Raw genomic sequence first — 284,458 nt, 5'->3', positions numbered from 1 at the left:
AAGCCAGGCCTCGACACACGAGTCAGTGCCCATCGTGTCTGGGGAGCACAGCGGGATGTGTGCCCGGGGAGGAGAAGGGACCGCACCACTGCAAATAAGGAGGAATTTGGCTGCAGCTTCAATGGTATCACTGACAGTATTGATAAAACCCTCAGTGGACATTACACAGAAACCGCTCCTGCTGCAGATTTGGAGTCTAAAACCTTGACTTGTCCCCAGTGCTGAGCTCCAGGTACCTGCTCGGTGCTGGGATTTCATCAATACCTCTGTCCCAGGCGGTGGGAAGGGTTGGAACTGAACCGGTCAGGCAGTTGGGTTGGATGAGCACCATAAGTCCCTTCCAACCAAAACTCCAACTTTTACCTCACAGAGGGCAGGGTTAGATTTAGATATTATTGGGATGAAATCCTTCCCTGTGAGGGTGGGCAGGCCCTGGCACGGGGTGCCCAGAGAAGCTGTGGCTGCACGGATCCCTGGAAGTGACCAAGGCCAGGTTGGACAGAAGCAGCCTGGGATAGTGGAAGGTGTCCTTGCCCATGGAAGGAGGTGGAACAAGGTGGTCTTGAAGGTCCTTTCCAACCCAAACCGTTCCAAGATTCTACTCCACTCTAATAACATTTCTGTCCCTCGCACTGTGCAGGGACAGAGCTGTCCCCAGCCCCAGTGAGGGGACACCCAGCTCCTCTCCACACCTCTCTCGGGGCAGTCGGAGCACGGGGTCCATCACAGCTCCTGCAACACCAGAACACCCTGAGTGTCGAGTTTTATCTTATTTTTCCCAAGGTTGGGATTAAATGTGTGAGAGGAGGTGTGGGGGACTCAGATTTGTTGGAACTCAGAAGTTTATTAGTTCTTATCCATGTCACAGTCTCACAAACCCTGAGTTCTACAGCACTTCACTCCAACAAACTAAAAATGGAGCTGTCTCTCTCTCTCTACAAGGCCTTTTAAGGATAAACTCTCCAATTAAGAAATGGCACCTAAATTATTTTCACTTTTAACCCAATAACTAATCACTCATGCCTGCAATGTGGACTTTTTTATCCAAATACACAAAACCACCCAAACCCATGGAGAAGAAGGTGGAGAAGAAGGTAGGAGAAGAAGGTGGGGAAGAAGGTGGAGAAAAAGGTGGAGAAAAAGGTGGAGAAAAAGGTGGAGAAGAAGGTGGAGAAGAAGGACCAGCCTCCACCCTAAAACCTCCATCTTGCTGTATATATATTGCTATATTCTAAACCCTGAAACTCTAAGTTTCCCACCCTGTGACATCACACACTTCTATCCAAACTCCACCCCCACAATCCCAGTTCTGCCATTCCATTTTGGAAGCCTTCTCCACGGCCCCAGGTCAATGCAGTGTTCTCCTGGGGGTCAGTGCCTGGCAGCACAGAAAGTCTGAAACTCTCAGCAAACAGGGTTCCAACACCCAAGGTCATCACGTGTGACACGGGACACTTCCACAGTGCTGCCACCACTCTGTGACAATCGGGGACATCCAGGAGCCCGGGATGAGGACCCAGCTGTGCCTGTGCCCACCTGGCCCCCAGGGTGGAGGACACGGAACCCCCCGAGCTGTGGCTCAGAGTGCCAGGACTAATGAGAAGCTGCTGCCACGCTGCTCCTGCAGCAGCGGGCAGAGATTAGGAGCCTGTCAGAAGCCATCACTGGTGGTTTGGGGAGCGCTTTCTGAAGTCAGTCTGAATTAATAAATAAAGACAAGCTTCCTCTTACAGCTCTTTTATGATGGGGATGGGGTTGCATGAAAATCAGCCAAAAAGGGAACAACTTTGGATTATTAATGGTCACTTTTGTTTAACAAATGATTTTTGTACAACCACCTTGTGCATCCTGGGAAGGAAGGATGTTCAATTATTCAACCGAGCATTGAATTATTTCTCTCTTTCATTTGTTTTCCCAAACTAAACAGACTGTATGTAGAAAATCACTACTCCTAGGGTTTTTATTTTGGTTTTGCACATCCATGCTGATTAAAATACTGCAACTGTCTGAGCTTTGGCACAGTGGATTGCTCTTTTTCCTTCCCAGAAAGGTGCCTTTTTCAACAAATCACGTGGAATTTACACACACCTTCGGATAATCCCTGTGTAATTAATATAAAATTATATTCCTGAGGAAAAAAGAACAAAACAACAACCCACACTGAAGTTTGGCTTAAACCAACAGAGGACTGGCAGTCTCTGCAAATTATCCGGGTAAATTAGGAAGTATTCCATTGTACAGCCACAGCTCCCCGTTGGTGCAGCTCCTGTCGGATTGTATATGGCTGAGAGCAAGATATCTATTTAATCCTGTTCACAAAGTACTGAAACCAAAAAGTGGCAAACTAAAAGGAAAAAATAAGAGGTGCTTCAAGAGATTTGCCCTGGAGTGCTCCAGAGAAGAAGTGGTAGAAGATTTTCCAAGGGAAGAAACAGAGAATAGGGACAAGAGAAGAGGAGAGAGCCGAGGATGCCCTAACTTTAGGTCTGCCAGCACTCACAAATATTAAAACTGCTACCTGTCACAGTGGTGAAGAAAACCCTGAACACATGGCCCAGTGCAGTGATTTTTCACAAGAGCCTCTTGTGCCAGGACAAGGGGGAATGGCTTCAGACTAGGAGTGGGTTTAGGTGGGTTAGTAGGAAAAATTCCTTCCCTGGGAGGGTGGGCAGGCCCTGGGGCTTGGAGCACCTGGGACAGTGGGAGGTGTCCCTGCCATGGCAGGGGTGGCACTGGATGGGATTTAAGGTCCTTTCCACCCCAAACCATTCCATGGTTTGTGTCTGCCTGGGTTTGCCTAAAGTGACACAGGGTGACAGGCTGGGCGCTGACCCAAGAAATCACACTTTAAATTCCTGAGTGGGACCTTCTTCTCTGCTCACCTAAGCTCAGGAGAGAAGAAGGAAATTCCATCTTGTGGAAATCTAAAGCAAAACTTCCCAAAGCACAGAAATGGAGCAAACTACCCAGGAAAGAGGTGGAAGGTGCAACTTTGGGAGGTCAGGTCTTGATGCACGGGATGCTCCAGAGTCACAGAGAGCAGTGTTGAGATGAAATACCAGCAATATCTCCTTCTCTACAGGTGCTCAAAAGCCACCTGGAAACCAGCCATCCTGAGTGATGTGCTCTGGGATGTCCCTGCTGGAGCAGGGAGGTTGAACTCCATAACCTCCAATGGTCCCTTCCAACCTGATCCATTCTCTGATTAACACAGTGAAAATACTTCCCAAAATTATGAATATATGGATGCGAGGCATTCATCTCAGGGATTCCACACTTCCACACAGGAAGGTGACTGCACCCACAGCTTCTGATGTATAATTTTTTTTTCCATCATTCCCACAAAGCTCAGGACAGCTGCACATTCCAGGTTTACCTCCGGCTGCTGCAGGACACTTGCTGTTCTGTGAGTCTCTCCAGCCCAGCTGAGCCCTCTTTCACTTGGATAATTAATTTGAAATTAAATATTAAATATTAATAAATATAGCTCAGGTAATAAATTGCATATACTAATTTAATTAAAAATAGATTATAGCATATTTTACAAATGGGACATTTTTGTAAGGAAATATAATGGACTTGTTATGTTTCTACTTTATCCTAAGAAGGAGCAAGCTTCTTGTGCATTTAGTCCTTATTGTGTCTCATTAAATTTTTAAAAACAGCTATTTTAATTGTCAAGTATTTGACAGACTGCTCAAAAAACCTGACACTTAAGTTTCAATTTTACAAAATGCATTTTTAATGAGGACTTTTACATCCTACTTTATTATCTATAATCATTTTGAAGGGGAAAAAAAACGGGGGAGAAAGGGGGAAAAACTCAATTATAACAAAACTTCCATACCTGGCCAAAGAATCTTTTTAAATTGAGGGGTTCATTTGGAGTACCTTAGGCAGGATCTGGGCTTTGCCGTGCCAGGCCCTGAATCTGATCAGCAAAACCCACAACTTGTCCCCAGAGTTGTGGGAGTTCACTGAGACAACCCCGCACATGGGGGTTGATGGGCTCTGATCCTGAAAAAGTTTGAGTCAAGGATGCAAATCTCACAGCAGGATTGAGAGTTGTGGAATCTCCCTCTCTGGAGACATTCCCAACCCACCTGGGCCCATTCCTGTGTCCCCTGCTCTGGGTGACCTTGTCTTGGCAGGGGTTTGGACTCCATCTCCACAGGTCCCTTCCAGCTCTAACAATCCTGTGAACCTCAACCATGCTTCCCGCACCAGAAGCCGTGTTTGGGACAGAATGGGTGCAAAAATGTTGATTTCTTCAACACCCCCTTCACACCGAGCCCCGTGGCAGAGCAATGCCACCTCCCCCCTACCCACACCAGCGTCCCTGAGAAGGGACGGACACGGGAGAAAAAAACCAAAAAAACAACCCAGGAGCACGGAGAGAGCTTTGGAGACAGGTTTAGTCCCAGAAGCCAATTTTCCCCGGAGGAAAAGTGGCCATTCCAGCTGGCAACAGCGATCCCAGGCTCCTGGGAGCGACACATCCCGGAGCCGCTGCGAGCGGACCCAGCAGTAAAGAGCGAAGTAGCGCAATGAGCTTGTTAAAAACAGGTTAGAAACTATTCTAAAATAGTTGATGGTTGTTAAGCATGTAACTTTGGTTATGGTGAAAGGGGTTAAAAGGGTAGTTGTAAGAAATACGGTACTCAACGTGCAATAATACACCTAAGTAAAGTGCACCACCCCCAGCGAAACGAGCCAGCCTGGACAGAACTGTCATGGGCCAGTCAAGCGCCTTAAACCTTCATGCCAATGAAGGATCCAAAAAGAAATCGACCCAAAGGGACAAAAAACAGGATAAAAAGGCTATCTGGTCCACTGAACCCGTGCCGCTCCACCTGGAACTTCGGGGACATCGCTGCTCAGCAGACCCAGCGCCGGCGCTGCAGCATCCCCGACGGGAGCGCTCCTGCTCAGCCCGCGGGCCCCCTTGCTCTAGGCCTTTCTTTTATTATAATAAATGCTGGAATCACTTCTAGTACCGGGAGTGTGGTCCCGTTTTTAACAAGCTGACAATCCCGGCTGCTCAAAACAGCGGTAATTGACCCAGCCAGGGGTGGAACTGGCCTTGGAGCGGGAAAAGCAATTAGCGGCAGTGCGCGGAGGGAGGCGGGGGCCAGCTTTGTGTCCCACCCTCCCCGCCGCTCGCCTGCCTTGCTTACATCCAGCTGCTGGCAAGGCTGGCCCGAGCGGGGAGGGATGCTCTGACAGCGCTCCAAGTTGAGGAATTCTGTTCCCCTTCCTCACTTTCTTGCGCTTGCGCTGCTATTTAACTCTTTCTGGGAAGTGCATTTGCGATCAGAAGCTTCTGGGCTGTTGAAAGTGACAGTGGGCTGGCAAATGGAGGCTTTCCCCTCAACACAAGAACACTTACTGGCTGAATTCCCTCTGGGAAAACCGACCTTAAAACACTGCCTTCCTTAAGAGCAAACAACTACGTGCTTCTCTTTGATCTTTCTTTCTCCTAAGGAGATGTCTCCATGTGGGCAAAAGTCTCTTTTTTCCCCCCAGTTTATCCAACTGGATGGAGTTGAACCAGGCTACGAGCCCGCAGAACTGCAGACAACAATTTGGAGGGAAAGGCCTTGCACATCACACCGCCACCAAGGGAGATGCAATTGATTCACTAACAAGTTAAATGGATTTTATGTACCAGTTTTCCATGTGTTAAATACTTGGCAACCCACAAGGACACTTCTCCTCCTTAAGGGAAGGAGAGTCACACCCTCAAGGAAGGCACAAACACACCTACACATATTTTATGCTGTTTTAATGTGAAATACATGTTGTTCCAAGTTCACCACTGGCCACTAATGTCAGCAGAGGACCTGTTGCCCTTCTTGGCAGCCTCTCTGATGGCCTGGCCTCATCCCCTTGTTCCTGCTTTCCCTTCTCTCATCCCTCTTTCCTCCATTACCTGTGCCCTGCAGCACTGAGGTCTGTGCTCCTGACACATGGCTGGTGTTTGAACTTTGGAGATCAAAAGCAGGTCAGGGATTTCTGCTTAAATGGAAAGTTCACTAAAGATGTCACCTCACACCAGTGACAAAAGCCTCACCTCACTACTACACTGCTATCCAAATAACCCTGGTAAAATCCCAAGCTTTGTGAAGACTGTCACATAATTTCCTGTCCAGTTTGAAACCTGGAAAGTTTTCCCTTCACCTGCACCCTCTCTAGGTTCAGGTTGCCAGCACTGAGGATTCCCTCTGTGCAAACTCCTCAGCAGGAACCAAGTCAGCACCTGGCTGAAGTGTTTTACAGCCCATCTGCACCTAGAGATGGTGTTCAAAAGGCAAATCCCAGAAATGGAGGGAGGGAGGGATTTATGGTAGTGTCCTACAGCCACTGGAAAGGTTAGGGATTGCATCTCATCCCCAGGTTTCCGTTCTGAAGGGATTCTAAGGGGAGCAGTGATGCCCAGAGTGCACAAACACACCACTGTAAGGCACAAAAGAAAATAATTTTACTGATTAATTCCCACTGATATAATCAGAGTCTAATCCAGGCTGTGGTGGAAACAGTTTGTCCCATGTACAATCCACAGAAAGAAGGGAATGAATGAGAAAGGAAAGCACCTCTGTCCTGAGCTCTGTCTCTCCCTCATCAAGAGATGTTTCTGTGAAGGAGAACCACCAGGTCACTTCTCCCCCATCCCAGGCACTCCAGTTACACCTTCACAGTCACCTTCCATTATGATTATTGTTATGACTACCATTTCTTTTAGTCTTATTGATAGACCTTTCTGCCTGTACTGACATCACGTTTGTCCTCGCCAGGAATTTCCAAATAAAACCAGAGGCAGAGATGCCCCTGTCAAACAGAGTACAGACACCCCAGGAAGCCAAGGAGAGCAAACCCCCAAACCTGTTCACACCACCTTCCTTTTCCCAAGAATCACCATCTCCCAGAGAGCCCTTCATACCTGCAAACATTTACACCTTATAACCAAACCCCTCAAAAACCAATTCAGCACTCTCTGTGTTTGATTTCCACCTCTAACCATGCGTTTTGCTCAAGCCCTGGTCACATGCCAGCACCCATCTGTGTAAATACACAATTTTTCTAGCTGAATTGCACATCCACAGCCACGACTCAGCCATAGAAAGATCATGTAAATAATGGAAGCTGACAGCATAAGTAATTTTTTTCATGTATCAGACGCCATGGTTGACTGCTGAACTGTGAGATCTGCTGTTTTTAGACTGTGCTAAGTTCTCCCCTTTCACCCCTGAAGATTCGAGACTAAAGGCTGGATCTTGAATCACAGGCTTCAGATGTTTTTCTTATCACACAGCTCAGTCAACACTTGTTCACATCCTGTGACCTTTTCCTGCAGCGAGCTGCATCTCTCTTCTGCCTTTCAAGGCTGCTTATCCAAACAGTCACTGGTGGAACTGGGGACACAGGGAGTGACCATCACAGGCCACGTGGCTCCTCAGTGTCCTAATGGAGGGGGTGGCTAAGGAGTCACTAAGCCCTGAAAGAAGGAGTGAAAGCACTGTGGAGCTTTCAGTATTTCTGCTTCCTGACGTTCCCATTAAGTGGAGAAATCCATCTTGCAAATAGGAGAAATTAAAGACGGCGAGTCCAAACGCAGGGAGGAGCATGAGGCTTTGGGAAAAAAAAGTGTCAGGTCTCTAACACAATGGCCTGTGTAATTGGTTCTTTTGAAGTTTCTAATCACTTTTGGAAAGATCAAGTGGAAGTGACAAGTGAGGCTATCGGAACAGTGACTCTGTACAATGGTGGCACATGGGACTCGAACCGGTTTGTGTGGTAATCGTTAATTGTTTGGGGGTTTCCTCTAAGCACAAAACATATCTGAGGAGTTGCTGTTAGGAAAAAAAAAATCAAAAAAAAAAAGTCCTCCCAGTATAAATTATGTGGTCAGTGTTTCAGATCTCATACAAATCATTTGCCTGTGAAAATGTTATCAAAATATGAGCCATCCCTTTCAAATATATTTTAAACAATGTTAATGTATTTTCACATGTCATCAGTTGACAGCTCCACCATCGTCGCTCGTCAGCCACCAGGGAAATTTGCATGCATTTGAATTCACCCTGCCAAGCACAGGCAGCCCAGACTGACAGCCGATTTAACTGGGTGATAAGTTAATCTGTACAACATTTGATAGATTTCTGTCTTTTACCTAGGCCAGAGTTGGTGAAAATTATTCAGCGATGGGATTTGCAAACTGGTCGTGTCTCTGTTGAGTCTCGGTGGGAGGTGTTGTATTTCTTCATGGGCAGTGCTGATCTCCACCTGAGCTGGCCACATCGAGCTGAACTAAATACCATCCCAAACCCACCCGGAATCACTGGTTCCAGGCTTTTCCTTCCACAAATCCAAATCTTCAGCTAAAACTCAAGTTAATGATGAACTCTGAGATGGTTTTACAAGGATGGCCAATGATCTCCATCTACCACCTGCCTGCTCCTGAGGACTTCCCTGTTCCCTCAAGCAGCACAGCACATCCAAGGATTGGATTAGACCCTGGGGCAGGCTCACCCTGTCCCAAGGCTCAACACAAACATGAGGTGGTCACTGCACACCACAGCATCTAAAATTCCAGCAGAAAACATCTACCGAAGCTCTGCCGCAGCCCCCCAGAACCACACATCCCTCAGATGCTCGCAGTCATCATTAAACCAGACACCACCAGGTTTTAGACACATCCCTTGCATTGCCAGAGTTTTTCATTAAAAAAATCCCCTACGTCCAACAACACCTTCTGCTCCCTCACAGAAACTCTGATTACAGCAAAATCAGTGATACTCATTTGCAATGCCACCCAAACAGGGGGCTCCAGGCTTCTGCTGGGGCTGTGTGTTTAACCACAACAAAACACAGAGGGCATTTTGATGTTTGGAAATGCCCAGAAGGAGATTTCTATTTACTTTCTCTTCCACAGTACATTACCAAAGCCAGGAGCCTCAGTAGTCAGCAAGCCATTATTTATTTATTCAAAACATCTTTCATTTCCTGAGATGCAGTGTGTTATTTACAGGGCACACACTGTGTTGTTACATGAAGTAAATTTCAACGGGCAGATTAAACTCGGGATACTTCACCCATAATGATATATCCTGATAATGGCCATTTTCAAAGAGCTGCTAAAATGTAAGTAAATATCTCACTGGTTTCAGGAGGAAATGCTCTGAAAGGGCAGGCAGGGCAACGGAGCTGCTGCCATCGGCAGGCGAGTTTGATGAATGAAATTTAATGGATAGACCCTTTATTCCAAAGTTGATGGAGAGCTAGAGAAAGCTTTGGAAACACAAGAGATAAATCTGTGCTGAGCCCTTTGTTCTGATGCAATTTCAAATAAAAGTATCCCATTTGCAGCTTTTGGAAAGGAGCCTTTCCTCATCAAGGCACAGGCTTAAAATATTAATTAAATAAAACTCATGTCTACATAAGCCTTGAAAGCAGGCTCCAAGAAAAGGAATATATTGAACCTAAAGGAAGGGTAAGAAGTGGGAATACCCGTGGGCAAGTTCCAGTGGGGAAATGTAGGTCAGGATCCTGCTCCTCAAAATGCATCACCATAATCTTCCCTATCTAATGTACAGAGTGTCAGTTTTAGAGACAATAAGATTTTATACATTTTTTATGTGTAGAAACCCCTGATGTCAGCAACCAAACGTTACCCCTCCCCAGTATTGTCACAAGTCTTTCCTCATCTTCATAAGTGATATGAAGGCTGATAAAACACCTCTTAAAACTCTAATAATTGCCTGAAAAATCAGCAAATTAACCAGTTTATCCAAGACAAATATTTTGTGGACATTGAACTGTCACAGCTCTCCACAAAAATCCCATTTCCATCTGGTTTTGTGGTGCACACCTGTAGCTGCTCACTGGGCAGAAAGCAGGCAGAAGGGCATGGGGATAACCTGTGAATTCACAGACCACAACAGCAAAAGAGGTATTTAGCACCAAAGTGGAGGTAATTATGATAAATTTAGGAAATCCTCTGTTCAGAGGCCCCTCAAAATCACCCTGAGCAAGGGAGGGCAGGGAAGGGTGGGAAATCCTTAATTGTGAACCAGGAGAGACAAAAGTTTTAAAGAAAATTAGTCCTCTGTATTGGACTTTTAGAAGCACAGGGCAGGAAAAAGAAACCTACATTGTTAAATAATTGTAATGATAATAACAACAACAATACAAATCCTCTAGGAGCAGTTAGGAGGTCCTGGGAACTCCACACACTGAAGCCTTTGCAGCAAACTCAGAAAAGTGTGTGGGTCCACTGCTCTAAACACTGAGACACTGCAAATCCAATCCCTCTGGACTGCAAAAGTGATGCTGGGCAGCTCAATTCACGCGTCTGAGCCTTAATTTCTCCCCAGAACAGAAATAAGAATCCTACTTTTAGCTCTGATTGTTCACACAGATACGCAAGACCTTGTACAGAGGGACCCAGCTGCTGCTTTAACAAAAATAATTTAACACGGGATAAATAACCACGATATTAGGGGTGTGAAAAGCCAAGAGGGGAGTTCATAGGACGAGGGGAGGTGCGATGGGTAAAGATGTGCCTACAGGGGAGGGAACGGGAGCGGGGCCAGGCACAAAGGGTTTGTGCCCGGAGCAGAGGGTCCAGCACAGCTCGGGAGGTGCTGTCCTGCTGCTGAGCTGCCTTCCAGGCTGGGATGTGCTGGCATGTTCCATTACCGTGTCTTTGTCCTGGGAGAGCTCCTGGCACACGGCACAAGCAGCAGCAGGACCCCCGGTCCCTTCATCACCCCCCAGACAATGGACAGAGCAGGGAGCAGCTCCTGCCTTTTATCCCTCGCTGCAAAAGGCACAGAGGGCAAAATGGCAATGCAACCCCTCAAAAAAACCCACAGAACGTTTGGTTCAATGGGAGGTTTCCCTACTGTCTACTGCTAATCAAGAATTAGGATTTTTGCTAAAACTGCTAAATTTCTTGTGCTTGTTTTCACTTACTTCACTCTTCACTTCCTTAAGATAATGATCAATTTATCAGCTTTTTGCCCCCTCAAAAAAACCCACAGAACGTTTGGTTCAATGGGAGGTTTCACTACTGTCTACTGCTAATCAAGAATTAGGATTTTTGCTAAAACTGGTAAAGTTCTTGCACTTGTTTTCACTTAATTCACTCCCCACTTCCTTAAGATAATGATCAATTTATCAGCATTTTGCTACCAGGGTGCACTGGAGACTGCATGAGCATAGTCCGTGTTTTCTGCACCCAGTATTCCATCTTGAGGCACAGATTTGTCTCTTCTGCAGCCAAAATTGCAACATTAAACATTATAATTGTAATCTCCTGGCCACAAGACCAGATTTTCCCCTTCTGCCTTGACCAGGGGTCAACACTGATGTGCAACACTTCATCCAAAGTGTTTGGCAGCAAATACTGCAGGGAAAAAAAAATCCACTCTGCAGGATTTTCAGCCAGGACAGAAAAAAAAAAAAAAAAAAAGGGAAAAAATGTAAAAAAAAAAAAATGAAGGCAGATTTTAGATAATTAAGACTTCAGTCCTCTCAGCTCTTTGGAAGAAAGCAAGAGAGTTTCCAAATATTTTCTTCTCTTTTCAAGCCTATTAAAAGCATGCACGATGTAAAATATATACACACAATAGGTATTTAGGCTATTTTTCACATTAATATCTGAAATTCAGAGGAAAAAGAGAGGGACAGAGAATCACCAAGCCTCTCTTTCCCACCGAACAGAACTCTGTAAATCAAGCGGCTTTCCCGAGAGCCAGGGAATGTGTGCTCCCCATGGATGCCAGGGGCTGGCTCCCCCCGGCGTGGTAACCACGGGCAAGCACTCGCCTCCCTCTCCCATATGGCACAGCAGCCCCAGCCAGCTCAGGTAGCAGAAGGCACTCCAAGAATCCAGCCTGACTTTCCAGCACACGAAGCATGGAAGGGTCGAGCAGTGCCTCATCTGTGTCCCTACAAAACCAGAAGCACTGGCATCTGCAATCCAGAGCATCATTTGGCACAGTGTAAAATTTTAAAGTAATTTTCAGGGGTTTTTGTGCTGTTGGTTTGGTTTTTTTCGTTGTTTTTTTTTTTTGGTTTTTTTTTGTTTTTTTTTTCCCCGTCCTCCTCCCCCCGCCAGTGCCACATGGTGATTTTTGTCCTTCGGAGAGCCAAAGGCAAACACAGACATGCTCACCCTCCATTGTCAAAGGGAGAGGTTTCCTAGCAACAATGCCGGTATGAATGGAGCCCAAGTTTCTTTCCCAATCCCTTATGTGACATTAGAGCAATTTGTAACACACGGGGAAGGGGGAAAGAAGGATCTGAGAACCCTGGATCTGCAGCGTCACCCAAATTGCACATCAGTTTGGCAAGGTTTGTTGGCACCACAACTGCCAAGTGCTTTTAAGCACCTTTTTTTTTAAGTGTAAGATACAGGCAGAAGAAAATCCTGGAGTCTGTTCCCCTCCTCTGTCCTGCTGCCCTGAGCCCCAGGAGCGGGGAAAGGATGCTGTCCACAGCAAGAAGAGCAGCCACCACCTCTGCTGCTGTGCTCTGCTTCTCAAATCACCATAAAAACTCTGCTTTGAGCAGACTGAGCTTCAGGCAAGCACCGCTCATCCAAGGCTGGCAGGATATTTGGGTTGTTTTGGCAAAAGGCTGTGAAATGTGCACTCAGCATCTCCCAACTGCAACCACGTTATTCCCTACAGAGCCCTCACATGCCAAGTGGGAAGGTGTTGGAAACAAGGGAAAATAACACTGGAGCAGGGGAGCCAAGAGGAAAAGACAGAGGAAAAGCAGCAGGAGCTCCTGGGGGCTCCCAGCAGCTGCTGCTCCGTGGGGATGGCTGCACCTCGTTCACTTCCTGCACAAACCCATCCACACTGCACAGCACCACAGCAAATCACTGCTCCGATGGCATCAAATGTCCCTTCTCCTCAGCATTCCTTTTTTTTCACCCCTCACCCAGTCAGACTCCCCAGAGAGCCAACAAAGGTCCTCTCCAGGAGAGGAGCTGTAACAGAAATCAGAGATTTAAGGAGCTGTGGAATGGTTTGGTTTGGAAGGGACCTCAAAGCCCATCCAGCGCCACCCCTGCCATGGCAGGGACACCTTCCTCTAACCCAGGCTGCTCCAAGCCCTGTCCAACCTGGCCTTGGGCACTGCCAGGGATGAGCCACAGGTGTCCCAGCTGCCCTCAGCCTCTGTTTTTAATTAGTGGTGTATGATAGGTTCCTAAATTAATCCTCTCTTCTGGCTAACCAGGAGCCAAAGTGCTTCACTGAGCCACCGATGGGAAATGCCCAAAGTTCCCGGGTTTGAATGCTGCACATCATGTCTAACAAGGAAACAACGACCCCTCTTATCCAGAGTGGGCCCAAGTTTCCCATATCCCAGATCCAATTGTGTGATGCCAGCTACAACTCGGGAAGGGAGCACCCTGCACTTGTCGCATCCAGAAACAGCTTTTGGAGCCTGCAGCTCGTTGTGAGCTCCAGAGCTCCGGGATGTTTATTTACAGGGCACCAGGCAAGACATCTGTTCAGCCTGGCTTTTCAACTGGAAGGGAATTTATCCTTGGCAAATCAGTTTTGGGAGCCAGGAGCTGGTTTCATGACAGGCTGCGGGCTTGGCCAACACCATCATTTAGTTTGATTTTTGTCCCCTCTCCCAAGCACTCTGCCACAAAGAGGCCACGCTCAATCACCCGAGATGTGCAGCTAGAAGTGCTTAAATAAAATTAAAACACTTATCTGAGCAGCGGTGATGCTTCTGACAGATGAGGTTTGAAAGGCTTCCTATGAGTCTAACAGGGAGTAAGAAATCATGAGAAATATTGCAGGGCTGAGACCTGGCCAGGTGCCTCCTGAGCTTGGCAGGGTGGGTTATGGGGACACCACCCTCCCCTGTACATCACTGGGACATGCAGGCCAGGCCAGCGGGGCCCAGCACAGCACGAGGCCACACTAAAACTGCTGCTAAACCACATGGAAATCTTCAGGAAATCTCCAAAAACCCCCAGAAATAAATCTGGAGGATCTGCATTTTCTTTCTGTCACGTAAGATACGGCTGTGCTCCTCTTTTTTTTTTTTTTTTTTTTTTTTTTTTTTTTTTTTTGGCACATATCTGTGGGGAAAGGGGCAGCAGCCCTGCTGAGGGAGACACCACTGGGCGCCAAGTTTTCCTCACCATGGCAAGTACCAAACCCAGCCAGATGTGAACCAATATCCCGTGGAAGAACACGGCACAAGAACCCAAATAAAGGTCATCATTCATCAAGGCATGGCTATCCCTTTTCCACTTGAAAAAAAAAAAAACAAAATAACAAAATCTAAAAGTATTCAAGAGATATAAATATTTACTTTCATAAAACATTTACATTCATTAGCAGGCAAGACTTAACAAACAATCTAAGTAAGTGAATTTTAGCTGAATGTGGGAGCTGTGCAGGGTAATGACTGCACTGACCAGCTTCAAAACCATATTAAGACTACTGATTATTTATTTTAAAATGCCTGCACAGAGGGAGAGACCTAATTGTGTGATGAAGATCCCAACCCCTGTGGGTATCACAGCACACTGTACCTGTAAGAGTCAGGGCTCATTAGCCTAATCACAAAGAATAATACTGGGAGCAGAGCTCTGCAAAGCCACTGATTTTTTACATCCTACGAGTTTCACAGAAACACCCTCTTTTTTTTTTTTTTCCAGTTTGGTGGAGTCCTTTATCTTCTATCCCTGTTCGGCAACTGAGAGCCTTCCCCCAAATCCTCACTGCAGACAGCAGCAACCCCAGGCTCTGCAGGGCCACAGACACTGAGCATCTCCTGCAGTCCCTGATTAATCATCTCCATCCTCTCACCACGTGTGGAGCCACGGAGCCCGAGCAGGGGAGGGTGGTCAGCAGATGTGTGGGTGGTGGGGTTGGACAGGGAGCTTTTCCTCTGCATTAATCTTGTGCATGCAGGCCTGGGTGCAGCAGGGATTTTTTTCAGTCTCTAATCTGTGTCACTGATGAGAGGCTTCCCTGGTTTGCTGCTTTGGAACACAGACACACATTCGTGCAGTTGGAATCCCTGTGCCTTGCTGCAATGAGTTTTGAGTGTGAATGCATCCAGCATAGGATTCATACCTGCATGATTCAGTTCCCTGCCCTTTTCCTCAGCCCTGTTCCCTCTCCTCCACGAGGCAGCACTGAACAAAGTTAACACTGATTTTTCATAAGGAGAAATATTGCCAGCTTTGTCTAATCAGGCTGGTTATCTATATCCATGTGGGAAACAACACAGGGCTGCATTTTGCACCCTTTCCCTCCACCTTTCAAATAAAAAGAAATCCTTTTTGCTCATCAAAACCATTTGGCCATCAGGGAAAGGTCTCATCCTTACAGCAGGTTTTACTCTTGCTTCGTTCTCTCATGTGGCTGCCCCACAACTGGCACAGGGACAGAGCAGATCCCTGGACACGAGGTGGCTCCTCCAGGACAGCCCAGCACTGCCCCATCCTCCCAGCACAGAGAAAGTCAGCCCAGGACACTGGTTTTTGGGAGAGACACCATAAATATCCTGGATTATGGGTCCTCACTGAGTGCAGTGGGATTTCCAAGCAATGGGAAGAGCTGGTGTAGAATTTTTTGGAATCCGGTGCTGTTGTCACCCCCAGGACACGAGTGCCAGGCCCGCAGGGACAGGCTGTTAACCCAGCCCCTGGAGACACGAGGAGCATTTCACTCCATATCCTCCCACCTCATAAATGCCTTTTTAACTCCGGGTTAATCCCCAGCAGCACTGCTGGTGCACTTAAATCCGCAGCAATGAAGACGTGTGAAGCCATAAACCCGCGCTCCTTGGCCGGCCGCAGCGCTGGAAAGGCTTCAGAGGGACCATGTGCTTTTCCAGTCAGGAGCTTCTGGCCCCTGCTCTTGGTGTTCCCAGTGCTGCCGGGGTTCCCTGGAGCACAGAGCCAGCCTGACCTCCCTGGCAGCTCCGTGCACACCCCCTGAGCTCCTGCCTCTCCACTGAGAGCAGTTTGGCACCGCCAGCCTGACGCCCCGCGAGCCAAATGCATCCCCTGATATGTTCACAGCCACTGCTGCTTCCTTTGACTCGCTCCAGAGGTGTCCCAAGGGCTCTGTGCTGCTGCCAAGAAGCCGTGACGTCACTTACAGGATTAATAATTGCAATGTATTCACAGATATGTTCACAATACATTCACAGACTAGTATGACAGAGTTCTGCTTAAAGCCAATGCCTTCCTTATCCTCCTTCCCACACCCCCAGTTTTCCCACTTGCTCATCTATTCCCTCCCAGGGAGGGAAGGTCAAAGTTTGGAGTAGGATTTAGGAGTAATTTTCCTCTTAAACCAACAAAATCCACATTACTGAAATGATTCTTCATTTTGAACTCCAAGCCCTCTGCACAGCCCTTACTGAGAGTGCAATTTAGGAATTCCTGAAGAAAGAAATCACAAAAAAACTTTGTTCCTTGTCCTGTTATGGGATTTAGAGAAGAAAGATTCTCCCAGTGAAGTTTTGGAATGGGAAATGCAGAACAAGAGCTGCACAGAGCCAGCCCCAGTCACCCTCAGGTTGGTCTGAGTTATTTCACAGTGGCCAAAAGTCTGTGCAGAGCAAACAAGCAGAAAGACACGGCTCCTGCTGGGCTGTAAAGAGCCTGGCTCCTGGTTTTATGGCGTGGAAAAACCCAGGGAGAGGAGGGGAGGGATGGAAGGAACAGGGGCTGATGGAGACAATACCATAAGAGGGTATGAGCTCACCCAGACAGTCACACTCTCTGTCTCCCACTTCTCAGGGCCTCCAGGAAAATGGATTTTCAGGGGTGCAGTGTGTGCTTTCACACCCAGCTCAGAGGGTTTTTGCTGGATGGAATGGGGGAGAAGCACAGAAAAATGTGGAGACCATCACCCTTACCTACATAGAGACTGCTGAAGACCAGAGCATCACCTGCTCCAGTAGGACCAAATCCATCTCCCACTGCCCCAAGCACAGACTTGCTGCATCCTGGCTCCAGCTCAGGGGACATTTGGACTGAGCTCAGCTGCCCTGAGCAAACCCAGCTCCATTGGTGGCAGGAATGGAGCTGTACAAATCCCCATTTTTTCCCCCAGAGTCACGGAGGGGGAGCCAAACAAGGCCCTGCTCTGAGCAAAGACTCACTAAACGTGTCTTGACAAGTCCCAGCTTTAGTAGCCAACTTTACTCTGAGGAATTTAAATGGGTTTTTGTTAGAAATTACTTGGATGTGACTTCCCCCTCTACTCCAGCCTAATGAGACCCCTCCTGATCCAGCTCTGGGGTCCACAACATCACAAGGATGTGGAGCTGCTGGAGCAAGCCAGAGAAGGCCACAAAGATTTTCCAAAGGCTGGAACACTTCTGTTTTGAAGCCAGGCTGGGAGAGCCAGGGGGGCTCACCTGGAGAGGAGAAGCTCCAGAGAGAGCTCAGAGCCCTGCCAGGGCCTGAATGGGCCCCAGGAGAGCTGGAGAGGGACTGGGGACAAGGCATGGAGGGACAGGACACAGGGAATGGCTTTAAGCTGACAATGGGTAGATTTAGATGGGATTTTGGGAAGAGATTGTTCCCTGGCAGGGTGTAAGGCCCTGGCACAGGGTGCCCAGAGCAGCTGTGGCTGCCCCTGGATCCCTGGCAGTGCCCAAGGCCAGGCTGGACATTGGGGCTGGGAGCTCCTGGGACAGTGGGAGGTGTCCCTACCATGGCAGGGGTTGGAAGGAGATGAGCCTTAAGGTCCCTTCCCACCCAAACCATTCTGGAATTCTATGAAAAGTCTGCAGCTACCTGATTTCTGACCTGGCTGTGCTCCAACCAGGACACTCTGAAGGAAACCCCCCTGCACAGACCCACAGCACTGGCAGGTGCCTTTGGGTGTGCCCCTGTAGGTTGGGACCAAGGTTCCCAGCCCCAAAGTCCTTCCAACACTAAACCTTGGAGTGCTCCTTTGAAAGCACAAGAGTGAGAACGTCTCAGGGAGATGATTAGAGAAAGCAGGCAAAGAGGTAGATTACATCTTTGCTCATTAAGGACAGAAAATTCCTGTAAACCTGCACGAGCTTATCATAAAAGTATTTTCTTTCCCTTGACAGGTTTTTTTTTCTGAAAAAAGAAAAAAAAAAACAAAACAAAGAAAACATCTTGCACACCTCAAAAGCAGACAAATAAACAAACATCCGAGTCACCTTGGGTTTTGGGGTGGTGGTTGTTTTTTCCTTCGCCTACTGCTCGCAGCATCACAATTTTCTCCGAGCGTGAAAATAAAAATAATATTTTGCATTAAGAAAGGAGACAACTTCAGATTTGACAAAGCTCTTTTTCTTAGTATCGACAAGCAATCATCATCCATCTTACAAATGGGAACTTGCCTCAGAGCACATCCACACCATCACTGGATTTCTGGTCCTCGGAGGACTGGGATAACAAACGAATCTTCACCGGCTTCAATGATTTCAAAGCTAATCAGAAGATAAAAAGGCTGGCAGGACAGCTGACAATACATTACCAACCAACAACAGATCTGTGCAGGACATTTATGTATTTAAATTCCAGGCGTGGGGGAGCTTGGACGCGTTCCTTGAATACAGGGATGCTGGAGAGAGGGGAGACAAAGCAGGAACACCACACTGGGATTGGGGTGCTCTCCCTGCATCCCACAGGGCTGTGCCACCACAGGACAACACTCCAAGGTGCCCAAAGGTGGCCCTCTCCTCACTGCTTGATGCAGGAAGGCAAAACAAAAAAGACATGACAAATCCCAGCGACCCCATCCAAAAACTTCCAGGATTCCCTGGGAGACAGGAAGAGATTCAGGATCAACACATTACATGGCACGTCAGAAGAACAGAACACAGCCCTTCCCATGGCCTGAGCAACCAGAGGAGAAGGAAAACTTCCTAAATACAGTTAAAATTTGGGTAGTGTATCAAAAACTTCCCTGATTTTCCATGGTATCTTCCTGATCTAGACCTTGCTTTCAGGGATTCTTTTCCCCTGCCATCACCTACAGCCCCTGCTTATTCTTTCCATGGGGTGTGGATATTTTGAACAAGAACAGAAGTTGAAACCCCGATTCTTAAATCAAGCAGAGCTTCCTGCTTCTCACAGGGGCCCCAAATTTCTCTGCCTTAAGGTCAGCAGCCAAACTGCCATAAAACAGGCTCTGCAGAGGGAAAATGTGCTGGGTCCCAATCATCCTGACACTATTTGTATTTGAGATTCAGTATTCGGTGGCCAAAAAGACCAACTTAAGTGTTTTTAACAGAGCAAGGTTTGTGCAGTAATACCTGTTCAGAATCTGATGCTTTCTTGTGCCTTCATAACAATGAGTAGAAATCATGGAATGGTTAAGTTTGGAAAACCACTGGAGGTCATCTAATCCAACCCTTCACTCAAGCAGGGTCACCTGTAGATGACATTACTCAGAACCTTGTCCAGAGACACCAGATCAACCACAAATGCTGATGGAAAATGTAAATGCTCCTTCAATATTTACTGGGAAAACTCTCAAATCTATGGATAGCTCCCTCTTCCAAGGAATTTGTTCTTCAGAGCAAATGCCTGCACCTGTCTGACCTGAAATGTGAGCAGCTATAGAGATCTCAGTGATCCAAAGAAATTCCTCAAGTGGAGGAACTGCAGGAGGAGCAGCCTGTATTCCCCAGTGCCAGGAGCTGATGAGAATCCTTGGAAGGGGAGCCCAGGGAGAGGTGGTTGGGGCATCTGAGTCAGCCTTTGATGAGAGAACAGCTCCCAAAGAAGAGCTACAATAACCTCCTGCCTCTGGAAAAATGTTAAAACGTGGCTCAGCAAGAATTTCCCATTGTTCCCCTTCTCCTCCTGACTCTGGAGTTCAAAGCAGTGAAGCTGTTTCAAAGACAGAGGAATAAATTTAGATTTTGGTGGCTGATCCCAAGTTTCCTAAAAGCTTCTGATAGGAGAGGAATCACCGAGGGCAGCTGTAACTGGTGCAGGGCCATTTGGATTATCTGCAAATTCTGTTTATCAATGCAAAGAAACCTCTGCCAGTTTGCTCAGTGGGGCTCAGGAGGAATTTTGGTGGAGCCCAGAATTCCTGATGACCCTTTCCGACACCAGAGCTCCCCCACCACATTCACTTAGAGCCACTCCACGGGGCTGGCATGGAGCTCCTCTGCCCTGAATAACCCCAGCTCCTGAGGAGAAAACAAACACCAGCTCTTTATCACCCACAGCTCCCCTCACACAGCACCGAGGACCTGCCAAAAAAACATCTGGAAAAGCACCAGGATTGCAAGGAAAAGGGGCTGATGGTCTGAGGGAAGCAGCTCTATCCCCCCACACAACAGCTGCACTAATTTATTACATTTTAGTCTTCGGTCAACTTTGAGACAACAACTGAAGAGTGAGTTTCCATTACAACATCCATCATTGTATCAACCTTATTTTTTGTGATATTTTGTAAATTACAATAAATTTGCTTTCTTCTGAATATTCAGATGCTTCAAAAGGTACCCAAAGGATGCAATTAGACCCTAGGGAAATATGCTATTATGTGCACATATCATGTTTTGCATAGGCTTTCCAGCATCTACATAATTTATGTTTTTCTGCATAATTTCCCCTTTTTATGTTTCCTATGTGTTTGTGAGATAATGCAGGAGTCAGTTCTCTCCCACCAAAAAACACAGAGAGAACTCAAGTCTGTATTCTTACTTCACCCAATCTGCTTCACTTCCCACAAAACCCTTGGAGAAACCCCTGGAGAAATCCTTTCATGTGCACCAAACATCAATGCCCGAGGAAAAACCCAGAAGGTCGAGGCAGCTCTCTGAAAGGAACCAGAACCTTGTCCACTCCCATATTCATCTGGGCATTCCGAGGGGCCTCTGATGGATAACGTTGGGATGGGAAAGCTTTTAAACTGTTTCTAATCCTCGCCTGGCGTTTGAGCCGCGCGAAAATAATTCCCCCAAACTTTCAAGTTGCTTTTTAGCTTTCCGCGCCACTCGCTCGCGTCCGGGCTCGCTTTTAATTAAAAATAAAATAGGGAGAACAATAAAATAAAATAAAATAAAAATTAAAAAAAAAAAAAGGGGAGGAGAGTTTTCAGGCAGGATGCAGGAAAAGGTGATGCCTGCTCTTTCCTTTTTAACTCTGTTGGATGGAATTTCTGATTTGACGATTCAAAATTTATTTGAAAAAAAAATTGAAAAGGGAAATAAAAGTGGGGGGGGATGACTTCATGCAGGTGATGGCCACAAGCTGAGATCCCACTATAGCACTTAAATGTGGATATTCCTCATTTTTAGGATGTGATAAACAACTCATGGGCTGCAAGTTGATATTTTGTGTCTTTGGTTGGATTTTTTGTCCTCTCTCTCAGGTACTGCCCAGGGACTTCTCTTGCCCAGAAGGTCAGGGACAAGAAATCGGGAATTTTCCTGCACCCCCAAACCCCATCCTCACTGCACCCCTCAGCTATAGTGGCCGCTCTACATGCCCCAGGTTCTGGAGTCATGGAGAGACTGAGAAAGCTTCCTGAAAAGTCAATAAATACACTGAATAATAATAATAATAATCATAATCATAATAGCCTCATCTTTGCATTCACATACTCTATCAAGTGCTCAGAAGATTGAGCCCTTCAGCCTTAAAAATAAAAATCATGACAGACAAACACATAATTCATCCATTCTTCTCCTCCTCCTCCTCCAAAAAAAAAAATCCTAATACAAGCAACCACTCCCAAACATGGTTCCTGCAAGTGAAATCGAGAGGAAAAAACCACATTTCCCTTTGTACCTTCCCCAGAATATTTTGGACTAATCCACTTATTTAAAACTCACTCCTGAGTCCATGTAAAATCAGTCATGGAGCAGCAAGGAGACATTTTAAGAATGTTTTCTTCTCCACAAAGCATGACAGCCTTCAAATTGCCAACAAAAAAACCCCAAAAAAAGGTCTCATGCGAGTAAAAGAAAATATTTCTGTTGTGAAACCTGCAGCGTGAAGCAGCAGGAATAAAATAATCTGGTAAAAATTAAAGAATAAGATTCTTTGTAGAAGACATAAGAGAACACCTGCTGCTTTCCTTATATTTTATTTATTCTAATTAATAAGTTCAAACTAAGCAGTATGCAGATGTGTAAAAAACAAACAGCCAAAAAAATTTTTAAAAATGAATACTTGTCATTAAAAAAGTTCATTTGAAGCTGAGAAACTGTATGATTAATTAATCAGAACAGAATCTGCTTGCTTAAAAGCCTGTTGACATATGTTTTGAAATAATTTGTGTAATTCAAGATAACGAAGAGCAAGGACCACGTGCAGGATTCTCTTCCAGAGTCACCACCCCCGTGAGCATGAGAGAGATGATCACAGTCACTTGGTGCTATAAAGCTTATTTCTAAAATTAAAAACACAAAAGAGTAGGAAAATGCCTTTTAGAGAAGATTTCTGTGTGCTCCAGCACCTCTTGCTTCAGGAATCAAACCCAGCGGAGCTTACTCATCCTCCCCCTCTTTTCTCTTTATTTGTGAACAAGCTCAAAGTCTCACACCTCCCACAAAACACTCATTGATTCCCTAGATCCAGCCTGTATTGATAAGAAAATTCCTAAGGAGCTGAAGGACTTGGAAAAAGCTGGAGGTTTGGCCAGGGCAAAAGGCACTAAAAGGAATTATTTTATTCTAATGAAAGCAAACACAGTAGGTCAAGCCTGGGTTTGGGGTGGTGAGGGAAGTGAAATTGTAAAAGAAATTAATTCAGGAAGAAAATTCCAGGTAGAGAGGACAGTGACGGGGGGAAAACAGGGTTTGGGAATGGGCTCATGGTGTGCCCTCAGTCCCTGCCCTTAGACCTTTCTCCAAGCACTTCCCAAGAAAACCAAGGAGCAGTTTAAGATTCCTTTCCTCACACGAGGTGTAGGGGTCACCCTTCCTGCCAGCTGTGCTGGGACCTCAGCAGAGCAGAGAGCTGCTCATACTGAAAATGTTTGGGCCCAAATTTGTACCTCTAAGACAGGGAGCCAGTTCCTGAGAGCATCAATCCCTGCTTAACCCCATAAATATTGCTCTAATTTTTAGTTATTTTCAAAATAAAGTGGCTCAGGAATCACCAGAGGCTGGAAAACACCTCCAAGATCAAGTCCAAGCATTAGCCCAGCATGGCCAAGGCCAGCACTGCACCTTGCAGCCCTTCCTCCAAAGGTCCAATTCTTCTGTTTCCCTGTGAAACTGGAAAATTAAACAAATCCATGAGGATTCTGGGGATAAACCCCACCTTTGTCTCCAGGGGCAGAGCAGAGGAGGTTGCTCAGCCTCTCAGGGAGCAGCCAGGACATTCCCAGCACCCTGAGCCACATGGGTGCTCCAGGGCTGGGATAATCCCCTGCTCACCAACAGCCCCAGAGCAAACCTGGGACAATCCCCAGCTGCCCCTGAAGGGGCATAAAGTAGAATTAATCTTTTAAAATATGTTTATAGATGTAAACGACACCAGAGATGCTGGAAAGGGTGAACTTTCTTCCACCTCTGCCCTTCCCAAAGCACTTCATTTCTGCTGCTCCGACTGCAGCATCAGCATCTAAACCAGAGCTCACCTAAATCACGGTCATACAAGAAATAAAAATCCCTTGCAAATCTCTTTACACAAAGGAAAACAAATTTCAAAACAAATTCTTTTGAGCAGCAACCACCATCAAGATTACTGGGTGTAAAATCCCCGTGGAAAAAAGAATAAATAAAAATCAACGCAGAGAAAACAAAATACAGCTGAGTCCTTCAAACTTCCTGGTACTGCTTGATCATCTCAGATACAACAAAACTGGCTTTTTCTCAGGAAAAAAACACTTGGATAAACTGTAAGTTTTCAGTCCAAAAGTGTTGGTCACAAAATTCCCAGGCCAAAATAGTGAAAGCACCAAGTCAGCATGAAGAAACAGTAGCCAAGGATGGATTTTCTTTCTCTCTCAATATTTTTGTGGCACCTGCATGGCATCTCCAGGTCACCAGGATTTACAATCCAAGGAGGACGAGTTATATCCATGTTTTATGGAATGTACACAAAGATGTGTTCCTTGCTTCCAGAGGGGTGGGAGAGAGATCCCAGGCAGTTCTGACCTCTGCTATTTACAGAGACCTTTCCTGGCAGGGGCTGCGCTCCCAAGAACAGCCAAGAGATTATTTTCTCACTCAACTTTTTTATTTACAGTATTGTAAAAATAAACGTGACATATTTAGGGGATGTGTCATATTTCATAAAAGCTCAACCAAGGCACATTTTGGACTTTTTATTTTTAAAGTTTGTCCTTTTTTTAAAGCATAATTTCCTGACCTGTTTTCTATTTTCTGCGATCAAAAATTTCTCTCAATGCCCAGTTTTTGTACCCCTTCAGTTACCATTTCAAAAAAGCAAATAAGCAGAGACCTTATCTTACTGGACCAAGAAAAACAATAAAATTCCATTTTATAGTAAAAAGGATCATCCTGAAAGTTAAACCTGGCTCTAAAAGCAGCTGAGCAAGTGCACGTTTTTTCAGGTTCCTACACACAGTCCCCATCCTAAGCACAAAATTAAAAAGGAAAATATAAAACCTGGTTTTAAATCCAGCTGAGGTGCAATGATTTCATCTGCTGGATAAAGGTAAGTACCTGATCCAGGCTGAAGGGATCCAGCAGCTCTTTGAGTGCAAATACCACCTTTTAATTTTGGTGGGTGCAGAAGAAACTCCGGGCAGCTCTGAGAGGGAGCAGATGGGGAGCAGACTTTGGCAATGGGATTTCTGGACATCACCAGGGTCAATTCCCCATGACGTGACAGCAATAGGCTGGGTTAGGAGCATCCTTTTGTCCCCAGCACGCTCCCACCAGCACCTCTTAACTAATGGCACATTAAAAGATGGTTATTTTCAAAACATGCGTCTAAGAGGGGTCTGTGGCTGCAGTGCCATAAATCCCAGGAGTGTAAATGTCGGCTCCACTCCCATCCCTGCCCTGTTTGCCCTGCTTTGCCTTTAAAAGTCCCCAGTGCTGATATTTGCCCTTTTCCCTGGAAATAAGGGTGGGTTAACAGCTCCTTGTGCCGGTGCTGGCACAGCCCCATGGGACACACCAGGACACAGGGGTTACTGCAGGGGTAAAACCCTGCTCAGGCCTCCCTGAGCCAGGTCTAAAATCATCCGTATGGACCCACTGAAGAGACACCCAGTGTGTGAGAACCACCCCAAATCACCCAGGCAGCACTGGCACATCCCACAGACACACCGGAAACACCTGGAATGTTCTTTTAACAATAAATCCATTTGCTGCCTTCCCCGCTTCTCAAAGTGCAGGTATTTTTCAAAGTTAACCTGGAAAACGTGGCACCACAGTTCTCTCCGCTCACTGTCTTTAACCAAATGTGCTCAGTTTCCTCCAAAATGTTTCCCTCTTGGTTTTTTCCCACAAAACTCAAGCTGGGGTGGGCCCCGTTTGGGTCTTTCAAAGATGCTCCTTGCACGTTACCAACACCCAGGGCTTCATTTTGGGACAGAAAATTGCCAAGTCCGACATCTCCTGACTCAGTAAATTCTCATTTACACACGTGGGGTCATCTGGTTTTAATGTTAGCAGAGAGCAGGTCCTGAAATTGGGAGCACAGGACTCCACAATGCCCATTCCAGTGCTCAAAAAGCCTGCACAAAGTTACCCACACCTCCTCACTGACATGAAAAAGAAGTTCCTAATCAGAGCCAGTTGTAATAAAGCAGCGTGTAGAGGGGGAGGGAAAAAAGTATAATATTATAATTGATTATTTAGAGCAAAAGAAAAGGAGGAAAATTATCACAGGTGGTGATGGCAGATGCGACAGCCCAGGAAACTTGGCAAAATATGGATTATATTTGATTACTGATATGGATACTTCTGTGGTGAGGGTCCAACTTCTTCTAAACCCATCCAACAACAAGGAGCAACATATTACAACATAAAATTGGAGTTACTGAATTTTCTCCCTTTCTTTTTTAAATACCCAAATCACTGCAATCAATACCAGCTGCTGTGAGATACCAACTGCCCCTGAGCACGGCAATAAAATTCCTTCACTGAAACAATGGCAGCACTTAAATGTTTAAAAACTGCTCGTCATTGTCAGGTCTCAGAATAAATGTGTGACCACAGGAAAGACTCCACCATGCAGAATTGACCATGGCATGGGGCCAAAGCTGCTGGATTTCCAGGCAGTGAATTAAATGATATTATTATAGTTAATTGGTGATGCTAATTGATTTTTTTTTTGAATTTCAATTTCCTGTTGCGCAATATTTTAAGATTTTTGGCTGGTGGAGTTTTAGGGAGGTGCTGGTGAGGAACCTCACCTGGGGACAGAGATTTCATGATGATGGTTCAGGAATCTTCCACCGTGTCCCATCCCTGGCAGTGCCCAAGGCCAGGTTGGACACTGGGGCTTGGAGCAGCCTGGGACAGTGGGAGGTGTCCCTGCCATGGCAGGGATGGCACTGGATGAGTTTAAGATCCCTTCCCACTCAAAACATTCCAGGATTCTTTAGTCCTCTGCAGCTTTGATAAAATCCTTGTCCATTGTGTTGCACATTTGAGGGGAAAACCCCTACAAACATAAACTAAGGCTGCTGTTTAATTTTTCATGTGGCGTTTTATAAGACAAAACTATGACAAAAATTTCTTTTAGTGACAAACTTTTCCAAGGCCAGTTTGTCCAATAAAATTAATTTATCCTACACTTTTTATACATCTGAAAGCAAAGAGCAAACAGGTTTATGTTTGGAAAACACACATCACCAGTGCATTCATTATTTTTTTTAGGAAGTTTTCCTGATCTGCAGACAGGGGGAAGTCTGGGAGGCACGAGAGCATCCTGCAAGCAGTGAAGGGGACCTGAGCAAGGGCTGCAGGACAGGCACATGCTGAGCTCTGAAAAGAAATGACTCAAAGACCCCCAGGTTGTGCTCACCCACTTCACCTGTCTTTGCCTCTGTTAAGAGCAAACAGATTGTTCTTCATAGAGCTCCAGCTTCACCCTTAACCTCCTGTAGGATCACAGAAGAAATATGCCACTGGTGCCCAGCAGAAGTCCCAGAGGTTTATCTGTAGGAGGCTCAGCATTGTATTTTACCTCTCTGAAATATAGACCAAATATGAGCCCTCGCCTCATACAAATCTTCTACAAATCTCCCTTTGTTCCGAACCTTTCAGAAAAAACACCCGAAAATTTAATACATTAAATCTCCAGGGAGAAAGGGGAGGTGAAATGGCCCAAAACCAACAGAGAAAGGTAATTCCAGGCCACAGTTCCAGACCTGTGTCCATCCACAAAGAGCCACCTACTCTTGGAGAAGGAGCAGACAGGGTGGGCTAATCAGCCTCACCCTATAAAATAAATAAAATAAACCTCACATTGGCCTGGACATGAGACAACCTCCATCTCCCATCGCAAAGAACAGAAATAAACTGCAGTAATATTTCTATTTAAAAAGAAATATGAAAGCCCTTGAGCCATCCCTCCCCTTGTGAGCAATCAGGATGTTTTTCTCTTTCATGCTCTGCTTTTCTTTTCTGTGCCATGAATTTGCATTTTCTCGTCTGCCTAATTCCAGCTACATTTTTTGTTGTTGTTATTTTCATATAAAATCTCTGTGCTTGGTGAAGGAGGCAGAAAGAGAAGAAGCACTTCAACTCCTCACGTGTTTTCAGCATCCTTGTGGTGGAATTGGTCCCTCAGAGAATCAACTTCTGACCTGCTCTAAATTCCTCTTCACAGAGATAGATTAAAAAAGCCAAATTTCCTCATTTTGCAGCATCTCCTTTAACCCAAATTTTATTTAATTTTCTTGTTTACCAACAATCGCCCTCACTTCCACCCAGCAGGGAAGCCTCTCCTTCATTTTAGCACCACCTTCCATTCAATTAAGCCATAAAATATATTTTAAACCCCAGAATTGTTGGATATCTCCATTTTCACACAGAGATTAAATCCCTACAGCACAGGGACACTGGAGGAGGTTGTCCCCATGTCACCTACATTCTAGGGGAAAAAACAAACAAACAAACAAACAAAAAAAAAAAAAAAAAAACCACAAAATAGCCTTTTTTTCCAAACTGAGAGCAATGCAGGTGGAGGGAAAGGTGTCTCCTGAAAGTCACTAATGACCCCATAATCCTGAGGCATCCTTTATCCCAGAAAAATGATGCAATGGATGTGAAAGATTCACATGAGACAAATATTCAGAAAAACCATGTCCAAATGAGGGCTACAATTGTGCGTTTCCCATTATCTTCCCCTTTATTCACACCTGAAAACACTGCCCAGAAAACAACCGTGGATGTTTAATAAACCCCCAGTTCTCCTCCTGCTTTGTGGTATCCATCTCATTCCTGCCAATATCCCACTTGCAACTCCATCTGATCCAGGCACAGCCATTCATTCCCCTGAAAAAACATTTTTGGGATGTGAAAACAGACTGTGACTTTTAAGCAATTTGCTATTCCGTGTTTTCCTAGCACTAAATGGAGTTCTTGTACATAGGAACAGTCACTTTTCCACCATTCACTGATAAATGACATTGAATTAACACTAATCAAATCAGGGCTTCAGCTGGTACCACATTGTGGATTAAACACCAGTTCTGGACTTCACTGAGCCAAAGGAAAGGCAGAAAACGAGGAGGAAAAAGGTTGGATAGGGCTTGGAGCAACCTGGTCTAAGGCAGGAAGCAACCTGCCCATGGAATGAGATTGGCTTTAGGGTCCCTTCCCTCCCAAACTCTCATGATTCTAAAAAGAGTCCAACCTGTCACCACTCCCTGGTTTTGTCAGCTTTGCTTTGCCAAATATGAGATTTCCAGCATCCCCACACCCCATCCAGAGGTTGTAACAGCTCCTGGAGAAATCCGGGTAGTGAGAAGATGATTTTTAAAAACTCTTCTGCTCCCTGTTATACTTTTGATGCTGGAGGGGGGGAAAAAAAGAAAATTGAGAAAAAAAAACCCTTTTTTGCCTCACAATACAAACCAAGAGTTTGCTGTCTCTGCCAGAGGGTTTGGGGAAAGGATTTTCTTGTCACTGCCCCATAACTCCTGCTGGCTGCTCCCCCTGATTTTGGGGTATCTTTAGCAAGCCTTTGCATGGATTAACTTCCATAGCACACATCAACCTGGATGCTGCCACTTCCCAGGAAATCCTGGTCTGATCTGTCACACGACCACTTCAGCTGATTCTTTCCCTGTGCATTCAGGAGTTGAAATTCCCCAGGGCTGGGTAAAGCAAGGCCATCAGCAAATCACTGCTAGGAAGCTTCCAAAAGGATTTAAAATCCTTAGCAAAAGGCTCAAAATAACACAAAGATTAATTGTAGCCTTCCCATGCAAGAAATGAGAGATCTGTGTGTGCTTTCCTGTAGCCACAAAGAAGGAAATCCTTGGATTGCACTGCCCTGGCGCCATTCCTTCCAGGGCAGGGTCTGTTCCCTTCCACCAGAGCCATCAGCAGGGAACAAGGAGCAATTTCTGTCCTATCCCAACCTGTCTCCAAAGCTTCCCAATGTCATATTTGCACCAAGTGCAGGAGGCAGAGACAGAAGACCTGAATTTGGGAGTTGTTTTCAAAAATACAAGGCAAGGTTTCCACTATAAAGTGCCCAAAATGAAGTCTTCCACTGGATAAATGTTGATAAATTTCATATTTCTTTTTAATGTATCCAAGAGTTTCAAAAATGGCATTTTTCCCACTTAGAAAGGAGGGAAATAGGTAAATAAAAAGCTTAAAAAGCACAAGACAAAAATCAATGGAGTTTTTGATTGTTCTTTAATTTCTAAAGCCAGTGCAGTTGTGCTTGCACCCACCAGCTCTGAACTGGGCTCGGGAAGATTCCATGGAGGGAGCAGTTATCCCTCAAAAGGTCCCCTGCTGATGGCTGCCAGCAGAACTGAGGGAAAAAAACTGGCAAGAAAGATATTTGCAAATATTTCAATAGATGCCAATTTTCCTGATGTTATAGAAATGTGGCTGGGGCTGGAGATTTTCTTCAAGCCTGTGTGATTAAATAAGAATCAGAGCCTTCCTTCAGACAAGCAAGAAAATCACAAGTCCCCATAGTTGTAAAAATTCTTGCAGATGTGTTCCAGTGACAGCAGAGACTCAGAAATAAAAGGCCAACCTTAAAAAAAACAAATTTTTAAAAAACCCTATGACCTAATTTTTTGTTATTAAGTAAAATTATTTTTTAGAATTTATTGTTGGCAGCTTTTCCATTTCATTTTTTAAGAATTTTTGGTTTTGCTTGCAGCCTGCACATATGAACATTAAAAAAAATTAATAATTATCAGACCAGAGAGAGTTTCTCAGTGAGGAAGCTTTTCCACAAGAACCAGAAATAAGTGATTTACATCCCTTGGTTTCGTCTTCTGTATGCAAGGTTTGTTTTGTGGCTTCCACAGTCAGTGGGGAGAGGGATTTCTCCAGAGGAAGAACCACGGCACCATTGGAAGGAGAAACCTCTGCCTAAATCTGCTCCTTTCCTTCTCCCTGCTGAGTGCAGGAGAAGCCGAAATCCCGTCCCCAGCTCCCAACGTCCCAAACCCAGCTGCAGGGACCGTGCCCCAGCATCACCTGGCACAAAACAAGAGAATCAAAATGGCACAGACAGTGACCACCAAATTGGGATGGAGATGCACAATTAAACTGAAATAATGAATAGGGAGAAAAATCTCCTAAATTCATTCTTCGGGCAATTTCCATGTACACAGCACTGTGCATAGCTGGGACAACTCCAGTGACAGAACTTAAATGTCTTCCCCTTTCTTCCCCCCAAAACCCAGCTGCAGGGACCGTGCCTCAGCATCACCTGGCACAAAACACGAGGATCAAACTGTCCAGTCGGGGGCTGAGAAGTCACAGTTTGAATAATCAAAGGCACAGACAGTGACCACCAAATTGGGATGGAGATGCACCAAAACTGAAATAATCAACAAGGAGAAAAATCCCCTAAATTCATTCTTCAGGCAATTTCCATTTACACAGCACTGTGCATAGCTGGGACAGCTCCAATGACAAATTTAAATGTCTTCCCCTTTATTTTCCCCCTATAGTCTCATCTTTATCAGCTCAAAAAGTCCAAAGATGATAGGAATTGTGAAGACCCTGGTGACAGGAGTGCTCAGAGCGAGCCCTGCCAGCCCATCCCTGGCACAGGGGGTGGGATGTGCTGCGGGAATGCCAGGGGAGATGCCTGGAAGTCGTCGCTCCTGGCTCACCTCCAGTCAGCCACTAAAGAAGCAGTCCCAGAAAAGTTCACGCCATGAGCACCGAGATGTGAAGTGCAGGGGAAAAGCACGGGAAATGTTGCATCTGCAGGGAAGGAGTTTAATAAATGTTTAAGGAAATGACTGCTCTCAAGACCCTGCTCTTCCCCATAAAATTAAGGTATCGCTCGGATTGTGCCGTGGAGTTTGTTGTCTCCCAGACTCAGTTGTCTCAATGAATTTGTGGGGTCCTGGGTGATCCTCCCATGTTTACCCACCCTTGAATCCTTCCCAACCCTTTCCCTGCTTCTCGGCAGCCAACACAGAAAACATCTTTAGCAAGTGCCTTTATTTCCAACTTGATTTACATTGACGACCCCATTCAAAATGCAAATGGAGGAGTCTTTCTGGAGAGCCTTTTGTAGATTTTACCCCTTCCAGATGCATTTGTGTTGGGATGTTCGTTGTTAGGCAAAGCAGGACATTTCTGGGGAAAAAGCACATTTATGCTAAAAGCAGATCTGAACCTGTGAGAGCGCATTGGGACAAGCTGTGTGTCCCCAAGTAACCACATTGCTGTCACACGAGCCACAGCCAGGGTTGTGGCATCTGACTGCCAGAGAGGGGCTTAGGAACAGCAGAATTAATCTAAACTTGCTCATCCAAACCAGGTTGGATGGGGCTTGGAGCAACCTGGGGTGGTGGAAGGTGGCCCTGCCCATGGCAGGGGTTGGAATGTGATGAGATGAGTTTTAAAGGCCCTTCCAAGCCAAACCAGTCTGGGATTCATTAATTCCTGACAAGGGAAGGGAATGGAGCTGGGAAGGGGCTGGAGAACTCCTGAGGGAGCTGGGAAGGGGCTCAGCCTGGAGCAAAGGAGGCTCAGGGGGGACCTTGTGGCTCTGCACAGCTCCTGACAGGAGGGGACAGCCGGGGGTCGGGCTGTGCTCCAGGGAACAGGGACAGGAGGAGAGGGAACGGCCTCAGGCTGGGCTCAGGGTGGATATTGGGAACAATTTCCTCATGGAAAGGTTTGTCCAGGCCTGGCACAGCTGCCCAGGTGGAGTCCCCATCCCTGGAGGGATTTAAAATCCGTGTGGATGGGGCACTTGGAGACATGGGCAGTGGTGGCCCTGGCAGTGCGGGGGGATGGTTGGACTAAATTAGAGAGAGCTTTTCCAGCCTCAGCGATTCTGGGGTTCTGTCCTTTAAATCAAGAAGTACCACTATACCAATTTATGAAAGTGAGACAGATTTAATTTCTGAATTCACTAAACCAATAAAAATCACAAAATCTCCATCAATAGATTCTGCCTAAAAGGTACAAGCAGTGCATCCAACAATTTCTGAACTGTGTCTGGATTACACACCCCTGCACCAAGTCCTTGTCCAGCCTGGTTTTATGGATACATCTTTGAGGCTTTAGGATTTCATGAGCTCCCCAATCAGTAAAAGTTGCTTGCAACACCTTTGCCTCATGTGCAAAATTAAAGCAATACTCGGAGAAGTTGTATCTGATACACACAACACAAAGCTACCAGCAGCCCAGGAATGTGCAATCAGCAATTAGGACTATTTAATACTCCCAGATAGAAAGGGAAAAAAAACACACATGGAAAAGTGAGATTTATCAGGCAGTTAATTGCCAAGTATTTTAATTTAAGAGTTAGGAAAATGTAATTGTAATTATTACCGAATTATGCAGCCATACATTTTCATACTCATGTAATATAGGACCCTCGGAATGACATGACACATTTTAATTAAAACACAATTACTTATTGACGATTAGATCTGTTCAAACAGTGCCTCCCTTCCAGCACCTTTCCCTGTATTTTTCACCAATGAATGGCACAACAGAAATAGGAAGAGCTCAGGTGTGATGTAACCATTTTTTAGAGGTGTCAATTCCTTTTCTTTATAAGTTTTTTTTTTTTTTGAGCTGTCTCTCTATATCTCTGGAATGACATAAAGAGCTATAAATAATACAGATTTCTCCTAAAGTTATGGTATAATTTGTGACTTTGTTTCTCTCTTTGCCAAAGAAAATTCACCCAGTCTTTCATTTGTTCACCACACTGAGCACATGAACCATCATAAACTTCCATTATTCTTTTCCAAGTTAAATTTTCTGTTCACCCACAGCTCCTAAAAAAAAAACAGGCATTAGCCGGGGGAAGTTTTGAACCAAAACAAAAGAGCCAGGTGGGTTCTGGAAGACATTTCTCCATAGGAATGTACACAAACCACACCTTGGTCATCTTTCCTAGTGAATTTTCCCCTCTCCCCAGCAAAAAATGTATTTCAGATTTTCTCCATGAGCACATAAACCTTCAGATTTACCAGCAAAACTAACTGCAACAAATTTTTAAATTTGTCCAAACCAACATAGCTCGCTTTTTAGCTGTAGGCAGGAAAAAAAAAGGAGACATCAGAATTTTAACCGACTTTTTCCCACTTAGTGTGTCATAGAGCACTTAAAATAGCTTCAAGACAGAAGAATAAATCAAAACCTTACAGCCATTGACTCAAAATCCAACACACACCTGAAGGACACCACTGTGATTCCCAAGCAAGTAAAAATTTAACCTTAGTCGCCTCCTGTTTTGTAAAGCCACAACCCAAAAGTTCATTTTTGATGGAACTCCCACACTCTTTCCCACTGAAGTTCTGTTTTAGTTGTCAGCCAATGAAAGGAGCAAGAGAAACAGCAAATATTTCCTTCCTTACCTCTGGCATCGAGGATTCTTCCTGACAACAACAACAGCACTTCACACCTCATACTTGGGGGTGTTTTCCTCCATTCAGGGTCTTGCTGCCACTAATTAAGGCAAATTCGTCTTCACAATCCTGATCAATTAAGGTAATGAGCAGGTTCTACCCCTCTGCTTAAAGAGCTGTGCATTAGTTAGACTTTTAGCAGCTTAAAATCTTGATTTTTTTTTTTTTTTTTGTTGTTGTTTTGTTTTGTTTCATTGGTTTTTAAGATGGTGACACCTCGGCCTGGCAAGTTAGATATGTTACCAGTTTTCCCACCAGGTCACCTGCAAGAATTTCTGGTCTTTGTAATAAAGCTCCAAAGAAAATCCACCTGAGGTTAAATGTCTTTAATTAGTAATTTACGCTTTGGAAGCTCACACTGGAATTTCAAAAAAAAAAAAAAAAAAAAAAAAAAATCCCATGCTTTACCTTTATTTGCATAATGAGATTTTTATTCCTTTTTGTTTGTTTTTGTGGAGTTTTGGTTTGTTTTTTTTTTGTTTTTGTTTTTGTTTTTTTTTTGTTTATACATATTCCTCTTCTACCTGGTCATTTATCAGATGTTTTGGTGTCCAATCCCTGGAAAACCACCCAATAAAACCCTCTCACCTCCTCCATTCCTTCAGGAGTGAGAGTGATTGAACCTTCATCATAAATTCGAGGTTTAGTCTGTAGGGAAAACATTTATGGAACCACAGAGCTATTCTGGGCTAAACGACAGAACTGAACTTCCCGGTGACTCAGAATCTCAGCCAAACTTGTCCTAATTACGGCAGAGATAATTGTAATTTCTTGGGAGATGACAGCTGTGTTATAACACCAGAAATGCAACGTTCTGCCGTGGCTGCAAATAATCCTGCTCCTGCTATTCCAGAGAAAACTTGGGAAGCCACAAAACAGGAGTACAAGGGGGACACAGGCACGTTCTGGAGGGGTTTTGCTCCAGGATGATCACGAGTCCATCGTGACCAGCAGCAAAACAAGCACAGGGAGCACCCCAGCCTGGAAGTCTCTAAAGGCAGCAAGGAGAAAGGGAGCAGTTTTCCAGGGTGATTTTGGCAAGAGGGGGGATGATATAAACCTGGGAGGAGATGCTGGCTCCCTTGAGGGCAGGGAGGTCCTGCAGACAGACCTCAACAAATCAGAGGGATGAAAAATCACCGACCAGGTGAAGTTCAGCAAGGAAAAGGGCTGGATTCTGCACCCAGTGTGGGACACACCTGGATTTATGGACAGACTGGGAATGAGGGGCTGGAAGGCAGTGCCAAGGAAAGGGACCTGGAAGTTCTGGCTGATGGAAAGTTGGATCTGAGTCAGCAGTGCCCTGGAGCCAGAGGGTGTGGAAGAGGTTTTACAGAGACTTCTGTGAGCCAGAGAGAAGTTTGATCAGAGGATCCATGTTTACGCCTGAAAGAATTTTCTAGCAAGGTCGTTGACAGAGAAACCAAGAAAGAGAGAAGGATAAATAAGAGAAATCTGCAACTGCCTATTCCAATGAGCACTTTGTTTGTCTTTCCTGACCTATGAGCTAAGTGTAAACTTACGGGTTTTGTAAAAATGTATAAAAAGCATCCATGCTATAATAAAACCAGTTTGAAGCCTTCTGAAAATGGAGTGTGTTGCTTTGGATTGTCTCCATCTCAACTGTGACAGGAGGAGACATCCCTGTCCTGGGGCACCAGGCCAGGCAGCGCTGGTGGGACAGGGAGGGATTGTCCTGCTCTGCTCTGGGCTGGGGCACCCTCACCTCGAGTTCTGGAGTAGTTTGGGGTGCCACAATACAAAAAAGACATTAAACTGTTGGAGAGTGTCCAAAGGAGGATGGGGAAGGGCCTTGAGGAGAAGCCGTGTGAGGAGCAGCTGAGGGCACTTGGAACGTTCAGCTGGAGGAGAGGAGACTGAGGGCAGAGCTCGGTGCAGTTACAACTTCTCCTGAGGGGAAGAGGAGGGGAAGACACCGATCTCTGCTCTCTGGTGACCCGAGGGAACAGCTGGAGCTGTGTCAGGGGAGGTTTTGGTTGGGTATCAGGGAAAGGTTCTTCCCCAGAGGGTGCTGGGCACTGCCCAGGCTCCCCAGGGAATGGGCACAGCCCCGAGGCTGCCAGAGCTCCAGGAGTGTTTGGACAGCGCTGCCAGGGATGCCCAGGGTGGATTTTGGGGTGTCTCTGCAGGACCAGGAGCTGCTCTGATGATCCTTGTGGGTCCCTTCCCACTCAGGATATTTTGTGATTCCTTGATCCTCAAGCTGGTGCCAAGGATTAGGACACAATGAGATGTCACTATCCAGCAAGTGCCACCAGCTCCCTGCAGCATCTCCAGGCTGGGATCCTAAGGAACATCACACGGACGTGGGGTGGGACATTCTTTGCCTGGAGGTGTTCATTTTAAACTTCTCTCACTAATCCCATATCCAGAGGGTAGGCAGGTGGAATTTAGAGCAAGGGGGGAAAAATAAAGAGAAGGTGAAGAAGGGGAAGAGAGGGAAGCTTATGGAAAATATTCATTTTTGAGATTCACAAAGGGGCAGTGAGTGCTGTACCCTGGCTGATTTCACCGGTGCAGCAATGCTTTATCAAGATGGTTTTGCATTCTCCACGTGCAGAGAGCACCAAGGGATGATGTGTTTGCAGGGATTGCATTTCTTAAAGGAAGACAAAACCAATCAGCGATTAATATATAAAAGCCTGACACTCGATATAGGGATAAAAAAGAAATTACAGCTCCCACTATGCAAAACCTGTGGGGAAGCTCTTCAGTCTTCCCAGCGTGAGCAGGCTGGTGTTGAATATTCCCTAAAATCTGGTTATACATGTTTATATCCAGCTCCTCTGAAAATGATGATGCAGGACATGCTCTTTCCCTGGTTTCTTTAATTTTCGTGTCTCTTCAGTCACTGATGCAGAATTTCCCCCCTTTATTTAATGAACTGAATGGGTTGGTTGTGATCTGCAAGATTGCCCTGTATGAATTCCAGCTCTCAGCCATTTTCAGGAGGAAAGCTTTCCTATCGGGATATTTCCTAGTTTTCAGGCAATGAATCCAGTGCACCTGGAAAGAAATGGTCACACAAATATCCTCGGGGAGCTATGCCTGGTGGGAACATGTGCAAACCAACTTTAGCCAACTGGAAATTTGATTTTAATTGATTTAGATTTCATGTGTGAGAGTAGTGAGATGACTGGAAAATGGACTTTTGAATGTCTGAGGAGGAAAACAGTCAGGATAATTGGGATTTGACATCACAGTTGTCTGGAAGGGATGTGATGTCATATGTTGTCTTCATTACACCATATCCTGCAATGAGAGGGTCAACAGCACCAGTTGTTGCCAAAACCCCATTGGAATTGGCTCCAAACCTCAGGAATTTTTACCTAAACCATGTGAATTCAATATTCAGCACAGGAATGGAGAGGTGAGAAAGCAGAGATGATTAAAATTGTTAAATTTTTTTTAAAAATTCAAAAGTAAAATGTACTGATTACTGACTAGGTTTGGTTGAAAATGAGAAATATGTCCAAATAATCCCCCATCCCACCTCTCCATGGGATGGGGAATGGGAACATTGATGGATAACTCTTGGGAATGTTTCACCTGAGGGCTTGGAGCAACCTGGTCTGGTGGAAGATGCCCCTGCTCGTGGCTGGAGAGTTGGAACCAGATGGTCCTTGAGGTCCCTTCCAAAAATCGGCGATCTTCAGATTTTCCACTCTGCAGCCGTGGATTCCAGTGAAATCCTTCCCGTGGTTAAAAATGGTCTCTAAGCAACAAGCACTGAAATGTTTCCAAATCTTTTTTGCTTGACCCGGGATTTGTGCTGAGTTAGATGAGTAAACACTGGCATGACGTGACATTCCTGTTATTTATGTTCCATCCAAATAAGTGGAAGATAACCTAGGCAGATTTCCATTATCTAATTATAAAAACCTCCTCATATTCCCATGAAACTAATTTTAATTTGATGAAAAACAGACAACTTGGAAATGGATTTCCTATGATTCGAGCGATAAGATTCTTTCTCAGTGTGTTCTCAATTTACCAAAGACTCCAAAATTGGAGATCTCTATTAATAAACATTGCTGCTTGCTCATGCAGTGACTTTGTGTTATTACACGCACACGAAAATAAAAATAAAAGGAAAAAGCTCCTCTGCTGCATTCCAGGGAAAGAGGAAGGAACCACACTGTGCTTTATTTTCAAGAGGGAGCTGTAGCAGGTGAAGCTCCTGCTCTGTTCGAAGCTGCTCTCACCATGTGATGGTCACAGGTGTTTAAAATGTCTGCAAGAATTCCACAAAAAATTGCCTTTGGAGAGCAAACCGCTCAGCAGGGGGATTGGAACTGGATGATCTTAAGGTCTCTCCAACCCAAACCATTCCGTGGTTCTGTGAATTACAGGGAGCTCCTTATAACCACGGTGTGCAGGGAATTATCTGCAGAGGAAACAAATTATGTTTTGACAATTATTTTTTCTTAAAAGTCACAATCCTCATTTTCCTTACTCCTGGAAATTCCATAGCAGAATTCATTGCATGAGGACAGGTTAGTGGCACCTCTCCTGAAACTTGTGACATTGCTCAATGTCTAAAACATCCAGAAAAAAGGAGCAGCAGCAAAAACCTTAATTTTTGCTGCAGCCTGGACCCAGGTTTGACCACTTTTCCTGAAAACTAAGCCACAAAACCCCCGGATTTCCTGCAAAATCTAAGAGGAAGATCAATTTAACTAATGATGTGGGGGTTCTGTGTCCCCGTGGACCTCACACATATTATTTATAGAATGCATTAATATTTCATTTTTCCCATCCCTAAACAGTCTTTGAGGGTGAGCAAAAAAAGGAGATAGCTGGAGACAGGTAACATTTTAATTGAAATTAATGGGATTGGTTTGATTTCACCTCTGAGGATATAAAAAATCATTCAATTTTTTTGTCATGAAAAGGATCTTTATGTCTCACCAGTGCCCTGACAAGCACGACAAGCTGTAGATCACACTGAGAATCCACCTCCCACCTCTCACTAACCTGTGCCATCACCCTCCAGTGAGAAACCAGCGAGAAAAAAATGCAGAGAGGATGAAAAGACAGAGCAAAAACTCTGCTTTTCCTTGTTTTTTTATGCCAGCACGAGGTAGAGCCATCCCTGGCATGGGTTGGTGCCCAGGCAGCTGCGTTGCCATTTTTCCATCAGTGCCTGGCAGCAGCTGTAACCCCTGCCCAGGACCAGGCAGTGTGAGGAGCATTTTCTGCTCCCTCTGTGCTGGACCTGGGCTGCTGAACGTGCCAAACCCATGTGCTGAGCAATTTTTGCTCTCCAAAGGCTTCTCTGGAGCGGTGTTGGAGCCTTTACAGGAGCTTTGCCAAGCAGCTGTGGTGATGAAGTGGCACCAAAAGTGGCAGTGCCAGCCAGAGGCAGGAATCAGCTCACTGCAGCCCTTTCAGCCCTCCTCTAAATAGTTCTGTGCTGCCAGAGTGGGTGCAGGAACCTCTTGGCTGTCATTTATAGGATTAGTATTTCTTTTTCCTATAATGGGGGAAATGAGGTTGTGTTTTCTGAAGCACCTGAGCTGCTCAGGAGGACAAAGCACGGAGATTTGGGCTTTGAGCTCCTCTCTGTGTTTGAAAAGCTGAGTCAATGGAGCTCATGCTCCTAAGTCACTTAAACCACTTTCATAAATCACATTAAATAAACTTGAAATGGAACACAAACAGATCACCACCCCAACCCCAAGCTGCCTCTCAGCTCAGCCCCGGTTTTCCTCCAAGCACCCTCCTTTTCACTGTCCATTATGGAATAATTTTCCTTTTTTTTTTTTTTTCATTAAAATTGCTTTTATAAAACTTTTTACTGTACATTTTCCAACAACTATCACAGTCCCAAAGGCCAGCAGTTCCTTGGCTCACTTGCACCTACATGAATTCAGTCCCAATGCAGAGGAAGGTCTTGAAATTATTTCTCTTCTGCTGTAATTTGCAAATTTTAAATGGGAAAATGAAATACAACTCACAGTCAAAAGTGAGGAGTGAGTAAAATCCCACAGAAGCTGCAAGGGAGTAAATGGGCAAGTCAAATATTGCATTTACTCATTAGAAATTATGAGGAGGGTAAAAATTTACCTAAAATTTCTCTTTTTTTGCCAGTAAACTACACTGAAGATAAAAAGGAATCCTATAGGATTTTGTGTTAGATTTTTAATTTTTGGAGTGGAAATACTCAGGAATTCTCTGTGAATATCAGGATTTCCTTTCCTCAGTTATCTTAACCTGGTTTATCAGAGTTGGGATCCAGAGCACACAGCACAGCCACTGAAATACCCCAGACCCCAGAAAACACAGTAAAATCCTACAAAACCCTCTCAGCAGATGGTTTTGGTTTTGTTGTTCGTTTTTATTTGTTAAATTTCAAGCCACAGACCAGGTTAGTCTAATTCCTTTCAAGGAATTAATAATAACAACTGCTTCTTCCGAGGAAAAGTGACCTAAATTCCAGGTAAGGAAATATTCCTCCCAAAGAGGAATTTCACTGGCATGAAGTGCTCTGCTAATAGCTACACTTGTATTATTTTTCATCTGGGTGCCCCAAGGATCTTCCTCCCCTATCCCTATGCCCAGTGCAGGGCCACCCTTTGTTACGACATTAAAATCTACTTAATATTTTTTTATCATTTCACATCACAGCCCCGGTAATTGCACCCTCAGGAGCAAGGCTTCTTCCTGCGTCTGCTTTTCAATATTATTGGCATCTCCCTCATTTGGGGACCTGGAATGATCTTCTTTGCATTTTCCCTGTGAAATGACAAACACGGCTGGTTGTGGCTCAAGCACTATTTGGAGCATGACCCCCTCGGCTCCTGGTGTTATCCAAATTAGATTTTGATCTTTGTCAATTAGGCTTTGCCACTGTGGACCTGCTGTGCCATTATCAGGAGAATCCCTGTCAGGGTTGGGAAGTCAGTGAACTTTGGAAGCCTTTCTCCACCTTCCAGGGATGCACTTTTACAACTGGAGCCGATTAAAAATATAATAATAAAATAAAAATTTCTGTCCACAGCCCCTAGTTCTGGTAACCTTTGCATTGTTTGTCCTTAAACCAAGAATCACTCGCAGCACAGAGAGCTCTGCCTTCCCATGGCAAAAGAAAATGCAAGCAATCTTGATTTCCACAAGCAATTTGGCTTTCCTTTTGCTCCTTTTAATGTTCCTGGCTTTGGTACCCCGCCACAGATTTGTCTGGAGGCCAGTTTTGCTTCTGGGGACAAAAAAAGTAGTGGCCAACTGAATAAAAAAAGGTGAATGGCAGGAAATCTTCTCTGGTTGTCACACGGCCAGGCTGGGATGTGTCAGCTGGGTGGGTTTAAACTGGGCAGGCACTGGGGGAATGCTGGGCCTGGCACAGCCCCTGGCCTTGCAGCACTCACCTCCCAACGTGCCTCCAGAGCCATCCCAAATCCTTTCATGTGGGGAGGCTGCCTGCCAAAAATCTTCCTTTTCATCCCCACATTTCAGCTCTGGCTCAGCTTTCCAAGGTGCACTTGAAGGATTTGGGATGGAGCTGCCCAGATGGGACACGAGAGCTGCTGAAGGAAGAACCTTCCTGGCATGAAGAAATAGTGCTGCAAACCAGGATTTTCCAGCAGGAGAGGATAGTCCACAGGTTTTAAGGCCAAGAATGATCATCAGGTCTGACCCTGTGAGCACCAAATATTAAGGGTTTTGCTGGCTCAGTGCCTGTTGGAATTACAGCAGCTATCAAAAATTAGTTATGAGGGAAATCTTCCCAGGATAAAAAGTTTGTTATCAACCAAGGGATGGAGTGACAGGACACAGGGAATGGCTCCCACTGCCAGGGGTCAGGGTTAGATGGGATATTGGGAACTGGGAATTGTTCCCTGGCAGGGTGGGCAGGCCCTGGCACAGGGTGCCCAGAGCAGCTGTGGCTGCCCCTGGATCCCTGGCAGTGCCCAAGGCCAGGCTGGACACTGGGGCTGGGAGCACCTGGGACAGTGGGAGGTGTCCCTGCCATGGCTGGGGTGGCACTGGATGAGCTTTAAAATCCCAAATCAACCCAAAGCATTCCATGATTCCATCACCTGCTGTGTTTTGCAGTGCAGAGAACTGTAGGACATTTAAAGGCTGCTCCTGTTTCCCTGAAGGCAGCAATTCCCTCCCCTTCACCTCAGTCTCTGGTGCAGACCCAGTGTTTGTTCTGCCTCAGAAGCTTCCAACCCAGCCCATTCCAGGATTCTTGGATAAGGGCCCTCCAGCACTTCCATTTCCAAGATCCAGGGGATGCAGCTTTTGGCACTTTTCCCTCTGCAGTAATTTGGGGGTTAACCCAACATCAGCATTTTTCTTTTCTCACTACCAATTACTTTTTCCAAGCTGGATCCAAACCTTCCCCCGTGTTTTGCTGTTGAGAACATGAAGGAGGAGCAGAGCAGATGAACCACATGGTGACTTCCTTGGGATTGCTCCTGGAATTCAACGATGGCAAAACGAGCCCTCCAGGCGTGCCTGGGTTTGGTCCCTCGCTGCCCCGTTAGCAGACAGCTCCTCTGACCAGAATACACAAAATTTGAGGACAGGAGAGTTTCTAAAACCTGCCAGCAGGGAGCTAAATGTGGGAAGAGCTCTGGGAGCCAGCCTTCCACAGAACACTCACACCCAGGGAAGCTCGGGATAAACAAGCAGATGAAACGACAGCTTGGGAAAAGGGTTTCCACAAACTGCCTTGGATGGAGAGGATCGATTTTAACAAGACTGGGAGGATGCAGGGGTGGTTTGCAATGGTTTGGAGCATTATCACCCCTTGTCACTCGCTGAATTTTTTCAACTAAGCCGATTTAGCCTCAATTTTTTCTTTTTCTATTTTTTATTATTTCTATTCTATTTCTATTTCTATTCTTTTTCTATTTTTATCAAACAAAACTTGTTAATTTTACTGCAGGTATAGAGAGGATGAAAAAAATTTTTACAGGTTATTTTTGATAGTAAAACCAATTATGCATTCTGAAAGGTACAAATTCAGTATTACTCAAACCTCATGCAAAAAGCAAAATAAGGCCAAATTTTGAAGAAACCTGGGGTTTAATTGCTGAGCATGTTTGGGTTTGATCCAGTGCAGTTTGACATTGAAAGGGTTTGGTCCAAGTCCTTAAAATACACACTGCTGATAATTTTTTACCTCTCAGCTTATTCAGCATGTTCAAGAACATGAACTAAGCTGTCTTGACTACAAATTAGCTCAATAGAAAAAGCTAGGACTAGATTTTTAGGATATTTTATTGTATAGCCTGCCTAAGACGTGAGGCACAGATTGTAAAGTTCATATATCATTTTGCAGGATTTATTTATTCTTTCTTGCCAACTCAGCTCCAAAGCCCAGAGGTCAAATCCTACAACTCTTGACATCCCTAGTTTTACCACTGACTTCACTGATGGCATCATTTCAGGCATGAAGACAAAGTTCTTGGTTGAGGGTTTTTTCCTTGTAATTTTAAAACCTTTCCAAAAAAGTCTTTATAAAAGTTATAATGAGGATTTATAAAAATGGCTCTTCCAACTGAAACCCCAACTATCTAAAAATTGCATCGAAGAAAATGAATGGAAAAATATCCAGGCCTGGCTTTGTCATTTCATGCTCAGGGTTTAGAGCATGGTTTGGAAATACCATGAGTGAACTTTTGCAACAACTGCTGCACTGTATATCCTTGAGTGTTTTCAGTTGCTCTTGACAGGGTGAGGTATCCAGAGCCGTGGATATGAATACTCCTGCTGGAAGATTATCTACTGCAAATTTGTATCTTGCCTTCCTAGCTCGCTCTGGCCCGCACCAGCAATGGAACAGGATGTCCACACAAACTTTTTGTCCTGCTTAAATCCTCTTTATGCCTCGCATTACTCTTGGAAGTGACCACGGGACAGGCCACTGTCACCCAGGGCAATTACCACTCAACAGCCCAGCATTTAGGGCATGATTTTCCAGATATAACCATGGACTGATAAGAATAATAAATGTAAAGATGATTTTCTCACATGCCTGCAAATATTTGCATGGGTATGTCCAGGAGAACAAAGCCTAGCCAACTTCCAGATATCCAAGTGGAACTCATTAATGTGGAGGCCAAGACTTCTACCTTTCTGAAGATACACTTGATTAATTTATATTAATAAATTTAATTAATGACTTTGAAATGATCAGTTTAGTAAAGGCAAAGTATTATAAATTTGCTTAAATCCTTGGTATCATTAATAGAATCCCTCATTACAGGGAGTTTATGCACACACATACAATCACAGCCACATTTATATGTTTTTTATAGACAATTGTGTGCCTGTAAAAGCATATTCAGACCTTTATTAATATAGGACCACACAAAAACACAAGATAAAGCTCCAATTCCAATGTTTTTTCCTGCATTTTGCATGGCTGGATCCATTCGTATCTGCTTGAACTCAACAGCAGCAAAACCAATTGAAGTGCAACATGATAGCATAAAATAAAAATAAAATTACCTAATCTTATTGCCAATAACTTCAAAATATTGGATATTTATGGCAACATCCTGATCCATGCTGGGCGATCCTGATCCATTTGCCACTGACCAACGAAAACAAGATTTTGGAGTGAGGAGTGATTTGTGTGATCTACAGGAAAATCCTCCTCAGCAGATAAAAAAATGAGTGGACCTGGCTACAACTCAAATTCTGCTTAGTCTGCTCTGACAGCATAATCAAAGCTATGCTAGAAAGCATGGAATAATATACAAATATATATATATATTTTCTCAAATGACTTTAAAAACCCACAGGAATTTTTTTTTTACTTAAATGGGAAGGAGAAAATCTATATCTCGGAGAGTGAAAAACAAATTAAAGGTTCTTGAAGGGTGTTTCTTAACATTTACCAGTGTTTTTCCCCATGGAAAAGATGAAAAATTAGCTTGAACCCTAGAGCTTTTGGTCTTTTGTAATATTTTCCTTTTTTTTCCCCCTCCACAATGAATATAGATTTTTTTTTTTAATCCTGTATGCAGCGATGACACATATTTAGATTCGAAAGCTTTCTTATTGTTATATGAGACAATTTTAAATTAAAAATGCATTTGGGACTTACCTGTGCAAGGAGGATGGGGGAGCACACAGGCATCAGCAAACACATGAATCAGAGTTATTTTTGGAGTGTGGTTTTGGAGTCCATAACAAAATAATCCTGAAATCAAGAGAAATATTCTGCTGTCAGGCTTCCCATGCTAAGATAAGGATCTTTGCTGTCTGCTCCGATTTGGCTCCGTCCAGGAAAGCATCAGCTGCCATTAAGGAGAGTCTTGCCTTCTCCCATCTGGGTCTCATCATGTACCCTAGAAGAGGAAATGAAGCTCCAGCAGCTCTCTGGGCAGGGGGATAACCATATTTTTATTTATCTGTATCAGCAAAATCACTTCTGAAGTGTGATCTTAGGCTTAAAATAGTGAACAGGGGTTCAAAAATCAGGATAATTTTATATTTTTACCTAAATTCATCTTTAAATCACTCAATTCTCTGCTGGTAGAACAGGCATGGTGTTGTTTCCTTGCTCTCCCACCCTTTTGCTTCATTCCTTGCTCAAAAGTAAAAATCCTGAGGAAGAACATCCTCAGTCTTTATGTTGGTGAAACCTCACACATGGTTAAAGACTAATTTGAAGCATAGAAATACAAGGTAAATAATATTAATAAGATAGATTTATTAATCCCTTGATAAAAAAAAATAGACTGGTCAAAACAATTTAAATTTTCAATTATTTTAATTGCTAAAATTAGCTAAAAATAAAATTATTAGTGAGATAATCACTATTTGCTTTTTCACATACCAGTTTCAAATTCATATTTTGATGAGAATTCCTCTTAGAGGTTTCCTTGACAGGGATATCTGTGAAAAATGAAGGCCAGAAAAGATATGCCCCATCCCTGGAAGTGTCCAAGGCCAGGCTGGACACTGGGGCTTGGAGCAGCCTGGGACAGTGGAAGGTGGCCCTGCCCATGGCAGGGGAGGAATTGGATGTATTTTATGGTCTCTTCCAACCCAAAGCAGGATTCTGAGATGGATAGCAGGATTTGGAACTGCTCACCTTGGTCTCCAGGAGCTCATCACTGCAGTTGAAATGACAGAGGGGATAGAAACTACTTTGGGAATATTTGGCAGTGGTGAAAGAGATGCAAGATGAGACCTGGATGGAAATAAAGCAGAGCTGCTCCACTTTTTCCTGCATTATTAAAATTGAGATTTTAAAAATTCAGACTTTATTTTTACCTTTAAAAATGCAACAGATGTGTGTGAAGACAAAGCTGGTGCCTGCTCTGCCTTGTGGAAAGCGTTTTATGGTTGTGGGGAGCAGATTCCAGAGGAGAGCACAGCGAAATGGCCGCGAGTATCCGTCATGTTTTAACTGGGGCAACCGGTACAGAGTCACGTTTTACAACCCTGCTCCATTTTAAGAGGTTTTTACACTTACTGAATGCATTAAAACCCAGAAAACGTTGTGGGGATTGTCCTTTGAATTCTGCACTCTGAAATCTCACTCGTGGGACCTACAGGGAGAGCTGATTTCGTTTTGCTATTTGGAAGTAGAATGACAAGGGGCAAAACAAGGGATAAAACTGCAAAGCAGAGCTGGTGCAAGCCACGAGACACCCAGCAATAAACCTTAATTTGACTGCAAAAAGCAATTTATGAGAGCCCTCTTGAACATCTCTGGTTCTCCGAATCAAATCTAATTGTGGATTGGTAAGTTCTCCATTTGGAGCATCAGAAACGCAGTGTGTCCAAGGCCAGGTGGGATGGGACTTGGAGAGACCTGGTCTAGTGGAAAGCTCCCTGCCCATGACATGTGAGCTTTCATGTCCCTCCCAACCCAAAGCAGTCTAAGATCCCATAATTATTCTATGATTATGTGAATTCTTGAGCTGCCATAGTGAAACCTGGAGCCCTCACTCTGGCAAAATCCCACTTTAAATCCAGCTTGTGTTTTGCCTCAGGACCAGAGGTCAGATCCCAAGGCAAAAAGTGATCTTGGTGAAATGCCTTGGATAAACAGAGGGATTGCCCTGGGAGCACCAACAGCAGAGAATGAAATGCTGCAAGTTTCAAGCGGTGGTTACAGCAGGAATGACCACATCCACTTTGTTTTCCTCCTAGGAAGCATCCAACCAGCTCCAATGGGTTCCTGCATGTCTACAGGGAGTGTAGAAAGCCTCCTTCTTCTGCCCACGACCTTTCCTGTGTGGATTGGCACTGCAAGGGGCAGAGAAGAGCTGCCACCACCACCCCACTGTCCCACAGCACCCCTGGGTACCTCCCAAAATCACAGACAAGCTGTCCCAAAGCAGCTGGAGAGGTTTCTCCTCTGCTTTTTCACCACCAGGTATCCAAAATGATCATGTAATTCCTAGCTGAAGACTGGGATTTTGCAAGGAAGCTGGAGATGAGGCTGGAGGCAGGACCTTCTCCCCAGATGCTGCAGGATGCACTGAAGACTGCAGAGAGGAACTTGCTGGGTCTTCAGGGCTGGAGAAGGCAAGAAGCAGCAGAGAGGAGAGGGTCAAACCTTGGCATTCTCCACCCACCCCCAAGGGTCGCCCAGAAGGGTGGGATTGGTGGTGGCACAAACCACCAGGAAGGAAAGAAGTGACCCCAATGAGTTATCACTGCATAATTCCGGGATAAATTCAGTTAATAAAACTGTGTCCTAATTAAGCCCCATCCTTTGCTCCCTCCCCTCTTCTCCAGACAGTGTGAATCATGCACCATTTTCACCTCTGGGAAGGGAATCCTGGAGCTTTTTCCCAGAAAATAAAATTCCCACCACAGCATTTCTGTATATCTTCAAGCTGGGTTTTGCAAGACCTGCAGGTGAAATGGTCTCAGCAAGCAGAGAAGACGAAAATAAACAAAATCAACACACCGTCACGTGGTTACTTAATAATTATATAATATTTTATACAAGAAATATTATACTTAATAATTAAAATTGGGCCAGGTTGTCCAGTTAATTCCACCAAAATTGTTCAGACCTGTGACAAGATTTGAATGAGCGCAAATTTTAAAATATGTAGGGTTGAATACACAAATCAGGAGAGTGCTATGCTATGGAAATTTCATATTGAAATTTATCTGATATAAATATTTCAGATATATCTGAATATATCTGAAATCTCATATATCTGTGAATAAGAAATGTATTCACACACAAAAAAAAAATAATTAAGATTTAGCACAGCACCCTTATTTCAGGAGATTTAAAATGTAACAGCAACAAAGAACAAGTTTTCCACAAGAAAAATGTGAATCAGCAGCTTGATCTGTTCCCTGTTTTCACAAGCAAAGTCCTGTCTATTATAAACTTGTTTTTCTCAGCCATAAACACAGCGTGAAAAAAAAAAAAAAGAGAAATTTATGTTGAATATGGTTATAGTTATTATTTCCCTTCTGGGGAATTATTAAGCATGTGTTAGGAGTTTAGGTATAAAATGAAATTGTTTTTTCACTACATGGATGTCTTCTGTGACTATCTGTAAAATTTCATTAAGGTGTTAGACTTGATATTGCAGATCAAAGTAATCCCAAGAGATTAAGGAGACCCTGCTAATTGACTAAGGTCATGTACTGCACTTCCCACTGGCACTTTGGCCTACATTGACAACAGAGGAGCAGCCCCTTCTCCAAGGACCAGTCTATAAAAATACCATTTTCTTTATCTCTAGTCCAGTTTTCACACCGCTACAATAACAAGGGATTTCATAAATCCAGGTGGACTGATTAGAGTTTTGAGTATGTAACTTTCTGAGTAAAAAATATACATGATACTTTTGAACAATTTTGACATTTTATCTTACCCTTTAAAACTCCTGGGAACAGATTGCACGTTAGGTGTTTAAGAATAAAAAGTGTCAGCACATATAGTGAGTTCCATCATTCAAACTTGGCACTAAAGAGGATATTGAAAGCCTTGCTGCAGACCATTAAAACCAGCTAATTTACAACCAAAGACATTGTTTCTTGAAGTGCCAATTTGGTCAATAATTAAGGTTTGGAATATATATCCAGCTCTGACAAGAGAAAATTCCTAAAATCCTTTCCCTGTTGATCCAAACATACAATACATTACTCTCAATTGGACAGTGGCTCCTGGTTCCTTGTTGTGGTATTATTGAAAATAATGGATTATCCAGAGGTGTGGCGAGGAATTATTGCTGCTGTCAGCCAGATTTGTGAACCCAGTGCTGAAATATCTGCTCCCCCCTGGATCCCACGCCTGGAAAAGTTGGAGGGAATTTGCAAAAAAGCTTTGGAAAATATGGCTCTTTTCTGTCCTCATCATGGGAGAAGTAAGAAACTCAAAGCCAATTGACCAGAAGTTGAAGGACAAGATTTACAGGGAAATAAACAGGAGAACTGGGATCCTACAGCCGTTAATTTAGCAGAGTATGAATTAAGAGCACTGACAGCAGCAAGCTGAGTGAGAAAGATGCAAATTAGAGTTTACCTGCCATGATTTAACTGATCAAGTTATACACCAAGAGATTTTGCCACTTTTCTTTCACTAAAAGCTTAAAAATCAAGTTATTTGGGTGGGTTTTTTCTAAATATTGTGCTGTTACAAAAAGCTTGTGGGTTCTTTTTTGGGTTTCATTCGCTGATTATTTTTCCTCAAGTTTATCCAAGTTCTTCCTGAAGGGAAGACTCCAACTTGAGGCAAAGTCATAAGGCATGGGTTTACTGGGTACATTTTAGCAACGTTAATGGATGTAACAACCACCCTCCCATTCACCAGATGAAATCCCCATCTAAGCAGAAGGATAGTTGGAGGCTTATGACATCCATAAAATGGGTGTCGTTTGCATGGAGATGAATTTCAGCCCCTAGAAGCCAACAGAATCACATTTTCCATTATGTTCAGCCAGCAGAACGGATTTCATTAATCAGCCTCTCATCAAGGGCTCAGTCCTACCACATTACTCAAACTAAGTAATACCTAAGATGCAAATAGGCCCACTAAAGCAAAGGAGGCATCTGGAGAAGTTGTGTCGTTCTCCGACTAAAGGTGCTTTAATGGACTTTGAGAAATCCCGCATTCCACAAGTGAAATCCTCGTACCCTTCCAGCTCTTCAGAAAGGTCCCAACTAAATAAATCATTCAACAGAAGTATTTAATCCCTTGAATGCTGGAGAACGAAGACAAAAGTTAAGCTGTTGAAGGCTGTTGAAGAAAACAGGTAAAATTTAGCATTTACTGCTTTTTCAGCTCAAATAGAGAGCTCAGAATTAATTTTCATTCAGCAATTGGTGTTGATCTCTTTAAGGCACCATTTTGAGTACGATACAGAAGGCCTTAAGTCCTAGGAATATAGAAAGACTTGGTATGGATAAGGCTTTATTATTCTTAATTCACTGGAATTCAAAGTCCTGTCAGTATTTTTAATGCTCCCTATACCCATTTAACCATCCTGTTTGATGGGGTGGCTGAGTTTATCCACAATAAGGGATACTTGTCTTTATACTGAATAATATCTTTGTTTTCCATCTTATTAATATTTTCCTGAAGTTGGTCAGATGATGTATTTTCCTTGCTTTATTGACCAAAAGGACTAAACAAAGCAGGAGAAATACCAACTTTTATATTTGCATGGCGCTGCAATTTGGCAAATCCAATGAAGATTTTTGATCTTCCTTTTGCCAAATACAAACAAAAACTAAAAATATTTGTAAGTCCCAATGAATTGAACACTTGTGTATTATTCCCTGTGAAATGTCTAGTAGATGTTAGTTGATCTTTATGCCCTTTATTTAACTAGATTTAGTTTGTTTTTTGCTTCCTATCATGATCAGTGAGAGACTCTTTGGGTTAAAACGTGGGAAAAGAATGATATATTTGTTAATTGTTGCTGTTCTTGCTATGATCTTTGGCAACACCTGCTGGTGGTACTCTGCAGTGCTGGAACCACTCTACATATATGCCTTCAACATATGGACCTTCAACTGGCCACACAATCCCTGTCCACCTGCACAGAGCATGGATGTGGCCAGTGGGCTTAAAAACACCAGCCCAAGTTCATGAAAACATTTGCACAGGCTTTGCAGGCTCAAACACTGTTTCATATTAAAATGAGCTTGGTTTTGTTTACCAGTCCAGCTGCTGTGATTTTTATAAAAGTTGTGATTTTATGGCAAGTTAATCCAAAGAGAATTTTGTCCAGAACATCTCCCATCCGCTCTCTAGTAACGAGGTGTTTTAAGCAGCAGGATAAATAACATTTAGGCATCTAATAAAAACGGCTGGGGTTTTTTTAGGTCTCAAATCCTCTTTTTTACATAGCACAGCAGCAAAGCCTCGTACTGTAGGTGAAAAGTCTGTAAATTTGCAGTAACTGAAAAATAACAGAAGGCGCAGCAGCATTCTTTATGTTAGTCTATATTGATCGGCTCTAATGAGCACCAGTGGAGCTGTAGCTAATGGTGGTATGTCTGGTGTTAAGGGCAAATGTGGGAGAAGATTATCAACCCAAGGGGTTTAACAGTTGCTGGACTGCCCTCAGCCCTCAGGGCAATGATGCACTTGAGAGGTCACTGTATCAAATGAGGGAAAAGATTCAGCTCGCGCTGCTGGAAGAAATGCAGCAGGAGCTGTGCTTTAGCCCAGACTACCGGCATCAATAAAACAGTTCTTCTCTGCCGGCTGTTTCTTCCCCTCTCCTTTCCCATCACCTACCTAGCACTGCATTGCTAATTAAGAACCCCAACACAGGGATCTGGGCAGGGATGGCACGGAACTGCTCTGAATTAGGCTGGAAAACACGCCTTGACGCCATCTGCGCAGAGAAGGACGAGTTGCGGGACAGAAAGGTTTTACACCTGACGTCTGCTTGTTACCTGGGGGAGTCATGCTGCCATTTGATGGGAATTTGCTTGATATTTCATTCAGTGTGTTGCTGCCACCCCCTTCTGAGATCTGAGAGGGCCAAGATGACTGACCACCAGAGCAGAGCAGGCCACCGGGCTTCAAGGGGAAGTTAACTGGCAGATCCGAGAGAACGCTCGCAGTAAAATGTTTGTGCAGAAAGGAAGCTACAGGTATTCAAAAAGATAAAAATGAGCAGAGAAATGCCTTGAGGTGGATGGCATGTTGCACATTCCATGCTTTAGTAGCCTAATGGAATAATTTTAACTGTGTGAGGCTCTGAAACACACCAAGAAGCTCTGTTGAGAACTGAGCTATGAGATTTCAAATATTTGTCACAATAAACAGCAACATATATTAAAAAAATCAGAAATAGAATATTTTACTTGATGTTGTAAATAAGCAAATTAAATATTACCTTAGCTCCATTTTGCCAAAGTAAAATGCTGTAGTTATGGAAAATTATTTATTAGGTCTTTAAAAATTCTAAGACATGGATTCCTCTTGTTCCTTAGAGGCCGATGATGGGTCAGATTATTTAAAAAATCTTCACATCTCTAATTTTTTTGCAGTGTTCATGTGAAGCAAGCTGGATGTGCAATTCTTTGTTCCAGTCAGAGATTTTCCAACTGGTTTTTCCCTGAACAAGAAGGAATCGAGTCAGGGTTTGGTCAAAGAAGAATATTTCCTGCCACTGTCAGCAAAAAAAAAGAGAGTTTTAGACTGTTACCGGGCTGTTGACACAAAAATACCTGAAATAAGTGGAGCAGGCACTAAAGCTGGCATGCACACTCAGTGGGAGCAACGGGGCTGGAGACGAGGAGAAACATTTTCCGCAAAGAAGCCGGAGCTGACACATCCGCTGCTCGCTGCCTGATGGGCTCCAGCTCAGGGGTTTGATGTCTGCAGCTCCCACCACTGTCCATTAGACAGGCGCCCACACCAGGGATGCTGCAGCCACAAGTGACACTAATGTGCTCCACTGCTGACACTGGGGAACCCGCAGGAAAATGTGTTCATCCCCTGGCTGCTCCACGGTTAAAAAGGGAACCAGTCTGGCAAAACGGACTGAGGGAGTCTGCATCCCCAATGCTTCATCTGTCCCCGTTCTCGTGCCTTGTGAATGCTGAAATTTCTGAATATCCCAAGGGAAAAAATAACCCGCATTATTTTTAAAGTGTGTCCTGAAAAGTATTTGTGTCCTGAAAAGTGTTTCCGTCCGTAGCTTGAATTCCAATTGGTTTAGGCAAAGCCAAACTGCTTCTTCACAAAATGAACCTGTGAGCAGGCTGTGGCAAATTCATGGCATTTATTTTCTACTACTTAAATTCATAAGTTGGGCTTGCTAATTTACACAATTATTGAGATTTCCTTCAGTCATAAATGCTCAGTTGCCATGGGATATGAAGTAAGAGCAGAAGACAACCATTTTCATTCATGAACTTTTCTAATACTCTAAAACTCTTCTGTACTCTTTGTTATTTTAGTTTTGGATATATTTGAGCTTAAGAAGGTTAGAGATTAACTTTCACATGCTTCTACTTTTCTAATTACAGAGGTAATTATCAAATTCCTAACTCAGTAGCAGGAAGTTCCATAGTACACAAGGATATTTATATAAATATATTTTAAAAAATCTCTATGCACCTAATTGAAATAATTTGGTGAAATGATTATCAGAAATAATGTGAATAACAGAACAAAAGCTGTTCTGTAATGACTTTTTTCTTAAGGAGACTTCACAATTTTTTAAAGTGTTATACAATTTATTTCATACCTGTTGTTCCATATGCTACAGCTTTGGACAGATGAGTGTGTGGGATTTGAAAGAATGTGGTGGAAATGCACATCACAGCACTGGCAGGACAGTGGGTCCATGCTTTGAACCTTGTCGTATTTACCCAGCTCGTGGATCTTAACTCCAAAATTGAATTAGTTCAAAATTCCCCAACCAAAGTTCCTCAGAGTTTAATGATGTAGGAATCTAGCTAAGGAACCTATCTGGGATTTTTTTAATAGTTGGTATTGACCAGTCATTTTGAACTGTTTGTTTTGAAAAGGACATGCTATTTATTTTTTCTTTCCATTTAAATATCAAAAAGAAAGGATCTTGCTCTAGTTCCAAACAATAATCCATACAATGAATAACCACTCGGTGGCATAACAAATTTCCTCACTTAAATGAAGAAATATTACCATCTCTTGAGATTAAGTAGCCGCAAAATCTACCTCCAGACCCATCAGTCTCAAAAAATCCTACCAAGTCATTATAGCACCAGTAGTAAATAAAATTTAGCCTGTGTATTTTTTTCCATATGCATTCACTGAATGAAGTGCAGCTGTTTTAGCTGTTGCATAAGAAATGCACCTTATTTTCTTTGCACTGAAGGTTTTCACTGTGCAGCATCCTGAGTTTCACCCCTTAAAAACCACTAAATCCCATAAGTGATCCCATGATGTTGTTTAGCACAGTAAGATTATTTTCAATGAAGCAGCAAGTAGGAGCACTTGGAAATGCAGGAGTCCTGCCAGGTTGGGAGAGGAACCCAAAAACTTGACTTTTGTGCATTTTACAGGAAAAAAGAGAAGGAAAAAAAATAGAGGGAAAAGCCCAAAATTGTGTTAATTTAAAGACACATTAGAAATAATTCTGTATTCTCATGAAGTCTGTTTATAGCTACAAACCACGTGGAAATCTTCAGGAAAATGCCCCTTTACTACTTCCTCATTGACCTGCTCTTGGATAACATTCACTCTGCTCCTTGAATCCTGACATCTTCTGGGGGAGTCCAGTTGCAAGGATCTTCCCATTCCTCATGGAAATTTATCCACATTCCAGATCACCCTTGGAAGAAGGAGAAGGCTTCCTGGTCCTGACTGCCCTGTTGGACCTTGCTGGTGATTTAAGACAGGTAAAGTGTCAATTAAACCTTTCAAAATCAAAACAGCACAACTGGCCAGGGCTTAGCAGCCTAGAAATTTTATCACTCACCTCCAGAGGATCTTGGCTGAACTTCCAGCCTGTTGCCCATCACAAAACTATCTGTGACATCTCTGGATGAGGGAAATCTTTGAACCTTAAAAAGCTCTCACAAGTCATTTGAAGAATATTTAATAACAACATTCTTTGGTTGCTATTTGAGTGAAATAGCCAAAAAAATGCTGAATTTCTCAGTGGAACATGACCCAACCTTTTTCCACTCATGGCTTCATGTGGTTTGTTCCTCTTTCATTTTAATTCTTTGCATTTCTGTGGTTCAGACCCAACTAAAAAGAATCTTCATCCTGTGGTATTCCCTAAGTTCCCAATTCTATATTTATGAGAATTCAGCAAGGTGATGGTTTCAGGCTGGGTCTGCAGTGGGTCTCAACCCACTTCACTAAATTATTTGTGGTAAATCTGAGTCTTCTTATCTAAACAATGCTCCTTAATTTTTTGAGATAAATATAATGTCATAGTAGAAGGGATGGAATTTGGTTGTCACGTGCATTATGTGACCAGACTGTCTGGCAGAGGATGGGATACTCCTGTTTTCAGGAGCTTTGCCCACTCTCACTTCTCATAGCCAAAAGGACAATGTTTGTGCATCTATTAAAGCTCAGCATGAAGACCTCTGGTAACACCTGTTAAATAAAATTATTGCCACTGGCTCCCACCACAAGTTTTGACCAAAAAATTTTCTGTCTTCAAGACTTATTCCTAAATTTTTCCTTCCAAACTGTTTCATATGAGTTTGCTTCACTTGGATTTTTTGTTGCCGTTGTTTGGTTGTTTTTTATTTGGTTTATTTTTTGGTGGACCATCTCTACACTTCTTTTCTCTTCATCCAAATGAACTCAATTTCTGCTTTTACCTTCTCCCTTTGTCCTCTGTCTCAATGAATACCCTTCCAGTGACAATTTACCAGCATGTCTTGCAGGTTTTTTAACATCCTCTCTGAAGGCTCCATATTTAAGCCCACTGCCACTTGGTTTGGTCACTGAGCTCAATAATCTTTAATATACCTTTTTTTTTTTTTTTTTTTTTTTAGTTATTTCAGAGAAAGAATAGACTCAAAAATATGTCTTTAAAAAAATCTCACAGCATTCATGCATAGGCTTCATGCCTCCCCAGAATATATTCCTGGTTCCTCATGTACAGAAATGCTGCCTAAAATTGAAGGGTGATTGTTCATATTTAAAGAATTATCAAGAGCAGTGTCACTAATAGTGCCTTGACACAGAAAATAGCAAAACCTAATTCAATCTGGTGAAAACTTTGCTGATTGGAAAACAAAGAAATTTATCACTTCCCTCCCTGATTACATAAAGTCATTATAAATAAAAGGAGAGCCAGGAGAGAAAAATCAAGTGCTGAATCATGAAAAGAGTCAGCAGATCAAGGTCTTTCTTCTAAAAAATCTTTAGCAGGGAAAAGAAGAAACAGTAGATATTATTTCCAATTATCTCTCAAATTGGAACAGAGAAAGGAAAATAAAAAAATACACACACACACAAAAAAAAAAAATCCCTGACTTGGTGCTACTGGAGTTTGTAGCTGGAAGGAAAGTCCTTGCTTATATTGAAGTAAAGTTCTGAAAATAAGCAAAGAACAGATTTATTGATTTTTGGTGAAGTCTGGGTGTAAAAAAGAGAAAGAATAAAGAAGTGCTCTTTGCCCGCTATGTCCAAATGACATCCCCAGTGGCCTTCTTAATGGTGGGGGAGGGGAGGGGGCAGGTGCCTACCCCGGCACACGGCCACAACTGCCCTTAGGCAAGGGCTAATGGTATTGGCTGAGCCTGCTCTAAGCCTCTCTTTTCTAATAGCCAACTTTCTCTGTGCGAGAAGACAGACAGATATTGATTGGTCCAAATGCCCTTGAGTTGACAACATCTGAAATGAAAATCCACAAGGCTAGCACAAACTTTCTGCAAGTTCAATTCCTTGGAATCTGATTAGGAGGCTGGCCGGCACGAGCGTTTTCGTGGAAAAGGTCTCTTTTTGTCGCTGCCTCCACACGTGTAATTAGCGGCGTGGCCGTGGCTCCGGCAGGTCCATGGCACAAATGGCAATTTTGGGAAGCAGGTTAAGGATAGCAGGGGTTTGATTTAGGAAACAAAGCCAGCTCAGCCCGTTGTGAAGTTTAACAACGAATTCACAAAGACACGGGTGCCATTTCTCAGCTCTGAGCATTAATTAGGTATAGATTAATGAAATACTTATTCTCTTTTAATCTTCTTCCAAAAGTTGTAGATAAAGTGATAGAATTTAAAGAGTCCACCTTTCAGGGAAGTTACTTCATCCAGACTGAAGTTCTAAGTCCCAGAAAGTCCAGGTTTATTTTCTAATGACTTTGTTTTCCAGAATTAAAATACTGGAGTTACAGTTTACAAATGTTACAGATGAGGAATGCAGAAGGCTGGAGGAGTGTATTTGTACCTTATTAAGGATTCTTTTTTTATTCTACAAATTCCTCCTAAATCAATACATTGACTACTGTATAAAGCTTAAATAAAGCATTATTAAAGTGGAAGCAGTGTTCCTGTCCTACTGGGTTATTTAGAAGCATAAAAGATACACTCGTAAGAATCAGGATCATGCCAGGTAAAGTACAGCTGGAATACACATTAAATTTATTCAGTCATTGATTTGTAATGTTGATCCTCCATGGCTTCATGTTTCTTTTCTCATTAATCTTAGTTAACCCTCTCAAAACAATGCCAACGTTGGCGTTTGATGTATTGAAGATCCAACCTGCAGAGGATGCTGCTTTCTGGACTGTGATCCCTGCCATCAGTGGGGATAAAGCCACAGAACCAGAGAATGTTATTTGCTTGATTTTGTGTTAAATATGAAAAAGAGAAGGTTTTTTCTCAGATGAAGAAGGAAACAAAGAAAGAAGATACACAGTTCCATCCCCCATGGTTGGAACGAGGTGATCTTTAAGGTCCTTTCCAGCCCAAACCATTCTAAGATTCTGTGCTGACCTAAGATAGGAAATGTGAATGTTTTGGCTGCAGAGAATTGATAGATCTGCTGGAGGTGTCCTGTGGGGCAAGGAGCAAAATGCTGTGGTGTTTCCACTAACAAACACTCAGCTCAGGAGAAAGTCACTGCAGAGGAAGGCAAAGCACTGCAAAGAATCCTATTTTAGAAATTAAGATCTTTGCCTCTAAAGCCAATAACTATTTTCGTTGGAGACTCTACTTACTAAGGCATTTCCATTTTCTATCTGCCCCTCCCTCCCTACCCACCAGATAAAGGTGTTTTTGTAGAGAGGCTGGCTGAAGAGGAGGGGCAGGAGAGGTCATTTTTGGAGAAACCAGCAGCAAATACACACAAGTATGCAGAGACTCAGGAGCCTGGGGCGTTTGCCATCCTGCTGGAGGTGATGCCTGTCAATAAAGCCCAGTCCATTCCTCTGTGGGATGAACTGGGCTTAATCCATCATTCCTCTGGACTTGATGCTGCCTGTGCAGCACCTGCACTCTGGTGGTTACCAGCCACTTCTGAAAGTTTTGCCCGGTCTCCTTTTGGCATAATACGGATAACAACAATTTTTTTATTTTATGTCATGACAGAGGATGTCAAATGTCAGATGTTTAGAATAAATGGCCACTTCTATCCCATCTCTTGCTGCAAAACTGTAACTGGATCGTAATCCTTCCTGAGGATGCCAGTGGTCTTCTTATGGAACAGCTCCATGGACTTGGACTTTAGCATCCAGCTTACCTTAAAATCCATCTATATTTTAATTACCAGGCCAATACCTTTCCATCTGACTTTTTTAACAAGCTTAGAATTGTAATGATACATTATCAATACAGGCCAAAAATAGACAGACAGAGAGATAGATAGATAGATAGATAGATAGATAGATAGATCCCAAACTACAATTTCCCCTGAAATTATTTACTGCCTGCAGGAGATCAAGACTGGGATGAAGAACGACCACCCCTTTTCATATCCAGAGAAGTTACACCCAGCATCAAGGGGGTGATGATTTAGCTGAAGACAGACTCTTGGGCAAACATTAGCAGCAAATGTGAGTCTTGTTTGTGGTAAATCCATCCCTTGAAACTATTTCTTTCTTCAGCACCAAATAGTCTTTCTAATATTTTGTCTTTTCAAATAGCTGTGATAATATTAAAACCATGCTTCACGGCAAACAGCATTTCTGGGATTTTCCTAAGAGATGTGGCTTCGGATAAGAAAGTGCAATTGAGTTAAAGCAGTAGGAGAGCCTGGAGTCAGTGGGGTTTGTTGTGATCCGTTGACCACTTCCCAGTAGGCATCTCTGCAGTCACTGAGAATTACTAAACACCATTTCAAGGAATATAGGTAATTCAGTCAACCAAAAAACCAAACAAAATAAGCCCAGCATAAAATACATTTTAAAAAACCCTACTGGCATGTGAAAAGCAGGAATCTGTCGAGCTTGCTTTGAATCATTCCCGGTGTACTTAGCTAAGGAAAAATCAGACGGATGAAATTTCTCAGTGTGCACTAAGATTGGAAAATAAATATTTCTGCTAGCACAGAAATGTTTCTGAGATAGAGAAATGACAAAGCTGGCTTTTTTTATTTGTCTCAATGCTTAGAAAGTGTCACATCTTTTACCCAAATATGATACAACAATTTAGGCAGTAAATAAGAATAAAGTAATAGCAATAATCAGAAAAATTAAAACTGAAGAATTTCCATGCTGCCAGAGAGAAGCGTGGCACAATTATCCTATACCAAACCTGGCTCTCTGTGGCCAGGATTTCTGCCATATTTTCCTATAATTTTTAATGAGGAACTGAAGCTGATAACAGCCAGGACAAACAGCTGAGGAGCTCTCCGTACAGCTGCCCCAATTCTCAGCCTTTTCACTCAGAGCCCCTGACTTATCATCAAAAAAAAAAATCTGTAAAAAAATCCTCAGCTGGACTTTACAACCACTGCTGTCAAGTAAATATTTATCTATATATTTGTCCCTCCAGATGTTGGAGTTTACTGAAATACCTGTGCATGCAAAGTGGTAGGAAGAGGTTCTGTCTGTATTTTATCATTATTGCACTTCTAAGACAATACCCTGGCTCCCTCTCTAAAGAATGATAGGATGGGCAGGCTGGAGTAGCTGCAGGGGATCCTACGCCTGTTGCCTGCCAAAGCTGCTTACTACTTAACAACTGATCAACTGGCCCCCAAGGCAACAGCTTAACAAGCCCCAGTAGAAGTGGACTCAAGATTTCTTCCTCAGCAAAGAAAATGAAACCATTTACCAGGTATGACCAATATCCAGAAATCAAGGGGAGCAGCACCAGCAACACTTTATCTCCCCAGCTCTTCAGAAATAGCCAGGTGTTTTTAGGCTAGAGTCCTAAAGTTGAGCAAGGTTTAATAATATTAAACTAAGAGAGGGGAATGGGGTCCAGGGTTGCTTGGCAGGTTGGTTGTGCCTCGCACAGCTCCTGCATTCCACTCTGCCAGGGAGGAGGGATGCTCGTGGGTGCTCTGGGGCAGTGCTGTGCCCTATGTGAGTGTGAAGGAGAGACAGAGAGAGATTCAGGACTGAGCTGCAGCAATTCCTCTGGGGTGAGCTGTGGCAGCTGTTTACCAGCACAAAGCAATTCTGTGCCGCACTTTCGCGGAGGAAATGAGGAATCCTGGACTCGGCTGAAACTACAGGGGGGATTTTAGGAGAGCAGAATTTAATTACCCAAGCTGGAATTTGGCCAGGACACCAGGGCTCACACCTCTGCTCTTGTGAAAAGTGCCAAGAGGTCTTTAATAGTAACAAACAGTCAAGATTTGGGGTTAGGGTTTCACCTGAACGCCTCTGCCTTCAGTAACACTTTGTTCCTTACCAGTGTTATCAAAAATTTATCCAAAAGTCATCAGAATTGCAGTGGGGTTACCATGAAGAAAAGCTTTTCTTATGAAGTTTCTGTTTATCTCAGAATCATCCAGAAAAAGCCACCTCATAACACGTCTTCAGGTCTGCTGCAGGAAATGAAAGGAATATTTGCCATGCTTAGGTGGGGTAGACCAGGGAGATTTCCCCTAATACATCCAGATTAGCTGAATCAGCTCCATAACCTCCCAAAAGCCTGACACATTTCCTAAAGCATCCATACTCCAATTCTTCCATCCCACAAGTCACCAATCATCTCCTTGTGAGATTTTTTTTTTTTAAGCAGTATTTCAAAAGGAAGCGTGAAGCTGGAGGGAGGGTTGGCATTTTCCAATTTGTTTCCATGACCTGCTTTTTTTATAGTCTTAATCCTGCAGCCATCAGGAGAGGTGTGAAGAAAACCTGCAAGGACAAACCTCATTTGAAAATTGGAACGACCTGTTGACAACTGCCCTTCCTGCATACGGATTTAAGAGCACAAGTTGCTGGGTGTATTTAGTGGGGGTTTACTTGGGTGACTGGGGGAATGTTCTCCAAATTTCTTCTTGTTTTCCCTGCTGCCATTTCTCCCTCAGCCGTATTCCCCAAATTAAACTTGCAGCTTTTTGAATGTTGTCTTATTCATGCCTCCAACTGTAGATCATTATTCCCCTTCTCCCTCTATGAATATCCTAAAGAACTCCACAATAATGAGGTTGCAGATTGCTGAAACTCCCCTGTATTATGTTTACCAGGGTCACATCATTTCCTTTTGTTTTCTACTTGTAACAGGCTGGTTTTGCTTGGATTGCATTCTTCCCTGTGCCTCTGCCTTGTCCCTCTGAAGAAGAACTCAAACTTTTTTGCGGTGACCAGGTTACTGTTATTAATGAACAGGATATCAACTTTGGAAGTCTATTAAACATCCAACCATTTGCAAAAGCTTGGAAAAAGCTTAGTTTCAAAAACCATGTCTTGCTCTTAAATGTTTGTGATGAGAACTGAAAGGGTGAGAGACCTCAAGAAGAGGATATTGAATAATTTTGAGGTTTGGAAGAGCTGTTTGAGACCTTCAGAGGGTTTTATCAGGAACCTGGTCTAGTGGAAGATGTCCCTGCCCATGGAAGGGGTTGGAACAAGGTGATCTCTAAGGCCCCTTCTGACCCAAGCCATGCCATTCCCAGAATCACATTCAACACACGAAGAAAAGATTACATCCCGTACATAAAATCATCAAATGGCAGAATGGTTTAGTTTGGAAGGGACCTTCAAGCCCTTCTAGTCCCACCCCTTGCCTTAGGCAGGGACACCTTGCCCTAGACCAGCTTGCCAGGTACACACCGTAACCTGAGTGCAAGAGAAAGAAACAAAACAGAGCAGATCCACTCAACAAAAAAATATAAACAAAAACTTCCACTCGAAATTCCAGGCATGACTGCTCTTGTGCTGCTGCCACAGTATGTGAAATGTGAGCTCCAGGTCTGCCAGCACCAAGAGGATTTCAATATCACAAGCCCTAATGATTTCTATTGCCTCATTGCAGCATCCTCTGAAAGAAAACACAGCCCTGGATCAATGCAGTCATTGACTGACTCGGTGTATGGATAAGTGATGCACATTAATACAGCCTGCATTGAACTGGAGTGGCCCTCAGAATTACAACTAAAGGTAAAACAATGCAGTCTTCCCTTTAACCTGAGCAAGAGCTGCATTGACTTTTCCAGCTCTGTTTTCCAGCAGGCCCTGCCAGCTCTGTTGCAAGGCAGCCTGGCCAGCCCCCGAGCACCTCTGCTCAAAACAGGGAGCAGCGTTAGGTGAACCAAGCCTTAAACACAGCCCAGCAGACAGCTGCACCATTTAAAAGCACTTTGCACTCTAAAACATCTCTGCAGAGCTCACTGATCTATAGGTGCTTCATATATTCCCTTAAAAATCTCACTGGAGATTGTGAAAGATCAGAATCGATATCCTCATTTGATAGATGAGCAACCAGATTAAACAGCAAACCAAAGGCTGCACAACTTTTTGTACCACGTGGTCCTAAACTTGAATCCTATTCCAGGGCTGGGATGGATATAGGATTTTCTCCTGAGCTATAAAACTCCTCTTTCTCTCCACCACACTGAACTTGCCTGTAGCACAGAACTGTTCTGCAACTGTACAGCTTCCTTTTCTTCTCATCTTTTTTTTAGAACTGACCCAGTATCACCTCTGGAACATGGAAACTCAGCCAGACAATCAAGTCCTGCTTTCTGACACAGCAGAGCAAGGGGATTAGAGAATAACACTCAGGCTGTGCAATTAAATTATAGATGCTGTCCATGCCATGCCCCATTCCATGTGCTGTGGGAGGGATCTGGTGCAGCTGAGGCCCCACATGTTCCACACTTCATTTCCAGGGAAAAGTGACCAGGAGGAGGAAATCCCAAGGCTCAATAAAATTAACACTGGAATTCACTAGTGCCCAGAGGCCAATGGCAACCCACAGGGCTTGGATGGATCCCTAGGAAGAAATAATTCATCCAGCCAGGATAATTATCCAGAATAAACAAATGGAGCCCCAAAAATATTTTTTAAATAAATGAAGCCATACATACCTACCTTCCAAATGTCCATCTTCAACTTTCATTAGTTCAGTGTTTGGTCCCACTTTTTTACACAAAAACAAAGCAAAACCTAACTGTCATCCAGAGGATTATTATAAAGAGAAATATGAGGAAACTTACAGAGTTTAAGCTTTCAAGATGCAGATTTTCAGAAAATTGTGCTTCAGTGCAATTAAGTTGCATTTTTGGATGTTGATTTGGTACATTTCAACAGAGAAACTTTCTGTCTAATGAACTGAGAGAGCAAATTAGCAGGGTGAGATCAAATGTGGTTACCCATGATACAAATAGTAAAACATTTACTGTTGCAGAATTTCTTATTTGGTGTATTTATCACCTATATTTGTTGCTGATGCCATTTGGAAAATAATTCATAGGTAAATCTAAGTAGGGTTAAACTTTAGATATTAAAAAATGCTTCTGAGTAATTGAGTAAAAAGAAACCTTTTTTTTTCCCCTTTTCCTTGGTTTTCTAACACAGAAAACTGGTCAATCATGACTTGTTTCTACCACTCAGTTGACTCAGCATGGACTGATTCAAACTTAAAGCTGAAAGACCTTTTTTTTGATGCCACAAAAAGTCTACCAATTTTAAGCAAATAATATAAGATGCAAGAGCGAGTTAGAAAAAATAAAACCTCTTTCCTTGTGCGAAATTTGTTAACATAGAGTCCTGACAAGTCTTTGGGGAGTCCTGTTTTCATGTAGGTACTGTGAGCCAGAGATTCATCAAGTAACACAATACACACAGTACAAACTTCAGCTCCATTATTCTTTCTAAGGAATGCTGAGAAATAATTTATCATGATCTCAGCTCTAAAAGCTTTTATTTCTTAAAAAATGTCTCCTCACATCCTTTAATTTTTTACTTGATGTCATTTCAGAGGTTCTCAGTAATCATTTCCTGGTTATTAGCAACTCTCAAGTGAGAGAAAGTGTTATCTACAAGGCTAAAATAGAAGTAAAAACCATACATTTAAAATTAAATATCTATTTTTCATGTTTTCTTCTAAATCTTCCTTCACAATGAAAAGAAACCCCAAATACCTGTTGTTAAACACTCTGGGCAGATGATACATTGAAAACTTTTTGAAGAATTAAAAAAAAAAAAGTTCATGAGTATTTTTATATATAGGACTACCAACATTTTTTTCTTTTCCTGTGCAAGAATTTCACTGAACATCACGGGTCAATCAAGTGTTTCAGTCTCTGGAGAAAGTAGAAGAAATCACTTGAAAATGGCTGGAAAAAAATCTTGGTTCCAGAAGGAGTTTTGAAAAGGTGGACTCAAGGTCAGCAAAGTGCTAAACGCTGTTCCCGACTCCCGCGATCCCTCGGCGATCCCGCTCCTGCAGAAGTTGATTGGAACAAGCCAGGCTCCAGGATGCCTTGTCATTGACCACAGTGTGCCGGCTGGACTTGTTAAAAAAAGGGATATTTTAGGGGAAGCCAAAGCACTCTTGTTTGCACAGGCTGGAAGAGGAAGAACAGATGCTCGATGCCTAAAAAGTTGTAAATACATTTTCTGTGATTTAAGTCATAAAGATGCATCAACACATAATTTTTTTAATCATTCCCAATTTCCCTTGGAGAGCTGAAGAGCTGGGCAACTTTTCTGTCTAACTGGAGGAAATAGAAGCCTTTATATTATAAAACAATTTAAAAACAGGAAATAACCATAGAACAAAAGCATTTCTGAGTTGGGTTAGTCCAATTTTGTTATGAATTAAGCACAATGATCAAATTACTGAATGCTGGAGGTGACTTTTCTGTCAAGAAAATAAATACAATTATTGACCTGAATCCCAATAAAATGACAGTCTCATGTTCCAACTGATCATTTTTATATTAAGAAAAAGTTTGTGCAGGTAGAATTGATTATAAAAGAGAAAAGCTCTTGGGATCCCCTGCACAGAAATTAAGCTCCACAAGCTCCTTGGAAAGCTGAACAAACTGTCCAAGCTTGGGAGGCTTTGTGCAGGATGAGGATGCTGGGAAAAAGGGAAAAGAGGATTTTTAGGTTTTGAAAAATATCTTCCAAAAGATCAGGTCTCTTTTTAAAGCACCTGTTGGATTCCTTAGCTAGAAAGATGTTAATTTTCACTTTTTTTACCTCTATGAATATATTTATTAATTTGATATATTCAGAACTAGTTCAGAATATTTTAGACTGCAGTAGTTGACCTTGCAAATACTTAATTCACTAAAACTCTGATTTTAACACCAACTTACCCTCTTTTTAAATTTCAAGGATTTTTTTTTACTTCTGTAGATGATCAAAGGTGAAATCATGTACATGAGATCGTTTGAAGAGAAGAGATTAAATTTTTAAACTACAGAAACCTAATGTATAATACCATAATTATAATCAGGGATCAATCAAGACATTTATTTTTACATACATTTATTATATCTTTTCTAGAACTACACTGTAGTTTTCAACAATAATTTCAGAATTTTTGTCTCTAAAAGTTTCAAGCAAAGTTCCAAAACATATTAAGAGTAAGAAACACAAGAAAATTAGTATTTGACCAAAATTTATCCTGCACAAATAAATTTATGGTTTAATTAATTGTAGTCACTAAGATTTGCCACATTAACATGCACAAACTGATACAAATTTAGGGATTCTAAACCCTAAATTCTGAATTCTCCAAAAGGAGTTCTACAAGGACCAACAACCCCTGAGGAGCTGCATCAAAGTGTGAACATTCATGTGCTGATGAAAAGTCAACGCTAACCTATCCAACAACCTAAGATGAGTAGGTTTAATGGCTGGACTTGATGATCTTGGAGGTCTGTTCCATCCTAAACGATACTGTGATTCTAAGAATGAGAGTTAATTAAGCTCATTTATACCTATGTAGAACTGAACAAAATTAAATGTGAGCATTTTAGGATTGTAGGGAAAAAAAAAAAAAAGAAACATTGCGTTTGTCCAAACCAAATATGAGACAACTTATTTAGGATTTTACAGATATATTAAAATGTTTCTAATTCAGAATTTTACAAACATATGAAAGTGTTCAAGGGTTGAGCTAAGGTTGCAGATACCACATTGCCTTGAGAACTTCTCTCAGTGAAGATTTGAGCAGAAGCTGCTCCTAAGAGCTCGTATTTGTTTTCTTCTAGGACAATACACACACACTGGTAGAAAGGTGTATTCAAATGCAAAATTCACTCCAGGCTGATAGTTCTGATCTCCTTTAATCTTCCTCTCTTGATTAACAGTAAGGGCTTCTGTGAAGGACAATTGATGTGGTGCAATAGGTCGCCTTCTGGTCTCAACCTTGGCGGAGTAATCAGATACCTGGCAAGCTTAATAGAGGTCACTTAATGCAAAGATTAAAATTAACTGGAAGTCAATAAGGGAATAATAAAGGAAAATGATCACCCTGTTGCTCCTACTTTGTAAAAGTAAACCTCATATTGCAGGCCAGGAGTAAAAAAAAAAAATGGAGTGGCAGGCGATCCAACAGGCCTTCAAAAGCCCTCCAGCAAACAATTTCATGATTTCAGGTACCCTTTAAACTAAGTGGCCAATCACTGTTAAATCCTTTGGTATTCATTGTAATAACACTGATCATGATGAACTCTTTTGGTATTAATGTGGATGTAATATATACGTTTTTAATTATAGAACAAGAAAATCCAATTACCCCTTTGCCTCATCAAAGTTCTTTGCTAGCTGCGACTGTTTAAACATACATTATGAAACATTCAAACTGAGGGAGGTTTTTGTGCAAAGCAAAGGCCAAATCCTGCTGGGTGCTGACCGCTCCTAACTGGCAGGAATTCTGGGAGAAGGTCAGTGAGCCAAGCACCTCCTGCTCTTAGCAGGATCAGGCCTTGATAGAGCATGGAAAAAAAGCAGGGAATGCACTGATCAGCTCTGAGAAGAGCCTTTTTAAAAGGCAGAAAGAATTCCTTTCTACAATGAAGCAGAACCTGCTCTGAACAGTTAAAATGATCATCAGGTGGGTCAAAATTCACTCTGTAGAAGGGGGAGGAATAAATGATGGGATGAGCAAACTGCTTTGGTTTTATTCCATGTGACACAGGCTGAAGTCTCCACGTTCAGTTCCTGTTCTCTGGGAAAACTTTGAATATCGGTTGGATATAGTGTTGAAAATTTAACTATTGGGAGATAGAAGCAGAAGAATTCAAGATCTAGAGGGGAGTCCTTTTTGAGGTGTAATTCTGCTGTAAAAAAAAGTTACCTTCAGAAATGTGTAGTCATGGGGTGTATCAGTCAGGTCCTGTAAGCAGTGGGAGTCAACCTTTCGGGGGATGAGATCAGCCCGTACTCAGTGATGCCACTTCATTCGTTAATCAAAAATAGGGAAGTTTGCTCAAATGCATTTGCTGTTGTCCCTTCCTAGAAATTGGCCAAGCAGACGTTATGTTAAAATACTTCACTTCTTAATTTTGGTTTGGCCACCCTGTCAGTTCAGTGCCATAAAAGCAAAATTTGCCAGAACACTTCCAGGAGAACTTCAGAACCTCGCAAAGAATCCAAACTATTGCAAAGCACTGCTGTTGTAAGGAACCTATAACGTATTTCTCCTATTCCACAAAATCACTCTCAAAACAAAACTTTTATGACACCTCCAGCAGATTAATCTCAGCACAGCTGTCCCAAAAGTGAGCTATAGCAGAGATAGCAAAGCTCAGTGCTTGCACGTAGGAATAGTGTCTGAGTAGGGACCAGGGGAAATACAGACCACTGTGGTATATAAATATACTTAAACAACAAATGCTTTTACAACAAAATGACTCTGTAATCATGTCAGACTGTAATTTGTAAGATATCACTGAACATTTACGAGATAATTGCCCAATTTCTATAGCTCCATTGCTACTACGACCAGTTCATCACAAAAGGAACATTCAGAAAGAACAAAACCAAATATTCACAATGCTTTAATGCTACATGAGGCAGTATAGGATTAATAAAGATATTTTAAATGTATTAAATGTTGCTCTTTCTTTAAAAAATTGCATTATAAAAACCTTTCTTAAACATTATTTGAATAAAGCCTCATTACTCACAGTCCAAAGAAGTTCATTAGGAAAAGATCACTTTGGAAAGCATTCAACTAACTAGCCTTTCTTCTCAGCAGTGAATTACATTAGCTACTTCCTAGTTATTTAAATCTTGAAATAAAAGATGTAAACGCTACAGTGACATCTTAAGATCATTGGTAAGGCAGGTCTTGCATGCACAAAAATGCCCAGCTGGTCCGGAGATAAAACAGATTGATAATTAGTTGCAAAATGTAACATTTCATCAGGAATATTTTGAATAATCCAATTTATCTTTGTCAGATATGCGGCACATATTTTTCCTTTGGAGACTCTTTGTTCTTTAACACAACATTATAATTTCAGCCTCCTAATTAACGCGCTCGTCGGTCGGCCCTGCCTTGATGTCCCGCCGCCGAGCGGGGGCCAGCGGGCCTGTGTGGAGAGAAGGTGGCTGCCCTGAGCCACAGGCCACCAGTGGCTCCCGCTGCTCCCACCACCCTACTGGGGCCCAACTGGTTTGGTACTGGCGAGATCAAAGCCCGCGGCTGCGAGGGAGGAGGGCCTGGCTCTGCCACGCCAGCGGGGCCCGCGGAGCAGCTGGGATTGCTCAGCGCTCTCCAACAGGCTCCCAGAGCCTCAGCCTCCTAATTAACTGCTGGAAAACCGTCCTGGCCACGATCACGGCCCGGTGGTGTGGGGGTCCCACAGCTGCTCTCCTGCCTTTGCCGCGCTCGGCCGTGGGTGGGTGGGTGAGGGATGGCCGGCGTTGCCGGGCGGTGGAGAGCGGCCTGAGGGGCACCGGAGGGTGTGAGCACTCCTGGCAGTGCTCCTGGTGCCATCTCCACTGGTTGGCTTGAGGCAGATCCAGCCTCATGTGTTGGCATCACCTCTCTGGTAATGTCACAAGAGGGTTACCAGTGTTTGGAACCCTTTCTGTGACCTGGTTCTGCGTTTGCACAGCTCGGAGAAGCTCCTCACCACTTGTGGTGGGAACGGTGATGCTCCTCACAGGAGCACAGCACCTTCCACACCTCCAGCAGGATGGGGCAGAGCTGAGGTAAAACCAGCTGGAACCTCCAGGAACCTCCTACCCCTCCTTCACTGGTTCCTCTGCCTGAGGGAGGGGTGCCATGCCACAAACACCAGTGCAGAGTCCACCCTGAGCCCACTGCAACCCCAGTTAAATAAATCCCTGCTGTCTTTCACAGGTCCAAACTTCAGCCCTGACATAACCCAGGGTATTTTTTAAGGAAACACTTCTTCCAGACACAACCAGCGTGGAGGTCAGGCTTACTTCAGTGGTACCAAAGATTTGCTTTTGCAGTTCTTGGGACAATCCTGCCCAGCACAGCCTCATTCCCCAGCCCAGATCTGCACATGCTGCCCCATCAAAAAACAGCTTAAAACACAAGGAAGTTTCCAGCCACATTATAACAAAGTGATTGTCTCAGAAGCAATAAAATAACCAAACATCTCACCTGGCAGAGAGAAGGCTGCAAGGTTTTCCATCGGCTTTTGTAATAAAACATTAGCTTTTTGTAATTCCTCCTCTGTCTCGGGATTTAACTCCTCACTGACGTTGAGGAAGGAGGTGCAAAAGTGCCCCTGGGTCAGCCTGGCTGTGCCTGGGCTGACCAAGCATTTGTGACCTGCAACAGCAACAATTTGTCCCCACCCCAGGTGCTTTAGACGTTCATCACCCTGTTGGCTTTACCTCATTCACTTCGTTCAATAGGTGCTTCTTCACGTGCAGTGCTTTGACTTTTCAAATTTCAGCTGAAGTTTAGGAATATGAAATAATTTGGAGAGCTAGATTAAAGTTTTGTGTGAGTTTTTTGCCAAACTCTCTTCAATAAGAGATGGAAGTCATGAAGCCTTATCAGCCTGCACCTCTGATATGATAATGATATCTGTACCACCCAGAAAGTAGGTCACACTAATTCTTCATGGCAGTTTTTGTAACCTACTCAGGGACTACAAGGCCAGCTATTCTAAAGATAATTCTGAATTTCTTTAATAAGATTTTATTGGATTCAGATAATTGATCCGATTATTGAAACCTGGGGAAAGTGCTATTGACCTGAATATATACATCAGTAATTCTTTTTAAAAAGAATTTAGGTCATCGCAAAGTTATTGCCTCTGCTTAATGTCAGGCAAGGTTCTCACTACAGGCCTGGCAAACAGACACAGCTCCCATGGTCCTGCCCTTCCCAAAATACATGGGAAGCACCTTCCTCCCACTCTCAAGAGGGCTTGAGGGACTTGAAGTCTGAGTTAAGCACTTTGAGACTGGTCTGAGTTTCACAATGAGGATCATTTCTTTCGATTTCTTGATTTTTTTTTCCCTTGTCTCTCTTTTTAGTCAGCATCAGGAGATGTCCAGAGTTTTGCAGGTGCCTGTTATCCTCCCCATCCATGGCAAGGGGTTGGAACAAGGTGGTCTTTAAGGTCCCTTCCAACCCAAACCAGTCTGTGATTCTCCAGTTTCATTTCTGATAGTGCAACTATTTCTGATCACCCAATTCCAGACAACTCAAATTCATTCTCCACCTTGCTCTTTGCTTACTTTCCACACCATCATCTACACAATGATATTTATTCCCCAACCAGCCCTTCCACACTCTTCTTGGAGAAGGAGAAACCACTTGGAAGTAATTTTTAATTACGCCTCCTTTTATTACGCCTGTTACCCACCTTGGCCCCAGCCTATTGCAGCGTGGAGACAACAGCTGCACCTTTTGCAGACACAGCAGGTGTCCTTGGGAGGTGACAGGGAGAGTTTCAGAGCAGAGGATCCATGGCCATCCTGCCCTGGGTGGGTGGAAGAGCTCTGGCTGTGCTTCCTTTCCCCCGTTGCTGCTTCTCACACACAGAGACGGATAAAAGCTCTTCCTAGGAAGGAAAAAAATGACATTTCCCCACTTCTTGCAGTTTATAAGTCTCAGCTGAGGGTGGCTGGGCTGCTCTGATTGCCTGAGTGCCCTGCTGGCCGGGCTATTGCTGCCCCTATTTCCTTGCTCTAATACAATGTGCTTGATGTGATCTCCCAGGGCAGAGCTGACAGCGCTGGGTGTGATGGAAATGCACCCGGAGACAAAGCTGGGACAGCCTCATTGCACTGCTCATACAGAATGGGACTGGAATTATCTGTACAGCCGAGCTGTGAACCTGCCTCCATCAGCCCCCATCAGCTCCCAGTGACTGACCTTCCACAAAATGCTGTGTTTCAGTCAGGAGGAAACAGAAAAAAGGCACATTTTTTCTTATTTGTTATTCTTTGCACTCCTCAGCAGCACAGTTCTCAAAACAAAACTTATCCTTGACCTTACTAACCTCCCTTTTAATGTGACTATGCAGAGTATTTCTTTCTACTTGGATTTTGCTTTTTACAAGTGTTCTATTCTTTCTTTTGTGCAAACTCCTAGCCACACTCTTGCTACTTTAAGCATTTTTTCAGATACTTTCCATCCTGAAGCAAAAATTTTCTCCAAATAGCAAAATTTTAGCCCATTAGCAGCTCCAGGTTGGTGGTGGAATTACCCTTACCTCCTCTACCAACCTTTTGGAATTGCTTGAAACTCTGAAACCATAGGAAGACTTGTCTAAGTGGGTGTGAGCACCAAGCTGGAATGTACAAAACAGTTTTCAAATTTAAATGAAAGGGAATTATCAAGCCTTACAATACAAATATTTGGATGTCAGTCTCTAAATCGTGGTCTTCAAAGACTGCACAGACTGCTCAGAAGCTTCTCCCTGCACGTGGCAGTGGTGGTGGAGGAAATCTCTGCACAGGACGTGGGTGATGACAAGTGATGGAATTGGGATTGCTCAGCGTGGAGAAGAGAAGACTCCAGGGAGAGCTCAGTGTGGCCTTGCAGGGCCTAAAGGGGCTCCAGGAGAGCTGGAGAGGGACTGGGGACAAGGGATGGAGGGACAGGACACAGGGAATGGCTTTAAACTGGAAGAGGTTAATTTTAGATGGGATATTGGGCAGGGGATATATGGGATACTGGATGGGCTTTAGGGTCCCTTCCCAACCAAACCATTCCATGGTTTCATGAAGTCTCATCCATGTTGGAGACCAGCTTGTGACCACCACGTGCAGAGCCAAAGCCATCTTGGACGTTCCACTGGAGCCTTATTCCAGTCCTGTATAACCAACTGATTTTTGCCTGTGCTTTCCCATGATTTCTTTTGTTGCTGCTTCTTCTTTCCCTCTGCCTTGTGTGGAATTATGAGCTCTAATTACGTAAATAAACATCCAGGAAACAAACCAAACCTCTGGGAGTCCTGAGGGGATTCCCTTCCCTGCAGACACTCTGGCCATTTGCAGGTTCCTACTATCATTGCTTTCCTCTTTTTTTTTTTTCCTTGTGCTGCCTAGAGGGGAGGATTTGTCACTAAGCAAAGCAAGTCTCAAACTTCTGAGAAAACCATAAACAGGCTGCAGTCCCTCATGAAAGCGAAGAAAACAAATGTGTGAACGGCAAAATCAACTATCTCTAATTTATTTATCATTGAAAGGCTAATTGCATCCTCCTTAGAAGCATCAAAAAAGCCTCAAAGTGCTGCAAAATACACGAGCGTTTAGGGCATCCTCTGGGATTATCCCAGGCAGCTCCTACTATCCTCCCTCTGATGCTGAACCAGGTGGCTCAACCCTACAGGCTCCATCCTCCCAGAAAATCCATAGATGGGGGTGGGCTTTCCCAAAAGTCCCTAGATGGGGTGCAGCTTCCCACCCTCCTGCATCAGGGAATGGCAGAGGTTGTGTATCCCTCTACAAGTTCCTATAAAATATATATATATATATTTTTTTTTTTCCCCAAGACACTGTTAGATGTGAAAATAGTCTTCAACATCACGAGAAGGGTTGGGATTTTTCCAAACCTCCTGAGGAATCAACTTTACCCTTGGAAAAGTCCTGTGTCATTCAACAGGTGCAGGTCCTGGAAGTATCTAAATAAAAAAGGAGTCAATTCCACAGCCATCTCTTAGAAAAAAGAGTGAATGGAAATAATAATGTTTCCTGGGATTTTTAGAAAAAAACCCCAAATTTCTATGGCAATATAAAACCCTCGATTAAATTTTACAGTCTGGTATAAAAAGTGCTGTCTAAAGGTTGTTATTTTCTATTATCAGTGAGAGTTTTCTTGAAGACATTGAGATAACTCAACAGGCTTTTCCTTAGCTCTGATTTAAGAGAGCTGGAACTGAGGAAAATTTTCCTGGAAGTGAAGTGAAACATCAGAACAGAAGATCACTAACATAGCAGGGATGATAATTTCCCTTTCCCTGTCTTCTATCAATATCCAGCTATGGATATTTAGGGATTTACTGCAAGTTCACAGAACTCTAATTTTCCCTCACACTGTTTGATAGTGAAAAAGTGTTAAATATAAGCTGTACCAAAATAACATCTTTTAAAATTATCACCGGTTTTTTTCTGTTTTATCTGTAAATTATCTTGTTGCAGACTCACCAAAACATTATCTATAGACCTTGAAATTTGTTGGTTTTTTTTTTTACTTTCTTCTGGTTGCTCCTTTGCAGTGAAATAATTGCAAGTAGAGTTTGTTTGTGGCTAATCAATATCTTTCTGCCAGTGTTAACGGGACATGTGACAACATAAGGACAGTCCCCCTCCAAAACAAACTCCTGACAATATTAATTATTTCTGAAGGGTTTGGGCTTTTTTTTTTTCCCAAATCAAAAATAAGCCAGGAGTTTGTTTTTTGTGTGCACAGTCATAAAGTGATAATTTGGGAGAGCTGTAGATTATCTGTGAATAATCCAGTCTTTCATCACAGGTTTATTTTGGATTTCTGTGAACTGTAAATGGTGAATAACTCAGCTGTGTGCTCAGATGTGTTGGTGAGTTTGCAGATTAACAATGCAAATGTGTGAGTAGAGGAAAATATCCCTTTTTTCACCAGATAGAAGCCATCAGCTCCTCATACTCTCAGTAAATTTCCAACTTGAAAAACTCCTTTACAGTAAATCCTCAGAGCACAAATAACAGCAGTGAATCACAGAATCAAAGAATGGTTTGAGCTGGAAGGGTCCTTAAAGATCATCTCATTCCAAACCCCTGCCATGGGGAGTGAACCCTTTAAAAGATTCCTTAAAAATAATTATCTGCAACGACTTAGCAATCCTCTCTGAAAAATCCCATTTTTTTAATAAATAAAAAGCTTCATTACTCCAATAAAATCCTACTTTAATCCATTCACTTAACAAACAGGAACACAAATATTATTTATGCCAAGTGGAGCTGAGATCACCCTGTGATACCTCCTAAACTTGTGACCTTGAGTTAATTGTGAAGTAACAGCAAGTGAAAATCAGTGGGAAAAGGAACACGTACGAAAGAAAACAACCCCTAAATTAAAGACCTTTTCCTGTCCAGCAGTTTGGGCAGCAGCTCAGACTGTCATCAGCAGATAAATCAGTTCCCAGGGCTGTGGACAGCTCGTTAATATGAGTTCTGAATGGTTTAATTGGGGAAGCGAGGGAGGAGCTGGAGTGCAGAGTCAGGCTGAGTTCGGGGCACGTGTGTGTGCAGGTGTGGGCACGTGGGGCTGCGTGTGCTCCTCCAGATCTTCTCTGCCCAGAATTCCTGGACTCTGCAGCCACCACACACCTGGCTCTGCTCATCACTGGAACTCCCAGATATTGCTCCTACCTGACTTCTCAAATAACAGGGAAAAACATGATGGTGTGGGTTATGAAACTGATTTAAAAGTTAAATTTTACTTTTTTAACAGAGGTTGGGCCTGTTTTCTCCTTTGAGGATGGTGCTGCTGGATGTGGGAGGGCCGGAGGCAAGGCACAACTTCCAAAAGCTTCGGAAAAGATTCAGGAAGCACAGCAAAGGGATGATGGAGCCCTGGCAAACACCTCCCTCTGTCCCAGGAGCTGATGTGGAATGAGGTCCCACCTCAAGCCGCACCGGGGGAGGTTCAGGTTGGATATCAGGAAAGATTTCTTCATGGAAAACAGGGTCAAGCACTGAGACAGGCTGCCCGGGGCAGTGGTGCAGTCACATCCCTGGAAGTGTCCAAAAACTGAGTGATGTGGCTTTTTGTGACATGGCTCAGTGGGACTTGGTGGGGTGAGATCAAAGTTGACCTTGATGATCTTGGAGGTCTTTTCCAGCCTTAATGATTCCATGATCCTTTTCCTTAGTTTTACCTCATCTCAGGTAGACAGTGCTACCCAAATCTCTAATTCCTCATTCTTTAAACACTCCTGATGCCTCAAACTGCTGTGGCAATGATCCCACATCCCAGCCCAAAGCCCTGTCTCTTGTCACCAGCCTGTGCTGTGGGCCCTGCCACATCTTTTGGCTGTTCCAGGATTCTTGTGTCAGCAGAAAGTGGAGGAAAAAAGATATCCTCAACAACTTCTTGAGATATTCCCTATCAACTATTCCTTATCTGATACATTTTTGCCATTTTCATCCTTGTTAGTCATAAAACTCATGTTCCAAACTCGACAGGCTCTCATCACAAGCACATCTCACCCTCTGTCTAATCATTTCCATCAGCCCTCTCTGAACTTTTTACACTTCAGCCGTACCTTTTTTGAAATGGAAATGAAAGCAGCGTTCAAGGCACAGGCTCATCGCCCCTTTATGTAACAGCATTCAAATATTTCAGCACTGTTTTCTCTCACACATCCTGTGCTGGGGTTTGCTTTTTAGCAGGGAAAAATGGGATCAGAGAAGGGACAGCAAGGTGGTGTCCATGAGTTGGAATTGGAGAGCAAATATCTGCTTGTCCCTGTTGTTGACCAAGGCTGGGTCATTTATTTTCTCCAAGTTGCAATTTTATCCTCAAAACTGACAGCGATATAAAGATTAAATCTTGTTGGTGAACTGCTCTGGACTGTCTCATATTGGGACTGTAGGATGTAATCATCACAGAAATTTAAATTCATGGAATGGTTTGGGTGGGAAGGGACCTTCAAGCCCATTCCATTCCACCCATCCCATCCCACCCCTGCCATGGCAGGGACACTTTCCACTGTCCCAGGTTCTCCCAGCCCCAGTGTCCAGCCTGGCCTTGGGCACTGCCAGGGATCCAGGGACAGCCCCAGCTGCTCTGGGCACCCTGTGCCAGGGCCTGCCCACCCTGCCAGGGAACAATTCCTTCCCAATATCCCATCTAGCCCCAATGGTTTGAAACCATTCCCCCTCTTCTGGGCACTCCAAGCTCTTGTCTCTCCATCTTTCCTGACACACATCCTACACGGAGTAAGTTACTCTGTGTAACCAATGCTTACCTTTGCCTTGGGAAGGAGAGATGAGTAAGGGCTGGGTTATTCCTGGATTTAAGCTCAGATCTCCAGTATCTAAATTCTTGTGCTCCCCTGGTCCCTGCAAGAAATAAAGCCCTTTATTCTGCTCTAAAATATTGACTTTATCCCACAAATATCTCTGTGCTGGTTGGGAGGCCATGCTCTGTCAAAATCCATTTGTTTTCCACTGTTTAATGGAGGTATTTCAAAAGCTGCTCCTTTCCTCATCAATGGACGTGACAAAACAATATTATTTTTTCCCAAATATTGTTACCTCAGTAATATATCCCACTAATCTCCCAGCCACAAAGGTATTTTAGAATTAAAGCAGGGTGGTTTTTATGGGTCAGATGTTGTTGTCCTACTGCACTGGAGCTTGTATCCTCCTGATACCACACATGTTTGTTCTCTACTTAATTTTTAATGTATGAATTTGTTTTTATATTAAAATTCAATAAAATTTTAATTATAAAACATAATATATCACACTGAAGTATATATATCTACAGAGAGGCACATCTGTGGTTTTACAACAGATGTGAGGAACTCTGCAAATATTTAAGATGCAGATTTTAGCACTAAAATGAGCACAAACCCAGCTTGCCTACAGATGAAAAACTCAGGTAGGCCCAGGTTGAGTGCACCTAAATGGGTCCCTGATCTCAGTAAAAGCAGAAAGTTGATGAGGAGCTACTGAATATCACCAGGGATCAGGAGGAAAATCAAAATTAGAGTCGCAAGAAGTCAAAAGAAAGGGAGAACCTCTAAGGTGCAGAACCAGTTTTTCCATAAATCTGTTTCTGTAGTTCTGAATCCTTTTTAATTTATACCTTTCCTCAACTGTAGCTCTCCCTAACATTTGCTGGCAGAAGAATCCTCTTTCTGAACTCATGCAAGGTCTGCACAGCACCTTTTGTGCAATTTACTTGTTGCCAGCTGTCATTCAGGACTCTCAATATGAAGAAATTCCCTATTTCTTTTTAATTTTTAAATCAGAATTCATTCTGCTGCACTTGCCATGTCTGTTGTACTTTAAAAGTTATTCCCATGAACATTTCAACAAGAGTAAAGTCAAACAAACAATTCAGGAGAAACCCAGGGTGAGAAGAAGGACATTCAAATAATAACGAACGATGAAAATTAAAGGCTGGGTTTGGTGCTTATTCAAAGTAGTCCAAAGTGAAATTCTCATGTAGATATAAATCAAAAGTAGCCCCAGTGAAAAAATAAAAGGGATAGGAGGAGAAATAGGTCCTGTGAAGAGAAATAATGCAGAATTTTTCGGAGAAAAACTCTCTCAGGATGGGTTTTTTCAGCTTGAACACCAGCCTTTCTGGTCTTGGGGCAATTTTTGGGGTGGTTCCTCACCCAGCCTCGAGGTCCACAAAAAGCCATCATGGATTTGGGGCTTGGCCAGCACAGAGAGGCCACTGGAAGTTCTTCTTCAGCTCCTTTATCTCTCTTTTCTCACCAAAACTCTCCGTTTCTCAGCTTACACTTGCACAGGAGAATGTGGAATATTGAAATCCAAATCTGAATAAAAAATAAAACCAAATCTCCATGAATTATCCAAAGGAGCTGAACTGCACACTACAACTTGCTTTGCACTACCTTGAGCACACACAAACCTCTAAATTGGCATCCTAGATGTTGTTGCACTAAACATCACCAGCATTTTCTTTAAAGACATGGAAAATTCAGTGCCTGAAATGCAGCAGCTTTTCCTATTCACTGCCCACATCATAAGGCTGACCCACATAATTTTAAGCAAGGAGCTGACATCTCAGCCAAACTCCACAGAGATTCCACGTGGTATTGTTTTAACTGTTTGCTGAACTCTTTCTAGAATTATTTGTCCTGAATTTTGGTGACAAGAAGTGAATAAATAATCACGTCTCACCTGGGAGTAGGAAATCTGAACATTGAGTTTAAAGCAGCGAAACCATTTTTGGGGAGGGGAGAAAGGAGAAATCTGAGTCAAAGAGCAAGGTCTGCAGGTTGTCTACATGCTTAAAATATTAATCAGTTGGCAACATTTCTCCTCTGGAACAGAAAAAAAAAAAAAAGCAGAAAAAAAAGACATTTCATAGAGCCAATAACACTCACAAGTTGAGAAAGCATAAGATGATCCTTTCCTTAGAAAAATCCATCAGCAGCTAAACTCCTAAAGCAGGGGGAGTTCTCAGGATTGCCTTTTTTTTTTTTTTTTTTTTTAAATGAAAAAAGCTGCTGGTTCTCCTAAAAGTAAGGAAGGGCTGATGCTAATGATTGCTTTCTGTCATAATTGCAGCGAGCTGTCATCAACAAGGAATTGCAGCTCAGAACTCCTGGGAAGTACAGCAAGAGAGGCAAATCTGTGTCAAACTTCTGCAGATGGTGCAGATTTATGCTCTCTATTAGACTCCAGTGGAACATGCTGTCTCTCACCTTTTGTTTTTTTTTTTTTTTAATTAAAATTAAAAAAGGTAAGAAAAAGGGGAAAAGAAGTGCCATTATTAGTAATCTCCATGGCATTTTTCACTCTGCGATTTGCTTTTTAAAATGATGACTCTGCCTGAAGTTTTTAACACCATAAATAAACTGAAACATTTTTGCTTCCAGAATGTCACTGCTGTTTGTGAACATCTTTCCCTTTCTTCTTTCCTTTTGCTTCTTGCAGAGAAAGTTTAAACTCCATCTCCTTGGACTTTCAAAGGTGCCACAGTGTTCTATTTTTAAGCATCTATTTTCAGATGCAGAAATCAACTTCTTATTAATTTCCTTTTTTTATTTAATATTATGGGGGAAATATTCCCTCCATCTTCACTCAGTGCAGTGCTGCAGACACTGGAAATTCTGGATGTGGGATGAGACCAAAGCCCAAAGTTCAGTGTCCCTCTGTAGAACAGGATGAAGGGGAATGGTTTCAGCTGGAAGAGGGGAGATTTGGATGGGATATTGGGAATTAGGAATTGTTCGCTGGGAGGGTGGGGAGGGCTGGGATGGAATTCCCAGAGCAGCTGGGGCTGCCCCTGGATCCCTGGCAGTGCCCAAGGCCAGGCTGGACACTGGGGCTGGAGCACCTGGGACAGTGGGAGGTGTCCCTGGTGGAATGGGATGAGCTTTAAGTTCCCTTCCACCCAAACCAGCCTGGGGTTCGGTGATGACAAATTGGGGTTTGCCACAACCCTTTGTCCCTTGGCAATCTCTGTGTCACAGGTGCCACTGCTTCCTAAACCATCATTTTCCTTTTTCTTTTAAGACTGAAAACTGGACCCTCAAACCCCTTTGTAATTCAGTCTAGCAGCCATGCAAATACAAATATTTCCATAATCCAAGTATGAATTAAAAGTCAAATTACTTTATGGATTTATTTATATTTGCACACAAGGGACTTCATCAAAACAGACCTCAAGAGCTGAAAAACATTTTTTTTTTAAGCACAGCTTTTCTCTTTCAGTGTTAGGTTAACAGGTTCAGCTCTGTGATATTGTAAAGCCAAGAGGGGAAAAGGAACTGTGCTCTGTGAATTTAATGAATTCTCTACTTGTGGTACAAGGCATCTAAATGGCTGTGAAGGAAGCATGAAAATGTTACAAGAGCATTTCAGCAGAATTGCTCTTCTTGGAGTGGTTTGGACAAGGCTGGAGGTGGGATTTGCATGTGGCTGTGCCATTCCAGCTCTGGAAAACCCCACAGTGATGCTCCTAAACCAGTCTGGGCCCAGGGCCTGGACTTGTTCCCCTCCTGCCCACAAAATTATTTCAGTCATGGCTTTGTGGTGATTTGCTTATTCTTGGGGTTTTTTTGAAATATTTTCTTCATAGCTCTCCTTCCACATTTGGGGGAATTTGGTCTTTTTCACTAATTAAAATTTGGGATTCTGGAAAAAAAAATAATAGTGACCTTTTGATGCAGACTACAAAGTACTCACACTAAACAGGCAATAAGTGAATCTAATAGACACCCCAACCCACGCCAAGTCCCATAAAATCAGGGTGTGAAGCATAAGGGAGAGAGGGATTCATATTAATAATTCATTCCAAGCAACCCCCTGGAGCAGTTTTACTATGATATGCTATGCAGAATGCTTCAACACACTAATTAATATTTTCAAAGTGTTCCACGAGCCCCTTTTAAAAGCACTTTTTGCCATTCATTGAGCATTCTGCATTTCAGAAGGGGAAGCTCAGGCCTGCCCCCCAAACCCAGGGCTGGGCTGCAGCATTGGGGTGCAGAGGAAGAACCAACACCCCCAAAGCTGCTGCAGCCCCCACGTGAATGGCCTGGCCCTTTTGGCCCTCAAATCCAAAAGGAAGTGGAGTAAACTCCCCCCCTGCAGCCCAAAATGCAGGTGACCTCCAGAGAGATCTGTAATTGCACTGAAGGGTCCCTGCCGCATTCCCCTGCCCAGATTTTCCCTGGGAAAAGCTTTGCCAATAACTCGAGACGACACCAAGTTCTTCTTCTTAGGCACAGATCTATTGTTTTTTACCACATTTACAAACCAACCCAATTTCCTGCTTCAGTTAGCAAGAAAACACAGCGAGGATGTGCTCAGCAATGAAAAAAAGTGGAGTTTTAGAACTAATGAACTTAACCCAGTGTTGGGATCTCAGTACAAAATTCTATCTCCAGCAATAAATCTCTCCATTACATTTCTATTAAATGCACTAGAACACTTAAAAAAAAAAAAAAAAAAAAGAAAAATAAAAATAGCCAAGGATGACACTTGACCTCCTCGTGCTCCAAAAATCAAAACAAAATTATCTCTTTAGGAAAAATAAGGCAGAGCATACCCAGAGAGTGAACTCTGCCCAAATCATTGTTTCCTGGTTGGTCAAATAATCTCTTGTCTAATTAAGAGCTAAAAAATTCAAGGAGTGAATTATTTTTAACCCCTGGAATGACAGGGATTTTTTTGTAAAGGTTGGGGCACTTGTTAAAAAGTGACACTAGACTAAGTTTCAGCAATAATTGACTAATTTTAGAGGGAAAATATAGAGAATTAAGGTGCCTGGGATACCTAGGAATGCTGGAAAAATATGCCCAAATTTCCCACAGCCATCTAAAATACAGGTCCTACCTCTCCTTTGAAGATCCAGGTGATCTACACCAGGCTCAGGGCATCACATGCTGGGGCCAGTGTCAGGATTTGCCCCAAAGGAGGTGCCACTAACACAGATGGCACCATAAACTCTCCTGACACTTAGGAAAATGCCAGAAAAATGGGATTGTCCACTCTGGAGCTGGATCAGCTGCTGCTCCACGGACTCAGAGCTGTGGAGCACCAAGCAGTGGAGGGACTGTGCTTCTCCACACAAACCCACAGCAGTCCTGCCAATGCAAATATTCATAATCAAGATAATCGTGTTGGTTTTGGACACTCCCTTGAGGATGCCCTCTAACCCCAGCTTGGCAGTTTTCGAGAGATGTGATGCAGCACAGCTCAGAAGCCTCTCTCCCCCCTCTCAGGAGAGCTCCTGTGGGTGCTGGGTGAGAGCAAGGACAGGACCCCAAGCCCACAGACACCCAGAAAGAAGCAGGAAGAGTCACCAGGAAGGAATGTTCATTCCCAACTCCTGCCCTGCCCCTGCCCAACCCACCCTGCTTCCCCCTGCCACCCCAAAACTCACCAGGACTGGGCACATCCCGGCATGGGGGAAGGGCTCTTTCATCTGCAGAGCCCCCAACTGGTACCAGCCCCTCTCCCAGTGGGCTGGGACCTTTAGGATGTGCCCTACCCTGGGACCTTTAGGATGTGTCCTACCCTGGGACCTTTTGGATGTGCCCTACCCTGGGACCTTTAGGAATTGCCTTACCCTGGGACCTTTAGGATGTGTCTTACCCTGGGACTTTTAGGAATTGCCTTACCCTGGGACCTTTAGGATGTGTCTTACCCTGGGACCTTTAGGATGTGTCTTACCCGGGGACTTTTAGGAATTGCCTTACCCTGGGACCTTTAGGATGTGTCTTACCCTGGGACCTTTAGGATGTGTCTTACCCTGGGACCTTTTGGATGTGCCTTACCCTGGGACCTTTAGGATGTGTCTTACCCTGGGACCTTTAGGAATTGCCTTACCCTGGGACCTTTTGGATGTGCCTTACCCTGGGACCTTTAGGAATTGCCTTACCCTGGGACCTTTCAGATGTGTCTTACCCTGGGACCTTTAGGATGGGCCTTACCCTGGGACCTTTAGGATGTGCCTTACCCTGGGACCTTTCAGATGTGTCTTACCCTGGGACCTTTAGGATGTGCCATACCCTGGGACCTTTAGGATGTGTCTTACCCTGGGACCTTTTGGATGTGCCCTACCCTGGGATCTTTAGGATGTGTCTTACCCTGGGACCTTTAGGATGTGCCTTACCCTGGGACCTTTAGGATGTGACTTATCCTGGGACCTTTAGGATGTGCCTTATCCTGGGACCTTTAGGATGTGTCTTATCCTGGGACCTTTAGGATGTGCCTTACCCTGGGACTTTTAGGATGTGCCTTACCCTGGGACCTTTCAGATGTGTCTTACCCTGGGACCTTTGGGTTCTGCATCGTATTGGGACCTTCAGGATCTTCATTGTTTTTGCACCTTTAGGATGTGGGTTACACTGCACCTGGAAAGGATCCCCACAAAGGGCTCATTTGGTGTAAGAGGCAGAGAGTTTTTGAGACCTCTGTGCTCTGGCTGCCCCTGATTTGGTGTTGCAATGACCCTTTGCCACAGAGTTTTTATTAAGGGGTTGTGCCCACTTTTTCAGGATCAATCCCCACTCCTGCAGCGAGTGCTCCTTGACATGAGGACAGGTGACACAGGGGCTCTGCTGGAACCTCCCAAGCTTCACTCCTGCTCCAGCTGCTGCTGAAGTGCCCCTTTTTCTTTTTTTCTTTTTTTTTTTTTTTCCCTTGGATTAGTGAAAGGGTGAGGAGAAACTCTTCCCTGAACAGCAGCTTGGCACAGGCTGCCCCAGCAGGAACAGTGGCTTTAACACTGCTGGTCAAGACCTGGAGGAGAATTTGGAGCTTCGTATCCAAAGGTAGAGGATCCTTTCAGGTGAAGAAGGAAACAAAGGAGCAAGGTCTTGTTTTTTTCCCCTGCCAGGAAAACACAGGAGGTCAGCAACCTGTACCCAACCCTAGGCTGAGCTTTGTCAGCAGGGTTCAAGCTGCTGCCTGGGCAACCACGGTGGACAGGGAAACTGGAAAATCCTCCCTGAGCACAAAGCTCAAACCTGCCTGGCAGGAGGGCAGAGGGGAGAAAGGAGCAGAAATTGCTTCCATGGCTGTGCTGGTGTGCAATGATTTGCTGGATTTTCCAACATCCCTCCCAGCCAGGGCGATGCAGCCTTGGAATGAGAGCGCTGGGAAGGGCAGGATCTGCCCCTGGACCTTCCCTTCCCTTCCCACACAACTTGAACATGGAATTTCGGGTTTCAGACTGACAGGCAGGACTGTTGTTTATAAAACACCCTCAATAGCAAGCACACTTGCAGAGAGCAGCCCACACTCCTGACTTCTGTACAGCTTAGGCAGTGCAGAAAAAGCTCCAAAACAACAACTCTGACCTTTTTTTCCCCCGTAAACGTCCCAACACGAGCTCGCTCTCGGGCTGTGGGCTTTGTGGCCCTCTTGCCGTGCAGAAGGGCTTTTAATCTGATTTTTTGGGTTCATCTAGAGCAGTATTTTCAGGTGCCCTTTCCCCAGCACCCTTCAGGCAGCCCAGGGCCGGAGCCCTGTCCCTCCCTGCCCTGCAGGGTGTCCTGACCATCACCAAATCCTTCGGGATGCAGCTCCCGGGGCACAGCCTGGGCTGGGCTGGGGACAGCTCGGGAAATTCGGATTTCAGGGGGGACTCCACGTTCTGTGCGTTCTGTTCCCCCCCCCACCAACTCCTCCTTGGCTTTGGGCAGGGGAAAAAGCTAGGTTTGGGTGAGCTGCTGGGAGCTGGGGATGGAATTGTTTGAAAGCTGAAGAGTGCCATCGTGTGGATCTGGGCTTGGTGCTCCCGCTCCGTGGAGCTCTGAACCCTCCTCTTTCCCCCAAAAAACACAGTTATTTTAATTCCCTAATAAATCTGTTCTTTGGGGTCCCAGAGTCTCACCCACTCTGTATTTGTAACTCCTCACCCTTCTTTTCTTTTTGTTAATATTTTTTTTTTATCATCGTTATTTTTTATTATCATTGCACTTCATTACTGGTTTAACCTTTTCCCTTTTTTTGTTTATAGAACACACTTTGTCCTGGCACAAATCACATGAAACTAAATAAACCATGGGACAAGAAAGCAAGAAGGAAATAAATGTCTTCATTCTGAAGCCATTTCCTTTGTGCTTTTGGACTCTGGGGCTCTTTACATTTCAGAGTTTCATGTTTTACTGGCTATTAATCGCCAAATTTAAAAATAAAAAGATAAACTGCTCTTTCTGCCTGTGGTTTAGGAACACACACAATATTATATTTTGAATATTACAAATCTGTAAGGATTTAAATTCCATACATCTCTCAGTTAAAAAAAAAAAAAAAAGGAAATACTGAGATTTCCTAAAGTGAGTTACATTTTCACCAAAAAAAACACAGGTAAGGAATTTTTTATATTCAGATCTGAATGGGCAAGCAAAGACATTTCCTTTTCATTAATGGAATGGATGTTAATTAATAAAATAGTGTTAATAAAGTATTTAAGGGCATGGGACTGATCCTGCTTTAAACTTGATGGCCTCATTTTGTCCCAGGGCAGCAGGTCTGGGCTAAAATCTGTGTGGATTTTTTGTCAGAAAGTTTTTAATCCAGGTTATTGAACTCAGGAATGACTCCCACTGCCTTGACCACGGTGCTTTTGAGCCCTCCAAAAACATCTTCCCCCTAAATATCCATTTTTAAACAATTCAGCCCCAAATCTGACCTTGACACTGTTGTTTGCTAAAAAACAGCCTTTGGATCCCAAAGATTTGCTCCTTTTTAAAAGAACTTTTGCATTCAAACATCACGGGGGAGTATCAAAAACACCCAGTGCCATGCTCAGGGGAAAAAAAAAAAAAATTAAAAAAGCAGATTTTTACCAAAAATGTCGGTGGGGTTTTGTGTTCCAGGTGTGAAAGAGCAGCTCCAGCACCAGGTGAAGCTTGTGTGGGTCTGGGGGTCACAAACACAGAAAGTGAGAATATCAGGGCAGAAAATTGCATCTAATTTGGCTGAAATTCACAGAAGTCTCAGTCTTTTGGGACGTATTTTTACTTCACATATTTGTAAATGTGAAATGTTCTCGTCACCAGACATGCTTTAATATTCAAGGGGAAACTGATTCTGCTTTTGTCTCCTTACTCTTCCCAAACCAAAAATAAAAACAATGCTGCTTTTGCATCACCCAGGTTTCCCTCCTCCCTCCACCCTTCAACATTCCAGCTGAGAAAGTAAAAGCACGAATAACACCGGGAAGTTGGGATTTCTCTTCGTTAAAAAGGAAATTCCTGCTTTTCTCACCAGATCTCATTGTGGATTTGGGAGAAAGAATACAAAGCTTCCAAGGCAGGGCACATTTATTTCCAGCGTTAAATCTCAGCCCCTGCAAGTGGCTCTTATAAACTTCATTTTAAAAGCAGGCTGGAGGCGGGCTCTTGCAGCCCTGTGGTTGAATAATTCATATTATTTGCCATCATTTAGGGAAGCTGCCGAATGCCAGGGAATAAATATTTGGAAAAGTAGGGAAATCTGTCCTTCAACAACAGGGGAAGGGAGAGGTGCCAGCAGCAGGGACCAGCTAAACCTGCACCTTCTGCTGGGTGGGGTTTGAAGGACCAGTTTAAAATACCAGTTTAAAATACCAGTTTGAAGGACCTGTTTAAAGCTCATCTACCCAGCTCTGCCAAATAAAAGCCAAGAAGCAAATCCTCCCTGGACAATCCCAAATAAATCAGGCCTGAATCAATCAAGAAAGCCCAAGTGAGGGAAAATCCTTCCCCAGGAGAGGCAATCTGCCTAAAACATCCCCCAACTTGTAAAGATTTCCCATCCAAAGCATTTGGGGTCTGGAACAGGCTAGGTGGGGGTTTAAAGCACCAGTTAAAGGCACCAGTTTGAAGGAGAAATTCAAAATATCAGTTCAAAGGACCTGTTAAAAACTCATCCACCAGCTCTGCCAAATGAAACTCCAGTAGCAAATCCTCTGAGGACAATCCCAAATAAGCCAGGCCTGAACCAAGCAAAAAAAGCTCAACTGAGGGAAAATCCTTCCCTAAGAAAAGCCTAAAATGTGTGGGTGGGGGTTTAAAGGATCACTTTAAGGGACCAGTTTGGAGGACATGTTTAAAGGACCAATTTTAAAACCTAGTTTAAAGGACCTGTTAAAAACTCATCCAAACTCACTCAGACCCAGCTCTGCCAAGTAAAAAGTCCAGTAGCAAATCCTCCCTGGACAAGCCCAAATAAGCCAGGCCTGAACCAAGCATAAAAGCCCAGGTGAGGGAAAATCCTTCCCCAGGGGAAGTAATCTGCCTAAAATGTGCTCCCACCAGTGAAGATTTCCCATCCAAAGCATTTGGGGTCTGGAACAAGCTGGGTGGGGGTTTAAAGGACCAGTTTGAGGGACCAGTTTAGGAGAACAGTTTAACAGTTTAAGGGACCTGTTTAAAGCTCATCCACCAGCTCTACCAAATAAATCCCGGTAGCAAATCCTCTCTGGACAACTCCAAATAAGCCAGGCCTGAACCAAGCAGCAAAAAGCCCAGCTGAGGGAAAATCTTTCCCCAAGAAAAGCCTAAAATGTGCCCCCACCAGCGAAGCTTTCCCATCCAAAGCATTTGGGGTCTGGAACAGGCTGGGTGGAGGTTTAAAGGATCACTTTAAGGGACATGTTTGGAGGACATGTTTAAAGGACCAATTTTAAAACCTAGTTTAAAGGACCAGTTTAAAGGACCTGTTTAAAGCTCATCCACCAGCTCTACCAAATAAAACCCAGTAGCAAATCCTCTCTGGACCAATTTTAAAACCTAGTTTAAAGGACCTGTTAGAAACTCATCCAAACTCACTCAGAGCCAGCTCTGCCAAGTAAAAAGTCCAGTAGCAAATCCTCCCTGGACAAGCCCAAATAAGCCAGGCCTGAACCAAGCAAAAAAGCCCGGGTGATGGAAAATCCTTCCCCCATAAAAAGCCTAAAATGTGAAGCTTTCCCATCCAAAGCATTTGGGGTGTGGAGCAAACCCCCTCTGAAGGAATTACTTCCCCTGCTGCCTTTGCCATCAGTCACAGGATGGCAATAAAATCTGGAGCTGTTTCCTTACACCAGCACTGCGATTTACCTACTCTAATAGACAATGCAAATGCTAAAAGGCACATATACATCTTCATTATATAAGCTGGTGCCTGAGTCATTTTCCTCCAGAGACAGTTTTATTCATTTTTATACAATTTGCCTACTGTACAGTGCAGATGGTTTCTATTAAGTAAAATATCTGTTTGCTTCCAAATTTTTAGTTTTCGTGATTAAATTACTTGAAAATGATGGTACATTGTATTACCCTCCTTCATGACTTAATGCACTTGCAATTGCACGAGGCTGAACTGGAAAGCCCAGTTCCATCCACTCAGAAAATGGGGTTTTGGCCACGTGCTGGGAATTTCTGAGGTCTGTTTTATATGTGCTGCAGTGCTTCTTCCAGAAGTCAGAATGATGGGAATTATTTAGTAAATGTATATATCTCAACAAGGAGTTTAAACAAAAATGTTGGACAGGATGATAAGAGGTAAAAAGGAAAAAAAAAAAAAAAAAAGTGGATTTTCTAAAATTTTTCTTTGGGTTTTTTGGTTGGTTTGGTGTGGGGCTTTTTGGGGCGGATTTTGGGGCTTTTTTGTTTGGTTTTTTTGGGGGGTTTTGTGGGGGTTTTTTGTTTGTTTTTGTATTCTTGGGATATTTTTAGTTTTGATTTTGGGGTTTTTTTGTGGGGTTTTTTGGGTTTTTTTAGATTTTTGGGGTTTTTTTTGGTGGTGGGGGGTTTGGATTGTGGAAAAACTGCTGCTTCTGTGGGAGCGAGGGCCGGGAGGGTGACATCCATCGCTGTGCTGCCATCGGGTGGATGGCTGGGAAAGCTGCACATTCCCTGAGAGCTGCAGGAGCAAGGAGCAGCAGCTCCCAAAAACTGCCCCCAAAGCTGGGAACAGGGACGTGGACGGGATTGAGCTCAGCTCACCTGTCTGCCCACCTCGTAATCATGGCCTGGGGGTGCAAAGAATCCTAAAATGGGAATGGTTTGGGTTGGAAGGGAACTTTAAAGGATGTCTAGACCACCCCTGCCATGGCAGGGACACCTCCCACTGTCCCAGGTGCTCCCAGCCCCAGTGTCCAGCCTGGCCTTGGGCACTGCCAGGGATCCAGGGGCAGCCCCAGCTGCTCTGGGAATTCCATCCCAGCCCTTCCTCACCCTCCCAGGGAGCAATTCCTTCCAAATATCCCATTTAAATCTACCCCACTGACAGCCTAAAGCCATTCCCTGTGTCCTGTCCCTCCATGCCTTGTCCCCAGTCCCTCTCCAGCTACCCTGGAGCCCCTTCAGGCCCTGGAAGAGCTCTGAGCTCTCCCTGGAGCTGCTCCTCTGCAGGTGAGCACCCCCAGCTCTCCCAGCCTCTCCTCACTGGGGAGGTGCTCCAGCCCTCAGGATCCCCAGATCCTGCTCCCCAGGGAGCCTTCAGGATCCCCAGGTCCTGCTGAACCTTCACCAAAAAGGAACCAATCCCTCCCCCCCAGGGACTGCTACCCCTGGGCAGACCCCAAAGCCAATCCCTGGGGTTTCCCCAGGTGTCCCAAGCCCCCTCTGCTCCCACAAACACCAGATGAGTCTCAGGTGTCCATAGGTGTCCCAGGACCACCCCAAACCTGGGGGTTTACCCTGATCCCTTGAATGGACAAATCCTGTGGAGTGTACAGAAGTAAAGCACCAGCATCCCACAAAAAGCAACTCTGGGACATAAATCTACCACGTTTCACTGCTTTTGAAATTCATAGGATGGGAAGAGGTGCAGGAACACGATGGGGATGGGGAGAGCTGTCCCCTGGCAAATGACTTTGGGAGCAGCCAAAAACTACCTGGCATGAAAGCCTGGAACAAAGAAATAAATTAAGACCAACTAAGGGCAGTCTCTCAGCCAATGTTTGGTGCCAAACACCTGAAAATGAGGTGAGAAAACATTCAGAGCTCTACTAAACATCCTCAGTGCAAACTGGAAAGGAATAAAATTTCCATCCCAGGGACGGAGAAGAGCAGCAAATCCTAAGGAAGTGGCAAGCCCAAGAAAAGCTGCTCCAACTCTTGTGACATGTTTAAAGGACCGATTTAAAAACCTAGTTTAAAGGACCGGTTTAAAAAAAGCAGTTTAAAGGACCTGTTAAAAACTGTTAAACCTGTTAAAAACCTGTTAAAAGAACCTGTTTAAAAACCTGTTTATGCAAACAGTAGCATAAACCCTTTCTGTGCTCTTCCCAACCCAAAACAAAAGCTTGTGGTGTCTGCCAGGAGGTACAAATCTTCTGGAGGAACAGAGGAGAGAGAAATAAATGTACATCTGTAACGAGTCTCCACAATCTCAAGTAAAAATCCATTTCATCTGCTGGCATTGGCAAGGCACGCCCATAAATCAGGGAAAACAAAATATTGCTTTCATATCCATCTGAGATGTTCAGGGAATTAAGGATCTCATCTCTTGGGCTGCCACAAAAATTATCTGTTCCATCAGAGAAGGCCGATTTTGAATGTCAGCAAAAGCAACAAGAACAGCTGCTCTGTTCAGCTTGTCCACTGCTTTTGGCCTGGAGAGCAGTCAGGGGACAAAACTCTCCTGCAGCAGCTTCTGCTGGGGCACAGGGTGGACAACAGACCCCAAACCCCACCCTGAGGACCCAGGAACCCCTGACAGCACCAGCAGTGACCACAAAGTACCACAAATGAGCAAAACTGGGCGTCAACCTTTCCCTGGGTCTCCAAACTGTGAGGGCAGACGAGCAGTGGATGAGGCAGGGAGTTGTAGGCGCACACACAGAGAGCAGAAAGCAGCCCCAAACAGCCATCAGGAAACAGGTTCTAATCTTTCCGCTGTCTCATCCCCAAATTTAGAGATTTGTTGAAGATGGGAAGCAGGACATTAACATGTACAACATGCCAGCTATCACTGCAACATAAAATTCCTGTTTTTCCATCTGCCATCTCTCAACAGGGTAAAGGAATTCCTCCTGCAACATATGAGCAGTTGTCTCTTTTATGGCTTTTTAATGGAAAGCAAATAAAAACTCTCCAACTTCGAATTTATCAGAACCATCTTGAAGAGTCTTTCAGAAGAGTTTTTCAGCCTTTCCGAGAGCTGCACCAGCTGCATCCAATCATGGCCAATAATTCCTTCCCAGCTATCCAGTGAGCCTGGGAAGGAGCCAGAGCCTGCAGCTCAAATCCATGGGATGGTTGGTAACACAGGGAAATGGGATTTCCCACTGGAATAATGCTGCAAACAAGTTGCAGGTGACCAATATCGATAAGGACAAGGTTTTTAAAGAATTAAGTTCCACCAGGTAACAACGACAGAATAAAATAATTTCCAGGCTCTAGCACTGGCCTCATTCTCTGACTACGCTTCTTTTTGCAAGTGCAGAACCCAAAATCTGAATTGGGGAATTCCTCAGAAGGGTTATGTCACTGCTTCAGCCAAAGCTCACTGTGAGCCCCATCACTGAAGAGAGGGAAGTGCTGAGTCTATACAAAACAAGCACAAAAAAAAAAAGTGTTGGCCTCAAACTCTGATGACACCGCTCCAAAATGTTCATTTCTGAGCCTCTGTGCTCTCAAGACACAACTCTGAGCAATTTAAGGCACTCCCAGGACTGCAACACTTTTGGAGGTCTCTGATCCCTGGAGTTTGCAGAAGTTTGGGTTTTAAATTCACCAGGAAGTTCTGAATGTACTAAAGAAATTGATCTTGCAGGATAAATGGAAAATACTGAAATGTCACCACAAAACCACTAAAATAAATTAAGTGTTGACAGAGCAACACAAAGCACAAATACAAAGTCTTAATGTACAGAGCTCTCAGAAATCTCCAATAATTCCTTGGGGCAAGTGAAAGGGAAAGAAAGCAACAGAGAAGTTTTACCCTGATTTTCAGATTACAAGGAAAATGATGATGAAGGAAGGAATCAGGATTATAAAGAGATGTGCAGGGTGGAAGGTGATCACCCAAAGGGTCTCAGCTCTTCCCCCAGAGTCCCTGGATAAGGAAAACCACAGAAATTAGGCCCATGAGTAAAAACATTGACAGTTTTCTGGAAATGAAATGTCATGACTGTCCTGGAATCAATTTATCTATTGAATCTAAGAGATATATAAATATATAGAATGAAAATATAAGAATATATACAGAATGAAAGCTGATGGCAAAGGGAACAGTGCTATCAGACCATCCAACCACAGGAAAGGAACTCCTGTCGTCCTCCTTCCATAAAACCATGAAAGAATCAGAGAGTGGATTGGGTTGGAAGGGACCTTAAAGGTTGTGTTGCTCCAACCCCCAAGAGGACAGAAAGCCAACACTGGGATGAAGCAAGTCCTTACCTGAGCATGTGGGGGCTTCTGAGCACCTCTGAGCCCAGAAAGAGCAGAACAGAACCCAACGGAGCTTGAAATGAATCCAAAGCAGCAAAGTTCTCCCCTGCTCAGTTCAAAGGGCAGAGAACACAAAAATTGGCGAAGTGTTGGGGATGCAAACTACAGCCACACCAATAAAACCCTTCCCCAACAGAAACACTGTACAAAAAGGTGCCTTTGTGGCTGCTGTCATTGCATTTGGAGTGGTTTTAAGGCACAACTGTTTGTACTTGGATGGAACAGGAAAAGGAAGGAGTGTTGGGATTTTGTGCTGTTCATTTTCCATCCTGTCTGAGTAAAAGTCCATCTGCCAGTGAAGAATGGACACTGGCTGGAGAAACAGCCCAATATTTCACTGCACAGGCTTCCTGTGGTGCTCCATCATGGTGAGGACTTGGGGTAATAATGCACAAATTGGAATGTAAATGCAATATTTCAGAGGTGGAGGAGAAAACCTGAAGAACAGAGGGAAAAAGGAAAAAGTTTAACATCATTTTAGCAGCACACACATTACTCTACTACAGCAGTGTCCACCAGCCTGCACCACTGCCAATGGCCAGGGAGGGAATTCATGCCCAGTTCAGAACAATCCCTAAACTGGGATCTCAGCAGGACCATCCCCGTGCCTTTGGGCTCAGCATCCTCAAGGGAAATTAAGTCGTGATCTTCAAGTAGTGGAGCTTTAGACAAGAAACATTTTCAGGCTCTGCTCCAACACGAGCAAGTCCCACAGTCTGCAGATCAACGAAAGCCTTATCAAACCTTATCACTGCTGTGTTTGGAGACAGAACCTTAAACACTGAGGTGGGCAGGAGGCTTTTAAGGTACCTCATATATGGAGATCCAGTTTGGGTTGGAGCTAAAATATAAAGAGCTGCCCAAAAATATTCCCAGACCAAGTTTAGAGGAGTTCTGCCGTCCCATCACAAAGGTAAATACACACATTTGTTCGCTGATTAATCCAGACTGAGAAATATTTTTTTATATATACATACAGATTTTATATTTTAGAATTATCCAGATTTTATCCTATAATTAAACCCATGGTTTTTAGCTTCAGGCCATCCTGTCTTCTGCATTTTGGACTGACAATTCCAACAGTTGGGAGCTTCCCCATCTGCTGAATATCCCAGGTTCCAGCAGAACAAGTGGATCTGTGCTGGCTGCAGGCCAGCTGAGAAGGAGGAAGATTTATGCAAACTCTCAGGAAAATATTTCCAACAGCTGGAATAGAAAGGGAATCCAGGCAGCATCTGAATCACAGAGTTATTACTCTGCCACTCCACACAGAATCACCAGGGTCCCTCCAGCAACCACATTATTTAATAGACCATTAAATAGACTATCAAAAATCCAGTTGTCTTCATTACAGCAAACAGGAAACTGTGGGATAATGGAGTGATTTTGTGAGTGAAGCAACTGCTGAGAACCAAAGGTGAAGCAGCACAGAGAAGTTTCACACTGACAGAAATAAGGATGCTCCACACAGGCTGAAAATTGGGAAATTTCAGGTCCTGAACAGGTTAAATCTTACCCTGGGTTAGCATGAATAAATAAATGAATAAATATAAAGGGGAGCGGAGGCGTGCTGCCATAGGTCACATTTTGAAGGGCTTGCACAGATGTTGAACATCTTTTGGGATGAGTCAAGGCGCTGGTCCTTCAGGACAGGCCCAACATCTGCAAGCAATGAAGGTGGAGCCAAGGCCCAGCACTGCTCACTGCTCCTCCAGAACCCGGTGACTTCACATTTGTAGGGTCACGACTCAATTCTGCAGTGCCTGATCCCAGGAGATTCCAGACAGAAACCAGGGAAAAGCAGCTCTGGGGCCATGCAGGAGTGCTCAGCTCAGTTCCTAAATCACCCCAAATCCCCCCGACCCTGCTGAGGAATCCCTGGGTTCAGTGGCTGCAGGTGACCATGGAAACTCCTGGGAGAAGAGCTGAACCTAAATGCCTCAAAAAGGCAGCTGGGGTAGCCTGGAAATCTTTCCCTGATGTAAAAACTTGAATGTTAAAAAAAAAAGGGGAGGTTTTCAAACACTAAACTTGCAGCACGTTTCACAGGGAGAAGTTTAAAGAGTCACTAGCTGAGAAAACACACGCGAAAATATGAATTTATAACAATAATTTCCTCTTTCACTGCTTCCCCCAGAGCTCAATTTAAATATTAACAAATGCCCCCAAGTTAGGAGCAGCTGTTCCAGGGCTGGCCAGCAAGACCTGGGCAGCTGTGCCAAGGTTTGACAGCCCTTTCCATGCTGGAATTTTTCCTAAATTTTTCCCAAGCCAAACCTCTCCTGGAGGAACCTGATGCCACTTCCCCTTGTCTTACCCTGAGATGGATCTGCCTCCCTTCCTAGAAACTCAAATCCTGTCACCAAAGGGTCCTGAAATAATACTTCTTGACAATTTTTATCTAATTAATCAAACACCACAATATTTTGCCTTTTGTTTTTCCACTTTTAGTACTTCACAAAAGAAATTCAAGGTGACCTTAGCATTTTCTACATTTTAATGAAGCAAAATTCCAGGAATTTATAACACTTCCTTTTTCCTACAACAAATAATGCAATTCTTTTTCCAGATCTGAAATACTCACACGTTTTATGTCTGAAATCAGAAATTTTTCCAAGTTTTGGAGTGGCTGCTCCATCCAGCTAGGATACCTCCCTTAGGATTTTATATTGAGGTTCGTGATGGGTGCAGACCCCAAATGACCTGGGGTTGCTGCCAGTGGGGATCCCAAGTTGTGGGGGAAAGCAGGATTCTTTTGTTGATGTTTTTAAAAGGAATATTTCAGAAGAATTCAAATTTTTTATGCATTATTGGAGTAAAATTAGCCACTGACTTTTGAGTTTCCACTCTCCCTGGTGTAAAATAAAGCTGCTCTAGGAGTGTTTGCTCCAGGTAACCCTTTACAACCTGAAACCTGGAATAAATAATTGGGATATTTGGGGGAAGGGGAAGGGGAAGGGATCACTAGGAAAAATACATCCCAAGATGGAAATTTTCCTAGAGCTGCCATTAACAGGGATCAGGATGTCTGGTGTAATATGTGTGTGCTCCAGTATCTTAAATACCTTAAATAAAAAGAGGTCTTGGCAAATCAGTTCTCTGGAGGCCACAGCTGAGAATGGGAGAAGAGCAGATCCTCATTTTCAGCAAACATCAACTCTTTTTCATGGCAATGCCATTGAACAATCCTGTCAGGGCAAAATTTCCCTGGGAGCGTTCCAGGACCAAAGTACTTCTTCTCCTGCAGGATTTTCCTCCTGCCAAATGATCAATATTTTAGCAATATTTCACCCATTTAAGTGCAACAGAAACAGGGGAATGGATGGATCCCTGACAGATTCCAAGGCATTTCCAAGGTGGTTGTTGGCACCTGCTGGATCACCACGATGCGGACGTGGGGTTTAGTTTTTTCCTATGTCACTGGGATTTAGCACAGGGTAGGGTGCCAGAACTGGAGAGATAATGGGATTTTTCTTTGGATTATGGAAAATTTCAGCCCCATCAACTTCTCTGGAAGGACTGGGCTTGGTGGTTGGGTCCTGCTGAGGATTAGTGGGTATGGAGCAACCACATCCACTGCAAAAGTGGGAAAATACGGTTGTGGCTTCACCATAAAACCAGGAAGGTGTATTTGTATCTGGATATTAAATAGGGAGGCAGAACTCTGTTCTGAATTAAAACAACATCCACGTATTACTGCACCATCCACTAAACTTTGCTGCAATTTCTAATCTTGCAGAACATCAAACCAGACAAAAGATGACCTAAATTGTCAACAGAAAAATGTAGCCTGCTCTAAAGCTGATGCCAAAGCTCTATAATATCCTGGAAAAAAAAATGTTTCACCGTAACTGACAACCCAGAAAGTGCTAAATTTGAACCACTATTTGCACTAGCACTCCTAGTGCAGGTGATGATTTGAGGAGAAGAGGAGAAAAGATGAGAGGAGAAAATGGAAAAGTTTCTTATATTGCAGCAAGGATTTAACCTTCAGTTAAAATTTGTTCCATGATTATTTCAAGAGAAAATAATTTCAATAGATGGGCTTGGAAAAAAATTAATTAAATAAAAATATGTCACCACCTCCACATAAAAAGGACTTGCTTACCTCGTGGTGCCCAACAAATACCAAAATTTTGGGGTTTATTTGTCCCAGGTGTGATCCATGAAGTGCTGCCATGTTTCTCCAACATCTGGGATTCATCCTGTCTCTCCTAATGACTCCCTGGAGTGCAGGGCAGGTGGCTGAGGTGCAGTTTGTGGTGTCACAGGTCTATTGCCACACAAAGGGAGCAGATAAAGGTGTGTGTTAATGACTGGGGGAGTCAAGGCAGGCCATTCCCAAAATGGATTTACCTCAGGAGAGTGGGAACAGCCACGCTGTTGTACCAAAGAACGTGAAACCCTATCGAGCACAAGAAAATACTAATCACCTCCACAACCAAAGAAGCAAACACACAAAGGTGAATCACACAGAGATTCCAACTTACACCTAACATCTTGTGTCTCACCCACAGAAAACTGTGAACTTTAGATTTCTTTGTAAGTGTAAGAATCAGTAGTGTTGTAGAATTTTTTGTTAGATAATAGTTTAAGAAAAATATAGAACTCAATCAAATGTTATGCTTCTAAATTTTTACTTTACTAACTTTCAATAATATAAATTTTCCAGTTAGCCAGCCTAGGACCAATATTTGGGTGACTTTAGCTAATATATCAAGTTTAGATACCGTATGTCTGTCCAACACAACCCCAGAAAAACCGTTTTCCACCTGTCTAGTTTGTGTACCAGTAGATGCCTAACAATTTCCAAAAAGAAATTGATGAACAAAGTACACTCACAAGATCATCCACTGCTGGGTTTTGGGTTCCTTTTTCCTCCTCTGTGAAGGTTGGGATTGAAGGCACTTGAGAGGATAGTTCACATTCAGTCACGGGTGTTTATTATTTCTTATCTGTGTTACAGTCTCACCGCAGTGAGTTCTGCAGTCTTTCACTAACAAGGCACAAAATGGCCAACTGTCTCTCGTGACAAGGTCTTTTAAGGCTAAACTATCCAATTAAGAAATGACACCTAAATTATATTCACTTTTAACCCAATAACCGATCACTCAGAGTCTGCACTGTGGACTTTTCTGTCCAATTACAAAATACCACCCAAACCCATGGAGAAGAAGGTGAAGAAGAACAACCAGCCTCCGCCCTAAAACCTCCATCTTGCTGTATGTATATTGCCATATTCTAAACCCTGAAACTCTTAAGTTTCCCACCCTGTGACATCACACACTTCTATCCAAACTCCACCCCCACAATCCCAGTTCTGCCATTCCATTTTGGAAGCCTTCTCCACGGCCCCAGGTCAATGCAGTGTTCTCCTGGGGGTCAGTGCCTGGCAGCACAGAAAGTCTGAAATTCTCAGCATCCAGAACTCCAACAATCCACATAAGATCTTTAGTCCCCAGAGCACAACCAAGAGCAAACAGGCCTGGCTTTGTCACTTAGGCAGGGCTGTTAGGCTGGGTCCTGCAGGTTTCACAGTGAGAGGAGTAGCTCAAGTTCTCCAAGGGCTCTCCCTCCTTGGCACTGCCGACGTTGCACGTAGGATGAGGTGGATGCTTGGAAGACATTTCTCATTAAGAACACCTCAGCCACATCCTCTTGCTGCCCAAAGAAAGGAAAGCTTCTCCTAAAGTGTTTTGCTGACAGGAATTTGAGTTTGTTGAAGACATGTGGCTTTAAACCACGCCGCTGGGGGAAAGCTGCTTCAACAAGTACATCTTTTATAAGAAATACAAGGAGATTCACAGCCAGGAAGGAAATTGTATTTAGGAATAAATTTGTGTTCGGATTTTATTACTAATTCATTACATTCTTAATCTGAAAAATCCTGAAGCAGCACAACTGCTTGAGAATTATCATTAATAATTACATTGATACTGAATTCTTTTATGCAAATAGTACAGTAGACTTAGAGATAGGACTCTTTGTAAACCTCCAGAGTGTTTGCAGGAAGTTTAATTCATTCCCTATCTCCTTTAGTTTGCAAATGATGTGTGAAACAATTGTCTGTTCCTGGAAGGTGGCAGCATTCAAGTGCCACAAGCAGGACGTGGATGGGTCGGGTTGTCCCCAATGTCATCGAGTGAGGTCGCCCAGATATCATTAATTATTACAATTTATTGAGTGCTGGCAGTGCAGGGATGGTCTGGGTGGCTTTGGAGGGTGACCAGGTCTGTAACTCACCTTTGGATGCAGAGAAGGCAACATCCAGGATTGCTCTGGGGCCAGGGATGGGCTGTGGCTGAGCAGGACCCTCCTGATAACACAGGGAAAATTTTTGACCCATCATTAGGTCTTCTCCTTCCCCAAAGTGGGGAACAGCTCCCAGGCAGGTAAACATGATTAACAAGATGCCATAACCTCCCAGACACCCCTCTGTTTTTAGGAAAAAAAAAAAAAAAAAAAAAAAGCAGCGCAATACATGCTGCGGGTAAATATTTCGGAGAAAGAAACAAAACTATTCTGCGAAAGAGATTTCATTTGAATAGTTTGTGCCTGAGCCCCATCCTGGAGTTTCTCAGCTTTCCTATCAGTTTCTGCTAATGAGTTTAGCTCCCTGGGTAGAATGTGTCTGGTAAATTTTTCAAGAACTGATCATTAGCAATGTTTTGTATATTTTATTTTCTTGTTTTTGCCGTATATAGAGTTGTCATTTTTAATTCATTGCCCACTGGAATTTTACGGAGGAAAACTCACATTCACTTAAAAATGAGATGAGGAGGTTGGCACGGATTTGAATAGATGCATGTTGTCTGCAGGTGAAATTTTCCAATTCTAATACAAGTGAGTGAGAAACAAGGAAACGTGGCTCACACTGAGGAAGAAAAGTGGTTCTAGAGATAAGAAACTCCCTCTTCCCATGGCAGGGGGAATGGAGCACTGAAAGTTTAAGGAAAATTTCCTAATTCTTCCAAATACACAACGTGGTCATTGAGGTTTCCAAAGTGCATCTCCTCTTCTGGCCTCTGGCTGCAGATTAGAGAATTTGAGCTCAGCAAATTGGGGATTTTGTTGGCACAAAACCCTGAAAACACAAGTTTAATCCTGATTTACAGGGAAGGGGGTAACATAATCTTCTTACTTTACAGCATTTAAAAGGGCAGAGCAGAATCAAGTGGTTTAGCCTAATTTAACTGGCTTTTTTCTATTAGATTTGTAAAACAAGATGAAATAAAACGAGCATGTCCATGCACAGAGCTTCTTATAATGAGTTTAAGAACTCTACTGACAAAGAATTCTAATTGTAAAACAGGGTTACAATGCAATGAAAAGCTGTTTTGACTCATTTTACTTTTGGGTATTCTATGACACCACAACCCTGACATTTTTCTATGTTACATCATAGAGATATAATGGAGAAAAACGTGCTCACCTGTGGTGCTAAAAGTGCTCCCCCCTCCAGCTCAAACCTTTTATAAAATTAACCCCATTTAACCCTAAAATTAACCCCTTTCCAGCCAATTTTCCATGATCAAGGAGGAGGAACTCCTCCTGCAGATCTGACCTATCAAGTCAGGGTTAAACCTCCATTTTCCTCCACCTTCTCCACTCATTTTCCCTCCACAGAAATGTTGAGGCTTATGGAAGTGTGAAGGATCCCAATCCCCCTCCTTTCCATGCTGTGGAAGACCAAAGAGGAGTCCTGCTGATGCATCCCATGCCTGGAAAACAGAATCTGGAGGGACTTGGTCGTTTCTTGCTCCTCCTGAACTAAACCACAGAACCACAAAACACTGGGGCTCCTCACAGAGCAAACAGCTCTGTTCATGGACAGTGAAAATTCACACTCATGGAATTAGGGAAAGGTTTGGGTTGGAAGGGACCTCAAAAATCATCCCCTTCCACCCGCTGCCATGGGCAGGGACACCTCCCACTGTCCCAGGTGCTCCCAGCCCCAGTGTCCAGCCTGGCCTTGGGCACTGCCAGGGATCCAGGGGCAGCCACAGCTGCTCTGGGAATTCTATTCCAGCTCCTCCCCACCCTCCCAGGGAACAATTCCTTCCCAATATCCCATCCAAATCTACCCTCTTCCATTTTAAAGCCATTCCCTGTGTCCTGTCCCTCCATGCCTTGTCCCCCAGTCCCTCTCCAGTTCTCCTGGAGCCCCTTTAGGCCCTGGAAGGGGATCTGAGCTCTCCCTGGAGCTGCTCCTCCCCAGGATGAACAACCCCAGCTCCCCCAGCCTGTTAAATTCCTACCAGACCTCAGAAACACTGACAGGATTTACTCACTATGCCCATCACTGAATTAGAAATTCAATGTAAAACCTATTTTTCTGTCTCCACACAGCCAAGGAGACCATTCACATTATCCAGTGAAAATCTGCTCCCATCCCATCCCATCCATCATCTTCTCAGCAAAAAGATCCAGATTTCACATCTCTCAGTGTGTCACCAATGAAAGGAAAGGCACTCAGAACCTCATGCAGACCACTTCCTGACTTCCCACTTGAAATCAGGAATGCATTTGATAAGATGCATTGAAAATATTGCAGCAAAACATCGTGACAACTCCAGTGTCTCTCAAGAAACATCCAGAGCAGAACCATATGGACATTTTGCAGGAAATTGTGCATTTTAAACGACAACATATTTATCTGCTTTTGTTCCCCCTTTACTTGTGCCTGTTGAAGATGGATATGGAGGATCAGTTGTGGGGTAACTAAACCCAGATACCAGGAGAACAAGGAAATAATTGACATCCTCGTGGTAATTTTTAATCAGAAAACCCGCACCAAAAAGAAAGGACTATATAATAAAATGATTCCACAGGAGAAAAATGCCTGACTTCAGCCTTACTCACAGCATTACAAATGGATTTTGTCAGCCCGCAGCCTTACAAGGCTCGTTGATAGTAAATTAAATTTGGTCAGTTTATAAAGGTATTGCTTTCATGTTTCTCTCCCAAGATCTTCCATCCCTCGGAGGTTTGGAATCACCTTGCTTCTCCTCGCTTGTCTTCTATTCTTCATTACACAACAGATGACCTATCAGATATTCTTCTTCTACTCCAACAGCTTTCCCGTTGCCAACCTTCAATGAGAATAAAGCCTGCAACCCTTTTTATCTTCATTCCACTGCTGCTTCCACCGGGGTTTTTTATTTTTTTTCCCTCTTCCTAAAGATCGTTTGCCGACGTTGCTTCCTCGGCTTTTACCCAGTGGAGCAAGCAGTGTCTTCTGAACTGACAATTCTGACTTTTTGCTGCTTGTGATTTTTCTAAAGCATGACAAGTGCTGGCATGAAGACATGGCAAACCTTTTCAGATAAGGAGCTGGGAAAAAAAAGCACGGCCTTTCAAGGAACAGTGGTAGTTACTACACAACAAAACAAGTCTCCCATGGATTAATTTAATTCAGCTGCACCTTTTCCATGGCAGCAACAATTAGAACCAGCACTTTTGAACACGTTGTATTAATTTTTTTTTTCATTTATTCTAGCACAAAACAATTTTTTTTTTTTCTGTGGCAACCTACTTAATATTTGATATATTTTAGCCAGGATGAGAAATGGAAACAGAAATAGACAGGAGATGGATCCCTGCAACTCTGTTAGAGGGAAAAGCAGGTCTGGGGCGAGATTAAAAAAAACCAAAAAATTCCACTCTGTGCATCTCATTTTCTACTTTGTACATTCTTCAGAACATCATCCCTAACTGAGAATTAATAGAATGTCGCTGATTTGTGAATGAAAGAAAAGGGCTCTTGAGCACCTGCCCACGATTTAAATTTCTCCCAGAGAGGTTGAGGCTGCCCCTGGATCCCTGGAAGTGGCCAAGGCCAGGCTGGACACTGGGCTTGGAGCAGCCTGGGACAGTGGAATGTGTCCCTGCCCATGGAGCTTGGGTGGGATTTAAGGTCCCTTCCCCCCAAACCTTCTGTGATTCCATGACTTTGGGAGCTTGTAGAATCCTAAGGCTGCAGCTGTGTGTGGGTGAGACAAGGCAGGCTGACACTGACAAATAAACAAAATAAATACGAAAATAGAAAAAAAAATAAATAAAAATTTTAAAAGTTAAAAAAAAATGAGCAGTTCTCAGTCCTCAGATCAGTGGGGATGGCCTATGCACACAGAGCTGGGCTGGAGCTTGGATGTGGCTGAAGGAGAAGCTGGAGGATCCCTGGTGGATGCTGGTGGAAGGAGGGACCCAGCCAGCACAAACCTTCCTGGGGTTTGCAGCCTGGGAAATGGAAAAGGATGATGGATGGCGATGGCAGAGATGGAGTTTGTTTTCTTCAAGCCTTAATACACCCCATGGAAGTTCCAGGCACAGGGCTGCGTGTCTTTGCAGGGCAAAAGGCATTGCCCAAGCTTTGTGTCTGCTCTTCAGAGCAGCTTCCACCGATGCCCCAGCTGGTGAAAGCCATTTAGACATCCAGGAGGGAGGACAGTGAGTGCTGTGAGTGCAGCAGAGTGAGTCCATAGCTCCTCACACACAGAAACAAAACTATCTTATCCCTGCTCCATAATGGAGCAGGAGAGCAGCTATCAGGGCATATTATCTTAGTGCAATGTGAATGGAGGCTAATAGCCTGCTCCAGTGTTGAATTAAAAGGAGGATTGAATCAATAGATGGGAGAAGATGAATCAAGTGTCCATTTCCTTGAGCTGATAGCAAAAATAATGTGCTAATGCATGAAGAGCTCTCCTCTGACATTCCTGGGCTGTAACTGGAGAGTTCTCACCCAGTGCCAGCCAGAGATGAGGCTCTTCTGAGTCAGGAAGTCAAAAACAAGACAATGAAAAAAGAAAGGAGAGTTGTGAATTCAGCCACTCACCAATAACTTCTGCTCAGCACCAACTCTGCTGCCTTGTGTGCTTTTCTCTCCTCCTCGACTGGGAGCAGTGCAAAACAGATGCTCTGGAATGATTCATTTTCATATCTGCTGTTGTTCAGTGGCTCTGGCAGCACGTCCACCACAAGCAATGGTCCTGGAACAGCTCCAAATTGGCTTTAGGAGTTGTTTTGCCAAGCTGAAAGGCAGCAATCAGAAATACATCAGTGCTCTCTGCCTTTCCCAGGGCTGGCCAAGACAGTTGAAAGGTGAGAGAGCAGAAAATACAGCTCGACCCCACCTTAGCTCTTCCTGAGAAGCATCTTCCTGATGTCATCAGTGCCTTTAATCATCCTCTTTAATTTGAGGGAGAAGCAGCAGTGATTGCAGGGCAGGAGCCTTGTGCCCAGCGCTGTTCCCAGCAGCCCTGATTAATCACACAAGGTTTTTAGCAGTGAGATCCTCACTGAGGTAATGCTGCAGGAGGTGAGGTGGTCATTGATGTTATTAATATATTGACTGGGGAAAGAGCCTGGTTCTGCTTCCAGCTCTGCCCCGACCCTCGATGTGACCTTGAGCTTCTCCCTTTCTCCATCCCATTCCCCCACCTGCACAGCTGCAGGAACAATTCCTCAACCCTCACCTTTTTGCTGTGATGGGCCCCACAGATTCACTGTGGACAGGACACTGAAGTGTTTGGCCTGGATCCATTTTTGGTATAACACGGATGTCATACCCCTGCTCTGAAAGAGAGTTTGCCTTAAAAAAAAAACCCAACAAACAAGCAAATAAATGAAGAAAATTCTGTAGAAGAATGGCTCAGAAGCTGCTGAGTGCTCCAAATACCCTCCCCATGCACTGATATTTTTGGTATCTATGGGAGCCATGCAGTAACTGAGATGGCTGAGGTTGAATAATCCACCCAGAGGAACATCTGGAAGCTTCTATTCCCACATTATACAAGTGCACGATTTGCCTGTGGGTTAATCTGAAACAGGGCCCAGAACGGCTCAAGTAGGACAATCCTGAGATTCAGCACTGACAAAAGCTCCTTTCTCAGGGGAATGAAGGCCAGTGCTCCAGTTCTGTCCACCTTCATCTGAATTCCAACCCAGTTCCAGCAGCCTTTCCTCATCCTTTGAGCAAACCCCAGGATTCATGAGCTGCTCTGGAAATTTCTGCATCTGTTTCTCTTCCCCTTCAGTTTTATTTTCCTCTTCCATCCTCTTCACCTTCTTCTCCAGAATATTCCATGGAAGACCTCCTGCTTCTCCTGGCAGTGAGGGTGGAGCAGCTCATTCACACAGATATTTAATGGCTATTTTTACAGGAATGACTCTCAGATCCACCTCTCTGCTCCCAATTTGTCTCCTTTCATTCAGCCTTGCCTTTCTCTCTCTCTGTTGACACCTCTTCCTGCAAATTCTGATTTAAAGTGACCAAAATTGGAGTCTTGATCTTTCCTCTTAAGCATCCTTCCTTCCCAAATTCACTGTCAGCCCTGTCAATACTCTCATTTTACTTTCGTCCAGGGCTATAAATGAGGTGGTCACAGGTGATGACAGCCCATCTTTAATATTTTAGCCAATTAACGGTGACTTGGCTGACAGAGACATGAAGATAACGAGTATCTGTGCTATTATTTGTAAATGTAGCCATAAAACTTTGATTTTTATCAGTAAAAAATGTTATGTCGATAGAAACTTCTGCCTGGATTGGCTAATTCCAAAATCTGGAAATAAGTCCTGTTACCCTTCTCCCACACACATAAATCCCATGTTCCTGGTTATCAATTCAGGGTAAAGAGCAGGAAATCTTCTGAAAAATTCCATTTTAAACATATTTAGATTAAACCACAGATCTCCAAGATTTTCTGGGGAAAAAACCCAGAGAAGTATTGGGAAAAATATTACAAGTATTAGCAAGATATGCTTTTTGAAAGTCGCTAATTAGGAGATGATGCCAATGGATGGTTTATAAGATGAAATATGGAGGTTTATACATTAGGTTTGGACTGTCAGGAAGGCAGTGCATTCCCAATTCCCAGTTGCATCCCTCTCCTGCTTTCCCAGCCCCAGGAAGGTGGGACAGAGGAAATAAACCCCACGCTGTATTATGGGCAAGAATAAAACTGTAAATTTACTCACCCCCAGTAACAGGGACTTAATCCAGGTGCTCCCAGCATATCAAATTAATGGGAATTCTGTCTCCCATGAGCTGCCTGGTGTGCTGGGAGCAGCATCAGGAGCTCAGTGGACAGCTCAGCCTCACATCCATCGCTGGAGCATCTGTTCCTGCTCCTCAGGAGCCCAGCAGGAGCCTTGTTCTTCCCTGCTCCCTGCCCAGGTGCTGTTGTCAGGCACAGGCAGGGAAAAGGAAAGCTCATAAATCAGCCAAGAGCAGGAGAAGGAATATCAGACAGTGTGAGACCAAAACATGCTCTGCCCATGTGGAAAGGACACTCCAGGACACTCCTGGTTATCAGGGCAGGGCAAAGAGCAGAAATTCCTGGGAAAACTCTCATTTCAATAGATTTGTTTGTAAATCACAGCTGCTGTCTGATCTCCAAGGTTTTCTGCTTCCCTTCCTGCTTGCTGCAACAGTTTTTTAAAGATGATGATTCCTGACTTGGCCTGCCAGGCTCTGTCTCATGGAGGGGCTCCTGCTGCACCTCTCACATCCCTTCTGGCTGGAGATGCTTTCAGGATCCCCCAAAGGCCTCTCCACTCTGTCAAGACATTAGTGAGCATCTCTTTTTATCTGTACAAGATGCTGGGTTTTACACCTTTCTTTTTAATTTAAGTTCTGGAACGAAGGAAGGCATTGTCTGGGAAAAAGCCTCCACTGCTCTCTGCCAGGTCTTGAGGAGCATCTGCTGAAGCTGGGCTTTGGTTTAAAGAGTGTTCAAAATTCATGGTAACCATGAAATCACTACTGGCAGCTTTGCAGAGCTTGTTTCATTCCTGCAAAGGTATTTAACATAGATGAGCCAATGAAAAGTCTGAGCTGGCTGATTTCATTCCCTATATCTTCAAAAAGTCTGGGCGGTCCTGTGTGCTGGCAGGAAGAGAAAGGAGCTCTTCCCAGGAAACACAACTGGAAATCAGGAATGGAGCAGAGCAGTCCTTTGCAGTCAGACTGCCTTGGGATTCCAGCCATGTTGGTAGCGTGAAGGAAAGTCAAGTTTGTCCTAGTCTTTCCAAAAAAAGAGAGCACACTCTGGCACTGGGATGGGATGTTTGTTTGGTGGCAGAGTCTTGAGTCCCTCCTGTGATCTCCTGGCCCCCCCATTGCAGAGTTTCAGGTGTTACTGCTCAAACATGTCCTTGAATGCCACATCCAGAGGTGTTTTGAACACTTCCAGGGATGGTGAATCCTTGATTTTTGTGAGAATGCTCAGGCAGTGGCTTCTCCTTTAACAGCAACAAAACCAACTACTATTATTTTTTTTTTTTTGTGGTATTGATATGATGATAATAATAGTAATAATTATAAACATAATGATAATAATATTTATTATAATAATCATAAAAACGATAATAGAAGTTACAAGGAGAGGGAGAAAAGTAACAAAATCCAGGAGAAACAAGTGATGCCCTACACAATCTCAGCACGCACTGACCAATCCCCAGCCCATCTCCCAGCCACAACGGGTGCCTGCCAGTCCCCCCAGTTTACATACGGGGCACGTTGTTCTGGGGTGTGGGACATCCCTTTTAGCCAGTTTGTGTCAGTGGAAGGCCTGTCTGTCATCTTCCCATGGATCCAGAGTTGTGGCATCACTCATAAATCCTGTGAGATCAGCTGGGGAAACAGCTTGGGAAGCACTGGCAGGTCCCTCATCACCACCCACCCTGATGCCTCAGGTTTGGCTTTTCTATTTTTCACATTCTGTGCTGCTTTAGTGTGAGGGTCTGAGCTTCATATCAGGGGATGCTGAGCTCTCTGCACAGAGCAGGAGACAAAACAATTCCTGCTCCAGCTGGGCACCAAGGACAAATGATCCAAATCTCAGCCCAGGAGCACAAACAACGTGGGCTGGAGAGAGAAAAACAAGCAGGATGGGACTGCATGGGCTAAAGCTGGAATGGGACAATGAACTCCAGTGTGCCAATGGAGCAGAGCTGATCCCAGTGAGAGCCCCCGGGAGCGCTCGTGCATTTTGGGACCATTTGGGTTCATTTGGGTGCAGCCCTGGCTGGGCTCTGGTGCTGCCCAAGGTGGATCCGTGAGGAGATCCTTTGAATAAATCCCTGCTTTTTTCTGTGACTCTGCCCAGCCTCTGCTCCAGGGCAGGCTCACAAGGCATGAACCCCACACCCCAAATCAAAGAAACCCTTGGACTTTAGCTGGAGGCTGTTGTGCCCTGGGGTGGGTGTGAGGCCCCGGAGCCTATAAATACACTCTTGCAGTTTATTCCATATCAGAGCACTTTGATTTACTCAGGAAATAAAGTATCTCCTCCTGCTGCATTCAAATGTTATATACAGATTTAATCACAAGCCCCATGATACTTCACATTACTCACAAAGCTGAGCTTTTGTACTTCTCACATTCCTCCCCTTTGCCTGTTTTTTTTTCCTTTAAGTACCCATAAGATTAAACTTAAAAAAAACAAAAAAAAAAAAAAACAAAAAAAAAAAAAAAAAAACAAAAACAAAAACTGCACCAACTTAAAAAAAAAAAAAGGCAGCAGCCAAATACAGAGCCACAAATTACATTTTTCTTTTAAGAATCTTAATTTTTAGACATGATCTAGGGGACTCACCTCGAGTCCTGAGTGCCTGGGACTGCTTGTGCATTTTGAGACATTCTCAAAATAGAGAAGAGGATAAATATTCAATCAATAAAGGATTGAATTCCACGAGTGACTCAACAATGCAGTAGCAAAAAGGAGCAGTGCCTGCTGGGGGGGGGTGAGGGAAATAGGCAAAACATGCAGGAAGGGAACAGAAGGAAGACCTGGATTCAATTTAGGAGAAGAATGGGGTCCCTTGGAAGCAATAAAACTTAGGAAAAGGAGAAGAGAAAGGAGGGGGGAAAAAGGAGAAGGCTGAAACAAAGATCTGAAAGGGTCACACCTTTCTAAAGATACTGATCTGAAGCACCAAAGCTTTGCCAGAGTTGAATTTCTGAACTTTCTGAGGTGCCAGCAAAGGCATGCAGGAACAAAACACTCTTTTGGCAACAAATATGCCCAAAGATCCCCCACAGGAAAGACCCCAAACTTGGGCTGGGATGGTTTAAATCTCTTCCCTGGAACCACGGACAGATCCCACCACAAACCCCCTTGGAGCAGAACAGCGGGGAAAGCCTCAGTGGAAGCCTCTGGGCTGGCAAAGGTGCCTGGTTAGAAGATGGGCACGCCACAGAGCCAGGTTCAAGGTATGAAAAAGAGGCAAGGATTTCAAACTTTGCTCATAGATATTCTTCAAGTGGTGTTTAATACCGCTCCTTTTGTTTGTTTTGACAATGGATCTTATCTTTTGCTAAGGGCTGTGTTCAGGACTATTATTACCCTCTATAAAAGCCTCACAGTCTTTCTTTCCACTTGTTCAGCACACCAAAGTGGCATAGCAAATTTAATCGAAGAACGCAGCTCCAGGGAGAGCCTTTGGAGACTCTCCCCTTTTTCATAATGCTGTTATCTCCCTTTCCTTGTGTTGGGGATGCATAAAAATCACAAAAAAGTCATTCTGAGTATATTCTCCCTGATAATTATTGTCAGACTCCGAGATAAGTACCCTACGTGATGTAATGTGTGTTAGACCCGGCTCTCTGAATGCAAATCCTGCCACCTTCCAGGCCCAAACAATGGGCGCCCTAAACACCAGGGCCTGCTATTTTGCCACAGACAAGAGAGAGCTTTGATTTTTTGTGTTTCGATAAGGCGCAATCTGGGTGCCTTTATCTCAGCTGTTATATTTAAAGATGACATTCTAGCCTTGCTGCCTTGCCTATTGTCTTGACCCTGATTATCTCCAAATGTTGTTGTTTAGTCAAACTCGCCGCTTTAATGAAAGGCCTGCTCCCAATTTAAGGAAAATTATTTAAATGCAGAGTATCCTATACACTGCGGTTTCCAAAAGAACTAGGCGGTTAATCAAAAGTTAATTGTATAATTCTCATGCAGATTAGGGCCTCTTGCAAATGAATCCCAGGTTGTGATTATTAAAAAAAGGGAAAGTGCTGGAGTAATGCACAAGGGTCTTCAGTCGGGTAAACAATCAGCTAAGGTTTAATTTGTGGTAAACAAAGTGCTGATACACCAGGGGTCTCCAAAGGAGACAAAAAGGTGAAAATAAATTAAAAAACAACATACAGATATGATCTTTTTGTTTTTAGGCATCTTTCAAAAACACAGGCTAAATGAACAAAAAGTAATCCATTAATATTTACTGGCAGCATCCTGGCAATATGCAAATGAGAGCAGTCCCATAATTACGCTGCAGCCCTTGGACAGGGATCCTGCTCACGCAATGTCACTGCCACCACCTCCAATCACCACCTCTGTGGTCCTCCCGTGGAAAATAAACGGCTCTAATGAGCACTTTGATTAATCACAAACTGCTGCTCCCCGTGCCAGCCAACAACCTTGGCAGAAAAGGGCACCAGTGGTAGGGTCAAAGCTTATCTGTGTGCCTTGGACTCATTCGAGGGAAGGAATAAACCAGCAGTGATGTCTCCATGCCAAAAAAAAGTCATGGCTCAGATGAAAAAAATAAGGTAAAGAGGAGGTGGCGCTCCTATGGAACTCAGGCTGGATAACCAGCTCCAGGTTTTTAACCAGCAGCCTCAAAATCTGAATTTTCTTACCTTGAAAACTTACGTTATCAAACTTTCAAAGGAAGTTCCTTGTTGGAGTCCTGGATGCTGAGAATTTTAGACTTTCTGTGCTGACAGGCACTGACCCTCAAGAACACTGCATTGACCTGGGGCCGTGGAGAAAGCTTCCAAAATTGATTGATAACACTGGGATTATGGGTGTGGAGTTTGATTAGAAGTGTGTAATGTCACAGGGTGGAAAACATGGAGTTTGGGGTTTTAGAATATAGCAATATATATACAGCAAGGTAGAGGTTTTAGGGCAAAGGCTAGTCCTTCTTTTTCACCTTCTTCTTCATAGGTTTGAGTAGTATTTTGTAATTAGACAGAAAAGTCTGCATTGTGGACTTGGAGTGATCAGTTATTGGGTTAAAAGTGAAAATAATTTAAGTGTCATTTCTTAATTAAATAGTTTAGCCTTAAAATACCTCATTAGAGAAAGATATTGACAGAGGAGAAAGAAGCCAAAGCCAGCAGGTCCTGACCCAAACTGTGGCCAGGTTGGAAGACAGCAGGGTTCAAGGCAACTCTCTGGTGACCCTTCAAACTGGGACCCAAAGTGAGAGCCCTGGAGTGTCCTTGGGTGGGAGTGGGAAGCTCAGGGCTGCTGAAGAGGAGTGGTTCCAGTCACCACTGAAAGCCTTTCCTGTGGAAATGGTGAAAATGGCACTGACTGGGTTGTTCTGCTTGTGAGGAGCAGCAGAAGTGGCACGAGCACAGCCAGTGGAAGGTCACTGTGACTGCAGAGCTCCCTGCTGCCACGTGGGATGCAGGACTGGAAATCCCTGTCTGCCTGTCCAGGAAAAACCTATTATCAGCTGTTGCCATGATTTTCAAAAGTGTTAAGTTTTCTTTTATAGTCCTTTTGAAAGTTTTAAAGTTCTCATCAAACTTCTTTAGCTTTCTGATAATGTTTACGTATTTGAGAGTCAGAGTTCCCACACAATATCATGTATAAATATAATATTTACATATTTTTCTGTGGGTGGAGAGAAATAATTGATTGATCTTTGGACCAGTGTGGTTGGAGAGGTGGTAATTCCATCCTCCAATCCATGGTCACCTCCGGAATTCTAGAAATGCCAGATGTTAGAATAAAACTGGCTCTTTTTCTCTTTTGAACTTACCAAGCTTCTGTGTACTCATTTCATGTCCAATAGCAACAATCAGCTTATTTATTTCCATGCTTGGTCCTGGATGGAACAAACAAAAATAAATCTTGGCAGCAAGACATGAGCTCCACCCTGGGATGTAGGTGCTTGGTACTCACCTTCTGCTTTTCTGTTTTTAAAGGGAATCCAGGCTGTAATTTTCTTCTGCCGTGAAAAGATTTACCCTTTAAATTTAAATTAAGAGCAGGATCTTCAGCCAGGTATGGGTGATTCAGGGAAAACTTCACAGCTGGCCACACTTGGGCAGGTAGAGCAGGGTTAGATGGGATTTTGGGAAAGAATTCCTGGCTGTGAGGGTGGGGAGGGGCTGGGATGGAATTCCCAGAGCAGCTGGGGCTGCCCCTGGGTCCCTGGCAGTGCCCAAGGCCAGGCTGGACACTGGGGCTGGGAGCAGCCTGGGACAGTGGGAGGTGTCCCTGCCGTGGCTGGGGTGGCATTGGATGGATTTAGGGTCCTTTCCCACCCAAACCATCCCAGGATTCTAGGGTTCCATAATTATATATATAAATTAAACCAAAATAGTCATTAAGGCTGCTCTACACAAAGCAGATTTTTCAGGGAGAACCAAGTGGCCACTGTCAGGTCCACAATGAGGGCGTTGGCAAAACTGGCTCAGGCTGTCCTGGAATTTGGCTCAGTTTCTGAAGGCATGAAATGAAATGTGGGAGAAGGGATGGACACGGGGACCAGCTGCAAGTCTCTGGCATTCTACACTGTCAGAAGCTCCAGTTTCAAAAAGGAATTAACAGAAAACACCTGTAAAGGTTCTGAAATTGAAAAAACTGTAATAATCTGCTGCTTCCTAGGATTTAACAGTAACTATTGTGATATTTTAAAGGGATTATTTGTGTAAAAGATGACCACCTAAGCATCCAAGCCCCAATAGTGTGAGCCATCGCCTGGAGGTGCAGAGAATGCTATTTGACATTAATTAGGAATTAAGGGTAATTAAGAACACTTATGTTTATTTGCCAGTAATTGAAAAAAAATTACTAAGAATGAGAAAACTTATCTCTAAAGGGTGGTGGGTTTTTTCATTTTCACTTTATTATCATTCTTACTTAGAACATTTTGTTTCAAAGGAAAAGGAGGGAAAATATTGCCTTAGAAATAAAAACCTAGGAGCTAATAATAATAATAATAATTTTATTCTTGTTCTTGTTGTTGTTATTATTATTATTTCCAGGGGTTTGCTCTGTGTTCCCAAGAGCAGAACCAAGAGAATTTCCCTGGAAAAGATGAAAACCTGGAGTGCTGAGAGCAGCTCCTGGGGCAGCAGCAGCAGCAGGAGCCCCGGAGCTGTCCCAGGGGGGAGTTTTAACGGATCAGGGAATTTCATCCCATTTCTCCACTACTCATCCCTTCAGACATGCCCAGAGTCTGGAATTATTGTTCCTTTTCACTCAGGAACCCCAGAACAGCAGAGACCTTCCAGCTGCACTGCCTGGGGTGCAGGTGAGGGCAACGTTGACTTTTCCTACGTTTCAATCAGCCCATGGCAGATCCCAAATAAACCTTCCATCAGAGACAGACTTTGGGAACTAAATTGTTCAGTAATACGCATTTTCAATCAAAGCACAGGGGAGACTTTAAAAATTTACTGCGCATAAATAAAAGATTTGATCGCTCCGATTCCCATTTTCCAAACCCTCACAGACACTCCATACTAATATTGACATTAAACTTCAATATTGATGTAGGGATGAGAAAACAGAACTGCTATAAATACTTGAACAGGATGCAAGAGGAAGTTTTGACAAAAACAGGGGTTTTTCCAAGAGGCTCTTGGGATTATTTCTCCTGTTGGGAGATACCAACAGGCCCAGGAGGCTTTTCCACACCTGAGGCACTGGGCTGGGGCTACAAGAGCCAGGTGAGCTTCCTGGGTCATGGAATCGTGGTGGGCTTCCTCTGTCATGGAATCGTGGAATGGTTTGGGTTGAAGGGACCTTAAAGATCATTCCTACCATGGCAGGGACACCTCCCACTGTCCCAGGTGCTCCAAGCCCTGTCCAGCCTGGCCTTGGGCACTGCCAGGGATCCAGGGGCAGCCACAGCTGCTCTGGGAATTCCATCCCATCCCTCCCCACCCTGCCAGGGAAAAATCCCTTCCCAAAATCCCATCTAAATCTCCCCATTGTCAGCCTAAAGCCATTCCCTGTGTCCTGTCCCTCCATGCCTTGTCCCCAGTCCCTCTCCAGCTCTCCTGGAGCCCTTCAGGCCCTGGCAGGGCTCTGAGCTCTCCTGGAGCTGCTCCTCTCCAGGTGAGCACCCCCAGGTGTCCCAGAGCAGAGGGGTCCCAGCCCTGGAGTTTGTGGGAAATTGGGAATTGTTTTCCCAGGTTTGCTCCTGCAGCTCCACACCCCTTTTCGTGCCTGTGTCCCAGCTGTCCCGCCGAGCCCCTCCGGGAGCTTTACAGCCCAGAACAGCCTGGGAGGGCCTGGATGAGCCCAAAGCAACGAAAAGAGGAGGAGCTGGAGATCTCAGGCTTCAGGAAATATTTGCCAAATCCCCCAGAACTGGGGAGGGGAAATAAAATAAAAATTTCAAATAAAATAAAAGATTAAAATATTAGAATATTTTAAATAAAATATTAAAATATTTTTAAAATAGAATATTGGAATAATAAAATAAAATAAAAATCTAAAAATGAAATTAAATACAAACCAAAAATAAAATAAAATATTTTTAAATAAAATAAAAGAAAGATAAAATCTTTCTTTAAAATAAAATATTAAAACAATAAGTATTTATACATTACTCAAATAATAAAATAAAAAATTAAAAAATATATAAAATTAAATACAAATATAAAATTAACGATTTTAAAAATATATAATAAAATAAAAATAAATTTTAAAAATAAAATATAATATTAAATATTTTTAAAATAAAATGTTAAAATAATAAAATTAAATACAATTTCAAAATATAATTAAATCAAAAATAAAATCTTTTTTATAAAATAAAATAAAATCACAGTCTCCACAGCATGCCAAGAACGTGACAAAGTTTGAAGTTTCTCTGAAAAAAATGCAACTGAAGGGCACAGTTATTTCATTTTAGGCATGGTCTATTTTTGCTGTGGAGGAAAAAGCAAATTACCACAGCCAACATCAAAAATAGCATTTAATTTACTTTAAAACCAGTAAAAATTGCAAATCATTAGAGCTGGGGTGCCCAGGAATCGTTAGAGAAATCAATATCCAGCACCAGCGACGTGCCTACAAAATACCAGATGGCCACCAGGAAAATCCAGAAGGTGAGAACTCAAACCCTGCCTGTAAAGGGGGGAAAAAAGATGCGTGTGGATTTTCCTTGGGGGAAGAGCAAACCGATGGAAATGAAATGCGGCAATTCGGTGATGAGCTGCTTGTGCTAATCAGTACCCGAGCAGGAGGGCCAGGGCAGGCGGGGGTCCGGGGGAGCGGCCCCGGCTCTGCTCCTGAAGTTCCCGTGCCAAGGGCTCCTCCTGCCTTCAGGGCACCGCAGAGACCCAGGTCGCAGCTAAAGAGGGGGAATTTAAATCATGAACTCCGAGGAGGCGGAATTCAAGGCGTGAATTCCTCAACATTTGAAAGAAGGGGGAAGGGGAAAGGGGAAAGGGAAAGAGGATAAAGGGAAAAGGGGGAAAAGAAAGGGGAAAAGGGGAAAAAAAGGGGGAAAAAGGGAGGAAAAGGGGGGGAAAGGGGGGAAAAGGGGGGGAAAGGGGGGGAAGGAGGGGAAAAGGGGGGAAAAAAAGGGGGGAAAAGGGGGGAAAAGGGGGGAAAAGGGGGAAAAGGGGGAAAAGGGGGAAAAGGGGGAAAAAAAGGGGGAAAAAAGGGGTAAAAAAAGGGGGAAAAGGGGGAAAAGGGGGAAAAGGGGGAAAAGGGGGGGAAAAGGGGGGGAAAAGGGGGGAAAAGGGGGGAAAAGGGGGGAAAAGGGGGGAAAAGGGGGGAAAAGGGGGGAAAAGGGGGGAAAAGGGGGGAAAAGGGGGGGAAAAGGGGGGGAAAAAGGGGGGGGAAAAGGGGGGGAAAAAGGGGGGGGAAAGGGGGGGAAAAAGGGGGGAAAAAGGGGGGGGGAAGGGGGGGAAAAAGGGGGGGGGAAAGGGGGGGAAGGGGGGAGAAAAGGGGGGGAAAAGGGGGGGAAGGGGGAAAAGGGGGAAAAGGGGGAAAAGGGGGAAAAGGGGGAAAAGGGGGAAAAGGGGGAAAAGGGGGGGAAAAGGGGGGGAAAAGGGGGGGAAAAGGGGGGGAAAAGGGGGGAAAAGGGGGGAAAAGGGGGGAAAAGGGGGGAAAAGGGAGGAAAAGGGGGGAAAAGGGGGGAAAAGGGGGGGAAAAGGGGGGGAAAAAGGGGGGGGAAAAGGGGGGGAAAAAGGGGGGGGAAAGGGGGGGAAAAAGGGGGGGAAAAAGGGGGGGGAAAGGGGGGGAAAAAGGGGGGGAAAAAGGGGGGGAAAAAGGGGGGGGAAAAGGGGGGGGAAAAGGGGGGGGAAAAGGGGGGGAAAAAGGGGGGGAAAAAGGGGGGGAAGGGGGGAGAAAAGGGGGGGGAAAGGGGGGGAAGTGGGGGAAAGGGGGGTAAAGGGGGGGAAAAAGGGGGGGAAAGGGGGAAAAAAAAAGGGGGGGGGAAAAAGGGGGGAAAAAAGGGGGGAAAAGGAAAGGAATCACAAAATCCCTGAGGTTGGAAAACCCTCGAGGACCATCGAGTCCCAACTGTGCCCAATCCCCACCTTGTCCCCAGCCCAGAGCCCTGAGTGCCACCTCCGGGAATTCCTTGGACACCTCCAGGGTGGTGACTCCAAACCTCCTGGGCAGTTCCAAGGCCTGAGCACCCTTTCTGTGACAAAATTCCTCCTGATGTCCCTCCTAGGCCAGGGCCAGGCACCAGCGTCCCTCGGTTCTGTGCCATCGCTGCACTCCTGGAGGTCCAGCAGAGCCCAGCTGAGGGGACAAGCTCAGAACTCCATCCTCCTCACCATTTTCCAGGGTGAGACACAGTCCAGGGGTTTTCTTCTTGGAGCAGGATGGCCAGGAGACCCTTGCCAGAACTCTCTCTGATTTTCTCGCTTGGTCATGGCTGAAACAATCACTTTGGGCAGCTTTTGGCTTCAGTCCAGCGATAGGAAACTACGTACAAATAAACATATTTTTTAAAGATTAACTCAGGGTCTTCTTTAGATTTTAAATTCTTAAACCCTCGAGTTTTAGTTACTTCAAGTGAAGCTCAGGGACTTTGTTCCCCAATTTACCTTGGGGAATAAATTAAATTGGAGAACTCTTCCTTCTGCTGACAGCTCATTGTTCCTATGATGCTGGTTGGTATCCTACAACATCTCTCAGAAGAGTTGTCTTTTACCAGGTCTACAAAATGGGGACTTGGCTCCTTTTCCAGCCTTTCTGATGGTTATGGAAGTGTGTCCATGTAGCCTCTGCTTCTATCTAATTAAATCTCCATTAAATAAATGATTGCACCCACTAAAAACGACAGACTGCATCCCCCTGGATATTTAATCCATAGCAACTGCTGTGACTGTGCCAGGCTGTTTTAAATGGACTTTTAAGGAAAGTCAAGGAATTTGGTGTGGTTCAGTCATTGCAGACTTGTTTCTTTTGAGCCCATGGAATTAGGACATGGAAATAAACATGAGAAGTTTGGATAGGGCAGTGAGGAACTCCTCAGAGCTGGGGCTGTGGGAGGTGGCCAAAAGGAAGCTCGAAGGCCATGGAAAAATCAGAAATCACAGCTCTGGCTTTAACAGATATTTTAGGGGAATTTTAAAATATTAATTTTATTGAAATGTACTGAAATTTAAACTGTAGTGGAATTTTAAAATGGAAGATGATTTTTGGCTCCATAAGGGGGAGATCACATACAAACAGCATCAGTTTGGCAGGAATTTTTGGTTGGTTTTGTTTGCACCTGGATATCACTCTGAGGGGTCTGAACCAGCCAAAATCACTGTTATTTCAGCTAAGGAATATCTCCCTTACCTGGAAATTCAGAGCTGGACAGAGGAAGAAATGCCAAGCACAATCCCAATAGGAATTGGGCCTATCTAAGACAAAGTCAGATAATTTTCATGGGTTTATGTTTCTGTCAGGTTTTAAGGCACTGAGGATTGCACATTCCCCTGCTCTTGGCTTAAGTGCAGAAAAGATGCAGAGGCATCAGTTAAGTAATTTATCCTCCTCCTCCGTGAATCAGGCAGAGAAACAGTCCATGGCTGCACTTGTGAATGTCAGGACTGTAGAAAACCAGGTTAGACAGCAAGTATAAACTGAAATTACAACACATGCAAGGATAAATGTCTTGAAGAAAAGCCTGGTTTGGGCTGTATTTTATCTCTCCCATCTATTGGACACCAGATCAGAATTTCTGCTATTGCAACAAAACTTGAAATACTTTAAAGCTGATAGTAAATGAATGTGACTGTGCAGCCTCACTACAGCACAACAGCCTACAGAGGGGTCATATTTCATCTCTAATTCATTTAAAATCAGGAGGCTGCATGACATCACTCTGACATTCCCTAAGACAGCAGCAGCCAGCTGATGTCACACACATTCTAAGGAAACATGTCAGAATATATTAGCTCATATTTTTATCTGGACAGCTATCAAATGAAGTCAACAGAAAACAAGCTCTGCTGAAAGCAAACATTTCCATTTTCACAGTCCCGGAAGGGACAGAGCAAATTATTTATAACACTGCAGTTCTTACATGCAGGCACGACTTCCTCTTCAGACTTCAGGAAAAAGAAAAGGAGAGCATTAAAAGCCAGCTCATTTTCAAGCCTGCACTGGTTCCAGTTCCATAGGTGTACAAAGCAGCACTCCCAGAAGGCTGTGACTCACAGTTCAGCCTGGGATGGGCTGAGTACCACTTGTTTAAATGTGTAAATTGTGAGAACCTGGGGAAAACCGCCAGATTCCTTTTTCTTGGGGGCTGCTTTCCCAGAGCCAGACGCTGTTTCCATCCCTCTTTTCCCAGTCCCAGTGGGAATCACACACACAAATGCTGGAACATCTCAGATTTGCATTTCACCCAAGCCTAAGGGGCAGAAGGCAGGGCCTTTTCTGTCTTTTGGAGAAACTCACTGAGAATTGTTCGAGCCTCTGTCACACAGCTCAGTGAAGCTGGGAACAATAAATTTCATGGTTTTTATATTATTGACACTTTTGTGTGCAGCAGGGCATCCCTGCAGCCCTCCTTGGCCACTCTGTCATCTCAGAAACGCTCCTTAAGCTTGGCCTTGATAAACAGCACCTGAGTTAAGCTCTGACTTACCAGAAACTCCATTTGCTCCCAGGAATTTGGGCTGTCAGGAATTCCCCTTGCATACTTCTTTTTCTCCCCTGAATAACCGAAATGGATCATTCTTTTTATCCTCAAACTTTCCAAGAAAGCCACCGACCTGAACTGCGGCCAGGATGGAAGGTTGTGGGGACTGAAATCAACTCTCTCGCCACCCTGCAAAAATTCCTGTCTGGATTTTGGGGGGAAAACGGTTCAAAATGTTGAAGTGTTTGTTGGGGCTGCCCGAATAAACCTTTCAGGATTTGAGGCACTTTGTGGGCAAAGCTGTGGAGTTCCACTGGGCTGCTGGGGGCACGAATAAAACCTGAAAGAATGCGGGGAGAATGAGAATTTATCAACCTTTTAGAGACGCCAATCCAGCCTAAAATTCCTCCTGTAAAGCAGCACCCCGCGACAGAGGATCCTGGGGAAAAAAGCATCACAGAAAGAACTCATTCACCTGATAATTCCCCAGTGTGGCCAGTAAAAAAAGGCAACTGGGCGATGGCGTTTTACACGTAACACCAACAGTTAAATGCTAATTGTGCGCCTTTAACTGCTGTGGTTCCAAGCATTGCCCAGGTGGTGACACTGATCCAGGGGCTGCTCCTGCCCTGGATTTTTAGGGCAGATTTTCTGATCTCTCAGTGCCCCCAGAGTGTGAAACTCTGCTGGTATTATTATTATTATTATTATTATTATTATCATCATTGTTGTTGTTGTTGTTTTGTTGTTGTTGTTGTTGCTGTTGTTAATCATCATCATCATATAAAATAACAACAATAATAAAAATTTAAATAATAAAAATAAAAATAAAAATAATTATTAGTAATAATAATAATTTAAACCTAAAATAATAACAATAATCAAAATTTAAATAATAAAAATAAAATATAATAATGATAATAATAATAATGGTCATAGTAATAATGGTGATGATGATGATGATGATGATAATAATAATAATAATATCAACCTAACTGCAGGAGAGTCCCACAAAAAGATACAGAAAACAGCAGCAGGATGGGAAGCATTATGTGAAGCAGAAGTTGAAATTCCACCTGAAAAGTGTCAAGGACGAAGAAAAGTGAAATCTTTGGGTATTTGGTGCATGACAGGTAGCACGGGAGGTTCTTGAGACACTTGATGAAAAATAGAACAAATAAAGACGCCCCAATCAAAGAAAGAATTACAACAATTAATGGGAATCGCAGTGTATGGGAGCAAAGTCGTGCCCAGATTTTCTATCATTTCTCACCCGCTTGGCACAGTTCACAAAAGGGGAAATGGGGAACAGAGCTCGAACAGGAGGAGGCAGAGGAACCCCTGATAATGGGAACTACAGCTTCAGAGAGGAAGGCAGGGAAGAACATTTTCAAATGCCAAGCTCTGTTTCCAAGCTGCAGTTAGAAAGTCAGGATGACCAATGATTCTCTCAGAGATGTACATCTACACACAATTTTGGGGATTTCTCCATAATCCACCACTACAAAATCTGCTTAGATGTGATACTCAGGAACAGAAAAGTTTCTAAGTTCTTATAGCTGTACCTGATTAGAAAGGTAAAACCTTTGATCAACACCTTATCTTTCATTTTGGGTAATGCAAAGACTTTTCAAAGTCTAATTCTCGTTTACCTCAATGTGATATTTTTTATTGAAAGTGCTCTTTGAAACACAAATCAAAACAGTTTTTAAAAATTTACACTTGGTACAGACACTCACAGATAACAACTCTGTTTAAATGTTTACAGAAATGGAGCTTGCAGATAAAGTAAGCTGATCAAAAATTAAGTTCTGGCCACAGAAAGTGCCACAACTGATTTTTGGTTTTGAGCAAGCACCAAATGCATCTCTCTGGAGAGAGGGACTCCAGCCCTTTGTGCCACGATGGATTTTTGACAGCCTTTAGTCTGAGGAGCCACTCGAGTTTGTGAGCTATTTACATTTAATTTGTGACATTTTTGATAAAATATACTAACTCACCATGCACAGCAGCCACTTTTCAATACTCTGACTTGATTGTCTATTTTTTTTTTTAACAGCAAAGAATGCACAATTTGCAACAGTGACAATAGTCAGTTGTGGTGGTGGAGGGTTGATCCTGGCTGGTGCCACCAAAGCCACTCCATCAGCTGGGCAGGGGAGAGAAAATACAACCAAAATCTCACGGGTGGAGACAAGGAGAGATCACTCAGCCCTCACCCTCACGGGTGAAACAGCTTTGACCTGGGGAAATTAATTTAATTTACCACCAATCAAATCAGAGCAGGAAAATGAGAAATACAAACCAAATCTTAAAACACATCCCCCCCACCCCTCTCTTCTACCTGGCTGAACTTCCCTCCCCGTTTTCTGTCCCTCCCCATTCCCAGAGGCACAGGGGGATGGGGAATGGGGCTGGGGTCATTTTATGCCCCTCACCCCCTTCCCCTGCTCAGCCTGGGTCTCTTTCCATGGCTGCAGGGACAGCTCCTGCCCCTCCTTCCGCACTGCCTGGGGGCTGCAGAGCTGCTGCTCTTGCCCAGCCTCGCTCCCCTGTCCAGCTGAGCTTGTGCAGGGTTTTTTATCCCCTCCTAACCCCCTTATCCCAGAGCTGCTGCCCCCATCACAGCTGGGCTCAGCTTGGCCAGCAGCGGCTCCGTCCTGGAGTTATTTATCAAGGTGGGAAACACCTGACCAGAGCTGCATTTTATTGAAATGAAAACATTCCTGCTTTCATTTGTCCCTTGTGCTGGAGGAACACCTTGTCCTGTACTAGAGCTGGAACTGGCTCTGTGGGAAATGGGGAAAACTTCCAGCAGCTTCTCCCAGAAACCCCCAAAACCTTGTCAGGCAAACCCAAAACAGTTGTAGGGAATAAATTCTTTTGTAATGAATGAGCCACTGGATTAATTTCTTCCCCAGTTGAGGAAAGCTGAGGTAGGGAGCCCAACCACATGGATATCCCATGGTTTGGCTGTTTCTTCTTTCTCTCTCCTGAAGGATCCCTGGAAAAGCTTCAAGCTGAGCATCTAAAACAGAGCTTCAGGGTGTAACATCTGCCTGCAGTGCTGCCATGGGAGCGTGGAAAGGAATGGAGGGATGGATGAGTTGATTGTACGAGAAATTTGTCCCTTTTGGAGCAAACGCTGCTTGTCCTGAGCTGGGTCATCAAAATGAGGTGGCCCCAAGACCTTGGGGGCCTCCAGCAGTCCTGGAGTTTGTAAAAGAGCGGAAAGAAGACATCAAACAATGCCTAAGACAAGGTCAAAGCTCTCTGGCAGCAAGCCTGGAGCTGCTTTCTCCCTGCAGGAGATCTTGTGGCATTTGCAGCGGGAAGTGATGAGCCAAAGTTTCACCTTGGGCAGCACTTCCAGCCCAGAGGGTGAAGAAACCACCCTGAGGAACACATTTCCAGCAGGAATGTCCTGGAGATCCAGAAAGGGCAGCATTTTTCCAAAGAGAAACCACTCTGAGGAACAAATTTCCAGCAGGAATGTCCTGGAAAACCAGGAAGGGCAGCATTTTTCCAAAGAGAAACCACTCTGAGGAACAAATTTCCAGCAGGAATGTCCTGGAGATCCAGGAAGGGCAGCATTTTCCAAAGAGAAACCACCCTGAGGAACACATTTCCAGCAGGAATGTCCTGGAGATCCAGGAAGGGCAGCACTGGGCATTTGCTGGGGAATTGGACGGATCAAATCCACATCCTGGCAGCAAAGTGGCAAATTTGTTCCCTCCTTTTCTCCTCATGGTGAATCACCCACACACAGCCTGTGGTCCCGAGGATGCTCTGAAAAATAGAAATCTTAGTTCTGTCAAAATGGATTTTTACATCAAATTCAGCATTTTTAAACTTAAACAAAACAAAGACAAAGCTTCAAGTGTCACTCCCCATCACCCTGTGTATAAAAATACAGATTCTTAGTGCAATTGTACCTCAGTTCTGTTTTCACTTTCTTCTGGGAATATCCTGGGAATATTTCCCGAACACCCCCAGTTACCAAACCTGCAGAGAACTGCATTTCCAGTGGTGCCTTATGACACCCACAGCTGGCAGGAAACATTTGGTATTTTCTTCCCGGGATATTTTACCTGGAAGAAATGACAGGGAAAGAGGAAAAATGTTCATCTTGTTTGCAGGCTGATCCCAGTGAGGGCAGGACTTGGGGAGAACAGAAAGCGGCTGCAGCTGGGCAGGTTTTAATCTGTTTGGGTTTCATTAATGTGACAATGCCTGGAACAATCAAAAGGGAAAGGTGAGAGCCTCTAAGAAAAATCCTGCAATTTTGTAAGACGATCCAAATCCTATAACAAATACCTCATTCACATTTAGTTACTTTGGCTTTTCTAAAGACAGATCCATTCATTTAAACAAAAAAACTGCAGCCGTATAATTCATACCAAAGTCTTGAAATCCTCCATGCCTATTTTAAAAATATTTATACCTGTGCATGGAACAGATTTTTTTACCTGCCAAGAGTGAAAGCTTCCATAATTAATTGCAGCAGGAAGTCGAAGTCTCTTTCCTGTGCCATCCATACAAATCCCAGATTCAAGTACAGGCATTTTAACAAAGTGTTCCTTAAAAGCACAGGTGAAACAAGGCCACTCAATATTTTCAAAGCAAAACTATTAAAAAAAAATTGAATTATTAATGATGAAAATGATTGTTAAAGGTGTGATTTGATTTCTACCCAGACTGAGCACCTGAGTGCTGGGTCTCTCCCGACACCAAATCCACGTGAAGCCAAGTGAGAAATGTCAGGAGAAAACAGGAATAAAGTCTGAAGAAATATTTCTAATATTTGTGTGTGGTTTTTTTGCCACTCCATCGATACCTCAAGCAAACCAAAAACCTTGATGGAGTTTTGGCTTTCATTTTTAAATCTTTAATTTTGTATTTCTCTTACACTTTTTGGGTTCAACGAGTTGGTTTTACTCCTAATTTATAGCAGGAAAGTTTTCCTGTGTGTCTCTCTTGATTCCAAAAGCATTTGTTTTAGTTCTAAATCTCTTTTTTGTCTCTAAATTAAACTGCTAATGGGCATTTACTGAACCAGGGCAGGTGACTCAGAGCTGCTCTCCTGGAGCAGGAGAAGGACGAGCCCTGAAAAGCAAAGGCTGCTCCAGATATTCCTCTAAAAGTTCCACACAAATCTAATGCTAAATTTTCTTTTCAAGATTTTCCACTAGGACAAAAATAACACCTAATTTTTTTTCACTTTTCATTTACATTCTCAGGTTTTTTCTCAGGTCAGTATTCACTTGTCTACCTTGACATGACTTTTTGTCCATTCTGAAAAAGCGTCGGTGCAAACCATTCAAAGCAAGCCATGCCTCTGTAGAAAATTAAAATAAAGTAAAGTAAATAGATTAAAATAGAGAAAAATGAAGTAAAATAATGAAATAAAGTGCAATAATAAAATAAAATAACGAAATAAAGTAAAATGATGGAGTAAAATAGAGAAAAATTAAGTGAAATAATGAAATAAAGTGCAATAACAAAATAAAGTAAAATAATGAAATAAAGTAAAATGATAGAGTAAAATAGAGTAAAATGAAGTAAAATCATGAAATAAAGTAAAATAATGAAATAAAGTAAAATAAAATAAAGTGCATCTTTTCATTCTGGGCAACCAGTTAAAAACAAACTTTGCAGCAGGCAATGAGTGTGTGAAGCATCTTTTTTTTTTTTCCACCACAACCCTTTTCTCTGAGCAGTAAAGCCCCTAACTATGTACAGGAGATGGAGTTCCTCCAGCACAAGGCACAAATGAAAACAGGAATATTTTCCTGATAAAATGCACCTCTGATCAGGTGTTTCCCACCTTTACAGCCCAGCAGCACCTTGATAAATATAAGTCTATTGATAATATAATGATAATAAGTATATTAACTTATTGATAATATATTTATATTATCAATAATAAGGGAATAAGTACCGTATCTTATTGATAACAAGTAGAATATACTATATTGATAATATATTATAATATCAAGAAATAATATATGATAATATCAAGAAATTGCTATTTATTCCTCAGTAATAACCAGCCTTGCTGCCAGAGCTCATGACAGATTTAAATACACATATTTTGAGGAGGGACTATTAAAAAACAACCCTTTTTTTAATTTTTATTGCCTTCTCCAGTTTCTCCTGCTAATTGTCACAGCTGAGGAAATGCCCCGACCTGGGAAGGCTCCTCGGTGCTGTTCTGGCAGCACATTCCAGCCCTGCCCTCCTGCATCCCTGCAATTGCAGCCTTTGCCCTCTCCTGAGCAGCCAGGCTAAATTGGGTAGTGCTTTTGGAAGTGAACAAATTGGGACTAGAGAAAGACCCCAAGCTCATTTTCAATTTTGTTCTGAGCTCCTGTTTGAACTGGAGTAGTTAGGAAAGCAATAAATAGGCCAGGGCCATAGGGGAACAGCTCTTGATGTACATTTGGGTCAGGGGCTACCACTAGGATTTCTTTAGGAAGCCAGATGATATTCCATTAGAAAAAAAAAAAAAAACAAACCAAAAAAAACCCATCCCAATCACAAAAAAGTTTTGTGTGGAGCATTTTTTGGGAAGTCATGAATACAACAATAACAATTAGCACTGCAAAACTGAGCTGGATGAGATTTAGAACCAAGTTTATTTTACCCTGTCACATATACATTGCAAATTTACCTCCCCAAATGTCTCAGCTTGCAGTTTGAAACAGGCATTCCAAACATTTATGATTCATTACTGTGCAAAGATATTAATTGAAGCAATCTGTCCAGTTATTTTTTAGTGAATTCTCTAGTTTAGCAATATTAGTTGTATTAATTTTTATATTAATATAAATAATTTCAGTAATATAAATCTTATTAGGCATAAGTCAGTAATAAACCCCAAAATTTCAGTCTTTATCATTTCTATATAGATCCTTAAACTGCAGTGTTCCATTGCCCAAGTTTATGAGAGTTGCATAAATAAACAAAATAACAAATCTTTCTGCCTTTTCTTAGTTCTGTCTTGTCCTTTAGATGATTAACACAGAACATGAAGACTGAAATTTGGGTTTTTAAATGGAAGTTATTCATCATTTGGATTTTGGTGGGCTTTTAATGAAGTTTGCTCTGCTTTTCTCCTACATGGGCTGTAAATTTATATTAAAATAGGCAAGGCTTAAGAAAAAGGAGAAATTTGGATGGGATATTGGGAAGGAATTGTTCCCTGGGAGGGTGGGGAGGGGCTGGGATGGAATTCCCAGAGCAGCTGGGGCTGCCCCTGGATCCCTGGCAGTGCCCAAGGCCAGGCTGGACACTGGGGCTGGAGCACCTGGGACAGTGGGAGGTGTCCCTGCCATGGCAGGGTGGCACTGGGTGGGCTTTAAGGTCCCTTCCCACCCAAACTGGGATTCTGTGAGGAAATTATTCCTGTCCTTGGACTGGAAGCTGTCCAGGCTTACCTGCAAACATTCCCTGGCATCAGGGCACCTTGGGAAGTGTTGAGCACATGGGGCTCCAGCTTAGGGGATTTGCTCCCACAGAAACATCCTGGCTGAATTTTAATGAAAAGCATTAAAAAACATCACCTTGGTACCATCAGCTGCCATACCTGGAGCATCCAGAGCAGGACTCAAAGCTCTCTTCAGCTGAATCATGAAGGGTTGCTCTCAGCACGTCCAGGATGTTTTGTAGGACAGCGTTCCATGGACTGGGGCTGGACCAAAGCCCAGGTGTGGTGGTTTGACCCAGGGATCCCCCAAAGCTGCTCCATCCCTCCCGGAGCTGGACAGGAGGGACAGACAGAAGGTCAGCTGGTCAGAGGGGCAGCTGGTCAGCTCTTCACCCTTCGTTCCTTCTCCTCGGGGGCTGGAGCCCTTCCCTGCTCCAGCGTGGCTCCCACGGGAGCCAGTTCTCCATGAACCTCTCCAAAGTGAGTCCTGCCGTTTCTTTATGCAGATAGATGATATAATTTTTATTTTAGAGGGGTTCTCATGCTTCTTTTTTAAGGAATTTTAATGATAATTCGTAATTAGTGGAGCACCTTTCTGATCATTCCTGCCCTGCCTTTTGAAACAACTAAAGGACACTTTGGTATTCTTGGAAATAAATTAATGATTTACTTGATTTTATTAATATAAACAATAATCAACTGTTGTTATTTTTTTTTTATTCCTCCACAGTTGGAAAGAAAAAAAAAAAATCAAAAAAACAACCATTGATTGAACACCACTCTGGAGTGAAAGTAAATAATAAAATAGTTCTCATGGAACAAATCATTAAAAAAAAGTCAGAAAAATACAAAAAACCCAAGAAATATCTACCTGTTATTATGAATACAACGTCCTTCTCTTTCAAGGCCTTTTTTTAAAATGGAGAAAACATTTGGAAGGGCCTGCCAAAATCTACTTTGATATTAATTAGAATTAATAGATCAGAATTGTACGAAATATTGTTTGCTGGTTAGAGAAGAAACACTTAGGGAGATCACACCTTTGAATAATTAAGGATGCAAAGAGAAAGATTAAGATTTTTAAAGTAGTTCTATCCAGTTGTAATAATAAATGACCAAAAATTTGGATAAGAGGAGAAATGAAGTCTTTGCTAATTGTTATTACAGTTGTTTTCTGTGACTGAGGTCACGTCAGAATTCCAACAAATTTGATTTCAGATGGATGAATCACTGCCCAGAGAGCCTACATGTTGCTCACTGTATCTCTTAATGATTTAAATCTCATTATTACCCAAAATAATTTCTATTAAAGGCTACTCAGCCCAGCACAACATCCATTTATTTTACATAGAATCGCAGAATCGTTAAGGTTGGAAAAGACCTTAAAGATCATCGAGTCCTACCATCAACACCTTGAAATAGTTCCTGAAAAAAAGACTTGATTTACACTGAAAAAGACTTTTCTGTCTTCATTCCCTAAGGCAAACTTGTTTCCTCTTCCCACCATGCTTCTCACAAGGGAATAGGTCCTTGGAAAACATAAAAAAGGACTTAGAAAAAGGGCTTTACTTTCAGAGAAAGTTCTTGCAGTGCACCCAAATGACTTCTCTTTATTCCTGCCTCACCTGTATCATCCCCCTGCTCTGTGTTTATGTTTATGGACAGGTATGGGAGCGAGGAAAAGGCAATAAAATCCCAACAAATGTGGGGTTTGGGGCTGGAGTTTGGCCGGGACACGGGGATGGGAGGCACAGGAGGGACGGAGGTAAACAAAGCAAGCCCAGGCTTTGCTTTTCACCCAGCAGCAGCATTTAACCCCGGGCTTGAAAAGGAGGATGCTCACAAATACAGTGAAGTCATGTATTCAATTTTGCTCAACTACTGGTGTGAAATTTTAATCAAAAAAACTAGAGAGCTCATTCAAAAAAGAAATTAGTGAAGAAAAAAAAATTAAAAAAAAAAAAAAAAAACTTTGGTCGTCTCTCATCAGTGAAAACTGATTTAGTTATGCAAATTACTGCTATGAATATTAAACCACTGATGAAAGGTTTTTAATGAAGGGATCTTTTGTTTTGGAAATGCAAGGGTATATGCTTTAATTTCTTGCTAATTTACTGTTCTTTGATAATGTTCGCATTTTCCCCAAAGTGACTCCACTGATGGGTTTAATACTGTGAATAGAACTACAGGCCAACAATACTGGTTTTGACAAGCCTTCCCCTGTGTAACTATAGATCATGATTTGCAGCCCCTTATGCACAATTCTATTAGGGTGAATTTTGTCTACAGGGCTTTCCATGAAATGAATTCTCATTTTAATGTTAGCCTCCTGCAGTTTTTAATTTTTAATCTGTAATATGAAATTGCAAATTTTACAAACATCATTTGAAAAAGCCACTAGGACAGAACCGAATGCCAAAGTTTACATATTGCCTAATTAGACTGTTATGAGAAGCAGCTTATCAATGTCAAGCCAAAGATCATCAAAAAATCCAATTACTAATTTGAAAAACACATATATTTATAGGTTCATTTTGTTTAATTTGCATCCGATTAGCTTAATAATTGTTTAAAAATTGTATTAAGGTTAATAATTTTGGTTCAGTTAGCAACGCACCTGGGCTGCCCAAGTGGGTACCCCACCAAAAATAAAGCTCCATGGTGATCTTTTCCAGCAGAAAGCACAGAGAGCTCATTACTCAAATGACAAGGCAATTTTAAATATGAAAAGTTATTAAACCCACTCACAGGCTGCTCTTTTTTCTGCCGGTACTGGTCAGGACTGCTCAGGGTGGGCTGTCCCAAACCTTCCAGGAGGATTCGCCTCATTTGGATGTTGAGTCCTGTCTCACCAGCCAAGGTCTGCTCTGAGATCCTAACAGGGAATTTGGACTTTTAAAAGTTGGCATTAAAGGGGAGCAATGGTGGGCAAGGCAAAGGGGTTGTTTCTTTTTAGGGTCAGTTTTAGTGCAAGCTCAGAGTGGACACTGCTAATCACAGCAAGGCACAGGTCTGTGAAATTGGTCTTGTGGCTGGACTCAAAGGCCTTCTCCAACCTCCATGACTCTAGAATTCCATGAATTCCATCAAATTAGGTGCCACAGCCAACATCACTGCAGAATTTGACTCCTGGAAAGGTTCATCACTGCCATGCTGTGCTGGTGAGGGCAGTGGTGTCCTGAGGAATCACGGGAGCTGCCCAAGAGGGAACTGCTGATCTCATGGACAGAACTGATCCCACGGACAGAACTCATCCCACGGACAGAACTCACCCCATGGACAGAACTGATCCCACGGACAGAACTCACCCCATGGACAGAACTCATCCCACGGACAGAACTCACCCCACGGACCAGCACAGTCACGGACAGAAGCCGGGAAAGCTGTGCCAGGCTGGGAAGGGTGGGATGGGATGGTGGTGTCCCTGTTCGTGCTCGCTCAGAAGCCACCTCTGCCTTGGAACTCCCCAGCCAAACTCTGCCTGGGGTTCCTTCATTAAACCAGGAGTGGGGCTGAGCTTTGCCTGAGGACCAAGGCTTTCCCTTTTAGTTAATGGGAGGCAGGAGGCTTCTCCAGAGGGGGAACGGGAGCACCAAGCCGAGCTGGAGTGCCCTGGAGGAACGGCCGCGTCTCCGCTGACTCCGCGGGATCTTGGGAGGCAACTCTCCAGATGATCAAATTAGTGCCTCTGCCTGCCTAATTGGCACGGGGTGCACCAACTAATGAACAACGAGCTGTGCAACAAAGGAGGCACACGCTGGAAAGGGAGGAAAATGAGCCGGTGCTAATTGGTGGGCTTGACTTGGCTGGGATTAATCACGTATTTTAACGGGAGGGCTACAAAGCAATGCCCGCACCCCAAAAGGCTGATTTGCATATGTATAATGAGCTTGATTTTGGTAAATTGACAGGATTCTACTTCAAAATAAAAAAAGCTGGTGGGTTTTCATCTGGCCAGGCACCTAAAAGTCTCAGCTTTAGTTTTAAACTTCGTTTCAGGCTTCAACTGATGAGATGCTCTCGGTGGGTTCAATTAAAATGGATTTGGCCCTTCGCTTGCCTCATGGATGATTTCTGATCTGCCTGACCCTCCTAGAGGGGTTTCTCATTTCCCATTATTTAAAAATAGGTCATTGAGAGTTTTAGGAACACATGCAAGATATTAATTACAAAGTTCACCAGCACAGTTTTGGTCAGCTGGTGGGATATCTCCCCTCAAAGAAAAACAAGGATTTACAGCAGTGAGTTCTTGGGAGATTTACAGGATAAATGCTCGTAGGTGGTTGAGAAGAGCCTGGTCTAATCTAATTTACAGCTCTAATTAGCTGATTTTTAGAAAAATCTGCTTGACCTTCTTGAGGGCAGTGAAAGCTGCATCTTTCCCTGGTATTCACAAACATTGCAAGTTAAAATACCTCCAGAGCTGCCAAACTGAGAGCATCAGATCCAGACGGAGATGCAGCTCCCTCTGGAAGGAGCAGAAGGGAAAATCAGGAGTTCATTCCTGTGCCACACAGGAGCCACTAAGATTTCCTTACATTCTTCCACCAAGCAGCTTGGAAAACTCTCTAAATTGCACAAAATCCCAATTTTCATTCCATCATGTCCTAGAAAATGTGATCCTCTCACTGAAGGAAATTATATTTAAAAAATTTTAAAAGCTGAATATTAAATATAAAAAGATTCTACAATAATTTCATACTCACATAATTTACTTTAAAATATTTCTATTAAAAAGCTAAATATTAACATTAAATTCATTTTTAAAATAAACTTTTGCTTAGAATTAAATTGAGAAACTTAGAAATAAACTTTCACTTTTCAGATGGCTGCAAAGCTGTGCAGTCCTTTGATCTCCTGCCACAAATAGCAAAAAATGGTATTTTTCTGGAAATCATAAGTTTTTTTTCATGAAAGAGCGGCAATTTATTATTAACAAGTTTCATGTCCCACCAGAACAGAGAACAGCTCCAAGCCAACAAATTATTGTGTCTGTCCAGGTTGAAACTTGAGTTTAAACTTGAGTTAAACTGGATTAAACTCCTATTTCAAAGTGCTGCAGTTCACTTTGTCCAGATCTCTCCTGGAGCTGGGAAATTTGTGTTGAAGGATTTGCATCAGCAGATTTTAAACCGCTGAAGTCAAAAGAGGGATTTTTAATCGCTAAATGAACACTGAGGAGTGAAACTGCTCTCACACAGGTTTTGTTTTAAATATCTATCCAATTTTAGGAGGGAAAACAAGCCACGAGAAACTTTCTGGCAAGATTTTTGTAGCTGAATAAAACAAATGTTAAAATGCAGTAACTTTATTCAGATAACTATATAAGCAGCACTACAAGTAGTGTTAAAAACACTGATTTTTTTTGCCAGTGTTTCTTCCCTAATACACAGAGACACAGGAATATTTGCCTCAAAGTGCTTTGATTTCTTCTGGCTTTGGCTGCAGATATTTCCTGGGCAAGGTGATCTGAATGATGCTGCTCAAAGCCAGCAGTGAGTGGGTATTGAAGCATTCCTTTCATGGTTTTATGGTATCCCACCCTTAATTCCAAACTCTGGCTGCAGGTCTCTTGATAAACTGATATTTTCAGTGAAATACAGTAGGAAGTTTTACTCTTTCTGCCATGTGTCCTATAAAAGTTGTGGCTATCAAACTTTGGGATTACAAGTGTGTATTTTAGCCATGCACAATCCTGCATTCTACTGGAATTTAAAAAGCCCTTCTGCAGAAAAAAATAATCTGGATAATTTGCTTAATTCCTTAAAATAAAAAAGGGAAATTTATAATGCTGAAGATAGAATGGGATTGGGGTTTTAGCTTTCAAATACACTGATTTTTCCCAATTTTTAGTGTTAATGTCCATTGTTTGTCACAGGCTGACAAGTCCTGACCTATCTGCCACTCACAGCCATAAAAATAAAAGTAAAGATAAAAATATCTGCCCTGAGCACCATCAAAAGTTCCCAGATGACCCCACACCCCTGATATTTAATTTCCAGTTGAGTTTTCATTACCTTTTTTAGTACTACCAAAGGAAAATTTACTTCCGGAGATGTTCCTCAAGTTTAGTTTATCCACAAATTCCAGCCTCTGTTTGCAAACCTGAGAATATTCACTAATTATAACTTTTGGAGTGGCAGGGAACCTCACATGGAATTTTTTAAAGGGTGGGAGTTCCCACCTGTCTCCAGGATTTTTTTTTTTTTTTTTTTTGAGACCTCCTCTGAGTCCCAACCATAAATTATATTCTAAAGGAACAGGGAAGGAAGCTGGAGTGGGAATCTATGGAGACAATGTCCTCAAAGATCATCAATTACCTGCTCTCTGTTAATCTCTGAGAATTGTCTCCGTCAGAGCCCAGCCTTTGGGAAATTACAGAATTTCCCAAAATTCTGGGGGTGTTTACAGCTCGGCTCCAAGGTTAACAACTGCTCTCCCAAAACAGCATCACACCTCTGGGTCAAGGCAGGGGAGGAATGCCATGGAAAGACAAATTAAAAGGTGCAAAATTCAAACCAAGGAGAATTTTCTTTCCATATTTCATGTAATTAAGCAGCTTGTCTTGCTGTCAAGGAACTCTTTCAAGCCAAGAAGTCTGGAAGGAAATTGGATATGAAAGAGACTGTCAGGAACAGGCAGGGCTGTGGCATTGATGGCAAGGCAGGGCTGAAATATTAAAATCCAGTTTTGTTGTCAGGAAGTTTTGAAGGTTTTGAAACTCTCTGTGACAATCAAGTTGATTTTTCAACCTTATTTATGTAGTGGAAGCAGAAAGTCCATCTATTTTTAATAAGTGTGGAGATGAAATTTAGAGGATAGATGAAGGTCCCCACAGGGAACGGTGACAATTGACAGCACAGCAGTGACAATGCCATCAAAAGGAGGTTCAAACCTAAACCTCTGGAAAAATAATGCTCCTGCTTAAATAATAAATACTCTGCAGGGATTTAAAAGCCATGAGGATGTGGCATTTGGGGACATGGGAGAATGGTGGCCTTGGAAGTGCTGGGGTTGGACTCGATGGCTTTGGAGAAGTTTTTACCTAAATGAGACTGAGATTAAATATCATCAACAGGCAGCTCACTATATTTACACAAAACTTAAAATACTTATTCTTCTTTACTATTCCTTCAAAATTACTGGAGAAATTACCTTTAAATAAATGCATAGACATAAAAACATATACCTATATAGTTATATCTATACCCAGCAACTTGTAAATGCAAGCATCATGGATAACTAAGAGAAACCTCTGCTTCCTGATTTTATTCATGTCCCATTCCTTTTCTTCTTTCCTTAAAACCATCTGCCCAGATTAAAAAAGACTGACAATGCAGAAAGTTTGCAATGAAATTTTCCTACCATTTCCTTTTTTTTTTTTTTTTTTAATTTGTGCTGCCACACAACCAACAATGAAGATGTAACGCGACAGAAATTAAAGAGAAGATAATTTGGAAATTTTCCTCGAGCAAAGAGAAGATTTGTTTCTTTGGCTGACCCCTCAGGTAAAAGATTTCTCAGCTCTTCCTCTGAATTATCTACCTTGAGGTAGATTCGCAGTTTCAAATTTTCTGAGTGGAACTGGAGCTGCCTATAAAATAAAATACATCTTTATCAAATTTGAATCAACAGGAATTCATATCAAATACCAGTTCTACAAAAGAGCACGGAGTAAATCTCCTCTGGAAAGGTCCTGGACAGTGAGCAAGCCCTGGCCTGGGTGGCTGCAGCGTCCCCACAACCAAACCCAGGTTTATGTACAATAAAATGCACCAGGCACATACCTTCCACTGCTGTTTTCCCTGGCTGGCTGTAGAACACTCCCAAAACTGGCACAACATCACTTTCTGAGGGACTTCCACAAATGAACTTTGCTTTGGGAATTCCCATCCTGCCTGGTCCATCTCTTCACCAAACACTTCTGGACCTTCAGAGACCTCCACAGGACGTGCGTGCCGCTGGCGTTACAGAAGCTGGGATCTGGCTTTGGAGATCTCTCCAATTCCTCCAGGAGTGGGACACATTCCTGAGGGAGAGACTCTGCCCACCTTGGAGGACACTGACCAGGATTCCTTCCCAGTCTTGAGACCAACTCCAGTGAGGCACCTGGGAAAGTGGCAATGACAGGAGGAGACAATCCCTGATTTTTTAGTACTGGAGAAGGAAAATTTACTTCAGGAGATGTTGCTCAAGTTTAGTTTATCCACAGATTCCATCCTGGGGAGAAACCCCAGCTCTGGAAGAGAATTGAGGCATTTCATCTGAGCTGAGCTTTTGTTAGATTTGAACTAGGACCAAACCCAAAAGTGACAGATCAGAGACTGGAGGAAAAAGCCCAAACAGCTTCTTAGAACCAGAAAAATATTCCTGTGGATCCCTGTTTTTCCCAGCCATGGCATTGGCACTGCTTACACAGAGGAGACAGTTTTGATTTTAGGGGAGATGGTAACATTTGCTTTCCTCTGAGACTTCAGGGCTAAAGTTTTATGAATGTCATGATTGGTAAACAGTTAAAAAAAAAACATAAAAAAAAACCCATAAAAAAACCCAAACCAAACCAAAAGACCCCTCACCATAATATATTCCACTTCTCATATTTAACCATGTGAAGTTCAAGGGAAAATACCAGATTCTGCACCTGGGATGGAGCAACCCTGGATGTATGGATAGACTGGAATTTCCACACTAGAATTATGTAATTTAAAAAAAAAATGCATTATAATTCAATAAAAACCTTCTGTGGATATAAGTACAGCACATTCCACATGATAAAAAACAAAGAAGCAAAAATATCCAATCTAAATTAAAAAAAGAAAATCATAACATTATATCAGATCCGAGGTTTGGATTTTAGGGGTCTTTTCCAACCTGAACAGCTCCAATTCCAAATGCTCTGCTGCAAAAACATCCCCAACTCCTCACACACCACATAAACAAAGGACTTTAAGTCAGGTCTAAAAACTGCACACAAGTTTGATGCCCAGGCTGAATTTTCTCAGTTTCTGCATTTAAGAAGCCCCCAGCCTTGAAGACAAAGTATCTGTAAAAGGTCCTAAAAATTCTGTCTGCAAACCACATCAACCAGAGGATGAACCTTAGAAATGAACTTGTAAGACAGCAGCCATTATATGCTTAAGCATTCTTAAAACAAAAAAAAACCACACGAGTACCAAATTGTTTCCAAGTTTAATGACTTCAAAATCCGCACTTTCCAATTCAGATTTATTCTTTAAAAAAAACCTTATTAAAAATTTACCATAATACTTCTGCTAATACAACTATATTTTTTAAAAAAAGAATATTTACAGAACTCCAATGAAAAATAAAACTTAAGCATAGGAAAATGTTAGCAGAAAATAGCAATAGCATTTTATGGCTTCCTGATTGTTGTACTGATCAACAGGAAAAAGGAGAGAAACACTGGTAAGACAAAAAGTAATTTATGTTTGCAGCTTTGCACAAGCACCCCATGGTTTAGAAACCACCACACGTTGGCAAAGCTACTAAAGAAATATCTACCTTCTATCTGGAGACACATTAAGAAATGAATTTTGTAAAGCAACCATAGAATTACCAAAAATATGAGCTTAAAATCAGAGTGCAAATCAATTCACATTAAAAAATCCTATAATTGGAATTACTGAATTGATTTAAAAACTGCTTCTGGGACTCTTAAGGCTATTTCCTTGTTCTTGTGCTTGATCTTGTCCTCTTCTCCATCCCTCCAGTGATCTGAGCTGCCCTTGCATCCTCTTCTCCAAGTTTAGTTTTGTTTCTTCTTCCTCTTTGGAGAGACCCATTTTCATCATTCCCTATTTGCACATGGAAAAATGTCAATTTGTATCATCAAACATTTCCCACAAAATTCCATCTTCACCTACATTGTTTTGAAAGGAAATGTCCCCAATGACAACATTCCAAAGATTACCTCTCTGAATTCAACAAACCAGATACCAACCCCACACTTCTGCACATCCAATATCCTTTAAGTTAGATCCCTGAGGATTTACAGCTATTTCTGAAAGTAGGTTAACATTAATGAGAGCACCAAAACCAATTAGCTGCCATTTTAGCTAAAATGCCTTCCACTGATATGTAAAACTAAAACAGGACCAACACCAAAGTCCTGCAAAAATGAGAACAGAGGAGGTTTTATGGCAGGCAGTTCCTTGCTGTAGTTCTAGAGCTGCTGTCATTTCTACTTCAAGGCATTCATTTGATAATATTTTCTAATTGGGATTTTTAAAGTCAAGCTGAAAATTCCAGGGAATATTTTAGGTGGCAGCAGGGCCAGGGCAGTGACTGGGGAGGCACCTCCAGTGCCATGGCCAGTTTGGGTCCCTCAGCCCAGGAGGGATGTGAAGGAGCTGGAGTGTGACCAGGGAAGGGAATGGAGCTGGGGAAGGGGCTGGAGCCCCAGGAGCAGCTGAGGGAGCTGGGATCTCAGATCTTTTCCAACCTAAACAATCCCATGATTCTGTGATCCACATCAGCAGCCCACAGAGCTCTGCACACGACTGTTGTATCTACACAAACTCGGCCAACCTTAGAGAAGAGAAAGCCAAGCCTTGCCTCACCTGATTTTAATTTTTTGGGTGCCACCTCCTCTGCTGGCAGGTGGCACTTCCTTCTGCGAGAGGTGGGGGCTGCCTGTGGAGCAGGGTCACCCTCCTGGCCTTTTCCAGACTGATTCTCTTCAGAACCAGTGGATGCTCCACTCAAACCCCGAGTTCCCAGAGTGTTGCCATTTTCTGGCAAGTCACTGCTTTTATGGGGAGTAGAAGTAGCTGCCTCCAATGGGACTTCCACCTTCCTCCTATTATTTCTCAACTGCCTTGTTCTTCCCTGGCATGGATTATTTTCTGGAGATGCATCTTCATGTCCTTTAAGAATCCTCTTCTGACCTCTGCCTCTGGGCAGGTCGGGTTTTCCCCTGAGAGAAGTGGAAATTGCTTCTTCAGAAGTGGAAGAAGCTGTTTTCTTCCTGCCCACTCTTGATGGATTTTCTTTTGCAGGTGGAGCTACATCCAAAAGTTTACTTTGTTCTTCAGGAATTCTGTCTTTACCATCTTCTGACAAACCCTGAAGTGAGGTGGGACTAAGAGCCAGTGAAATGGTCGCTTGCCTTGAGCTCTCTTTTACAAGCTCTGTATTTTCTTGAGAAGAATTGTCCAAATTCTGTTTAGCTTCCTTACTGTTATTTTTCCTACCACTTTGTTTTGACAGGACCTGGTTTCCCTGAATAGAACTTCTGGCTTCTATCAAGGGGGCGATTTCCTTCCTCCTGCCTCTTCTCAGTCGATTTTCTTTTCCAGATGGATCACAAGTTTCTAAGGGAACATTCTGCTCTCCTTTGGGAGCTTCTTCTCCATCACCCGCCAGCAACCCGCGTTTCCCTCGAAGAGAGATGGAACTGGTTGTGTGGGGTGCCAGAGCAGTTTCTTTCCTTCTGCCCCTTCCTGGTGGCTTCTCCTCTGCACAGGACACTGCTTCCAAAGGCACACTTTGTTCTTCTTGAGTACCCTCATCTTTAGTCTCTGACAAGCCACATTTTCTCTGGAGAGGAGTTGAACTTCTTGCCTCTGCTGCTGAATCCATCTTTTTCCTTCTGTCCCTTGCTGGTGCATTCACTTTTGCCTGTAAAGTTTTATTACTCAGAGCTGGATTTTCCTCTTCTCTCTCTGCAATCTTTTTAGCATCACCTTGCAGCAGCCCACGTCTTGTTCTGACAGAAGGAGATCTGGTCTGTGATGCTGCAGTCACCTCACGCCTCCTCCCCCGCCTCGGTGGATTGTCCTCTGCTGAAGAGGGAGCAGCTTCCAAAGCTGATCCTGGCTCTTGTACAACAGCCTCATCTTTCCTATGATCTGCACTTAATGCTTGTTTTTCCATAAAGGCAGGACTAGTTTTTTGTGGGATGGAGTCAAGTTGCTTTCTCCTGCCCCTCCTTCCCTGTGAAGAAGGATTTTCAGAATTCTCACGCTGATTATCTTTGTCAGTCATCCCTTCATCAGCCTCAGGTAAACTTTTTCCTTCAATTGCTTTGGAACTGCCTTCTTCAAGCTGAAAATTAACTTTTTTACCTCTTCCTCTACTACACATCACTGTATTTCTTTGTGCTGGACTCCCCTGCAGGATTTCAGTTTGCTTTGCTTTAAGTATTCTCTGTTCATTTCTTGTCCTCCTTTGACTGCCCTGAGCAGGCCTGGCACTGTCTGCAGCAGGGACTGATGCACCACCTGGGCTGGGCTGCTCCTTCCTGGCTTGGGCTGCATTGACACAAACAGAGCCCACGGAATCCTGGAGAGAAGATTCATCCACTTCTGTTTCTGATTTAAATTTGGGAGTAACTGGTTTTAGGCTGTTCACATTTTCAGTAAATTCATCAGCTTTTTGCTCCAAAGAGTCTTTTTTGCCTCTCCTGTTTCTAGTCCTGTTTGCTTCCATGTTCTGAGCACTGACTAGCATTTTGTTTGTCTCTGCAGAAGGTGACTCTGCCTTTAATCTTCGAGCTGCCTCTGTTGTATTTTCCTGAGCATTTTCTGTTTCACATCCCTGAGATCCTTTAATCTCATTTTCCACGTGGGATTGCGTTTCAGCATCAGTTTCAGTTGATGTTCCCTCAGTTTTCTGAATGTTTTGTGGATTTTCAAGTGCGACCCCACAAGCATCTGCTTTGATTTCAGCTGAGTGCTTTCTGTTTCTAGTACTTCTTAAAGACTTAACTCTTCTCTCTGTTGCCTTTAGTTCAAGTTTAGTGCCATTTTCAGATTCTTGTGCTGTGACAGCCTCAGGAGCATTGTCACAAGCCTGTTCCTGTCTTTGTGAAACCTTTGGGGATGGGTCTTTACGAAGCTTTCTGGTTGTTCCACGAAGGCCTCCTGGAGAAGCTGCTTTACTTTGGTCATTCCTTGCTTGTCTACTTCTTTTTGGTGGAATCACTGGTTCCGTGTTCTCCACTCCTCTGCGCCTCCTCCTTGGTGACAAGAGCACTTCTTCACTGTCCTCTATCCCACTGTCAATAGTTTTGCTATCAGGATCATTTAAATCTGTTTGCAGCTGACAAATTTCACTCTGAATGTTCCCAGGTCCTGTCTTTGTGCCTGGATCATCTTCAGTTTCATTGATGCCACAGTCCTGCAAACTCTGTTTGGTATTTGCAGGTGCTTTTTGTAGCACTGAGGAATCTTCAACACAAGACTCCAGATTTTCATTTGGATGTATTAACTTCTTCAGCTCTTTCCTTTTACCTCTCCCTGGTCTCTGAGCAGCTCCAGGTGGTTCCACAGATGAAACAATGTCAAGCCCTTCCTCATCAGGGCACTTTGGAACAACTTGTATGCAACGCTTTGTCCTCCTTCCTCTTCCCTTCTTTTCAGGTGTGATCACTCCCATCTCCTCTTGGGTGTCAGGACTCTGCAACTCCTTTAAACTCACACCATTTTCACTTGGCTTTGCTGCAGCAGGAGGTACAGCCATCCTGGATCTGCCCCTTCTGGGTCTCTGGGTAGGCTGCTCTTCACCAGTTGAGTTCTTCTGTTGAGAATCTTCACCTTGGGAAACTTTTCCTCTCTTTTCTAGAGCAGGATAAGAGCACAAACAAAAATTAGACATTCCTGTGCCTGACCAAAGTATCTGTGTATTTCCATTTTCCTCACAGAGGCTGTGAGGAATAAATAAATAAAGAAATATAAGAAATAATAAATAAATATTTAACCAATAAATAAAGAAATATTTAACCAATTCCTAGATTAAAGGCCAGGCTTCTGACTGAAGTTGTTTAATTTATTTGAATAGGTCAAAGGGAAAAAATATCTTAGCTCATGAAATAGCTGGGCTCACTGAGAGAGGTTTAAACAAGGTTTGAACTTCACGGTAACATTTATGATTTTATATATTCATTATTCCTCTAAGCAAAATATTTGTGCTTACCATGTTTATGACTGGAATTAGAACCAATTTCTCCCTGAGAATCCATAACATTTACTGATCTGACCTAAAGGAATAAAAAGTAACCAATAAATGCATGTCAGACAGGACAGGAACTTATGGAGCCAACCAATACCAGATGAATGTACAGCAGTATTTATAAAAATGCTTGTCAAACCCTTTTCTTTACAAATTAAATCTATTAGTCTTATAAATGCATTGATCTGATATATAAACTCACAAACATAGCAAATTCAATTCTTGCCATCTAAAGTGAAAGACAACATCGTGGAGTGGTTGAGAAGTGCCTAAAGAAGTGCTCAAAGGGAATTTGGGGTATTGAAGAGAAACTGAGTGTCCTGTAGTGCTTTATTGTAGTTCTAAGCACTAAGCTCAGGGATATTCAGCATTTTATCTATGGAATATGAGAATCACAGTAATTTTTTCAGAAAATTATACTGGCAGTGATTGGCAGCACATCTCCACTGAAGATCAAGGTTCTTCTCACAATAAAAAGCAGCACCAGAACAAACCAGGCTGGGCACAGACATCACGAAGCCTGACCCACTGATAGGAGAACTTCACTTTTAACAGTAATAGTCAGTGTGGAAAGGTGAATGAGATGCTGGGAATGTTACTTTAATATTAAGCTTATCACTTTTATATTAAACCTGTTTTTAATGATATTAACCTTAAAAAACTCATTTGTGATAGGTCCTTTCAAATAAACACATTTTAACACACACAAATGCAGCTGTCCCTAAAAAATGTTGCAAGATACAAAATGTCATACTAGGAAGTCTAAATTCATTTCAACCACAGATTTCAAAGTCTAAAAACATCCTTTCCAAAAGTTGAAGTATTTTACCTTCATTTCCTCCGGGGTACCAAACATTTCAGTCACTCCAGCATAGTCCACCTCAGAATCAGAAGATTTCTGCTTGGGTTCTGCCATGAGCCTTTGCAGCCCCACAAAATCCTCAACTGGTTGATATTTCTCTTTAGGAGACTTCATCAATCTGCTAATTCCAAACATGTTTTCTACGGGCTCTACCTTTTCCTTTGGTGTCTGGAAAATGCGGTGGATCCCAACCATGTCTTCCACAGGTTGGGATTTCAGCTTTGGGGTTTTCTTGGCTGAAGTCACACCTGCCACAGCTTTTACAGCTTCCCTGCTCTCTACTGGAGTCTCCAGCAACCTCTTCAAGGCAATTTCATCTGTCAGTGGTTCCAGCTCTTGCTTTGGGGTCCTCAGGAGCTGCTTAATGCCTGACAGATCCTCCACTGACTCTGGCTTCCGCCGTGGGGTCCTCATGAGATGCTTGATGCCTGACAAAGCCTCTACAGGCTCCAACTTCTGCTTTGGGGTCTTCAAGAGCTCTTTGATGCCTGAGAGAACCTCTACAGGTTCCAATTTCTGCTTTGGGGTCTTCATGAGCTCTTTGATGCCTGACAAAACCTCTACAGGCTCCAATTTCTGCTTTGGGGTCTTCAATAGCTGCTTGATGCCTGACAAAACCTCTACAGGCTCCAATTTCTGCTTTGGGGTCTTCAAAAGCTGTTGGATGCCTGAGAGAACCTCTACAGGCTCCAACTTCTGCTCTGGGGTTTTCATGAGCTCTCTGATGCCTGAGAGAACCTCTACAGGCTCCAACTTCTGCTTTGGGGTTTTCATGAGCTCTCTGATGCCTGAGAGAACCTCTACAGCCTCCGACTTCTGCTTTGGGGTCTTCAAGAGCTCTCTGATGCCTGAGAGAACCTCTACAGCCTCCGACTTCTGCTTTGGGGTCTTCATGAGCTCTCTGATGCCTGAGAGAACCTCTACAGCCTCCGACTTCTGCTTTGGGGTCTTCAAGAGCTCTTTGATGCCTGACAAAACCTCTACAGGTTCCAATTTCTGCTTTGGGGTCTTCAAGAGCTGCTTGATGCCTGACAAAACCTCTACAGGTTCCAACTTCTGCTTTGGGGTCTTCAAGAGCTGCTTGATGCCTGACAAAACCTCTACAGGTTCCAACTTCTGCTTTGGGGTCTTCAAGAGCTGCTTGATGCCTGACAAAACCTCTACAGGTTCCAACTTCTGCTTTGGGGTCTTCAAGAGCTGTTGGATGCCTGACAAAACCTCTGTAGGCTCAGGCTTCTGCCTTGGAGTCTTCATGAGTCTCTTGATACCTGACAAAACCTCGCCTGGTTCTGACCTTTGCTCAGGGGTCCTTAAAATCTTCCTTTTGCTTGACATGACCTCAACTGGCTCCAACTTGTGCTTTGGAGTCCTCCTTTTACTTCCTGATTTCACCAGAGATGCTGTTTTTTCTGGAATTATTGCCAATCTATCCACAGTACCTTTGTGCATAGCTTTTCTTTTTTCAGGAGTTTTTGTGGCTATTTCATCAAACATAGATGGAGATGACTCCTCTCTCAGAAGGTGGAATATGCCTGGACTCTCTTGCTTCTGCTCTGAAGCATCTGAATTATTTAATGGTGACACCATCATCTCTCCTGAAATAAGCAGTAGACTTATGTCATTTGGAAAATAAATTAAGCAGAAAATTCAAGCATTTTAATTGCTGCATAATAAAAAAAATCAAATTAAAATATACCCTTCCAGAAATCAAAATCCAAACACATGCATCAGGCATTCAGTGTCTGAAGCAACTCATCAGCAGCTTGAATTTCCATACCAAATAGAATGAATAATAAAATATCCTACTCAGAAATTAACTGAAAATCAGAAATTACATTTTCTTTTAATACCTGATAAATCTCAATGGTTCCTTTCATGGGTTGCTGGATGCTTCACCTCAGTCTGCCTACGCTGAGACTGCTGCTAACCCATAATATACCTAAATATTCTTTTTTTAAAATACCAAACATACCAGATTCCTCAGGAGTGTGCAAGTCAGAAATGTCCCCTGAAGCCCATGGTGGTGTAACATCAGCATTCTCAGAAGCAGCCAAAGGAAATGTTCTTCCTCCCTGATTTTCTGGAGTTTGGAACATTTCAGGCACTCCTAAAGATAAAAAGATATTTGGGGAAATGAGCAGGTGTTTTGACAAAAGAACTGCACAGTGGGCAGATGAAGAAACAAGCTTTGAAATCTCACCTGTGAAACTTTCATCCATATCCATGTTTAGCTTCAGCTTGGGATTTTTTACCACTTTAGGGACGTGTCCAGCTGACCCGACTGTAGTGGAATAAGCTCTACCTACAACTATGGTAGCAGGCGATTCTGCATGACCTGTGCTGAAGTGACCTTTTATTTTCTTCTCTGGAGTCTGCAGAGGAAAAAAAAATAAACTAAGCTTCATGGTGGAAGCAGCGGCCAAGCTCCTTCCGTAACTTATCATCAGCCATGGTTAACTGGGAGGCTCCAGAAGGCTGGAGGATGTCCAGTGCCAGCAAGGGCCAGCCTGAGTTTAGGAAAGGCAGGTCCTGGCTGATTTTTAGGATCAGAGGTTGGATTCCAAGATCTTGGAGGTCTTTTCCAACCTTAATAACTCTGTGATTCCTGTTGTACAAACCTCTATTTCCCACAAGCTGTGGGAGACAAAAACTCCCATTTTACATCACACCAAGAGCTCGCTTCTTGATCAAAATCCATCCAAGCTGCTTTGCTGTTATGCAAGAAAATAAAACAAAGAAACACAAAAAAGAAAAGGATACCTTTGGTGGGTGGTTTATCCTCTTCAGAGCTCTTCCTTTACGGACACTTTTTTTAGCAGTCTTTGGCTGTGGTCTTGCAACCCCCAATTTTACCACTTCTGCCCAAGATTTTGCAACTAGAAGAAAATAAGAAAGAACCAATTTAACTCTCAGCTGTGTAAATGGAAGTTCACAATGATTTCTTTATGATTCCAACACATTTTCTGCACTCTGGCAGAGGAAAGTGGTTGTTATTATCTGATAACACCTGAAGTATTCTCTGAAATATTCTCAATTTGAAAACCTCATTTCAGCTCAAGTTTAAGAACACTCCAAGTAGCCAGTGCGGCTTTCCACACCAAAACAATGAGCTTCACACAGTGTCAGACACAGCTCAGATCCTACAACTGAACACTGACCCAATTCCTTTCTCTCTCTTTTGGAAGGAACTAATTTTTCCCAAAAGAAACTTGCCATGAGCCTTTCAGCCTCGTTCATTACAGATGAGCTTTACTCTGGTGAGATTTAACAACAGAAAAGGAATTGTTTCTAAGTGAAGTTTCTTTCGCCACCTTCCTGAGGAATTTCAGTTATTTATCCTGAATTTAGATCTACACAGACTTCCCATAATTTTTCTTCTATCACCTTCTCCTTGTGACACACTCCCAAAATTCCCAGAGCACGGTTACCTTCAGCACGGCATCATTCTGTACACAGCAGCGGGAGCAGGGAATTACAGCTGTGGAATAAATGAAGCTGGAAGTTGTAGGACACCTGCCTTGTTTACTTCAGGAAAAAAAAGCTATCAGAACACAGGGATCATATAAAAGAAATTACTTTTAAAACAGAGATAAAAAGGGGAATGCTGTTCCTTTTCCATCCAAGAAAAGGATGTTGTTATTCTCTTGTCAGAATTGCTATGTCAGTCTGTAAATAAAAACAACTTTGAAAAGCTGACATTGCCAGGGTGTGCAGGATGCAGAGAAAAATGCCAAGCATCCAGGAAATTATCTGAAAAAAGCACTGGAAACAGTTTTATTTTGTACCTAAAATTTTTAAGAGCTGTGATGTTCTTTACATATTACAGAAGGAATTGATGCCATGATATTAAAAAGCACATTACAAAGAGGTGGTGAGAAATGGAATGCCACTGATATTTGTCAAGAGCTCTGCTGCCATTAAAATGGACAGAATAATAAAGTAATAAAAATTTCTGGGTGAATGGGGAATTTGACTTTGTCAAACTGATTTAACTGATGACAACAGGTGACAAATACACCCTGCTTCAAAGTTTATTCAAAAGCCAAAACCTGAAAAACCAGAACTCCCCTATTACAGTTTCCAATGCTGTCAAAACTATTTCAAATCAGTGCTCAACACTGAAAATTTTGAAGATTTGAAAGTAACACCCAGTTATGAGCCTATTTTTTATTTCTCTCAGTTATGTACCACTTTGAGTAGTTAAATACAGCCCAATTTCTGGACAAAGTTTGTGATCCTGGTATAAAAAAGAAGGCACAAAATAACCAAAGCGAAGCTCCATTGCTATAAAATGTTAAGTTTTTCACAACAAAACTGATGTGAAAAACATTGTTTAGTTCATTAACATTACTTGACAGATTTTAAAGATCATGACCCTAACCTTGCAAAGAGAATGTTAATTTTACCATTTTTAAACTTCTGAACATTAATATTTGTCTTTAATTAGGTATATAGATGCTTTAATGAATTTGCTTTATGAATGGAAAAATGCATCACCCTGCACTTCCAACAAGGCCAGCAGATTTCAGAAAATTCATCAATTATTTGGTGGCTTCTGCATAACAAAACAAGCCTTGTCCAGTGTGGTTCCTGTATTTTAAAGCATGAAAGTGAGTACTAAAAATTAACTGTTGAAACCAACCTAATAAATTGGCACTGGAGGCACCACTTCTTCTCTTGGCACTGATAATAGCCACAGCCCCACCTCTGCTCTTCATGGCAGAGCCCTTCAAAGCCAGCTGGGCACCTCTGGCTGACTTGGCTTTGGCATCTTGGGCAGCAGAAGCAGATTTTAGGGTTTTCCCTTGGACACCACTCTTTCCCTCTGGGTCCATGTGCTCTGTGCCAGCATCCTTCTCCTCTGCAATTGGGAATGTTGTGGAGGGCTGGGAGATGGAGAAACGCCCTTTCCTGAAGGGGGCTGCAGAGCCTGAAGGGATTTTGGGTGTTGAGACAGGGGATGAGGCACCTGGGGGCTGCTGGGCTGGGGAGCTTTTGGGTGATGTTTTTTCTTCCTGGTGAAAAAAAAAAATACATTAGTGAATGGAGGATTTTTCCTTCTTTGTAATGAAGTCATCTGTCCAGGCAAACCCTGCCTGAGACTTGGATTTTACTTTTTCAGGAATGATACAGGAAATGATTCCTAAACGGTTGATCAAGTCTGGGCTAAGTTTGGCTGGAGGGTTTACCTTACTTTTGATCCTCACACCTTCCCACCCTTCCTTGCCATCCATCCCCAGCCACCAATTAAATCATTTTATGTCAGTTACATTTTCAGATTGATTGATTTTAAATTTTGAGCCTGATTTTTCCTTGTGTGTTTTACCCATCCAGTAAGTAGCAGTGACCTTGCCAATGAACTTGGTTGTACTTTCACTTTATAGTAAACCTGGTTTTGCTGATGATTCTTTGAGCATCCCCAAACACTCATGAGTGACACCAGCATGCATCACACAAGGATTACTACTAATTTTGAATTAATAAATAGTAAAATAAATACATATATAATAGAATTTATAAATTCTGATCACAGTAATGGACTCAGCAACTTGATTACTCTCGACATTTACCTGATCTATCAAGTGCTTCAAGCCCTGAGCCTTTTTGAGCACAGCCCGAGGAGAGTTTCCACAGGGCAAACTCTGCCTGGCAGGAAGAGCTCCTCTTTTCAGGGGAGAGTTGGGAGGCAAACTTTTATCAAAGAGTTCGGGACTCAGATGACCACCAAAGGACACTCTCTTTCTTTTGCCCAAAGTCTGAGGGAGCATTTCACCACTTTTCCTCTTCTGAGAGACTCTTTTTGTCTTGCCTGAAAAGAACAATTGAAACGATTTTTAGATATCCAAGAATCCAAGGCAGCATTTTAACCTTTCCTTGTGCATTTCAAAGTTGGAAACAAACCCAGAGAAACTTACCCTAAAGGGAAATAGATTTAATCCAGGGTATTTTATACGTATTGTGTATTGTTAAGGTCAAATGTAACTCTGTGATAAATATTTGACAATTAGTGTCAATAATTGGTTCCACATTTTACTGAGGCAGGAGAATTCTTAGGAAAGCGCTACAAAATTTCTCTAATACAAAAAAAAAAAAAAAGGCAGGGAATCCAATGTATTTACCTGAGTCTTCTCCATGCAAGAGGCCAAAAGTTGTGGTTTCTGAGGCAGGCTCAGTGTCTCTCAGCTCAGCAGCACTTCCAGGAGATCTCCTCTTGGCTGATGTTCTCCGAGGTCTCGTAGCACTGGCATCTTCCAAGTCCTGTTTTTGGGGACACCTGTCCATGGCCAGCTCTGCTGGAGTTCCACTGGCTTTTCTGCCTGATTCGTGCTGTTCCTGAGCAGTGTTTGTCTCCAGGGCTGTTTCAGCCAGGACTCCAGAGCTCCTTGGCCTTCCCCTTTTCCTTCCAGGTGTCTGACCAGCAGGAGATGCCAACACCCCATCTGTAGCCAATGCCTCTGAATTGGCATTTTTGTCCAGGAATTCTTTACTTTCCCTGCTGCTTCTTCTGGGACTCTTGGAATTAGAGAGAGAGGTAGGGGTTTCACAATGTCCCACCTTCGAGTTATCCAGGTCTGCCTGATCCCAGATTTCTTTCAGCACTTCTTGGACAGGTTTTCCTGGTGTTTGTTGTTTGCTGTTTCGTCTTTGCTTTAGGCATTTGTCTTCTGGCAAAGGCAGTTGTGTGTTATCAATTCTGCACTCTGGATCTACCCTTGGAGCTCCAACTGGGATTTCTGGAAGTGACTTCAGTTTCAACGACCCACGCCGTGGGGTCTTTGGAGCGTCAGGATTTCCAGGATTCATTGCAGTGGTTTCTTTGGGAGGTGACACAAAAAGAGACCGAGGACTCTTCCTCCTGGGCGTTGGTGTGCTCAGCACACATGGACCTCCTTCAGCACCACTGCAGCTTCTGGGGCTGCACACTGTCCCTTGAGCTGGACACTCCAACCTTTCTATGGAGCACTGCTCCAGCAAAACCAGGGAGTTCCTCTGCTTCTCCTTGCTGGGTGTGGGTGTAACTGCAGCACCTCTGGATCTGCCTGGTGTCCTTAATTCCTTCGGATCCTGCAATGGACTCTGACTGGTATCTCCTGACACCTCCTTTGAAATGGGAGCTCGAGTACTCCTGGTGAAACTCCTCCTGGGAGTTCTTCCCCCAGCTGACAGCTGGTTAAACCCTGGGCCGTTTTCTTCTTCTCTTCTCACAATTACACATTTTTCAGTATTTCCCATCCTGCCTGTTTCCTTTCCTTTAGCCAGGCTGCCCAGATCCAAAAGACAACTCAGGGATGAAATGGGAGCACGTGGTTCTGGCAGAACACTTCCAGGGTCTTCTTTTGCAGCTTGCTGAGAGGCACTTCTCCTGTGGAGAGGTTTTCCCACTTTCAGCTCATTTTTCACACTTTCATAGAGTTTACTAAAGGGAGACATTTCATTTTGCTTTTTAAGAACATGATGAATTCTCTGTAAAGATTTGGGTGTTTGGAGTTTGACAGGGAAAGCTCCAGGAAGATTTTCCTCTGGAGTTTGTTTATTTTCATTGGCATTTTTTTCTTCACACTCAGCATTATCTACAAAGAAAGCAAAACAAAAATACAGACACTGAGTTACTTCAAAATTGCAGAACTACAAATAAAAATTCCATAAATACAGATTAAAAATTCCTTATTTTCCTTCCCAAGGGGGAAGATCCTGGTCAGTAAAGATCTTCCTGGTCAACCAGGATCTACTGAAAGGAACACTTGAAAGCAGCTGGGATTTTTTGCATTAGAAAAAAAAATCAGTCAGAAATTATAATAAAGAGCCTTCTCTGAAAATCAGAAGGATGGGAAGGTGAAGTCCTGACATTTAACCAGTCTGTGGGTTATAATTACCCAGAATTAGCAGTTCTGGATTGTTCTGATTCAACAGGAAACAGATCAAACAATTATTTCAATATATACCATGTACCTCCAAAATTACACTTGTTTCAATTTTTCATTAGGAAAGAATGCATAAGATAATGCAATATTTGCTTAAAAAAGGAATAGCCGTGGGTCAGCAGAGCAGTTCAAGGTAAATTTTAATGTCTAAGCTCAATTCACAGCATTCATGACGAGATAATCACTGATACAGGAAGATATACTCAGATTGGAAAGTCTTAAAATGCCTTTTCCCTCTTCTTTTAACTTTGCTATAATTCTAATGCCAATAATAAATGCAGTTAAGGGGACAAAAGCACACAAAGCCCTCATAAAATGAGCACCAACCTGAAGCACCAAGACTTTTAGCTCCTGGAGTTTGTTTGTGTAATAATTCCACTTCTGCCACCTGCTGAACATGAAGAACCTGTAAATTTGTACAACATTACAGCAGAGCAACAAATATTTTATACTTCAGCTTTCCATTCTACATTGAAAAAACCCTATTTATAGGAGAATATGCACTGTCCCTAAACAAGCTTTAAAGTATTCAAATTAAATCCTTGAACTTCTCAATATTTAACATTGGCCAATACATTTGAAACCCTAGAGAGGAGAAGTTTATCTTGTTGTATTATTTAAATTCTGAGCTGTCAAAGCAGCTGTAAAATAAGAACAAAAACACTTGAATCTCACCTTCTTACCAAACCCAGTGGAAGATTTATAGCTCTGTCTTAGTAACATCATGAATTATTAATTATTTATTACCAAAAAGTGACAAAATTTTGACTAAAATTTATTCTAAAAATAACTAAGTTTTAAAAATTATTTATCTGAAAGTGTTTATTTGTATTTTCAGACAGAAAGGCAGTTTAGGGCTGAAAAGTTACTTTTAATAAGAAAAGTATAATTTCTTTTAATAAGAAAACAGAACAAGGAAACAGAAAAACATGGCACTTGTACCAATATATTTGTAAATTAAAAACCCACAGCCACAAAATTACCTGCAGAGTTTCATCTTTTGGAGACCTGGAATGCCTCTTTTTCGGTGTTGATTGCAGAGGATATTCAAACCTGAAAAAATATTTAAAAATACCATTTTTTGTCAAATAATTGATGACTCAATTCTGATTATTAAGAGGAATGACCTAGGAATAGTTGTCCTCTCCCAACAATGCACACAACTCCATTTGAAAGGCTTTAGCAACTTAAAACCACTTTAAATTTCCCCCTAAAATGGACAGCTCCTGAAAGAAAATCAGAATGATCTCTCTAAAAAATTCTATATTTATTGATTTAGCTTAATGTAATATAAGCGATAAAAAGATAACTTTAGGCAATCCTGCCTTCTGATGAGGCCCTGTAAGACTCTGTAGAGAAATATGAACTAAACTTCATTAATTCCCACTCTGGAATCAAATAACTAAAGGGCTTGGCCCTGGCACTCACCTGAAAGAACGATCAATAATGGTTAACACATCTCCATGCTTCAGGGGAACAGGCTGCTCAAAGCAAGCCCCGTTCAGCTGCGTGGGGTTCACTGAGCTTAAATTAGTCAGGACTGCCTAAAAATCAAACAAAACCGTGAGTGACCTGCTGAGATGCAGCCAGGCAATGCATAGCTCAGTGAAACATCAGGGTCTCACCTCCTTGTTCTCATTGATCTCGATTTTGCAGTGCTCGTTGGACACCCAGGGCAGCCGCATGCGGATGTCACATTCTGTTTTCCTGGGGGCAAAACACAGGTTCAGTTTCACACAAAACACTGGGACAATTAGGGCATTTCCCAGCATTTTAGTTACTAATGGTACAGCAGCATGATGTCTCTAATTTGAAGAAAAATTTACTAGCTAAGTTTTTTTAAATTGGCAAAAAATAGCAGCTCACACTCGTCCAGCATCAGAGAACAGAGATCAGAAAAACAGGGAAACACCCAAATTGTGAAAAAAGCAGATCACAAGCTGAGCCACAGCTACAGCACAGCTGGTGCTATGGGATTCACTTGCTTCCAGAGTTTCCTGAGACTTGTAGAATATTTTTAGACAAGATCAGCTGTTAAAGTCATTCTCAGGCTTACATTTCTGATCTGAGGCTGCAAACAGGTAACTGGACCCCTGGTCTCACCTGCAGAACCACTTCTACCTTCTTAAAAGTTATTAGTGAGTTCAAACGTGTTTTTAAATGTACAGACCTTTCCTTTCTGTCCTTTTCTTAAGCTAATCTCTAATGCTTTTAACTTGCTGTTGGTCTTATCACTTTTAATCCTTTCCCCTGATTTCCTGTGGCCAGAAACTTAAAATCTATCAGTCAAGAAAAGTAGTTCTGGCAAGGAAAGGACAAAAAGCAGTAATAAAATAAAGTTCAACTTTCTACTCTTACATTAACCTTAGTCCAGTATCACCTTCCCTCCTCTGTACACCATTCCTAAATACACATTCATTTTTGCAAATAAGCATTAAAAGACCCGATCTGCAGGAAAACACTCATTATTTCAATGTATGCAAACAAATTCTCACCTTCCAAATAAACAAGAAGTTGAGGTGAGTGGAAAAACAATTCCATCAGTCCCATTCCTTTTAATGACAACGATTGTCCCGTAGCGTGGCATCTTCAAACGTAAGGAAACTTACCTATAAAAAACACCCAGATTACTCATCCTAATTATGATTTACACGTTTATGAGAGAAAATGGATGTAAATTTTTATGCTTTATTTTGTTCCAGAGACGAGATAATTTTGCAATAGACAGCAGAAGAATCTCCGTGCTGTTTATAGGTGTTTCTTCATGTAAAAACTGGGATTGTGTTTATATGAATTGTCAGACTATTTCTGGTATTCAGGAAGTTTTTGTTACCCATCATAACGTTACAAAGGCTCAGGACCAACACAGATCTTGTCCTATAAACAACTTAAAAACTCACTCCTCTTCACCTAAATCGGAATCTTTCAATCTTTCAACCTCTTTATACCTTATAAAAGCCCTACGGCTGGGAAGGGGCTGGAAATTGGGCACCCCCTGAGCTCTGTCGCGATCGTGCACAGAGCACGACAGAAGCAGGAACAGCACCGAAGTGGCATAAAAACCCCAAACGCACAGCTCAAAAAGATACCCTTTCATATATTTCCATATAATGCATCACTTAAGGTATAAATACGATTACCACAAGCGATCCTCCGAGAAGCATCTTTATTAACCCTCTATTTGAACGCAGCAAGGTAAAACAAGGCAATCAAATGCAGTTGAGAGAGGCTGCCATGGAATTTTTGGGTGGGTTTCACGCGATAAAACACTTGGTGACAAGAAGACACAACCTGGAGGGGAGCCCGGCAGTCCCTGGGAGTTTAGGGCACGCAAACACTCGATGTCCTGCACCGAGAGCGCCCTGCCCACGGCAGCCACCAGCTCCCACAAGCCAAAAAAGCCACAAGAGCTGCAGAAGCAGGAATTTATAAGCCCGGCCTTCTGGCGGTCACAGCCACCGGCGGGGACAGGACAGGTAAACACCGGGGGAGAAGGGAGCAACGGCCACCATGGCAGGGGGCTAGAGCCACACTGCGGCCAGCGAAGCGGGGTGTCAGGCAGCCCAAGTCCTCCTGGCGGCACCCGGCACCCCAAAGCCGCGTCCCCCCGGCCCTACGCCCCTTCCCGCTAGCCCACCCGTACCTGGGTCTGCTGGAGCGCTGGCGGCCGCTGAGGGGCCCCGTGTGGCGGCGGCCGACGCGCCCCCGCCGCGCTCCCGGCACGGCGCGACGCCGACTGAGCCCTTCCCGCGCGCGCGCGCCGGCCCCCGAGCCCTCGCACCGCGCCCCCCACCTTCTGCCCCGGTGTATCTCTCCGCCAGGCACCCAAACGGAGCCCCCGGGAACGGCGCAGACGGACGGAGCGGGAGCCGCCGCCACCGGCCCGCGCCTGCCGGCAGCAGGCACGCGGCGGGACAGCACCGAGCCCGCGGGGCCGCGCCCGGCGGCACCGGGCAGAGGGACTCTTTTAGCTTTACCCCGGGCCGGATCGGCGGAAGCAGACACGAACGCAGCGCGCTGACCGTTGAGCATTCGAAAAGGAGCGCGGTGGCCTCTGATTGGCGGAGGGGGCGGCGCGCGACGCGCAGCGGAGCCAATGGGGAGCGGCGAGGGCGGTTTGAGTTCAAACGGAGGCTCCGCCCCGCGGAGCCGCTGGCGCCTCAGGCGCGGCCCGGGAGCCGCGGCGGCGGCGGCCGGGCCCTCACGGCGGGACGGGCCCTCACGGCGGGACGGGCCCTCACGGCGGGACGGGCCCGGACACGGCGGGACGGGCCCTCACGGCGGGACGGGCCCGGACACGGCGCTGGCACCGCAGCCCTGCCTGCAGCCGGGCCTGGAGCTGTACCTGGCACCTCAGCCCTGCCTGGAGCGGTACCTGGCACCGCAGCCCTGCCTGTACCGGTACCTGTCACCGCAGCCCGGCCTGCAGCCGGGCCTGGAGCGGTACCTGGCACCGCAGCCCTGCCTGGAGCGGTACCTGTCACCGCAGCCCGGCCTGGAGCGGTACCTGTCACTGCACCCCTGCCTGTACCGGTACCTGTCACCGCAGCCCTGCCTGTACCGGTACCTGTCACCGCAGCCCTGCCTGTACCGGTACCTGTCACCGCAGCCCTGCCTGTACCGGTACCTGTCACCGCAGCCCTGCCTTCAGCCGGGCCTGGAGCTGTACCTGTCACCGCAGCCCTGCCTGTACCGGTACCTGTCACCGCAGCCCTGCCTGGAGCTGTACCTGTCACCGCAGCCCTGCCTGCAGCCGGGCCTGGAGCTTTTTCTGTCACCACAGCCCGGCCTGGAGCGGTACCTGTCACTGCACCCCTGCCTGTACCGGTACCTGTCACCGCAGCCCTGCCTGTACCTGGGCCTGGAGCTGTATCTGTGCCCCATCCTGAACCTGTGCTTGTACCTGTGCCCCATCCTGAAGCTGTGCTTGTACCTGTGACCAAAGCTGTACCTGAACCTGTATCTGTGCCCCAAGCTGAACGTTTTCCTGAACCTGTACCAGTGACCAAGTCTGTGCTTGTACCTCTGCTTGTATCCATACATGAACTGCTACCTGAGCCTGAACCTCTGGCCACACCTGAATCTGAACCTGTACCTGAATCTGAGCCTGTAGCTGCTTGTGAACCAGTACAGGAACCTGTGCTGTACCCGTGCCTCAGTGTACATGAACCTGTACCTACACCTGTACCTGGATCTGTACCCATAACAGTACCTGTGCTCATACCTTGATCTGTACCTGAATCTGCACCTTAACCTTTATCTAGGTCTGTATCTGAACCTATACCTAAACTTACACCTGAACCTGTTCCCAAACCCGAGCCTGTCCAGCCTCATTGAGCCTGAGCCTGTTCCCAAACCCGAGCCTGTTCAGCCTCATCGAGCCTGAGCCTGTTCCCAAACCTGAGCCTGTTCCCAAACCCGAGCCTGTCCAGCCTCATCGAGCCCCTCTCTGAGGGACGGGGACTTGCAGGGAGCTCAGTGGTCCCAAATTTGCACCTCCTCAGATCAGCAAAACGTACCCAGATTCACTTTCGATCAATTCAGCTTCACTTAGGCTTTATGAAGTGATTTCAGCATCTGTGTTTAAACAGATTAAAATACTACTAGCCACAAAAATGCTATTAGCCACAACAGTAAGGGGGAGAAAAATAAAGGGGGGAAGGATGGGGGGGGGTGAGCAGTAAAAGTTAAATTAATATTTTAAGTCCATTTCAATCAGCCAATTAGTTACCTTAATTTAGATACAAAGCAGATCCCCATCTCTGCTCCCGAACAGGAATTCCTCACTGAGACTGGAATTTGAGGATCTGTGAGGTCAAGAATTAACGTGAACACTGTTCTGCGATGGAAGGCAGAAGAAAAAAAATAACAATATTAATAATAAAAATAACAACAACAACGCATTATTGAGACCTGAAATGTGACATTCTTTTCTAGTTTGATGCTTGGGAAGGGGATACAGGACAAGGTCATCCAGCCTTTTGTGCTTCAGGGGATAAAATTCTACTATTCAGATCTTTTCCAAAGCAGAACTTTTGATTTTGCTCCTATTTTATTATCTAGCTTGCCTCAAAGACTATTTTATGTGCTGTGATGACTTTAGATGGGATACAGTTAGATGTAAGCAGCTTTTTAAATGTTATTTTTTTTCAAACAGATGATTTTGAAGTCTATTTTGTAAGCTTTGGTGGGCCTTTAATTTAGTTCAGATTATTGTTGTTATTATTACTATTTTACAATAGCTGTGTGCTACTGGACAATCTTTAATTTAGATATAGACCATACCAAAATCAGGATTCTGTTTGGTATCTAATTTGGTATCACTGCCAATTAACAGGCATTAAAAAAAAAATCCTTCCTGTGGGTCCTGAATGATACCTCTAAAACAAACAATTTATAGCAGAAAAACTCTTAGAAATTGAATTTATTGCAGTCTCTGCCAGCCCACATGTGATCAAACAGTACAAATAAATAAATACACCTGCACTGTGGCAATAACTGTATTTTCTGGCATGGTTTACAGTGGTGCCCCGGCTTTTGTGATGTGCAATATTTAGAGGAAAACACAAATTATTACGAAAGTTTTCAATGTCTCCAAGAGCAGCATCTGTACAAATATTTGCCAAAGTAGATTTACAGCAGGGAAAAAACGAAAAAAAGACATTTTCTTCAAGGTTTAAATTTGCTGGTAGGTTAATTTGGGAACATTAAATTTAGACAAATACACCTGAATCTACCATGAAGTAAAACTGTCAACTGTCAAAAATGAGGAGAAAAATAAAGTCAGTGCTTGAAGCTCCTTGATAAAGAATTTAAAAATCAGCATTTTAATTTATCTGTGGTTTTTACTTGAAAAAGCACAAATTCTGGGGAAAGCTTTCCCTAAATTAGGGCTTTTATAAGGTATAAAGTAAATAAATATTCAGGCTATTCACACTGTGTAAAGCCAGGTCCAGGGATGAGAAGTCTTATATAAATAGCCCTGAAAATTTAAAGTTTTGCAACAAATTTCTCTCTAAAAACCATAGTTTATTTCACTGACACATTATTGCACCCAGGATTTTTTACTAAATAATAATTTTTACTAAATAATAATTTTAAATAATATTTTTACTAAAATAATAATAATTTTGCTAAATAATAAATAATTTTTCATTATTTACCCAGGAGTGCTGGTATTCATGCACAGAACCTGATTTTGACAAAGGATTTTATGTAGGAGGAATCTGCACAAATGGGATGTTTCCAGATTTTATTCAACACTTTGAAATAATTAATTTACCTTAAATTAAATGAGAGAACATAAACTAAGAGAAAACCTTTTTAATATGATGGACTCACTGATATTTTTAAGTCAAATCTGTATTTCAAGTAATCCAAATTAATCTGGAAAAGGAGCTTTCCAATGGTCTTTCAAAGCCAGGGAAGATGCCTGGCAAGCAAAAGACACAATGTCCCTATATGGGGATCTTTGAAGGAGTTTTGAATAAGTTAGAAATGAATAAGTTAGAAATGGGACTTTTGAGCTTTTAGATGATGTGGTTTATTTTCCTTATTTTTTATACACGTAGGAAGGGTGAGTTTGGTTTATATTGTTATAGTAAGGTTTAGAAGGTTATTAGACTCTTAGTTATAAGACTTCTTAAAGTTATTGACTAATAAAACACAGTTAACGAGGATATTTATGTTTTTGACTTTACTTTTAAATATTTTGGTTTATGGATTCATATTACAGTGTAACTTTTTTTAGTTAATTATGTTATGACACACAAATATAGTACTGCATTTTAATCTTTTTCTTCACTTTTGTAGCTTTTATTTTTTCTATATCTTAAACTCTAAAACCCTTTACTTAGTTTAACATGTCTCTGCTTTAAACTATAGATCCACATTCTCCCTTCCAGCACCTGAGTCTAGAAGCCTTTTCCAAGCTCTCAGATCAAATCCTGTGTTTAATTCTAAACTTTGGCTTACAGGCCCAGAGTTCTGAGAGTTCCCTGCATTTCAGATCCCAACAGTCCCAGTGAAATATGTCAGGTTTAAAATGCAAATTAAAACTTTGCACTGTCTTCTAGGACTGTGTGACAGACTTGCCAGTTCCAAAAGATGACAAAACCACCCCCAAGGATGATGGAATCCAGCTCCTGGCCCCAGCAATGCCACACCGTGCTCGATCTGGGAAGGAACTCCTTAGCCCAGGAAATGTTGCCATCAACTTCAGCAGATCACTTTTAACCCCAAAGGTTAAAATCCCCTAAGAGGGATTTTGCATCTCCCAGCCAGTCCTTTTGCACAGCTGAGTTAGAAATTTGTACATTTCATTGGGACTGGGTGAGAGTCCCCTGGATTCAGCAAATTAACTCAACCTCTGTGAAATTCTGGAGTTCCATAATTTCCATGAAATTAACCTCTGTGAAATTCCAGAGTTCCATAATTTCCATGCACACTTACAAACAAGGTTGGAGAGCAATTCCTTGGGCTGCTTCCTCAGAAACAGCCTCTGCTCCATCCATAGGCTACCACATGAATCACAAAATCATGGAATGGTTTGGGTTGGGTGGGACTTAAAGCTCATCCAGATCCACCTTCCCCTGTCCCAGGCTGCTCCAAGCCCCAGTGTCCAACCTGGCCTTGGGCACTGCCAGGGATCCAGCCAAAAATTCCTTCCCAACATCCCATCTTTCTCTAGCACTCCATGCTCTCATAAGCTTTCCCTCTCCATAGGTTGCCTTCAGGTTTGGAAGGACAAATTTCTATAAAAAACCCAACTAGAAGATCCCACACTCAATAATTCCTCCTCAAGCTCTTCCCACCTGGGAGAGTTTTCCTTGCTTTTTGTCCACCCAGCTGGTGAGAAGTCCCAGCCTGGATCTTCTGTTCCATGTTTATGGATAGTTGGAGTTCAGGAAAATTCAGGAAAATGCTGGAGTTGTTTCTCATGCAATGGAATCAGGCGAAAAGGATTCTTTGCACAAAGAACTTCCTTGGCAAGGTGTCAGCTCGATTAATGATTGAGTAATTCCCCTCCTCTGTGCAAAGCAGCACAGAAAATGGATAAAAGTCATTAGAAGGAAGCTCTCACCAAAAGATCTAAATTACATCCTAATCCTTTAATTCCTCAGATGAAGAACACTCCCCGGGAAGTTCAGTGGCCCAGAAAATTCTCAATTCAACAATTTCTGCATCAGGCAAAACAGAGCTTGACATTTGTGCAGAGCAAACACCTCTTTGATCTGCCTTACTTTACACTGTTTAAATATCCTAGTAAAATAAATAAATTTCACGGACAGTTACAATTAAAGTGTATTTTTTTTTCTAAAAGTTGAGTTTTTCAAAACAGAACCAGATAAGGAACAAGAAGGTCTTTATGGTATCTTTTTTGTAATGTTTAAAAGTAAAAAAGGAAAAAACCTTAAAAGGAAAAAACCAACTGTATCACCATCAGAGTACAGAAATATCCAAGCTTGCTGTGTCATCAACAATTACAATTACCGCTATTTATTTAAATTAACCAACAATTAATTAATAACTGATAAATATTTGAGATTCTTCTCTTTTCTGAGACCACACCAAGGCACCTGCCTGTCCTCACACACAGTTCCCTCCCAGTGGTCACACAAGCTGCATGAAAGTACATGACCCAATCACACAAAATATTTTATCAACTTCTCTTAAAAAAATTAACAGCTTTTACATGCAATGGCAAATTAGAAGCAGATTTGTTAAGTTTGGAAAAGATCATCAAATCCTACCAACCAGTTGACCACTAACCCATGTCCTCCGTGCCACATCCACACATTTTTTGAACACTTCCAGGGATGGGGGCTCCACCACTGCCCCAGGTATTTTTCCAACACTTTAAAACCCTTTCCAGGAAGAAATTTTGATTTCCAAACCTCCCCTGGCACAATTTGAGGCCATTTCCTCTCATTCTGCCAATGTTAGAACAATGCCCAGGAAGGACATGCAGAAAAGGTCTTCCCAACAACCATGGAAAAAAAAAAATTCCTAAAATTACCTACCCTGAAGAGGCATCTCCCAAATGGGAGGTGTGGGGTGGGCCAGGGGAAACAGACAAGGGTCAAACAGAAATCATGAAATCCTATTTGATTTGACATTAGCATGGAACCCCTGAGCAGCTACTCCTGCTTTACACAAACCTCCCTCCCTTGTTACAACAGCGGGGCCTTCTGGGTTAATTTTAGCAAGATGCCTGTTGCGGGGACATTCTTTTTTCTCTCAGGATTTTTCATAGAGCAGCACAGAGAGAAAGAAAGAGAAAACAATTTCTATTTCTGCTCCTTGTTTTTCCCCTGTGGAATGTGTTTGGAGAATTGTTTACCTGGGGTGATTGCTTGATTGGATTCTGGTGAGGATTGTTTGAGCTGATGGCCAATCCAACCCACCTGTGGCTGCACTCTCAGAGAGGGGCACGAGTTGTGAGGAGTTGGATATGGGAGTTAGAACGAGTAGGTTTGTAGTTTTGGTATCTCCTTTAAACAGTATATTAATGTATTATAACACAGTTCTAATACAGAAATCATTCAGCCTCCTGAGCTGGAGTCACACACCAGCATTCTTCCCACTGGGTTCACCTGTGTTTACAATAGATGTCCAATGCAAAACTTGTCAAAATGAATTAAGAAATTGCTGTTAATTAGAATGAACTTTCAATTCATGATTGGTGACACAGGTGGAAGTTTAGATCCTTTTTTATCTTGGTATCACACCACAGTTTACCACAGGATTATTTTACTATATTAACTTAATTTTACTATATTTATTTTATCAGATCTTACTTATCCAGACAGTTTGGGAAGACTAACTGCTTCCATGAGTTTCTACACCCTTTATATGCACAATGTTCAGTCCCAAAATAAATCAGAATTTTCCTCCCAAACAGCTGCAGATAAGCACTGAAAAATTACTTACCTAGATAATGGATTTCAACTCTTTTAGAATGCTTAATTCAAATGAACATACAACACAGGAATGAAATTAAACGATTTAAAGGAAATAAAGCAGGTGGAGAATAAAAAGGAAGCTTTGTTCTTGCATCAGAATGTATTAGATCTTGCAATTTGCATATACAAATAATTCAGCCACATTCACTGGCATTAAAAACACAGCAAGATCAAATTAGAAACATAAGAAAAGAAAATAATAAGAGCTGAAACTGTATAATACATACATATATTATAAAGATTTGACAAATTAAATACATTTTTGTTATACAGAAAAGTTCCAGTAACTTTACATGAAAAATGGGACGAGGGAAACGCAAACATTTCAGAAGACTGAACACGAGGTGGACAGGCTCATTTTAAAAGTTTAAAAAATACATAAAAATAGCCTAAAAAACACTGCTAATTACAGTATGCATTCTTCATTGAGGCCCAAGTCAGCCAAGCACTTTTAAGGGATTGCTTCGGGGACAGGGAGTCCATGGCATTCATGGACTGTGGGGTGAGGACGTTGGGAAGCTGAGCTGAGCTGGGACCTTCTGAACACATGAACAGTCCAGTCACACAGTGACCAAAACCACAGACGGATCAGAAGGACACCTCCAATCCAACTATTTGGCCTTTTAAAGGAATTCCATGCAACAGACGGAGATTCAAAGGAAAATTCCGATCCACCAAGACACTCGCCAGAGCTCCAGCCATCGAGCACACACCGTGACTGCCAAGGGAGCTCTTCAAATTCCACAAAAACCTTCGTGGAGCTCCAGCTGGGAGTTCTGGATTCTATTTTAGGCATTTCTCTTCCCTCCTCCATATCTCAATCTGGTTATCAACTAAAATCCCAGTACCCACCAAGGATTTGGTGTTCCAGCTGAACTCCATCCCGCTCCTGGCTGGAAGGAGGCTTTTGGGAACCCTGTGGGCAGCTGGAGTTGTGCTGCAGCTCCTGGGGGGCTGTGGGACCCCCACACCCTCACATCCCACCACTGCTGCACTGAGATCGACCTCGTGGCCAACTCAACATGAGGTTTTACCTCAGGGGCCCCAAAATCTGCCCAACACACAAATTAATTCTTATAGTTCAACTGCTGGCTAAAGGGTCAGAAAGATCCTGACATCAGGATCATAACATGGGAATTCCTTTCTTTTCCAACCTTCTGGAGTCTCCCTGAACTGAGACTGACTTCAGGAGACAGCCCCAGTTTTTACCAGAGGGACCCACAAATCTGCCCAACAGACAAATTATTATTATTATTATTATTATTATGCCCCCTAAATGGCTGGAAAGATCCTGACATCAGGATCATACAATGGGAATTCCTTTGCATTATTTTCCAACTGTTCAGTCTCCCTGCACTGCGACTGACCTCACGAGACAACTCAACCCCACTTTTTACCTCAGGGACCCACAAAATCTGCCTAACAGACAAGTTATTACTATTATTATTCAAATGCTGGCTAAATGATTGGAAAGATCCTGACATCAGGATCAGAAAATGGGAATTCCTTTGCCTTATTTTCCAACCTTTTGGAGTCTCCCTGCACTGAGATTGACTTCATGGACAACTCACCCCAAGTTTTCACCTCAGGGACCCAAAATTCTGACAAATTATTATTCAAATGTGGGCTAAATGGTCTGAAAGGTCCTGGCACCAGGATCAGAAAATGGGAATTCCTCTGCATTATCCTCCAGCCTCTGGGAGTCTGTGCTATAAATCAGACTGGACCCCACTGTGTCATTTCCAGGCCGAATTTATTCTGGCTCTTTGCATTTGGATGGAATTTCAGGAACATGCCCTTCCTCAGCTCCACTTCCAGTACCCAGCCCTGTGGCTTGAACGTTTCTTCTCCCAGAGACTCACGAGCGAGGTTTAGTCTTTAAACTATCTCGTTTTGGAAGTGCATCATTTACTGTACAAATAAATACAGGAGTGCAGGCATGGGAAGACAAGAACAGCCAATGGCACTCTGGGGGTTGGGGGCTCAGGAATTCCCATCCCAAACCTTTTCCAGCCAGGCTGGAATGGAAGGAGACCGAGGGGCACCTTCCCATCCCCTTGCATTGCTCCAAGGTGCAATGAGATTCCACTGGAATGGGATAAAATAGTGCAAGAACAGCAGGGCAAAGCTCCGTTTAAGCTGCTTGTTTGAAATAAGGCTTTGGTCCTGCACGGCCAAAGCCTGGCTGGACGAAACAGAAATGTTGCATATTTGTTATTTAATTAATTACAGATGCACTCCTTTGTGCTCATTAAGTCAGAGATGCTTTTGGAAGAGTGGGAAAGGTAAATTTGGTAATTATTCAACAATTGGGTGCCCTGTGATTTTGGGGATTTCCCAGCCCCTGATCAGGGCTGTAATAAAAACTTTTATATTTTCTGTCACCAATTCTATTCTCAGTAGTACTTTCAATAAAAATATATCTCTGTACACAACCCTAAACCCCTTAAAGAAAGTCCTTTTTTGATAACATTTCTGGGAAGGTAAGGACCTGGAGGAACTTCTGCTACAATACTCAATGTTTCTGGCATTAAACTCTTCATAAAATGTTTTTTTCCAATTTTTACCTCTTAATTATCGTGCTGAGTCAAATCAAGGAATAAGAGTTCATCTCTTATTTTAAAGAAGTGGGAAATTATGCAGGTGTTTATAGAGAAGAGATGCTTTTAACTCCATTTCTGGCCTTTCTCTTCAAGTAGACAAGTTGAGGTGCTGCAAAATATACTTTTCAAATATGCAAAATATTCTAAAAATCACATTATTGCCTAAGTCAACTTAATATTTTGAAAAAAAAAACCAAATTAACATGGCTTTGAAAGTTCCGTTACTTCAAAAATTCAAATCTGTATTTCTACTGATTTTTTCCTATGAACAGTATGACTCAAAATCCAACAAAACCTGGAAGCTCTTTAAAACAGCCCGGAAAATTAAATACCTGTTTTCATGGTGAACATATTTCCCTGGTGAGCAAAACAAGTTCAAACATGTGCACCCAAATTCACTTTTTTTAGGATGAACTGTAAATCACCTGTCAAAAAATTCAAAAATCGGGAGATAACGATGTTGATAAATATTTATAAGTGGCAAAATTCAAAGGAAAAAAATAATTAACTTTTTGTTATTGAGAATAAAGATTTCTATCCCATCTTACAGTGCTATACAGTATAAGAACATTATACTTCGCTTTAGAAGATATTTATATTTAAGAAACAACTTTATACAGCAAATGAAACTTTTAGAGCCAGCACAACGTTGTATTTACAGTTCAGTCAACAATCCAAGTGACACGGAATAAATTAACATAATATACAACTATTTATACAGACAAATTAAAAAATAAGGCAGAATTCTCATTTGAAATTAGCATAATCTGAAAAGATGTCGATGAAATCTTGTACCACTCTGTAGCAGAATTCATACTGTTCCTGGAAAACAAGGGAAAGAGAGCAAAATGTGCTTTTGGTTACACTGAGAAAATCTGAATTCTGCAAATCCCAGTGGTAAATTCAACATGTCCTAACTGGGACCAGCAGCTGAGGACTGGTCTGCTCTGATTTCTGGTTGTTATTTTAAATAAAACCAATGGTTCCTCTTCCTTTGGTCAGACACAGGCTGATCCTTGCTCTTTGGTTAAAATGATTTCTTGAGCTTTTTCAGAGATGCTTCTTAAACTGATTCAGTTCTTAGGCCTGGCTTTTGATTTAAACCCAGCTGCTCACAGCAGAAACTCCGGAGCAGTGCCCAGGGATAATCAGGGAATCAGGAAATCCCAGGATGGTTTGGGTGGGAAGAGACCCTAAATCCCACCCAGTGCCACCCCTGCCATGGCAGGGACAGCTCCCACTGTCCCAGGTGCTCCAGCCCCAGTGTCCAGCCTGGCCTTGGGCACTGCCAGGGATCCAGGGGCAGCCCCAGCTGCTCTGGGCACCCTGTGCCAGCCCAGCACCCTCCCAGGGAGGAATTTCTTTAACAAATAATATAAAACATGATAATCATGCTTATTCTAGAGCCTAAGAATTAATTTCAAGTCAGTTCTTCTCATTCTGGATAGCTGCCCGACAGAACCAGTGAGGGATGTGGGAAAACCCAAATTTAGATTATTGATAAAGCATCACTTTCCTTCAGCAGCTGTGGAAGGAAACTCCACAGCTGCTCTGGGAATTCCATCCCAGCTCCTCCCCACTCTCCCAGGGAGGAATTCCTTCCCAATATCCCATCCATCCCTCTCTCAGCCTGAGCATGGGTAATCCAATTCCATTTCTTCATCCCCTTTCTTCCTATCTGTGAGAAAACATCTCCCCGGAAAAAGGGTTTGAGGCAATTGTTTCTAAAGAGGTTTCAGATTGCTGAATGGAAGCTGCTATGGAAATCAAAAATATCAATATTTTTATGTATTTTCAAGTTCAGAAAAGTCTCAAAAAACTGTTTTATATTTACTCAATAGGGAAAAGCATCTGGACTAAGCTTCAGATAGTAGTTGTAAATGACTTGAAGGAAAACCTGAAAGACTTCAAACAAGTCAGAGATGTTTCCAAGGATTTCCACATCCCTGGGAGTGTCCAAGGCCAGGTTGGATGGGGCTGGGAGCAGCCTGGGATGGTGGAAGGTGTCCCTGCCCGTGGCAGGGGTAGGGATGGGATGAGCTTTAAGGTCCCTTCCAACCCAAACCATTCTGGGATTCCAATTTATGCCCAGACATTTTAAGGTAAGAAAGAACAACTGATAAATAGCTTGAAAGCCATTTACTTAATATATTTTATCACCTGCAACACTCAAAATACGTTTAGTTTCACTGCCTCAAGTTCCTAAAAGAGAGAGAATATTCAACCAAATTGTATTTTCAGACATGCTCTAAAACCCCCTGTAAAACCCTGATTGTGCCTTGTGCATGCACCATGCATCATTTATGCCAACCTGCAAAAAACCCTTTTATTCTCCTCTCCCAAGGATATTTACACACAGAACTCCCTTCCAAAGGCCTGGTAAATCCCATACCAGTGTTTGCACCATGTGTGGCCTCTGCAGCCTCAAGCTCTTCACAGCCTGGAACACGTCCAGGAGCCCCTCAGCCTTCACCCGTTCCAGGATGTTGCTCAGGGCTATGAAGGTTCCCGTTCTCCCTGCTCCAGCACTGCAATGAAAACACATTTTGTTTGGGACATGAACTGGGATAAAAATGGGAAAAGAGTGTTGGAATCCAAAATGCAAGGAACTCTCAGAACTCCGGGCCTGCAAGCCAAAGCTTATGATTAAACACAGGATTTGACCTGAGACCTTGGAAAAGGCTTCCAAACCCAGGTGCTGGAAGCAGAATGTGGATTTATAATTTAAAGCAGAGATATGTTAAACCAAGTAAACGAAAGTTTAGAGTTTTAAAGTTTAAGATATAGAAAAAATAAAAGTAATTACAGAGGTAAACACATAGAATGCAGGTCTGTGGTTTGTGTGTCATAACATGATTGGCTAAGAAAGCTGACACTGTCCATAAGATGAACTATTTAAGGATTGGGTCAAAAACATAAATATCCTTGTTGGCAGTATTTTATTGGTCAATAACTCCTTAAAAAGGTCTTGTAACTAAGGGTCTTGTGACCTTCTGAACCATGCAGTGAAGATGTGAGCCAAACTCGCCCTTCCTGCCTGTGTAGAAGATAGGAAAAATAAATGGCATCACCTAAAAATGATGGTCCCATCATTAACTCATTCAAAATTCCTCCAAAAATCCCCATGAAAGAGGAATGCCAGGGGCACAGAACAGCCAAGCTGAGGTGCAGAGGGGGCTCACCTGCAGTGCACAGTGATGGGGTGGTTCCCTGTCTGCTGCTGCTGCTTCTGCACAGCTGCAATGAGGTCGATCATGCCCTTCCCTTCGGCAGGAATCCCGATCTCCGGCCACCCGTGGAAGTGGAACTGCCTGACCAGCCTGCTCTGCTTCTCCTGGTTGCTCTGCCAGCAGGAAAACATCCTTCAGCCACTTGTTTCTCCCAGGTGGAAACACAATTCCTGCCTGGAACACCTGCAGCAGCAATTTTGTGCTGCTACAGGAGAGTATTTGCAGCCTGGTCCGTACCATAGTAAGGGCCTTGGTGATTTTATTTCCAGTGATATTCCACGATTCTATCCTGGCAGCTCTGTTTCTAAATCCCCCACCCACTGATAGCTGCCCCCTGCAATTTTCCTTTGGTTTGCACAGCTGTTTCCTCTGGGAAGCACTTAGGATACACTGGAAGTGCCCAAGGCCAGGTTGGACAGGGCTTGCAAAAACCTGGGATAGTGGGAGGTGTCCCTGCCCATGGCAGGGGGTGGGGTGAGATGAGTTTTAAGGTCCCTTCCAACCCAAACCCAAAATTTGTGAAAAATCTTGAATCAAATTTTCTTTGATACCTATGTGGAATATGGCAGGAAAATCTAGGAATAATAGCAACGACAAAACAGTTAAAAAAACCCCAAAACCCACCCCCCATTTTGCAACCATCCGTTCTACTGATCAGAATTTTTAGGGACTTTAGCAAAATTATTTCATGTAAACGTCCTCTTAACGCTAGCTTTTGATTAACCACACTTAAGTTTAGACAGAAATCCCAGAATTTAAGATACATAACCAGATTTCTGAATGCCTTCTGATGGAAAAAAAATACCCAAAAACCGCTGGAATTTTAAAGAATTACCGGATTATATGTAACCAGGAAGTCCCTCACACTGAAGGCATCCATCAGGGTGTCACTCTTGATTTCCACCGTGATCTCTCCGTGAGTCACAGAGCCCTCTGACGGCCAATACTGGCAGCATTTTTCCTGCAGAATCCGGAGAATTGCAAATATTCCTTGATTTATTTTCCCCAGTTATCTACATTGTCATGAATCTCTGGCATAAGAAGGGACATCCAGCATAATAAGTGTGTTCTAAACACTAAGAATAGAGTGATAAAATATTTCTTGAATAGAAACCATCATGATGAAAAGGGCTCAAGAGGCCCAAATAGCACATATTGCTTTAAAACAGAGTAGAATAATAAATGGAATTCCTGAAAGCAAGGTAATGATGTTAAAAACCTTCCAGAACCACCAAGAAAAAGCTTTTCACAACACCCTTGCTGAACCCAGAATTTTCAAGCTGCAGCACAGGACTCTTTGATTAATTAATTACATTAATTCTCATATTTAAATCAAATAATGAGTTAATTCTCATATTTTAATCAAATTAGGACAGGCTCAGAATAAGCAACAGGAGCTTTTACTGGGACAAATGAGATAAAAGTTTACACAAAAGTTTGTTCCCAATTCCCAAAACTCTGTCTCGTGTCAGGCATCCATTGATGCAAACTGGAAGCTTTCAAAAATCACAATATTCTGCAGGTTTTTTGTGTTTCCTGGCAATGCCAGAAAAAGCAGCAACACTGCCTCACAACCAAAGAGTGAAGCAAGTGCTCATTTTACGAAAAGCCAAAAAAAATCTCAGATTGCTGGAATTTTTAGGCAAAAAAAAAATTGTTTCTCCAGTATTGACGCTCGTGGTTTGCAGGTGGGAAGGGAAGTGTGGGGCTGCAGGGTGGGCACGTGTCACATCAGGCCCTTTTCTGACCCAGACGTGGGGCAACTGAGAGGCCTTTTGAAAACTTTTATTCCATTTTCAGTGTTGTGTGGAAAGTGAGACAATACAGATGTTATAATTCATGCCACCGCAATCAGAAGCTATTTCCTAATTCCAATTCATTGTAAGTGTTTCTTGGCCTATCAGCTTTTGCCACACCATGCTGTAAATGCCTTAAAGCCAATCTAAAATTACCCCTCGTGGGTTGTGGAAGAGGTTTTACAGCAACTTCTGTGAGCCAGAGAGAAGTTTGATCTTTGTGTACTCCTGAAAGAATTGTCTAGCAAGGTCGTTGACATAGAAACCAAGAAAGAAAGAAAGGTAAGGAAGAGAAACTGCAGCTGCCTATTCCAGTGAGTACTTTGTCTGTCCTGACCAGTGAGTAAAGTATAAACTGATGAGCTTTGTAAGAATGTATAAAAAGCATCCATGCTATAATAAAAACTGTTTGAAGCCTTCTGAAAATGGAGTGTGCTGCTCTGTGCTGTCTCCATCTCAACTACGACAGTGGCTCCCACTACAATGCATCTTTCACAGTTCTGTTTCTCCAAAGTATCCAGTCTTATTTGCAAGGCCAGCCTTTGAAACTTGTTTCTAGCTCCATTTCTCTCTCAACAATGCCTGCCCTATTCCATGGCATTTCTAAGTCAGCATTTATCTCAAGGTTTGCACACCATGTGAAGCCTTCTGCCGGGCTTTGAGAGTTTCAAATCCATTTCCCACGTACCTGCTCCCTCTCCTGGACCTCGGTGAGCATCACGATGGTGTGGCACTTCCACTCCCACACCATCCTCCAGAAATCCTCCACCGTGTGAGGGAGGGGGCCCTGGGTGGCAATGAAATAATCCTTCTGCCGATAGCCCTGCGGGAAGAGAGCAGGGTCACCCTGGGGACAGGGACGGTGCTCATGGGGACATCATGGCTGGAACGGGGGCTTCTCCTTCAGGGAACAAGAGGGAACAGCCTCAAGCTGCACCAGGGAAGGTGCAGGTTGGGCATTAGGGGAAATTTCCCCACAGAAAGTGTTGGCAGTGCCCCTGGAGGGGTTTAAAGCCATATGGAAGTGGCACTTGGGGACATGGGGCAGTGGTGGCCCTGGCAGTGCTGGGGGTGGTTGGCCTCGATGGTCTGAGAGAGCTTTTCCAACCTCAGCGATTCTGTGGATCTAAAACCTCCCCCAAACTCACAGTGCTCAGGTGAATTTCTCCAGTCATGGCTGAGGGGGTGAGATCCTGCAGGACCAGATTCCACAAGATTATCACAACAGCAGCTCCCAGCTTTCTCTAGAATGAACTTCTGCCTCAAGGTTTGAGGCCCAGCTTTATTTCACAGAATCAATGAGGCTGGAAAAGACCTCTGAGACCATCAAGTCCAACCTGTGACCAAACCCCAAGGCTCTGAGGGTCACATCCAGCCTCTCCTTCTTTCCATGCAGGTGTGATCTCCATGGAATCCACAACCCTCAGTCACTAACGGAGTTTTACTGCTTAAGGACATGATTAATTCTCATATTTCAACAAAAACAAGACACAATCCCATGCTCAGCTTCCAACAGGAAGCTGGGAAGAAAGCTTGGAATTCATCCAGCTCTGCTCAAGTAAAGCCTGGCTGCCAAACACCGTCACAGCTTTTCCCTGTGCTCAACACTGACTTTTCTGTTTCTCAGCAAAGCAAATATTTACACCTGTTAACCTGACCCAGATAATGGAATCACTGGCCGTAATTGTGCAGCTTATTTGTTTGGTCAGAATTTAATAAAAGTTTTGGTTTATAAATCTAACAACAAGGTTCAAATTGCTCAACAATTTAAACTGAAATTAAAAACACCAGATAAGAAATGCATTTGGAAACTCCCATAAACAAAGCTCATGTTCTTTACAAGCCAAGCTGATTGTGCCTCTTTAAAAATACCTAGCAGCAGCAGCAAAATCTCTGATTTTAAAAGGAAATGCATGGAAATGTTGTATACTTACATCTATGAAGGAAGCATTGATGTAATCTGTGTACTCCTGCCCTCTTTTCATGGACAGAATAACTCTGTTAAAATCATCTGGGAAAAAAAAAGAAAAAAAGCCTGGGCTTAGTTTTGAGTCCAGTTTAAAACAAGTCTAGTCTTAATTTTGAGTCCAGTCTTGCTTTTGCCAACTGCACATGGAAGAACAAAACCCACCCAATCTTTTCTGTGAAATGTTAGTTTTCAGGTGCAAACATTCCCGTGCTGCTCAGACCGTGCATGGAATCACACAGAAAAGGGGTGGTTTAACAAGTGAAACTGCTGAGTTATTTAATCCAAAATCCCTGATTGTAACAGATTTTAGGGTGACTCAGTAAAACCCAATTCACTGAATTTTTTACAGATGAGTTTGTAAGGGGAGCCGTGTTCTGAGCTGAGCTGGGCTCTGCCAGCAGACAGATCCAGTGTGTGCTCCCAGGCAGGGATTTCTGGCACTTTCTCTGGAGGTGAGAAGCTGGGCTCTTACAGGGGATGATCTGGATGACTCTTGCTTTCTTCATGTTGGCTGGGAGGTTGCCAGTCCTCATGTTCTCCTTCATGATGCGCACGTTGGTCAGCTTCTGCAGAGAGCACACAGGGGCTGAGCACGCAGGGCAGGAGTGGCTCCCAGCACATCCTGCACTGCCAGGGCTCTCCAGTGCCTTTACTGGGTAAAAAAATCACTGCCACGCTCACAGGGAGCCTGCAGCCACCTCATTCTCCTGGCTACAGAAATTCAGAAGGAATGACAGTCCCAGAATCCCAGAATGGTTTGGGTTGGAAGGGACTTTAAATCCCATCCCATTCCACCCCTTGGGACACCTCCCACTGTCCCAGGCTGCTCCAACCTGGCCTTGGACACTTCCAGGGATCCAGGAGCAGCCACAGCTTCTCTGGGCACCCTGTGCCAGGGCCTTACACCCTCACAGCCAAAAATTCCTTCCCAATATCCCATCTAACCTTCCTTCCCTCAATACTGTTGATTTTGGAACTTGTTGCTCTATCATCAAACTTATTTTTACATCATTTTCTTTACCCAGTTCCCAAATTCTGGTTAAATTAGTCCTTTAAAGCAAAGGGACAACTCCAGCTAACACCCAGATGTCAATTAATACTTTATACCTATATAGAAAATAAATATTTTACCATAGGGAAAATCATTCCATCATTTAGCTCCCTCAGGGAACTAAAATCATTTAAACAATGATCACACGCAGCCAGTGTGGTTTTCTTCATCTGAGGTTTCTCCGCTGATAAAACATGGGTTTTCTGGGGTTTTCTTTGAGGTTTTTCTCCAGCCCTGCACATTCCCTGCTGTCAGTCACCTCGGAGTTAACAATCCCACTGGGATGCAGACTAGGAGCACCTAATCCAGTTTCCTCTCCCAGCATTATCTGATCTGGCAACCTGCACCACACCCAGAGAATCACTCCACTTTTCTTTTACAAACAAACAAAAAGCATTTAGGGAAAGGCCACAGAATGACACAGCTCTGAATGAGGGAACTAGATTAAAATCTGAATGTAGGGAACAGGATGTTCAGCAAGGCCCCATTCACAACAACCGCCAAATAAAACAACTTCTTCCCTTCTGTGCACCTTTAAGGTTACACTTTCATCCTCTTGGCTTACATCTTGGGAATCCTATGGGGAAGATTTCCACACTTACTTTAAATTCCTCTTCCAGGCCTATTTTGACCAGGTTTGGGGCTGCATTGTGGGAAGTCTGGAGGTGTTTTTCCAGGGATGACACATCCAGCTCCGTGTCACCGTAGAGGTAGTACTCGAGTAAGGCTTGGTAAATGAAGGAATATTGCATCTGGAAGGGACAGAGAGGAAGAAGAAGGGAGGGAAATGAGGAATTCTGGCACTTATTTAAAAATCACAGAATGGTCTGGCTCGGAAGGGACCTTAAATCCCATCCAGTGCCACCCCTGGGACACCTCCCACTGTCCCAGGTTCTCCCAGCCCCAGTGTCCAGCCTGGCCTTGGGCACTGCCAGGGATCCAGGGGCAGCCCCAGCTGCTCTGGGCACCCTGTGCCAGGGCCTGCCCACCCTGCCAGAGAACAATTCCTAATTCCCAATATCCCATCTAACTTCAAAACCACTGCTCTTTGTCTTGTCACTGTTTGGTGACAATCTCCTAATTGTTATAATAATAATTAGAAATTATTATGCTAAACCAGAGTTTTCCAGTTTTGCTCACATTTCCACTCATATTCTCTGACATTCCACTCTCATGTGCATGGGAAAACCTGGAAATGACTCCTAAAAATGAAGTGTTTCACAGTGGTCTTCTCCACGTTTATCTTCTGCCCCACCCCACATCCTTCAATGAGCTTTGTGCCTTTTTGAATTAGAGAATCCCTAAATGATTTGGGTTGGAAGGGACCTTAAAACTCATCCATCCCACCCCTGCCACGGGCAGGGACACCTCCCACTAATCCCAGGTTGCTCCAAGCCCCGACTTTCAAGTGTCCAACAGCACGGGGCACGCTGGGCTGCCCAACAGAGTGGGAACGCAGCAGCATTTCCTTGTCTGCCCAGGAAAAGTTGGAATTTCGGGTGGTTGAAGTGCACTCACATCAGTCTGAACCATCTGGGGCCGTTGGTTGCGGATCCTGGAGACGAACTCAAAGACATCGACCTTCTGCTCCGCGTGCATCATGTCGATGATGGCGTCGATGACGATGAAGGTGCCCGTGCGCCCCACACCCGCGCTGGGGAGGGAACAAACACACAAAAATATCCCTGGAGTCACCCAAATCCGCAGGAACTGCTGCAGCACTGAGCCTCGTGCTCAGACTGGACTGAAACGCTCCTGGGAAACATTAAATTGCATGGAATCATGGAATGGTTAAGGCTGGAAAAGCTGTCTCAGATCCTGGAGTCCAACTGGTCCCCCCCATGTCCCCAAGTGCCACATCCACAGGGCTTTTAAATCCCCCCAGGGATGGGTTCCACCCCTGTGACCTGAGCCAGTGCCTGGTCACCCTTTCAGCAAAGAAATTCCCAGAATTCACAGAATGACCGGGTTGGAGGAGACCTTCAAGATCATCGAGTCCAACCCAGCCCCAACACCTCAACTCAACCCTGGCACCCAGTGCCACATCCAGGCTTTGTTAAACACACCCAGGGATGGAGACTCCACCACCTCCCCGGGCAGCCATTCCAGAACTTTATCACTTTTTCCATTAAAAACTTTTTCCTAATATCCAATCTAAACTTCCCCCTTTTTCATTTTAACAAGGACAGCAAAAAAAGAGGGGTGCTTTTAGCATAAAATCCCAGCTCTCCCCAGCTGATGGCATCAGAATTACATTTAAAAACACATTTGAAAAGAAAATCTGCTTGACTCTCTTTAATAATTCAGGTAAAGGTAAAATTTTAATTATTCTTCAAGGAATTTCTAGCTCCGCATTTCCCAACGTTGCCATCCCTAAACACTTTTTGGCTTTTATATCCTTAAAAGCCACGAGAGGGAGCACAACCGTTAGAAATGACAAAATTCCAGCGACTTTCAGCTCTTCCTTCCAGAGGAAAAGGGCATGGCATCCTGTACTAGTCATGAGCAGCTCTCCTTTAACCTCTGGGCAGTTTGCTTGGCTGCAGTGGCCACAAACACCTCCAGGAACACGATAAAAACATCTCCTCTCCCCTCATGAGCTCAAAAATACAAAGCAATTCTCAGCAAGGCAACATTAGGTTTTCAGTAAGACCAGAAAAAGAATAAAATTGCGTTTGTAGTACAATTATTTCATTTCCACACTCACTTTACCAGCAGGGCAACCAAAACCCACGAGCTCCACTATTCCAGAGGTCTGGAGGGACGATGGAGATTCCCTTCCATCCATCCACGTTGGCCCTCTGGCACCACAAGGAATCCCCCTCATGTCCTAATGTCTTAATTCCCACTCAGAAGAGATTGTTCTCCGCCTGACAGCCCTGGAAGCCACCTCTGAGCACGGATCCCCCTCCCTAGTTCTCAGTGGCCCCTCACTGCTCATTCCTGGGGGTTTCAACCCAGCTCAGCTCCCTCACTCCCTTTCCAGCCATGATCCCTTTTTACACATCCCTGTTCCCTCCCACAGTTCCCAGACCAGCTCTGGATTCCATGCCTGCACGTTCCTGCTAAAGCTGGTGACTTCCCCACCCTGGACATCCAGCTCAGCAGCTCCCCGAGTGTCTCCATCCTTAGCTGGCTTCGTGGCATCCCTTTCTCAGCCATTCCTCACAGTCCCTCTCCATCCCCTGAAAAAATTCTCCTTCCAAAAAAAAACACCTAGTTCTAAAAACTTATAGAACACAAGAATCAGCAGAAAATCCTGCCACTCCTCGTTTTCACTCCTTGACTCCCAAATGCTGAATCACTGTTTTATTCACTTCCCAAACCTCACTGGAGAGCTTTTGGCCAGGGTGCCTGGGGCAGATTTTCCTACAGGCTCCCTAAAAATGGATGGTTACTCACTGCTGATGGGCTTCCCTTTCCTTTTCCCAACAATTCAGTGGTGTCACATCCTGAAGTGGGACGGAAGCTCAGTGTCACCTCTGTCCTCCCTCATTTCTCACCCTGACACACGGCAGCCTCACCGTGCTCTGCTGGCCCTTTAGATTTAAATCCCTGCAGGTATTGAGGAAATTATTTTGTATTTGCCTTGCTTTTGGCTTTCCTTCTGCAGGTTAAACCAAGCACAGCATTTCCTGCTGCTGCCAAATAAAGCTCAAGCCCAGAATGAGGCTCCACACACAGCAAAGGGCTATAAAAATATTCTCAACTGCAACAGCTCAAATCTGCTTTTCCCAGCGAAATGTTTTTTTTTATTCATGACACCTGGTGGAGAAGGTGAATCCCAGCAGGACAAACACCCTCATTTTCTCCAGCACACGTTTCCAGGGATGATTTCTAGCAAGGAAAAAGAGGCAAATACAGGAATTTACAACTTTTTTTTTTGCTTAAAAACAAGACCCAGACAGAGAAAGCTGCTCTTCTTTTCTTTTCATTCTGCTCTTGTGCTCTTTTGACCCTAACCTTGCAATGACAATTGCTCCAGAAAAGCCACTTCCTGCTCAGGGGTGAGCTTACAGCTGCTCTAGAAGTCACAATTATTCTCTTCCAACTGTTTGAGAGTCTGGTTTTAGTTTCATTAAAGATTTCAACAGTTTAGCAGCAGGATGTGCCTGTGCGAGTGACCAACGAGTGGGAATTGGTTCTGGACTGGATGAAGCACATTGTTAAAATTGCAGCATTTAAGTCTCTTGAATTCAAGTCTTTCTTCCAAACTTGTCAGGCATTTCATGGCTAATTTCCATTAAAAAACTGCGATTTGGCTGTGGGAGAAGTGGGGGATGAATTCCCAGAGCAGCACTGAGTGGCAAAGGCCACAGATTTCTATCACCAGTCTGTTTTTCTGACAAAGAACAGATTTATACCAAACAATGGAGATCCCTCATAACAAAAACCCCAAACAGCAGAACAACAACTTCTGTTTGAGTATTAAACTGACAGCAAAGACAGAGCTTTGGAAAGTTATTTTACTCTCAGCCCTCAAAAACTCAGCAGATTATTACCCTTGAATAGAAATATGTGAGTAAATATATCTATAAATATAAATACATATATAAAATACATATAAAATATACATAAAATCTTATAAAATATTAAAAAAAAAATTAAAAATCTAAATATATACAGATAACTCCAGGCCAAGCCACCAGAATGGTCTGAGGAGCACATACATACCTACAGTGAACCACAATTGGTCCAGCATGGGCAGGATTCAAGGTTTTGACTTTTTTCAGGAATTTCAGCATGCCAATAGGTGTGAAAGGCACCCCAAAATCCGGCCAGCTGGTGAAGTGGAGCTGTGTGACGAGCCTTGGAGCTTTGCATCCCTCGTGGAGCTGCAGGAACACCCAGACTCTGAGTCTGACATCTCCTTTTCCATGCAAAGATTAACAAACAAACTGCCACGGTTTTTATTCATGGCTTTTTCCCCTGCCACACTCCAGGCCTGACTCGAGGATTTGGAGTTTACAGTGTGTGTAAAATACAAACACTAAGTAAAAACACCATTTATGATTCATTTTCAGTGGAATAATCCCAGGACAGGATTGCAAAGAGTGAGACAGACTCTTCCAAATAGCCAAATTGTGAAAATTCACTTGTGGGGAAATTTGGAAGGAATTTGAGATGGGATCTCTGAATTGTTTTTGATGATGTCATTTATTTTTCTTATCCTCTACACAGGCAGGAAGGGTGAGTTGGGCTCACATCTTCACTGCATGGCTCAGAAGGTCACAACACCCTTAGTTATAAGATATTTTAAGGAGTTATTGACCAATAAAACACTGCCAACAAGGATATTTATGTTTTTGACCCAATCTTTAAATATTTCACCTTATGGACCCATGCTACAGTGTCAGCTTTCTTAGCCAATCATGTTATGACACACAAACCTACAGTGCTGCATTCTAAACTCCATGTTTACCTCTGTAATTACTTTTATTTTTTCTACATCTTAAACTCTAAAACTCTAAACTTTCCTTTACTTAGCTTAATGTGTCTCTGCTTTAAATTATAAATCCACATTCTGCTTCCAGCACCTGGGTCTGGAAGCCTTTTCCAAGGTCTCAGATCAAATCCTGTGTTTAATCCTAAGCATTGGCTTCGAATTAAAGTTTTGAGAATCCCTTGCATTTCAAATTCCAACACCAAATATATCCAAATTCACTCTTTTTTTTTTTTTTTTTTTAATCTGTGCAATTTTTTCCCCAACAGATCAAGTCCCTGCTCCTGTGCGGGGCAGTCCCAAGGCATCCCTGGGCTTGAAATCCAGGAATCCAGAAATCCAGACCCTCTCTCAGCCATGAGTTGCAGGGGATATTCCTGGGCACACCCTGCTGCCCTGCCCAGGAGAGGCACTCACCCTTCTGCACTCACAAATTACCTGCCTGGGAGAAACCAGCTTTATTTTTACAATTCTAAAAGCTTTAATCAAAAGATAAAAGGGGCAATAAATAGTGTTGGGTGGGTAGTTTTAGTTAGAGGTACATTAGTTAACTATAATAATTTTTTCAAATACATTTTTTTGTATTGGTTACATACATATTTATAAATATGATATGCATTCAGAAATGCTTTTGAATTTGTTTATATGTTTAGGGAATTGTTTAGTTTGGTTTGATTTCTGACTTGTGTAGAAATGATGAATTGGGTTTTTTTGAGGGTTGTGTGTTACTTTTTCACAACAGCTTTTGGTTTGGTGGTTTTAGTAGTTGGTACTTACTGATTATATATTTTTTTAATGTTTTTTAAGCATATAGACGGTATTACTTATTTTACAGATACGTTTGAATTATTTTTTTTGTTAGCTACAACAGCAAAAGTATTAGTTATTATTTGATAATTATAGTTATTTTTGTAAAAGTTAAATGTGTAACACCCATTCCAATATTCAGCAAAAGTTAAAACTGTAATATATTTATTACACTACTCATAAACTAAAATATCGTTCATAATTGATGTTTTGGGAATCCAAGTTCCACAGGGGCCAGGTCACAATTGTTATATTAAAAGAAGTTATAAATATAAATTATTATTGTTATAAATATTATTATTATAAACATATTTAAGTAATTGTGATTAACAACTGATAAAAGTTAATTTGCAAGAGCAAAAGCCAACAACCACACAGTTATTTAGCCTCAATCACTACGTAGGTGTTGGCTAAATTTCTAAAATTCTGATTTCTCAAACAGCCTCAATTTCTTGCAAGGGAAGAATTTTCATTTTGAGATGTTCTCAGCTTTGCCTCGGGACTGAACGGAGCCCGGGAGCAGCTCAGGCCTCACCGAGTGCACGCAGAACTTGCGGATGGTGTAATCTACCAGCACCATGGAATCCTCCACGGACACGCGGACACTGCCGTACGTCCAGCAGCCCTGGTCAGGCCAGTACTGGAAACACTTCTCCTGCACAAAAACATGGCATGTCAGAGCCAAACCCCGGGGACTTCACAGCCAAACCCAGGGGAGCTCAGAGCCAAGCCCAGGGGAGCTCAGAGCCAAACCCTGGGGAGCTCAGAGCCAAACCCCGGGCACTTCACAGCCAAACCCAGGGGATCTCAGAGCCAAACCCTGGGGAGCTCAGAGCCAAACCCAGGGGAGCTCAGAGCCACACCCAGGGGAGCTCAAAACAAAACCCAGGAATTTCAGAGCCACACCCAGGGAATCTCAGAGCCACACCCAGGAATTTCCGAGCCAAACCCAAGGAATCTCAAAACAAAACCCACGAATTTCAGAGCCACACCCAGGGAATCTCAGAGCCAAGCCCAGGGGAGCTCAGAGCCAAGCCCAGGGAATCTCAAAACAAAACCCAGGAATTTCAGAGCCACACCCAGGGAATCTCAGAGCCACACCCAGGGAATCTCAAAACAAAAGCCAGGAATTTCAGAGCCACACCCAGGGAATCTCAGAGCCAAACCCAGGGAATCTCAAAACAAAACCCAGGAATTTCAGAGCCAAACCCAAGGAATCTCAGAGCCACACCCAGGGAATCTCAAAACAAAACCCAGGAATTTCAGAGCCACACCCAGGGAATCTCAGAGCCACACCCAGGGAATTTCTAAACAAAACCCAGGAATTTCAGAGCCAAGCCCAGGGAATCTCAGAGCCACACCCAGGGAATTTCAAAACAAAACCCGGGGAAACTCAGAGCCACACCCAGGGAATCTCAGAGCCAAACCCAGGGAATCTCAGAGCCACACCCAGGGAATTTCAAAACAAAACCCAGGAATTTCAGAGCCAAACCCAGGGAATCTCAGAGCCAAGCCCAGGGAATTTCAAAACAAAACCCAGGAATTTCAGAGCCCAGCCCAGGGGAGCTCAGAGCCAAACCCCGGGGAGCTCAGAGCCACACCCAGGGAATCTCAAAACAAAACCCAGGAATTTCAGAGCCAAACCCAAGGAATCTCAGAGCCACACCCAGGGAATCTCAAAACAAAACCCAGGAATTTCAGAGCCAAGCCCAGGGAATCTCAGAGCCACGCCCAGGGAATTTCTAAACAAAACCCAGGAATTTCAGAGCCAAGCCCAGGGAATCTCAGAGCCACACCCACGGAATTTCAAAACAAAACCCGGGGAATCTCAGAGCCACACCCAGGGAATCTCAGAGCCACGCCCAGGGAATTTCTAAACAAAACCCAGGAATTTCAGAGCCAAGCCCAGGGAATCTCAGAGCCACGCCCAGGGAATTTCAAAACAAAACCCAGGAATTTCAGAGCCCAGCCCAGGGGAGCTCAGAGCCAAACCCAGGGAATTTCAAAACAAAACCCAGGAATTTCAGAGCCCAGCCCAGGGAATCTCAGAGCCAAGCCCAGGGAATTTCAAAACAAAACCCGGGGAATCTCAGAGCCACACCCAGGGAATCTCAGAGCCACGCCCAGGGAATTTCAAAACAAAACCCAGGAATTTCAGAGCCAAGCCCAGGGAATCTCAGAGCCAAACCCAGGGAATTTCAAAACAAAACCCGGGGAATCTCAGAGCCACACCCAGGGAATCTCAGAGCCACACCCAGGGAATCTCAGAGCCACACCCAGGGAATTTCAAAACAAAACCCAGGAATTTCAGAGCCAAGCCCAGGGAATCTCAGAGCCACACCCAGGGAATTTCAAAACAAAACCCAGGAATTTCAGAGCCAAGCCCAGGGAATCTCAGAGCCACACCCAGGGAATTTCAAAACAAAACCCAGGAATTTCAGAGCCAAGCCCAGGGAATCTCAGAGCCACACCCAGGGAATTTCAAAACAAAACCCAGGAATTTCAGAGCCAAGCCCAGGGGAGCTCAGAGCCCAGCCCAGGGGAGCGCAGAGCCCAGCCCAGGGCATTTATCGCCCTGACTGCTTTCACTGCCAAGCACTCCTAGCTGGATCCAGGGAAGGTGAGCACAGGTGTGAGTGTGCAGAGCTCCTTATCTGGCACAACTTCTACACCCTGCTACTGCTTCTAAAATTGCAGCAGAGAAGGTGAGAACAGCTTTGAATTGTTTTTTAACCAGCTCAGCCCCCACAGCTTTTGTTTCAGTTTGGCAGCTTTGTCACAGGGTGTCCAGCTGTGGGGACTGCGAGGTTTTCACTCTGATTTCAAGCCTTAGCTGCAGACAGTGAGAAATTCAAAGCAGGAATACCCAGATTTAGCAGTTCTGGCTGCTCCCACTGGGAGCTGGTCCCATGGCCTGGCTTTGCTGTTTGAACTTCATCAAGCAGCAGTAAAAGTGCAAGAAAATCAAGTCCAGGAGGAAAACAAGGAATGCCCATCCTCAGGGGAGGAGTGGGGGACAGGAAGGAACAGCAGCACCCTCACAACACAGCAGCTTTTATTTCTCTTTGTTCAGTTGACAAACTGCATTTTGAAACCTAATACTCAGGAAAATGAGCAGAGTTTTTATCTTCATTGCTAATCAATCCCATCCACAAGCGCAGCCTTACGCTGGGATTAAAGCACAGGAGTTTTCCTTTGGCTCTGGGCTATGCACAACACAAATAGCCATCGGAATTTTCTCCTCGAGATCACCTGACATAAATGGGTATTTTAGAAATGAAGACTACATTTTGGAGCAGAAACTCAGCTGTGCTGACAGGGGCCAGGGCAGGAAGTGTTGAGAAATGCACCTGCTCAGACCCTGAGCAGCCCCAGCTGCTTTTGGAGCACAGGGGCTCACCAGAGCAGGGTGAAAGCTCCTTACCTCCTTTCTTTCTTTCAGGTTGGTTAGCATGACAATAATGGCTGATTTCTGCTCCCAGATCATCCTCCAGAAGTCATTGACTGTTTCCTGCTTGGGTCCTGCAGACAGAACAGGGAAATGCTCGGGAGAGGGGATGGGGCAGATCCCGGAGCAGTGCCACCCCCTGCCCTGGGCACCCACCCACAGCTGGGTTTGCTACACCTGCACAGCTGTGGAACATACCAAATTTGTATATTTATGTATTAAATAACCCCCTCCAAGTTTTCTTTTACATAATCATGCGCCCAAATCGACATTTTTAGAAGGAATCTCCTCTCTTGAAATATCACTCATAGAATCACAGAATGGTCTGAATTGGAAAGGACTTTAAAGATCATTTAAATCATTTAATCATTTATTTTCCACCCCTGCCATGGGCAAGGACACCTCCCACTGTCTCAGGTGCTCCAAGCCCCAATGTCCAGCCTGGCCTTGGGCACTGCCAGGGATCCAGGGGCAGCCACAGCTGCTCTGGGCACCTGTGCCAGGGCCTGCCCACCCTGCCAGGGAACAATTCCTTCCCAAAATCCTATCTAAATCTACCCACTGTCAGCTTAAAGCCATTCCCTGTGTCCTGTCCCTCCATGCCTTGTCCCCCAGTCCCTCTCCAGTTCTCCTGGAGCCCCTTTAGGCCCTGGAAGATTCTCTAACATGTTCATTCTTAAATATTATTTAATCTTTTAACTAAGGCAGGAGCAACATTTGGAATTCCCATTTTGCAGCTCTTCCCCATGCCAAGGTCCAGGGTTCCCTTGGAATGGATCATCAGGAGACACCAACTTCCAGCAAAGAGGGTCAGGAGGGGGAAGTGAGCCTCTGCCAGAGCAGAACCTACAGAACTGCCCAGAGGCATTTGGTCACCTCACACACACCTCAAGTTCATTTCAGCTGTAACCTCTAAACCCAGCCTCACCCTTGACCAGCTAAAAATAACCTTTCAAACACATCTACAATTAAATGTGCTCAGCCCAAAGCTACAGAGGAGAGAGAAATGAGAAGCAGTTACCTTGTGCTGCTATAAATTTATTCTTTTCTTTATAGCCCTGTGGAAATAAATGCCACAGCAGTTAAAAGGTGAAAGGCCAAGGTGTGCTAGCAGAGAATTACTTCTGTAATGCCCAAAGTTTGGCCAGCTGTGGGCAGCTCTCAACTCACATCTATATATGAGGCATTAATGTAGTCTGAAGGTGGGACTCCATCAATTTGGGTCAAAATCACTCTGGAATGATCATCTGAAAGAAAAGAAGGACATTGGCCAGTTATTAAATCTGAAAGATGGTATTTCCTTGCAAGCAGGAGGCCTGGAAAAGCACGGAGTTCCCAAACCACAGACAACACATGAACAGCATTTCTGACCGTTTCTGTCATTATTTGAGTATTTTCAGCACACGAGCACTACCAGCAGCCTGCTCAGTGCCAAAATTAATTGTCTGGTTTAAAAGAAAAGCAAATGGCTTACATGGCAGGATGTTGGGATATCTGTTCTTCTCCCTGTTTTCTTCCTTATTTGCCATTTCAAACGTTCCCTGCACATATCCAGACGTTAATGACTGAAAAAAAAAATATAGAGAGAGTCAATGTGTTAGAAAACAAATAATTTTGACTGCACATGGCTTAGGGTAAATTTGCATCCACCAGAACTAAATATATTTCAACTTCCCCCCACAACCAGTAATTTTAATTCCTCTCTAAGAGGCAACTACATCCTGGCAGATTTGACTCCAGACAACGAGTTCAGCAGCTGGGGAGAGAGAAGGAATTTTTCCCCTCTGAGATCACAGTTATTTAGCAAATTGTTCAACTCTGAGCTGCTGCCTGGAGCTGCCATCTGCCTCGGTGACCAAGAGCCACTGATGGGCTGAGCCACAGGGACAGGGCTGGGCCTGAGCCCCTCTTTCACTGCTGAGGACATCACATATCCAGCATCTGGCTCAGCTCTGCAGGTGGAGGCCCTGGGCGAAAAGGAGGAAGGGAAATTAATTTGTGGGGTTTTTGTGCGGTGCGAGTTGAGATCTGAGTTTCGGCAAGAGCTGAGTGCAGGTAGATTTAGTCTGGCTTAAAAACAACCAAACAGTCATGGAAGGCAATAAACCAAAGGAAAAAAAAAAAAAAAAAAAAAAACAAAGAGGGTGAAGATGAAAGCAAGGAGGTGCCCAAGGTGGAGCTTCTCCACAGCTGAGACGCTGCTGCTCCAAATGGACCAAAGCAGAACTGCATTTTGAGAAGTTCTTTAAGTGGATTTCATCAAGTTCCTTAAACTGAACTCCCAAACCCCCAGTGCCAGCAGGGCGGGTCCCCCGAGGTAAAATCCCAGCAGTTTGGGAAGGCACCAGCACCTTCTGCCACTTTTGTACCTCCCTGAGTGAGTCACAGAGGGCAAGGAAAAACGTGGTCAGGGAGGGCAGAGCCGAGACAAGCAGCCCAGCCTGGCTGGCAGAGAGCAGGGCTGGAATTCCCCCAGAACTGCAAAGGCTGTCAGGGTGACACAGGAGGAGAGGGGGGCACGGCCACCCTGATCCTCCAGCACGCAGGAAACAGCTCTGGGCCCTCCTGGGTTTGGTTTGTCGGGGCTTTTATGGCACATGAAGCTGTGAATGGAAAAGGGAGGAGGTTGAAAGAGGGTTGAGGGAGAAAGCTGCTGTCAGACTGCTTAATTCCTCATCTGGATGAAGCTCGTGGCTTTTTATCAGCCCATTTTGCTGATGAAAGTGCACTTATGAAACACAAAAATGAAATTTTTGTGTAAAAAGGAGAGGAAGGTGTCCCTGCCCATGGCAAGGGGTTGGAACTCGATGATCTTTAAACCCCTTCCAAGCCAAACCATTCTGTGACCCTATGAAATATCTGTTATATATTATATATCTATCTATCTATATCTAGATTATATACCTATACAGATATATATCTATATGTGTCTATATAGATATATTATATAGATATATATATGGTATATCTATATATATTTTATATGTAGATATTTTATATATATAGATATTCTAATATCTATGAATCTGTGTAAACACAATCTCTTCAAACTCCAAGTCAGGCGCCCAATTTTCAGTTAACAGCCAGAGAAGTTCTGGATCTTCCTGTGCAAAATGCATGAAGAGGAATTCACTTGGGCCAGATCTCCTCTCCATGCCTTGCTCCTGACCTCTGCTGGGCCTTGGCACCTTCCCAGGAGGCTCCTGGTGCCCTGGGGTGGGTGGTGAGCCCAGAGCAGAGCCCAGCTCCTGCTCCCACCCTCTGGGAGGATGTGAATCACCCGCCTGCTCCTCAGCACATCCTCCCACCACCCCAAATCACGAGGAGCTGACGGGTCCTGCCGGCCCTGCCTCATCTGCTGCCACCACACTCTGACCTGTCACCCCCGGGCAGCAACCCCAAAATCCCACAGAAGCTTTGAGAGGCTCAAGCCACCCAGGATCAGCACATTTCCTCCTTTTTTAGCACTGGAGGAGCCACAGGGATGTCTTAATCCAGGCAGAATTCCAATTTCAAAAGAAAACTCTTAAGGGAAGCTCTTCAGTAATTAATCTGGAAATCAAGGCAATAATCCCAAACTTCCAGGGATGATCAACAGAGGTAGGGGCTTTACAGAAGGGAATAAATTTTATTTTCTTTTTTTTTTTTCCTGTGAAGAAAGAACACACTCTTCCAGTGCCCAAAGCTCACAAAGGAGTCACATAAAAAAAGAAGGAGCCTCTGCTATTCTGGTGAGTGTCCAAGGGGTGCAATGACCTCTTAAGGGTCATCCAGGCTTTAAGGAAAAATCAAAGGTGCTGGAGAACACCATTAGGCACATAAATCCAAGAGAACTGTCCTCAAAGTCAGGAACAGTCCTCAAAACTCTTTTCTCCCTGCTGGGTGTCTTCATATTTTAGTGTCTGGTTTATTTTTGCCAAAAAAATCACTTGGGACCAAACTTCTCAGGTTGGTGCACGTGCCTGGGCAGTGCTGGCTCCCAGGGTTCACCGTGTTCAGCCCAAATTTGTCCCTAATTCCCACTGGATCTCCTGTATCTGCATTCCCAGGGATGCCTGGCCCCTGACACGTGGGATGTGGAGTGGGCAGAGATCCCTGGAGCACCCCCAGGGCAGGGCTGAGCCACAGAACCAGAGAATCATGGAATGCTTTGGGTTGGGAGGATCTTTTAAATCCCACCCAGTGCCACCCTGCTGTGGCAGGGACACCTTCCCCTGTCCCACGTGCTCCAAGCCCCAGTGTCCAACCTGGCCTTGGGCACTGCCAGCCCTCCCAGGCTGGAGCAGACAGCTCATCCAGCCACACAGGAAAAAACCACACTGAGCATCAACCCCACCCAACCCCATCCCTGCTCATTTTTGGGATCAGACCTCAGGTTTTTGGGTGTGGACAGAACCCCACACGCTCACAGCATGGGGCAGAAAATTTCCCCATCAAAGAGGGGTTTAAAAATGAAAACAGATGGTTTGTTTCACTCTGAACCTCAGAGCAAATTCATCAGGAGAGTTAAAATTCACCAGCGCACACCTTGTCAAGCTGGTTCTCGCTCTCATTTTCAGCTTTGAGAAGGATTTCCACAATGCTCCCTGTCTGATAAGGCACAAGTCTGTGGTTTAAATTTATCGTCAAGCAAACTGCAGCTCTAAATATGCTCCCAATTAAGAAGGTAACTCAACAGCCTGCCTCATCAACACGTGCATTGGCTCTCACAAATCCACGCCTGACATTTAAGCTCCCGCTCTGCTTCTGCTGTGGAGGGAAGTGAAAAGAAGTCAATAAAAAACCTGGAAAAAGACCCCAAACTCCTGGTGCTGTGTTTCTCCACAGGAATCCTGCAGGAGCTCAGCACAGACTCCGGGTACAGCTCATCCCTACAACCACAAAATCCTGCCCAAGGCCACGCTCAGCAGGAAAACCCTGAGAGCTGAGACACCTCAGAGAAACTCTGTGCTGGGGCTGCAGAGAGGGGAGTGCTGGGATGGCAGCCAAGAGCAAAAAGTCAAATTATCAGGAAAAAAGAAGTCAAACCCCACCAGGGCAATGTTAAGGCCACACTGTGTCCTCTCTTCTAAATACTTCCCATGGAGGTGAAACACCCAGATCCCCCAAAACCCCCCAGCACCATCCTGAAAATCACTGCTGAAGAGGTTTATATTCTATGTTCCTCTCCTCCAGCTTCGGGCAAACACTGAAGTCTTTCTTAAAATGCTAGCAAGAGGCAAACACTTCATATAATACCAATTAAGCATCACAAGTCGGTAAAAACTCCAGGTTTTATCCAGATGAAAGCTCTCCACACACGACAGAACTCGTAGGAGCAGCACCAGTCACGCACCCAACACCAGAATTATTAATACTCGCAGATATTTTGGTTTTTCCCCCCGTTTTCAGCCACCCACGTGTAAAAACTTACATTAAACTCCTCCCTGAAGAGCTTCCCCTCGTCGGCCGAGCGTATCCGGATCTCCTCCTCCAGGTTTTCCACGGGGATAGGGAAATACTTCTTGGGGCCCGAGGGAGACCTGCTGAGCAGCATGACCCGCTGCTGCTCTGTCAGCACAAGGGCAGCAGATGTTAAAGGCATGGCCAGAGCCAGAGATTCTCAACTACAAATTAATCTTGGTGCTGCAAGAGGCCAAAGCAAACTGCTACCATGACACTCTGAGGTGCTAAAGGTGATTTAAAGGAAATTAAAACACCAAATCATAGGCCAAGCGGTTGCTTTGAGGACACAATGGTATCAAGAAGAACCACCACTGGTGAAATTAATGATTTCTCTATTTACACTGGGTTTAAAAGTGACCAAGTTTTATTCAGAAAAGGAGCAGGTTCTTTCTGCTGACAGAGCAAGGACAGCTTTTGGCACCTATCACCAAAGAGCTGCTGCCAGATTATTTCATTTATAGGGATAATAATAATAATAATAATAATAATAATAATAATGTAATTTATCTCTAACTTGGCAGCCAACAGAAGCTGTGCCCCAAGAGGAGCTGCTGCCCTGTGCACAGGAACACCCCAGCAGGAAGCTGATGGGTATTTTTAGGGTTTTAACTTTTCCTCTGACTGCCACCCTCTTCAGCTCACCCATCACGTCACAATGGCCAAGTGGGGCTGACACAAACCACAGACTGATTATTTGGTTTTTATCATTTTTCTCTGGGTTGTGATTTTAACAACTTGCTCAGCCCACCCAGGTTTGAGCTGGGCCCCACAGAGGAGCCAGCCCGGGGCTCCCCACAGGCAGAAACAAACCCAGCACAGCTCAAAGCAGTGGGAAACATTTTGAACTCCTCCGAGTGTTTTATTTCAGTGCCTCTGGCTTCAAACTGCCCCATCTCAACCTCCTGCTTCACATTCAGAAACCACCCAGTGTATTCACAAAGTGTTAAGGAGTTTTTTTCCCATTTTCAGAAGAAATACTGCAGTTCCTTCTCCAGATACAAAGATCACAGTGTCACAAAGGTGGATCTCAGCTGGCATTCCTGGTAAAACATCTCCAAAGAGCCCAGGGAAGTTTTACACAGAAACATTTGCTGCATCACAAAGTGAAACCTGTTTCAAACCAGCAACTGAAAGTTATTTTCTGTAGACTGCTGGAGTCTGGATTTCTAAATATGGACCTCTAGTCCAAGGCCAGCTTGGATGGGACAACCAAGTGCTGGCAGATGTCCCTGCACATGGCACGAGGGTTGGAACTGGATGAATTTAAGGCCCCTTCCAACTCAAACCATTTGTGATTGTATTTCTTCAGACTATTTTCTCTTTAATAACAACCCTGCCACTTGTATTAGAAATAAAAGCGAATAGTGAGTAATTCTGAATTAAAGACAAATAAAAAAGAGTTTGAAAGCAAATTTCCCCATACCTTGCTCTTCCAAGATCCCATTTGGCATCTTCTTGTCTCCAGAGGTGACCACAGCTTTCCTGTGTCTCCTGAACCTGGAACAGAGGCAGCACATCAACCTGGCCATTCTGGCAAGAGGAAAGCAGCATTTTCCCCGAGCCTCCAGCTTTTTACAGACCACGTAATTCTGGAGAAGCTCTTTCTGTTCATGCTGGCAGGCACGGCCCCGTCTGCGCCGAGGCTCTGCCTCCCTTCTGGCCCTCTTCCTTCCGTGGGAGGGCACAAAGGATGGGGCTGAGCCCACCAACACCCACCTGAAAAAATACCCCACCAGCACCACGAAAATGATCACCACCAGCACCAGGATCAGCAGGGAGGTCAGCAGCTCCTTGTGCAAGGTGTTCTCCTCGGTGGAGTCTGGGGATGGAACAAGAAATGTGGAATATTAGACGTGGATTGCCTCATCTGGCACAAAACCTGTGCTCAAGGCACCAAAAGTTCTGTCCAATTATCTGCCTCTACTTTACTAAAAGCTTCACAATACCTGGCACAGGCAAAGCTCAATTTGACAGTTTTTTTTTTTTTAATTTTTAAAAATTTTTCTCCCTCGTCAAAAGTACAACCAAACCACTGCTGCTGAGAAAACCAATGATATTTTTCAGTTTCCCTGCAATCAGAGAAAGTTGAACACCTATAAGGTACCGAGGTGAATTTGAAGCCCATTAAAAGGTTTGCTGCAGTGCCCTTATGCAGCTGCTTCTCAACCACCTTTCATATAGATACAGAAAATGCCACCTTCCATAGAGATTTCATTCACTGAAATTCTATATAAACATAAGAACAAGCAGGAATAATGACATTTTTCTCAGAATGGAGATTAAAGAACATCTTTGTTATATCTGGTACAAACTCTGAGTCTCACCCTTCTGTTCACAGTGTTTTATGGAAGTGCCTCTTTACCTTTCACTTTCATTATGCTTCTGTAACCTTTTAGTTCTACTGAATAATTCAATACAGAACAGATTAAAATCATTAAAAGCCCAACATATTTTATTTAAGGAAGCCAAACTCCCAGTCTGAACCTTCAGCAAGCAAAACACAACCCTACAACCTCTCTTCCAAAATTAAGGCAATTTCTGTTGCTGCCGGCATTTTGGATTCTTTTTCTCTTTTAAACTACATTTACACACTTTAAGGAGTTTTTTCACCATTCTTACAGTGGTCTTTGAGAGCTGACAGACAGAAGGGTTGGATGGGATATTGGGAGGGAATTCCTGTCTGGGAGGGTGGGATGGAATTCCCAGAGCAGCTGTGGCTGCCCCTGGATCCCTGGCAGTGCCCAAGGCCAGGCTGGAGCAGCCTGGGACAGTGGAAGGTGTCCCTGCCCATGACATGGGATGATTTTTAAGTTCCCTTCCATCCCAAACAATTCTGGGATTCAAAAAAAGATATTTAGGAGTAGGTAACACCTGCAATAATCCAGAAAGGATTCATGTGAATCAAACAAATACCCACAACCCATCTGAGCCTTGGGAGCACCTGGAAACCCTCTGGGTGCTCCACAGGGTGTGAGGGCATGGGAAACAATTCCTGGAGAGGCACAGGTGAGCTCAGGACACACAGGGAAAAAGGGCTCACAAATCAGCATCATGATGCAAAGAGAGGGAAGGCAATAAAAGGCACGAGGGATGACTTAGGCGGGGTATAAAGATAAAAGTGACAGGCACGACAAAACTGCAGTCAGGAGCCATGGCTTGGCAGGAGTTCAGGAAATCACTCTGGGAAGGAGTGGCTGCATGAGGATGAATAACCACCCAACACTTGCTGTGGGCTGTTTTGCAACTCTTTCTGGAAGCCAAGGAAACAAACACAAAAAAAATCCCTGGTTTTGTCCCTCACAGACAAAATGCAGCCACTTCCATGAGTTTAGAAATGTCAGAACGCTCCAGGATCTGGGGGTTTGTATTGGTTCTCTTTAGCTCTGTGACAAGACCCATGACATGAGAGGGTAAACAACAAGTTTGCATCACGAGGGAATTAAAATTTCTGACAGACAATTACACAATTAAAAAAAAAAAAAATCACCCCTCTCTTCATTTCACAGAACTGCAGCACCATTTTTGGGGTGTCTGTGGAGAACTGATTCCCAGGCAAACACTGAAAGCTCAATCCAAGCCAGGAAAAGAGAAGTTGAACCTTCTGCCAAACTGCCTCCATTTCTTCAGTCAAGGACAGAGCACTCTCACCACGACTGATTTAATTCTCTGCCCCAAGATCTTGCCTCTCCTCCTACCATTTCACAAGGAAATTGGGTCAAAACCCACAAAAAGTCCCTTTCTCCTTACACCTGGGCACATGTGTTCCCAAATCCTTGTTGCTGCTCCCCAATGGGTTCATCCCTGCAGAGCCTGTGAGTAAGGCACAGTGTGGTTTCATTTTTTACCTCTGTCTTCTTTAATATCAGTAAATTTATAAATATAGCCCAAAAATTGCATGAGAAAGTTAAAACTGAGGCCATTGCAGGCTCAGAGGCTGAAACATTTCTGGTCAACACAACTGTCTCCAGACCAAGGGGGATTTCAAGGGGAACAAAGGCCTGAAATAACTTTTTAATCACTACTGCTTCAAAAACTGATGACTGAAACACTGCAGTAAATGGCTGCAGGAGAGACAAATCCTCCAAAGCAAGGAAACTTTCCCACTGCTCCCACTCCAGGAGCTGTGGCCCAGAACCACCAGGACTTCTGTTCACAGCCAGCCAGAGATCATCCCACGGGTATTTTTTTAGAGATAGAATGAAAAAGTGACTTTAGTATTCCCCAGAGAGGGGGATTATCACCAGGAGGATGCTGACAGCCCCTGGCGCTTCCTGGGCACCCACCAAGGATGACTCAAGGCTCTTCCTGCCCAAATTCCTGGTGCTGCTGGCCCATGGCTCCTTCTGGAAGTGCAGCACCACTTCCTCCAGGGCTGGGATGTTCCCATTCGTGGCAAACACAAAGGCACCCCCAAAGAAATAGGGAATTGACAAAAGCGTGTGCACATCAGGCATGCTCCATCCCCACTCCCACCCAAACTTTGATTTTCTCCATCCTTGGATCAGCTCCTTCGCAATTTTGGGTAAGTTGTGTGATTAAAAGTGTGTGATTAAAACACTTTTTCCTCCTCTACAAAAGCAAGCTGGCAGGGCAAATTTTGCCCTAAACCTGAAATTATTCTGGTGAGTGACACAAAACCAAATCTTTATGTGAGCAGAGGAGAAATCCCACAAGAACCAACTCTATTTCTGCAAGGGTCTGATCTTCTTTTCAAAACCCAGAGATATCACAAACAAATGTCCAACAGAGAATAGGACAAAACTCACACTAAACCCTCTCAGGATATTTTTGGAAAAGAAAACCCCAACCCTGCCATGGCTGCAGAAGGGCAGCAGCTGATAACCAGAAGATTTGTTTGGTACGTGTGAAGCACAAACCCAAATCAGAAGAAAATATGAAGTAAAGGGAAGGCAAAGGAATAAAGACAGGTAGGGGAGGGAAACCAGCACCCACAGCCAGCAGGAAATGATGTCTCAGGTTTTGGCTTTTCTGTTTTTCACATTCTGTGCAGCTTTAGTGTGTGGGTCTGGGCTCCATATCAGGGGATGCTGAGCTCTCTGCACAGAGCAGGGAGACAAAACAATTCCTGCTCCAGCTGGGCACCAAGGACAAATGACCCAAATCTCAGCCCAGGAGCACAAACAACGTGGGCTGGAGAGAGGAAAACAAGCAGGATGGGACTGCATGGGCTAAAGCTGGAATGGGACAATGAACTCCAGTGTGCCAATGGAGCAGAGCTGATCCCAGTGAGAGCCCCCGGGAGCGCTCGTGCATTTTGGGACCATTTGGGTTCATCTTGGGTGCAGCCCTGGCTGGGCTCTGGTGCTGCCCAAGGTGGATCCATGGAGGAGATCCTTTGAATAAATCCCTGCTTTATTCTTTAGCTCCATTTAGTCTCTGCTCTAAGTCAACCTTCACAAGGCACCAGTGCCAGGAGGCAAGCACGGTAAATGCGAGTTCAACATCTCAGAGCTGAATCCCACTGGGCAAAGCCAGCACAGCCCACCTGGCACTGCAGCCACACGATCTGAGCCTGGCCTGGAGGACCTTGAAATGTCACCCAGTCCAACCCCCGCTCAGAAACCAGCTATTTCTGAAGTTCTGCTTTCCAAAGTAATTCTTGGAATTGAGTGTCTGCAGAGTATCCCTCTGGCATTTAAATACGAAATAAAATGAGCCAGATTCCTTCTCCATAACTCAGTTTTCTGATGCTGCCTCATTTTCTCCATGAAACCACCATGAGTCTCACAGGGAAGTCCCACCTCTGGGTCCTTCTGGGTATTACAGACTCACGGAATGGTTTGGGCTGGAAGGGACCTTAAAAATCATCCAGTGCCTGGCAGGGATGGACATGCCATGGCAGGGACACCTTCCACTGTCCCAGGCTGCTCCAAGCCCCAGTGTCCAGCCTGGCCTTGGGCACTGCCAGGGATCCAGGGGCAGCCCCAGCTGCTCTGGGAATTCCATCCCAGCTCCTCCCCACCCTCACAAGGAACAATTCCTAATTCCCAATCTCCCATCCATCCCTGCCCTCTGGCAGTGAGAGCCATTCCCTGGGTCCTGTCCCTCCATCCTTGTCCCCAGTCCCTCTCCAGCTCTCCTGGAGCCCCTTCAGGCCCTGCAAGGCCACACTGAGCTCACCCCAAAGCTTCTCCTCTCCAGCCTGAACAATCCCAGCTCTGCCAGCCTTTCCTCCATCCCACTGAACATTTTGGTGCCTCCTCTGGATTCATTCCCACAGCTCCAGGTCCTCCCCGTGCTGGGGCCCCAGGGCTGGACACAGTGTCCTGGGCGGGCTCTCTCCAGAGTGGAGAGACACAAAATCTTATTTTCACATTCCCACTGACTTGTTGGAAGCTGAAACCAGCACTAAACAGGAGCCCCAAAGCTGCCCCATTTTCCTGCCTTTTAATCTGCAGCTCCTCTGACAAAGTCATTCCCTCTGAAGGTTCAGACATCAGTGATGGAAAGGAATTGTGAGGATTCAAAGGCACCGTGAACCCTCATGGAGTAAATACCAGTGGAACGTAAACATTTGGAAAGGTATTTAAAGGTTTACAACTGCAGCTCCCAGGCTGCTCGCACATTTCAACAACTCCACAAGTAAAAATACAAGAGGAAGTAAAACAATCCAGACTATGATTAATCCTCGGTAATTTACAAATATTTGAATTACCAGGAGTTACGGGATGGTCACAGACAACATCATGAATAAACAGTCTGTAACAAGGATCTGGGAGCATTAAGTTATCTATACTGGAAATATACATTTATTTATGCAAATCCTAATAAATATTAGCTTGGAGGTCAGAAGTAGATGCTCCCTTCCAAGCCAAACCAGTCTGTGGTTCGATGGTTTATATTTATTTAATGCAGTTGAATACCTGGAATAAATATCAGGGCAAGTTTCCAGTAAATGGCAGTGCAATAAAGCCCAGAATATTCTCATTTTCTGAAAGGGAAATTTCAAGGTAGCAATTTCATGGCTGCAATTTCAGGGTGTTCTTGTAGGAGGTTAAATGGCAGCAGTGCTAAAAATTGACCCATCCAGACAAGGTAACCATGTTTTAAATAAGAATAAAGCTGACACTCTAATGCAGCAAATCTGTGGAAAAAATCAAGGCAGCTCAATTAATGACATGAAATAATTTATATCTATTCCTTTCAGAATCAAAAGTATCTTTTGGGATCACTCATCAAATTAGCATGCAAAAGGAAAGCTGAATATTTTAGGCTCTTCCAGTTCTTTCCACAGTCTGTTAAATGGAGTTTTCTTTATGCTTCAATCAAAAATCTTTATCTTTGTATTTTAAAATGCTGTATTAGTTCAATGGCTATCAAATTTATTCGATAATCCAATTATCTTGGTACTCTTTCTGCAGCAATGTAATTTTCAGGGTGCACCTAACTTGCCTGTCAGACAAAACTCTTCCTCACTGCAAAGCCAGGAATGCTTTGATTTTTAGGAAAAACAGTTTAGTCACACCAATAATTTCTGAATCATATCACTGAAATTAAGGTTTAATTAAAATAGGGATGATCAGATTACTCTTATCTATATTATCAGACTTAAATTCAACAACATTTGGAATTAAGCTCTGAAGATGAACAACACTGATGGCAAAACGCCCTTTGTACTCATGTTATTAAAATTCTGGGAAGCGCTAAAAACAGCAAGTGACTTCCCCTTCTCAATTCCCATATTCTGACATATTCAGCCCAGTATTAGTAACTTGTTTTTCTACAGCTGCAGGTGCCAGACAAGAAGCAGGGACCAAAAACTACTTGACAATACTTCAAACTGATTAATTAGCAAATTCACACTCGGCTACAGCTTCATTTCTATGAATAATTTGGTTCTTTTGGAAGCACAGCCACACTCAGATTGTCACTGCTGATGGTGGAGCCCCTTGTTCCCCAGCCTCCACTTCCCCTGCCGAGCTCTGGAGTGCCCAGCAAGAGCTGCTCCCACCCTGCAGTCAGAGTCTGGAGAAGGCAAATGCTCACACCTGAATTAGCAGCAAATCCCAGATGGGTTTGGGATGGAAAGAACCTCGAAATTATCCTATTCCACTCCTGCCATGGCAGAGACACCTTCCCCTGTCCCAGGCTGCTCCAAGTCCTGTCCAGCCTGGCCTTGGGCACTGCCAGGGATCCAGGGGCAGCCCCAGCTGCTCTGGGCACCCTGTGCCAGGGCCTTACACCCTCCTTTTCTTCCCAATATCCCATCTAAATCCCCCTTATTTCCATTTAAATGACTACAACCAAGAACCAAAACAATCCAAGGGGCCATAAGCCAAGCCTGGCACTTGATTCCTCTCCTTCCCCAGGGGTGTAAAGTTCACAGACAGATTAAAAGCAAATAAAGCAACAAATCAGCCTTCTGTGAAACACGGGGTGTCAACAACAGCGACCTGGACAGCCATCAAACGTGGTCACATTGCTCATATGGGACATCAGCAGCCTCATCTCCCTGGTGTGGGCTGGAAGGGGCCTCAAAGATTATCCCATCCCACCCCTGCCATGGCAGGGACACCTTGCACCGTCCCCAGCTCTTCCAAGCCCTGTCCAACCTGGCCTTGGGCACTTCCTCAAACCCCCCAAATTCCCTTGAACAAGCCTCTCCCCAGGACTGTCATGTGTCAGGACATGGTTGTGGGAGGGTTTGAAGAGGAAGAAATTCTGCAAACAGAAATGAGGATGAACATGAAGTGCTGTGGTGGCCCAGAGTGATGCCTCAGGTTTCAGCTTTTCTATTTTTCAGATTCTGTGCTGCTTTAGTGTGAGGGTCTGAGCTCCATATCAGGGGATGCTGAGCTCTCTGCACAGAGCAGGAGACAAAACAATTCCTTCTCCAGCTGGGGACCAAGGACAAATGATCCAAATCTCAGCCCAAGAGCACAAACAATGTGGGCTGGAGAGAGAAAAACAAGCAGGATGGGACTGCATGGGCTAAAGCTGGAATGGGACAATGAACTCCAGTGTGCCCATGGAGCAGAGCTGATCCCAGTGAGAGCCCCCGGGAGCGCTCGTGCATTTTGGGACCATTTGGGTTCATCTTGGGTGCAGCCCTGGCTGGGCTCTGGTGCTGCCCAAGGTGGATCCATGAGGAGATCCTTTTGATAAATCCCTGCTTTATTCTTTAGCTCTGTCCAGCCTCTGCTCTAGAGCAGCCTGCACAAGGCATCAGGAGAGGAGGAGATTGCTCTCAGCTCCTGGAACAACAACTCTCCTGTTTCTCACCTGGCAGGACCTTCCACAGGACACCTCACACCCTCCTCCAGTCTTTGCATGAAAACAGAGCTCGTGTCAAGGCTCCTCACGCTGTTTCCATCTATTCATCCTGCCATCTCATGAAAATTTATTTTCTGGTATCTGTGCCCACGTCCCCTCAGATCCCTGTGGCAGCTCCGGCAGCTCTTCCACTTCTGACGTGTTTTTCCCTTCCATGGCAAAGAGAAAGTGAAACCCCAACACCACCCACGTGCAGACCAAACCCAGAGGACACCTGGCACCATCAGAACTGTGTCAGAGGGGTCAAAGTCCTGCCAAAACACCCTGGACTGTGCCAGCAGGGAAACTCCCTGAGGTCCGTGCCCCTCCAGCCCCAGAGATCGCTCCTTACTGGTTGTTGTGGTTGTTTTGGGCAGCTCAGTTCCATTGGGTGGCAGAGCTCGTGCAAAAATGAAACTAACACAGAGCAGCAGGAGCGAGCAGGAATGTTCCATCCTGGACCTGGAAGGAAGCAAAGCAAATTTTCAGCTCAAAGTGATAACATTTTTTTTTTTTCCCCTCGTGGCAGAAGGAAGCTAAAAGTAAAAGAAATGTTTGCTTGAAATTTAAATTTATTTCAACCCTGTTTTATACTCTCCCATCACCTTAGCACTGGATGTTCAGTTTTGATGCAAAAAGAAAAAGAAAGTACAACTTTTGCACACCAAAAATTCATTAAGGAGATTTTAAATCCAGCAACAGAATGGCAACACTCAGCCACGGTTCACAGACAACACCAGAAATCAGGGCAAAAATGCTCCCTCCTTAAAAAAAAAAGCCATCTGAGGACACTGAGGACACAATCCTGGGAGTCATGCCCAGAGATAAGAGCAAAATTCATAACAAAGAAGAACAGTTTTTTACCACCAAGCAGCCCAGTAACACCAGGAAGCTCCAAGTCCCTTTAACACACACTTTCAGAGTCTCCTTATCCCACTTGACTCCCTCAGCCACAGTGAGGGGCTCCACGGATGAATTCCATGGGGGAATGTTTGCCACAGTGGATTCTGCTTTCTAAACACAGAATTTCAGCGTTGGTGAGGCCAGAAATTAATTCCCAGTGTGAAGAAAATTGGAGGAAAAGTGTGATGAGAACATGCAATTTCTTAGTTCAGGGAAACTCATAGATACAGGCAAATAAACAGGTCCAGAAATACTCCAGTCCCTCTAAATAGAGGTGGAAAATGAATGTTATTAATTTGTTGTGAGTTATCCAATCACTAATGAACAGATTAATTAGGAGAGGCTCCCATCTCAGCCATTCACCAGTCCTGCTTGATTTAGAAACAATTTCACACAACCTTTGCTTTGTGGCAGGATTTATCCAGACGGTGGCTCTGCAGCCACTGCTAAAATCCTATCCCTGGAAATGCTGCTCACCAGAGCTCCCTGTTTCAGGGAAATACACTGAATTTAACAGTACAGTTTCCACAGGGTATTACACAGTCCTACCTAACAACACACTAAGAAACCCAGGAATTTGGCAGTCATTAGAATAGCCATTAGAGAATCCTGCCTTTCCACGTGAAGTGGGATAATCCACCAGAAATAATCCCTGGACAAGCTCAAATATAGAAAAATCTCCCGTGACAACAACTTTCACACCACCTTTGCACCGCTCTCACAGCTGTTACTCAGAAGTGAAATATTCCCAGTCATTCCCAGCCTCTCCAAAGCCTGGTCCTACACCCAGGAGTAAATTCAAACTCAGCACCCAGCTGCTATTCCTTGGATACACAGTTGGGAACCTCAGTGGTTTTTTTCTCTAATACAATGAGTGAAAAAAGAATAATAAAAAGTATTATTAGCATCGAACTTTATTTACTTATTTCCCCAGTCCAGCTTCCTACTAATTTACTCCCTCAATTCCTTCTACTACTATTTCTAATTTAAGCAGCCTAAATGTCTTGCAAACTAATCCCATTCTTGGGGTTTTACAATCCCATTCTTTCCCAATCCCATTCTTGGGATTAGACAGTAAATTGTGTTTAACACCTCACTGCAAACTGTGCCTGCATCATTCTGAGCATTATATAAGTGTCCCAAATTAACTATTTATTATTATATTTATAATTAGAAACCTTGGGACACACAGCAGCACTTAATGGAACTGAAGGGAAGGGAAGGAGGATTTGGAAATGTGGAATAAAGCCAGAATAAAAGTGGAGTTAATAAAAGAGGTGCTGAATGCTGGGATGCTTTCCACCCTCAGTAAAGGCTGCTGAAATCCACTGGAATTTTGGGTAATCAATCCTGGCAGGGGTTGATTTTCCAAGGCAGTACTGAGTTCACTTTCTCATCCTTAAAATACATCCAGCTCCTTAAAACAAAAACAAAAAAAAACAGAATAATTGAAGCTGCTGGAAAGTTTCCAGGAGAGCAGAAAGCAAAAGGAACATCAGTGCTTCTCTCCAAATCCCTGTCAGGAGGGTTTTGCAGATGCCAGTTCCCTGCCAGACCCCTGGAATCTGTTCTCTGGGATGTGATAAAAAAAGAAAAAAAATATTCTCTGGGATGTGATAAAGTGTGTCTGGAACACACTGTGGTGTCCCTCAATTTATCAGAAATAAACACAGCCACGAAGATTATGCAAATCCTGAGATTTTGGTTTTGGCCAAAGCCCTTTGCATTTCCAGCTCCTGAAGCGAGGAGGAGGAAGACTCCAGGGGAATCCAGGAGCTGCAGCTGAGGTGGATGCAACGGACTGGGCTCAGCAGGACCAAGCAGAAAATCTTGGAATTAAGGTTGGAAAAGACCTTCAAGATCATCAAATCCAACCATTCCCAACACTGCCAAGGCCACCACTGCCCCATGTCCCCAGGTGCCACATCCACATGGATTTTAAATCCCTCCAGGCATGGGGACTGCCCTGGGCAGCTGTGCCAGGGCTGGAAAACCCTCTCCACAGAGAAATTCTCCCTTATTTCCAATCTAAACCTCCCTTGGCACAGCTTGAGGCTGTTTCCCCTTCTCTTCCCACCGGGGTGGACCGGGAGGTGCCCCAAGCTGCAATCCCACAAAAACACCGTGAGTTTTATTTTATATCTACATTTATGGCCTTCATGTACAGGCCTGCAACGATATCATTTTCTGAACAAAAAAAAAAAAACAAACCCAACCCCCTGCTGCAGGCACAGCAGCATTTCCCACATTCTCCTTACTCACAAAGTCATGATACAGCCTGGTAAAACAAGAAGGAAAAAATAGTAACAACTCTCCTGAGAGAACAGACTGAGCAAGGAAGGACAACCACATGCTACAAAAGAAGCCTCTTGTTGATAAAAGTGGAAAGGAAAAGATGCAGGGAGAGACAAATTGTTATTATTACACAGCTCTGCTGTAGGGCAACTGCTGTCCCTCCTGGAAAAAGAAATAGGAACTGCCGTTAAAACAAAAAATGTGAATTTATCGACTCGTATCCTGCGGCATCCAGCCTTTATTCCCTGGATATGCACGGGTCAGCCTCTGCTCCCAGGGAAATAGCAAAGGGACAAGAGGATTGGCCTCCAACTGTGCCAGGGGAGGCTCAGGTTGGACATCAGGAGGAATTTTGTCACAGAAAGGGTGCTCAGGCATTGGCAGGGGCTGCCCAGGAGCGCCCATCCCTGGGGGTGTCCAAGGAATTCCTGGAGGTGGCACTCAGAGCTCTGGGCTGGGGACAGGGTGGGGACCAGACACAGCTTGGACTGGATGGTTTTGGAAGTTTCTTCCAACCTCAACAATTCCATGATTCTATTCTGAATGGCTCAGTCACTTCAGGTTTAACCCCATGGACTGACTTTTTCTGCTCTTTATTACCACTCTGGGACACCTTCCACCATCCCAGGCTGCTCCCAGCCCCATCCAGCCTGGCCTTGGACACTCCCAGGGATGGGGCAGCCACAGCTTCCCTGTCCAAGGAGTCAGAGCAGCTGGAATGCAGCTGCAGTGGCACAGGGGTCAGCTCAGGGCAGCCTGGGACACCTCTGGCCAGCTCCTCCCGGGATCGCCGCGGCCACTCCTCGCGCAGCCCAAGGAGGCGGCGTGAGGACAGCCCAGCTCCCCAAAACGTGAATAAATGGCATTATTTCCAGGGATTAATGGATTACCACACATGGCTAATTTCTATTTTGGCCGCACAACTGAATCCTCATCTGACCTGACAGCTCAAGAGTAAAACCTGGGCTTTGAGAAAATAGGCCAACGAAACCTCCGTCGTCTCACGTGGCCCCGCCACAGATCTGGAGTCCTACTCCTTTTCCTAAGGATGCACCAGCTGCTTCAGAGCAGGTTAAATTGAGACTCATCCCTTACAACCTCCTAAGCAGGAAAAAATCAGACAAACAGCCCAGGTAACAGAGGACAGTGAGAGACTGATGGGATTTGTGTTTTCCCCCCCAAGCTCAGGTCCTGTGTCAGCCTCTCAGTGCTACAAAAGTCACATTTGCAAGGATAAAGCACCATCAATTCAGAAAACAGAATTAAAAATAAGAGACACTGCCTTATTTTGTTTGGCACTGACAAAGCCATAGGCCACACCAAGAGCAAGTGCCAAACCCAAAAATGTGGTAGTTTAATTTTAAAAATAACAAAAACACCAAAAAGGGAATGAGGAGACAAGAGTGACCCTCTCTCTTTGCTCTTCCTGCTTTCCACCCATAAACCCCATCACCCTGCTGGTCCCTGTAAAGATTCCCGGAGCAGCTGTGGCTGCCCTGGCTCCCTGGCAGTGCCCAAGGCCAGGCTGGACACTGGGGCTTGGAGCAGCCTGGGACAGTGGAAGGTGTCCCTGCCCAGGGATGGAATGGGTTGGGCTTTAAGGTCCCTTCCAACACAAACCATTCTGTGATTCCATGATAAGAATCTCAAGCCCCAGTGCCTGTTTTTCCAGCTGCCTGGGGGTTCCCCTACCTGGAGTAGGTGAGCTGGCACAGCAGCTCCTTCTTGGCTGGAATCCCAGGCACCTGGAGCTGCTCCCACTTCCAGTTGGGCTGATTGCAGCTGTTTTCTTTTTCCTGAAGCTCTGGCTTCAAAAACGGTCAGGGACTGTGTCTGCAGACCCATCCCAGGCAGCGCCAGGTTACAGTTTAACTGGAATTGCTCTCCCATGACCTCATTTTGATTAGGGCTTTATTGCCCCATTATGTCATCAGGGCAAGCAATCAATGCTGCAGCATTCCCAAAACTGCTCCCTTCAATTACATGTTTACAAAATAACTGGGGAGAGGAGTGCTCCTGCCTTTTCCAAAGGAACAGGGGGAAATCAGGAATTCGCATCAAGATGGAACCACGGAACCCCAGAATGGTTTGGGTTGGAAGGGACCTTAATGCCCACCCCACCCCTGCCATGGGCAGGGACACCTTCCACCATCCCAGGGTGCTCCAAGCCCCGTCCAGCTGGAGTCAAACCCTTTATTCCTCATATTTCCAAGGAAAATGAACAAACAGCTCCAGGAGGTGCCAGGTCCCACAGACCCCTCTGACCACTCTCTCCATCCCCATCCCACCTTGGGCACTGAAGCCTGTGGAGCAGCAGGACCTCGGATTCCTGCCCTCAGCTCACCAGGGACACCCCACCCTCCATGGGCCATCAGCTGGAACCAGATTTTCAGAATTCCTCCTCTTGGGGTAACCATTCCATAACACTCTGTTATTGGAGTTGGACATTAAGCCCCAAATCCAATTTCAGAAGTTTGATCAAGTCCCATGTTCTGTCATTTCTTTAACATTCAGGAGCTTTAAAAAATTCAAATCGAGTTGTCATTTTCTTATTTTTGAATCCTTGCAATTCTTCCTCAAGACCCAGGATAGCCTAAAATCCAGGGGAAAAAAAAAAAAGGGAACAGAGTCTGTGGAGATGTTTTGCACATGTTCAGTGCAGCCCAGCAAGAAACTCAAGAAGAGACCTCTCCACTTGGGAAACATTCCTCAAAATTCAACCATATGATAAATTAGAAAACACTGGGATGAGCATTAAATTCCACCATAAATCCCGTAATTTTTAAATGGGACTGTTTACTGCACACTCAACGTTGGGGTGATTGTACAAATAAAAACCAGATAAGCTTTGTTTCCAACCCCTTCAGAAACAACAAGGTAATTTAGGGGACGAATACATAATTTTATAATGATCTATAATTTAATATAACTGCCCACAAAATTATATCTGACTGTAAATATTCCTCATTTATTCTATATAAATACCCTAGGTAAAGATAATTTCAAAGAGATGGCAATAATTACATTAAAAAATTACAAATCAAAATCATCATTTACACGTAAGAGACCGAGCGAGGCAAAGCACCAATTAACTGAATAAAATCAATTTCCATTTGGAATAATCAAGCTTGATAGACTGTCTTGCTTATTTAGTCACTTTGTGTCTAATTCAGGTGGACAAATTATTATATTTGCTTTGATTTCCATGGAAGAGGAGGTCAGCAGATGTAGCACAATCATTATTTGTTCAAAAAAATTATATTTAAAGAGAAATACCCAAATGCAGACAAGAATTGCCACTTTTGTAATACCAATTTTTAAATTCTACCCAGTTCAGCTATTTCTGTGTGCCCTTCCCAGCACCCTGAGTCTCCAAACCCAGCTGATCATGGAGAACACGAGTTCCAATCCATTTCAATTAACAAGGCTGGGATCTCCTGGGAATATAAATCACAGGTTGTCAGCAGCAGATTAAGCACTGCATTAACAGGGCTGCTGCAGCCAGGATTAACTGACACTGGTGGTGACATGCCACCCTTACAAAGTGACTTTGCCACTTGAAAAGCGGTGGGGGAATTTTTCAATCAATGGGATTTCTACAAATGCACCCAGGAGTGGATGGGCTGGGCCAGAGAAATGGGTCGGAGCTTCAAAGGTCCCCTCCAACCCCAATTACTCCGTGGTCACCAGGAGGCAGCAGCACTGAATGTGACAGGGATCCCATTTCTTTTATTTCCTTTGCTCACCAGGATTACTCAAAGCAGCTGTGTTGATATTCTGTGGCATAAACTGAATTAAAACCAGGAGCATAATGAACTCTGCAGCCTGAATTTGGGCAAAATATACATTGCCTGCTCATGTGTTGCACATCTGGCTTATCTGCAACCCCACAGATCTGGAAATGAAGGGAAAAAAAAAAAAAAAAGGAGAGATTTATTTTCCATGCCTGAGTGGCTCTGAATGAAGCAATGCAAGGGTTGTGGTATCTAAAACTACCCCGGTCAGGCTTGGAATAGGCAGCTGTCAGATCAAAAACTCCATCACAGAATCAAGGAAACTTTGAGGTTGGAAAAGCTCTCTGAGATAGAGTCCAGCTGTTCCCCCAGCACTGCCAAGGCCACCACTGCCCCGTGTCCCCAAGTGCCACCTCCACATGGATTTTAAATCCCTCCAGGGATGGGACTCCAAACTTCCCGGGGCAGTTGTGCCAGGCCTGGACAACCCTTTCCATGAAGGAATTTTCCCCAATATCCACCCTGAGCCCAGCCTGAGGCCGTTCCCTCTCCTCCTGTCCCTGTTCCATGGAGCACAGCCCGACCCCCGGCTGTCCCCTCCTGTCAGGAGCTGTGCAGAGCCACAAGGTCCCCCCTGATCCCCCTTTTCTCCAGGTTGAGCCCCTTCCCAGCTCCGTTCCCTTCCCTGGATGTGCTCAATGTCCTTCTTGTCACAAAGGGCTCAAACTGTCCCCAGAATTCCAGGCTGGCCTCCCCAGTGTCCAGCACAGCGTGACCACGTTAGGAAAAGTGCACAGAAAAAAATGGAAGGAACTACTTCAGAAAGAGAGAGAGATGAGAAGTACTTTCAAATTCAAAGCTGTTTTCACGCTGCAATCAAAGAGGTCAGGATGACTAATGCATTCTCTCACAGGTGTACATTTACCCTCAAACAATTTTTGAAGAATTCTTTAGCCAGTTTTTGCACTTTCCTGACCAGCTTTAGCAGGAAACATCCTGTAAAACTCAGCAAGTGCATTTCTGAAGTGATCATACAATTCCAAAGTCAACACAGTGAGGACGCTGTTTCACTATTTCCTACCTGATGTATAGAAAATGGTTTAAATATTCCCAAAAGAATCTCAACAAATTTCCACTAATTCCTTCTGTTATTAAAAAAAAAAACCCAAAAACAACCCCTAACACAAAAAAGTAGGTTGAAGTCCCCTTACCATATGTTTTTTAAAGTTTAATTTGTGTTGTGTCATGATCGGAGGCTTTAATCATTAAAGGAGATAACTCCTACCTAAAGTGAAGTTGTAAAGTCCCATGATTTCAGCATAATTAATTAATTGAGTCATGTTTTATTTAGGGACTTAACACAAGTGCAAGAGGATTAATTCTAAATAAAACCAACAGAGCTGTAAAATGCTCATTTGGAAAAGGTCTTTGACAAGTCCCCAAGGCCAATCCCTCACCACAGGCTGGACCCATCCCATTCCTGGTGAGCTGGTCTGAACTGCTCATCCAGATCTCCAGTTCTCCAGCATCCCTGGCACGGGCTGGCCTCTGCCCCCTCACACATCATCTCCTGCCCCTCACAGCCTCCCAAAGGCAGGGATGGCCCCAGCCTGTTCCCAGAGCAGAGCTTCAGAGGCCAGCCCAGTTGGAAGACACCCAACTCCATTTGAAAGCCAGTTTGTCCTTCCCGTGTCACAGCCCAGGTCCCATCCCCGCAGCCACTTCACCTGACGGCTCTGGCAGCTTTGGCTGCCCATTCCCTGCTCCCCCAGGAGCCTTTCCATCACCCTGTGCTGCTGAGGAGATCAGATCCAGCACTTTTCCACCTGTTCCTCCACCCACCTCCAGCGTTCACAGCAGCAGGACCGTTCCCCTCGGGGACACAGAGACCCAAGCACGCTCAGCCACCTCGGGAAGGTGCAGCTGCACAGCAGCACAACACCAGCTCCACACACCCAGAAGTCTTTTCAGAAACCACAAAATTCATGAGAAGCTGATTCTTCTCTTTTCAGTGCCAGAGAGGATTTCCTTGGTGTCTTTACTGCAGTGCCCAGCTGTGCCTCAGCAGCAAAGCACAGCTTTGAGGGGACAGCTCCTCGCTGCAGTGACAACCTTGCTCTGAAACGCCAGCTCTGATGGAAAAGTGCTGGATCTGATCTCCTCAGCAGCACAGGGTGATGGAAAGGCTCCTGGGGGAGCAGGGAATGGGCAGCCAAAGCTGCCAGAGCCGTCAGGTGAAGTGGCTGCGGGGATGGGACCTGGGCTGTGACACGGGAAGGACAAACTGGCTTTCAAATGGAGTAGGGTGTCTTCCAACTGGGCTGGCGTCTGAAGCTCTGCTCTGGGAACAGGCTGAAGCCATCCCTGCCTTTGAGAGCTGTGAGGGACAGGAGATGATGTGTGAGGGGGCAGAGGCCAGCCCATGCCAGGGATGCTGGAGAACTGGAGATCTGGATGAGCAGTTCAGACCAAATCCCACTGCACGACAGCCTCAGCCAGAGCAGAACAGCCACAAACTGGGCAGCAGGAGAGCAAATCCCAGAGTTGGGTGCCACCATCCCTCCACCAGGTCCCCTCCCAGTGTCCCACCCCCCTAGCCTCACCTTGCCCCCCATCCACGCTCGGTGTCACACGCCAGCTGCCAGCAGGTGACTCCACACACAGGTGCCATTCTCAGCCAGCTGCTCCCATGGAAAACAAAAACTCCTTCAGAAGTATTCCTGCAGCTAAAGAACGTTTCTTCAGCTCCAGGAAGAGCTGAATTAGCTGCCTGCAGTATTTAAATCCCCGTATTTCCGCAGGTTCGTGTAATCAATCCCCTGAGGTGAATCTCTGTTGTATGACATTTTTGCAGGAAAAACTGACTCTTTTCAGTTTGTGGTTTTTTTTTTTTTTTTTTTTTTTACTTCTCCCCTGCAGTTGGGCTTGGACTTATTCCCCTTTTTCAGGCCATTTCACATTTCCTCATCCCTGGCATTCGGGGCTGCGGTTCTGCAATGCAGGGCTGAGTGTCTGCATTTAAGAACTTGCTCTCAATTAAGAAAACAACTTGGGGAGAGCCAGTGGCACCTGCTGTACCTGCTGCTGATGGCTGAAGGAGTTAACAGAGGGTTTCATTAGCGCTATCAGCAGCCAGCCACGCAGTTTTATATATAGAAAAGCTTATCATGAGCGAGGAGCCAGCCCGCCCCAGCCCCCTTCCCAGCAGCGTTTGAGGAACACCTGACTAAGCCCAGCTTTTGGAGCCTACAAAGAGGAGCCAATCTACTCAAAGAGAGTGTGGGAGAAAAGGCCTGGGCTGACTTTGGGCAGAGGAGGTTTAGGAATTGCCTGGGCTCTCGCTGGTAACGCCGGCTTGCTCCGGCAATCCCGAATCACTGGGAATTCCAGATCAGAGGCAAAAGCCTAAAAGCCACTTGAAAGTTTCCAGACAGAGGCTCAGCACAGACAAAATGATGTCGAGCTAACGAGTTCCAGCGTGAAAGGGGTGACTCTGCGGGGCTGCTCGCCGTGGGCAGGGGCAGCGGTGGCACAGCAGGATGCCAGTGCTGAGTCAGCAGGAAGCCCCAGGCTCTGGCCACTGTCATTGTCCCCACGCTAAAGGAAATGGTTGTGACTCCGGGGCTGGTGGTGGCAGCTGTGACACCCAAGCACAGTTGCCACCTCCACGCCCCGCCGCTGCTGTCACCGTCCCCAGGGCACCTCACACAGCCCTGGTTAAGGGAGGATCAAAGCGTGAGAGACTGAGCTAAGATGAAGGCACTGAGGGATTTTATGTGGAAAATGAAGGAAAAACCATTGGATTATTTTCTAAGCACTTGTTGTCTACTGTCAGGTCTATGCCACAGCCATTTCCCACCCCTGTTCCACATCCAATTGTGTCTCCTGCTGTGTATTCACTGTCCATCCTTTGTGGTCTCACTTTAGTTAAGAAAGGGCTCTGCAGCAAGGCTCTACTTTGAATTATTTACTATTTCTCCTGCAAGCTCAGCAAAGAACTGAGGCCATTAACACAAACATGGAGAAGGAAAAGAGACTCATCAGACTAACCAGAGCACTAATCAAATAATTCAACACTGGCCAGCAACAAAGCTCCAGGATTTGCTTAAAAAATCTTAGAGGAATAAACATTTAATATAAAAAACACTTTGACTGGCTTTAACATCTCATTAATATCTTTTATAATACTAAACAGCTACCCATACCCTAAATTCATGGCATTTTACTGAACAGGGATGGTGAACCTTTCAAGCCAAAGCAAAAACTTGCAGTTCCATTTTCCCAAGTTTCCAGCACCCCCCTGTCCCAACAGGCCTGCTGAAGTCACAAATTAGGGTCACCCTTCCCCGTGCACTGTCAGCAAATCAATCTGGGCTGCTTTTCAAGCAGGGCTCACACATAAATTAGGCAGTCTGCCATTGATTCACATGAGAAACCCTTGAGCAGTGGAGTGAAACACCAAAAAAATCTTACAATTAATTGGAGAAGTTGCCTTTGGTTCCGTCCCAGCGGCCCTTCTGCTCCTCAGCTGCACAAAACATGTCCTCACACAGATGCTCCTTTGTAATGGCTCTGGATGAATGTTTAAAATTGCTCCTTGAACACAAAAACTAATTACAGCCAAGGGGAAATACTCACAGAAGAGTTTTATGCTGCATCATGGCCAGACTTTGTGTTTCAGCTGCAGTCTCACTTTGGAGGAGAGAAGGGGAGGAAGGGAAAAAGCAAAAGCAGAAGTGTGCCTTGCCTGACTGTGTGGAGTCAGAAAAGGAGAACACACATCTGGATGTGTGAGAATTCACTGCAACACGTCAGGAGGTGCAACACAGGAAGGAAGGAGGGCAGCAGGGCTGTGGCTTAAGGATTTTCAGCACAGCAGGTTGGAACCCTCACAGGTGAATCCAAAGTCTAGCACAGCACTGCAGAAATCCAAGTCCAAACAATGAGAGGAACGCTCGGGTTGAATGAAGGATTTAAGTGTGCATGGGGAGCTAAACACATGCAGAAGCACCTTCCTGAGCTCCTCCACACCAGGTCCCTGCAGAGCCAGAACCCCACAGCCCCTCCAGGCAGGACCCTGCACCAGGGACACCCTTCAGGGGTGACACCTGCAAAGGAAGTTCAGCAGCAGAGCCTTGGGCACATCTTTCAGAGTCAAATCCATTGCTTGGCCAAATTTAAAGACAGAAGGATCTTTTCAGTGCTGAAGATGGAAATGGAGACTGACAATATGAAATTTAACAGCAAAGGTTTTCCTTGGCTGGTCAGCTCGCTGGTGGGATGGGTCAGGAATTCCAGCCCCACCACAGAGCTGCTGAGATCTGCTGCTTCAGGGAACCCAGCCATCCCCCTCTCCTCCTCCCTGTGTCCTTCATGGAGTTAACATATCTCATGTGTCCCTTGAGCTGCAAAAGTTCTTGCTTTTAAGCCTGCAGCTGCTTCCCAAGTAGAGCTTGGGAACAGATTTTTAGCTGTGTAACTGGAGAAGCAGTGATGGCACCGCTGCTCCCAGGTTTCTCATTCCTCTCTTCACCTCTGCAGCGGCTCAGACTCTCCTCCAGCAGCTTTCCAGGCCATGGAGCTGCCAAGACTGAAAGGAAAAAGCTTTTGATGATAAGGTGCTGAGGCCCTGGCACAGGTTGCCCAGAGAGGCTTTGCCTGTGCCCATCCCTGAAGTGCCCAAGGCCGGGTCAGACAGGATTGGAGCAGGATCATCATTTTGATGATCTCAAAGCTCTTCCCACTTCAAATGACTCTGTGACTCCATGTCCCTGCTCATTCGAGGGCTGGATTAGGTGTCCTTTAAAGGTCTCTTCCAGCCCAAAGTGTTCCAGGTTTCTGTGGATCCTGCTGCTCCCAGCACACAGGGATCAGCTGCTCTAGAGCACAAAGGGTTTGCTAGCAAGGCTTTGCACGTTCTCATTCCTTTTGTCTCCTACGCCAACACACCCACACATCACCCTGCAAACTAGGGGGAGGAGCAAGGAAAACTCACTTTTCCCTGAAATCTGAACCAGTTTCATGATCAAACTCACAGGCACGGCCCAACCCATGGCTGAGCCAGCAAAACTGGGGTGCCAAAACAGGGATGGGCAAGGGACAGCAGAGCAGCAGCAGTGACAACAGGGCACGACCCTCCCTGGGGTCTGGAGTGCCACAACTCTGCTTCCAGGGACCGTCCTTTCACTGCCTCCTTGTGGATCCGGGCAGCTCTGTCAGATGACATCTTACTGATGTCAGACACACAGACAGACAGACAGGCTCTCCTCTTCCAGCTGAAGGAATGCCTTACAGACCTTACTCCTTCAGGCCTCCACCCCAGGCTTTCCCCTTTAAGCTCAGAGTATCTTCCACAGCCATGCTCAATCTTTTTCTCAGCTCCTGTCATGACCTGGCCCATGTGGCCCACCCACATCCCGAGCTGGCAGCCAGGCAGGAGTGACTGTCACCAAACACTCCCCCAGAGCATCCCAGGAAAATCCCCCTCTCTGGAGGTGTTTGGATACAGCTCCCTCATCCTGAGCCAGCTGCATCCACACGCTGACAAAAACACGAACCAGAATCTTTCCAAACGTGATAAAAGTCCCTTTGGGGATTATTTTGAAAGCCAAACAGCAGTTCTTGATGTTCAGACTAAGCCACTGATCTCGTGAGGTGAGCACAGGACCCTGCTCACTCTGTACATCCCAGGGGCTCTCAGGAAGCACCAGCTTCAAACCAGCACACGCTGCAGTTTACACCAGGAAAAAACCCACAGCCTTTGTAGCCTTTTCCCCCTGCAGCTTCCACTTAGGAAGTGTCTATTTATTTATGTGTATTTCTATAGATGTACAACTCTCCAATTTTTTACAGAGCAACACTAAAACTCCAACACACAAAAGCTACCCCAGAACATTTATCCTCCACAAAGTCCCCTGAGAGCAGCAGCAGTCACAGAAAAAAGGTTCCTGACACCGCAGCCACGAGCTCCTGGTGCAAACCTGGCTTTTCCAAGCCCTCCCCACTGACCAGCAGGGAAATTAAATGAGTACAAAACAATTACAAAGCTAACGAAGCAAATGCTGCCAGATGTTGAACTGCCACCCCAGATAATTCCAGGGAACACCTGTTCCCTGCCTGGGGCTGTATCCCAACAGCAGCGTGTGCAAACGTGAGCGGGGATTCAGGGAACATCTGTTTGTCCATGAGCTGCTGGCTGAGCATTCATCAAAAGGCTGATATTCCAATTATTTCTTTGGAATGGCTGCTCTGGGCACAGACAGCAGCTCCCTGCTCCTGCAGCACCAGGAACTGAAGCAACAGCCCATGGTACAGATTTAGCATCTGCCACCAGTGCTTGCTATTCCTCTGTTCCTCAGACATTCCCAAAGTTAGCAGGTATATATTTACTCCCCAGAACCAAACTTATGGCATCAACAGCACCAGCTTTAATTCTAAATCTGGCTCTGGGACATGAAATGCATCTGATTTTCTCATCCATTATTAAGTCCCAGGCATGTTAAAAAGGCATTTATCTCCAAAAAAGATCATTACCCATGCGGATTTCTAGGGATAGCCAAGTTCTTTACAGCCTGGAGTCTCAGGACGTAAATAGAAACTGCATTTACTATTAAAATTAAACCAGCAAGACTGAGAGTTATTAGAAAAGTAAAAGCCAAGGCTGCAGCGTGGCTGTGCAGGCAGCTCTGGAAGCCTGCATCAAATCCTAGGGATGCAGGCACTGCAACCTGCCAGAGAAACTGCAGGAATGCTGAGCGCCTGCATCCCTGGAATTCCCCTGCATCCCAGCTTCACAAACAGTGCTGAAAGCATGAACCTGAGCCCTTGGTCTGCAGTGAGAAAATCAACCCCCCCCCCCTGAATAAACCATCTGCAACTTTTCATGCATAATACGGGGTTAGGGTTTCCTGGCAGGGGGGAGATTTTTCATTGCTCAAGTCTGGAAAAGAATTCCTATCATAAAAGAGGAACAGCATCAACAACAAAACCCCAAGAGGAAAATGCTGACACATGCTGGAAAAGCCCCTGGAGAGAAAAGTTACTTTAGTGACGATGTTTCTGCAGCAGCTGGGGGAGAATAAATGCAGCAAGAACTGCCACCCTCTCCTATAATTCAGATTTTGAGGGCATTCACCACACCTCTAGGGGACTGCATTAAAGCTTCCATCATTTCAGCTCCGACCACTCTTGGGCTGGGAAAACTCACAAAAACCCAATAAAACAGTGTCAGTCTGAGCTGAGTTTTTGGAGCATCTTTTAAAGTCTGAAAACTTCTCAAACTTCTGGCTTGCCCTGGATTTGGAGAAATGGAAATATATTGAAAGAGAAAACCAAATTACTGTCATCAATTTGGAGATGAATCCTACCTGAGACACGTGTTACTGGGAAATCAAACAGCCAGAAATCAGCTGGAAAATGAAGGAGTGAGGGGCAGGGCTGGAAGGCAGGACTTAAATGTTGGAATCTCCATTTAGAACACCTGCATTCCATTCAAAATTAATTGTGGTGGCCATATTCTCCAACTGAAATGTTGGAATCTCCATTTAAAACACCTGCACTCCATTCACTCTTTACCATAAGCTGCATGATATAAACAATAATCTTTAAATATAGTTTTATATTCAGCTCAGAAAAATGAATAAAGCATTTCTCAAGTTTTAGTTGGTGCCACTTCTGGTAAAATTAAGCTTAAAAATGGAGCTGAAAATTAAAACATGTTGCTTGGTATCACCTGCAAATCACACGACAGCTGAACAGCTCTTCAGATAAATGGTTCTGACACCAAAGACAGAGCTGGGCTCAAACCTACCCAAAAAGATAATGATCCCTGATGGCTGCACTGACAACAGCCTGCACAAAGCACTGACAGCTCCACCACCAGAGATGTCCTTCCCCTGTGCCTGCCTCACCTCCCATCCATCATCAGCAACATCTCACTTTTACAGCCCTAAGAAGTGACAGATTCATGTCCATTCCTCGAAGCAATGACATTCACACTGCAAAGGCCCCTGGTGAGTTTGAAAAAATGATCTGTCAGCCCTTCAGATCCCAGCTGGAACTGGGGACTCTTCCCACCAAAGCCAAACCAGGTTTGCTCTTAGGGGAATGGTTTCCCACTGCCAGAGGGCAGGGCTGGATGGGATTTTGGGCAGGAATTGTTCCCTGGGAGGGTGTAAGGCCCTGGCACAGGGTGCCCAGAGCAGCTGGGGCTGCCCCTGGGTCCCTGGCAGTGCCCAAGGCCAGCCTGGAGCACCTGGGACAGTGGAAGGTGTCCCTGCCATGGCAGGGGTGGCACTGGATGGCATTTTAAGCTCCTTTCAACCCAAACCATCCTGGGATTTTATCATTCTCTGAGGTGAAATCCAAAGCCTGAGCATCTCTCATGCTCTGTCCCCTGCCCCACTTTGCGTGCACATCCCTGGATTATGCCTCAGCCTGAAGATGCCCTGATCAAACAGGAAGAATAAAAAGACCCAAAAGCAAACAGATCAAACTCTCCAATAAAAGAACACACACACCCCCAACAAGCCATTAACCATCTCCCTTCTTCTTTGTTTGGGACCACATAACTAATCCAGATAGAAATCCAATAAATTATAGCAGCAGCATGTCCAAAATACACAATGAAAGTTTGAGAAATGTGGCAAAACCCATCAATATAAGATTTTAAAAACAAACAAAACCTGGAAAAAATTACTCTCCAGTGGTTCCTCTTGCTCCATTGAGTTTCTTGGTGTTAATTCCCAACTCCCCTCCAAGTCTGGCCCTTTCCCCTCCCAGGCTCCCCCGTGCAAACCTCATCTCTGTCAATCCAGGGCTGTGCTCTCTAAGCCTCTGGCCTTGCAAGGCAGCAATTTTCTCACAACTAATCCTTCCAGTTTCATGCTTTTTCATTATTCTAGTACAGGAAATGGCTCAAAACAAAACTGAAGGCTTTCAGATAGATATTTTTTGTTTAGTTCACCACCACACCATTGCTCTGGCTGGGTAACAGAATTGTAATATCGATCAGAAACTTCTAAAAGCTTCTGAAGCGTCTAAGATACTGCAGAACTGCCTTTTTTCCCTATTGAAGGGAATTATGTGATTATATTTGATACAGGGATATGACAGGCATCCCATTATTTTTCTGATTCCAAGAGTTTCTGGAGCAACTGCTCGTGGGGCTCTCTGACCACGGCAGCTGAAAAAGTCCTTTAATTCCCACCTCGAGCCCCTGCTGAGGAATCTGGTGTTGCACATCCACTCTCAGCAGAGCTACAGCCATCCTTTTCAAAGACTAGGCTGGGCAAAAAGGGGATTTCCCTCTGGAATAAACACAGGGGTGGCATTTCCATCACCCTGTTGTCACAGAAAGCAGGATCAAAGTGATGGAACACAACCAGAGTCACGCGTCACACAGAGGCCCTGAGCAGAGGTGAGGTGCCATCTGTTTTGATGCTATTTTAGAAATAATTACCCAAACTTATTTTCTTAGTAATTAAAAAAGCTGGAAGATCAATGATCTTGTGCTATTTTTCTCAAGCAAGACCCACCTGATCAATAAATACCAAATTACAGGATTTTAATGGGTTTTTAAAATGTATTTTGAGGAAAAAGTGTCCCAAGTCAGGTTGGATGGGGCTTGGAGCAGCCTGGGATAGAGGAAGGTGTTCCTGCCCATGGCAGGGGGGGAATGATGATTTTAAGGTTTCTTCCCACCCAAACTATTCCATGATTTAATGTAAAAATTGCAAGTGTGTAATGATGTCCCTGCCCATCTTACACTGAACATTAAACTCTGTAATTTAGAAAAATATTTCCATTCTTAGCTGTGAGACAAACTCAGAGAGATCCATTTGCCTCCAATAATTAAATTGCCGCAGTGCTGCACACTTCAGGCAGAAAAAGATTGAAGCACCAAGAAACACAGAGGGAATTCTTCCCTAACTTCTGTCTAATGTCTGTTTTTTTCCTTCTGAATGAAAACATAAATTTCATTACTGGAACATGATTAAACTTTGGTTTTTTCCTATCTGAAAACCCGGTAATCACCACCTGAGCATCCCAGCTGTCAATGACAACAGCCTCAGGCTCTGATCTGCAGGAACTGAACAATTAGTAATTAATTAGAACAAAGCTGAGTAGTACAACACAAGCTGAACTGGCAGCTAGAGTTATTAGAGAAGCAAAAATTAGAGCTGGGCCTCCTGCTATGTGTGAGCACGGCAAGCTCATGGTTTCTTCAGCAAGTTCACAGAAAACTTCCCTTAAAAATGTGACTTTTTTCCCTTTTCTCCTTGACATGACAGCACAAAGCTTCTGTCCCCAAAAATACCCCTCTTGTCCACACGTCTGCAGGATGACAGGATGCCTTGTGACAGGCAGAGTTTCTGCCTTGCCCAGTCCTCTGTTCCTTTCCACTAAGTTCTCGCTCTGAAAAAAAAGTTCTTCTGCCTCCAAAATAAACCTCTGATCATCCTTGATACCTGGAAAATTCTTCACAGAGAGTACAATTTGATGAAACTGTTCTTTCATTTGGTTGTCATCCTTTGTTCACAGAGAGTAAAATTTGACCAAACTGTCCTTGAATTTGATTTTCATCCTCACAAATTCTTTGCTAACAACACCCTAAAGCCACGCCCTGTGTGACAAAGAGCTCAGGGAAGGAACAGCAAGGATGGAGCCCCCAGCTGCTATCCCAGTTTTTGGCTGCTGTGATTGTGCAGAAGAAACGAGGATTTTGCACGCACACCAATCACCATTTCTTCTCCAAAGCACAAGAAGCAGCCTCAGGGGTCTCTGGGGATGGGCAGGTAACAGGAGCAGGGCAGAGAGAGGCTGGCAGGCAGCTGCAAGGGAGTTCAAGTGGAAAAAAACTAAAATACACCCCAGAGAGGACCTTTGCAGCCACTTTAGTGCATTAGAGATGCCACTTACAAACGTGAGAACAGCAGGAAACAAGAAGTCTCTATTCAGAGCGTGGGGAAATTATTGACAGTGTGGCATGAGTAATGAAAAATGTTCCTGTGTATGGTGCTTTTGAGTGTTAAGGAAATTTGAATTGTTACAGCCAAAACCCACCAAATTATTAATGAAAAACTAATGAAAAGTATGATATCAGTCCAACATCAGATCTACTCCACACCTTCACTCTAATTCCCATTAAAATATATAAACAATCAAACCAGTGATAAACTGAAACTGTGCCATAAACACAGAATAAAGCACAAAAAATCCCTGCCAATTTATCCCAAGGTCCTGTGACCTTGGGGCTCTCCAAACCTGCTGCTGATTGAGAGGACTAAGATTAGGATTACAACCCTCCTTTAATGGAGTGGTTCTCAGATAAACACGTATTTAAGTCAATGACTTCCCCGCCTTCCCCAAAACCTGTGCCACTGACTCCGAACGCAGGAATCTCTCTGGGGTGGAGCTGCTGCATCTTTGGAGGATGTGGATCATCAGATCAGGCAGCCAAGGGCATGACTGATTTGGTTCTGATGGCTCTGTAAAGAACTGCAGCAGGATTTTGCCTTTCTTTAGTCACACAGAAATATAAACAGCAACCTTCAATATTGAAATAGGTTTTCTGGTCAGCTTTGAGATTGGAAAACCTTATAGGAGCTAGAATCATGAAATGGTTTGGGCTGGAGGGGTGTTAAGGATTACCTGGATCCACCCCTGCCATGGCAGGGACACCTTCCACTGTCCCAGGCTGCTCCAGGCTGGCCCTGGACACTGCCAGGGATCCAGGGGCAGCCACAGCTGCTCTGGGCACCCTGTGCCAGGGCCGGCCCATTTCTTCCCAATATCTCACCTAAATTTCCCCTCTTCCATCTTGAACTCATTACTCCTTGTCCCATCACTACAATTCCTGAGGCAAAGTCTCTCCCTGATTCCTTGTGTTCCCTTCAGATCCTGGCAGGAGCTGGGAGGTCTCCACAGAACCTTCCTCTTCTCCAGGCTGACCACCACAATCCATGCCACTCACTGCTGCTCAAAAGCACATTTGTGACATAAATGTTGTGCTTGGGGAGACCTGATTTGGCATCAGGGACCTCCCGGCTGTGGAAATACTCCCACAAACCCATGAAATTACTGCACAACCTTTTCCAGGTTCATACTCTCTGGATAATCAGAGGAGTTTCATCTGTTTTCGGACTCTTTCCAAAATGTTGATTTGTCACCTCTTACTTTTAACCATTCAGTGTTTCAGCCTATGAAGTTACACCTCCCTAAAGAATAAAATTGTGCCAAAGGGTGTAAATTGTCTGAAATGCATCAATTTATTGACAAGAAAGCCAGGAAGAGCCACCAGAAATATCTGCATACACACAGCCAAACTTGAAATGCCAAACCATTTCTTCAAGAGCTTCTGTTAAAAAAAAAAATTGAGGTTTGAAGCACTAATGTAGGACACAGGGCTGAAGCCAAATCTCCATGAAGTTAGTCCTGCTTTCCCAAGCCAGGTCCTAGAGCAGATTTCAACGTGCAGGGACATCCCTGCAGGCAGGATTCCTCCCCAAAAGCAGGATTTAGCACATTCCCATTGGGATTCTCCTGGTTCCTGCAGGTCCAGGTCTACCAGATTTACCATCCCCCTCCCAGTTTGCTGCTGGGGCCCTGCTCCAGTGGCCAGGCTCAGGATCCCACGGGATTTGAGCAGGGTAGGGGAACAGCTTGGAAAACCTGTGTACAACCTCCAAACCTCCAAATGACTTCCACTGCTGCCCACACACTCCGTAGCCAGATTCAGCAGCTCAAACTCGAGGAGAGGGAGCTTTTTTTGCCCCAGAGAAGAGGAGAGAATGATAAATTAAATATCAGCACTATATTTGGAAAATAAACTCTTTCCGCTGCAGTTCTAATTCGCCGAGTGTCACAACATTTTGAGTTTCCTTGGAAATATTATCTGCAGGGGAAAAAAAACACATTTAAACACGGCACAATCTCACTCACATTTCCAGCTGCAGCAGAGGACAGCTGAAAAACACTTCCCAGGAAAACACACAAGGCACAAGGATTCAGTGTCACTCACTGCTCCTGCCCCCGGGCTGCACCAGCCCTGCATCCCTGACACTCCATCCACACATTTCCCAACTCCCACCTTTTACTATTCCTAGCCCCACTAAACTGACAGATTTTGGGTTTAAGTCGGTTTATTTGCATTATGAAATGAAAAAAAAGAATGTTTTTCTCTTCAGAGAGCAGCAGAGCGAAGGTTGGGAGATGCTGAATGGCCTCCTTTGATGTGAGAGGTTTACACTTGACCTTCTGTTTTCCTTCCTGGATATTTATATCCCGTTGGCTCCGACAGCTGAATAACAATGACATCCACACACTGACCTGCTCAAGTGAAGCTTCCATCCCTCTCCTAAAAGTGAATCCATGGCACTTGGTTCCAACAGTTTTGGGGAGATAAATGACTAATTTTCAGCTTAATTTAGCTCTCTTGGCATTTGAGCACCTAAATAGATTATTCCAAGCAAAAATTCATCACTTCAATAATTCCAACGCATCGCCTCAAAAGGCAGGGATTAGTGGTTCAAAGCCACAGAATTAATCCCAAAAAATTCTTCCCTGGGAGGGTGGGCAGGCCCTGGCACAGGGTGGCCAGAGCAGCTGTGGCTGCCCCTGGATCCCTGGAAGTGTCCAGGGCCAGTGGAAGGTGTCCCTGGAATGGGATGGGGTTTAAGGTCCCTTCCAACCCAAACCAGTCTGGGATTTCAAGATTCCATCCAGAGCACCAATGTTTTGGCCCAATATCAAAACAAAACCGTGAAAAGACATCAAAACACCCCCTGGAAAAGGAGAACACTCCCGTGTCATTCCTAAAACATCCAAGTGGATCTGAAAGTAGAACTTTATGGCTCACTTCTTCCTCAAAATGAAAACTACTTAGAAAACAGCAAATTTTCTATGTAAATAACTGTCAGAGCACATTGTGGTGATGCCTCAACACTCGTTTCTGAGACATTTCCAGGATTTTTAGTTGTCTTCTACTGCTATAATCTTTAATTCCTTTTAATCAACATGAAGTATATTGTTTAGCTGAAAGTAAGCCCATTTGCATTTGGTAATAAAGCAGAATACAGACACGAGAAGCAAGGCACCAATGAAAAATGGGGAAAAGGAAGAGATTCCTTTAGAAATGAGGACAAAAACTTTGATTCAGGGAATCTGTTGCTTTCCAAGGAAAGTGAACCCATGTGGTCATTTGGTACAGGAAAAACCAATATTCCATATTAATTTGCATTACAGAGCAGCTCTGCAGCCCACACAGGGTAAATATCCAGTACTCAAATTATTTCATTGCAACAACATTGGAATTGCTTCATTATATTATTTTAATTGTGAGTAACTTCAGGGAACTCTCTAAAACAGAAAACAAAATAAAAATATAAAATATAAAATTCTGCAGCAGGGCAGGATTTTTGAATGGGATCTGCTGAAATGCCTCAAAAATAGCAAAACAATAATAGTGATTTCCTACATTCAACATTTCCATCAACTTTAAGGAAAGACTGGAGCCCCTGGCAATGGAAGAGCTAAGCCTGTAATACTTTTCCCTTCTTGTAAACCCAAGGATTACAATCCCTTCCCATGCCTGTGTTTCATGCAGCTAATACAGCCAATACATATTCATTGGAATTCTCCATGCAAACCCAGCAAAACCCTCAGAAACTGAAGCCAAAAAGCATTAAAATGATCTTTAAGTCTTCTTTAGGGCTGATTCAGACATGTATTCTTTAGGGGCATCACTAATGTGATAATCCCAGATTCTGGGGACGCCACAGATAATTCCCAGAAATGCTCAAGATCAGCTGGGAATGTTCTGATTTGATGTTAACTTGGGTACAGCTCTTGAAAAAAAAAAGTTATTTCAAACCCTGTTCATACTGGAAGGTGTACTTGGGGAGTTGCTTGTTCCAACGTGCCACAACCTCAGGTCACACACAGCACCCAGTGACCTCCCACTGGAAGTGTGCCCAGGGATCTTCTCCATCCCCTGGGGAAGGAAATTACCCTGCACTGCAAGGGCAATGCTGGGCAGAGCCACAGTGACTTGTGGTGCAAAAAGAGAGAGCTTTTAGTACATGGAATCATGGAATCATAAAGGCTGGAAAAGCCCTGTGAGGTCATCACAGCCAGCCCCACCTCTGCCCCATGTCCCCAGGAGCCACATCAACATGGATCTTACATCCCTCCAGGGATGGGGACGCCAGCACTGCCCTGGGCAGCTGTGCCAGGCCTGGACAACCCTTTCCATGAAGGAATTTTCCCCAGTATCCACCCTGAGCCCAGCCTGAGGCCGTTCCCTCTCCTCCTGTCCCTGTTCCCTGGAGCACAGCCCGACCCCCCGGCTGTCCCCTCCTGTCAGGAGCTGTGCAGAGCCACAAGGTCCCCCCTGAGCCCCCTTTGCTCCAGGTCAGTGTGGAGCATCCCAAAATTCCATTGCTGAGCATTGCTTAGGTTGGAAAAGCCCTCCAAGATCACCAAGTTCAACCCCAGCACTGCCAAGGCCACCACGGCCCCATGTCCCCAAGTGCCACCTGCACACACCTTTTGAATCCCTCCTGGGATGGAAGCTCCACCACTGCCATCTGGCAATTTTAAAAGAAGACTTTTGGATGATCAAAATGATGAAATGATCAGATGATGAAATTCAATACTTATCTACAGATTCATGAAAAAAATAAAAAGAAATTCTCCCCTTTGTCATGAAGGAAAGGCATAGGGAGCTGACTGCTCCCTCTGTCAGGTTGTTGCCATGGATAAACAAACGGAGGAAAACCACCACAGGTTTCAAAAGTTAATCACGGGAGGAAAGGGGTAGAGGTCAGGGCTTTGTTGCCAATTCCAACTTCTTCACCTTATGAAAGGCAGGTTTCATTAAATGTATGTAATTTAAATATAGTTCTTGAAAACAGTCCAACGCTAAGGTTACACTCAAGAAAAAGTTCATGTGTTTTCCTTAGTCATGATTGTTCCTTATCTTCTTGAACTCACAGTAAATCTTGGAAACTCTTTTTAGATACTACAGCGAAAGCAGAACTTCCCAAATCCTGTAGAGGGCTAAAAATATTTCAGCAAGTTCACTCAAAGTCTAAAGTGTCTGTGAGAAAAGTACATTTCCCACAGATAAATTCACAATATCTACCATTTAGAACTAGTTCATAGTTACTTCTAAACAGCACAGGTGGGAAACACCACACCCAGTCCTCAAATAAAGTATAAATGCAGTTGTGGAAGGGTAAAAATCATGGATTGGCTTGGGTTGGAGGGATCTTAGAGCTCATCCTGCCATGGGCAGGGACACCTTCCACCATCCCAGGGTGCTCCAAGCCCTGTCCAACCTGGCCTTGGACAATCCTCTTAGATCTGAATTCTGGTGCTTTGATACTTTGGAAAGTTTTATTGGAGCTTTAAGGATCTTTAATACCTAAAAAAAAAGGTTTGGATGTGGGTTTGAATAACCACAAGGAATAGTTGCCCACTTGCACAGGACTCGCCCCTCTTAAAATAAATAAAACTACGTTAAAAATAAATCAAATAAATCAAAATGATGATTTATCTTACCAAGCAAATTTGACTTCCCATTAGAAATTCTAATACATCTTCCCAACTCTCCATTTCACACTGCTGGGCTTGGCTAAGCAGAAACCATGTGAAATAGGTGTTATTAAAATGCCATATGCAGCATCAGATGGTATTTCCTTACACACTTCAGTTTCTCAGCTCTGGAGGAAAAGAAATGGTAATTCTATGCAAAATGAGCTGTGAGTCACCAGCACGCTGCTTTTGCCATTATCAAATTCCCCATTTTTATTTACATGGGTTCGAGCTCCCTTTGATAGTTTAAAAACTTCCTGATTAAAGAAAGACCAAAACCAATTTCAGAGATTTATGGATAAAGAAATAGAGAGAACTGATGCCATGAGGACTGGCCAAGGAGCCCAATATTAAAAGCAGGGATTTCACATGGAGGAAATGATGGGATGCATGGACTCTTCCTCCAGTGTTGTAAAATACACCCCAAAAACTTTCAACTTCCAGAAAGACTCAAAGTGTTGTGATTTTATACCCCCCTCATACACATCTTTCATGGGGGCTCTCCACAAAACTGAGGACTGCAATAGGCTTTTTTAAATCTTGCACTTAAAGCTTTATAAATGCAATTAATGCAGCATTTCTTGCATAATTTTGGCTTAATCCCAATTATTTCTCTAAGTTTGCAAGCACCTGCACCTGACCATTACACAAACACCCACTGCCCTTTGGTTTTTGCTGCTGAGAAACTTTGGAACATGGATGTGCTGGAGCTGCAAACAGACAATAATAAAAAATAAAATAAAATAAAAATAAAATTATAAATATAAATATTATAATCTACACCAAAATCTGGTATTTCTCCTTTTCCCACAAGGGCCCTTATGCTGTGGGTTGTTTCTGTGTTTTCCCACCTGGAAGTGGGAGAGAAGGCTTTGGTGGGCAGGGCACAGCTCCCTCCAGAGCCTCTGTGTTCCTGTTTGGCTCAGGAATGGCAAAAATTGAACAGCTGGAATGGTGAAGTAGGAGCCAAACCTCTAAAAAAGCTGGAATTAATCCTTATTCACTTCTTCCCCTTGAGTTTCCCCTCACCAAGACAAGGTTTGCAACGCCCCTGTTGTTCTGCACAGCTTGGACACACTGAAATATCAACTTGAGAACGTTCTGTATTTATTCCAGCAAAGTTACTGCTGCATTTGGAACATGCTTATTCCCATTATTCCCATTAAGTTAACTTCCAGGCAGACTGCTTTCAGCACACACTGTCCTTCCAGGCAAGGAAAGGTTTTGGATCACACCATTCCTAAAAAGGGTCATGTAGGACAACAGGATTCAACTCATCACTTCAGGCAGACAAAGGTACAAGGTCCTGTCACCCCCAGTGCTTTAATCTGGAAAAACAGGACAGGATTGGATCCCTGGCCCGTCTGTATAACCACATACATTCCCCACTATTTATTAATTATTCACCTTTCAGACTGCAAAATCTGAGATGAAAACACAGCACAAGGCAGTTAACATCCTTTCAGTACAGTCACATCTTTTCAATAAAAAACCCAGTATTAAGTGAAGGAAAAGCAAACTAACCATTACCTTCAACTCTTCCTGATGCCAAACTTAGAGTAACTGCATGCCAAGACATGCTTACAAAGTTGAAACTCAAAAAACACCCCCACAAACGAATCAAGAAGTCCCCAACAAACCAAAAATTCCCCAGCAAGCCATGGGTTTGGTTTTGTTCTCTTTCTTTCATAAAAATGAGAAATCAGGACCCAGGGAAGTTCTGAGGCCCAGGGCAGTGCTGGGCACTGTAGAGACACCTCCAGTCCTGGGGGCAGCTTTGGGTCAAAAAAAAGGACCTTGAGGATCTGGAGCAGATCTAGGGAAGGGAATGGAGCTGGGAATGATGCCTCAGGTTTTGGCTTTTCTGTTTTTCAGGTTCTGTGCTGCTTTAGTGTGTGGGTCTGGGCTTCATATCAGGGGATGCTGAGCTCTCTGCACAGAGCAGGGACACAAAACAATTCCTGCTCCAGCTGGGCACCAAGGACAAATGACCCAAACCTCAGCCCAAGAGCACCAACAACGTGGGCTGGAGAGAGAAAAACAAGCAGGATGGGACTGCATGGGCTAAAGCTGGAATGGGACAATGAACTCCAGTGTGCCCATGGAGCAGAGCTGATCACAGTGAGAGCCCCCGGGAGCGCTCGTGCATTTTGGGACCATTTGGGTTCATCTTGGGTGCAGCCCTGGCTGGGCTCTGGTGCTGCCCAAGGTGGATCCATGAGGAGATCCTTTGAATAAATCCCTGCTTTTTTCTTTAGCTCCATCTAGTCTCTGTTCTAGGTCAGCCTTCACAAGGCATCAGGAAGGGGCTGGAGAACTCCTGGGGGAGCTGGGAAGGGGCTGGAGAACTCCTGGGGGAGCTGGGAAGGGGCTCAGCCTGGAGCAAAGGAGGCTCAGGGGGGACCTTGTGGCTCTGCACAGCTCCTGACAGGAGGGGACAGCCGGGGGGTCGGGCTGTGCTCCAGGGAACAGGGACAGGAGGAGAGGGAACGGCCTCAGGCTGGGCCAGGGGAGGGGCAGGGTGGAGACCAGCAGGAATTTCTCCATGGAAAGGGTTGTTGAACCCTGGATTTCTCCATGGAAAGGGTTGTTGAACCCTGGAAGGGGCTGCCCAGGGAGGTTTGGAGTCCCCATCCCTGAGGGTGTCCAAGGAATGACTGGAGGTGGCACTTTGATGGTTGAGTTGGCACGGGGGGATTCAGCTGAAGGCTGGACTTGGTGGTTTTGGAGGTCTTTTCCCACCTTAATGATCCTGTTTGAAAGCCAGTTATAAGTCCCTAATGAAGTGGTTTGCAGTTTCCCCCTGCCCCAGCACTACCGAGGCCTGTTCACCAGGGTGCCCTTCGAACACAACCGTGAGGGGGCTGGGCAGACTGAAAACAGAAATCACCAAATAAAGCTGCCTCCTTGCCTTGTACCGATCACAGTGAGAAGAAAAGAGGTCACGTCGATTCAGCTGAAGCCGGTTAAAAGTGTGTTTTTAGGTTATCCTGCACATCAGCACTGCCAGCACGATGAGCAGACGCCTGGCTGGGCTTTGGCAAACCCCCACCCTTTGCTCCTGCTGAGCAAAGTGACTCCTGCACCTCAGAGACATCATTAAACATCAGCCAGGTAGCACAGCAGTAATCCAAATCATCCAATCATAAATTATAAATTTGCTATATGAGCAGATAATCACGGGGTGTATCAAATGGTATCGGAAAAATCCTGAAGAAGCTGAAGGAGAAGCAGGGAAAGAGGAATTCTGCCTGCAGACAAAGCTCTCGGGGCTGCCACAGCCCCTCCTGAATATACAGAGCCCACAGGAGTTGGTTGGTTTGGAACATGAAGGTTTTCCTCTGCAAGCCAAGCTGACAGCAAACATATGCTCAAGTGCTGCTGCAGCAGCCAGTGAAGCCTGGTTACTTTGTAGCAATAAATATTAAATAACTACATATGTTAAATAAATATTTTTAAATTATATCACCAGAATTATTATATCAAATGATATTTCATAACATCATATTGTGAAATAATAATAAATAATGAGTAAATATTCTGATTTTTTACTTCACTTGGGCACAGACTGGGTTTGAATAAGTGCCTACATCAATGAGCATCACATGGATTCCACAGCTGCTTTTCTGAAGGAGACAAGTGCTGTACAAGGTTATCATCATCAATAAACCACCTGAAAGGTCGATATCCCCTGATTTAAAATGTCAAGGTTTTTTCCTGACCCCACAGAGCGAGAGCAAATAAAAATGAAAGGTTCTGCTTCCTGCAGACCGTGTTTGTACCATTCCAACACACCTGGGCCATTCCTGTGCATGACATTCCCCTCTACATCCCAAATTTGCCCATCAGCTGCAGACCTTGCAGCTCTACAGCTGAATACACTCAATTGTTGCAATTATTGCTGCAGCTTGACCTGGCAAACAATCAGGAGTGGCTTTCCTTTCTTTTCCTGCTCCACTCCAGCCCGGGCTCACCTGGGGCTGATATTTGCTGCCCTCATTTCTGTTGTATCAGTCTGGGCCTCCCAACCAGTACAGCGACCTCAAGCCATGCTGAAAGGTTTTACCTGGACAAAAGCAGCAAAATTCCTTAAAGCCAGGAATAATTTGGACAAGCCATAGTACAGCACAGCCAAGGAAAAGCTTCAGCCCCGTCACAGGATGGTTTGGGCAGAAAGGGACCTTAAAGACCATCCAGTCTGCCCATTTTGCAGTTCAGACAGAAGAGAATTCATCAGGGAAAATATTCGGCTGCTTATCATGAGTGATGGTTTCTCAATTCAACTCAGACCTTGCCACCTAGGCAGTAACCCTCAAAAAGCTGACACTCAGAGAGAGAAACATCACAGTGTTGGGATGGGAAGACATATTCACCAGAATAGCTGCAAGAGCTCAAAAACACTGCATCTCCATTTATGTGGAAAAAAAACCAAGAAGTGAAGAAAAACCTCCTCAGAACAGCGTGACCCTGCTGGAGAAAAGGGCTGCTGTGTTTTCCCACCGGTGCCTGGAACAGACAAAAGTGGAAGCTGATGACTAAAGGAACAGCTAAAAATACCCCAAGTAGTCTGGATCTGAGAGTTGTGTGCCCTCACTGCAATTAGCAAATTGCATATTCAGTTTCACTGACACTAATGAGTGCAGCCGAGTTCATCTACACCTCAATTAACTTCAAGAGCCGCTTCTTTTGCACAAATAATGGCAATTCCTCCTTGCCTTTGCACACTCCCTCTTTCTGCCTGACCCCTCTGGCAGTAAATCACTGCCTCCTTTGCTTCAAATAGGGTTTGGAGGGATTAAATGGCTGAAAGAAAAGAGAAAAATGCACTTCCAACACAGGGAGGAAGGGAGAAGGAAACTCTTGGGCTGGATGGGAGCAGATGGATGCCAGCAGGTTTTGGAATACAGCCCTAATTGTGTGTATTAAAGGAAAATCAGGAAGATTCATTGAAGAGAATGTCCAGGCATCTCTGGTATTCTCTAGGACCTTTCCAGGTCTGACCACCACATTGTATGAGAGGTTAAAAATCAGTTTTCAACTCAAGTTGGAAGAGAAATTCCAGCCTGTGCAAGAACTGCCTGCAGCAGGATTAGCGGGTGGGGTCAGAAGGCTGCAGTTTGCCACTGCTTGTGCTGAACAAAGCCCTCACAGGTCCTTCTCTACTTCTCTCCTTGAAGGAGACAAGAAGTCCCCTTGGTGGGGACTGGACTTAAAAAGATGGCAATGTAGTGTTTGATCGGGTAATTTAAAGCATTGCATTTAAAGCAATGAAATAAAGATCAAAGCATCGTTCAGAGGGGAGCGAGGAACTGGACTGATGGTAGCTGGGAAAATAAGATGAGAAATAAATCAAGAGATGAGATTTCAAGCCCAAAGCACCAGTGAGGATGACACTGAGGATCACCTGGATACCCATGGGAGCAGCAGGCTGGGGGAGGACACAGGGATGGGCCCCAACCCTGCCACCACCAGAGCTCACTGCTGGATTTGCTCTTTATCCCACCTGCTCCTAACACACAACCACAGAATCATGGAATGTTTGGGTTGGAAGGGACCTCAAAGCCCATCCAGATCCACCCCTGCCATGGCAGGGACACCTCCCACTGTCCCAGGTGCTCCAGCCCCAGTGTCCAGCCTGGCCTTGGGCACTGCACGCGATCCAGGGGCAGCCCCAGCTGCTCTGGGCACCTGTGCCAGGGCCTGCCCACCCTCACAATCAACTTTCCCTTTTGTTCAGACACTGACAGCACTAATTAGCAGAGAAGTGTGCAAACAGATGCTAATTTGAGGCAGTATCACTCCGTTTGGCAAGAGGCGGTGGCTGATGGAAAATCCAGCTATTGATTTTCCTATTGGCTGCTGTTGCTGCTGCTGCCTGCAAATAAACAACCCCCAGAATATTTGCTTTCCAATGACAGCTGGTGTCAGCATCAGTATGCATTTGCTGTCATGCTTCCTGCAGAATAAACTGGTATTTTGCTATTTAATGTGTTTCAGAATCATCACTGGAATTCCTGACGGCATCGTGGTATGGAATGTACGTGGATCTTCAAGCCCTGGCAAAGCACTGAGCACCCACAGCCAGCTCCCATTCAAATCCTTAAAAACTCTTTTCAAGACATGGCATTAAAAGGAATTGCTCCTTTTGAACACATTTACTAAGGGACAGAAGAAAACTCTGTGAATACCAGCACAATAACCACAGCAATAACACAGAAACATCCTCTTGGGAAATATTTAGCACAAGTGAGTTTTGAGTGCTGCTCGGGGTATTTACAGCTCACAAAACCTAATTTTGGACTTGTAAGGGATTTCCATAATTATTGATTTCTCCTCCTTACTTTGCAAGCTGGATTTATGCATAAAGGGCTGGGGGTTTTTATTAGGATGGGGATAAATAAAAGCAGAGTGTTTTCCCAGCAGCCCTTGACAGCTGCCTCAAAGGCACCACAAAACACAGAGGATGGTCCCACTTGGAACCTCCTTGGAGAGAAACTCGTAACAAAGCTGTGGATTTGGCCATCACTGTCAGAGATACTGAAATCCCATCCAAAAATATTTGTGGGTGGAAAATACCCCTTGGTGAAGTGTGGCTTGTTACCATGGGAATAATTCTTTGGACTGAGCTGCATCGTGGACCTAAGATCAAAGAGAATTATATTTCTATTTTGGAAATAAGAAGTGGCTTAAAAATAAAATAGAAATGCAGCATTTGTGCAGGACACAGAGTCCCAATGTGCAGGTTTATTTTCCTAAATAAACCAGCAGCTGAGGCAGGGCAGAGCCCACAGCCTGGGCCAAGCACCAGCAGCATCCACTGAAATCCTGCCCTTGGAAAGCTCCTCCTGGTGTAAACCCAGTTATATTTTACATAGAAAACCAGTTGTTTTCTCAGAGCGGATTTTTGTTTTTAATTAGAAACGAGCTTTTTATTTTGCCCAGTGTTTACTCAGATCCCAGAGAGCTGGCAGGGCTCTGCCTCAGCCCGGGCCATCTGGCTGTGCTCACTGGGACCTGCTGCTGGCCCCAGTGCCACAGAGGAGGCACAAACACCCGGGGCTGTGCTCCAGACAGGGCTAGTGGCCACTCAGACCCCGATGTGGCATTTGGGGCACTCATTTCACATCACACATCGAGGACACAACACCAGCAGGGGGACAAGGGGGTGCCAGGTGGAAAGGACATTTCACACCCCAGCAGGAGCAGCAGCCAAGGCACCACGGGGGCTCTGGGAATGGCTCTGTCCCCTGCCAAGGGATTCCAGGGACACTGAGGTGTACTTGGGGAGTTGCTTATTCCAACGTGCCACAACCTCAGGTCACACACAGCACCCAGTGACCTCCCACTGGAAGTGTGCCCAGGGATCTTCTCCATCCCCTGGGGAAGGGAGTTACCCTGCACTGCAAGGGCAATGCTGGGCAGAGCCACAGTGACTTGTGGTGCAAAAAGAGAGAGCTTTTAGTACATGGAATCATGGAATCATAAAGGCTGGAAAAGCCCTGTGAGGTCATCACAGCCAACCCCACCTCTGCCCCATGTCCCCAGGAGCCACATCAACATGAATCTTACATCCCTCCAGGGATGGGGACGCCAGCACTGCCCTGGGCAGCTGTGCCAGGCCTGGACAACCCTTTCCATGAAGGAATTTTCCCCAATATCCACCCTGAGCCCAGCCTGAGGCCGTTCCCTCTCCTCCTGTCCCTGTTCCCTGGAGCACAGCCCGACCCCCCGGCTGTCCCCTCCTGTCAGGAGCTATGCAGAGCCACAAGGTCCCCCCTGAGCCTCCTTTGCTCCAGGTCAGTGGGGAGCATCCCAAAATTCCATTGCTGAGCATTGCTTAGGTTGGAAAAGCCCTCCAAGATCACCAAGTTCAACCCCAGCACTGCCAAGGCCACCACGGCCCCATGTCCCCAAGTGCCACCTGCACACACCTTTTGAATCCCTCCTGGGATGGAAGCTCCACCACTGCCATCTGGCAATTTTAAATTTCCACCGCTGCCATCTGGCAATTTTCAAAAGATGGCATTTGAATGATCAGTGATGAAATTCAATACTCATTTTATCCACAGATTCATGAAAAGAAATCATGCCCTGAAACAGAGAAGCTGCCCCATCCCTGGAGTTGTCCTCAGCTGGGCCGGAGCAAGCTGGGATTGTGGAGGATGACCCTGCCATGGCTGGAGATGGAACTGGGTGAGCTTTAAGGTCCCTTCCAACCAAAACCACACAGAAAGGCTCTGAAATTCCTTACATGACACTTTCAGCCTCAGAGGATTTGAAACTAAAGCAGCCAACCTGGTTTTCTTCTGAATAACCCTCCCAGATGAAACAGGTTTGAGATAGCATCACCAGAATCTCCAACAGGATCATTTATAAACACAACCCCCCAATATTTTCACTGCTTCTGTTTGTTTTACATTTCCATCCCATGTTTTGACGAATCCTTCCCACACCCAACAAATTAATTTCTCTAAAACAAGAGAACTTTCAAAGCAAGTCTCTTTCTGTGTTCCTTGAAACTCTATTTCAGGCATCTTTCCAGCTCTTTGTGTTCCTTGCTCCAGGGATCTCGGGGGTTTTTCCCCTGCTACGTCTGCACCACGATCTCCAAAGCACAAATACATCCCCATACTTTTAAGCCCAAACCACAGCCCCAGTCTCACAAAAACAAATCACACAGAGGTACATTTTAGAGTAAAAAAAAATACAGGCCCGGGAGACTAAGGAAGGAGATCCTCCAAATGGCATTTCCCCCAAATTATTCGTATTTTGCTGTTCTCCAGCTCTCCCCTAATATTTAAAATTTTTATTTCATATTCCTGCAGTGCTTATTCCAAATCAATCACCAGACAGCTTATCAAGGTAATTTTGATTAATTTTCAGTCCTTCAACCTAACTAGATGAGCTACATTTCAGCAAGACCTACAATTAAACATTATTTTTCTTTCCTTTATTTACCTCCTTTCCATCTGAGTCAGAGATGCCCAGGAGCTGCTGCCCCACAGGACCCATCTTTTCAGATCAGCTGAACTCTGCTGCCTCTCAGACTCGTCTTTGAGGATAGATTGGCCCAAAAAAAGGGGAGAGCTTTTTATAGAACAAATTCAGATAGTGCAGTCCCACAGTGAGGATGGAAAACCTGATTGCTGAGTATTTTGCTTATGGCTTTAACATGTGATAGAAGCTCACCCCATGGATTCAATGGAATAACCTGACAGGCTCTGGCCATGCTATAACACCAAATTTTTCCTCCTGTGACTGGAAAATAAATGTTCAGGCTGATCATTGATTGGCTGAAGCTGCAACAAAGTGAAATCCCCTCTCTTATTCACCAGAGAACCTGGCCACGTATGTGTATCCCAGGAAATACCAGAGAAAATCTACTTGTGGTATTTTTATATAAATATATTTTTTAAATAAAAATAAAAATATAAATATAAATATAAATAAAATAAAAATAAAATATAAATATGAGTATAAATATAAATATAAAATATTCAGGCTGATCATTGACTGGCTGAAGCTACAACAAAGTGAAATCCCCTTTTTTATTCACCAGAGGACCTGGCCACGTATTTCTATCCCAGGAAATACCAGAGAAAATGTACCTGTGGTATTTTTATATAAATATTTTAAAAATATTATATAAATATAAATATAAATTATAAATATTCAGGCTGATCGTTGACTGGCTGAAGCTACAACAAAGTGAAATCCCCTTTTTTATTCACCAGAGGACCTGGTCACGTATCCCAGGAAGCATCAGAACAAATCTGCTCGTGGTGCAGTTAAATAAAACATTCCATGGGCAGCCCTCAGCCTCATCACACCCTCCTTGCAAACACTGGGGGAGGATGGAAGGGGAAGTCACAGGAAATCTTTTTTTCCTGCCATTTTCCCTCTGCCCTCCAAGTGCTCCGTCAGCAGAATCCCACGGCAGCTTCCATGGGCGAGCCCAGCCTGGGAAGCTGAGGCTCAGCTCCCTTCCCTCTCCCCAAAGCTGCCTTGGGCACGTTGTTTGCAGGAAATTAAATCCAAATCCCATCTCCACATCTTCAGGTGTGATGGGCCAGGGAGGAAGAAGAGAAATTCTGTGTTTGGAGAAGGTGCACAAAGCTGAGACAGCAGGTCCCCTTGGAAAAGCAACCAGGTTTTTATCTCCCAGGCAGAACAATTTAAATTATTTTACATTTTCAGGCGCTGGAGAACTATTTCCAGGCGTTTGAAAGGACCGAGATCACGCTCTGAGAGACGGCAAAGGCTTTGAAAGCCTTTTGGATGTACAGAGGCAAGGGGCTCACACCCTGGGAAGGCACATCAGCTCTTTTGAGCAGGTGATGGGAAAGGAGAGGTGAGGGGTCAGCCCTGCGCTCTGTGCCTCTAACCACCACACGCCTTTTCCTCTGGCAATGGCTAATTGAGGAAAAATCGGGAAAACAGCACAGAAATGTGATGGCTCACGAAGATTTTTCAACTCGAAGCCTCAGTGGATGGAGGAGCTGAACTGATTTGCTGGCCAGAAATCGTCCTGGCAGCTGCAGAGCCGTGCTCTGGGAGCTCTGCTTTTGGGAGCTCCAAGTCAATCTCTGCCCACCAAGACAGGAAAATGAGAATAATTTGCTCCCACAGCTCTGAGCTCAGCGTGTCTGGCAGGACTGTGAGGGTCACCCCAGCGATCTCAACCTTGGGAGGCACTGAGAGATTTTCACACGCTTTTCCACCAAAAAAAAGTAAAATATATGAAAAAAAAAAAAACATAGAAAATATAAATATATAAAATAAATGTAAATATCTATTATAATATAAATATAATATAAATATATAAAATAATATCAATAGATTATATAATATACACATGTACTATATGTATAATATATACACATATGTATAATATATATCATATAGATGATATATAATATATATTACATGACATTATAATGTCATATATAAAATATAAACATATATAAAATAGAAAATATAAATAAAATAAATATAATATAAATATATAGTGGGAAAATAGAGAATACATAAATATATATTCTATAATATATATTATATATATATATTATATATATATAATATATATTATATATGTGTGTGTGTATATATACATATATATATGTATATATACGTATATATATGTATATGTATATGTGTATATATGTGTATATATATATGTATGTATATGTATAATATGTATATGCATATATGTATATATATATATGTATATATATATATATATATATATATATATATATATATTCATCTGCAGGGAGAGAAAAGCTGCATTTCCTGCCAGCTCTGCAGTCTGTGCCTGAAACTCATGGCTTCCTTGCCCATCACATCAGGAAGGGAAGCTTGCCCGGGGCCAGAAGGGTTTGGTGCTTGGGATCTGCCTTTCCAGCTGAAACCACCAGCATTTTCCAAGGCAGCTGTCTCAAAAAGCCAAGCTGGGCCTTAGCAGAGGCAGCACCCGAGCAGAAATTAATCCCATCCCCAGTTCTATTGATTTCACACTCCAGTAGGAGGCTCAGGGGGAACTCATCCCACGGGGATTTGGGGATGTGGCACTTGGGGACGTGGGACAATGCTGCAGGAATGGTTGGAGTGATGCCCCTACAGCTCTTTCCAACCTTAACAGGTCTGGGATTTTAAATATTCCAGCTGTTCCTTTCCTGAAAGGCCAGAAAGCCATCACACTCATACTGCTGAGAAAGAAATTGGACAAAATAATGGGATTGTAACTCATTTCTGGCTGATTTTGCACCTACTGCACTGGCTTAACTGTCCGGTCATATCACAGAACTCAGCTGCATAAAGATAGATATAGATATATAAAGATAGATATAGATCTAGATATAGATATATGTATCGATAGATTTATATATATATATATATATATATATATAAAATATTTATATATTATATATATATTATATTTTTTTATATTTATATATACACATATATATGCATATGTGTGTGCACATATGTATACATTTATAAATATACTTTACATATATGTATGTGTGTATAGACATGTGTAAAAGTGTGCCTAAATGTATAGATTTATATATATATTTTAGATTTGTGTACATGTATATATACGCATGTGTGTGCATATATGTACAAATTTATAAAGATATTTTAGATTTATATGCACATGTGTATATATATGCATGTGTGTGCATATATATACAGATTTATAAATATATTTTATATTTATATATGTATGTGTATAGACATGTATAAACGTGTGCATATATGTATAGATTTATATATATATCATATTTATATATGTACATGTATATATATATGCATATGTGTGCATATATGTACAGATTTATATATTTTATATTTATATATATGTATGTGTATATATGCATATGTGTGTGCGTATATGTATAGATTTTTATATATATCATATTAATATATATGTACATGTGTATATATATTTTTGTGTGAATATATGTATATGTGTATATATATATTTGAAGTATATATTTCTGGAGAGCAGAGAGCCAAGTCTAAGTATCACCAAAATTCATGGCCACTAAACTTAGGTCAACACCAAGTCAATCCTACTCTGCAAAAAAAAGCACTCAAAAATAAGAACTGACCCCAAACCCACCAAAATGGAGCCACGCTGGCTCCCAAGGGACCTTCTGTCCACAGGTCAATACAACCTATAAAGTGCTTTTGTAGAGATGAAATTAAATCATAAACATCCTATTAAACTAACCCCACTATGTCTGAACAGAACCTTTCCAACCAACTTAAAATTCTCAGAGATACCTCAAATTTTATTTTAAGAAAAATTCTTTAGTGTTAACATCTACTGATCCTGGAAATTTTGGTTTCCCTTGAGCACACCCAGAGCTCTGATTCTTTCAGGAAACCAACTAAAGGCATTAACTAAAAATAAAAAGCAAACGAGATCAGCTTAAGCAGCTTCCTTAAAAAACATATCCTATTTTACAGCACGCTCATTAATGGAACAGAAGTGATATTTTGATATCATGATTAAGAACAGTTCATTTTGAGCATCTTGCTCACCAGCAGATCAAGGCAATTAACTGGCAATTTGCTCACTAAATGACTTCCCAAGATGTGCTACTGAGATAAGGCAAAGCCCTTTTTAAAGTGACTTTGAGCCAGCAAAAGATGGACCTGCAGGGAGTGTTTTTGTAAACAATGTACAAGGCGATTCTTCAGTAGTCAAGGAAAGCTTCTGCTTCAGGAGTAATGGCAAAAAAATATTAATTTGTGTGGAACAGCAAGACACTGGGAGGTTTTCTCCTTATTTCCCAAACTATAACCACTATAAATAATGCTGTGATAGAGAACACATCCTAAACATTTTTTTAGAAAATATAAAACGGAAGTTCTTGATTTCTTTGTATTTTAGGAGAGCAGGTGTGAGCTGAGAGCAGATAAATCCCTTTTCCTGCCCTTTAATCTTTCTGCCCCACCACTCAGTGCTTTTCCCAGTGCTGCTTCACAAGGAGCTGTGCTGGCTCCTGGATGACAGAAATAAAAGAAATGCCATCCTTCAGGGGCTGGGAAAAGGATGACCAGGGAGGTTTAATGACACTCAATTAGGTCACAGTGAACATTTCCTGGTGACATTCCCGGGAAGGACCTCACACCCCTCAATCCCAACCAGTACAAACTGGTGAAACAGGGGAGGGTGCAGCAGAGCTGGTCACAGAATCACTGAATGAACGAGGCTGGAAAAGACCTCTGAGATCATCAAGTGCAACCTAAACTCAGCAGACACAAAGATCTTGAGAAGGATTTGGATCTCTGCCCACCCCTCCTGAAGCTCCAGAAGCCCAAACCCTGTGCAAGGGCAGAGGCAGGAGGGCCCAAGGCAGGGGGCTCAGAGCTGCAGGACATTTCTGACCAAAAATTGAGGTTCTGGTGCTCAGCTGAGCCACGTCCTGCACCCAGGGAAGGTGGCTGATGCCGAGAGCTGAGCCCACGGTGTCCCCACTCTGCCACTGGAGCATTTCTCTTTAAATATAACCCCGAAGAGGATTCATCCACCAGCATTCCCAACCCAGCCAGATTCCCCCAGCAGAACAGAATTTGAAATTCATCAGCATAACTTTCTGTGCAGCTTCCCAACCTTTGCCTTCTAGGAAGATCCAGCCCTAAACACATTTTCTGTCAGTACTTGATGCATGCAGAGGTTTCTGTTCTGCAAAGGGGAATCCTTCCCTGCTCCAGCAAAAAGATCTGAACAAAATCATCACACACAACTTTTACCTGAGATTTAATTAGCTCAGTCACCTATGTAAAGCACATCACTAAAACCACAAACTTAACCATTTAAAATATAACTGTATTGACTTGACCAAAATTGAGTTATTTCTTTAAACTCCTAAACCATGTACGGTAGTGATGCTTTTACTTCACTAAGTCTATGGATCAGATTTCCATTACAGGAAAACAACCCTTTGCACATTTAAACTGAGCTCTCCCTCTGCCCATTGTCACTGATAATTTAAACTTTGCATAAAGGTAAAATTTTAATTTCCTCTGGATCGACAGAATTGATTTGATTTCTCACTCTGCATCAGCATGGTTAAAACAGAAGTATGAAAAGCACAACTACTTCATGAGAATCAACTGAAAATATAATTCAGTGAATGACTGTAACCACAGAATGTTTTAAGGCAGTGAACTCCCCCAGAACAGCACAAACACTGCTGTGACCACCCCACTACTCTGGCAATACAGACTCGGAACAGAAATGCCAAACATTTGCTTAGAATAACAATAATCATTAAAAATAATGCACAAATTAAGCACACCGATGATAAGGAGTGTCAGGGCCTTCAGCATTTTGGAATAACACTGGATGTGCCCAAGTGCAGCTGGAGTTGCACACAGATGGGAATCCTCTTTCCTGAGTCATTTCAAGGACTTTTCTTTCCCTTAATTCACAATTCGCACTAACAAGTCACTTCCTTTCATGTAGAGCCCCCTGGAGAGGATTTCAGGTGGACAAAAATGCTCCATGAGACAGAATAAGAGAGGCTGAGAAGTGTTGGAACCCTGTTTGCTGAGAGTTTCAGACTTTCTGTGCTGCCAGGCACTGACCCCCAGGAGAACACTGCATTGACCTGGGGCCGTGGAGAAGGCTTCCAAAATGGAATGGCAGAACTGGGATGGTGGGGGTGGAGTTTGGATAGAAGTGTGTGATGTCACAGGGTGGGAAACTTAGAGTTTCAGGGTTTAGAATATAGTCATATATTCTATATTATACATACATTCTAATATATTCTATAATATATATTAGTATATAGCAATATAAAGCAAGATGGAGGTTTCAGGGCCAAGGCTGGTCCTTCTTCACCTTCTTCCCCATGGGTTTGGGTGGTTTTCTGTAACTGGGTAAAAAAGTCCACATTGCAGGCACAGGTGGTTGCTTATTGGGTTAAAAGTAAAAATAATTTAGGTGCCATTTCTTAATTGGAGAGTTTATCCTTAAAAGGCCTTGTAGAGAGAGAGATGGGGCTCCATTTTTAGTTTGTTGGAGTGAAGGGCTGCAGAACTCAGGATTTGTGAGACTGTGACATAGACAAGAACTAATAAACATCTGAGTCCCAACAAGAAATACCCTCTCACACATTTAATCCCGACCTTGGCAAAAAAGAAGATAAAACTTCACAGAGAGGAGTTTTTAGGATCATCCTGCCTCATATCCGGCTGGAAGCTGGGGGTTCTGAGCAGAAGATGCTGCAGCCCCCAGGCTCCTGCACACCACCCTCACAGGGAATTTTCTTCTCCCCATAAATCCAGCTGCCATCTGCCCTCCCAGAGCCAGTATTTTGTTCTGCACTTTGGGCTAGAGCTCAGTTTGGTGCTCTCCATGACCTTCCTCCCCAGCTCAGCCCTCGCCCTTCTCCTCCAGGTTGTTCTTCACATCCTCACCTTGAATTTGGCTCTGGCCAGCCCCGGAGGCTTTTGGATGTCCCTGTGCAGAGCAGCCCTGCCCTGCAGCACAGCAACTGCTCCCAGATGGAGCCATCTGCCAGCGTGCTGAGCGAGCACTTCGTCCCCTCAGCCAGAGGTGCTGCTCTGCTCGAAAACGATGCGCAAAGACCTCACTGCCATGCTCGTCTGGATTCAGTGAGGCCAATCTGCCTGCTGCAGCACAGATTTGGTCTGGAGCGCCCTTGTCAGCAGCGATGAGGTGATACGTGATGGTTTCAGTTTGAAACCGGGTAGAAACACTAATTTTGTGTAGTGGTTTTGGTTTGTTAATTTGTAATTTTGCTCATTTTGAGAATTCTCTGTTAATGCTCTCGGAATGTGGTGGGTTCAGGGTTGGCTAATCACCAGTGTACTCACGTCCTGCTGGGAGGTGGGATTAGGAGAAAGGCAGAGCAGGTTCAAAACTTTAAAAGGGTAAAATTCTAAGGGTATAAAGGCAAATTAAAAGGGTATAAAGAAAAATTTATTAACAGTAACTAAAGGAAAGTAATAAGAATTAGAACAAAACCTTTAGAACACTTCTCCTCCCCCTACAACGTTTTCTTTCTCACTGACAATGTAAAGAAAGAAAACTTAAAACTTTATTTAGTTTATTACCTCTAGAGGTTTATTACCTCTAGAATAGTCTTTGATGTTATCACCCCCAAGTCCTGAATGAGCTCTGGAAGGTCAGGAACCTGCAGAACCATGCCAAGTTTCAGTATCTACCTCAAACAAGCTTCCACAGATGTGAGCTTATTTGGTAATCGTCTGCACATCAAAATAAATCATTTTTTAAGGGCCCGGGCCAACGTAAACAGGAAGAAAACATTGTGTTCAGAGGTCAGGCTTTGCATGTTTTCCAGGGTTTTGATGTCCTAAGGATGTTTGTTAGGATGTTTTGGATGCACACAGAATACAAAATCAGGACGTTGTTAACCAACATCCAGCCCTTGTACTGAATCTTTAAAAAACCCCAACAGAAATTGCTTTTTGATGAATATAAAAAGCTTTACAAGCCTCAGTTATTCCAGTAGACTGCAACTGCTGATGCTTTGACCATTTGCCTCAAGCACTCCAGGGAGATGAACTTGCAAATGCCACCACAAGTCACTGCAGCAGAAATGCAAACAGCTCAGCCCGGATGCTCCCCGACAGGAGTGCAATTACATCCCAAAGAGTCCACAGCCTCTCCTCAAAACATCAAATAAATAAATAAATGCTTGGATCCAGGTTATTTGTGCCCCAAAAGGTTTTTTTAAGCCCCCTTTTCCACCTGACATGAATGAATTGCTTCTGCCATAAAGGCTGCACGCCCTGCAAGAAACCTTCCAAGTGATTTTAAAACTGCTCACAGCAAAGCTGAGCTTGGCAACGAGCTCTGGACACCACACAGGCCAACCTTCCATGGAAAGCTGGGCTTTCGTTTAGGTTTTCCAGGAACTGTCAAGCAGATTCATCAGTAATTCATGAGTGTCTTTTAGAACAGTAATTATGAAAATTACTTCAGCGCATTAAGGAACTTCCTTTCCTGCACGACTGAAATGACAACACTGAGGCACTCGCTGCTCCTCCAGCTTTGGATAAACCCACAGAGGAGCTGCAAGAGGTGAAGCTGCTCCAGACCTGAGCTGGCCAAACCTTTCCTGGGTTATCCTGGCAATCTCCTCACCATGGAACTCCCCCTCACCTTTAAAACTCCAGGGAACACTGGTTTGGGGGAGCCTGGGAGGGTTTTATCGAGCCTGGATAATTTACAGGAACTTCTCTTGTCCTGAAGTTGCACAACAGGACAGCAGGAGGTGACTCATCAATGGGATTTCCACGACACTCATCTGATGCTGACACCCTTCCCTGGGCAGCAACACAACAGAAATCCCATTTTCCTGGCGATCCTACTTCACTCTGACACCACAGGGTGGTAGCACCACGACAGGGATGGAGAGCAGAGGGCTCTCACACAGCATTTGGGGTCCCACTCAGCTGCAAACTGGGGCGTTTCATGTTCCTCTAGGAAGCCTTTTTCACCCGACCTCTCCAAAGCCAGAAGTCACAAAATCCTCATTTCCAGGACAATAACAATTTGTACTGGAGCGCCAACTCTTTTGTCATTTCCCAGCATCTGAGCTGGATGAAACAATGGAACACAGAGATGCAACACAGATGGCTTAAAAGTCATTTCAAACACCCAACTGTTGTGGGTTCTCACCACAAAGGCAGAAAGTGGCTCTTAATAAAGCTGGGTGTGCATGGCTGCCACCAACTCCATCATCCCAACAACCTAAAACTCCACAAGAATCAGCCTAAACACAGCCCCAAACCAGTCATTTATTATTATTTACAGAGCCACAGAACACAGTGGTTCCAGAAGATGCTTATAACCATCTTTTTACTTTTTATTCAATGTAAGAGTCCATTAAAAATAAGAAAAAAAAAAAAAAGAAATTATAGGCCTGCCCAACTTTACTTCCTAAGTGTCATTTGTACTTTGAATATATAGTTTTGCTACAGCCAAATGTAATTTTACAGAACAGCAATCCATGGATTCTCAGGCCAAAGTCTGTGAGAAACTTCTCATTGGAAAAAATGAGAATCCACTCCAGACCTGAGGAAAGATTCAACCATCAGGAATGTGCTCCAGGAGAGGACACAGCAGGGAGAAGAAGGAATACCTGCCCTCAGGAGACACTTTGCCTTGTGTGTCTCACTGATGTTGTTCCAAACACCGGCTTTCAGCTAATCGCCTTTATTGATCAGATTCAGCAGAAAAGAACACTGAGAATTCATGGATTTGATCGTAGAGCAAGAGATTTGGGAAACGAGGCTGGAAGAAAAACAACCAAACCCCAAAGCCTCAAACTGAAACACTCAAGTGTTGCCCCATCCCTGGAAGTGTCCAAGGCGAGGTTGGACAGGGCTTGGAGCAACCTGGGATGGTGGAAGATGTCCCTGCCCATGCAAAGATTATAACATTTCAAAGTTAAATCCCAAAAAAACCAAAATCTCATGCTCTGCAAGTGCTGAGCACGGCCCTGTGTCCCCCTCCAAGGATCTGAACAACCTCTGTGACCTCCTGATGAGCAGCTCCTCCACAGGAGCAAACACTGCTGCATTCATTTAGGGAACAAAAGGAGTATTATGGGAAAATCTGCTGCTCGCAGTTCTGGTGTGACATCATCAAAAAGGGCTTTTTGCTTCCCCAAACTTGAGGAGGGGAATTTTGGACACTCTGTAAGCAAGCAAAAGTTTCAGGTTTTCTTCTTTGAGAGCAGAAGAGTCATTTTTTATAAAACACAACTTTTTTTAGGAAATAACCATCTTTATACTGTGCTTAAGGACTTTGCTCTGGTTTTCCCTCTTGAATATCAGCTATTAAAAGCTCATGGCATGGTCCCTGAGTTTCTACAACTGCCTGAAATCACACGGGGAAATTCTGCCCCCAGCAGACTGGGGAGAGGCCTTACAAAATGTGCCAGCCCTAAATTAGAGCTGTCCAAACTCACAGAAGCATGGAATTGTTTAGGTTGGAAAAACCCTCCCAAGATCATCAAGTCCAACCATGGCTCCCAAGGCCACCACTGCCCCATGTCCCCAAATGCCACATTCACAGGGCTTTAAATCCCTTCAGGGATGGGGACTCCACCACTGCCAGGGCTGGAATTCCTTTCCATAAAGGAATTTTCCCAAGTATCCACCCTAAACCTCCCCTGGCACAACCTGGGGTCATTTCCTCTTGTGCTGTCCCTTGCTCCTTGGGAGAAGAGACCAACCCCAACCTCACAAGAGCAAGAAAAAAATCTCAGAATCTTCTCTAGTTCAAGTTGTTCTTCTCCCAGAACAAGAATGTAGTGACTTTTCAAGGTTCTGGAAAAATTCCTTGCTCCTGCCAGCCTCCCCCTCTCTGTTGTTCCTCTGCCACCTCAGCTGGGACATCAGATTCATCCCTGAAACTGCATTTTCCATGATATTCCTTGGATTTCCTCAGGCTTCTGTGCTGATCCAGAATTTATGCCTCAGCAAATAACTAAAAAGAAAGAAACCACCAGAAAATCATTCAAAAAAAGTAAAAAAAAACCTATTTCTTCTCCTCCTTAGTCGTTATTGTGGAGTACACAATTAAATTGTAGCACAGTCTTCTTTAGGAAAAGGTTCTCTTCATTTTTTAATATCTACATTGTATTAAGATCAGCTATTTAAAAGATAATTAACATAACATAACTCTATTTACAAGCTGTGCAACACTTTCCATTTTAATCCATCATTTTCTGTGGGAATTTCTGCAATAGGTACATTTCTTTTAAAAAAAAAAAAAAAAAAAGAAAAAGGTATTTATGTGATTTTTTTTTTCCCAACCGAATGAGGCTGCAAAAACAAAGCCCTGGCTATTTAAATACAGTATCCAGAGAAGCTATTACTGGAAGGGCAGTGTTTACACTTTGGACTACAACTCACTGAGGAGATGTACAACAGCAGTGCTTAAAAAGCTGCTCTGTAATTGGGATCTGAGGCTCTAAAACAACCCAAAAAAAGGTAAAACTCTCCTTCATCCTCAGCTTCCAGGTGAAACCTCAGCACCACATGAATATGCATTTTGTATTTTATATACAGCATCACAAGTTTGTGAGGCGCCTCGGGACTGCTGAAGAAGGCACAGAATAAATGAAAATCATTTTAATTAAAAGCAAATTAAAGGGTCCTCTAATCCAGGCAGCGGCAGCAAATCCGTGGAGAGTTTTTAGGATGAGGCTCCTTGAAGTTCCATCGCTTACAACCCTCCCTAATTCCAGTTCCCTTCCCTGATTCTCCCCAAAGGAGGCTCGGAAACAGCACGAGATCAGGTTTATTATGAAAATTCTGCTGTAGTTGCTAAAAAAAGCTTTTGCTCCAGTTTCTCAGTGGCCAGAGGCGTTCGCACCCTCGCAGAGCAAATAATAAAGGAACGACAAAAGCAACGTTTGTGCTCCCTGCAGGGGGAAAGAAGAGATAAGATTCCATTTTAGGTTTTGAAGAAGTCGTTTCAGCACTGATGAGGAAAGTTGGAGTTCTCCTCCTTGACAGGAGGCTTTGGAAATAAAGCGCAAAAAATCAACTAAGTAACCACGAAGGGAAAAGTTATCACAGGAATGGCTTCAGATTAGAGAAGTCACAAGGAAGGAGGATGTGGACAACTGAAATGAAATTATTCCTGTGCCCTTTTCCACTGCTGCTCCTCCGGCAGGAGCACGTTACTGAGAAAATCTCCCTGGTTTCCCCCTGCCTGTCCCCAGCTCACCGTTGCCAATCCAATAAATTCCAGAATGAATTTACAAACGCTCCCAAAAATAAACAGGAAGCTAAACCCAGTCATAGTGTTTATTTCTGTCTAAAAGGCATTTTAATATGTATTTATCTCCTTAAATAACTGAATTCCTCTGCTACGAGGAAAAAAGCCCACAGAAATTTCAACCTTGAGGGAAAGAATCCAAACAACTGAACAAGAGGAACAGAAAAAAAGAAAAAAAAATGGGCAAAACGCCTGGAGAAACTCTGCTTTGATTTTGACACATGGGAATAAATGGGAAAAAAATATTCAGCTAACCCTTCTTTTAATCAAAACATCTTCCATCTCGTGTGCAAATTTCAACAGCTGAGAAAGCATCCTACTCAATCTCCCCAAAGTGGTGTCAGCATGTTTTATGTAAATACTGCTTAACAAGGGATGGGTGTTTGCAGCAAACACTGACTTCTGCTTTAGGAGCTCTGGATCCACCTCTGGATCGGAGAAATTGGAATTCTGGAGAGGATAACAGGAGATGTGCACAGAGGAAAGGTTTTTTTTTTTTCCTTTAAATAGTCAGGATGTATTTGTTAATGAGGGGTTTTCAGTGGTTATTTAATAAATCACCAGGAGGAAAACTTGGTGACTCAGCTCTGCACCGGTCTGTGGCACAGAACTTTAAATGTTTGGAAATAAATTGGGGTTCGGTGACATTGTCACCCTGAAAGGACCCCGGGACCAGGGCAGCTCCCTGGGACAGTCAGAGCTGTGACACAACAGGACCAGCTCCTGCTCTCCAACAGGACATCCAGGGAAAGCAGCAAATTCCTGTACGAATTTGGGGTTTGGGCAATGCCCCACCTGCCCAGGGGCACTGCTGGCCCTGGCACCTGCTGGCCCTGCTTCCCCCCAGCCCCTGTGCCCTCCCAGGCACAGCTCTCCTCTGGGTCCCCAGTGACCCAGCAATAATGGGATTTCATTCTTCCTGCTCTGCTTCTGAGCTTCTGTCCCCAGGGGCACCTACAGATACCGGGCACCTCTTGGGATGTGGCCATATGAACCAGCCCAGAGTCATCTACAGCACCCCACGGCAATCCCATAACCACCTAAACCACCCCAGAGTCATCTACAGCACCCCACAGCAATCCCATAACCACCTAAACCAGCCCACAGTCATCTACAGCACCCCACGGCAATCCCATAACCACCTAAACAACCCCAGAGTCATCTACAGCAACCCACGGCAATCCCATAACCACCTAAACCAGCCCACAGTCATCTACAGCACCCCACGGCAATCCCATAACCACCTAAACAACCCCAGAGTCATCTACAGCAACCCACGGCAATCCCATAACCACCTAAACAACCCCAGAGTCATCTACAGCAACCCACGGCAATCCCATAACCACCTAAACCACCCCAGAGTCATCTACAGCACCCCACAGCAATCTCATAACCACCTAAACCACCCCAGAGTCATCTACAGCACCCCACGGCAATCCCATAACCACCTAAACCACCCCATAACCATCTACAGCACCCCACAGCAATCTCATAACCACCTAAACCACCCCAGAGTCATCTACAGCACCCCACAGCAATCCCATAACCACCTAAACCACCCCAGAGTCATCTACAGCACCCCACAGCAATCTCATAACCACCTAAACCACCCCAGAGTCATCTACAGCACCCCACGGCAATCCCATAACCACCTAAACCACCCCATAACCATCTACAGCACCCCATGGCAATCCCATAACCACCTAAACCACCTCAGAGTCATCTACAGCACCCCATGGCAATCCCATAACCACCTAAACCACCCCAGAGTCATCTACAGCACCCCACAGCAATCCCATAACCACCTAAACCACCCCACAGTCATCTACAGCACCCCATGGCAATCCCATAACCACCTAAACCACCCCAGAGTCATCTACAGCACCCCACAGCAATCTCATAACCACCTAAACCACCCCAGAGTCATCTACAGCACCCCACAGCAATCCCATAACCACCTAAACCACCCCAGAGTCATCTACAGCACCCCACGGCAATCCCATAACCACCTAAACCACCCCAGAGTCATCCACAGCACCCCACAGCAATCCCATAACCACCTAAACCACCCCATAACCATCTACAGCACCCCACAGCAATCTCATAACGACCTCAACCACCCCATAACCATCTACAGCACCCCACGGCAATCCCATAACCACCTAAACCAGCCCACAGCCATCTACAGCACCCCATGGCAATCCCATAACCATCTAAACCAGCCCAGAGTCATCTACAGCACCCCATGGCAATCCCATAACCACCTAAACCAGCCCACAGTCATCTACAGCACCCCACAGCAATCCCATAACCACCTAAACCACCCCAGAGTCATCTACAGCACCCCATGGCAATCCCATAACCACCTAAACCACCCCATAACCATCTACAGCACCCCACGGCAATCTCATAACCACCTAAACCACCCCAGGGTCATCTACAGCACCCCACAGCAATCTCATAACCACCTAAACCACCCCAGAGTCATCTACAGCACCCCACAGCAATCCCATAACCACCTAAACCACCCCAGAGTCATCTACAGCACCCCACGGCAATCCCATAACCACCTAAACCACCCCAGAGTCATCCACAGCACCCCACAGCAATCCCATAACCACCTAAACCACCCCAGAGTCATCTACAGCACCCCACGGCAATCCCATAACCACCTAAACCACCCCACAGTCATCTACAGCACCCCACAGCAATCCCATAACCACCTAAACCACCCCAGGGTCATCTACAGCACCCCACAGCAATCCCATAACCACCTAAACCACCCCATAACCATCTACAGCACCCCACGGCAATCTCATAACCACCTAAACCACCCCAGAGTCATCTACAGCACCCCACAGCAATCCCATAACCATCTAAACCACCCCAGATTCATCTGCAGCACCCCACGGCAATCCCATAACCATCTCAACCACCCCTGACTATTCTAAAGCACCTCATGGCAATCCCATAACCGTTTGAACCATCTCATGACCATCTGAACCACTCCATAGCCACCCCAAAGCCATCTGAAAGATCCCACAGCCACCTAAAACACCAATAACCACCCCATAATGACCTGAAACACCCCATAACCACCCTGTAATGAACTAAAACACCCCACAGACAGCCCATAACCATCTAAACCACCTGATGGCAATCTACAACACCCAGCAGCCACCTCATAAGGATCTAAACCATCCCACAGCCACCCCAAAGCCATATAAAGCACCCCAGAGCCACCCAAGAAGCATCTAAAACACCCCATAAACATCATAAAACAAGCCACGGCCACAAAAAAAAGCAATCTAAAATACTCCAGTCACCCCACAGCCATCTAAAACACCCTAAAAACCTTCTAAAACACCTTAGTCCCCTAAAACATCCCATAACCATCCCACAGCCACCTAAAACACCCCATAACCACCCCACAGCCATCTAAAACACCCTAAAAGCCTTCTAAAACACCTCTTAGTCCCGTAACACACCCCAAAACCATCCCATTACCCTCTAAAGCATCCCATAGCAAACTAAAACACCCCATAACCACCCCAAAGCCACCTGAAACACCCCATAGCCACCTAAAACACCCCACAGCATTAGGGAAATGTTCTTTTCACCATCACACAAAGCAGGCACAGCTCCCAGCACTGGAAAATCCAGCGTGCAGCACGTGCAGGGATACAAACAGCACAAAAACTGCCACCAAGATCAAAGGATTTCTGTTTTCCAGCCTTCCTCTCCTGTCCCCTCCCCTCCCTCTGCAGCTGAGAACTCCCTCTGCCACCCTGCACCAGTGTTTGCTGTGCCAGGCCAGGAGAATATCTGGGTTAAAAGAAATAAATTCATTTTAAAGTTAGGATGACAAAAGCCCTACAGAAAGAAACATTTCCCTCATGGGATTTGCAGCCTGAAAAAAAATGTTCTACATCCTCAGAGAGCAGCAGCTCAGGGGCATGAATAAGTAGCTGAGAACAGGCAAAAACCTGTTAACAATTTTTGGAAGACAGAATTCTTCTGGAAGAAGACACTGACATAACCACAACATCCTTCACTCAGACAGACCAGCAGCAGTTCATTTATTTCGGCTCTGTCTGTCTCCTCTGGTTAGTTTGAAACTTTTCCTGTCCAAAACCCTCTGTCCCATCCTGGCTCCCTGGGACACAGAAGGTAAACAGAGCAGGCAGACTGGGAGGGGTGAGGCAGCTCCTGATGGAGCCAGGGAAGGCCAGGTCCTGCTCCCATCCCCACCTGGAGCCCAAGGAGTGCACAGACATCACAAAAATTTTGCCCAGTGCGAGGGAACAGAAGCACAAACCCCCTTCCCACCGTGCTGCAGGCTGGGATCCTCATCAGATCCCTGATAAGAGTGAATTTCCTTCAATTCCCCCTTCCACATCCCACATAATGCATCTCTACTTCACCAACACCAGAGATTGTGTTCAATATGATTAAAGGAATACATTTTTCCATCAGCTGGAGCGATAGAAAGGCTGTTCCCAAAGCGATAACACGAGGCTGGGGATGGCAATTCCTATTTTTCACTCTCCTCAGAATGTTATCAGCGTGGAGGAAAGGGAACTTCCAGATAAGCACACACAATCTCTCCTGTCTGAGGCACTGAGTTTTATCTCGGGGGGGTTTCTCACAATCACACAATCACACACCTCAGCTGCAGGAAACATTTGAGTATTGCCCTCATCTCCATCCTGCCAGCCTCTCCTCAGCCCCAGCCGTTCCAGGATCCAGCAGCAGGACCCAAGGAGCTGTTTTGTCATTTTGTGATGTGCAGGAGATGTGACTTCCCCCCACAATTGGCAATTTTCATTACCCAAGTCCCATGATGCCAAGTTCACCCACAGCCTTTTTCTTCCTTTAGTTTTTAGGATTAACATGATGTAAATAAATGGTTTCTCTGCCTTCCAGCTTCCCATAGTGAGCCCAGTGGAGAGGACTTTTCCTTGGAGAAGTGCACAGGAAGGAGGACAGCATCCTCCAGAGATGCTTTGAGGAGAAGAAATTGGTTCCAAGTTTGTTTTTTGTAACACTGAGGTGATAAATTAAAAGTTACTGCCCTCAGGGAGCATTTCTTGTTTGCATTTACATAAAATTTCCTTCATTTGAAGATTTTGGGTATGTCCTACAGAGATTTGACCTTTTTGCTTGGATGCTGCTATCCTGAGACCTTCCTGCAGAAGCCAGCCCAACTATTTGTACAATGTGGGAGATGAAAATCCAGATTTGTATCAATTTCTGCTTATTTCAGCCATTCTTCAGTACAATGACCCAAAAAGAAATGGTGAACTCCATTCTTCCTTAAGCCCTTTTTCCTGCTGGCTCCAGGAGCACTCAGATGTTCCTGTTCAAAGGCTGGATAAACAGCCAGAAATCCAGACGCAAAACAAAAACTACCCGTGGGAGGCTGAAGCAAAAATGGATAAAACTACTCACAAAAACACAAGACTCTCACTGTTCTGCACATTCTTATGATGAAGGAGCTGTACAGCTCCAAGCTGAAACACAAAACGTGCTGGAACCCTGGATGCTGAGAATTTTCAACTTTCTGTGCTGAAGGGCACAGACCCACAAGAAAATACTATATTTGACCTGAGGCTGTGGAGAAATCTTAAAAATTGATTGATAGCACTGGGATTGTGGGTGTGGAGTTTGATTAGAAGTGTGTAATGCCACAGGGTGGAAAACAGAGTTTGGGGTTTTAGAATATAGCAAAATATATGGGGCAAGATGGAGGTTTTAGGGCAGAGGCTGGTCCTTCTTCTCCATGGGTTTGGGTGGTTTTGTGTAATTGGATAAAAAAGTCCTCATTGTGGGCATGAGTGATTAGTTTTTGGGTTAAAAGTGAAAATAATTTAGGTGTCATTTCTTAATTGGATAGCTTAGCCTTAAAAGACCTTGTAACAAGAGATAGTTGGCCACATTGTAATTGTTAGTAGAATGCTGTAGAACTCACAACTTGTAAAACAGATAAGAAATAAGAAACATCTAAGCCTGAACGTGACCCATCCTCTCAAGTGCCTTCAACCCTGACCTCAGCAGAAGAAGAAAAAAGAAGCCAAGAACTGGCAAAAATGGACGTGGAAAAAATCTTCAGAGAGCTCCAGGAGTTGCTCAGGGCTGAGGATGACAGCGAGGGCAGTGATTCCTGTCACCTGCAGACTGCCAGGACTTCCAGTGCATGACACATTTTTACAGAGAGAAGTCCACAAATGACAGGGATTTAATCTAGAAGCAGACTGGATTCTCCACGTGCAGGAAATGGATTTATAGAACATGTTTAAAGCTTGATAGGAGGTTCACATAGCATATACCTGTATGTAAACTCTGAGATAAGAAATACTAACTTAGAAATACTACAGAATAGGATAGATATTGTTAAGAAAGAAATGAACTAGAAGCCAGTTGTAAAGGGTGGCCTCATAAATAAGACTAGATACCTTAGAGAAATAGAACAATGAAAGATACATTGTAGTAACACTCACAAAGAGTAATTTTAACTAATTAACTTCAAAACATTTACAACATAGTGTAACTAAAGCTAATAAACCAAGAAACACTTATAATGTTTTGTAATTAAAAAACAGTTAATTTTAATTGCAACAGCGTAAATTACAACATCTGTATTGTCTCACCCTTGACATAAAACAGAAAATGAAAGAAAAGTTTTTAAAAAACTCTCAGTTGCTCCATCTCTAAGTCAGAAAAAGGCTTAATCCAACATCCATAGGCTCCCATCCCTTCAGTGGTGGAGAGTTATGCCCAGCTTTTGGCACAAGCTCTGTTTTTCCACAAAGAAAACACCCTCTGTGGCTTGGTTGCTTCTGAAAGGCTCAAATAACAGAGCCTGTCTTTCAGATGAACTTTTCTCTCAAAAACTGGTGGTCAGATGTGCCTACACAGATGGATTCAGCCATGAACAACACGGAGCTGGGAATCCATCAGCTCAGAAAGGCCTTGGATGCTTCTGGGCAGCCACAGCTTCTCTGGGCACAGCATCCAAGGCCTTTCTGAGCTGATGGATTCCCAGCTTGGAATTATGGAAAGGTTTGGGTTAGAAAGGACCTCAAAGATCATCTCCTTCCACCCCCTGCCATGGCAGGGACACCTCCCACTGTCCCAGGCTGCTCCAAGTCCCAGTGTCCAGCCTGGCCTTGGGCACTGCCAGGGATCCAGGGGCAGCCCCAGCTGCTCTGGGCACCCTGTGCCAGGGCCTGCCCACCCTGCCAGGGAAAAATCCCTTCCCAAAATCCCATCTAAATCTCCCCATTTTCAGCTTAAAGCCATTCCCTGTGTCCTGTCCCTCCATGCCTTGTCCCCAGTCCCTCTGCAGCTCTCCTAGAGCCCCTCAGGCACTGGAAGAGCTCTGAGCTCTCCCTGGAGCTGCTCCTCTCCAGGTGAGCACCCCCAGCTCTCCCAGCCTGGCTCCAGCCCTTGGAGCATCTCCATGGCCTCCTCTGGATCACTCCAGCAGCTCCACATCCTTACCCACAACTGGTTCATTCCCAACTCCATGAATTATTTCACAATTGAAACAACACAGAGTAAATATTTCATCCCAAGATCACCACAAATCTTGTTGAAACCGAGTCTGCACAGCCTCAGTTGGCTCCTGGCGGGTCCTCATGGGCCACGGGCAACTGAGGTCAACTCAGCAAGAATATGCAACACATTTGTTCCATTTGTTCTGCAGAAACATCAGGACAGGACAGCCAAATGAAAACCAGCAGAATTTTCCTTTTAAATGCTCACAGTAAAAATGCTAGTGAAGGCATCAGTGGCCAGGAGGCCTCTCCCAAAGAGAGGAGCAGAAAACGGGGGGTGGCAAGGCCCAGGCACAGCCCACCCACACACAGCAACCACGGCTGGGCATTCCCAGCAAGAAAGCTGCTCCTTCTCCCGGAAAACAGCCTCGGAAAACGCCCCAAACCTGCTCAATTAAACCAGGCTGGAGCGAAATCCAAGTGCTTTCCTTGAGGCTGCAGCGAGGAATCCCTGCCTGCTCCAGGGCATCCAGCTAACACCAAAGTGCATCTAAAATAAAGCTTTGCCAGGAACCCGCAGCATAAATTTGCTGACGTTATGAGAGGGTGAAAGGAGAAATAATTCAGATTTGGATCTCTGGATCGCAAGGCTGTGATACAATTTTAGGCCCCTCTAGGATGCAGGATTTTGAAGATTCCTCATCTATTCAGATCCAAGTGGAAGGTCTGAAAGAGGTTTTAAAGACTTGAACACACCTGGCCAAAAGCTCATGGACAGGCACTCAAGACAGGCTCAAACAACACCAGCAGAGACATTCCCAAAATAAGGAAAATTCCCAAAATAAGGAAAGCTAGCGATCCACTTAGAATTTTCTTATCCTGCCCAGAACATCAGGTCAGATATATTAAAGGCTATTTCAAAATAAGATGCAGTAGGAGCATCCCAGAGCCCCAATAACAATATCCTTTCCCCATTGTCCAGACTTTGTTTGCTTGGGAACAAAGCACACAGATGATTTTAGCATTCCAGAAATTTATAAACAAGGAATGCCTTGTTTGCCTTTTCCTACAGAAAGCCACGTCAGCATAAATGTGTTTAATACCTGCTTGCACGATTTGGGAAAAATGAGATAAATAAAGAGCTCTCAAGGAATCCAGGAGCAAAATGGGCTGTGGGGATTCTGTATGGAGAAATCCTCTTTCTGGGATGCAAGAACACGGGGGCATTGCTGCCATAAACACGAATCTCGCACAAGTATTTAAATTTGATCATGATTAAAATAAATTTTAAAAAATCCAAACTAAAGAAACACACCAAACCTGCTGCCCCAACGACCCCAAAATTAATTTTACTACAACAATTACCTATTGCCACTATTGACTGTCCTGATACAACCAGAATTAATTCTGTATTTACCATGCCTCAGGCTTGAGGCTATTTTAAGGAGCCGTTATTTCCCAAATTCCTATTGCCAAACATCCCCTGTTGCAATTAGACAAGAGCTACAGCTTTTAAAGACTCTGACCAAAGAGCAACGACATGATGCAATTGTTTAGATGTTTCCAGGGAGACTTCAAAAGCCAGAAAACACCTGGTGGTTTTAAGAGGTCCTCATGGGAGTTCTTAAACACAGAGCTGGAAATTACACAAATGCCTCTGTGGTTTCTGAGTGTTTTCAGCCTTGCAAATTAACAGAATCTCTTTAATACCTTTGATAATTTATTAGCTCCTTCTGCAAACCCCTAAGCAGCAAATCCCTGCTGCCACCAGTTCTGCAAATGCATTGCTGCCTGTGATATTTCTGTGCTGCATCACTCTAATTAGTGATTTGAGGTGCTGAAAGCTGTTCATTCCTCTTCTGTCTGAAATCACAATATTTTGCCATGCTTACATTCCACAGACACAATTCAGCAATGCATAAAGAGCTATAAAAATTATAATAACTACAACATACATCATAAATAGTATAATACTATACAATAATGATAATATAATATAATATATAACAACGATAATAGTTATATATATAACTATATAAAACTATAATAAGAACACCAATACTACAAGGAATTTTTAACAAAAGCATCATGCCCTCCTGACCTAGTGAGATTAAGAAAAAAAATAAACCTCAAATCCATAAAATACAACCACAAGCCCCAAAAACCAAGAAATGTCATCACCTGCCTTTGGCTGAGGGAAGAGGGGACTTCCCTACGCTCCTGCCTTGCCCTGCCCAGGAGGGAACGGGCTCATTTCCCCCTTTGGGCTTTGTTGCTTCTGTCCCCGAGGAAAATTCCAGTTTCCCTGCAGGGATAAAGGCTCCTGTGAGCCCGGAGGCAGCGCCCATGAATGGCTGCAGTGTTCAGAGCCAGAGCCAGTCCTGCTCCCCAAAACAATTGGTGTTTGTGGTCCTCAGGCAGCAGCCCTGGGCATCAGCAAAGGGCTGCTAGCACCTCGGGGAGAAAATTCCAAGAGAAATACAATATTTTCCCTAAAAATCCACCTTTTTAGTTTCATACTTTCTCCAAAAATCCACCTTGTTTTGGTTTCATACTTTCTCCAAAAATCCACATTTTTTTCTTTCATACTTTCTCCAAAAATCAACATTTTTCGTTTCATACTTTCTCCAAAAATCTACCTTTTTTCTTTCATGTTTTCTCCAAAAACTCACCTTTTTTATTTCGTATTTTTTTCCAAAAATCCACCTTTTTGTTTCATATTTTCTCAAAAAATACCCTTTTTTCTTTCATCCTCACACATCGAAGAGACTCTCAACAGCCACCACCAAAGCCATGGCGGGAAATGAGCTTAACTAAGTGAAAGCTACAGCTCAGCCACACTCAAGTCATTAAAAAATGAGGGCAGATCTTGCTCTGAAAATCAATTTTTATGACAAAATGTTTTATGCACATAAAGTCACATGTGCAAGGTGTTTTCTGTGTTCAGGCTCTGATTATGCAAAGCAGAAATTCAAAGCCCATCGCCTTCACCAGCTCCAAATTCTTCCCTGGAGCTGGTTATCCTGGGATGGGGAGAGCAGAGACGGATCCTCCAAATCCTGTCCTTCAGGTGGGATTTTCACCCCCACTCGCCCTGGGCATCCCTCAGCCCTCACTTCAATTCCTGCTTCTCCTCATCCCAAAACCTCTGCCTTTCCCAAAACCTCTGCTCCCCAGCAAAGCCACTTCCTCCCCTGGGAACTAAAAACCAACTGGCTGAGGTTTCACTCCTAATCAAATCCCTCTTGCTTTATTCCCATTCAAACCATCCATGAACTGTCTGTAACCATTGTTATTTATACAGAAATCACACCTTAAAAATATCTTCCTCTATTTTGTCTTGTTCTTTTGGGTTTGATTCATTTCTTTTGGTGGTAAGAATCAATTTCTTTGTATAGACATAAATGTGTGAAACATCACCCAACACCGAAACTCCACCAGTTTATCTCCCCAACTCCTTTCCCTCATCAGAGAGAGTGGATCAAATATCTTTGAATAATAAAATGGCCATTTAAGGTGGTTAAAGGTGTCCAAAGCAGTGCTGGATGGACACAAAACAGCCCAAGACATGGTTTATGCTCAGCTTCAGGAGAGCTGATAGAAGGCACTGAATTTAAGAGTTTCAAATACATCTAAATCCAGGAAAAAATTAAAAATTGTTAAAAACCATTTACCATGCTTCTGAAAAAAAAAAAAAAAAACCCAGCTGTGAGTGCATTTTTAGCTGAAAAATCAGCCCACCACTGCTTTGTCCCTCCCCCAGGCCTGCACAGCTGGGCACAGCTCTGCACAGGCTGTCTGGCAGGACAGTTCCTGCCTGTGCTCCTTTCCCACGCCCCGGAGCTGGTTCCCATTACAGCTCCCAGTGCAGCCTTCAGAATGAGGGGAAAAACCCTCAGGGATGGCCTGGCCAGCCTGAAATCCCATTCCAGGAAAAGTGCACAGAGCAAAACTGCCCTGGAAGAGCCCGGTCAGCAGCAGCATCCCGCACGGATTAACTCCTGGAAACAAATGTACAATCACAGAGAAAGGGCTCTGTGATTTCCCAAGGAAGTTATTCAGGTTTCTTCCTTGGGAAATTCTGGTAAATGAGGCCAAATTTCAAGGGCAAATAGTTTGATGCAGTGCAGCAGTTCTGGAGCTTCTTCAGGACAAATTACAGCCCGAGTTACACGTGCACAAAACTGATAAATAACTTGGGCTGTTCACAGTCAAAGATACTTGTCTTGAGGGGCCCAAAACTGACCCCAGGATCTGAGGTTCCTCCTTTGAAAAATGCCCCATTATGACAGAACCAATTATCTCAACACCACAAGCTCCTAAGTCAATTTCTAATAGTTCAAACTATGTAATGTAAATAGGTCATTATTTAAATATAGTTCCCTGTTTCCACCTTTTCCTTTCCTCCCCGCCTTCCCAGAAATATTTAAGTCTCTACAACTTCCTCTCCCCCCACTTCTGCTGGGAAGCAGTGCTGGAGTGGGAGGTTTGCCTGTGGAAAACAGATAGAATTAAGTGTTGGATCCGTGGCCTTGAAACGTGCCCTCGGCTGAGTTTTTAATTTGGGCTTTTCAAGATTGATCAGCACACGTGTAATTTAAAAGCAATTTGAAGCAGCAAGGTAGGGAGCTGGACTTAAAATTAATGAGCTTTTGACATCTGCAAACAAAATGATAACGTGAACCCATTTAAATTCAGGCCTGTGTTTAACAGGGAAAGCATCTATCATTTTAACGTGGTTACACAAAGGCTTTTCTGCTGCTATCCAAAAGCTGTTCCATCACAATCCTGCTCTCAGCAGCAATTTGCAAACTTTGTTCTATCAGATTAGTAGGAAGACAGGCTGCAGATCAATTAATATCATTGAATAATTAAATGTTTTAAGTGACATTCTGCAGCATGATTGAAGACATTCATGAAACCCAAATTTAAATTAACCAGACTCAGTCCCTGAGACATCTAAACCCACAGAACACGGGGTACAAACATTATTTATGGCTTGTTTAAATCAGGAATTTACTACTCAGGAAAGGCCCAGCACTGCAGCTCTAGTAATCCACAGCATATTCCAGCAGAAAGCAAGACTAGGAATGCAAAGGAAAATAAATCTTCCAAGGACAACCAGCAAAGATGACAAGATTAAAGGGCAAAAGACAATCAAGATCGAATTCACCAAAAGAAACAGTGTGCAGGGTGAGGGAAGGGTTAGGAGTGAAAACTGAAGCTGAGGAATTACAGCTCTTGCTAAAGAATTATTTACAGCTCCTTTATCAAATATCCTGCAAACCAGAGGGTCTGTAAGCAGGAATTTTCATCGCTGGCTTCAAGCTGTGATCATGCTGCCTTTCATTGACCAGAGTTAGATTTTCTTTCGGACAAAAAAAAAAATATACATTAAAAGAACCAAGGGAGGTAAGAAATGACAGAAGCAAACTCCAAGGTAAAGCAGGCATGGTGTGAACCTCATGGAACTTGGTCCCACCTTTGGGAATTCACAGACAGGACAGCAGCAGCCCCTGAGGGATTCAGGATCTCAGACAGGGAAGCATCAACTCCTACAACCAACCCAAAGTCAACCACTGCATCCTCACCCCAACCCAATCACCCCACAGCCTTGGAGAAGATAAAGAGATTTCAGGATTACAAATTTCCCTGGGTAGCTGCTCTTCATAAGAGCCAGGAGAGAACTGGGTTTTGTTATAGAGAAGTCTCCATAACATTAACAAGAAGGAATTCTCTCCCTCAGCAAACTAAAGAAAGACTATTCTAGAAGTAATAAAGTGACTAAAATTTTAAATTTTGTCAGTAAGAAAGAAAAAGTTGTGTGGGGGGAGAAGTGTTCTGAAAGTTTTGTTCTAATGCTTATTACTCTTTCTTTTAATTAGTCTTAATAGAATTTTCTTTATATCTTTTTAAAATTTTGAGCCTACCTTGCCTTTCTCCTAATCCTACCTCACATCAGAAAGTGATGATGAACCAGCACTGGACCCACCACACTGGTTGCTGTGTTGGAAAGGGGGGTTGGAACCACGGAGTTCCCAGTTCATCCCAGTCTGACTCAACCAAAATTGCTCAGCTGGTCTCCAAGGGGCACTGGGATGAACCACAGCAGTTCCAGTTCAGCTCCCTCCAGAAGTTATTCCAGGGGAAAGAGATTGATTTTGTGGAAGGGAAGAAAACTCAGAACCACAGCAATTAAGGGAACACCAGGAATGGATGGAGCTCAGGAGGGTGAGATCTTGCCATGGATGTGCAGTTGGGTATTTCATTCTACGTTATTTTCTCCAGAGCAACAAAACTTACAAGTCAGAGGTTTATCCTCCAGCTGCCCTGATTATTGCGTCCTGATCTTCTAGAAGTGACATGAGTAACACACTTTTCACCTCTCCCCTTGCAAATCTGTTATTTGCTTTCTCTAAAATTCATTGTCCTATGAAACCAAAGCCTTTCCAAGTCCTCATTCTCCCCGGTGCTTCTTGCTGCTGCATCCCTGTTTGTGTGTTATCTTCAGGGAGCAGCTGTTCTCGGCACAGCTCCTTCCAGCTGCTGGGGCATCCTCACACTCCTGTGGGAGAGAGCTGCCTCTTCCCAACACAGAAAACCCAAAATTGTCACTTCTATCGCTCAGATATTTTTTTAGTTTATGTCTCATCTCACTTCTGCCTGATTTGCTGTTTGTATTTTGTCAGACCTCGCATTCTTACCAAAAAAACTATTGCTGTACATTAGAAAAAGGAAATCTCGGGTAAGACATGCTTTCAGGGCTGAACACTTTTTCCTTTTTACAGAGGGGATAAAAGCGACAGAAAACCCCAGGACTGAGTTGTTGTACATTTCCCAGTGACAGTCCACCATCACTGCAAGCAACAAACTAATCCAGCAAATTTCTTCTCAGTTTTATTGCTCCCCTCAGCCAGGAAACACCTTTGAACACAGGCAGATCTTTGTGAGCAGATTTTACTTTGCCGTTTCAGCACTGAGTCAGTGCCAGCAGCCAAAGGGGAAAGGGCATTTTGGGGGCAGGGGATGTCACTGGTGAGGCATCCTCTGCAGGAAACACAGAGGATTTGGGCTGCCAGAGGGATATCAGGGATGGCTTTATTATTATACCTGCAGCAAGTTGGCTGAACATGCCTTAAAAATACACTCCATGATGTGAACAACTCAAAATGAAATCCTGTACAAACACTTCAACAAAATGCTGCTGCTGAGCTCCTCCTAATCGCTGCCTTATCAGTATCTCATTTCAGCTCTGGCTTACACAAGTATTAAAAGTATTTGTACAACACACCTGAAGAGATATCAACATTTCAGCAAGAAGTTTGGAACAAATACAGGCAGGTTTTTTTACTATTAACACTTAGAGCATTTGGGGTTGTGCAATTCAGATCAGACAGGACAAAAACAACACCAGGATGAAAGCCTGTGCAGAAAGGCACAATGAGTAAAAAACACAAGATAAGAGTTTAAAAACATGCAGAAATCCTGCACAGAGCACCCACTCCTCATTCAGCCCAAATTCTGCTGCATCACATCACAAATCAGCACGAGCAACACCCAAATCATGGCCTGAGAACACTCTGAGCCCAGAAAACCAGAGCCACATCCAGGGGAGCCATAAACGCTCCACCAAGACCAGGCAATTCCAAACTCCTTCATAATTCATGGAGCCAATTCACAGCACTTCCCGTGCTGGGCACAGAACGATATTGCAGCTTACAGAGGGATTCTGCTGCCATTAATATTGCAGCAGGAGATCAATAATGAAATGCCCAGCAAGGAGCAGAGAGGCGCTCACTGTGGGCATCCAAACAGCATCCCTCAGCTCTGGCTGCTCTGCTGCTGCCCCCCAGCCTGCAGGGATGCTGGAAAACTGCAGCCTCGCCAAAAAAATGCATCCTCCCCAAAAAAGCTGCAGCCCCCGAAAAAAAACTGCAGCCTCCCCCCCAGAAAAAACCTGCAGACTCCCCCCCAGAAAAATCCAGTGGACTCCCCCCAAAAAACCTGCAGCCTCCCCCCCCCAGAAAACCTGCGGACTCCCCCCAGAAAAATCCTGCAGACTCCCCAGGGGTGCTGGATGAGGAGCAGACTTGGAGTCTGCTTCACCAAACCATCCCATTGTGCTGCTCCCACCTCGCTGTTTTTAAAGGAAATGTGGTCCCTTCCTGCCAGCCCCCCTGGAATAATGATGGGATTGCAGCTTCTACCCAAAACATCTGTTTTCAACCTCCTCTCCTGAGAAATGTTCACTGCATGTCCAGATACCGAATAATTCTCTTTGAATGCCCACTTAAAGGCAGGTTTTTTCCACTAAAACTTCACCATTCATTGATGACACCACACACGGGATCTCCAGCTGCTGCTAAGCCCTGACATAAATCCATGCTGAGGAACATTTTGGGAGCAGAGATTGAAACACAACATCACATTTACAAAATGCCAACATCATTCCCAGGAGGGACCAGCACAATCCTCAGGTTGTCTGTAACTGAACCATTTTCCTGCAGAAGCTCCCTCTCCTCCAGGAGCAGGGTGGGCTCTGTGTGCTCCCAGCAGCACGACAAACAATTCATTATTCCTTGGGATCTCCCTGCTTTTCCTCCTCCACAGCATTTTTTATTTTCCACTGCAGCTGACCTGCTCCAAACCCTTGAACAAATTTTCCTGGCATCACCAAGCATGAAGAACATGAACACTTTGCTGATAACAAGAGCTGGACAGGGGCTTTTGATAAGGGCATGGAGTGACAGGACAAGGAGGAATGGCTTGAAACTGAGGGAGGGGACACTTAGATGGGAGACTGGGAAGGAATTGTTCCCTGGGAGGGTGCAAGGCCCTGGCACAGGGTGCCCAGAGCAGCTGGAGCTGCCCCTGGATCCCTGGCAGTGCCCAAGGCCAGGCTGGAGCAGCCTGGGACAGTGGGATGTGTCCCTGCCATGGCAGGGGTGGAATGGGATGGGCTTTGAGGTCTCTTCCAAGCCAAACCCTTCTGTGTTTCTGTAACACGTGGATCTGGCTCCCAGAAAACAGCAAGGACATCTGTGACAGGGCAGAATTGTGCTGACTTCCTCCAGCTCTATTTCACAGTTTTGGCAGCCTGCCAAACCCTGTCCACTCATTTTTCCTCACAAAACCTCTTAAATGAGTGAGAAAAAGGTCACCCAGTCCACCAGCCAGAGCTCTGCTGGATCACACTCTGAAACCAGCTCAGCTGATACACAGCTCTGCAGCTTTGGGCATGACACCACCAGCTCCAGCAACCCAACCAACTCCAAAATCCTCCTGCACTGCTGTCACCTTGCAGCTGGGAAGGTGCAGAGCCCACTGTGTGCAAGGCAAGGAGCAGCGCTGCCCCCTGCCCCAGCCCCACGGGAACCTGCGTGGGGCAGGGGGGTTTTCCATTTTCCTGAACCTGCTGGGTCCCCCAGCAATCCTTTCCCAGCTCCCCATCGTTTCAGCCCACACGGCGCACTCCTGACACCACGCAGGAGCTGGGAATGCCAGGCAGGGTGAGGGAAGGAGAATAAGACGAAGAAAATTCAGGGATTTTAGAGGGCTGTTTATGGAAATCCAGCCCTTACTCAGAGATGAAAAACCTCGACTGAGTTTGTTAACAGGTAAATAACCACAAACATGCGAGGTGGAAAGCAAGAAAAAAAAATCAAAATGCAAACACAAACTAGGACCCAAATATGCTAAAATTCCCCACTTAACACCTGAGGACAAATTCCTGCAGCCCAAACAGCCCCAGCACCCTGCTTTAGGTACACAAAGATGTCTGGGTTTATTAAAGGTGGCAGCGAAGCTTTCAAAGCAGGAATTCAGTTTTGCTCCGTGCTTGGGAGAATCCCTGCATTTCAGGAATACCGAGCACAGCAATCCCTTTATTTGGGAGCACAGCAAAGCAACCAAACACTACGCCCACACCATTTTGTTTCTCACATTCTTTTCTTTCCCTTCTCCTCGCACATTTCTGAGCTCTCGCCACACATTGCAGCTCGTTCTGGCACTGGAGAAGTGTTTTCAGCAGAATTCGCTGCGCTCGGCGGATCCATCGCCCCACAGGTGATGTTTGCATGCCCACCACGGCCCCCTCCTCCTGGGGACTCCAGCCCGCTGGTCCCGCTCCATGCCCACCCTGTTCTCCCCAGTGCACCACCCCAAGCCCCACAGGTTGCCCCATAAACACCTCGTTACATTAAGGCTCCTCTCAAAGCCCAAACTCCACCTGATCAAGAGCAAGACCAAGCCCCCAAGCCACCTAAAATTTCCCACTCTAAGCTTAACTGGTTTCATTTATCCCCCAGCAAAGCCAAGTGGAGGATAACCTCCCTCCAGGACGAGGAAAGCACATTTTAGCCACATTTAAATCTCTTCTAAACTACACCCAGCCTCCAGCTGAACGTCATTAGTTTTCATCAGAAGTCATTTATTTTATTTATTTATTTACAAGCCCCAAACACAGCATATACAGAAGGTACAACTGTGACGCACTTAATTTTTTTTTTAATTCTCTGCATCTTTATTTCTACTTTCCACGGATTATAACATCTAAGAGGAAAAAAAAAACTCAAAAAAAAAAAAAAACCCAACTCGATAAACTCTGTCTTTTTCTCAGCTCAGCAGCGTCTACCCCATCCAAATCAGACACAGACAGCTACCCAGCTGAATACACAGAAAATCACTTCACGCTATGGAAATAAGCCACATGGAGAGGAACCTCACAGAAAATTTGGGAAATAAGCAGGACACAGCCTTTCACAATTAGAAAACATTGTTCCGTCCCACAGCAAATACCCCTTAGCCCTTTCCACAAAGCCGCGAGTGAAAGAAAAATAAAATCCCGCAATGGGAAGCAGTGAAAAGCAACTAATAAATGGAACAAATGGAAACAGAGGGAGTTTAAACAACACCAGCCTTGACCGTGGGAGACCACAAGAGTTCGTCCGCAGCCACCGGTCCCGCTCACCTGAACGCTGCCACCGGCCCCGCTCGCTTCAGGAGGGGCCGGGTGGGAACCGACGGGAGAAAATCGCTTTTAAAGGCGCAGTTCAGGCGCCAGCCCCATCTCGGGAGCGGGGCAGAGCCCGGGGGAGCACACCTGGGCTGGATGCGAGGGGATAGCCAGGGATACCAGGGATGGGCGGGGATAGCCAGGGATACTCAGGGATGCGCGAGGATGCCCAGGGATGCGCGGGGATGTCCAAGGATGCTCAGGGCTACTCAGGGATGCGCGGGGATGCCCAGGGATGCGCGGGGATGTCTAAGGATGCTCAGGAATACTCAGGGATGCGCGGGGATGCCCAGGGATGCTCAGGGATGCGCGGGGATGTCCAAGGATGCTCAGGGCTACTCAGGGATGCGCGGGGATGCCCAGGGATGCGCGGGGATGTCTAAGGATGCTCAGGAATACTCAGGGATGCGCGGGGATGCCCAGGGATGCTCAGGGATGCGCGGGGATGTCCAAGGATGCTCAGGGATACTCAGGGATGCGCGGGGATGCCCAGGGATGCGCGGGGATGTCTAAGGATGCCCAGGGATACCCAGGGATGCGCGGGGAGCCGGCCGTGCCCTTGGCGCTGCCGCTGCCGGCGCGTCCCGCATCTCCCGGGCGCCGCGCGGTCCCAGCCCCGCCGAGGAGCCGCGGCCGCCGCTCCGCCCGCTCCGCCCGCCCGCGCTGCCCCCGCGGCGGTGCCGCCGCCGGGATGTCGCTGCCGGGATGTCGCCGCCGGGATGTCGCCGCCGGGATGTGGCCGCGCTGTCGCGCCGGCGCCCGGGGCCGGCCCCGGGCAGCGCCGCGCTCTCCCCGTCCGTGCCCGGCTCGGAGCGCCGGAGCCGCCGGAGCCGCCGGAGCCGCCGGAGCCGCCGGAGCCGCCGGAGCCGCCCGGCCGCTCCCGGCACCTGCGGGCGGCGGCATCCCCGCTCCCTCCCTCCCTCCGCCCTCGCTGCCTCGCTCACCTGCGCGGCTGCGGCGGCTCCGCGGGCCGCTGGCGGCGCGGCCGGGCCGGCCGGGCAGGCGCTGTGGGCCGGGGCGGCGGCTCCCGGCAGGAAATTTCCCCTCGGCCGCCGCCTCCTCCCGCTGCCGCGGCCGCTCCCGAGCCCGAGCCCGCTCCCGAGCCCGCGCTCAGCCCCGGCCCGCGGCCGCCGCGGCGCCGCCTGGCGGACACGGCCCGCACTGCAGCGGGAGCGGCCCGGCCGGGACCGCGGCCCTGGGGCTCTGTCAGCGACAGCGACAGCGACAGCGACAGCCACAGCGACAGCCCTGCCACCGCCACCGCCACCGCCACCGCCGCGCCCCGGCTGTGCGGCGAGCGCCCGTGCCCTCCCGAGTTCCCCCCCGAGCTCCTCCCGGAGCGCCCGGCTCCAGTGATGCCGCAGCCGCCCGTGTCCCCATCCGTCCCGGGATGTCCCCAGGGGTGGCCCCCGGGGACAGGACGCCCCGCAGGCTCCGTCCCCTCGCTGCCCAGCCCGCCCGGGATGTGTCGCTGCCTGCGCTGGCGGGGACGGACACACCTGGGGCTGGCGGTCCCCGGTGTCCCCTCCGGGGGACAGCGAGGCGGGACGGGAGACCCGAAACAGCAGCGGCAGGTGCGAAAGCAGGGCAGGGAGGAGGGGATTTGCGGGAATCAGGAGCCAGCGCGGCTCAAAGCACCTCTTGGCTCCAGTCCCTGCTACACACCTCTCCCAGAGCCAGAGGAGCCTCCCAGCAGGAGGAATCCCTGCTCCAGGAGGGATCCAAGGGATCTGGAAAGTCTTTCCCAACGATTCTCTGCAATACTTTCAGACCCCTCCATTCCCATGCACACCGTGTTTAAGTTTTCCACGAGATGTCCCAGAGCAAGAAGAGCATCCCAGCAGGAGAAATCTCTCCTCCAGGAGAGATCCTAAAAGTCTTTCCCAACCTTAATGTTTCTATATTTTACTTTCAACCTTCCCCATGTCAATGCACACCATAGTTAAGTTTTCCACAGTATGTCCCAGAACAAGAAGAGCATTCCAGCAGGAGAAATCCCTCCTCCAGGAGAGATCCAAGTGATCCTAAAAGTCTCTCCTAACCTTACTCAAACTCTGGATTACTTTCAAACCCCCAATGCCCATGCACAACGTGTTTAGGTGCTCCAAAGAATGTCAGACAATTGTGGGGGTTGTAAAAAAAGACACACCAGAAGAAAAAAAAAAAAATCAGAACATCTGTGAATACCTGTGTCTTCTGCAGGAAACTTCATCAGGGCCTAATTAGGTCCCTTTGGCATCGTGTTGACAAGGAAACGGCGATTTAGTGGGAGGCTGAAATTCCGTGAGCAGACGTGGCAGTGCAAGCGGGCACAGCACCAGGGAGGAGCTGGATTTTAATGAACGTTTTTGCAGATAAATGACTGCAAGTCAGCGATTTTCTCACTGAGGACCAATTGCAAGGATTTGGATATTAATTTAAATGAGTGCTTATAGCCAGGCGGTAAAATAAATAGAATTATTATATGTATTGGACAAAACGACCACATTTTCTGTTAGTGCAGGAATTAAAGACACTATTAGGCTGTGTGGTCCCAAAATTAATTAGTCACAAGACAGAAATGGGAAGCAAAGTTGTACAATAAAAATTTTAATACATTATTTGGTGTGAAGGGATTCGCTGGAGAGAAGGAGAATATCTAAATAAATAGTGCAATTGTGAAATAAAGCTGTAAAAAGAACATCCAATCTTCCACACTCACATCCATAATTGATGATTATATTGATAATCTAGCCTTGTTAATCCCCAGCTCTGCCTCCTCCCAGTCTCATCCAGGATGCTCCAAGGCCAGGTTTATGCCACTTGTGTTTTCCAGGATACACCAACAAGCTGGAGCCAACAGCCTGAGGCTGAATTTTTGTTGGCTGCAGAAAAACAACCCAGGGTGATGCTCTCTGATAGAGAGCTTCAGCCAGAAATCCAGATTTCAGGTCCAGGAGTGGGGATGTGAAAGATGAAATGTCTTGAAACCCAATTTCAGATCTCTCCAGACAAGGTCTGAAGGGAATTTCTGTGCTGAGAAAGGGGAGAGGATGACAAACAAGGCTGCTGTGGGATTTGCAGCCATTTAATAGAAGACAGAAGATGCACCAAAAAATAAATTTAAGAACGTGGAAGGCTGAAATATCATGCAAAAATACGACAACAACGAGCAGCTGATCCCACATTTATCCCAGTTCTGGGATAATCCAATATCCCACAGGGACTTTCCTTCCTCCACCTCCCAGCCCAGGTGTCTTTTCCTCTCTTTCCATCACAAATCAAAGCCCTCTCAGCAGTGGCAGCTCTTTGGCAGCCCTTTCACCTTTGCTTCCAATTTTCCAGAGATGCTGCAGGGCCTCCCACGGCTCCTGGCTGGCCCCAGCCCCTGCATCCCTACCTCGGAAGGAACATTATTCCAGCAGAACTGCTGAGAACTTCACCCAGAGCAATTCCAGTGCTCTCTGGTACTCTCTGCCTCTAGCTCTGGGAATAAATGATAGGAAAAATGCAATATTTGAACACCAACATTTTATTTTGGGTATTCCAACATGCTAACCTCGGTGGCAGTGCAGTAAATTGGTCTCCTTGCTGATGTAGCAGAAGAAAAATAAGATTTCTTATTATTTTATACAAGGTAAGAAATTCCCCTTAATTCTTCAGAACTTCAATCAAATCTTGGATGATTTCCACTATGCTAATGAAGCATTTGGATTATTTAGGAATAAAACTTAAATAATTTTTAAAAATTATATTGATATATTCCTATAAATAGTGACCTCAAAGATATCATCAAAGTTTCGAATTCCCCCCCAAAAAATCAGAAAATCAGAGGCAGGACAGCAAAAGAGACTGACACAGACCCAGGACTTCTGTGGCTGCAAACACTTCTCAGCCTGAAAGTACAGGAAAAGCTCTTCAAGGTAGGAATAACTGGGCAAGCTCAAGAAAACAAATTATAGGAATGAGGCAAGATTTGACCACCAACATTTTATTTGGGTGTTCCAACATGATGCCCTTGGTGGAGTGGGGTGGATCAGTCTTTTTGCTGATGTACTGGAAGAAAAATTGTGAATTCCTGAATAAAATCAGGATATCTGAGGCAGAACAGCAGAAAAACTGACCCAGACCCAGAATTTCTGATGCTGCAAAAACATCTCAGCCTGAAAACGCAAGGAAAACCCTTCAAAGTAGGAATTAATGGGCAAAAGCGTGAGGCTGTGTGATATTGCAGCAGTAGTTAATTTAATGACTTCAAAGGGGTGTTTATTGAAGGTTTTTCCATTTGGAATTGAAAATTAGGAGTCCATAGGAATAGATTGAAGTGTTCAAACCTACCTCTCTTTAGAATTGTTACAGAAATTGCAATAAAGGAAAGCCTGCCCTGCCTTCTCTTCTCTCCATCTCCACCTCAAGGGGTTGTTTTAAACACTCCACACCTTGAAGCAGCTTCAAAGCCACGTTTTATTAAAATGAAAACATTGCAAAGGCTGTATTTGCCATTTCTTCAAATGCCAGGAGTGTTTTTTGCCCCTCGCCCTTCAATAAACTGCACTTGACCACTCAATTTCACTATTCAGTCATAAATTAAAACATTTTAACATCAAAACACATCATTTTAGAGCTGTGGCATCTTTCAGGGTATGGAGAAAAGACACCCTGAGAGATCTTAAAGGCTTTAGTGGAGCTCTGTTGCTTGGGGAAATGCAGACACTGACTTTTGGAGTGAAAAAAAAAAAGGAAAATATCTCTATAATTTCAAGATTTCATTTTAAAACTCTTCATTTTACCACAATGGCCTGCAAACATGGCCACCAAGGATTTTCCAGCTTGGAAATGGGGAGGAACAGGACAAACAAGGAGTCAGATGCTCAGGAGGTGCTGCTCTCCTTCCCCTGGGAGAAGTTGTGGAGGATTTCCATGCCAGGATTGATTTCCCATCAAAACTTAATGCTGGAAGATTTTTTACCCCAAATATCTTTGCGAAAACGCAATTTCAGGGCTGTCCCTGCAGCTGCCATGTGAGCAAGGGGTGTTCCCACTTCCCAATATCCCAGCTAACCTGGAAATTTGGAGCCATTCCCTCCTTTCCTGGCACTTCAGGCCCTTTTCCATAAATCCAGAGTGGGCACAACTCTTATCCACGGGATGCCCTGGCAGCAATAATCACTTTAAATCAGGATGTTGCACATTCGTGCTGATTCCAGCGTGGTGGCTTTGGGATCTTCCATTTATTTTAACTCCCAGTTGGAAATACTCCTATTTTTTCGCCAGTTTTTTTCCCAGCTCCTGCCGGGGTGAGAGGATTGAGCTCTGAGGGGCTGGTGACAACATTGCACCTGTGTGAGGGACGATATTCTAGCTGTGATCCCACTCCAACATCAGAGCTCAGACATCCACAACCATCCCAGGATGGAGCTCTCAGTTGAGAAATTCTGGGCATTTTCTGGCAAGAAATCCAAGCAACATTTCAAACGTGTTTACTTTGTCTTTCTAAAGTGCTGTGGGAAAAAAAAAATAAAGGTCAGAGGGAAAGAAGAAATCAGAAGATGGAATTGTGCAAAGCCACCCCACGGGCAGGGATCCATAAAAATGGTGCTCACACCCTTCTCTTCCAAAGAATTCCGAAGTTTTCCAAGGAGCTGTTGCAATCATTTTGCAGATCAGTGCAGCTTCATATTTCTCAGCCCCAGCTCCAACAAAATCCAAGTTGTTTTATCCCTTTTCCCTCTTCCAGTCCAAAGGCACAAACAAATCCCTGTTTCCCTCTGAATGCTGGCTGCAAAGTGCCAGAGGAAAACTCCTGGATTTTATTCCTAATATTCTATAATTTGCTTTAATTCCAATTTGCTTTAATTCCAATTTATCCATCTCAGAAGAGGGAGAGACAACACAGGCAACACATGGCTGGATCCCGCGTGGAGCGCATGGACTGATCCCGCACATCCTGGAAGCTTTTGGAATCTTTTTGGAGCCAAAAGCAGCTGAGGGATGAAGCAGGTGAGCTCCTCTGCAGTCAGAGGTGGAAAATGGAAATGGAGAAGGATGTCACAGAATCATCACAGAATAATGAGGTTGGAAGAGACCTCTAAGACCATCAAGTCCAACCCGTGCCCTAACACCTCAACTAGACTGCAGCGCCAAGTCCCATGTCCAGCCTTTTTTTAAACACATCCAGAGATGGTGATTCCACCACCCCCCTGGGAAGACAATTCCAGTGCTTTATTATTCTTTCAATGAAAATTTTTTTTCCTAAAAATTCAGGGCTCTGTGGGACACACGAGGTCGCACCATGAAGGTCAGGCCCAGGGAAAATCCCAAACATCAGCAGCACCTCCTGCCAGCCCTGCTGACCAGTCGCCCTGCCAGCAGCCAGCTGGTTTGAAACGAAATGTTTCGACAGAACACGGCGTTTTCACAGCACCAGCACTGAAGCACTGCAGCTGCAGCACAACTGAGAATAATTTGCAGTGGCTTCACCTTGAATGTCCCTGGCTGCTGCTGAGCACAGCTGAGAGCTTTGACCTGGGAGCCAAACCTTGGATCCTGCCCTGCTGGCAGTTTAGAGTTTCTTCATCCTACCCTACATCCTAATTCCAATTACATCTTTTAAAAATTTATTAGTAATTACACCCAATTTGTTAAAAAACAAAAAAAAACCCAAAAAAACCCCCAAAAAACCAAGAAATAAGGCTTTTCAAAATTTCCTTTTCTTTCTTCTCCTTTAAATCTATTAAATCACTTTTTAGACTCAGTTTCTCCTAAATAATAAAAATAATATTTTTAAAAAATCCTAATATGTAATCGAATAAATAAATAATAAAATGAATAAGCAATAAATAAGATAATAAAATAAATAATAACTAAAAATAAATTTTAAAATAAATAAATAAATCCCAATATTTACTCTAATAAACTGCCAGGGGCAGCCACAGCTGCTTTGGGCAACCTCACAGGGAAGAATTCCTCCCTAATCTCTGCTCCTTCTGGAACTGGGGGCAAAGCACCGTATGATTTTTTTTTTTTCTCATGTGTTTGGAACATTAAAGAATAGATGTGCATGAAAAGTTTGCATTTTAAAACTTTCCTTTTGTATTTTTTTGGCTTAAAGAAAACTGATTTAAACAGAAGGGAAATACATCAGCAAGATTTAAAAATGAGGGGTAATTTTATGTAGCAAAGGATTACAGATCTCTCTGGTGCCCCCCTGGCTCATAACAAATAATCTGATTTTTCTCTTCGGTTGCTGTGCAGGGCTGAGTCAGTGTCAGTGAGGGCAGAGTTGAGAAGGTGCTGGTCGGGAAATATTTTCTCTGAGTCAGAGGAAACCAACCTCTTCTCCTTTCTCTCTCCAGATGAGGTGTGTCCTGTCAAACTGCAGCTTTAATTCCAGGGTTTATGATGTTTTTACAGGCAGCTGTGAGAAAAAAAAAGAAAAAAAACAAAAGACAAGGAATCAGAGGCTAGGCAGAGAATGAACCTCAAGGTGACAAGCAAGAAAAAAGCAAATTATGGTCTCATTTACAGAGCAATTCCCTGAGCCACAGGAGAGTTTCAATGATTTGAGCCATAACAATTTGAGCTGAGTCACCAAAAACTAAATATAATTGAGTCAGATTGCAAGGAAGGAACTCCAGGCTATTCACCATGCTCCGAGTCCCTGCTATTCACTATTTTTAAAGGGCTGCCTGCTCAATTCATCAACACTGAAGGAGCTGAAAAATAATTCCCTGGAAGTTTTTACCAAGACAAATCTCAGTTCTTAAATATTGAATTTTTTTTTAACCTTATTTCAGAGGGGACATGTGGCACTGCTGATGGCAGGAGGGCGGGTTCTAGCTCAGTTTATTAGAAAATATCCTTGGATTATAAAGTCTTGGACTATGTCCTTTGGAGAATAGAGCTGTTGGAGTAATGAACCTGGAGAGGTGGATCAGCCAAACAGAGCCTCCCCATATTGCTGTGGTTAAAGTTTAACTGGGTACTAGACAGAAAGTGAGGCAGGTTTCTTATTATTTTATACAGGGTAAGAAATTCCCCTTTGTTCCTCAGAGCTTCAATCAAACCCTGACTGATTTCCACAATGTTAGTGAAGCATTTTGATTATTTAGGAATAAAACTTAAATGATTTTTTAAATTTATATTTGTATATTCCTATAAATAACGACCTCAAAGATTTCATCAAAGTCTCAAGTAGTTTGAAAAATAAAATAAAAATCATAAGACTATAGACATAAAATCCATGGATTTCAAATCCAGTTACTGCTGAAAAGTTTGGGATCAAAAAAAATCATAAAACCAGAAAAATCTTGGTTCAATAACACTGGATCGAAAATTAAGTATTTTCCCAGGTATTTACTTGTCCTGAGAAATTCTTGGCTATTTCAAATCCATAAAAAATTCAGGAATCTCTCCCTGTCATCACAGGACACAGCAGGGAAGCTTCAGGACAAGAACTCCACAGGCTGATTGAAGCAGATTGTGCCCTAAAGGTTAATTCAAAAGCTCTGGATGATCCAGGAGCAGGCCTTCAGTATAAAGTGGGATAATTACATTATAATTAATAGAAATAAAAGCTAATGGAATCTCTGTTACTCTAGTCTGACAATAAATTATTAATTTATGTTCCAGGTTTCAGGCCAAAAAAAAATGGGGACTGAGTTTATCTCAAATTCTTGAAATTTGGCTCCGGTCTTTTCATTAAACAATGAAGGCTCTGTCTGAAATTGTGTTCTCTGGTCACTGTTTAGGTCAGCTGGGGATCAAAAAAAATTAATATATTCCCTTGGTTTCTAGTCCAGAATTGATTTTTTTCCAGGATTTCTCCCTGTACATATTCACTACTTCCCAGAAGTGAAGCCCTGCCCGAGGTATTTGTTTCCTCCTTGACAAAAAGCAAAAGGGAAGGAGCTCTTCTCTGAAAACACGTGGAATTTAATTGGGAATTAGAGGTGTTTCCTAGAAAATAACCTATTGACAGTAGACAGAACCTTTTCACAGCACCAAAACCCAAGACCAACACCATGTTTTCTGAAATTTAAAGAATTAAGAGGTTTTCCAAAGGGGTGGTTGGGTTGCTGCTTAGGCAATTTGAAGAGAGAAGGAACATTTTACACCTTTATCATAACACATTAGATAGAGATTAGATAGAGATTGGCAGATTCCAGCCTGGCTGTCAGGATTTGAAGAGGAAGAAGCAAGGAAATCAGAGGTGTCCCAGGAGGAGCTGGGAACGTGCCAGCTCCAGGCTCTGGATGACTCCCGAGCTGGGATCTGGGAAGCGAGGCTTTGGCAAGGACCATAAGTCATCCATGGACAATTCCAGCGGCCTTTGCCAGGCTGCTTGGCTTGTCACCATGGCAACGCCTTTTCCCCAGGGCAAAGTTCAATCATTTTACATTTTTATTGCCACAGCTGTTTGCTTAAAGTTTACCAGAACGACTTGGTGCTCCGACAGCGCCGAGGAGGAATCACCCTCATGGTACACAGGACTAAAGGGAACCAAATCCTCTGAACTGGGGGGGAAAAACTCCGGGGAAAGATGCCATCCAGGAAGAAAACCTCCATGTTTGCCTCTGCTTTTTGTACCTGTGTGAGCTCCTTCGTGGTGATCTGCGTGGTGCTGGCGACCCCGCAGTGGGTGAGCAGCGAGGTTCGGTTCTCGCGCACCGGCTCCACCGTCACCGTCAGCCTCACCTACGGCCTCTTCGGGGGCACCTGTGAGCAGTTCGTGGAGGCAGGACTCCAGGTGTCCAAAACCACCTTCCAAGGTAAGTGCTGCTACACCAGGAAGTGGATCAGAGCATCCCAGACTGGTTTGGGTTTGGAGTGAGCTTAAATCCCATCCATTCCCACCCCTGCCATGGCACGGACACCTTCCACTGCCCCAGGCTGCTCCAGCCCGGCCTTGGGCACTGCCAGGGATCCAGAGGAAACCACAGCTGCTCTGGGCACCCTGTGCCAGTCTTTACATCTAATTTAAATCCATATCTCTTATTTCAAAATTCCTGAATCTATTGTAAGATGTATACGTCCGTCAGCAGCACGAGTAAGAAGATCTCAGGTTTGGGTTGGATACTGGGAAGGAATTGGATTGGTTTTGGACACTTCCAGGGATCCAGGAGCAGCCACAACCTCCCTTGGAAACCCATTCCAGGCTATCACCACCCACAGGAGGAATTCCTTCCCAGAATCCAACCCAAGCCCAAGATCTTCTTACTCGTATCGCTGATGGACATATCCATCTTACAATATTTTGAGTGAGAACAAGAATTTAAGTGGGGAATTTAAGTGTTATAAAATAAGACCCCCCAAAAAGCACAGAAATTCAACAATAACAACTTACCACCTGTGATCTTGGCCTGCACCTTGGAACAAGGGAAAAACCACAAAATGGGAGCTTTCTGTCAAATTGACTTTGATTTCTGGAAGTTCAGTGAGGAACAGAAAAGCAACACTCATCACTTAATGAAGGGATTTACAAACCTAATTCACCTTCCAATTTCATGATGTTAATTTATTGTTTTGACTGTAGGCATTTTGCTACCTGCTCCTGAATTAGCACCATTTTGATAGAGAAAGGTTTGAAGGATGCTGTAGGAAAAAGAACAAAACACACGAAACAACACCCAAGGGTAGATAACCCTGAAAGCTGCTGCAAGGATCAAGGGTTTGCATTTATTTTATCTGCCTTGCTGCCTCATCAAGTTCAGAGCAAGAATGCTGGTGACACAAGGGAAAGGGAGAAAAGCCACTCAAAAAAAAAAAAAAAGCTACCAAAAATATGAGCAGGTCAAGTAATTTTGAAATATGAGAGATGGATTTAAATTAGATATAAAGACTGGCACAGGTGCCCAGAGCAGCTGGGGCTGCCCCTGGATCCCTGGCAGTGCCCAAGGCCAGGTTGGACACTGGGCCTTGGAGCAGCCTGGGACAGAGGAAGGTGTCCCTGCCATGGCAGGGGGGGAATGGGATGGGATTTAAGGTCCCTTTGAACCCAAACCAATCTGGGATTTTAAGATTCTTTAAGAAATAATTTCATCTTTTGGTAGGCTGTTGTGAGATATCCCAGCACAGCAGATCTAAACCTCCAGCCTAACAAATTAGGCTCTTCCCCAGCCTAATTAATTCCTGAAATTGCACCTGCAGAAACACCTGAATTCCCACGGTGGCAGAGCTGTGTTACACAAACCAGTGCCCGTGTTTGACTGGATTCCATTTCATTCCTGTTCTCACGGAACCCTGAGCACAGGAGCATTCCCAGCAAGAGGTGGAGCATGGATTGGTATTGTTACATAACAAGTACAAAATCCCAAATCATGCCACCTTATTTTATTACAGTCGCAGCAGAATAACGAAAGTGATTTTCAGAAGAGTTCATAACGATAAATAAACAAAATCATTTCTATGTGGTTGTAGTTGGCTGAAGCCCCAAACCTTGAGCCATGTGGGCAGCTCTGGCTGATTTTAATTGGGATCTGTGGGGAAGGTGGAATCCTGCCCTGGGGAGCTGATGGCAGAGGAGGAGCCAGGCTGGCTGCAGTCCAGGGATTGTGCCCTGCCTTTGTCTAAAGCAGCTCCCACAGCCCAGTCCCGGGGCCTGGGTGTTGCCACCAGATCGATTTTAGTTAGAATTAATGAACTCACAACACTCTGGTATCAGAGAAGGGTTTCAGTTCTCTGCATGGTCTGCATTGGTGGTGTTGGGTTTTCCCTCACCAGATTTGGGGGTTTGTGTTTATCATTTAGCAAATGCTGAGAGAACATTTACAAAAAGTGACTTCAACTCTCCCCATCAGTTATTTAGGAATGAACAAAATGAGTGAGCTTCTGGATTTGTGAGTTTCCTTCCACAGCTGCTGAAGGAAAGTGATGCTTTATCAATAATCTAAATTTGGATTTTCCCACATCCCTCACTGGTTCTGTCGGGCAGCTATCCAGAATGAGAAGAACTGACTTGAAATTAATTCTTAGGCTCTAGAATAAGCATGATTATCATGTTTTATATTATTTGCTAAAGAAATTATTCCCTGGGAGGGTGCTGGGCTGGCACAGGGTGCCCAGAGCAGCTGGGGCTGCCCCTGGATCCCTGGCAGTGCCCAAGGCCAGGCTGGACTCTGGGAGCACCTGGGACAGTGGGAGGTGTCCCTGCCATGGCAGGGGTGGCACTGGATGGGATTTAAAGTCCCTTCCCACCCAAACCAGTCTGTTGAATCATTCTATTCCATTTATAATTGAAATAGGAAAACTACTTCCTAGAATTCCATATATTCTCTCTTCATATTCAAATTCATTTATATTCCTGTCCTCCTGAGGCAGGAGATGCATCTCCTTTGCTGATATCCTTAAATAAATGGATTTCCTGTGCTATGGAGGAAAAAAGTGCTGAGCTTTCTCCATTCCAACATTTCAGACATCAACAAGAGGAGTTCTAAACATCCCTTAAAATCACAGCATGATCTAAAAGCAGCTGTGCCCTGCCTGGGGGCTCTGCTGTGCACCCCATGTGCATTTCTCAAATGGCATTGTCATATTTGGGTGTGGGGAAAGAAGGACAATCCCTGAAGGGTAAATCAAAGTCAAGAACTTGGGATTATTTTCAGCAATAGCCCAGTCTGTCTTTTATCAGTGGCCATTCAAAAGCAGATCATCATCAGCCTTTACAAAAAAACCAACTTATTTCTCTACAAATCACAACATTCAAAGACATTTCCAAGCATAAAGATGAAAGACAAAGAAATATAATTTCTGGCAGTGCCCTGTGCATGGAGTGCCCAGCCAGGGTGGCTCTTTCCCAGCCTTAATAGAACAATAAATCACTGCAGCCACTCTCCAGGCTCTGGGGATGGCAGAATGCAAAAGTTATTTAATAACCAGACTCCTCAGAGCCTTCCTGAGCTGTTTGAATGATTTGCCTTAGAGAGGAACCAGCTAGGAGTAAAACGTCTGTCAGAGGAGGTTTGGGCACAGCTCTGACTGGTCCAAGTCAAACACGTAGAGGCTGAGCCAGGCTCAGGAAGAACCACACCCAGAGAGTCTGGAATGTCAGGATTTATCCAGCTGCTGGCAGCCAGCAAGGCCAACAACACCCAAGGAAGTATTTCCAAATTTACCACAGCACAGAGGAATCATTTCACTATCTAATTTTATAAAATACATGAAAAAAGCTTGGAAATGGCTGGAATTCATTCGTGTTCTCATCAGTTTCCAGGGATCTCCTGAAAAGTGGGAAGCTCTGTTGAACTCCCCTCTGGACTTTTTGTTTGTTTGGGCTTTTTTCAGTGATTAATTCCTGATGTGTCATGGGTGATTGTAGAGCTGTAAAAGCTGCTGGGAAGGCTGACGAAGCTCAGTGAAAGTCTGGGAAATCCTACCCAAACATATAAGGATAAATGATGAAAACAAAAGAAGATACAGGAAATTAAGGAGAAATCTGACCAAACCCTGTTTTCATCCTAAAATTGTTTCACACAGATCCAGAGGTTATCCAGCTGCAGGTTACCACTCAAAATATTTGAGTTTCATCCCACTCAAATAGATCAGCTGCAGGAGATTCCTTCTGTTTGCACAGACTGCTTTATTTAGGGATTTAAAAAAATCAGCTGCCATGAAGAGAGCATTTTCTTTCAAGCCCTCTAGCCTTGTGCTGACACAGCTACAACAGCTGGAGGCTGCCAAAATGCCACCCCCTAAACTGCAGCTCAGTCAGACATAAACAAGATCAATTAGGGGGTGCAAGAGCTGTAGCCAGGCAGTTCTGGAGATGTTCTGAGAGATAAAATTAAGTGAGGCTGCCAGAGGGAAATTACACAAGCCTGTCTGATTTGGCTCCAGACTTATTTCTTCTTCAAGAAATAGATCACAGGTGATGGCCAGGCTGCTTCAGCCCGAGTGCAGGGTACAACCTGCTCACTTCCATTCCATTGAGTGATATCCCCTGGATGCCCTGCTTCCCTTCTCTTCCAGGAAAATTGCTTAAATTTACAACTGATTTCCATAACACATCCTTACCTGCCAGTGCCTCGAGCAGAAATTAACTTGTACTGCAGTATTAGATAAAACGTGAGAGGAATTCTCCTTTTCATTCCTCGCCAACAGCTCTTTTTATTATGTTTATTCCTCTTTATGGGGTTTTTACTCTTTTTCTTTTTTTCCTGCTGTGATTTCTCCCAGTTATGCACTACCTGAATATTTTGCAATAACGGCTCTGTTCAAGAACAGCACAGAAAGGGAATTTCCCTACAGAAGTCTGAATCTCACAACACCTGTTTGAACAGAGCTCCAACACGTTGTCACTGTATTTGTTACAGCATAAAGCACATTATAGCTGCCTTTTCAATCTTTAAATTGAGAGGAGGGAAATCATTCACCTCAGCAAAATACACTTTGAGGGTATTGCATTTGGGGTTGAGTCTCTTGTTACCAGCAACTTATCAAGGAGCTGGAAGACAAAAATTGGTGACCATTCTGAAGGGTTTGATCACAAGAGCCATGGAACTACAGCAAGGAATGATCTGGGAACAAGCTGGGAAAAGGAGAGGGAGCAGGATCTGGGATCAGGGCCACGTGCCCACAAAGCTCAGCTCTGTGGGAAGCAAACCCTCCACGAACCCCATCCTGTCCTGGTGGAAAACAGCAGGAGCTGCTCCTTTATTTGAAAAGGAAGGAGCCAATCCTGCCTGCACCAAGTTTTTCCTGCAGGGCACGGAGACAGATCCAGTCAGGAGATGAGCTCAACCATCCTCATCTGCCCGTGGATGACCACACTGAGATTTATTTGTCCTGCAAATGCACCTGACCCATCCAGGCAACAGCTTCAGTGGGCTTTGGGAAGGTTTTCCCTGTCAAATTCATTGCATGTGAGGGACTGCTGCTATTTTAAAAGGAAATACAACTGGAACAGTGTTTTAAATTGGAGCAGAGTTTTAAATAGGCATTTGTGGAGGTGACCAGACACTGGCAGAGGAACACCCAGATTTCTGATCCAGTTTAGGCAGAAATTCCTCTCTGGCCTTGTCCAGAGGAAATTTTTACAGAAGTATTAAGGAACAGAAGTTCACTACCCAGCTAACTGCAGGGTTAACAGGGAAGAATTTATTTCAGCCCAGGTACCTTCACCCCATGTGGGATTTGGGTTCATTGCTGTGTCCAAACCTCCTGCATTTTCTCCATCCCAATCCCTTCACATCAGCCAAACCTCTGCTCATTAGCTTTTAATTACAGCCCTGGCAGGAAGTCACAAGGTTTTCCAAACCCACCAGACTGGGCAGGGCAGGTTACCACAGAATCATGGAATATTAATGTTGGAAAAGCTCTCCAGGATAATTGAGTCCAGCCTTCAACCACGTCCCCAGGTGCCACAGCCACGCACCTGCAGAACATTTCCAGGGATGGTGACTCCCTGTTCCAATGCTTTATCACCCTTTTTCTGGAGCAAACTTTCCCAAATCTCCAATCTAACCCCCTCTGGCACAAGCTGGGGCTGTCTCCCTGATGCCTTTTTCGGGCTCACTTCAAAACAGAGGCCAGAGCAGATTAAGGGAATAGAGGTGGGTTATTTAATGAAGGGCTTTCAGGTACATTTGGGGACAAAGCCTCCCCAGAGGGCTACACCCAAAATGGACCATGGGCACGAGTTTTTCATACTTTTATAAGTTTGGTCCATTTACATATCAGGGTTTAATCCTCCAATTACAGCTTCAGGTAATGAAGTAATTTACTCCAGTTTGCTCCCCTACAACTCACTTTTATTTATACTTTTCGGGCCCTGAGGCTGTAGGTGATGCCTTGAGAAGCTCCCTGGAGCTGAGACTGGACAGAGTTAAAGGAATAAAGCAGGGATTTATTGAAAGCCCTCACAGGACACACCTTGGGCAGTGCAAGAGCCCGGCTCAGGAGTTTTCACACTGTTAGGAGTTCTGGTCCATTTCCACATGGGGTTCAGTGTCCAATTCCAGCTCAGGTGCTGCAGTCCCACCCTCCCAGGTCGCTCTCCTCCATTCCCTGCTGTTGGCACTTTTTGGGGCTGGAGCTGCAGTGGTGTCCGTGGTTCTGGGCTGGAACAGGATTGCTGTGTGTGCCTGAGCTGTGAGGAGAACTTGCCAACACTTTACATGGAGTTATAAAACTTCACATAAACATATATAGTTCATATAAACTATATAAACATATAAACTTTATATAAGCTATATATAGTATATATAGTCTTACTACTGTAATGTATAGTAAATAGGAAATATAATCTTACTCCTATATAGAGAGAGTATATATACTATATATAGACTATATATAGTATGTAACTATAACAAGTTCAGAGTTATATACTAATGCAGTACAGAATCTGGCAGATATCAAAGCTAAAACTTAAGGCATCATTTGGTGCCCTTGAGTTTCAGGCCCAGAGGAGTTGCTTTTTCTGACCAAAACATGAAGACAGTTAACTACACTTTCTGTGGAGTTATGAGTTATACACTGAAGCACTACAGGATCTGAAAAGCAGAAAAGCTAAAATCCCAAGGCATCACCCTCTCCTCTGTCCCTGACCCTGCTGTTCCAGTCTCAGAGGCCCTGAGCAGCACCAGGAGCAGGAGCCTGAACGTGGCCACCATCGTGGTGCTGGTGCTGGCCCTGCTGAGCTCCCTGCTCAGCTCTGGCTTCACCTGCACCAACGCTGTCAGCAACCCCTACCAGACATTCCTGGGACCCATCGGGGTCTACACCTGGAACTCCGTGTGCGGTGAGTGGCATTATATTCCTTATATATATATTATATAGGTATATTCCTTAAGTAGATTATATATGATATATAGATATATTATTTATATATATATAAAATATATTGTAATAGATATTGTTGATAATATACTTTAATACATTATTATATATATTATATTATATTATATTATATTATATTATATTATATTATATTATATTATATTTATTATTTATTATATATTATATATTCGATATCATATATTATTTATTATATAACTATATAATATATATAATAGGTATATATATAATATATATTATAACATGTATAACATAATATCTAATATAAGATGTATAACATAATATCTAATATAATATAACATAATGCATATAGTATAATATATATATTATACTATCTATAACATAATATATATAATATATTCTATATATTATCTAATATCTAATAGATATATATCTCTATATATATAATATATATAATATACATAAATCTATAATATATTTTATGTATTGTATTATATTATTATGGAATATGAATCATATATAATATATAACATATATTATATATTTTATATATTTATATGGATATATATATATTTATATATTATATATATTATATGTATATATATTTATATTTATATATATATATATATATATATATATAATATTTCTATATTCTGACATTAAGGAACATAGAGCTGCAAGAAGAAACACCTGGCAACGCATTCTGCTCTCTGGGTTTTGTTTTTAACTGTGCCTCCTGGCACACCTGAAAACCATCTTTTACATATGATTAAAATGCATTATATAGCAGTAAAATAGTATTTATATGATAGCATTTATAGGGAGGCAGCAGTTTGGAGGAGTGAGCCATGACAAAACTTATTTCCCTCTTTAAAAAATAAAAATTCACCGGTGAAAATAAGTTTAAACTTATTTAAGCATAAAATATAAGGGTGGAGATGCCGAGTCATTGGAGCTGTGAACCTGTCCAAGAGGCTGGAGGTGGAAACCCACATTCCTGCTGGGACTGAGCCTGGCTGCTCCCAGCCCTCCCTGTGCTGCTCTGGCCACGGCTGCAGCTCTCACACTCAGTTAGTGCCCAGAGGATTAGGCGTTCCTCTGATAATAGGTTTGCACTTGAACAATTTCCTTTCGAGAGATCTGATTACAGAGTACTTCAGCACGGGTATATGGGACTTCAAAAGCTCTTCAGGTCCAGGGAAAACGTGTCCCCAGCAGCAGCACCCTGTGCTGGGGACAAAACCAGACCTTGGTGGGAAGGGAACAGTGCAGATAATCTGAATTCTTACAAGTACAGGTGGAGGAGTGAAAAGCACCCGGTTTTAACACAGATGCTGAAACAGCGTGAAACAGAGAAGGAGAAGTGAACAAAGCTCAGTTAGACAATCATTCACTTCTGTGACAAGCAGATCATTGTCTCATCCCATGGGAAGCTTTTCCTGAGCCCAGCACCTGAACCTGCAAGCTCTCTCTGAAATGAAAGGACCACGGGCTGGCCAAAATAAATCCTGGGGAGAAAATAAATTCTTGTGTTGGCTGAGGGCTCTGGTTGCTTTTAACAGCCCTGCAAGTGCTGTGACCTGGAAGGTCATTTTGCTGTGGGTGCATTTTTATGGGCAATCATGCATCATTTAATGCAGGAGGTCATCCTGGAGGTTCCTAATCCTCCTACCAGTACTCTCCTGAATAAAAAGTGAAGCTGTTTCAGCCTGAGCTGGGCTAGGATGAGGTGCCTGGAGAGAAGGAATGGAACTGTTCCAGCAAATTCAGAGATCACAGCTCTGTTGGCACGAGGAAAGCAGAGATGCAACAGCAATATTTAGATAAATGTCAAAGCAGCTGAACTTTTACATTTGGGAGGATGCAAGAAACAAACGCAGATCTAGTAAGACATCACATTTTGGCTGATCCCAGACTCATCCAATAATTCAAGTTGCAAAGAACAGGAGGTCTCCAGGTCTGTTGGGCCACCCCTCAGCACAGCCAAGGCTGCTCAGGGCTTTATCCAGCTGTGGTATTTATCCAGCTGTGACATCTATCCAGCTGTGATATCTATCCAGCTGTGGTATTTGTCCAGCTGTTTTGATTTTATCTAACTGTGAGACTGCCCATCCATGAATTTGGGCTCATATCAAACAGATATTCACAAATCACCAAAGGGGTGAATACATGATAATCGTCAGCACTAAATTAAATGAAAAAAAAAGTTTAATTAAATGGCCTTATCTAAGAATAATCAGCAAGAATCTAATAATTTTAGATTACATCACTGCCTATACCAAAACACCTGTCTGACACTATTGGGTGGGGCAAAAATTCTTTAAATGCCCCCATAGTTTACTAATTGCTAGTAGTAGATAAATTGATTAAAATCTCTGGACTAGGGATTAATTAATTAATTCATTAATTAATCCTGGGACAAGGATTAAAGTATAATAGTATAATATAATATACTAGAATAGAATAGAATAGAATAGAACATAATATAAATGTCACTACACAAATAGCGCTACAGTTCCTCCTCTAAAATTTGTATTTCTGTTTTCCAGGAGTCCTCATCCTCACAGCCATGATCCTTTTCCCTGTGAACGTGGAAGGAAACAGCCTGTCTGAAGAGCTGGCCCACAGCTGCTCCAGCTCCCTGCAGACACACCTTGGATCCAAACACAACTACGGATATTCCTACTGGATCATGCTGCTCATCCTTTTCCTGAACATTGCTTCTCTCATCATCATTTATTTCTATGACCACGCCAGATATTCCAAGAAGAAAGAGCAGGAAAGACCCATAGAAAATGCGCCAAAGGATGTTATTCTGTTTTAAGGACACCTTGGAAAAGGGGGTTTGAAGGAAGATGACTTTAGTGTGGACAGCAAATTTCCATTTGCTCCGAATTGTGTGCACACTTCAATTCCCAGATTGTTTTGAGGACACAAAAGCCGGTTTTGGTTTTAGCTGCCTTCTGGCCCAAGCAGGAAGATCAAAGCCATTGTTTTAGTGGTGTGGGATTTGGGATCTCGAGGGACAGAACACACCAGGATCCCTTGGGATGAGGAGGAATGGTCACAGAGGTGCTGCTGCTCCATTTTCTCCTTGCTCTGCTCAGGGATCTCCTGCAGGTCTGGAGGCTCCTGGGCATGGGAGCACTTGAGGCCAAAATCCAGAGAACACAGAAGTGGAGTCCCCATTCCTGGGGGAATTTGAAGCCCTGTGGAGGTGGCACGTGGGGACACGGGGCACTGGTGGCAGTGCTGAGGAATGGCTGGACTCCATGGATTTTCCAACCAAAATGATTCAACAATGCCATGAGAGCAGAGAAGCCCAGTATCTACAGGTTATTAGTGCACAGAAACACCAGGAAAATCCTGCAGGAAAAGCACTGCCAAGAGCCAAGGGCAAAGCCACACCTCGGGCAGGTGTGCCCAGCCCCTCTCCACACGTGTCTGCCTGTACAAAGTCCCCCAGCTGGATTATCAGTGATGATTTCTGGCCAGGGCCATCCCTTTGCCCAGTCTGAGGAGTATTTAATGTGCTCACAAAGACACATGGCTGCAGGACTGCCCAGGAGTGGGGAGCTCCCTTCTCATTGCTCCCAGGGAATGAGCAGTGGGACCTTGGGACAGATCCAAAGGGCAAAATCCTGCTCAGAGCACGTGTTCAGCACTTCTGCCCCTTTGTCCCTCACCTCTGCAGCCAGGAGAGACTTTTTTTATTCCTTTAAAAAGAAAAACAAAGCCTCCTTTTCCTTTCCAGTGTGATTTTTCAGTCACGTTCTGTATCTGTCCTGTGATACAAGAAGTGCTCGTGGAGATAAAAAAGCATTTTGAAGAGGGGATGAGCTGAATACAAGAGGTGAATCCTCACTATTTATGTCACAAAAATAAAGTTTGGAGATGAAAGCAGCCAGCACTTTGTGCAGCTGAGCTCTTTCAAAGGAACCAAAAGCAGAGGGATTTCCCATCCCTCTTAACAGGGTGCTGAGGGCAGAGTGGGGAATAAAATAAAAATAAGGGAGGGTTTCTGGAATTTGAGGTCAGTAAAATCAGGGCTGATCTTTGCTCTGCATGCCTGGAAGTGCCGGAGAGGGCTGGAAACGTTATGGTGGAGCCAAACATTTGCCAGTTTTGCTTTGGCTGCAAAAATGTTCACAGTTTCAGCATTCATCTGTCAGTGTTGGGCCCAGCCAGCATCTGTCACACACCACAGCTCTGCTCAGAGGGGTCTGCTGGAGGGATGCAGTCAGAATAATTCAGGAGGAGCAAGAATTCCAGCTCTGGAGAGCTCAGAGGGGTCTGGTGAAGGGATGGAGTCAGAATAATGCAGGAGGAACAAGAACCCCAGCTCTGGAGAACAGGAGCTTCCCCTTGCCTGGGAGTTTCTGCTGCACCTAAGCACTGGTTTGGGAAATCCCACAAATCCTGCTTTTGGATGCCTGCTGGCAGCACGTGGCTCTGCTAAAATCAGACTGGAGGTCTCTTGTTTGCCTGCAGACACCAGAAAGTCGCTGTGCAAACAAATCTCACAAGCTTTGATGTGAGTGCCAGATCAAAGCCACCACAACACTACAAAAACCCGATCCAAACAGGAGTTCAAGTTGTAGCTGACTAACAAAGCTACCTCGGGATTCTTCCTCTGCATGTTTTATTTCAAATTGAGGGCAGAAATTCCCTTCCCAGCACAAAGAGCTGCACGGGGATGGAGCAGAAGGGATGGGGCCAAGGAGCATCCACACATCCCTGCCCCAACCCCATTGATTTGGGGCAATAAACTGCAGAGTACAATATTTACAGGCAGAATTTTAAATATAGAAAGTCTTCGTTTTCAATTTGCTCCAAAAGCAGGCACCCAAGACAAGCTCAAATTCAGAAGTTCTCTGCGAGTTGCTGGTAATTTCTCCTGAACTGGGGACCAACCAGCCACAGCAGGAGGGAACACACAGAGCTGGCACAAACTTTTCACCCTAAAATTCCCCTCAAATGCTTCCCTAAAACTCCCTGCCAGTGCTGGGAAGTGGCAGCAGAGCACTGTGTGCAAAGGGGAGTTATAATTTATAGGGTGCCCAGAGCAGCTGTGGCTGCCCCTGGATCCCTGCTGTTTACATACAAATACATATTTATAAACCTTCTATTAAACTTTAAAAAACCTCTGCAAATCCATTTCCCACACCTGGAAGTGTCCCAGGCCAGCTCACAGCACCCTGGGATAGTGGGAGGTATCCCTGGCCCTGGAACAGGGTGAGTTTAGGGCTCCATCCAACCCCAAACCATTCTGTGATTTATCTGATCCTGGTTCCAGGCTCTCCTCCCTTTCACCCCCACCCCAACCTGCCCCAGGGCACCAGAGGAATATTTCTCTTCACTCTCTGATACCCCTGTAACAGAGATCATGAGCTGTGTCTGTGATGCTGGGCTTGATTGAGAGCGTTCATTGGGAATCCCAGCAGCTCTCCCAGCAGCAGGGATTTCTGAGCAGCAGGAGCTGCTGCCCTGTGGGAGTCCAGGACATCCCTCTGGCTGCCCTGGCTGTCTCCAGACCCTGGCATGAAGTCAAAAACACCTGTGGCTTCCATTTTAGCCCATGGGAAAAGCTGCCAACTCTGTATGAGGAATTACAAGCCACAAGGGTTTGAGTAGTGTGGTAGGTGAATTAACACAGGGTGCAAAGTAGAATTTTGGGATTTTTAGAATGGGGTTCAGGGGTACAAGATGAAGGGATTTGGGCATGTCCTGACCTCCTTCTCCTTCTCCTTCTCCTTGCCCTCCATGTCTTGCTGTGATGGTGACACTTTTCTGTTGGTTTAAGGCACACACACACTGTCCAACAGAAATGACAGATATTGGCACGTTACTGTAAACGTGGCACACGGAGTTTTTGGGATAAAATGGGAACACCGCCCTGAGGGCAGACAGAATGCCATGGCCGAACTGCTGGACAGAGCTCAGCAGGGCAGAGAGAGAATGTTCTGGATAAGGAAAATAAACAACCTTGAGAAGCCGACCCTGCGCATCCAGACTCCTCCTTTGGCTGCACGGGCTGGAAACGAGGACTTTTACACTCTTGGGGTCACCTCGACACCCAGAGACACACAGGCTCTGCAGTGCAACAGCTCCTGGGGCAGGGATTGCTTTTATTGACTCAGCCTCTTTGCCTCTGGGTAACAGCAAAGCTGCACCGCCTCCTTTTTTCCCTGTAATTGTGAATTAACCAGCTCTGCATGCTGTCGAGGAGCTGTGCCCACATCAGAAATTTTTGGATTTGCAGCTTTGCAATGTTTCTTATTAAATGTTTTCAGCTGCTGCTAAAACATTAGGGTGACTGTTAATCAACCCTAAAGTTTAAGGTGACTGTTAATTTACCAGGTGTTGAAGATCTTCTGTGGTTTCAAGGAAAAGCTGCCTTTATTCAGCATTTTCTGCTGCGTGGTGTAACTTTTATCCAGTCTGAAACTTTGAGAGCGAACTATAAAGCTAAAATAGATCTGGTATAAATAAAATCACAACATTAGAGGATGGTTGGTTGGAAGGGAGCTTAAAATTCATCTCATTCCATGGGCAGAGACACCTCCCACTATCCCAGGGTGCTCCAAACCCTTGGGCCCTTGCAGGGATCCAGGAGCAGCCACAGCTTCTCTGGGCACCCTGTGCCAGGGCCTCAGCTCCCTCACAGAAAAAAAGATTTTTTCCTAATATAAAAAGAAAGATTTATTCCTAATATATAACTTAAATCTCTCCTGTTTAATCTAAAGCCATCCCTCCTTGTCCTGTGTCCCTGCAGAAAGCAGGGTGAGGATGCATGGCCCAGTTAATGTTATATATGGTTATTTTAAACCCTGCAGTTCAATCAGGATCACTTGAGCAGAAGCATCCAAGTGATTTATCTAGCCAGAGAAAAAGAAGTGACTTATTGAGTCAGAGCAACCATTATGGACAGGTCAGCATGGACTGGGAGTGAGGGGCTGCCTTGGATTTCTGCTTTGGGGGGAAAAAGGAGGAAGAGAGGGAGCAGATGGGAGCAGGGGTGCCTTGCTGGATAATCCCCTCTTGTTCCTCTCTCTCAAGCTCAGCTTTCAGCATTTCTGACCCGGGGCACAAGGTGGGACTGGGATGTTGGAGGGGGATCACCTTTCAGGCAGTTTGAGGCAGGATGCTCCCCTGACCTGCAGGAAAAGCAGCACTGCAGCCCCTGGAAGTGCCGAGTGTGGGACGTGACCCGGTGCAGATAAATGGGATTTGATTTTCCTTTCAGGAGAGCAGCAGGCTGCCCGTGCCACCTTTCCCCCTCTCCAACCCGGGGGGAGCTGCTGGGATTTGTGCTCATTGAGAGTTTCTATAAAAATAGAATTAGAGAAGTGTGTTCTCATTGCAAACCTGCTTCCCACCCTTCAGCAAGCCCGGCACTCCGGATGGAGAAGGAAACCGAGTAGATTTGTCCCCACCAGCTGGGCCTGCAGGTCCAAGATCTCAGTGGCTGATGGAGAAGAAGCAGGGCTGGGGAGAATGAATGCTCCTCCTCTCCCTGGCACAGGTCTGCAGCCAGCCCAAGGTGTACTGGGTGGAATCTCGAGGGGAAAAAATAAATAAAGCATATATAAAAATAAATAATGCGATATTACACTTGACTAGGTGTGAGTTTTTCTTCAGCAAATAATCATGAAAGAGGAAGAAATAAATACTCAGCTACCAAGTCCACTGTCGGGAAATCAATCTATGCTCAACTGATTTTCTTCTGATTAAAGTAATTTCACACTCAAAGGGAATTTCTGGGATATTAGGCAGAGATGCATTTCGAGTTTCTGATAAGAACCATTGTGGTCAGCTCCATCCATTCATTGCTTGCCAAGAGCCAGGCCAGTTCCTTTCTGAGCTCCCAAAACCTAATTGGGGATTTTGGGGCTTCTCTTCTGCTAAGGTTGGGGTTAAATGTGTGAGAAGGTATTTCTTGTTTGGATTTGGACGTTTATTAGTTTTTATCTGTATTATAGTTTTGCAAACTGTGAGTTCTACAGTGGTTTTCTCTAAGAAGTTAAAATGGAGCTGTGTCTCTTTTTTTAGAAGGTCTTTTAAGGATAAACTGTCTAATTAAGAAACGATACTTAAATTATTTTTACTTTTAAGCCAATAACTAATTACCTGTGCCTTGCAATATGGACTTTTTAATCTACTTATATGATACTACTTAAACCTATGAAGATGAAGGTGAAGAAGGATTAGCCTCTGCTTTAAAACTTCTATCTTGCTTTATATATTACTATATTCTAAAACTCTAAATTCTCTACTGTGTGATATTACACACATCTAGTCAAACTACACACCCATAATCTCAGTTTTGTCATTTAATTTTGGAAGCTTTTTCTAAGGCTTGAGGTCAAATGCAGTGTTCTTTTGGAGGTCAGTGTCTGACAGCACAGAAAGTTTAAAATTCCCAGTAACCAGGGTTCTAACACCTAATGCAGGCTTGGATGAGGTTGCATCCTTTTTTTTTTTTTTTTTTTTTTTTTTCATCCCTTCTTTTTTACCTTTTTTCCTCTTTTTTTTACCTTACTTTTTTCCTCCTTTTCCCATTTTTTCTCCCTGCTTCAGCCTGAAGTGGCTGTAATGGGGATGCACAATCCCTTGGCTCCTGGGCAGTTTGAATTCCTGTTGTTGATCCCTGTCCTGGATGGCTCCTGAGCAGCCTTTTCCCTTCAGGACATGGGGAATTCCAGAGTATTCTTATTTTCTAATTTAATTTTGAGCAGGAGC

The 284,458-nt window shown here is 44.2% G+C and overlaps 3 protein-coding genes and 6 long non-coding RNA genes across 28 annotated transcripts; 1 reads left to right on the top strand and 8 right to left on the bottom strand.

Moving 5' to 3' along the window:
• Nucleotides 1-36,025: 36,025 nt before the first annotated feature.
• LOC137478453 (uncharacterized) lies at nucleotides 36,026-41,516 on the bottom strand. The gene is made up of 4 exons (XR_011001576.1): nucleotides 41,423-41,516; nucleotides 39,915-40,048; nucleotides 37,602-37,744; nucleotides 36,026-37,058 (listed from the first exon to the last, which is right to left on the bottom strand). It is a non-coding gene; the product is annotated as an uncharacterized lncRNA (long non-coding RNA).
• A 1,752-nt stretch (nucleotides 41,517-43,268) lies between these two features.
• Nucleotides 43,269-45,508, bottom strand: LOC137478452 (uncharacterized). The gene is made up of 2 exons (XR_011001575.1): nucleotides 45,121-45,508; nucleotides 43,269-44,002 (listed from the first exon to the last, which is right to left on the bottom strand). It is a non-coding gene; the product is annotated as an uncharacterized lncRNA (long non-coding RNA).
• Nucleotides 45,509-59,671: 14,163 nt separating this feature from the next.
• LOC137478451 (uncharacterized) lies at nucleotides 59,672-70,076 on the bottom strand. Of its 4 annotated transcripts, none has more exons than XR_011001574.1 (4): nucleotides 69,912-70,076; nucleotides 64,551-64,823; nucleotides 63,526-63,632; nucleotides 59,672-60,909 (listed from the first exon to the last, which is right to left on the bottom strand). It is a non-coding gene; the product is annotated as an uncharacterized lncRNA (long non-coding RNA). The 4 variants fall into 4 exon arrangements; XR_011001571.1 differs by lacking the exon at nucleotides 69,912-70,076 and adding an exon at nucleotides 69,412-69,854; XR_011001573.1 differs by lacking the exon at nucleotides 69,912-70,076 and adding an exon at nucleotides 68,458-69,149 and having other exon boundaries at nucleotides 59,672-61,222.
• A 10,455-nt stretch (nucleotides 70,077-80,531) lies between these two features.
• Nucleotides 80,532-82,445, bottom strand: LOC137478450 (uncharacterized). The gene is made up of 3 exons (XR_011001569.1): nucleotides 82,353-82,445; nucleotides 81,516-81,583; nucleotides 80,532-80,599 (listed from the first exon to the last, which is right to left on the bottom strand). It is a non-coding gene; the product is annotated as an uncharacterized lncRNA (long non-coding RNA).
• Nucleotides 82,446-114,290: 31,845 nt separating this feature from the next.
• Nucleotides 114,291-118,557, bottom strand: LOC137478597 (uncharacterized). 3 transcript variants are annotated; one of them, XR_011001692.1, is made up of 3 exons: nucleotides 118,435-118,557; nucleotides 116,123-117,892; nucleotides 114,291-114,455 (listed from the first exon to the last, which is right to left on the bottom strand). It is a non-coding gene; the product is annotated as an uncharacterized lncRNA (long non-coding RNA). The 3 variants fall into 3 exon arrangements; XR_011001693.1 differs by having other exon boundaries at nucleotides 116,123-117,202; nucleotides 118,435-118,551; XR_011001691.1 differs by lacking the exon at nucleotides 118,435-118,557 and having other exon boundaries at nucleotides 116,123-118,259.
• A 16,475-nt stretch (nucleotides 118,558-135,032) lies between these two features.
• On the bottom strand, nucleotides 135,033-152,659 carry MKI67 (marker of proliferation Ki-67). 7 transcript variants are annotated; one of them, XM_068198346.1, is made up of 16 exons: nucleotides 152,256-152,381; nucleotides 151,108-151,221; nucleotides 150,238-150,319; nucleotides 150,041-150,156; nucleotides 149,596-149,665; nucleotides 148,940-149,018; nucleotides 146,810-148,261; nucleotides 146,261-146,499; nucleotides 145,333-145,705; nucleotides 143,451-143,566; nucleotides 142,891-143,062; nucleotides 142,663-142,797; nucleotides 140,658-142,285; nucleotides 139,793-139,856; nucleotides 136,438-139,437; nucleotides 135,033-135,672 (listed from the first exon to the last, which is right to left on the bottom strand). In XM_068198346.1, exons 2-16 carry the CDS (start codon nucleotides 151,197-151,199, stop codon nucleotides 135,539-135,541), a joined length of 7,752 nt encoding a protein of 2,583 aa, XP_068054447.1. In that variant the 5' UTR covers nucleotides 151,200-151,221; nucleotides 152,256-152,381; the 3' UTR covers nucleotides 135,033-135,538. The 7 variants fall into 7 exon arrangements, with proteins under 7 accessions (XP_068054447.1, XP_068054441.1, XP_068054442.1 ...); XM_068198340.1 differs by lacking the exon at nucleotides 151,108-151,221 and having other exon boundaries at nucleotides 152,256-152,659; XM_068198341.1 differs by lacking the exon at nucleotides 151,108-151,221 and having other exon boundaries at nucleotides 148,940-149,003; nucleotides 152,256-152,659.
• Nucleotides 152,660-162,395: 9,736 nt separating this feature from the next.
• Nucleotides 162,396-260,059, bottom strand: PTPRE (protein tyrosine phosphatase receptor type E). 8 transcript variants are annotated; one of them, XM_068198333.1, is made up of 21 exons: nucleotides 258,889-258,935; nucleotides 204,177-204,299; nucleotides 194,994-195,103; nucleotides 187,085-187,187; nucleotides 186,792-186,865; nucleotides 185,337-185,473; nucleotides 181,398-181,488; nucleotides 181,094-181,170; nucleotides 180,945-180,981; nucleotides 179,900-179,997; nucleotides 177,011-177,130; nucleotides 174,900-175,060; nucleotides 171,744-171,879; nucleotides 170,828-170,977; nucleotides 169,647-169,740; nucleotides 169,140-169,216; nucleotides 167,894-168,028; nucleotides 166,245-166,370; nucleotides 165,362-165,522; nucleotides 164,572-164,707; nucleotides 162,396-163,001 (listed from the first exon to the last, which is right to left on the bottom strand). In XM_068198333.1, exons 2-21 carry the CDS (start codon nucleotides 204,242-204,244, stop codon nucleotides 162,927-162,929), a joined length of 2,166 nt encoding a protein of 721 aa, XP_068054434.1. In that variant the 5' UTR covers nucleotides 204,245-204,299; nucleotides 258,889-258,935; the 3' UTR covers nucleotides 162,396-162,926. The 8 variants fall into 8 exon arrangements, with proteins under 8 accessions (XP_068054434.1, XP_068054438.1, XP_068054437.1 ...); XM_068198337.1 differs by lacking the exons at nucleotides 204,177-204,299; nucleotides 258,889-258,935 and adding an exon at nucleotides 259,930-260,059; XM_068198336.1 differs by lacking the exon at nucleotides 204,177-204,299 and having other exon boundaries at nucleotides 258,889-258,938.
• Nucleotides 260,060-266,113: 6,054 nt separating this feature from the next.
• Nucleotides 266,114-270,436, bottom strand: LOC137478445 (uncharacterized). 2 transcript variants are annotated; one of them, XR_011001567.1, is made up of 3 exons: nucleotides 270,107-270,436; nucleotides 268,553-268,776; nucleotides 266,114-266,381 (listed from the first exon to the last, which is right to left on the bottom strand). It is a non-coding gene; the product is annotated as an uncharacterized lncRNA (long non-coding RNA). The 2 variants fall into 2 exon arrangements; XR_011001568.1 differs by having other exon boundaries at nucleotides 270,119-270,436.
• Nucleotides 268,377-278,710, top strand: CLRN3 (clarin 3). The gene is made up of 3 exons (XM_068198330.1): nucleotides 268,377-268,734; nucleotides 275,520-275,699; nucleotides 278,266-278,710. Exons 1-3 carry the CDS (start codon nucleotides 268,506-268,508, stop codon nucleotides 278,538-278,540), a joined length of 684 nt encoding a protein of 227 aa, XP_068054431.1. The 5' UTR covers nucleotides 268,377-268,505; the 3' UTR covers nucleotides 278,541-278,710.
• The last annotated feature ends 5,748 nt before the right edge of the window (nucleotides 278,711-284,458 follow it).

This window comes from Anomalospiza imberbis, chromosome 8, assembly GCF_031753505.1.
Source record: "Anomalospiza imberbis isolate Cuckoo-Finch-1a 21T00152 chromosome 8, ASM3175350v1, whole genome shotgun sequence".
In the NCBI taxonomy this organism is placed as follows: domain Eukaryota; kingdom Metazoa; phylum Chordata; class Aves; order Passeriformes; family Viduidae; genus Anomalospiza; species Anomalospiza imberbis.
Note: the sequence above shows the minus strand (reverse complement) of the source record. Positions and strands in the feature narration are given on the sequence as shown.

What these genes read in the sequence shown, in the direction of transcription:
- PTPRE (XM_068198331.1), bottom strand. Translation starts at nt 195,317, where the DNA reads ATGAATTTTTGGTGTGCAAAAGTTGTACTTTCTTTTTCTTTTTGCATC. An exon ending in TCTTCAGGGAGGAGTTTAAT is followed by an intron (nt 181,489 to 185,336) that starts GTAAGTTTTTAC and finishes TTTTTTTTTCAG; the next exon opens with TCATTAACGTCTGGATATGT. An exon ending in CCCAGATGGTTCAGACTGAT is followed by an intron (nt 170,978 to 171,743) that starts GTGAGTGCACTT and finishes TGTCCCTTCCAG; the next exon opens with ATGCAATATTCCTTCATTTA.
- CLRN3 (XM_068198330.1), top strand. Translation starts at nt 268,506, where the DNA reads ATGCCATCCAGGAAGAAAACCTCCATGTTTGCCTCTGCTTTTTGTACC. An exon ending in GTCCAAAACCACCTTCCAAG is followed by an intron (nt 268,735 to 275,519) that starts GTAAGTGCTGCT and finishes CTGCTGTTCCAG; the next exon opens with TCTCAGAGGCCCTGAGCAGC. An exon ending in CACCTGGAACTCCGTGTGCG is followed by an intron (nt 275,700 to 278,265) that starts GTGAGTGGCATT and finishes TCTGTTTTCCAG; the next exon opens with GAGTCCTCATCCTCACAGCC.
- MKI67 (XM_068198340.1), bottom strand. Translation starts at nt 152,644, where the DNA reads ATGCTCAACGGTCAGCGCGCTGCGTTCGTGTCTGCTTCCGCCGATCCG. An exon ending in TGAAGCACTTGATAGATCAG is followed by an intron (nt 145,706 to 146,260) that starts GTAAATGTCGAG and finishes TTTTTTCACCAG; the next exon opens with GAAGAAAAAACATCACCCAA. An exon ending in GCACACTCCTGAGGAATCTG is followed by an intron (nt 142,286 to 142,662) that starts GTATGTTTGGTA and finishes TGCTTATTTCAG; the next exon opens with GAGAGATGATGGTGTCACCA.